The 274,192-nt window shown below is 52.4% G+C and overlaps 61 protein-coding genes, 3 non-coding genes and 1 pseudogene across 65 annotated transcripts; 35 read left to right on the plus strand and 30 right to left on the minus strand.

The window, feature by feature from the left end:
• Window positions 1-6,203: 6,203 nt before the first annotated feature.
• CTHT_0064900 (uncharacterized protein) lies at window positions 6,204-7,013 on the plus strand (the record flags this gene model as incomplete). Its single annotated transcript, XM_006696730.1, has 2 exons — window positions 6,204-6,656; window positions 6,705-7,013. 2 exons carry the CDS (start codon window positions 6,204-6,206, stop codon window positions 7,011-7,013), a joined length of 762 nt encoding a protein of 253 aa, XP_006696793.1.
• A 12,565-nt stretch (window positions 7,014-19,578) lies between these two features.
• CTHT_0064910 (uncharacterized protein) lies at window positions 19,579-23,313 on the plus strand (the record flags this gene model as incomplete). The annotated part of the gene is made up of 6 exons (XM_006696731.1): window positions 19,579-19,738; window positions 19,832-20,131; window positions 21,004-21,629; window positions 21,701-21,717; window positions 22,356-22,461; window positions 22,519-23,313. 6 exons carry the CDS (start codon window positions 19,579-19,581, stop codon window positions 23,311-23,313), a joined length of 2,004 nt encoding a protein of 667 aa, XP_006696794.1.
• A 1,924-nt stretch (window positions 23,314-25,237) lies between these two features.
• CTHT_0064920 (uncharacterized protein) lies at window positions 25,238-27,861 on the plus strand (the record flags this gene model as incomplete). Its single annotated transcript, XM_006696732.1, has 6 exons — window positions 25,238-25,478; window positions 25,576-26,026; window positions 26,092-26,260; window positions 26,983-27,016; window positions 27,069-27,124; window positions 27,193-27,861. The coding sequence occupies 6 exons, from the start codon at window positions 25,238-25,240 to the stop codon at window positions 27,859-27,861; spliced, it is 1,620 nt and encodes a 539-aa protein (XP_006696795.1).
• Window positions 27,862-37,176: 9,315 nt separating this feature from the next.
• Window positions 37,177-38,657, minus strand: CTHT_0064930 (uncharacterized protein; the record flags this gene model as incomplete). Its single annotated transcript, XM_006696733.1, has 2 exons — window positions 37,177-38,187; window positions 38,274-38,657. 2 exons carry the CDS (start codon window positions 38,655-38,657, stop codon window positions 37,177-37,179), a joined length of 1,395 nt encoding a protein of 464 aa, XP_006696796.1.
• Window positions 38,658-42,158: 3,501 nt separating this feature from the next.
• Window positions 42,159-44,414, plus strand: CTHT_0064940 (beta-glucosidase-like protein; the record flags this gene model as incomplete). The annotated part of the gene is made up of 2 exons (XM_006696734.1): window positions 42,159-43,956; window positions 44,008-44,414. 2 exons carry the CDS (start codon window positions 42,159-42,161, stop codon window positions 44,412-44,414), a joined length of 2,205 nt encoding a protein of 734 aa, XP_006696797.1.
• Window positions 44,415-50,428: 6,014 nt separating this feature from the next.
• On the minus strand, window positions 50,429-51,405 carry CTHT_0064950 (putative nucleoside protein; the record flags this gene model as incomplete). Its single annotated transcript, XM_006696735.1, has 7 exons — window positions 50,429-50,622; window positions 50,757-50,822; window positions 50,876-50,920; window positions 50,983-51,041; window positions 51,122-51,165; window positions 51,223-51,253; window positions 51,386-51,405. 7 exons carry the CDS (start codon window positions 51,403-51,405, stop codon window positions 50,429-50,431), a joined length of 459 nt encoding a protein of 152 aa, XP_006696798.1.
• Window positions 51,406-52,587: 1,182 nt separating this feature from the next.
• Window positions 52,588-55,582, plus strand: CTHT_0064960 (alpha glucosidase-like protein; the record flags this gene model as incomplete). Its single annotated transcript, XM_006696736.1, has 2 exons — window positions 52,588-52,672; window positions 52,734-55,582. 2 exons carry the CDS (start codon window positions 52,588-52,590, stop codon window positions 55,580-55,582), a joined length of 2,934 nt encoding a protein of 977 aa, XP_006696799.1.
• An 844-nt stretch (window positions 55,583-56,426) lies between these two features.
• CTHT_0064970 (uncharacterized protein) lies at window positions 56,427-57,419 on the plus strand (the record flags this gene model as incomplete). The annotated part of the gene is made up of 1 exon (XM_006696737.1): window positions 56,427-57,419. One exon carries the CDS (start codon window positions 56,427-56,429, stop codon window positions 57,417-57,419), a length of 993 nt encoding a protein of 330 aa, XP_006696800.1.
• Window positions 57,420-61,180: 3,761 nt separating this feature from the next.
• Window positions 61,181-62,788, plus strand: CTHT_0064980 (uncharacterized protein; the record flags this gene model as incomplete). Its single annotated transcript, XM_006696738.1, has 1 exon — window positions 61,181-62,788. The coding sequence occupies one exon, from the start codon at window positions 61,181-61,183 to the stop codon at window positions 62,786-62,788; it is 1,608 nt and encodes a 535-aa protein (XP_006696801.1).
• Window positions 62,789-62,930: 142 nt separating this feature from the next.
• CTHT_0064990 (uncharacterized protein) lies at window positions 62,931-64,340 on the minus strand (the record flags this gene model as incomplete). Its single annotated transcript, XM_006696739.1, has 6 exons — window positions 62,931-63,638; window positions 63,686-63,836; window positions 63,886-63,902; window positions 63,950-63,994; window positions 64,049-64,117; window positions 64,176-64,340. The coding sequence occupies 6 exons, from the start codon at window positions 64,338-64,340 to the stop codon at window positions 62,931-62,933; spliced, it is 1,155 nt and encodes a 384-aa protein (XP_006696802.1).
• Window positions 64,341-65,491: 1,151 nt separating this feature from the next.
• CTHT_0065000 (uncharacterized protein) lies at window positions 65,492-67,690 on the plus strand (the record flags this gene model as incomplete). Its single annotated transcript, XM_006696740.1, has 1 exon — window positions 65,492-67,690. One exon carries the CDS (start codon window positions 65,492-65,494, stop codon window positions 67,688-67,690), a length of 2,199 nt encoding a protein of 732 aa, XP_006696803.1.
• Window positions 67,691-68,106: 416 nt separating this feature from the next.
• Window positions 68,107-71,037, minus strand: CTHT_0065010 (uncharacterized protein; the record flags this gene model as incomplete). Its single annotated transcript, XM_006696741.1, has 4 exons — window positions 68,107-69,304; window positions 69,354-69,510; window positions 69,559-70,476; window positions 70,692-71,037. The coding sequence occupies 4 exons, from the start codon at window positions 71,035-71,037 to the stop codon at window positions 68,107-68,109; spliced, it is 2,619 nt and encodes an 872-aa protein (XP_006696804.1).
• Window positions 71,038-71,823: 786 nt separating this feature from the next.
• CTHT_0065020 (uncharacterized protein) lies at window positions 71,824-74,895 on the plus strand (the record flags this gene model as incomplete). The annotated part of the gene is made up of 6 exons (XM_006696742.1): window positions 71,824-71,851; window positions 71,952-72,091; window positions 72,164-72,292; window positions 72,482-72,521; window positions 72,829-73,077; window positions 73,127-74,895. The coding sequence occupies 6 exons, from the start codon at window positions 71,824-71,826 to the stop codon at window positions 74,893-74,895; spliced, it is 2,355 nt and encodes a 784-aa protein (XP_006696805.1).
• Window positions 74,896-75,091: 196 nt separating this feature from the next.
• On the minus strand, window positions 75,092-76,250 carry CTHT_0065030 (uncharacterized protein; the record flags this gene model as incomplete). Its single annotated transcript, XM_006696743.1, has 3 exons — window positions 75,092-75,955; window positions 76,013-76,105; window positions 76,194-76,250. The coding sequence occupies 3 exons, from the start codon at window positions 76,248-76,250 to the stop codon at window positions 75,092-75,094; spliced, it is 1,014 nt and encodes a 337-aa protein (XP_006696806.1).
• A 1,195-nt stretch (window positions 76,251-77,445) lies between these two features.
• Window positions 77,446-80,835, plus strand: CTHT_0065040 (cysteine-type peptidase-like protein; the record flags this gene model as incomplete). The annotated part of the gene is made up of 3 exons (XM_006696744.1): window positions 77,446-77,469; window positions 77,526-78,622; window positions 78,675-80,835. The coding sequence occupies 3 exons, from the start codon at window positions 77,446-77,448 to the stop codon at window positions 80,833-80,835; spliced, it is 3,282 nt and encodes a 1,093-aa protein (XP_006696807.1).
• Window positions 80,836-81,764: 929 nt separating this feature from the next.
• On the minus strand, window positions 81,765-83,657 carry CTHT_0065050 (uncharacterized protein; the record flags this gene model as incomplete). Its single annotated transcript, XM_006696745.1, has 1 exon — window positions 81,765-83,657. One exon carries the CDS (start codon window positions 83,655-83,657, stop codon window positions 81,765-81,767), a length of 1,893 nt encoding a protein of 630 aa, XP_006696808.1.
• Window positions 83,658-84,341: 684 nt separating this feature from the next.
• CTHT_0065060 (uncharacterized protein) lies at window positions 84,342-85,561 on the plus strand (the record flags this gene model as incomplete). The annotated part of the gene is made up of 5 exons (XM_006696746.1): window positions 84,342-84,438; window positions 84,491-84,740; window positions 84,801-84,998; window positions 85,074-85,100; window positions 85,363-85,561. The coding sequence occupies 5 exons, from the start codon at window positions 84,342-84,344 to the stop codon at window positions 85,559-85,561; spliced, it is 771 nt and encodes a 256-aa protein (XP_006696809.1).
• A 1,716-nt stretch (window positions 85,562-87,277) lies between these two features.
• On the plus strand, window positions 87,278-89,324 carry CTHT_0065070 (uncharacterized protein; the record flags this gene model as incomplete). The annotated part of the gene is made up of 2 exons (XM_006696747.1): window positions 87,278-87,510; window positions 87,581-89,324. 2 exons carry the CDS (start codon window positions 87,278-87,280, stop codon window positions 89,322-89,324), a joined length of 1,977 nt encoding a protein of 658 aa, XP_006696810.1.
• A 5,771-nt stretch (window positions 89,325-95,095) lies between these two features.
• CTHT_0065080 (origin recognition complex subunit 2-like protein) lies at window positions 95,096-96,845 on the minus strand (the record flags this gene model as incomplete). Its single annotated transcript, XM_006696748.1, has 2 exons — window positions 95,096-95,210; window positions 95,269-96,845. The coding sequence occupies 2 exons, from the start codon at window positions 96,843-96,845 to the stop codon at window positions 95,096-95,098; spliced, it is 1,692 nt and encodes a 563-aa protein (XP_006696811.1).
• A 339-nt stretch (window positions 96,846-97,184) lies between these two features.
• On the plus strand, window positions 97,185-97,937 carry CTHT_0065090 (uncharacterized protein; the record flags this gene model as incomplete). The annotated part of the gene is made up of 3 exons (XM_006696749.1): window positions 97,185-97,349; window positions 97,461-97,799; window positions 97,854-97,937. 3 exons carry the CDS (start codon window positions 97,185-97,187, stop codon window positions 97,935-97,937), a joined length of 588 nt encoding a protein of 195 aa, XP_006696812.1.
• A 3,765-nt stretch (window positions 97,938-101,702) lies between these two features.
• Window positions 101,703-104,325, minus strand: CTHT_0065100 (uncharacterized protein; the record flags this gene model as incomplete). Its single annotated transcript, XM_006696750.1, has 2 exons — window positions 101,703-102,680; window positions 102,778-104,325. The coding sequence occupies 2 exons, from the start codon at window positions 104,323-104,325 to the stop codon at window positions 101,703-101,705; spliced, it is 2,526 nt and encodes an 841-aa protein (XP_006696813.1).
• Window positions 104,326-106,268: 1,943 nt separating this feature from the next.
• On the plus strand, window positions 106,269-112,111 carry CTHT_0065110 (uncharacterized protein; the record flags this gene model as incomplete). Its single annotated transcript, XM_006696751.1, has 2 exons — window positions 106,269-106,689; window positions 106,770-112,111. 2 exons carry the CDS (start codon window positions 106,269-106,271, stop codon window positions 112,109-112,111), a joined length of 5,763 nt encoding a protein of 1,920 aa, XP_006696814.1.
• A 786-nt stretch (window positions 112,112-112,897) lies between these two features.
• CTHT_0065120 (uncharacterized protein) lies at window positions 112,898-113,536 on the minus strand (the record flags this gene model as incomplete). The annotated part of the gene is made up of 1 exon (XM_006696752.1): window positions 112,898-113,536. One exon carries the CDS (start codon window positions 113,534-113,536, stop codon window positions 112,898-112,900), a length of 639 nt encoding a protein of 212 aa, XP_006696815.1.
• A 3,945-nt stretch (window positions 113,537-117,481) lies between these two features.
• Window positions 117,482-117,568, plus strand: CTHT_0065130. The gene is given in 2 exon segments: window positions 117,482-117,518; window positions 117,533-117,568. It is a non-coding gene; the product is annotated as a tRNA-Lys (tRNA).
• A 3,638-nt stretch (window positions 117,569-121,206) lies between these two features.
• On the minus strand, window positions 121,207-122,419 carry CTHT_0065140 (uncharacterized protein; the record flags this gene model as incomplete). The annotated part of the gene is made up of 2 exons (XM_006696753.1): window positions 121,207-122,284; window positions 122,388-122,419. The coding sequence occupies 2 exons, from the start codon at window positions 122,417-122,419 to the stop codon at window positions 121,207-121,209; spliced, it is 1,110 nt and encodes a 369-aa protein (XP_006696816.1).
• A 2,975-nt stretch (window positions 122,420-125,394) lies between these two features.
• On the plus strand, window positions 125,395-127,219 carry CTHT_0065150 (uncharacterized protein; the record flags this gene model as incomplete). Its single annotated transcript, XM_006696754.1, has 4 exons — window positions 125,395-125,801; window positions 125,857-126,021; window positions 126,074-126,475; window positions 126,526-127,219. The coding sequence occupies 4 exons, from the start codon at window positions 125,395-125,397 to the stop codon at window positions 127,217-127,219; spliced, it is 1,668 nt and encodes a 555-aa protein (XP_006696817.1).
• An 802-nt stretch (window positions 127,220-128,021) lies between these two features.
• On the minus strand, window positions 128,022-128,432 carry CTHT_0065160 (uncharacterized protein; the record flags this gene model as incomplete). The annotated part of the gene is made up of 1 exon (XM_006696755.1): window positions 128,022-128,432. One exon carries the CDS (start codon window positions 128,430-128,432, stop codon window positions 128,022-128,024), a length of 411 nt encoding a protein of 136 aa, XP_006696818.1.
• A 708-nt stretch (window positions 128,433-129,140) lies between these two features.
• On the plus strand, window positions 129,141-130,129 carry CTHT_0065170 (uncharacterized protein; the record flags this gene model as incomplete). Its single annotated transcript, XM_006696756.1, has 3 exons — window positions 129,141-129,380; window positions 129,446-129,853; window positions 129,914-130,129. The coding sequence occupies 3 exons, from the start codon at window positions 129,141-129,143 to the stop codon at window positions 130,127-130,129; spliced, it is 864 nt and encodes a 287-aa protein (XP_006696819.1).
• An 826-nt stretch (window positions 130,130-130,955) lies between these two features.
• CTHT_0065180 (uncharacterized protein) lies at window positions 130,956-132,882 on the minus strand (the record flags this gene model as incomplete). Its single annotated transcript, XM_006696757.1, has 3 exons — window positions 130,956-131,326; window positions 131,378-132,700; window positions 132,768-132,882. 3 exons carry the CDS (start codon window positions 132,880-132,882, stop codon window positions 130,956-130,958), a joined length of 1,809 nt encoding a protein of 602 aa, XP_006696820.1.
• An 850-nt stretch (window positions 132,883-133,732) lies between these two features.
• On the plus strand, window positions 133,733-134,671 carry CTHT_0065190 (uncharacterized protein; the record flags this gene model as incomplete). Its single annotated transcript, XM_006696758.1, has 1 exon — window positions 133,733-134,671. The coding sequence occupies one exon, from the start codon at window positions 133,733-133,735 to the stop codon at window positions 134,669-134,671; it is 939 nt and encodes a 312-aa protein (XP_006696821.1).
• A 2,451-nt stretch (window positions 134,672-137,122) lies between these two features.
• Window positions 137,123-138,196, minus strand: CTHT_0065200 (uncharacterized protein; the record flags this gene model as incomplete). The annotated part of the gene is made up of 1 exon (XM_006696759.1): window positions 137,123-138,196. The coding sequence occupies one exon, from the start codon at window positions 138,194-138,196 to the stop codon at window positions 137,123-137,125; it is 1,074 nt and encodes a 357-aa protein (XP_006696822.1).
• Window positions 138,197-138,437: 241 nt separating this feature from the next.
• CTHT_0065210 lies at window positions 138,438-138,536 on the minus strand. The gene is made up of 2 exons: window positions 138,498-138,536; window positions 138,438-138,475 (listed from the first exon to the last, which is right to left on the minus strand). It is a non-coding gene; the product is annotated as a tRNA-Val (tRNA).
• Window positions 138,537-139,388: 852 nt separating this feature from the next.
• Window positions 139,389-143,337, minus strand: CTHT_0065220 (uncharacterized protein; the record flags this gene model as incomplete). Its single annotated transcript, XM_006696760.1, has 8 exons — window positions 139,389-139,741; window positions 139,888-140,074; window positions 140,246-140,328; window positions 141,274-141,292; window positions 141,691-142,328; window positions 142,379-142,899; window positions 142,966-143,122; window positions 143,178-143,337. 8 exons carry the CDS (start codon window positions 143,335-143,337, stop codon window positions 139,389-139,391), a joined length of 2,118 nt encoding a protein of 705 aa, XP_006696823.1.
• A 3,264-nt stretch (window positions 143,338-146,601) lies between these two features.
• Window positions 146,602-149,557, plus strand: CTHT_0065230 (uncharacterized protein; the record flags this gene model as incomplete). Its single annotated transcript, XM_006696761.1, has 2 exons — window positions 146,602-149,394; window positions 149,456-149,557. The coding sequence occupies 2 exons, from the start codon at window positions 146,602-146,604 to the stop codon at window positions 149,555-149,557; spliced, it is 2,895 nt and encodes a 964-aa protein (XP_006696824.1).
• Window positions 149,558-149,792: 235 nt separating this feature from the next.
• Window positions 149,793-150,350, minus strand: CTHT_0065240 (putative ubiquitin carrier protein; the record flags this gene model as incomplete). The annotated part of the gene is made up of 2 exons (XM_006696762.1): window positions 149,793-150,028; window positions 150,104-150,350. 2 exons carry the CDS (start codon window positions 150,348-150,350, stop codon window positions 149,793-149,795), a joined length of 483 nt encoding a protein of 160 aa, XP_006696825.1.
• Window positions 150,351-150,962: 612 nt separating this feature from the next.
• CTHT_0065250 (uncharacterized protein) lies at window positions 150,963-152,984 on the plus strand (the record flags this gene model as incomplete). Its single annotated transcript, XM_006696763.1, has 1 exon — window positions 150,963-152,984. One exon carries the CDS (start codon window positions 150,963-150,965, stop codon window positions 152,982-152,984), a length of 2,022 nt encoding a protein of 673 aa, XP_006696826.1.
• Window positions 152,985-153,422: 438 nt separating this feature from the next.
• Window positions 153,423-154,000, minus strand: CTHT_0065260 (small nuclear ribonucleoprotein smD3-like protein; the record flags this gene model as incomplete). Its single annotated transcript, XM_006696764.1, has 4 exons — window positions 153,423-153,528; window positions 153,602-153,731; window positions 153,813-153,873; window positions 153,953-154,000. 4 exons carry the CDS (start codon window positions 153,998-154,000, stop codon window positions 153,423-153,425), a joined length of 345 nt encoding a protein of 114 aa, XP_006696827.1.
• A 1,525-nt stretch (window positions 154,001-155,525) lies between these two features.
• On the plus strand, window positions 155,526-156,590 carry CTHT_0065270 (uncharacterized protein; the record flags this gene model as incomplete). Its single annotated transcript, XM_006696765.1, has 2 exons — window positions 155,526-156,318; window positions 156,379-156,590. The coding sequence occupies 2 exons, from the start codon at window positions 155,526-155,528 to the stop codon at window positions 156,588-156,590; spliced, it is 1,005 nt and encodes a 334-aa protein (XP_006696828.1).
• A 98-nt stretch (window positions 156,591-156,688) lies between these two features.
• Window positions 156,689-157,333, plus strand: CTHT_0065280 (uncharacterized protein; the record flags this gene model as incomplete). Its single annotated transcript, XM_006696766.1, has 1 exon — window positions 156,689-157,333. The coding sequence occupies one exon, from the start codon at window positions 156,689-156,691 to the stop codon at window positions 157,331-157,333; it is 645 nt and encodes a 214-aa protein (XP_006696829.1).
• A 320-nt stretch (window positions 157,334-157,653) lies between these two features.
• Window positions 157,654-159,180, minus strand: CTHT_0065290 (platelet-activating factor acetylhydrolase-like protein; the record flags this gene model as incomplete). Its single annotated transcript, XM_006696767.1, has 1 exon — window positions 157,654-159,180. The coding sequence occupies one exon, from the start codon at window positions 159,178-159,180 to the stop codon at window positions 157,654-157,656; it is 1,527 nt and encodes a 508-aa protein (XP_006696830.1).
• A 687-nt stretch (window positions 159,181-159,867) lies between these two features.
• On the plus strand, window positions 159,868-161,427 carry CTHT_0065300 (aminopeptidase-like protein; the record flags this gene model as incomplete). The annotated part of the gene is made up of 1 exon (XM_006696768.1): window positions 159,868-161,427. One exon carries the CDS (start codon window positions 159,868-159,870, stop codon window positions 161,425-161,427), a length of 1,560 nt encoding a protein of 519 aa, XP_006696831.1.
• Window positions 161,428-163,484: 2,057 nt separating this feature from the next.
• CTHT_0065310 (uncharacterized protein) lies at window positions 163,485-165,401 on the plus strand (the record flags this gene model as incomplete). The annotated part of the gene is made up of 1 exon (XM_006696769.1): window positions 163,485-165,401. One exon carries the CDS (start codon window positions 163,485-163,487, stop codon window positions 165,399-165,401), a length of 1,917 nt encoding a protein of 638 aa, XP_006696832.1.
• A 2,822-nt stretch (window positions 165,402-168,223) lies between these two features.
• Window positions 168,224-172,388, plus strand: CTHT_0065320 (uncharacterized protein; the record flags this gene model as incomplete). Its single annotated transcript, XM_006696770.1, has 4 exons — window positions 168,224-168,440; window positions 169,101-170,869; window positions 170,926-171,015; window positions 171,072-172,388. 4 exons carry the CDS (start codon window positions 168,224-168,226, stop codon window positions 172,386-172,388), a joined length of 3,393 nt encoding a protein of 1,130 aa, XP_006696833.1.
• A 1,655-nt stretch (window positions 172,389-174,043) lies between these two features.
• On the plus strand, window positions 174,044-175,429 carry CTHT_0065330 (uncharacterized protein; the record flags this gene model as incomplete). Its single annotated transcript, XM_006696771.1, has 1 exon — window positions 174,044-175,429. The coding sequence occupies one exon, from the start codon at window positions 174,044-174,046 to the stop codon at window positions 175,427-175,429; it is 1,386 nt and encodes a 461-aa protein (XP_006696834.1).
• Window positions 175,430-178,797: 3,368 nt separating this feature from the next.
• Window positions 178,798-178,879, minus strand: CTHT_0065340. Its single transcript is given in 2 exon segments — window positions 178,798-178,834; window positions 178,841-178,879. It is a non-coding gene; the product is annotated as a tRNA-Glu (tRNA).
• Window positions 178,880-180,681: 1,802 nt separating this feature from the next.
• CTHT_0065350 (uncharacterized protein) lies at window positions 180,682-181,678 on the plus strand (the record flags this gene model as incomplete). Its single annotated transcript, XM_006696772.1, has 2 exons — window positions 180,682-181,154; window positions 181,210-181,678. The coding sequence occupies 2 exons, from the start codon at window positions 180,682-180,684 to the stop codon at window positions 181,676-181,678; spliced, it is 942 nt and encodes a 313-aa protein (XP_006696835.1).
• Window positions 181,679-181,913: 235 nt separating this feature from the next.
• On the minus strand, window positions 181,914-183,325 carry CTHT_0065360 (dolichyldiphosphatase-like protein; the record flags this gene model as incomplete). Its single annotated transcript, XM_006696773.1, has 2 exons — window positions 181,914-182,774; window positions 183,257-183,325. The coding sequence occupies 2 exons, from the start codon at window positions 183,323-183,325 to the stop codon at window positions 181,914-181,916; spliced, it is 930 nt and encodes a 309-aa protein (XP_006696836.1).
• Window positions 183,326-183,881: 556 nt separating this feature from the next.
• On the plus strand, window positions 183,882-185,859 carry CTHT_0065370 (uncharacterized protein; the record flags this gene model as incomplete). Its single annotated transcript, XM_006696774.1, has 2 exons — window positions 183,882-185,510; window positions 185,578-185,859. 2 exons carry the CDS (start codon window positions 183,882-183,884, stop codon window positions 185,857-185,859), a joined length of 1,911 nt encoding a protein of 636 aa, XP_006696837.1.
• A 16,137-nt stretch (window positions 185,860-201,996) lies between these two features.
• On the plus strand, window positions 201,997-204,460 carry CTHT_0065380 (uncharacterized protein; the record flags this gene model as incomplete). Its single annotated transcript, XM_006696775.1, has 3 exons — window positions 201,997-202,859; window positions 202,953-203,330; window positions 203,422-204,460. The coding sequence occupies 3 exons, from the start codon at window positions 201,997-201,999 to the stop codon at window positions 204,458-204,460; spliced, it is 2,280 nt and encodes a 759-aa protein (XP_006696838.1).
• A 1,351-nt stretch (window positions 204,461-205,811) lies between these two features.
• On the plus strand, window positions 205,812-206,965 carry CTHT_0065390 (uncharacterized protein; the record flags this gene model as incomplete). Its single annotated transcript, XM_006696776.1, has 2 exons — window positions 205,812-205,855; window positions 205,924-206,965. 2 exons carry the CDS (start codon window positions 205,812-205,814, stop codon window positions 206,963-206,965), a joined length of 1,086 nt encoding a protein of 361 aa, XP_006696839.1.
• Window positions 206,966-207,916: 951 nt separating this feature from the next.
• CTHT_0065400 (uncharacterized protein) lies at window positions 207,917-210,589 on the minus strand (the record flags this gene model as incomplete). The annotated part of the gene is made up of 1 exon (XM_006696777.1): window positions 207,917-210,589. One exon carries the CDS (start codon window positions 210,587-210,589, stop codon window positions 207,917-207,919), a length of 2,673 nt encoding a protein of 890 aa, XP_006696840.1.
• A 2,996-nt stretch (window positions 210,590-213,585) lies between these two features.
• CTHT_0065410 (putative transcription factor) lies at window positions 213,586-217,282 on the minus strand (the record flags this gene model as incomplete). The annotated part of the gene is made up of 5 exons (XM_006696778.1): window positions 213,586-213,787; window positions 213,858-215,596; window positions 215,680-216,209; window positions 216,562-216,743; window positions 216,897-217,282. The coding sequence occupies 5 exons, from the start codon at window positions 217,280-217,282 to the stop codon at window positions 213,586-213,588; spliced, it is 3,039 nt and encodes a 1,012-aa protein (XP_006696841.1).
• A 7,585-nt stretch (window positions 217,283-224,867) lies between these two features.
• Window positions 224,868-228,155, minus strand: CTHT_0065420 (uncharacterized protein; the record flags this gene model as incomplete). The annotated part of the gene is made up of 3 exons (XM_006696779.1): window positions 224,868-225,571; window positions 225,716-227,874; window positions 227,935-228,155. The coding sequence occupies 3 exons, from the start codon at window positions 228,153-228,155 to the stop codon at window positions 224,868-224,870; spliced, it is 3,084 nt and encodes a 1,027-aa protein (XP_006696842.1).
• A 5,295-nt stretch (window positions 228,156-233,450) lies between these two features.
• CTHT_0065430 lies at window positions 233,451-235,043 on the minus strand (annotated as a pseudogene; the record flags this gene model as incomplete). Its single annotated transcript has 4 exons — window positions 233,451-233,860; window positions 234,036-234,520; window positions 234,772-234,829; window positions 234,896-235,043. Coding segments are annotated over 4 exons (1,101 nt in total).
• A 3,913-nt stretch (window positions 235,044-238,956) lies between these two features.
• On the minus strand, window positions 238,957-240,135 carry CTHT_0065440 (triacylglycerol lipase-like protein; the record flags this gene model as incomplete). Its single annotated transcript, XM_006696780.1, has 4 exons — window positions 238,957-239,617; window positions 239,673-239,777; window positions 239,835-240,004; window positions 240,070-240,135. The coding sequence occupies 4 exons, from the start codon at window positions 240,133-240,135 to the stop codon at window positions 238,957-238,959; spliced, it is 1,002 nt and encodes a 333-aa protein (XP_006696843.1).
• Window positions 240,136-243,077: 2,942 nt separating this feature from the next.
• CTHT_0065450 (beta glucosidase-like protein) lies at window positions 243,078-245,921 on the plus strand (the record flags this gene model as incomplete). The annotated part of the gene is made up of 3 exons (XM_006696781.1): window positions 243,078-243,327; window positions 243,569-243,895; window positions 243,955-245,921. 3 exons carry the CDS (start codon window positions 243,078-243,080, stop codon window positions 245,919-245,921), a joined length of 2,544 nt encoding a protein of 847 aa, XP_006696844.1.
• An 815-nt stretch (window positions 245,922-246,736) lies between these two features.
• Window positions 246,737-249,348, minus strand: CTHT_0065460 (ribosomal protein L34-like protein; the record flags this gene model as incomplete). The annotated part of the gene is made up of 5 exons (XM_006696782.1): window positions 246,737-247,088; window positions 247,162-247,470; window positions 247,850-248,289; window positions 248,341-249,270; window positions 249,331-249,348. 5 exons carry the CDS (start codon window positions 249,346-249,348, stop codon window positions 246,737-246,739), a joined length of 2,049 nt encoding a protein of 682 aa, XP_006696845.1.
• Window positions 249,349-250,880: 1,532 nt separating this feature from the next.
• CTHT_0065470 (60S ribosomal protein eL38) lies at window positions 250,881-251,356 on the plus strand (the record flags this gene model as incomplete). The annotated part of the gene is made up of 4 exons (XM_006696783.1): window positions 250,881-250,910; window positions 250,968-251,001; window positions 251,051-251,218; window positions 251,304-251,356. The coding sequence occupies 4 exons, from the start codon at window positions 250,881-250,883 to the stop codon at window positions 251,354-251,356; spliced, it is 285 nt and encodes a 94-aa protein (XP_006696846.1).
• A 2,426-nt stretch (window positions 251,357-253,782) lies between these two features.
• CTHT_0065480 (mevalonate kinase-like protein) lies at window positions 253,783-255,872 on the plus strand (the record flags this gene model as incomplete). Its single annotated transcript, XM_006696784.1, has 2 exons — window positions 253,783-254,316; window positions 254,388-255,872. The coding sequence occupies 2 exons, from the start codon at window positions 253,783-253,785 to the stop codon at window positions 255,870-255,872; spliced, it is 2,019 nt and encodes a 672-aa protein (XP_006696847.1).
• Window positions 255,873-256,998: 1,126 nt separating this feature from the next.
• CTHT_0065490 (geranylgeranyltransferase type I alpha subunit-like protein) lies at window positions 256,999-258,096 on the plus strand (the record flags this gene model as incomplete). Its single annotated transcript, XM_006696785.1, has 3 exons — window positions 256,999-257,146; window positions 257,202-257,552; window positions 257,603-258,096. The coding sequence occupies 3 exons, from the start codon at window positions 256,999-257,001 to the stop codon at window positions 258,094-258,096; spliced, it is 993 nt and encodes a 330-aa protein (XP_006696848.1).
• A 483-nt stretch (window positions 258,097-258,579) lies between these two features.
• On the minus strand, window positions 258,580-259,643 carry CTHT_0065500 (uncharacterized protein; the record flags this gene model as incomplete). Its single annotated transcript, XM_006696786.1, has 2 exons — window positions 258,580-259,112; window positions 259,613-259,643. The coding sequence occupies 2 exons, from the start codon at window positions 259,641-259,643 to the stop codon at window positions 258,580-258,582; spliced, it is 564 nt and encodes a 187-aa protein (XP_006696849.1).
• A 4,643-nt stretch (window positions 259,644-264,286) lies between these two features.
• Window positions 264,287-264,811, minus strand: CTHT_0065510 (uncharacterized protein; the record flags this gene model as incomplete). The annotated part of the gene is made up of 2 exons (XM_006696787.1): window positions 264,287-264,618; window positions 264,691-264,811. The coding sequence occupies 2 exons, from the start codon at window positions 264,809-264,811 to the stop codon at window positions 264,287-264,289; spliced, it is 453 nt and encodes a 150-aa protein (XP_006696850.1).
• A 1,355-nt stretch (window positions 264,812-266,166) lies between these two features.
• Window positions 266,167-267,967, minus strand: CTHT_0065520 (uncharacterized protein; the record flags this gene model as incomplete). The annotated part of the gene is made up of 4 exons (XM_006696788.1): window positions 266,167-267,277; window positions 267,343-267,500; window positions 267,552-267,872; window positions 267,932-267,967. 4 exons carry the CDS (start codon window positions 267,965-267,967, stop codon window positions 266,167-266,169), a joined length of 1,626 nt encoding a protein of 541 aa, XP_006696851.1.
• A 399-nt stretch (window positions 267,968-268,366) lies between these two features.
• CTHT_0065530 (uncharacterized protein) lies at window positions 268,367-271,163 on the plus strand (the record flags this gene model as incomplete). The annotated part of the gene is made up of 2 exons (XM_006696789.1): window positions 268,367-268,571; window positions 268,630-271,163. 2 exons carry the CDS (start codon window positions 268,367-268,369, stop codon window positions 271,161-271,163), a joined length of 2,739 nt encoding a protein of 912 aa, XP_006696852.1.
• Window positions 271,164-271,736: 573 nt separating this feature from the next.
• CTHT_0065540 (class V chitinase-like protein) lies at window positions 271,737-273,929 on the minus strand (the record flags this gene model as incomplete). Its single annotated transcript, XM_006696790.1, has 1 exon — window positions 271,737-273,929. The coding sequence occupies one exon, from the start codon at window positions 273,927-273,929 to the stop codon at window positions 271,737-271,739; it is 2,193 nt and encodes a 730-aa protein (XP_006696853.1).
• Between the last annotated feature and the right edge of the window lie 263 nt (window positions 273,930-274,192).

Genomic DNA, 274,192 nt, shown 5'->3' on the forward strand with positions numbered 1-274,192 from the left:
GCCAGTAAACAGGGAGATCTGAGACGTAGAAATTACTCCGGAAGCACCCAGGGTTAAAACCGGTATGAGCTCTTAGCCGACGAGAGCAAAAGGCATCACACATACTGACGGGTGACTTCTGGGTGGTGGTTGGAGGAGATTTGGGGCGTAAGGAATTGCAGGTGAGAAAAGTTGTATGGAAGATTGCGATAAAACGAGTGAAAACCTTCGGATTGGAAAGTCAGATGAAAGTTGTGAAAGGGTGAAGTTGGTTAAGACTACCTTGAGTAACTCAATCAATAAGAAAGGTAGTAAGTATAATTGTATTGATGGGAGGGAGCTAAAGATTTGAAAGATAAAGGCATAGCAGAAACATCGCTAGCCAACAGAGAAGCTTGCCGGACTGTTGGTCGAACTCATTGCTTCCGTATTGAACTAGCTGGTGTTCAAAAAGTCATTAGGCTACAATTTTAACGGTGTTGCTGCCTAAGCGCAAAGTCATGACCTGGAGGAAGTAAAGCCTCAGCATCCAGAAGGATATTTCCCAAAATTACAGCTCTTGGAAGATATTAACCACGGAGAATGTTAAATTGATTGTAGTGGATAAACTGCATGTATCTTTGCTTTGTCAAACTGAGTAAGGTTCTCAAGAGATGAAGAAGTTACAATAGTATTCTGCGTGACGTGTCCGGTGTTGTGAGTATCTTGGGACACTGATATCCTTGTTACTACTGCTCGCTTTTAAAGATCACAAAACCCTCTCACTGCTCATTAACGGAGAGTTTGGGTTCAGCTGGACCTGACATGCATTCTTGTGCCCCTCAATGTTTTCCAATCATTTCATCTCTGATGCGCAGTCTGGACACTCAAGAATCACTCCTGACCCCCCTCGTCACTCCCCAAACAGTGGATAATTGTGACTTCTTTACATGCAGGTCGCGCCGCACAGATCGGCCACGCCAAACTATAAATATATCTAAACCCCCATTCAAACATCTTCCTCTTTTCTTCCTCATAAACCAACAAAGGCAGGTATCGCAATTGGTGGTGTCCAGTCCTCTCTCCCCATGGCAGATGGCTTGCTTGCCAAAACTGCGGGATTGATGTCTTTCGCTTGACCACCTTAGCATTCTCCCCCTCAGTGGGTAGCTGAGCCCCAGGGGCGTGAGGTACAGACTACCATTTTTGGGACTATTCTACAGCCTTTAGCTGATATTATTCTCGTCAACTGTTAAATGGCGTGGCACTGCCCTTATATCTTGGCAGAGACCTAACTATCGCTTGATGCCGGCTCCTGATGGTGCGGGTTTGCTTTGCAGTGTATCAGAAACTGCACTGTCGATTGTGCTAAGTTTGGGACTCTGGGGGTTAGTTGACCTGATGGTGTGGATCTGTTTTTTCTATCGCAGAGGTTTCACTGTCGACAACACTGCTTTGGGAGAAAGAAGGCAAGTACTTTGCTAAGACCGACATCCTCCACCAGACCGACATGATTTTTCCTCTTCAGTGGGGAGTTGAGGAATGGCTGGAGGCAGATTAAACCCTCTGGCTAACCGGCTTGGCCCTCCCTCTCAATGGGTGGCTGAGTTTGTGGCAGAGATACATTTGTGGGTTGTTGGTTGGAGCTAGATTTCTCTCAATAGATCTTGGCTTTCTGTGGGACTTAAGTTTCTTCAACGGACCGACTTGTCTACTCTTCTGACATAGGTCGCTGAGGGTCTAACGGGGGACTTGGTCTGGTGTAGGCAGGGATCAACGATAGGTCAGTTGGTTTAGATAATAGCCACTGACGATGTGGGGTGCACAACAAAGTCAACTGCTACGTGTAATAATCTTTCTTGATCCTCAGTGTCCTTGTGTTGGGAAGAGGGAAACCAAGAGAAATCCTTCATTATGTCCAAGTAGCTCCCTTTATAAAATCCCTTTGCCCTTGTTGAGTACCTCGCGGTCTCCTGGGATCTTCAGGGGTTTTCCTCATCGTTGCAAGGTTATCTAACTCATTTTTTCCACCCCTTTACATTTCCCGGGCTTTACCAATTAAATATGCCCTTCTCAGCTCTTGTGTTACCGGTGTTCCAAATGTTGGCTGTCAGGGATATCTCTTCTCCTTGGGCTGCCGTGTCCATGTGACACAAGCAGCAAAGCAACCTTCAATTATCATCTCAAGGGACGCCAAAAAATTCTGAGTTTGTTATGTTCAGCTATCAACAATGCTTAAACACTGATTTTGAAGCAAAAGCTGCCGTGCAAAAGGCTTTACCAGTAGCATAGATTACTATGGAGTGACCTCATCACTATTGGTGCCAAAATGCGTACACCGCAGCATTGAGGGTATAACATGAAGCAAGTTTCCTTGATACTTCAGTAATCATTCTAGCTGCCAGTAGCGCAGTAAAAGAACTACTTCTACCCCTACGTGACCCAAATTAAAAGAATTATGCACCTGTCATACGGACACGGCAGCACAAGGAAAGGGATGTCCTCGACTGCCAACACAAGAGACACCAGAGATAGAATGATTGTGAGCGACACAAATACGTGGTTGATACCGGAAGATATATGGAGCCACACGACCAAAAAAGATTAATACACGTATCAATTGACCTCGTTGTGCACCCCACATCGTCAGTGGCTATCATCTAACCCATTTGACCCATTCTCAATCCTGCCTGTACCAGACCAAGTCTCCCGTTATACCAACACTCGGTTGGGAATCTGCTGAGGCCTTTCATGATAGCAACAGCACAGCATACACCTTGAGGATGGTGATATCTTAAGAGGCATCAAGCACTCACCTTGGTACCGTCCTGTAGATGCATCTTCCCGTTTCTGGTTACCCCAGGCTCCGCAGATGGAACCCCGCCAACACGTTTGGGAATCGCCCTCACCAGCTGAGGTGCCTGTCACAAAAAATGACCAATGAGACTTTATCCCGGAACAGCAAACTGGTTTCCATGCCCTAAAGCCTTCCCCGCCTTTCACGCCGCAACAGCACCGGGTGTGGTTACGGCGTGATCGAGCTCGAATGCTTTGGAGCTAGCGCTTTGGGATGGGCTGGCACGAGATGAGTCGTCGAGACGTGCTGAGCTGAAGGAGATTCCGTCTGGGCAGCTACAGAGAAATGAGGTTTCCTTTCCGCCGTTTTCCCTCGCAACATCTTCAAGAAAGCCAAGTTTTCACACAGCAACTTGCTATATGTCGGTACGAAGCGATGTTGCAACAGCCGAAGCAACCAATGCTGCATTTTACCTCTTGATGAAGAGCTAAAGATCCTCGAACTCGGTCCCAAAAGTTCAGAGCCATGACTTCAACCACGAACCTGCATCCCGCATCCCACAACTTTACCTGGCTTTTTTGTCCGTAGCGATGCCGACGACATAAACAGCAATTACGGCCTGTACCTAGAAGGCTCATCTGGGCCCTGACAGTTCTGTCCGCCATATCCCCTGATGCTCTCCGGGTACTTTGCAACTGTGGAGGTGACGCAAGCTCTGGTGGGATGGATCCGCCGTGATCACGGCCTGCGTGTGTATTCTGTCGAAAAAAATTTTTTCGCTTATCAGTCAGCCTCAGGGAACTAAGCTTTCTTATGCCCCCCTTAACTCTCCCTGATACACCGCTGACATCCTGAAACCCACAATTCGCCCTCCTCCAAACCATCGCCGTTCATTACGGCCTTGGCCGGTGCTATGGAATCCAACGCTCTATGAATACAATCATTTACGTAGTCAAGTACTCCTGTATCACGGGCTTCCACTCCATCCTGGTAACCTGTTGGAGCATGACCTTATTGCCCGATCCCTGCTACACATCGCCATCTCCCACAAAGCCGCATGCGCTATATGGTATGGTCGATCCTGATTATTGTTAGTTTGATGTTCGCCGTTAAAGGGATAATACAATGGGTGCAGCACTGACTGATTTCGAGGCTGTGGATTTGTGAGCATCCCCGAGGGAAGTGCCCCCTGTCAAAGATGGTTGAGAGGTGGTTGAGTGCTTCAATACGGCGGTTAGTGCGTTTAGTGTGTTGATGGATATTGTGTTGGCGTTGATTCCATGGAGAATGATGTGAACGGAGACGATTAATGAGAGGAAGATACTGGGAGCGGTGGTTGCTATGAGCGCTGGTGTCATGTAAGTGACGTATAAGTGACCGGCTCCATGTGAGTAGTAATGGGATTTGTTGCTTACTTCCAACAGACCAGGGTTGATGTTCTTTCTTAATGTCAAGACACTATATGTCATCGGTAACGAAAACAGTAATCTCTCCTTTCTCAGCCTCTCCACCCGATATGACGACTAAGCAGTCTAGCTACAACAGTGGAACTCTTCGTCTTCGGTACCATTGAGCTCGCAACAGCCATCATGGCCTGCTCTATTCCAATGTTTTGTGTGCTGGTTACGCGATAGAGATGACGAAGGCGGTCGACTCTATCAATCGGACGGGAGTACGCAGAAGAACTTGTCATTGCCAAATATCGAGACGCATAAGGAGATGGATCAGATATGTGTCGATTACCATGGCATTTCATGTGACATGATATCCTGTATTTGTAGCATTTTTTAGTCGCGTTGTTTTCGGTAATAGTACTAATATGTTCATGTTTACTTGATGTTGGATGTATAGAAAATGGTGATGTGGATGGGAGTATGTACTTGGGTGTTACCCTGCAGAACACGCAGCTCTGAGGGAATCTGTCAAGCACAATGGGTGCCGCAGGATAACAACGCTTTACCTTCTAAACTACACACACGTGAGGGTGGATGAGTATGGCTCTTATATAAAGTCAAGTGTGCAGCTGACCTCAGTGGAGCCCGGGCTGACCGAGGTAGGTCAGTGGTGACCACATTGCGGTCACTTGCAACTAACACTTGGGGTTGAGAGAGACATATTTGGATTGTCCTACCCTCAACAAATCAAATTCAGTCAAGATATTACCTGAAGTTCCCTCAAGAACTCCGGGATAGGGACATCAAGACTTCTTAGATTGCTCATTGGTGTCTTGTTCATGCTTGGAGCGTACCTTAAGTCAGGGATGTGACAAACTACTCTTGCTGTGTTAGCATCATGTCTTGAGAGCCATCCGCTTCTGGGCAGCCCTTCTCTTGGAATTGAACCTGATGGAATATTTTGTGATTCTTTGAGTCTCCTGACCTAGAAAAAATTGACTAGCTGGTCAGTAGAAGCTATCTCGTGGAATTGCTTCCATCGAAGTCGAAGAGCATTGCAACAATGTCATAGATCGCTTATTGGACCTCTCTTGCGATCCTTTAATTTTGTCAATCAACGATGTGGATAATTGAACCAAAAAGCCTATATTTATTTCAGGAAGAAAAATGCTCGGACAAACATATGTTGCTGCTGAGCCTTTCCGACTGCCAAAAGTGGTGATTTTGTCCTCCAGAACCACGCTCCCGCGGATTAGGTAGTACTATGGACCTCAGCTGAGAACTCCTGGAACTGTGGAACTCGGCCGACTCGGCCCCGACTTATTCCAGCAAGCTCGTATCATTCATGCGCCAAAAAATAGATCGGTCGACGAGAATATCTGGTAGAATATTTTTACATTCTCTTCAATGGCATGCATGTCTGCTAAGAGTTTGGTGAAGTCTGTCCGTCTTACAAAAAGCGTCAGGCGGGGCTGTGCTATTTACAGCACTTACAGGGGTTGATCTGGGGTAAAGCATCCGCTATTGGTGGATCTCGCGTGGTACCTTGCAGCACCTTTACCAGTAAGAGCTGCGGCTGTGCCGCCGATACTGTTACCACCACTGTGGGACCGGGCTAACGTTGTCTGGCTGATGCCAATTATCTCATTTTGCAATTCTCCTTACCAAGGGCTGAGATCCAGGAATGGCATTCGAACAAAGTAAGCAGGATGTTAATTGGGTCAACTGAGATTGCATCAATTGTATCCTCAACGGATAGCTTAGGATGAGCTCTGTCATGATGGAGCCAAGCAGTCAGTCCGACAGTAGTCATGGAAAAAAGACTAACTTAGAAACTAGAGAACCGTGTTCAGTTCTTGAATATTGGAAAAAGTATAAAGACGGCTCAGGATCTCAACATTCCTGCCTCGACATCATCATCAGCATCAGTGGCTCAAAACAGCCTCAGATAATCAATACTTCTCAAGCCTCAAGCTCTCCAACAAAACTCCATTCTCTTCCCCAAACGTCCAGTTCATTCTCTCTACTCGGAAGCTCTCAACACAACCATCACAATGAAACTCACTAACATCTTCCTCACCTTGGCGGCCGCCGTCTCCATGGTCACAGCCTACCCCATCACTGGCGAAGGTGTCAACTGCCGTTCTGGCCCCGGCACCAGTTACAAAGTGATCAAGTCCTACAAGAAGGGTACCGACGTCAAAATCTCGTGCCAGATCAAGGGCGAGAGCATCAATGGCAACAACCTTTGGGACAAGACGCAGGACGGTTGCTATGTCTCGGACTACTATGTCAAGACGGGCTCCAACAGCATGGTCACCAAGCAGTGCTCTTCTTCAGGCAGCGGCGGTAGCGGTTCCAGCGGGAAGTCTTCGTACCAGGGGAAGATTACTCGCGATGAAATCATCGAGCGCGGCATGTACTGGATCAATAAGAAGGTGCCTTACTCGCAGAGCGCCTACTATCCGGATCCTCAGGGAAGGAAGTATCGCACAGATTGCTCTGGCGTAAGTCTCTCACACGCCTAACCAACAATCTAATACTAACGTGAACAGTTTGTCTCCATGGCCCTGCACGCCTGGGCCCCTGGCTATAGCACCGTAACCATGACCAAGATCGCAAAGGAAATTAAATGGAGCGAGCTCAAGAAGGGTGACTTCGTCGGCACGCTCGGCAGCGGCACCGGTGGCGACGGCGGCCACGTTGTGCTCTTCCTCTCCTGGGCCGACAGCGCTAAGAAGACCTTCAACACTCTCGAGTGCCGCAATAAGGCCAGCGGCTGCGTCAAGTACAAGCGCCCGATCAACTACAAGATTGGGAGCCGAACTGCTAAGCCTTATCGTTACATTAACGTTAAGGACTAGATGGTTGGGGCGGTTTTGGATGGTTTGGGAACATATGAATGGGAAGCTGGATGGACCGAATGGGACATTCAGGGGAAAAATTTTCGCGTTTGAAATGTGCCATTGTATCTTCTTGGTCTCTATCTTGTCTTCTCTTTTAACTTTGCTTCATTGTGAGGTAGGATGTACTTTGTGGTGGTTGTGATCAATTTAGACATCACCATTGACTCTGTCATTTTTCTCAGCAATAGTTTTATGACATGTGGTTGAGCCTTTGTCAATTGGTCGAGCTTCCAAGAAGTACCCTAATTGTAACACTGGCATCTATACATCCACTTTGTACTAGCTCGGCCTGTACCATCCTCCTCTAGCTGCTCTCGGAATTCCAGTAATAGTCTCTCCAGCCAATCATCTGGGAGCTCAAGATCTGTGCAGAAAGTAATCAATTAGGCATTCGATGGCGAACTGTAAGACACAAATAAGAGAAGGACAGGGTAGGAAGCCTACGTTTATTGCAACACATAGAGTAGAGGACGCAGTAGGTAACAGCCTGCTTGGTGACGACTGTGGGATGTGTATGTAGGCCCCAGAACATGCGGCATGCCTTCAAAGATGAGCCCTAAATGAATGAGAAATTATCCTTAATGAAGGGCAATAAATGCTCTTGCAGTCAGTTCCAGTTATTGTCCTGTAATTGGCGCGATAAGACAGTGTTTACAGCGCGGTTATGCTATGCCCGGATGACAGGATCATGGACGGAGCGCAATTCATCCGTGATGATTGTCAGAAGTGCTGTCATCGGGGGGGTGAGCATTGGTTGCCATCATTTTGCTTCGTAAAAGAGAAAACTGATTGTTACAGGAGAGAAACCTGAAGTGCGGGCTGCTCCACCCGCAGTGACCACCCATGGAGATTTGAGTGTCTGTCTCTACCCATAAGCGGGCCTGGTGTGAGTGCCCCTTGGGTGGGTCTCCAGCCAAATGCAAGTGTCAAATGCAAAGGCCCTACATAATTCCACTCAGCCATACTTTCCAGCTGGCTGCAAGTTGCCTCAAGCCTGGCCTGGAGTGGACGCTGGCTGTGAGTGCCGGATGTCCCATCAAACAATTGACGAGTGGAGCTCCAAATGTGCCCTGAACAATTGCCAAGGTATCTCATTCCAGATTCTTTTGTCTTCATTACTCCTTTGAGGTTGACATTGACCCAAAGAACATTTTCCGAACTGAGTCAAAGTTCCTTTGTTCACATCTATCTCTGTGGCCTAACTTTAATAATATACCACCTTTTGCGAGGACATAGTCACGCACTTCCTAGGGATACTGCCAGATCCATGAACACCAGACCGTGTGCTGATATAAAATATGGTATTTTGTCAGTAACCACATGCACTAAGAACGGGGAGGTATAAATTACTTTACTGCCATTGTGTGTCTTCTTGCTTAAATACATCTCTTTACTCCCATTCCCAGTGAACTAATGTAGCTTCCTCTGATAATATCATTCTGTTCCCACTTGAGCTTGTGATTGCAGAACTCTTTGACCGAAGTCATTGTCGACTCTAACAAAGGACATTCAACAAAGCACAGCCAACATTTATGGAGATATATCTAGCCATAACCAACTGATATCTCTTAGGACACATCCCCAACCACAGATGAAGAGCAGCCAACTTTGTCAGGAAGAATTGTCTGTCCCTTCTAGCCTCTCTCAACTCTCCGTGAAGAAGGCGGCGATGTCACTCCGGGAAAGATTGGATCTTGATGGGAACTTGAAACACGGAGATCCCCAACTGCCAACACAAGGGATGCCAGAGATAGAATGATTGTGAACGACACAAATACGTGGTTGATCCCGGAGGATATATGGAGCCATGCGACCGAATGACCAAGATGGTCAAGGCAGGAGGACGAGACCCCTGAAAGCCTGGTAGGCCGAGGCACTCACAACAGCAAGAGGATTTCATAAGAAAAGTGCCCGGACACGATGAATCTTGGATGTACAAGAAAATCATGATATGGATGGGAGTATTTACCTGCACGTTGCCCTGCAGAACACACGGCCCTGAGGGAATCTGTCAAGCACAATGGGTGCCGCAGAATAACAACGCTCTGCCTTCTAAACAACACATGCGTGAGGGCGGATGAGCATGGCTCTTATATAAAGTCAAGTGTGCAGCTGACCTCAGTGGAGCCCGAGCTAACCGAGGTAGGTCAGTGGTGACCACATCGCGGTCACTTGCAGCTAACAATGAAGGACTTCGTTTGCTTTTCCTCTCCCAGCACAAGAACACTGAGGACCAAGAAAATTATTACATATATCAATTGACTTCGTTGTGCACCCCACATCGTCAGTGGCTATTATCTAACCCATTTGACCTATTGTTGATCCCTGCCTGCACCAGACCAAGTCCACCATTACAGCACCCAACATCGATCCTTTACAAGTGACCCTTGTAACTTCATTTTTTCAGCCTTCAAATTGTTCAATCGTTCCATGTTCTATAGAGACTTGTAAATGTACTTCTGACAAGTGATCAGGTCCTCTCTGTACTTGTCAGTTCCAATCCCCGGTCTTGTATGCAAAACTTTGGAAATCAAATGCATCACAGCTGCAGGGGCTTGCTTATTTGTTGTGAAGTCATCAATTTCTCTGCACATGTGTACTTGGCTGACTCCTCAGCCAATGGGGCAGCTGCCAGGCTTGAGTGTTAAAGTTAGTATATGATCTGTAAGGTATAGCCTTCAGATTTAGCCTTCCAACAGAGGTAGAAACAACAAAAGAAAAGTACAAATGGAAGAAAAAACTGGAATTTCGTTGGTTATTGGAATCCTTTTGTCAGGTCTTTCCATGCTATCAGCAGGCATCGAAGTCTAGGTCGAAGTTATGATCTTGGGTGTAGAAGCTAGTGACATCTGGTTTCCCACCAAATAGGATGTCCGACAAATGAAAGGGAAAAAAGTTATACTGAAAAGTGAAAATGATACTTTTATCGGGTCTGAGTATTAGAAGGGGATGAGCGGAAGAACGAGTGTTCTGCCTGGAAGAAGGAAAGAGGAAGAGGACAAAATATGGGCGATAGGCATAACTATGCCCCATGTCTCAGTCATCTGGCAAATAGTGAGAATAGAACTCATTGGAGCTTTTAATGATGCCACTCTCATGACCATTTGCTTCGCCATGAGCCCTGAATATCACAACCTCCGGAGCCTTCGACTACCTACAACTGTTGGAAGCCCCTAAACAATGTCAAAATTATTCAATAGTAATGATTTCACTTCATAGACACCCCCCTGTCACCTTTGAAGTCATCACCGCAAGCAACGGGGCTGTGTTGCGGAGGTACTCCGGACATGATGTCGGCACAAAGCGGGGCACCCGGACCATACTCAGCTCCGGCACCGGTGAGTGGGGCCAGAGTTCCGGCCGGCACACCCACATCCACAGTGCAGCTACCGTGTGGCCACGGAGTAGTTGAAGGGCGGATCGTCATGGTCTCTGTGATGAAAGCCGTCACCCTATAACATTCATGATGCATATTTGGTTATAACTCCGTCTCCTTATCTCTCTTAGCCTGTTTCTCAGGCCATAGTGAGAGATGCCGGAGGGCAGGATGTCAAAACCTTTGCTCTGATGCAGTCTAGTTCAGGAAGTAGCACAGTTTGGTTCATGTTGACCTGTGGCCATCTTTGGCAGACATGATAACATATTTTGTGGGTGAAGAATGAGCACAGGTTACACTGCCTGATAGCGTGTTTTTTATACGAAAATTGATCAAAGAAACAATCAAGCTTCTGGTTTAAGTCAACCACTATGTTCTTCTCTTGCTTTGCTGATCTTGTGCTATTCCAGTCTGTCGCTATCTCGCTTTCTCACTCCCAGTTCCCGGCTCTTGTAGCTTGAGATTTCCAGTTCAGCCAAAGATTGACACCAACAGAAACTTCACAACAGCATGTTACAAGTTACAGCCTACCTAGGTGCGCAAGCTGTCTTTCAGTGAGTAGTGAACCCTGTTCTTGTTTTGTATCATGCCTTTAAAGGCAAGCAAGATTTTTGTGTAATGTTTCGCAATATCCATCTTGACAGCATTGTTCCCGATGAGCCACTTGAAGGAATGCCAACCTCATCTTTGCAACTCTCAGAGCCTCATTCATCATTCAATATTCCTCTTTTAACCCAGTTTCTCTCTACATTGCGGACCATTTGTTGTCCCAGTCTTTATCCCTAACCCAAAGGATGGAACATGTACCCACCACTCGGTCTCGAGATCTCTCCTCTGAAGCCAAGACCCCAGGATTCACGAAATTTGCCAATTTTCCCACTTCCCACAGGTCACCCCTCATTCCCATTTGACCTAAGAAACGCCTTAAAAATTCTTATTCATGTGATGCCCCTGTTCTCTTTGACCGACTTTCGGTGAGAATCAGTAGAAAGAATGGGGGTCATCAGGATGCTACCCAACACATGGTGATGTCACTGAAAGAGCAGGGAGCACCATGTTTGCCATGACGTGAACTGAGCGCGCTGCAGTGAAGTGGGGGGGTATTTTCCGCGTCGGGTCCACAAGAAAATGTTAGCCGTTAAAGAACTCGCACTCATTTCTTCGGAGCTTTTCTCCCAGCTCGAACTGAGGCCGATTAGATAGAGGACATAGTGACGTAACAAGGTTGATGAAAGATCAGGAACTTGACATGGCATGCCAACTTGGCAGGGCTCAGGGTGACAGCTCAACTAGCCGCTTCCCAGGCACAGAAGACTAGAGAGAGGGGGGCAGTACCAAGGGCAACTTGAGCTGGAACTGTGGGGGAGGTGTAGCGAACTTCCTGTGGAGAGCCAGCCCACAGAGAACACCACTCCCACGGCTAGCCTTCGCTCGGGCAGAGCAAGCGGGTCGTTGGCTGCACTCTGCAGCGGCTGCTGCGGTAAAAGAGGGTAATAAGGACAGCCCAGATAAGGGCCTGATCCCTGAAATCGGCTGATATCGACCAATGACGGGCGTCGCTGAACGAGGGGCTACTGCGTAGCGTGCGTCACTCTGCTTGTTCTCTCGGAGGGGCATCAAAAAAGATTTTCGACCCCGTGTCCTGACAGAAGAGGCGAAGGGAGTTCTCATCTCCTCCCCAACAAGTCTCCAGACTGACCCAGTGCTGAGGGTTCGGATCTCTACAAGAGCCTTAGCTGCTACACTGCCTAACTGTTTCTGCCTCAGCTGGCTGGCATGTGTGAATTAGAGCGGAAGACCGACCGAGCAGTCGGAAACCGGATGGGAGACGGACATGCTAAGAGTTTTAATCCAGGGTCGCTTATTCCCGTTCTGGCATGCCGCAAGAAGGGAATGTTCTCGTCATCCCCTCTACTTGGGACCTTGGGATTGTACTACTCACGACAACCAGCTGGAGGGGCCCATCTGGGCTCGCGCTGGAGAAGCATTATCTTGCTGGCAGTAATGATGACATGAACTTACAGTGACCACCATCACAGACGCCGTGGCCGCTCAGCTTTGCAACTTCCCCAGTGTCCAGCTGGCAACTTCCCCTTCAGACAGGCCTACCACTGCCATCTCATCACTACCATCTGCCCAGTTTTGATGTTGATGCGAGGACTGGATGAGTTGGGCAATCTGTGATAGTCGTGATCTATCCAATTGTCTTCCAGAGGTGCGGGAGCACAAAGCGGCCTTTGGGGGGAGGGAAGAGTTGAGTTGTTGGACTTAATGACAATCAGCAGGTCAATGTTGTTGGTGCCCAATGACGGAAGCGGGTCGATATGAGAGCTGAGGGGAAAGGAACAATACAGCTGCTCCAACAGGATCAAAGCTGATGCCTAGATCCAGGAGACAAGTGATCTAAGTCTATCCAGATTCGCCAGAGATATCCAACTAAGCATGAGAGCTACCCGATCGCCTGGAGAAGCTTCCAGATATGTGACGAATTGTTCTTTACACTGGTCTTTCGTCATCTTTCTGGCAAGCGAAATGCTGCTGGTTGACACCAAGGCAGATGCCCATTGGCTAGACGTGCTCGAAGATGTCCATCCGAGGAACTGGTGGGGGTTTGACACTGAGGGGGTGTGTTTGCTCCCTTGATACCTACCGTGCCAGTCATCATGCATGTTGGCCGTGACGGCCAAGGAGTAAGTCCTTGTGTTACATCAGTTTTTTTTCTTGGACAAGACGGAAACTTAACCGTAACGGTAACACTGGCCAATGCCTGGTGGGTAATCTTCCAGACACTGTCACTGTGATAACTGTGATGAAGTCAACGCCGAGAGTCGATGCACGGACGTGATGAGATTGTCCCAAATGAGGAAAGAATGGTCAAAGAAGCCGTCATAGGGGTTGTCGGCGTCAGTGTTGCAAAGCAGGAAGTTCAAGTCGAACCTTTGGGGCCCAACACATCTCGCTGAACTCGACCTGGAGCCTGACGTCGAGCGAGCATATCGTGTGCCGAGCTCCGGGAACCAGGAGACTTATGTGGCACCGATCACTATCGTGGTTGGCCCGTCGCTTGCTTTTGAGCCATTTACTTTCGGATATACCTACTGGACAAAACAGTTTGGCATGCCCTTTAGAGGCAGCTTTTGAGCCCCATCATAAGTACTGGGCGACGGAATCCCCGTCCCTCGGTATCGTTTGTAACGTTTGTAACTGAAGGTCATCTTTACTAGTGACTCCCGAGATGGAGGATCAAGGATCCTCAGTCAGGATACCCTTGTTCCCTTCCGTGACCACACGTTATCGGTGCTTCGGAAATTAGTCCGAACCTTGAGCACACCCAATCGACGTCTCATAATTGGGGACGACTTTCTGGTCTGGGGCTATGACGACAGCACAACAGACAGGTTCGGTTGTTCCGTCGCCAGCAGGTAGTGATGCCCTGCACGCCATGCGTTCCAAGACTTCCTGCCCTGGGCCCGAAGACACCCTCGAGGACCCAGCACGGCCACACTTTGGCCTCTTTTCACAAGCTAGCTTCAGGTAGACGTCTGGATGACAGAGATTTGAGGCGGTCACGCCACCAGCACCCAAACTGGTGGTTCCATCGGCGTCGGAAACCTGCAGCGGGAATGTGGAGGTGTGTGTGCGTGTGGAGTAGGACGTGCTACAGGTACTCTACTGCTCTTCTTCCCAGAGTGCCAGAAGAGCCAGCATCTGTCCCAGTGCCAGCACAGAGGTACCATACTACTCTGCCCTACCCACATCGCATGCACTGGACGAACCTGCGCCGCATTTAGCTAACCGATCGACGTCACTGGCCCCATCACTCAGCCCAAGAGGGATATCCGGGCCCTACTTCCCTTCTCTCGGTCGGGGTTCTTCAACCGCACCGGTGAAACACCGAACCTCTTCCTCCTTTCCAGTGAGATTCTGGCTCGGCGGTTCCACAAAGCTGGAAAGTTAGGCTCCAGCACGCCAGCACGCCAGCTTTTCTGAGCGCAGGATGAAGCGCAGTCCCAGATCGAAACTTGATTGTCAGGCCCACCTGAGAGGTTAAATAGCTCTGGCCTCCCCTGCTGGCGGAAGAGGGTTGGTCTCTCGAGACACCAAAGATCAAACCTCTGAAGCGGGAATATCACAACGCTAAGTGCTGTCGCGCCGGGTCGGCCTGGTAGCTTGGTGAGCATAACAGATCGTCATCATTGGTGTGATGGGATGCTAACTGCTCTCAGAACTGCAAAGCTACTGCACCGAGACTGCATCATATTGCCGCCACCTGCTCCGTCTCGAACTTTGTTCCGCATATCGGAGCTCAAGATGGCTGTAGGTTGACGTCTCTTCGCCTCTGCTCCCAGGCTGGATACCCCATGTTGTTATGGCAACCGAGTGGTTGTCATAAACTCAGGAGCCCCTGAGCTACTGCAGGAGTACCGGAACTCTGTTCTGACGGGCGCTGAACGGATCAGCAGTTCGCAGAAGGCGACATAGTTCGCATCAAGGGCGAGACCCCTATCTACAAAGTGATTGCGGTGAACAACGGCCAGGTCACTATCATCATCTCCAACCCCCAGCCCGACGGCACCTACCTTCCTTTCACCTCTTCCGCCCTGCAGACGGTCGATGAGTCCAGCATCGAGAAGGCCGATGATTTATAGGATTGAGAGAATCGTACAGTGGCTCGGAGGCTAAGAAACCTCCTCTCACCAAGTTATCATCGATCATCATCTTTGGCTCACGTTTGCTTGCTCGCTTGGCTTCACGTTGGGTTGGATCTGAGCACGGCGCTGGTGGTACTAGGTATCATGGTTTTGGGCAATCCTCCTTGGTTGTTGGAACTTGGGAATATCCTTTTACCTTGTGGCATGCATTTCGTGATACCTCAGGTCTGCTGTTGGAGCTCGATTCTCATCGTTAGTTGGGGATATGCACTAATCTTCCGTGCAATTACACCAATCGTTCTCTCCCCCCTAGAACGTATGATCCCTTCTTCCAGGCTGCTTTTGCTGCTACATCACTAGCTGCTTTTCCTGCATTCGTCCCAGGCACACGGGTCCTTGCGTGAATGGAGTTCGGCTGCCTATGCAAGTGTTGAATGCAGGGCATCGGCCAACTGCAGGTTGACGCAAGATGAGCGAAGAGGGGCCTTTTCTCCCTTTTACAGTTATCTTACCGTCCTAGCACAGTATGACGAGCAGACAGCAAGCCATCCTAGTGGATCGGGATCAACTTTTGTCACTGCCTGTAGATGTCATGACCACTCTCCCTCGAGAAAGCCTTAACGATGCATTGGAAGAAAGAGGTCAGGGACAGCCAACAAACCCTCTTTCGAGCGCTTTCCAATTTTACCCCCGGCACCAAGCTTTCTCATACCAGTCAAGCATGCTAGCTGTCCAGCTAGGTTTATCCGATCAGGGTAAAGGCAAAAAATGGTCCCCACCAGATGAACCACGTTGTTACCCGATGGATGAAGCACAAAGTCCCCGATCCACGGCAATGTTTCTAGTTCTCCTTTCCTGCCAAATACTATATCATAATCAGCCACTCTATTCCTAACGTTCATCTGGGTTGAGCCTGCCACTCTCTCTTCCAAAGGTCAACTTCCACGTTCCCGGCTATTATTGGTTAATACTGTAACTGACCACAACTTATTCACAGCTAACATTTAATCTCATTCCAGCTGTTTTGAACCCGATGCCCCAAATTTAGTGATCCACGGTACTGCATATAAGGGATCACCGAGCGATTCAAGTGTTCCGGATGGCCGTGATGGAAGAACAGGAGCTCCCGAGCTCTGCCCTCAATTCATATTATGAGAACTCGACACTCGCTGCACCATCAAAGTCCAAAACAGGATGAAACAATTCCCACCAAATATCTTTATCCTATCTGTCCTCATTGAGGCAGTCAAAGGAGCAGTCCAATATCCTGACTGCCTTAACGGCCTCCTCGAGTCCAACCTCGTTTGCGATACAACCGCCCCCCCCCTTCCTCTAGAGCCGCCGCGCTAGTCTTATCTCTCACAAACGCCGAAAACTCGCAAACCTCACTAACAACTCTCCGGGCATCCCCCGCTTCGGCTTATCCCCTACCAATGGTGGAATGAAGCCCTTCACGTCGTCACCCACAACCGGGGCATCACTTGGGCACAGAACAGACCCTTCAGCGCAGAGACCCAGTTCCCCCAAGCAATTACCAGGTTGGCAGCATTCGACGATGAACTCATCGAGAAGATAGGAGAGACTATTGGGACCGAGGCGAGAGCATTTGCTAATGTGTGAAGGACCCATCTCGATCTTTGAACACCTGATGTTAATCCGCTGAAAAATCTGCGCTAGGGTAGGGGACGTGGGACACCTGGGAAGGATGCATTTAGGAATAGAAGTGGGTGGAGACGTTTGTGAGAGGAAAGCAAGGCCCTGGACCGACATTCAGGGTCGTGGCGACGTGCAAACACTACGCTGCGTATAACTTGGAGAACTCGGGAAGCACGACGAGGTTCAACTTTGATGCCAAGGTGTCGATGCAGAATCTGGTTGAGTACTATCTGCCGCCATCTAAGGGGTGTGCAAGGGATGCGAAGGTTGGGTCGATGATGTGCAGTTATAATGCTGTTAATGGGGTTCTGGCGTGTGCGGACTCATATCTGGTGGATGCGACACTGAGGAAACATTGGAACTGGACTGACCAGAACCAGTATGTTGTCAGTGACTGCGACTCGGTGCATTACGCTGGGAATGCGAACAGAGGCCATCGGTATAAGTCGAGCTTCGACGCTGCCACCGGGCAGCCGTAGAGGCTGGGACTGATAACATGTGCTGGGCGAGAGGAGGGACTTAGCCGGATGCCTCATCTGCGTTTAACTAGCGCCAGTTCAGCCATACTACGCTCGACAGGGCCATGCTACGCCAATTACAGGGCTTATTTCGGGTAAGGTACTTTGACAGATCCAATGGCATGTATCGTAACCTCGGGGCCAACGACGTCAATACCGCTGCTGCCAGGGAACTCGCCCTACAAGTAGCCCAAGAGGGCATTCCCTCCTCAAGAATGATCGCTTCTTCCCCGTCTCTCTCAATGGCTCCAACATCAGAGTCGCAACGATCGGCTTCTGGGCCAACGCCGTTGACAAGATGCTCGGCGGTTACAGCGGGATTCCCCCTTTCCGTCATGACCCCGTCACAGCCGCCCGATCAATGAGAATCACAGTCAACTATGCCAACGGGCCGCTCACTCAATCCAATTTTGACATGAACTTCGTTATCTCAGCCGCCTGGCGCTCCAATATCATCCTCTTCTTCGGTGGCATCGATAACACAGTCGAGAAAGAAAGCCACGACCGCACCTTCATTGCCTGGCCATCCAGTCAACTTTCCTTAATCCATCGCTTATCAACCCTCAACGAACCCATCATTTTCATTCGCATGGAAACACACGTCGACGACACACCTCTGCTCAGCATCAACAATGCCATATGTGAACTAGACTCCATACACGAATATGGCGCTTCACCCGTGGATAGCCATTCCGGACGAACGTAACGCTGGTATAAAGGGGCAGTATTCCCTTTTCGATATGGCTTCACTACACTAATTTCTCTATCTCCGTTACGGAATCCTTCACCTGTAACTTTTCAATTGCTAAGATCATGGATAAGTGCAAGGGGACGGTAAACTACCTAGATCAATGCCCCTTCCCTCTTCTTTCTCTCATTATCATGGATACAGGCAATAGAACATCAGATTATGTATCTTTGGCCTTCTTAACAGGCACATATGGCCCCCCTCCATGCACAATTAAGACGTTTGCGACATACAAGAGGGCCGAGGGGATTAAGCCCGGAAAAACGAGGGAGATGATGCTGGAGTGGAAGCTCGAGAGTCTGGCGATGATGAAAGAGGGGACACAGTGCTATATCCGGGGGACTACAGCTTATTAGTGGATGAGCCAACTGTTGCAGAGGTTAAAATTTTATTAGTTGGGGGGAAGTGGTCTTGGAGAAGTGGCCGCAACTGAGATTGTGAGGGGGTTAAGGTTTGTTAATAGGACTGTATGGCTGTGATATTGCATCCATTTCCAGGAAAGGGACGCAATGAACTCCAATCGCCGGTAGATTTCCAAGTAATTGTGAATTAATTACTGAACTTGAACTTAATAGGACCTAAATTGCATGCATAGTCACCTAGCTGTCATTGTCAGACAGATAACCCTCTGGCCTTGTTCCATGCCCATGTATTCCAACAGCCCTGGCTGGAGAGGCTGGGTGGGTGCTGTTGGTATCGTGATGGAGGACGAAGTTTTTAGACGCCATTACCATAAAGGCCTACGTGACTCAGAACAATAACTGAAGCAAGATTGGGCATCTTGAGGCATTCTTTTTGGGTCATCCTGTCGCAATTGTGGCTATGAAGATCTGGGTCGCTCTTAAGTTGATTGACTTCATTCATGGCGATTATGTGATAGGGGCCAACATTGTATTCTGGAACACGCATTCACAAATTCAATCACCATTGAAAATCTCACGCTTGGCCCCATTGATATCAGGCCATTGTCATGAGTTGGGACGGCAGATTATTAAGGTGGACTTCAACCCCGGGCCATACCACGAAAACTAAACCTTCAGGACTCCAGAAGTACCCTAAGCGATAAATAATACGTTGTTGTTGTTTCTGAGAGCCTTCAAAGAATCGGACAAATTCGATCTCATTTCTCCCTGGGCTACCATGTCGCAAAGAGCACGCATTCGCGTCATCTGTTATGGCATGGTCTATTCACTCCATGTCATTGCTATTGTTGCTCACCTATACAGCCTTTCACTTTTAGCACACAGTGCTGTGGTCCGAAAGTTGTTTGAGCGCGTTACTGCCCCTCGTTGCTGACATAACCAACTTTCAGATGAAAAGGCACCATGATGGCTGGTCTGCAATCACTCGCTGCAAGATAAATTTGCCTTCTTTCCCCCTGCAATCTCGACCTTTCTCCTCCTCCCATGCACCACACTCTAAGCCTGTAGGCTGTTTTCCCTCTTAGAAATTTTCTTTTCTTACTCCTCTTCTGATCACAGCGTGCAAATTTGCAACCCACAAGCTGACTAGTCCTTCCATCGAAGCTGGCTTCTCCCTCTTGAATAAACACTCCTCCCCCAGATATCTTGCAATGGGCGGCCGGATCTGGTCCAAGCAGGAGGAGGTCATCTTCTGGAAGAAGCTGATCCCCCACTCACCCAAGCGCTTGGGCAAGGACCTCGAGAATGAAGAGAAGTCGTGGGAATGGGTCGCCCAGGAGATGACAGAGAGGATGGGCAAGAACGCCCGCCGTGAGTATACGGCTCTTGGAGTTTGCAAGTCGACCAACTTTCTCCATGATAATTCGCAGTCATGAAACAATCTTGAACTAACCCTCAGTCAAGTTGAGCATTACTTCCAAAACACCTACCTCGCTCGCTTCTCGCCCAATGTCGGCCGCATGGCCGTCAAGTACTGGCGCCACGAACAAAAGCTCAAGAAGCAGAAGCTGGAGGCTGAAAAGGTGATGGAAAATAATCTGAACGAGATGTATTCTAAATCTCACAAGGCCGAACCTTCTGCTTCTGCTTCCACTGCAACTGAGTCCTTCAAGTCTCCTCATGAGCCTGAGCCCCCTGTTGCTGAAGTCTCTACCAGCCATGCTGCTGCTACTGCGGCTCCAGATGCCAAGGTTAACGCTCATTGTTAGTACTGCTCTCATTCCCACGTAAGAAACACCGGATCAATAACCACTAACACTGTGAGAAACACAGGAACTGCATAGTAACAAAAATCTTCTTTCGTAGCTAGAGTTTTACTAAAGGAGGGTAGATCTCAATTCTTTCACGGTCTTTTAGCAGCGATATGGGGTCACTGTGATGCAGCATGGGATATGGATAGCACACAAGAGGTATAGGGATCGAGAACTGGAAGTGTGAGCAAGGAAGGTCAAAGATTTGGGAAACAGCCTGAGGGGTGAAGCCCTTAGGCAAGAAAACTTTCTATAAGCTTAGAAGAGGCAACAGAATTGCTGGAAATTGAACTTGCGGTGTATTTGTCAACAACTACACATGGTCCTCAAGTGAGTAATGGCTCGGTGTGATATGTAATGAGGTCAGTCTTGATCTTTTATTTAGCGACCTCGTGCTGTGATCCCAACTATCACTTCCCAAAAAAACCTCCTCAGTCCTGCTTTTGAGAACAATAGGGGTCAGGAGCCATGAGGACAATTTTGGATCCGGGCGATCGCTGAAGCGGGGATCTACAAACCCCGCATCCTACCACAAAATCGGAACCCATATTTGTGAATCTGCTTATGCAACATCGTACATCTTACATCTCAGAGTTCATCACTCACCAGTTTCCTCTACAGATGAGACTTGCTTGTCCCTAGCTTGACTCAGTAGAGTTTCTTGAAGATGACACGACTCGAAGTACCGATTTTTGGTCATGCCTATGGAGCGATAGCTATTCGGGGAGGGGCAAGGAGGTTGGAGCAGAACCGAGAGGGTTCTTATGGTAGGACATAGCTCTTCTCAATCCTTGAGGACTCACTCAACGACTGACACAAGCACAGACGCAGGCGGCATGACTCCAACAGTCGATGAGCTGCGCTCTCTTCTTGAAAACCTTTCCAGTTCAGAAGAAAGCTTGGCTGGATGTAACAATATGGGGAACCGGCCGCCCGTTCTCATCATGGTCCGGCCGCGCGGCCCTCCTTCACCCACAACGTCAGTACAAACTGCGAAAGAACTTAATCACCATCAAGACTTCATCTACACCGATGACGAAATTGACGAGATGAAGGGCTCAATCAGCAATTTTGTCAAAAGCGGACTCCTCGACCCCTCCAAAGGGGATGGCTTCGTGTTCGGCTTACTTCAACACGAAACTGCCATTGGCAGTGAAGCAAAACTGTCACTAAATGTGCAAAGGACAACTGAACTTACCCGTCTTGTTTCACAATTTCGCTGTGTATTGCATCGAGCGGTGGACGACCTCTTCTCCCAGGCTGCGAGCGCTGCTTCCGCTGAGACTTTTCCTGATACAGTCGCAGATCTCATGATTCAAATCAGGGACTGCGGGTTTTCCGGAATTCTGACATCTGGTGGAAGAGGATCGGCTATTGACAATGCAGGAAAGCTGAAGACAATCATCAGAGCAGGAAAGAACGTCGGGATTGAGGTGACTCTGGGAGGAGGAGTGAGAAGTGCAGGGATGGATAGGTTTCTGGAAGCCTTGGGAGAGGATGCTGATGAGACATGGTTTCATAGCTCATGTTTGAGCAAATGTGAGCATGGGATCATCGAGTTTGACGAGGAGGAGTTGTTGAGGATGGCCAGGGGTTCAGGCCATTTGGGGAGGAGGATCAGATAGAGGTAACGGTCCATGATTAATACAAGCATAGACAAAGGAGTAACTTGATGTATGGTAGAAGGCTCGGTGGGACATTCCAGGCTATTCACATCGGATAACTGTTGGAAATCCACGATTACTCCTCTCCAAGACTTAAGGGAGTAGCACTTAGAGATGGGGATTAGCTAGGTTATTACTTCAGGAATCATTAGGCCGTTCTTTTGTGTGTCGGGACTTACGCCGTCAACCATTACTTGGGTACCTTCATCCCTCAGAGGAACACTTCTTTCAAATGTTGGGGACTACGATATTTTTCTTGATGCGGCTCAAATTCATTGCGAAGGAGAGTTTCACATGAAATCAAAATTCCGATTATCTGGACCCACAAAATCCATATCCCCATCCTTACCCCACTTTCTAGTACCCGGATCGTATTAAACACACGCGGGGGTGCATGCATCAGCCCCAAATGATGCCAGATTGCCCGCAGACTGCAGGGACGCCGTGGGCCACCTGTCGCCGTCGCATCACAAACTTCCAAGCCAAATCTTCAACATTGCACATCGCCTACAGTTTCGGGTCAGAGGCCATCGGACTACTCTATCTCCGATCGGAAGATTTGCCGACTTCCCAGTACATCTTAAAACCACCCCAAGCCGAGGCAGTCACATCCAAGATGGTAAGCCGACCCGCCACCGTCCCATCGCGATTCACGCTAACTCCCTCTTCCCTACAGAACACAGCCTTCAACTCCGCGCTGAAACAACGCACAGCAATTCGCAAAGACCTCGCCTCCCTGACCTCCCCCTCCCCCGATTCTCCCTCTTCCCAACAACTTCCCTCCCCGGCAGCGCTAGGCTCCCTCTCCGCCGCCCTAACCGCCTTCGCCCGCACCATCGACGAGTACCAGTCCCTCGCCAAGCAAGAGATCAATCCCGCAAAACAAGAAAAGGCCTTCGAACGCATCCGCGATTTTCGCGCTGACTTGTCTGAGTTCCGATCACAGCTTGCTGCGCTCAAGGCACAGAGGGAGGAGGCTGCGTACGCGGCTAATAGGGCAGAGTTACTTGGGAGGAGGCCGTTTGCGGCTGCGACGCCAGAGAATCCCTACGCGGGGAGTTCTACGGCGATAGCGACGGCGTCGGGGTATGGAGGCGGTGGTGGCGGGGGAGGTGGACATGCCAGGTCAACGAGTATTGCCGAGTCTGGGAGAGCAGGAGGGTATTTTGGGAGTGGCGACCCTGCGCGAGAAGCGCATGCGCTAAGGGAGCAGCAATTCTTTGCAAGCGCGCACTCGGCGCTGGATGAATACATTGCACGGGGGCAGGCTGTACTGGGGGATTTGGGGGCGCAGAGGGAGATGCTGAAGAGTACGCAGAGGAAGTTGTATTCGGTGGGGAATACGCTGGGGATCTCGGGAGATACGATTCGGATGATCGAACGGAGAGCGATGCAGGATAAGTGGATTTTTTGGGGAGGGGTCATGGTGTTTTTCGCGTTTTGCTGGTTGGTGCTGCATTTCTTGCGGTAATGAGGCAGGAGAGATGGTGGTTAGCAGGGGAGGGAATGTGCTGTCATTTACAGCGGGGAGTTTGGCGTCTGAATGCAGTGTTTGGAAAGTAATATACGTATACCATGGTTGGCATGCTAAGTATGATTCACTAATCGCATGCTAGACGTAGGTCTCCGAGGGCATCCAGAGCTTCAGTCCATGTGTCTAATCATCCAAGTCAAGTGTCCCTCAGCTCAGCTGTAAACAACACATCCCCGGTCGTTTCGATTACGATGACCTTCGTCTCTGGCAGAATATGGTTGTTCGTGCTGATCCGTGTCTGGAAGCTCGTCTCCCAGTCCGTCACATCCCATCTCAGTCCCTTGGTTGTGATCTGACAGCTGGCGCAAAGTGGCACTATTCCGCAGTGCTTCCCAAACACGCTCTCACCCTTTTCATCCCTGACCACGATATGATGTCTCCCCGACTTTAGCAGGAAGCTCAAGCTCTCCCCGCTGAACAAGTACATCCTCCCCGCGGCATACTTCGGATCAGTCTGGAAGGTACACAGATGGTGCAGCTGGGCTAGGCCCTGATCAACCCGTCCACCAAGACCCCCAGCAGCAACGATGTCTAGAGGTTCGCTTGGGCTAGATCGACAGTTTCGGCGCGTATAGTTTACAGCCTTCCCAAAGTCTGTCGAGACCTGGTCTGGGTCTTGAATTACCAGCGTGGGAGTACGCCCCGACAAGGGATCCGGCTTCTCGTAGTAGGCCCGCGCATCGGGAGTTAGACTGTCCAGGTCGCCAATGATAGCGCGCAGGTCGTCAAGTGAAGTGTCCCCTCGTTTACCGGCTGCTTCATACAAGCAATTCGTGCCACCGTCGGCAGCTACCCGGACGAATGCTAGAAGCCGTCAGTCTTGAGAAAATTCTAACCAGGGGGCTAAGGCCGTCACACCATTGTTCCAAAGTTGGCGAAATAAGCTTAAATGACTGTCAAGTGGCTGGTTCAGCACTACCAAGGCGAATCGGCCATTCTCGTCCGCCCGATCGCGGGGCATGAATAGGTCGGCGGGGCGCCACTCTATAACATCGGCGTCTGGGACAACATTGTCCGCAGAACCCTGAACATTTGTGCTCATGATTCCAGCAGCTATCTTTTAGACTATCTGAGCATTTCGTGGGATTCTGGACGTCAATGGAGAGAAGATTTGCAATTTGTCCTCCCTTCTCTGGACCAGGTGCATCCCGCGCTTATAAAAAGGCTTTCTCTCACCCTGTAAAGTGGGGCTTGTGCGAAATTCAAGCGGCTCTTACGCTTTGAGATGAAGGCCTAATGCTACCAAAACCCTCCATCTTGGTTAGACTGGATAATGAAGCTACGTATTATAGAATGGACTCAAAAGGCAAATTTAATGGGTTTTATATCTCAACTCGGTTGTGTGATGTTTGAGTTTCCGAAGCCAGAGGAATCAGCGCGGGGTATACTTTGCTGGCCCACTTATCAACATTTCGGATAAACAAAACTATCATGCATGAGAGATCTTCTTGGTAACTGACACGAATTATTAACCCTTAAAAAAAGAGCTGAACAGTTTACAAATGTCCTATCTAGTCAACGAAGAGTCGAGGACGCAGGGCACCATCTTTATGTGATGCTCTGACCGCAGGACCCTGATAACGATAAGATCCCTGGACCCACCATTATGCAACAGATTCCATAAATCCAATTGACCAATCAGCATTGTTACCGGGAAATTCCCGGCTCGGATCGCGGGTGAGCGACAGGCCCAGTAGCGGGAGACTGAGCGACATCGCCAAATTTTTGGACGCATATCGACATTGCTAACAAACCGATCTTCAGTGTGCGGCCACCCACACTCGCTTGGAGCGCCCCGTCGCCGTCGAGGCCATCATACGCCCATTTCAAGTTCCTTCTACGACAGCTCCAGTCTTTCACCATGTACCGCGCCGCGCTCAGGTCATCAGCAGCGCCCGCCAGCGCGCTGCACGCCGCCATCCGTCCGACTACCCTCGCTGCTGCTGCTTCTCGCCGGTTTGCCTCGACTTCTTCGGATGCTGTTGCCGCGAAGGTGGCCAAAAAAAAGGGGACTTGGAAGGGGACGGCCCTGCGCTGGGGTCTGGCAATTGCCGCCGTCTACTTCTACAATACCAGTCCGCTCTTTGCCGATGAGATTCCCGGTGGGTGACCACCTGCTGCAATGCCCCACATCTGGGGTCCCTGAGGTGATGGTGATAGAGTAAGGGGACTAATACGTGTTCTATCGTCGAACAACAGCGACAGCAGGCCCCGCGCCCTCCCAGTTCTCTGAATCCGACCTTCCCACTATCGATGCCTTGATCGAGCAGAAGCGCAAGCAAGCCGCCGCCGCTCCCAAGAAACAACCCGCCGAGAAGCCGCAACCCCCTGTACCGGCACCGTCAGAAGCTGTCCCAGCCGAGGCCGTAAAGGCCATTGAGCAACCTTTTTCCGAGACTGAGACCAAGACTGGGTCTAAATCGGAGTCAACCGAGCAGAAGGAGCTCGAGCCCGGGTCGCCTGAGGCCCTGGAACATGAGGCTAAGGAGCAAGGCGCTTTCGACCCTGAGACCGGCGAAATCAACTGGGACTGCCCGTGCCTGGGCGGCATGGCGCACGGACCGTGCGGCGAGGAATTCAAAGCGGCATTTAGCTGCTTTGTGTACTCGAAGGAGGAACCGAAGGGGATGGATTGTATTGAGAAATTCCAGTATGTGACCACTGCTTCAAAAAGGATTGGATGATGGTGGAATAGATGACTGACACTCTGTGCAGGGCCATGCAGGACTGCTTCCGGAAGTACCCAGATGTGTATGCCGCTGAGCTAGCGGACGATCAGGAGGAGGATGATGCGGCTGTCCCGACTGAGGATGCTGCCGCTGAACCGCGGGCTAATGCTGCTGATGGTGAGAAGATGCCGAGTGTGACCGAGGCTGTGAAGGAGGTGAGCGAAGTTAAGGAGAAGAAGGAGGAGCAGCAATAAGGGGAGCATAAGAGAGGATGGTGTTGGGGTAATGGGTTATCAAGGGCCAGCCTGGGTTTGTACGACTCTTATGTATATCGTGTAAATAGCTTAGAGGTGGAATAGATCTTTTTTGCGCTCCTGTCATCTTGGAGGTGTTTGAGGTTGAAGGACTTGAGGCTCAGGGGCTTGAAGATATTGGAGAAGTCACAATATGTCGATGGCTCTTGGCAACTGAGAACCAGTTACTTGAGACAATTTAGAGTCTAACAGATGGAGCATTACATATCCTTAGATCATCTTCCATTTCGACATTTATTTTTCGAGATGAGTCTCCCCGAGTTAAACGTTGACTGTAGATTGCCTCGCCCAAGTCCCTCGGCTCCTGGCTTGGCACTGGCCCTGCCAGGTGGAGCCAGTGACGTCACCCACCATTCTCTTGCGCCGCCTTCCAACCACAGCTTTCCTGGGTCTCCTGAGCCTCTGAGGTCACCACTGACCCTCCATCAACCGTGCTTGTGCCGTCCTGCTGATAGCAAGGTACTGGTCATGCCGTCCATAGTGTGTGTTGACCGTTTTTGTCATCTCATGCCCCGAGCGCATCGTTCGTCATCTGCTCATTTGTCCTAGATGACTTAAGTTTTATCTTTCCGCCTCGTCCACTTTGACAACGACGATATCAGAATAGCATTTGAACTATCCAGACATTTGTATCCGATAAGAACGTACCAGTTAACAGTAAGGAGAATGATACAGAGAGTCACTACGGGCCTTTGCTGATATCTTGCAGTGGCCGAGTCTTATGCCGAGGTCGCCTCAAAAGGCCCCAAGCAAGCTCCCGAGGAGGTATTTCGCACAGAAGTCCGTTTTTATCTCGATAATAAACTTAGGTCTGACTTAACCTATCTCTTAAGGCTGCGGCTCCCCAACAACCCGAAGTCGAACCCAACATCACAGCCCCTAACCCTGGCGCTGAGGCCGCTGCCTTTTTGGCGAGCAGCACCACCACTACTGGAGCAGCTACAGGAACCGAATCCTTAACCCTAATCGACGTCGATGGACCCTCGGTGCGCGCCGTGCCAGCGGACTTCCCCTCGCAGCCTGTCAAGACCGAGACACAGGCTATGCGCATCGACGTCGAGGCTGAGCAACAAGAGTTAGCTGCTGAAGCAGCAGCCGACAGAGCCAAGAAGGAACGCAAAGAGAAAAATAAGGAGAAAGAGAAAGGAAAGAAGAAACGCCAAGAGGAGGTTTCCCAGAAGGAAGAAGAGAAGAAAGTCCAGAAGGAGGAACAGACTGAGGAAGAGGAGCAAATAGTAGAGGCTGTCCCCCCCTCAGTGGAGGGCGAAAACGGCTGGATGAAGAGCTGCCGGTACTGGCGGGAAACAGTTGGCCTTGGACGTCCGGGTGCCGTCAGAGCCATGGCGGTCGTCAACCTTGCTGCGGTGGTCGGACTCAGCGGATGGCTGGGCTATCGTGCTTGGGGCTTATATGATCGCGGTCGGCTCAGTTCCAAGGAGGTTGGACTCGGTCTTGGTGTTATTGGGATTACAGGTGTTGTGGAGAGTCTTTGGGTGAGGTAAGTGAGTTGTTTTTTAACGTTTCTCGGATAACTCTTATATGATGTCTGTTTACGAGAGGGGATGGGTCGTTTCGGAGACATTTTCCATCACTCTGTTTTCTTTGATTGCATGCATGAGCCAGGAACGCCGGTGAGGTTCTCGCTGACGCATGGTACAGCTATCTCCAAAAGTCCCGAAAGATCGATCCATAGATGCAGGACAAGGACAGAAAGATTGGGCTGAGGTTGCACAGTATGTATGATAGCGGCTGGCGTCTAGTCGACGATTTGTGTTGTTGTGCTGCAACCGGGTAACGGCACGGCTGAGCCACCTCTGAGATGTCCCCTTGTTTTGGTTCATGTATCTAAACGTTCAAATGGTTTAACAGGCTGGCAATCTGCACTTTTCACTGATCACGATGCATACAGCATTGCCCAGATTAAAACACAGAGAGCCCATGACATAATGCTTGACAAAGGCCTATTCATTTCTGGCTCAGTTTGCCCTTTTCCGGTAGACCGCAACCTTAGCTCGTCTGAGAACAGCTATCAACCCCACCTTACGGATATCAATGTTACATCAGCCTTATGGAAGTCATACAGTACGGGGTATTGGGGTATCATGGCACGGAAGCCGTTGCGCATGGGCCAAGCCGCCCGTCGCAAGACTGAACTAACCCTGTTTTTGCTTTCTTTCCCGTGACTCCAGTTACCGGCTGAGAAACGAAGCCCCGGACCTTCAGAGCCACCTGCCCTAAAGGGATACATAAGGGTGAATGCCAAGCTTGAGAGCGGTGGCTTGGTTCTGGAACATGCAGATACTTGCAGAGCTGCAGCCTGCTCGGCAGCGGAAGAAAGCATAGGTAAGCAAATTAGCAGGCAAATTCCGGTTCTTAGTGGACATTGAAGACTGGTTTTTCGACCGCGCGGTTACTTAATCGCAAATATGCTCACCTCAGGATTGCAGACTCGGCGTGCCTCTCGCGAGCTGAAGAACCGTGCTCAGTTACGTTACATGCAACTGACAGAACAAGATGGCTTAAGGATAGGTCATCGGCTTGTGAGGGGTTCCAGCTACCATGGATCGGAAGAGCTCAAAATTTGGTGATAGGCTCTGGATTGACGCATGTACGTGACCAGGCTCGCGACCTAGAACGTTTTGTATACAGGCTGGACTCTGAGAAAGAATGCCATTGATGGCGTTGTGGTCTGATGCGCCCGGCACTGCTGCTGGCGCCATTTGTGGGAGACGTTCTGGTGTGTGATCCTTTTTACATCCGGGACTACCGACTTAGGATGGCATATTTGACACGGCCAATGATTCCCTCGCGAAATGCGGCTAGAGACATTGGATGGTGGCACCCTGCCTGCTGCAGCCCTACAGGGCTTGCAGTTGAGTGGTTCTTCTGACTCTTGACAGCATCGCTGTGTCAAATGGCGTCGTCATTGGCTGAATGGCAGGCTAACGCCGAAGCGTTGCTTACGATCCCATTCCAGTTTCCTTCCCCGGGTCTTCATCTCCTCTGATGTGGCAGTGTATAGGGATGGAGACAGCAAGGTAACTGGTCTACAGACCAGAAGCTCCTGAAAGCTTGGGGGCTTTTGTAGGCGGCAGCTCATTGACCAACGCCGGAATTCTTTGAGCTCATTTGTTGGCAAATCGCCAAGAGACATATGCACACAATGGCGTTCATGACCACTTCCGGCACCCAGCAGCATCCAGACATCATTCTTATTGGGATGTCCGCGAAACAAACTTGGTATCCAGAGCCCGTCGCGTCCGGCGGCGTTAGTGTCCTAAGCAAGCTAGCAAAAAGTCCTGCAAATGGTGTGACCCCGCGCCTTCACGCGAACCGACTGGTCTACGGCTACCTACGCGTAGCCGAGTCATCAACGGATCTTGGACAGCATGCCGCAGATAAACTATGCCACAACCACGGCCACTACATGCAAACGTTGAGGGGGTGTGCTGGCTCCCCTATTCTTCTGCCCTAAGAGTTTCAGGAGGCGTCCCCGGACGAATCATCGCCCTGCTCGGCACTGCCCCCAGAGTCGGGACCGGTATGTTTCCGTTGGTATAGGGGATGTTGCCAAATTGGCGGGCCCGTTTTGTCCTGGCATTTTCAGCCCTACGCGGAGGTTGCTTGAACTCTGGCCTGGAGCCGTGCAGGGTGTGCTGATGCTGACTGGAGAGTAATGCGGCCTACGGTATACACTTTGGGCAAGATCGATAGGACGGGCGAGTCAGAAGATGCAGATGAATGGTAGGCAAACCGAGCAAATGAGTGGTGTCTTTCGCTGGCATTGTCTGCTTAGACAATGTCTCTGCGGTGGTTGGGTGGCAGCGTAAAAGTGATTAATACCATCCATGTCCTTATCCTGGCTCCTGGCCGACTAGACTTTGCTCACCAGGGCTATCCTACGTTTGGCGTGTCAGCAGTTGTTCATTCAACGTTCTCCCGTCAAAAGCATCCCTAGTTACTACGATGAGCTCCCCCAAAGAACGATCTGGCAGGTCCAGGACCATTATGTCGCGACTGGCCAGCCTGCAACCCCCGCTAAGGCCGCTGGTCGAGAGGAGAAAACGCTCGTGTGGCGAATGTCGAAGAAGAAAACAGAAAGTGAGACAAACAAGCACGCGTCCTACTGAATGACCGTTGAGTTGACCACAAACTCTTTCCCTCAGTGCGACCAGCGGCAACCATGTCGAAACTGCGTGCGTCGTATGCCGCAACCTCTTTGTATATACGAGGGATCTCCATCACCAAGGTAAAGCCATCTTTTTCACTGTCTTGCTGTGTTTTGTTGGTAGGTCTTGGTCTCTAACGATTCGACCAGCACATCAAGCACCCAGCCGCTTCCGATTCTCTCTGCAAACCCGTGTCCGCCCCTACGCACAACGCTACCCCAAGTCTATAATGCTCCCAATCCAAACCAGTGGACCCATTGCCCTGCTGCAAGTGTTGACAGCAACTATCTCAGCAATTCGTATCTCCCTGTTGATTCGTATCAATGTGAGTTGCCCACCTGCACCACTGACAGTCTTCCCCATGCTACTGACACACCAATCTCCAGTTGGAAGCCCAGTTTTCTATCAAGGAAGCCCTGGGATTGCCAAGCCAGAGCCCGAGAACCTCTACACGGACAACGTCTTGCTTCCATTTCACCAAACAAACGGAGTTCTCGTACCAAATATCCAAATTCCATCATCTTGTATGATACCAGATCCTTCACTGTTGTACGTGGTAAACTTGGACCGTTCTGACATGCCAATAACGCAGTCGTGGAGATATTTTGTCAGGGAATGCGAATATTAGCGTACAGGGACACCGCATCGGTTACTCAAAGTCGACTAAGAGCAATCCAAGAAGCTCAACAAATGCTTCAAGTTGCCTCGACAACTGGCGCAAGCGACGAGGCAATAGCTTCTGTGCTCAAACTTACCACCAGTGCACTCTGCTATGGTGAGCTGCGGGATCTTCAGTTGCACATGCATGCAGTTCATAAGATAGTCAAAGAGAAGGGTGGGCTCTCGATGCTTGGAATGGATGGGATATTAGGCAAGATAGTTGCTATGTGAGTCTTTCTTCGCAACAAGATGAAAAGTTGAGACTAACAACCTCTCATAACGGACTTAATCATTGCCATAACCCTTGAAACGCCCCCAACCCACTCACAACAGGACATCAAAATGCTTTCGCAGTCTCTAACGCTCTCCAACCCCTCGAACCTTCTCTCCCAACAAAGCCCCATAATCTCCCAACTTCCCCTGGACTCCTCCATACACGCTATGCTCACAGACATCACCTTCCTTCTCGACAGAGTCCTCACCTTGTCTGCCTCCCCTTCCTCGCGAGAACTCCAAAAACTCCAGGAAGTCTCCAGATGGGTTCACGGCCGTCTTTCTTGTGCAACCCCGCCTGCACCGATTACCCAAACACAGTTTCTCTTGCCTACGTGTTCTATTCCGACGGTGCCAACCTCAACCCTTGTTCACCACGTCATTCGACTCTCCTCGTTACTGTACTGTCGCGCAATCTCCACACGTAAACCTTTCTCTTCAGTAATCGCCACCGACGATGTCCTCCAACTCGCCGACGCAGTGTATAAAGTCCCGCCAGAGGTATGGAGCCAAAGTCCGTCGATGCTGCGGACTCTGGTGTTCGCGTTGGCCGTGGTGTTACCGACTGCGCAGGCGATGCCACAGTGGGTGTGTTGTGTAGCGAGGTTGATGGTTTTGGCGGGGATAATGAACTTGGCGTTGTGGGATTGGGAGGGGGCGGTTATGGGGTTGGAAAGGGTTGTTAGTGTTCAGGTATGGTTGAGGGAGGGGAGAGGTCTGGTTCAGGGGGAGGGGCAGTTGGGGGAGAATGTTGAGATGGATGTGTGGAGGGGGACGGGAGGGGAGATGGTGAAGTAGGTATTCAATGGTGATTAGGTTATCGTGATGTTCTGATCAATATCCCATCTATCCAGTTTTCAGTCCTTAAGAGTTTAGTGGTTTCTCTCTTCTTTCCATCTTCCCGCCTTCTCATGTGGATGGCGATATTGTATAGAAATGTTTAAATGGAGAACATCTCCATCAGAGGCGGGCATAATCTAGTTGCATACTATCTGCTCTACTTTTTTGGACAGGATGTTCTAACAGTATGCCGTAAGTCGCTTCGAAGCTCTGCTGTCTAGTCAATTCAAACACCAAATTGTACTCTTGTGTCAATCTTTCCTTCTATCTCTCTCCCCTCCATCCTCCCTTCCTCCATCGCCTTTTTCATCCCTCTTCTTTCCGTTGTTTCTTTCTTTCCTTCCTCTTTTCTCCTTTCACACTTTACTACTTTCTTACCTGAAAGAGCTCGTTAATCAAAGTGACTGCAGGGTTATTGTATGCTATACGCGTCAACCTTCTGAAACCTCTCTCTATATAGCTTTAATTGAAATGCGCGCTTTTAAATTAATCCTAAGATCAAGGTGACTTACGGAATGTTTCTCGGCAAATATATGGTGAAACTCTTTGGTTTATAAACCGCTTCCTAGTCAACCCAAAGAGGCCCCAGCGAATCTTTATCTTCCTTTCCCAAAAACAAATCACCAAAAATACCTAGGGATCAGGGCGTAGCTCGGCCTCCCCTCTGTACCCCCAAGAAACGACATGTGCCTTCCCCGAATATGCGTAGCTGGTGGCGCGCTAACAAACCCCCCTCGGCCTGTTGGGCTGGGCACAGTGCTAAACCATTCCTTGAGAAGTTCTCCCGTCAATGCCTCTTGCGCTGGTTGGCTAAAGCCTTGGGCCACGGCGACTTCTTAGAGTACTGTATGCACTTCAACCACCAGCCGGAGGCTGTCAAAAAATGTCCCTGCGGACTCCTGTTCCTCATCAGTTGGCTGCACGGAACCCACTCTTCCAGGTGGAGACCTTGTTGGTCGTGACAGAAATCCTCTCCATCTAATCAGATAGCCGGGAATACTATGTGATCCGAGCTTTCCAAGTACTTATATTGAGTCTATCACTGGTTAGCTGGTTGCTAGATAGTGTTTTAATATCATCTGTCTGTATCTTCCAATGATATCAAGCGCACAGCTAGGATGCTTCTGAGTTACTCGTAACTGGTTCTTAGCATCATAAGTCATCCTCTGCTCTGGTCATCGGTGCTCAATCGCACTGATAGTGTTGACTTCTTCAAAGCAGGAGAGCCACGTCTGATATGAGACTCGTGCATCGATTCTGAGTATAGGTTGCCGATAATTTGGTCAGTAACGTCTATATCAGCAACCATAAGTCACGAATACTTACCGAGAATCTATACTCAACGGTACCCACTGTTTAAAGGTACGCTGTTATTCGATGCTCAGCTTTAACGTACATAACAAAGTTCCTGAATGGAAGCTCCTTTCTAAGGTCAAGATCTGGGTCGAGAACCGGCTAGCTTGGGAATCAAATCTAAGCAAAGAGGCAAAACGCAAGCGCGTTTCGTGCTTGAGTGATATATGTCTCATCATTTAAGCACGTTGGAGCTTCGAAAGTGTCTCGACTTGTCACATCATCCATAATATCATGACATTCACTCTCCTGCCGAATCCTCCAGTTGATGAAGGGTCTGGAATCTGTGAGTTTGTACTAAAATACAAAGATATAGCCGATTCGGTTCACGATTGGGAAAAGGAAAGAAGGAGAGAAGGTGAGAAGGGAAGAAAAGAAGGAAGAAAGTAAAATAAAGGAAACGGAGGAAAGAAATAAGAGAGCGAGGAGAATAGAAGGGATAGAAGAAAGAATGAAAAATGAGTGGTATAAGAACAGTAGATAGAGTGCAGGGAAGAGGGTCGGAACAGGCTGACTAGACCCTAGTGATGGTGTTAAACTCTGACCATTTAAGGGAAGCGGCAAATGCGATTGATGACTCTAAAATTCGATGCATTTCCCTTAATAGTCATGTGCTATTACAGGAATTGGCACGTAGTAAACTTCAAGATGCTTACCTAACCCAATCTTGGGTTCCAAGCAGCATGATTGTCGAAACCCGGCCCATTTGCCATCAGCTAAGAATAGCCAGACCTTCGATCATTGTTAGAGCAGAATCTGATCCTCCAGACTATCCCCGCATCACCAAGTCGATTCTATAACCACTTGAGCTGAGCCCCTGGAAAAGAGATCGCTCTTACTGGCCAACTCGACCGCCACATCTCCTGATCCTCCTCCTGCTCGAAGTAACACAAGACGCATCTCCACATCTTCGGTATTGACTTATCCCGGATTTTCGAGTCATTAGTCTCTCACAGCATCAAGAAGTTCCTAAGGTATTCATGTCTGATACCACGGCCCGGTTCAAAATCTGGGTATAAGATACCATCGCGGTTCCCAAGGGCTAGGCACGCTCTTCCACGCCGCAGTGTTACGTAAGTGTAGGCATCCCAAGCCGCTGGGATCAGGGCAGACAGGTGAACTATTGATGCTAATGCAACTGTGACGACGTGACTTTGTTTTGTTGGGAGCAGAGGGATGAAAATCGATCTGCCGGCCCGAGGGGTTGTCGACTGCTGTGTTCTAGGTAGCTTGGGCAGTGTCAAATCGCTCTAGAACACAGCCCCTGCTGCCATGTAACGAGCTTAACCATATCCCGGGTGATACAAGCGATCGCGATACACTTTAAGTCTGATGGAGTGTCATCTGATGGTAAAAAAGCCATGATGTCTGCCATCCATCTTCATGGTGTTAAAAGGGAGAACTGAGGGGTAGCACCTCAGGAATCCCATCACTCGATCTCTGCCTTCGCCTGCATCTCGGTTATGCCGGCTTTTGACTCGTCTGGAGCCAGTTGTCCAGGCACGGGCGTCGCTCAGTGGGAAAAAGCTGGCTCTTGACCACTCAAACAGGAAAGCTAACACGCGGATAGTATTGGAGCGGACATACTAAATGCAACGCCAGGACGCGATACACACCTGGCATTGTCAAATCAGCTTGCCCCCCCACTCCATGAGTCCACTTTAACCTACATGCCGCAGCAGCGCTGACCTGAGTGGAAGCATGTATGTGTTAGTTTGTAGGACCATGATTTGCGTCATGTCGCACAACTTCAGGACCAAATCCAAGTTCATCCGCTGTAGTGGCTGTTTGGGATGTCTGGCTTTTTGTATGGCTGTCTTCTGGTTAGCTGGGAAAACTAAACTGCATGCCGTGGAGTGCCGTCTCTAAAAAGTCTTGGCCGTGCTAGAAGAACCTGCGCATAATGAGCTCACTCAAAAACAACTCCCAGAGGGCTCCATTTTCTTGGGGGAGTCATCCCACGTTCCCAGGCTTGTTGGAGGGCCTAAAAGTGCGGGGATCCACCACTAGCGTCCAAGTACTCTGTTGTGCGTGTCTCAGTTCTCCCCGCGCAGAGGGTGGACTGTCCATGAGTGGATGGAAGAGGAGATGGAGAAGCATGGACACAGGCGGAGATTCCGTGGCTGGTCGGGATGGCTAGCAGGCGGGCGAATCGAAAAGTTTGCCTGTCAGCAGGAGGAAGACAATGAGGAAAGGAAGGAGGGGAGGTCAGCTGGAACTTGTCCAAAGGAGGGCAGGCACATGATGGAGGTGGGAGAAAGGTGTGGTCTTGGCAGACGACAGATAAGATAAATACCCCCAGTAACGACCCCTCTTGTTGTTCTTGCTCCCTTCTTTTCTTTATGTCCCCAAGACACACACACACCAAACCAAATCTCAGCCAAAAACACTTCGAAAGGACAAAAGTTCATCCATCAAAATGTGCGGAAACGACTGCTCTTGCGCCAACTGCACCTGCCCCAACTGCCCCAAGCACGGCAAATAAATAGTTTGATATGGTCACCGCTATCCACATCACACCACTTCCTCCGTGACTCAACCAACATGTATGTGATCGACTCTAAGCGGCCATTCCCTTGACACACGCTGACTTGACCTTGGGGAGTAGTATGAGTCTGACAATTGACTCTCTCGTGGTGAAGATGGAATGATTGGGGAAAGCAATGGGTTATAAGATTCTTTAACAATGTCGTTTGAGCGTTGATGTGGGCGGCTGTTTCTGTCGAAGTCTTTTGCTCAAGAAGCTAGCATCAACCAATTCAAATTGTTGACGCCCGACTTGGTTTGGTCTAGTGTAGTTGTGATCACGTATGCCCTATGTATTGTGTGTGGAGGAGCCCTCGAGAATTAACTTGGCATAGCCGTCATCATCACCCAAATGCACTACATAAAAGTGAACAACGGGATCCAACATACCGTTCCATCCATCCATTCATTCCACTGCGAAAAGAATTGGAAAGGAGAAGAAATTGCAGCAAATGTGACTGTGTACTAAAACTGCCAAGCTGCATTCAATCATAAACAGACAGACAGACAACCCCTCCCAACCAACCACCAACCAACCAATGAAACCGTCCCGGCCCCAGAACCAGAAACACATTATGCATACAGTGGTATCTGTACGAAGCCAGGCTATGTAATTGATGCCCCATTCCGGAAACAAAAGCCAAATAGAAGTGGTGTCAGCAACACCAATGGCTGAGGGCAGAAGGAAACTCGAGGACAAGAGGAAACCCCAGCAGACACCCCAACGCCGTCATGCAAGACACAGACACAAACACATCCATCCATCCAGACACAAATATCCTTTCCATTCCAGCCAAATCAACCATCATCCATCCCAAAATATCAACCCCAAATTGGCCAGCAATCATTCCATTTCCATGTCATTTGTTCATCCTCTTCAGCTCCCCGACGATCCGTCCCCTCTCAACCGTCCATCCCCTCAACAGTTTCCCAACCATAGAGGCACCCATAAATATCCCCTTAACCCCCCTGTAGGACACTCCTTCCCGAAGATAGTCACGTACTCCGATTATGCAACTCCCTCAGTCTCTTGACCCAATGCCTTCTCAGTGCATCCGGCATCTTGCAAAACACCATCGCTTTAGTCTCATCCGCCAACACTTTCTCTGCAATCTTGAGCTGCAAGTCATTGTCTTCATTAGAGAACTCGGCGAAAAAGATATCCATGGCGCGTTCCTGCCATGAAGGATGACCGGAGAGGGTTGGGAGTCGGGACAGGCGGGAGTTTGGGGCAGGGGGAAGGGGATGTGTGCTTGTGGCGACGAGGCGGATAGCTTCGGTTAGGAGGTGGAGGGCTTCTGTTATGGCGGGGGATGTTGTCGTATTTGACGAGGGAGATGGGGCAGCATGGGAGGGCGATGCGTGATTGGCTTGGCTGGGGAGGGTAGGAGCCGTGGGCATGGCATTTGCTCCCGAGGAGGTAGCAACGGGGAGTTGTTGTTGCTGGGTGAGGTCGCCAAAGCCACCATTCTGCATGGGCTGGCCGGTTCGTCGCCGCTTATCTGCGTGTTGGTTGCTCGCGGCGTTATCTGGAGCCTGTGTTCTCTTGCGAGTTTGCATCGCAGATGTTGCAGCTGTAGTCTGAGCAGTAGCAGCCGCAGTGTCCTCGGGAGGTGTCAAAGCAGATGCTGTGGGGGCTGGGGGCAACGCAGGCCTGCCATTTGCAGGATGGGCATGCTGTTGAATTTGCGCGACGTGGGCCGTCATAGGAGATGTGAGCGTTTGGGGTATGGCAGCGGCTAGATGTGTCTGCGTCGGATCGATGTAGGCCTGGCTGGGAACAAGATCCATGATGGCAGCTGGCTGCTGTTGTTGCTCAGGCTCGACAGATGACTCCACGCCGTTTTGTTGCTGATCCTGTTGTTGCTGGTCTTGCTGCTGCTGTTTCTTCTTCTTCGTCACGCGCTTTGGCGCACCGCCTGACCCGATCACGTCTGGAAAGAGGATTTCGTAGTACTCTTCATGCTCGAACGGACGAGCTCGGAGTGATCGAGCGAGCGGCTCTTTCTGCAGTAAGGTTAAGAGAGGACTGGTTAGTGTTGGCTCACGCTAAACGAGGATAGGGAGTTCATTGCTGGACATGCTATGCTTACTTGAAGATGGCGCATCCACGCTTCCTCGGACGCACTCACGGTGCGAGTCTGGGGGTTGTAGTAGAACTCGGGGTCCTCGCGCAGACCACGCCATAAGCGGTACTTCTTACGGGCATTGTCGGTCTTGTTGATCAAATGGGCCTTGTTGGCGTAAGCATTGTGGTTCTCGATCAGGGCGCGGATGGCTCGATCCCACGCCTCAGGCTTGAATGTGCTTCCGTCTCGTAGACCGCAGGCGACGGATTCACACAGCGAGCGGAAGAAAGTCGCCTCGTAGGCAGAGTTCCAGGTGAAGCGAGGTCCACGATGCTTGCCCTTGGTCGTGGTCGTTGCACCGTTGCCGTTGGCTTGGGCGTTGTTGTTGGCGAAGCTTTCGTTGGACATGGTTGGTTACAGTCACAGAGGCCGCCGTATCGGGTATGTGGACGGTAGCTGGAACGGTGGAACCGTCAGGACGGCAGCAAGGTCGAAGATGGAGTCAGAACGGAGGAACAGGCGCCGACCGGCGGCTTGCACGGACACGGGCGGAGCACGCCAGCGGCCAGCCAGCCGGGGAAGTACGGTGATAATGAGATGGGGCCGGCAACACGGGGACGATGCGGCGTCGATGACGGGACAACAGAGTCAGGAGCAGCCGGCACCGAGCAGGCGAAACGGAGGGCGATCCGGGGGTGAACCGTGAGCGGCTGGACGGGTTGCGCTGCGGTTTTGCGGTTTTTGGGTCACACGAGTGGAGATCTCCAGGATGCGCGTCCAGGCGGTCCGGGGCCAGGAAGACGGACCTAGGAGCGTGGGGAGCCCGGGTCAACACATCCGAGCAGGCGTAAACAGAGCGGTTGAGACGAAATGCGGCGCGATTCTCGTCGAACAATCGTCAGAAATGACTCAGAATGAGCGTGCTGATATCGGGGGATTTCGCCGTCGATGGGCGTCGTGCACGCGACGCCGTCGTGAGACTGCAGGATGGCGCGGATGGCAGAGGCGCAGGGCAGAAGCCCAGAAGCCAGATACTCGTTGACAAGCGCTGTGGGCTGCTGCAAGGACTGGGCAGTCCAGTGATGACTAGTTGTGACGGTGGAGCGGGGACTGCAACTGTCGGCTGAGAAAACGGAATTTGAAAGCAGACTTGACACTGATCACGTGTCTGACAGCTGTCGCGAAGGGTGTACTTCTTGGCACAGGTGGCACCGACTGGCGGACCTCGATGCTGTGGGTGCACTTTCTCCCGATCAGCCAATGCTCCAGGCAGACTTGAAATTCTAGTTAGCTTTCCTAACAACCTCGAAGATATGAGAACCAAAAGCTTTGGTTGGACTAAGTTTGGACTCAACTTGTGGAATTTCTGTCATAGCTGTATTTTCCTCTGATGTGAACTGTCACTGTGAGCCGACCCAAAGAGTCGCGTTTCCTCCCTGAGTCCCTGACAAGAACGCCCTTTCTCTGACTGTTTGGGGGTTTGAGAAAGGCTGCCCTTCACCCCAGGCTCTCAAGGAGAGATTTGAGAACGTTGTTCCTATCAATGTGGCTCATTTCGTCGGAGAGTACCTTAGGATGCTTTCACTCTTCTGGATTAAACATGCCAGCTGCAAGAGGGATTCTGCTGGAGCCTCTTTGTCCTTGCAACACCAATGCTGTCGCGACAACAGGAATGCTTTCGGTTTCATCACGGCTTTCTCTCCGTCAAGACAATGCAATATGTTTGCTCGCTTGCTTCTTTCAGCTTCTGGGTTCTGTTCTCTCATCTGTTCTTTCTCTCCTGTCCCCAGCCCGTCAACTCAGCTTTGACTCCAACTTAATCACTCTTTTAGGGCCCGTTTCTTTGCCCACTTCAACCGTATCATTCGCTCTAACTGGTTTCTTTTGCTCATTTTGACCTTCAGTCTTTGCCAGCCTGCTACAGAAACGCATGCTCAGAGTTGATCGTGTCAGGAACTCGACGTTCAAGGATGCAATGGCCCAAGGGCACTTCTCAAGGCTTACAGGAAGTGCCGAATGCCATCTCCCAAGCTGCTTTAGATGAACTTAAGACAGCCGAAAACGCTAGTTTGTAGGCAGGCTTAGAACCAAACAACTCCAGCAGCAAGCCCTCACACAGGAACTGTCTTAAGAATTGGATCGGCTAGTGTTCAGGCAGCTTTAGCAAAAGGAGGGGTTGAGTACATAACCCCATTCGCATTGGTTGGCAGACTGTCTATGTCGCTCTCGACTCTGGATCTGCAGGCTTCTGGGCATTCAGCAGCCAACTTCCTCCCTACGCCAAGGTCGGCCATCGCGTTTATGATCCGTCCAAGTCATCATCTTTTACACAAATGCGAGGGGCAACCTTCGCCTTAGCTTATGAGGACGGCCCCAGCATAGTCAGACACCTTGGCACAGATATTGTCAACGTGCGGGGAGTTGCTGTTACCAACCAGGCTGTCCAGATGGCGAAAACCGTGACACCTAAAAGACATCCTAGGGCAAGCATTTTCAAAGGTTAACACTGTTGAGCCAATCCAACAGAATACGTTCTTCGAGAACATTATTCCATCTCTGAGCCTGTCTTTATGGCTAACCTACGCAATGATGCAGCTAGGATCTACGAGTTTGGCCACATCGACCGCTCCGAGTTCACCAGAAGCTTGATCTGGATGCCCGTCAGCACTACCCATGGCTTCTGGGAGGTGTCAGCCTCCTGCTTTGCTGTCAATGTAGGCACCAGGAGTTGGCAACCACTCCATCCTCTCCAGTTATTGTCGGCACTGGCGCCACTTTCATTCTTGTCCCTGAGACAATTGTTACTTGCCTACCACAAGCCATGTTCCTGGAGCACGGAGGGCCGGCTTAGGTGGCAGCGTGACATTTCCCTGCGACGCGACTCTTCCAGATTTCCTGATCAATGATGGTGGTGTCTACAGGACGAGGATCAAAGACTCTGATATCAGTTTTTGGGAAGCTCTGGGGTGACTCGTGTTCTCGTTCAATCCGTGGCATGCTGATTTGGCTGTAGCATATTTCGAAAGCCTTCGGCGTAGCACGTCACCAATTTAGATCTGTCATTTTCGTTCTCAGTTTGTCTTCCCTCATGGCGGAACTGCTCTCTCGGCATGGCTCGTCATGTCCGACATCACATCTTACGAAAAGAGCTCTTTGGAAAACATCTATTACTTTATCAATCTCTTGGCCTCGGCGCATGAAACGGGTCCGCTGACGGTGCATTCCCGCTGGCCAAGACGCGGCGGGACTAGCACATCCGAATAGCGTCTGTGGAGGCCCTTTACAAGATTTTGGTGTTGCGGTTTAGCCTTCGCGCGCCAGTCATCTTTTGCGGGGTTGCTGCGACTTAATTAATAACTGGCAAAACGGCCCGGAGCTCAAGTCTGGCCTCCGCCACGTCCACTCGGCACCATGCCAGCACGTTGCAACGGCATGAAGCGCTCCGGTTTTTCTTCCGCCTGCTCCCCACTGCCGATCGCCATCTGCACCCCAGCCCGTCTCATTTATCTCGCGCACAGCAATCTTTCCCACCAGTTAAATTGCCCATGCTGCTCTTAAAGACATGTGCTGGCCTGCTCGTTGGCACTTTGTGGCCATTGAGGTGTCCTTCGGCCCCACAAACACATTCATGATCAGATCTTGGACGACCATTGCGTGCCCTGCAAAGGCCAAAGGTCTCTCGGCGTTGCGGGACTCGGCGGCAGGTAGGGGGTCGAGATGCTTTACGGGGGAACCGGTCCTTTTCTCGGAGCCGTCATCCGAGTGCGTTCGGGAGTCCTTAGTAAAAAGTGTCGGACTGCCGTTATATATCGCGGGCTGTAGCCATGTGCCGTTTATTCTCGCAAGTGCAATCATCAACCCTCGCCGTGAGACATAGCGCGCTGGAACTGGCGCTCGATATCTTCCGTCATGGTTCTTCAAACCTTCTTGTTGCTGGCCTCAGCACTACTGGCCCGGGGTGCCCTAAGCCAACCTGACAACGTCCGTCGCGCTGCTCCGACCGGGCCGGCCGCCTGGGATGCCGCTTACTCACAGGCTGCTGCCGCCGTGTCGAGATTATCACAGCAAGACAAAATCAACATCGTCACCGGCGTTGGCTGGGGCAAGGGTCCTTGCGTCGGCAATACGAACCCTGTCTACAGCATCAACTACCCACAACTCTGCCTGCAGGATGGCCCCCTGGGTATCCGCTCCGCCACCAGCGTCACGGCCTTCACGCCAGGCATTCAAGCCGCGTCAACCTGGGATGTTGAGTTAATCCGGCAGCGTGGTGTCTACCTGGGACAGGAAGCCCGGGGAACTGGCGTCCACGTCCTGCTCGGCCCCGTGGCCGGTGCTCTTGGCAAGATCCCACACGGAGGCCGTAACTGGGAAGCCTTCGGCTCGGACCCCTACTTGACCGGTATCGCTATGTCCGAGACCATCGAGGGCATTCAGTCGGAAGGTGTGCAGGCTTGTGCTAAGCACTACATCGCCAATGAGCAGGAATTCAACCGCGAGACAATGAGCAGCAACGTCGACGACCGCACCATGCACGAGCTGTACCTCTGGCCGTTCGCCGACGCCGTGCACTCCAACGTGGCCAGCGTCATGTGCAGCTACAACAAGCTCAACGGCACCTGGCTCTGCGAGAACGACAGGGCACAGAACCAGCTGCTAAAGAAGGAACTCGGCTTCCGCGGCTACATTGTGAGCGACTGGAACGCGCAGCACACCACCGTGGGCTCGGCCAACAGTGGCATGGACATGACCATGCCTGGCAGCGACTTCAATGGCTGGAACGTCCTCTGGGGCCCGCAGCTCAACAACGCCGTCAACAGCGGCCAGGTCTCGCAATCCCGCCTCAATGACATGGTCCAGCGCATTCTTGCTGCCTGGTACCTCCTCGGCCAGAATTCCGGCTATCCACCCATCAACCTCCGCGCCAATGTCCAGGCTAACCACAAAGAGAATGTGCGTGCCGTCGCCCGCGATGGTATCGTGCTGCTCAAGAACGACGGCATTTTGCCTCTTCAGCGCCCCAACAAGATTGCTCTTGTCGGCTCCGCCGCAGTCGTCAACCCTCGAGGCATGAATGCCTGCGTTGACCGTGGCTGCAACGAGGGTGCCCTTGGTATGGGCTGGGGCTCCGGTACTGTCGAGTATCCCTACTTTGTTGCTCCCTACGATGCTCTACACGAACGCGCCCAGCGCGATGGCACTCAGATTAGCCTACATGCGTCGGACAATACGAATGGAGTTAACAACGTAGTGCAAGGCGCTGACGCGGCGTTTGTGTTCATCACAGCTGACTCCGGCGAAGGGTACATTACCGTTGAAGGTCATGCTGGCGACCGGAATCATCTGGATCCTTGGCATAACGGTAACCAGCTTGTGCAGGCTGTTGCGCAGGCGAATAAAAACGTCATTGTGGTTGTGCACAGCGTTGGGCCAATTATTCTCGAGACGATCCTCAACACTCCGGGTGTGAGGGCTATTGTTTGGGCTGGCTTGCCGAGCCAAGAAAGCGGTAACGCTCTGGTTGATGTGCTCTACGGCCTTGTTTCGCCGTCGGGTAAGCTTGTCTACACCATTGCGAAGAACCCGAACGACTACCCGACTAGCGTTGTCCGTGGCGATGATAACTTCCGCGAGGGTCTATTCATCGACTACAGGCACTTCGATAACGCCCGGATCGAACCTCGTTTCGAGTTTGGCTTTGGTCTCTGTAAGTCTCTTATCCCTCCCGTTTGGCCACACAGTTGCTAACATTCCATAGCATACACCAACTTCAGCTACTCCAACCTGGGCATCTCTTCGTCCGCGACCGCCGGCCCAGCCACGGGGCCCACTATCCCTGGTGGCCCAGCCGACCTCTGGGACTACGTCGCGACCGTCACAGCGACCATTACCAACACAGGTGGCGTCGAAGGCGCCGAGGTCGCCCAGCTGTACATCTCCCTGCCGTCATCGGCGCCCGCAACCCCGCCGAAGCAGCTCCGTGGGTTCGCTAAGCTTAAGTTGGCGCCTGGTCAGAGCCGAACGGCTACATTTAGGTTGAGGAAGAGGGATTTGGCTTATTGGGATGTGAGGAGGCAGAATTGGGTTGTGCCGTCAGGGAGGTTTGGCGTGCTTGTGGGGGCTAGTTCGAGGGATATTAGACTGCAGGGGGAGATTGTTGTTTAGGGTGTTATGTTCAAGTGTTTGGAAACTAGTGTCAAGTTTGGATAGGGGTTTTCGTGTACATACCATTGAGTCCCTATTGTGAGGCTGAGTTTGTAAACTTGTTTTCTCCATCCCTCACTCTCTTTATATTGTTCCCGTTTATTGGCTATCCTTGCTTTGGCTTCCTTTCTTGTTATCTACATAGTCATAAGACTGGCGGCTATTTGCATCATCACGCATATTTGGGAATTTATTGCTTGGTCAACCAGAATTTTGATCACTTTTCTATCGTTCTACAGAATGCTCTGTCCTGATACTTTGCGTTCCGTAATCGGGGAGGCAATGCTCAACCCTTGGGCCAACCCTTCTTGTTCCTGAGAGGGCCTAAGAGCTACATCGCAAACACAGTTAGTGGTTAGATTTGACGATCGATAAGTAAAACTGTGAACTTACACGACGATATATAGAGAACCTAGAAATTCTCCTTGATCAAAGTCTCACATCCAGCGCTTTGCGCCCTCCATTGCCTGCTCATCGTTACAGCCCTGCGCAACGCAGTACATCTCCATGGCTCCATGGAAAGGAGTGCCCTCAGTCTCCCGAACACCCAAACCACTGATCCAAGTGCATGCTGAGTTTACTCCATATTTGGTGGCAGAACCGTTCATTTCCGCCAGGCTTTCGTTCCCTGTATCTCTAAAGCAATATATATACTTTTGGCACTTGTGCACAAAGTGACAACAGTCCTTGTTTAATTTGGAGGCAGTCCTAAGTGACCTGACAACCCGCCGTTTGATGAGCGTGATAACCGATGCAATAAGACGGAATTATGCACGCGATCCTATGGCCAACGGTGTTCAAACTCTAGGATCAACGTTTTCGATTCGTCTTCATCCCTGTCAACAGTATCAATGTTGACAGACTTGCGCATGGCACTTCACGAAGCCAAAGGAGGTAGCTTAATGTCTGTAGCCCACTGATCGAAGCCTTGCTATATCTCCTGGATGAGCTAGGGCTTCTTTGAATCTGGAACACCTGGCGCAGGAAAGGTAGCTCCGCTTCAGCCATCTGCTCGTTGACAAGGATTCCGCGAATGTCAGTTGAGGCCTTAGCCTGTCTCAACTTGATCTTCTATCGGCCTTGAAAGGAATGGAGTTGAAGGCGCGTATGCAACCGGCCTCAATCAGTTCATCCATGCAAAATGACAGAGTCGGTGATCAGTAGTAGAATCACGAAGCATAGGAATGTAAGTAAGCCCAAAGGGCCACAAGGAGAGTGTTCTGAACTCCTGATTTGTGTCTGGCAGTGTAAAAATACGGATCTGCTGGGGCTCGTAGACCTTGACGAAGGTAAGTTATCCACCTCAGTCCATCTGGGAATTTTAAGAGCCCAGCCTACATCGTTGAAGGCGTAGTCATTGAACTGAGACTTAACTGCATCCATCAGAACTGTAGAACTATCACTGGCAGACATTCGGTAGCTGGTTGAGTGCTCTTGAATAATCGGTCTAAGATAGTTAGGATAAAATTGATTAATGGCTTACTCATAGGAGCCATAGTCTTCACGTACCAAAAGATCAAGAAGATTATATTGCTTCTATCATCAGTATTTTCCAAAAATTCAGGCTGGGTGTTAGGCTTCAGGTATTCCTAGATGATTGTTTGACGCATCTTTATCATTATTTAGAAGCAAACCTGTCAAACCAAGTCTGCTATGTGAGCAAGACTACCGATATCTAAACTCACTACTCAGCAATTCATGGACTATTCGGGATCAGAAGAGTCGATCCAGTTTATTTTGTCGACCTGATCCTGCTGAACTGTACCTATTAAGATAGTTGCTACAAGGCAGCAGTAAATTAGAAGATATTGGGGTTCGGGAAAATCAGGCGCCCCAATTTATGTCTGCAAGGACTTGGTCGCCGACCGACCCGATTTAATTAGTCAATAGGGATGGTAATGAGGTCAAAATCGTGAATGCTATATAAGCCGTAATGACACACTACATTCGCACCCCTGTGGTGGAGATATTGCCCGTTGTAGGCAACAAACTCTCCCGGTTCTAGACAAGATCAGATAAAATGCCAAACTTCCGGACCCCATAATCATTGTTGAGTCATTTCTAGTCATTTCGGCACGTTTGCTTCAGTTGCTTCCATTGTGAATGCAAACTCTGAATGTATCGCTCATAACAATCTCTCAATCAGATCACCCATTCTTTTGCTGCACATCGACCTATGATTATGTTGACCGATGGCGGCGGTTCTGCTACATATGAGCCCAAACCAATTCGGAAATTAGCAGCACTAACCTGGAGGATTTCATGGGAAGCCGGTCTGGCAAGAAGAAGGAACACGTTGCCTACTTCTGAATGCTTACACCCTGTCGCAAGACGCTTGGCATTTTGAGGAGTTGCTGAAGTTGGTCGACAACGAGCTTCTAAGGCTCGATCAGTGGGCTTATATACGACAACTTCTTGATCGTGATATTTTTGACTGGAGCAACATTGACTCAAATACTTTAATGATGAATTCAACAGACGTTCTCCATTAACCTCTCTCTGCTTCCTGTGGAGGTCACTGTTATCAATAGATTAACGACAACAGTACTCTTAACCCGCGCCAGTCGGCACAGTCTGAAGCCCACCACTAGACTTAATGCTACCGACGCTGAATCAGCAAATATTGCTGACAATATGATGTACATGTATTATATGTCTGAAATCATTTTCCTGTAGGACGTCTTCGAAATGATCCATCGTTGGATGGGGTCATCGAGAGACTTATAGCCTAGAATTAATCAAGCAGTGCAATAGCGATCTCAGAACTTTGATGAAGCATCGCAATGATATCGAAAGCCTTGGCCTGAGACGGTCAAGGACAAAGAAGCCTCCAGCACTGTGCATAGAACGAATTGTTCTGTAGAAAGGAAGAGCTCGGCATTGGACGTCATTAAGGCCTCATCTTCTATCAGCTCTTGCACATGAGGACTGTTGCCATCGAACTCCGGACCTGGATGACGCGAGCCTTGTCCACCTCGGTGCCTATCGACTTGTGCTTGAGCTGCGAAGAGTAGTTTGAAGGTCTCGGGCTTCAAACCGGGTAAACCAACGGAAAGGTAGATTAAATTGAATTGAATTGCATTTCCGACCCGTATTACCCATGAGAATGCCCGGTCGTGCCCATGACGCCGGCGGGCAAAAGGTACATATGCACTCGCTAGTCTGAGTTACGTACACGCGGGAAAAAAAACCGAGAGGGAAAAACCGGTGCGTATCCGTGGGGTAGATGAGTGGTGTGGAAAGGGGAGAGAAGTAGGAAAAAGAAAAAGAAAATGGGTTAGGAGGGCAAGTGTGAGGTATGTGGATGCCAAACTAGACCGTTCAGATTCTGATTCTTCGTTGTTAGGGGTGTGTATCGATCGAGATTGTAAAGTCATGCGTGAGGGAGAGTGGGGAGGGCGTGAAGTAGAGATGGCTTGTCCTGTTTGATGGTCACTGGTTGAGCTGTAGAGTTCGAGTTGTGATTTTCTATTCTCGAACAGTTGATACGAGTGCCAAAACGCTCTGGGGTCTAGGCGGCCAACAAGAGGGTTGTCAAGGGAGGAGAGGGGGCACTGGAGGAGGTGACTTCTGGATACCGTCTCGCCGCAAGAGCAAGTTTTGATCGCACTTGGCGGGTGGTTGAACCGGACGTGGTACTCGAGGAAGTCACCATGTCCTGATCCCTCGGCAAGTCACCTAGCGAGGCACCTCTTAACGAGCAGGCAGAGGAAAGTTTGTCCAAAGAGCCCTCCCAGAGGCTGGATTATGGTTTATTGGCCCTCCACCATGACGCCATATCCGGGGGAGGGACCTTACGCGGCCTAGCGAGGCTGGGGAGAACCTGAGCCAAGCTCTAGGCCCCGGACGGCGTGGCTCTCAGAGAGGGCCTGGTTGAATGCCTTGAGCTGCCTGATGCAGACGAGGCCAGCTTTTGTGCGCGGAGTCTGTAACCTTATCCAAGTGGGTGGTCCGGAGGTAGAGTTTGAACTCGATTCCGCCATCTGTATCTCTCCCGATCCAGTAGGTACCGCGGGTACAGTCCGGCAAGCCACCACAGCCGCGGCGTTGGGATTGTACGCCAAACCGGAAAGAGAACCCTGAGAGCCGCGTGGGCAGTTTTGGACAGGACTGCCTCAACAGGACCGAGGCCGACGGGTATCAGCCGACCCTAGCCCCGACCCGGGAAAGGCCTATGTTGAGTTGAGCTAAGCCATACATTAGTGATGGCTACTGTCATGTTGAAGATGGTAGGTCCAGATTTGGGAGGGAGACCTTTAACTTTAGTAATGGAAAGTTTCTTAATTAGGCCTACCATGGAGGCCGTAGCGGATGCTCTCGAGGATGCTTGGGCTAAGGGGCTCAGTTTGCCATCTAGAACTACCCCGAGCCACTTCACTGAGATCTTGGGGGGAACTGTCGGATCCCCAGATCGAAGAATAAGCCGATCTGAGTCCGTCTTGTGCCGTTTTGAGCCTGCTCCACGTGGGGGGATGTACAGGACCTCTATTTTGTTGGGATCTACCCAAGACCAAGGCCTCCTCCTTTTTGACGCAGCAATTGGACACGGAGGACAGCGTAGAGTGCTAGTTGAGTTGGGTCCCAGCTCCAAGAGAGTCGCTCATGGTCATCCATGTACATGAACGATGCACCTTGTGGTGACGTAGTAATGATGGGTAAAGAGTATAACACAAAGAGTATTAATGACCATGAGGATCTTTGGGGCAGCCCAGTGTCCGAGTGAGAGATAGATTGTGCCTACCTAAAGGAGAAGCGATGCCTCTCGCAGAAAGGGGTTACCACCTCGCAGATGTTTGGGGGCCATCCCTGGTCCATTAGGATCTCTTTGAGTAGTTGAAGTTGGGCTGAGGGGTAGGCTGAGTCCACGTCGAGTGTAACAAGTAGCCAACGGAAAGGTAGATCAAAACGCCAGCGTCGCTTTTTAGATCGGTCTCTTAGGTGGTCAAGGCCAGCTCCGACTGCCAAAGTTACTTGCCAGCAGCCACCATGGCGGCAACCTCTTCCTCCCAAGGGATTGTGGAAGGCTTTTAGGCCTTGATAAAGGTGAAATCATCGACTTTGAAGCCATGAGAGATTCAAATATCCCAGCCCGCAATGCTGAAGGCAGACACCTCATACTGCGACTGATCTGCAGCTAACGCAGCGGCCAGATTGCCAATAGTGGCCATTGTATCGGCTTGAATGCTAGGAAATCACTGGTCTAATTCAGGATGGTTAGCAGAGAATTATAACTAGGTTACTAATGAAACAGTAACACTTACGTGCAGAAGGATTTTGTTCATAATGGTAAACCTGGTTTGATGGTGAATCGGTTAGGTCATAGTTGGAGAAAAAAGAACCAGGTTGATAAATCCTTCCGATGGTTCCTGGAAAAAGATGTTTTCGGAGGGGTGTTTCCCTGATTTATAGGAGAACTGAAAATCTCCTTTTAAGCATTGATCAAGTTCAGATGAATCAAGTACTACAGGTCTCACGGAATCAGTCTCTCCTCACAATGACCTCCAGAACCTCAAATAGTATGCTGACCAAGACGTTGGCGACTTATTACTCCAAACCCAGTGTTTAAGAGTTAACTTCAAATTACCCAGAAACTGTCTGGAGGGAAGGCCAGGATTCACCGGAATGCTTTGGTCACCTGGAATCTTAGCATGAAGAGACCACCTCATTTTCGAAACAGGGAAGGCGCATGCAATCACAGGAGTTCTTTGCCTTTATCTAAACATAGGAAGCTTATGGTAAAAACTGTTATCTAAGCCAGGTGAGGACAATAACGAGACCTTTTGTAGTCCTAACCTTTTGTAGTCCTAAAAGTGGTGTAAAACTAAAATCCATCTCACTCACAAGTCTTGTTGTGCATCACAATCACAATCGTGTGGCAAGTCTTTCGGTGGTTGGTACAAAGGATCTCATTTTATCAGATTCTTACCCGATTACATCACGGGCTAGACTTCCATCATTTGAGTGAGCTGATTGGCTTACTCATAGATCCAGGCCTTCTGGGACTGCTCCCAGTCAACAAGCTCCTCCGGCTTGAACCACAACGCAATTTCTCTCTCAGCGTTCTCAACGCTGTCAGAACCATGTGCCACATTACGCCCCACAGCGATGGCATAGTCGCCCCTAATGGTTCCTGGAGCAGAAGCAAGAGGATTGGTGGCACCAAGCATGGCTGTAAGAGTTCGTGATGTTAGTATTCAATGTTCCAAGGCACAAGAAAAAGGAGCAGAAAAGTGGGGTGGGCCGAGAGAAGTGGGGCAATCTCAGAAGAGTGGGAGAAGAGTAGGGTGGGGAGATTAGGCTTACCGCGGCCAGTCTTGACAACGTCGAGACCCTCCCAAACCATGGCGACAATGGGACCGCTGTTCATGTCTGCAGATATTGTGAGCTTGGGGTTTTTCTGAAAGTGATTTTGATCGACATACACTCGATGAGGCCGGGGAAGAAGGGCTTGTCCTTGAGCTCAGCATCTGGAGGGAGGTTAGCTCTCTGTACAAACATTTGAGGGAAGCTCATGGATGTGAAGACATACAGTGCTGCTCAAGGTGCTCCTTGCCAGGGCGGACGAGCTTCAGGGCAACGAGGCGAAAGCTATGTTGTCATGTAAGCGGGATCGTCCTCAAGCAAATCGGGTTATGAACTGTCGGGATGTTGGGTGCCCAACCACATACCCACGAGCTTCGAAGCGGGCAATAATGTTGCCAACAAGGCCGCGCTGCCGGGAGTGTCAGCATGGAACTAACGATTGGAGCGTCGCACAAGTCATTCGTACCTGAACGCCATCAGGCTTGACGGCAATGAAGCTGCTTGAAGTCAGCGCATGGTCATCCAGGAGATAGCGGGGCAGACGAAGGATGGGACGAGCAGAATGGCGGGGTAATCGGAGGGTAGAAAAACAGCGCGTAACGATAGAACTGTTAGGGAGATGCACTCACGTCCTCTCGATGGCAGGCATGTTGGCTGATTCTGGAGCTAATACTGGTGGAATTGCAGCAAACTGGTTCTGAGAGGTTGGGAGCCGAGAAGAAACGGTAGGAGGAGAAGAGTGAGGAATTTGTGTGAGATCAGTCGAGGCTGACCCGGCCCCGCGGAATGAGGGGAGGGGTAGCGAAGTGGGGTTGCTGAAAAAATGCCATAACACAACCAGAGTCAAAAAGAAAATTACCATCAAGAAGGATAGCTTCATCTCGAACAGAGACTCATGCCACCGGAGCTCAGCCTCAAAAGCCTGATGCGGCACCTGAGACCGTTGATCTTCGGTGATTGAGGATCTTCTCTTCTTTTCATTTTTGTCCATCTCTCGTCTTGAACTCAAGCCGGATTGTTACAGGACTAAAGCTTTGAAAGCTGCTGAGCTGCTCAGCAAGGTGGTCGCGGCTAGCTCACGTCGACAACAATGACTACAACAACAAATGGACTGGGATCTTCGCACGAAAAGATAACGATGAAATGTGATATGATATCTTCTTTTAAGGACGTTCTTTATCACTTGGAAAGCTCAATTACTAGCTTAAGTGAATTGATGCCCTAAATGTCCAACCCCTCGATCTCTGCCAGTTTTTGTCAACTAAAAACTTTGGGCCTGCATCGTTATTTCGGGATCAAAACGGTTGCCCAGTTGACAGAAGTATTACCAGCTTACGACTCAAACAAAATGCAAATTAGGTTAACCTGTCTTATTCCGATGCTCCAGAAGTCCTCAACGACATCTCGCTGCGAGTGAAGAACACCGGCACTGTTCAGGAGCTGGCTGTTCCCGTTTTGATTTGGCAGTATCGAGGCTAAAGAGATATCCGATTTATTGGACAATCGATGCCCGTTTCTTGGCTGCAGAAGTGCGGGGCCAATGCCAAGGACCAATAGCCCCTGTTTCAGAAGCAAGGTGGCCAATCCCAGAAGACGACAGCTTGGTTTTGAAGTCCAAAGCAGAGGGCGGCATCGACGTCGATGTCCTTTGAAACATAATAAAACCTGGCCAGGTCTCAGAAAACCGCGTTGTTCTAGGGCCCTGGCTGTCCCTCGATGAATACGCTGGCGGGATAACGCAATCTTGCTTTCCCCTTGATCGTTCCGTTTGTTTTCCTGTTTCCCTTTCCAGCCCACACACAGACACAGCTGCAGGAACGGCGGATTCGAGATGCTCGGCTCGGGCTCGCTGTCCACCAAGTGGACAACATACCTTGGCCTCCTGTCAGTACTTTCAACTGCATTTTCCCCGGTCTGTAGGTGCAATCCCAAATCCAGAATATTACCCAAAAGCGCCAGCTGACTTGACCTTTTTAGTTGCCGTCAAGGAGCATGATTGGAAGAAATGCGACCAGTCCGGCTTCTGCAGGCGTAACCGCGCCTACGCGGACCACGCCCTGTCAGCGATCTCATGGGAATCCCCATACAAGATTGCCCCGGAGACTGGCTCGTTCAAAGATGGTCAATACCAGGCCATTATTTTGAAGACCATCAACGACCACGGCGAGACTGTTCGGCTGCCGCTTACTGTTTCGTTCCTCGAGTCTGGAACTGCCCGAGTCACCATCGACGAGGAGAAGCGTCAAAAGGGTGAGATTGAGCTGCGCCACGATAGTAAGGCGAGGAAAGAGCGGTACAATGAGGCCGAACAATGGGTCATTGTTGGCGGCATGACCCTGGACAAGGGGGCCAAGGTTGACTACGAGGATAAGACTCAGATGACTGTCAAGTATGGTCCGTCGTCGAAGTTCGAGGCTACCATTAAGTTTGCGCCCTTCAGCATCGACTTCAAGCGTGACGGCGCCAGCCATATCAAGTTCAATGACCAAGGCCTGTTGAACATCGAGCACTGGAGGCCCAAGATTGATCCTCCGCCGGAGCCGGAGAAAAAGGAAGGCGAACAACAGCCTGACAAGAAAGAGGAGGCCCCGCGCGAGGATGACAGCACTTGGTGGGAGGAGAGCTTCGGCGGCAACACTGACTCGAAGCCTCGTGGCCCCGAAAGCGTTGGTCTCGACATCTCCTTTGTCGGGTACGAGCACGTCTTTGGTATCCCGTCTCATGCTAGCCCTCTCTCTCTCAAGCAGACACGTGGTGGCGAAGGTAATTACAACGAGCCCTATCGCATGTACAATGCCGACGTGTTTGAGTACATCCTCGACAGCCCCATGACTCTCTACGGCTCGATTCCCTTCATGCAGGCTCATCGCAAAGATTCCAGTGTTGGCATCTTTTGGCTGAACGCTGCTGAGACTTGGGTTGACATCACCAAGGGCAAGGATTCCAAGAACCCTCTGGCGCTTGGGGTCAAGTCCAAGATCACAACTCGCACTCACTGGTTCTCCGAAAGCGGTCTTTTGGATGTCTTCGTCTTCCTTGGCCCGACTCCGAAGGACATCATTTCCAAGTATGCTGAGCTGACGGGTACCACGGCGATGCCTCAAGAGTTCTCCTTGGGCTACCATCAGTGCCGCTGGAACTACGTCTCCGACGAGGACGTCAAGGATGTCGACCGCAAGATGGACAAGTTCAACATGCCGTACGACGTCATTTGGCTGGATATTGAGTACACCGACGAGAAAAAATACTTCACCTGGGATAAGCACAGCTTCAAAGACCCGATTGGCATGGGCAAGCAACTCGAGGCCCACGGTCGCAAGTTGGTCACTATCATTGACCCGCACATCAAGAACACCAACAACTACCCTGTTGTTGACGAGCTCAAGTCTAAGGACCTTGCCGTCAAGACCAAGGATGGCAGCATCTTCGAGGGTTGGTGCTGGCCGGGTTCGTCGCACTGGATCGACGCCTTCAATCCCGCAGCTCGTGAGTGGTGGAAGGGTCTCTTCAAATACGACAAGTTCAAGGGCACGATGGAGAACACGTTCATCTGGAATGACATGAACGAGCCGTCTGTCTTTAACGGCCCGGAGGTTACTATGCCGAAGGACAACCTGCACCACGGCAATTGGGAGCACCGTGATGTTCACAACCTGAACGGCATGACCTTCCAGAACGCTACCTACCACGCCCTTTTGTCACGGAAACCGGGCGAGCATCGTCGCCCGTTCGTGCTGACTCGCGCCTTTTTCGCTGGTTCTCAGCGTCTTGGTGCTATGTGGACTGGTGATAACACGGCCGACTGGGGCTACCTGAAGGCCTCCATCCCCATGGTCCTCAGCCAAGGTATCGCCGGCTTCCCCTTCGCGGGCGCCGACGTTGGCGGCTTCTTCGGCAACCCCGACAAGGACCTCCTCACACGCTGGTACCAGACCGGCATCTTCTACCCCTTTTTCCGCGCCCACGCCCACATCGATGCCCGCCGTCGCGAGCCCTACCTCACGGGCGAGCCCTATAATACCATCATCGCGGCGGCCTTGCGCCTTCGCTACAGCCTGCTGCCCTCGTGGTACACTGCCTTCCGACATGCTCACCTCGACGGCACACCCATCATCAAGCCCATGTTCTACACCCACCCGTCTGAGGAGGCTGGTCTACCCATCGATGATCAGTTCTTTATTGGCAATACGGGTTTGCTTGCCAAGCCTGTCACGGACAAGGACCGAACCTCTGTCGATATCTGGATTCCCGACTCCGAGGTCTACTACGACTACTTCACCTACGATATCATCTCGGCCGCCAAGAGCAAGACGGCCACGCTCGACGCGCCGCTGGAGAAGATTCCTCTTCTGATGCGCGGTGGCCATGTCTTTGCGCGCAGGGATATCCCGCGCCGCAGCAGTGCGCTGATGAAGTGGGATCCGTACACCCTTGTCGTTGTGCTCGGCAACGACAGGAAGGCTGAGGGCGACCTGTATGTTGATGATGGCGACTCGTTTGACTACGAGAAGGGCCAGTACATCCATCGCAGGTTCATCTTTGACGCGAATACTCTCACCTCAGCTGACTATGAGGGCAGGGATGACGCTTCCATAAAGGAGGGCGAGTGGCTCAAGAAGATGCGCACCGTCAATGTGGAGAAGATCATTGTCGTTGGCGCTCCGGCTGCTTGGAAGGGGAAGAAAACTGTTACAGTTGAGTCGGAGGGCAAGACCTGGGCGGCTGCCATCGAGTATAACCCGGCCGAGAAGAGCCGGGCGGCGTTTGCTGTGGTCAAGAAGGTTGGTGTGAGAGTTGGCGCTGATTTTAAGATCGTCTTTGGTTGAGTTTTTTGTTGTTGGTTACCCCGTCCTGGAGCTTGTTGGGGCGGGCTCTGTCGTATGATGATGCCTTGCAGCGTATATAAGAATGTCAGTTTTGTTTTTGTCGCGGTTGCTTGCCCGCTCTAGATGGTGTTCTGCTGTTGTTATGCTTTGCTTGAAGCTGTCACTGGTAAGCAAAGGTTCTTGAGTGCATTAATCTCGTCCTTTTGCTAGTTCGTGCTCGACTGCAATGAGCTGCATTCGTGCCCGGCTACCCACACGAAGGTTGGCCTGTCTTCAGGGGCAGCTGCACGTTTGGGAGGTCAAATTCCCATACTCCTCGGAATATCTAGGCCCAAAACGCCCCTTGCATCATGTTCAACGGCATTCCATGTCGATCAAATTATAAGCCAGTCGTGTTACCAGTCACAAAGCAGTACAAAGTCGTATTGACCATGGATCATGAATTTTGTGCTCCTGTAAAGCATAGCACGGCATCGCCGGGTCATTTGCGAAGTCAGTATCTTGAGAGCATTTATCTTCCGCAGACACGGAATCGGGCACTCATAGCGATGAACTAGTGCCGGAGATATATTATGGTTCGGCCTGCCAAGGGACTCGGGTCACCGTGTCTCGCTTTCTTGCTGTTTGCTCTGCTTAGCGGGCGGCTCAGCTCGATTTTGCCGCTGGCTCAACTCGGCAAAGATAATCAATACATGATTAGCGGAGGAATGTTAACTTCCACAAGTCAGGTTTAGAAAACCATAAGTTACTCTCATAACGGTCGTCATACCACCACTTCCCTTCAGACCCTTTCATCCCGTTCTCTAAGGCAGTCACTTTCCACACAGGATACACCTCAATGACGATGAAGCGCACAACATTCCTAACGACTTGTTTTCTCAGTGTCGTGTACTCAGCGACAGCACTTCCTATTCGCCAAATCTGCCAACGTTCGTCCGACCAACCGCGTCTCTTACACACCTTTTCATCTTACCCGATTCTCAGCAGCACAGGCAACCCCCAACTCCACTCATCTTCCCAACAACCCCCCGAATCAACCACCGGCGGCGCGACCCTCACCCTGCCCCCTCTTTCCTCCAATAATACCAATTCCACATCATCAAGGTCGCTCTCTCTTCGAACGACCTTCCGCATCCCCCACGCGTTTCCCCCCACAACCGGCCCAACAGCCGGCAACACAGTAGGCCTTTACGCCGCCTCCTTCTGGATCGGCTTGGACAGCCTCACGCATCCTGACTGTCTTGCCGCCGTGAGAGCCGGGGTCGACATCTTCTGGGATGGGACATTAGGAGGGGAGTTGGCTCCTTTTGTGTGGTGTCAGTTTGGAAGGGGGCAGGCCGGCGGGATGCCAGGGTTCAAGGCTGCCGCGGGGGATGTGGTTAGGTTTTGGGTGGATGCCGGGGTAGGGGGGTTTGCGGTTGTGGGGGTGGAGAATTGGGGGCCGGAGGGGAGAGAGGATGAGGGTCAAGATGGGGATGAGGTTGGAAAGAGGGAGGTGAAGAGGCCTATTTCGGCTGTGAAGAAAGTGTTTAAGATGGAGGAGGGAGTTGGGAGAAGGCAAAGTGAGGAGAGTGGCCAGTCGGCATGTGGCCTGGAGGTTGCCTGGATCGTGGAGGATTTTCCTCTGGTTGGGGGCCCTGGGGTTCCTGTGGCGCTGGCCAACTTCACTAGCATATCATTTGAGCAGATCGGAGTGGCTAGAGGCAGTGAATCTTGGGATGCGACGGGGGCTGAGGTGCGAGACGTGTGGCTCAATGCTCAAGGAGGACGGTTGACTCGTTGTAAGGTGGTAGAAGGAAGCGAGGTCAAGTGTTTGCGGGTAGTCGGTGATCAATGAGCTTGGAGATTAAATCATCGTGGCTTGTCCAGTCAGTAGAGGGGCTATCAACGTCGCAGTTAGGCCTTGGGTAAGGCATACAAAGCTAATTGTTGCGTTAGCGTTGCTTACAGTTTTCGAGAAGGGCCCCACCATTTGTGAAGATATACATTGGGCATACTTGACATGGCTGAACTGTTATCTATCGAAGCACTTTCGTGTCATTTCTTTCCTTCACTGCCTTCCTTCTGGTCAAGCCACACCAAATTTTTCAACTTTTATGCGCAACCTCAGTCCAGGCAGCCGTTACAACAAATCTAAGGTTCCAAGATGTTTTGCCGATTGCAACTCTACCGTCTCAGCCCCGGAGAAACGGCACGATGACCCACTAGCACCAACTGCAAGATACATATGATCGACTTAGGCAACAATCTACTGAGAAAAGTATTAGCGTGGAAGCTTCGCCTTTCGTTAGGAGAACCGACGAGCTGCGAGGGACTTGTGCAAACTATGCGGCATTTTTGATTTGCTAAATCCGCAAGGATGTTCGGCCCTTACTACGACCGTAAGCTGACTATGCTAGCAAATATTCGTCGTAACCTAAGAAAATCTCGGCAGAGCTTCGCCTCGTGGGTTTCTACTTGGAACTAAGGACAATCAGGCTTAATTCGAGCTTACGAGTAGAGATGATGATTTAAGGTCAAGATACTCTAGAATCATTTGGGCTTTCTGAAGGTCTTGTATCCTGTTATTCTTTCACCTCTTCCTTATCTGTTCTCTTCATAGATTTCACCCTGTGATATCACAAGTTCAGCCAGTCGCCAGAGAAGTTCACCATGTCCGACCCATTGGCCAACTTCACATTTTACGAAGCTGCGACCGATGGCTGTGAGCGGACGACAATTCCCGATCCTAGCTGGCTTCCGATTCCCAATGATATCCCCTACGTCATCATCCCAACCACTAACATCACGAACTCGACCCCAAAGGTTGAAATATGCTGTTCAGATATCAATGGAACCTTCTACATGCTAAAACCCTGCTGGCTGTGGTGTCGACTCTCTTCTGAGCTCCCGAAAGAAGACCGGGATGTGGCTGCACAGACATTCCGCCGTTGTATTCGCCTTGAAGGGCTTGACTTCTCAGAATCTTCAGCGTCTCTGTATCATTCTATGGCGTCAAGAAGAAGCTCTGTGTCATGGCTGGGGTATGTTGTCTTTGCCTTGACCATGACAGCTGCCCTCGCGCATTGATGAGCGATACAGAGGTAAGAGCTTTGTTGCTCAAGCGCACGTCGAGAAGACATTGCTAATATGTTATACTCAGGGTGAAGCACGTGCCTTTGGCTTGTGCTAAGGAAGCTTTGTGCTTCCACTCAGCGGTTAGGGGCAATGTAGCCGGAGAATTAGCCAGCTCAACAAGGGCTAACCTGAACTATGGGACTGTGCAAACTCCTCAGCCACGTACGTGGCGCATTCGAACGTCATATGTTATACATCCATATTATCACATGCTATCTGAAATCTCAGGGTTTTGGCGAGAACTGGAGCGACTGTAATTACAATAGAGGAACAGAGATAAGAAGAGTTCGGGGCGTTCCAGGACTATGATGTAGACCACGTATGGTATTTCTCCAAGTGGCCCAACTAATGATTCTTATAATGCAGCCGTTATGGTTCGTACTGGAAGTTTTTATCCATTCCAAACTCACTGCAGATCCCTCCCATGGTGGAATTCGAGGGTTTACTCTCTTACATTCCACCAGCTCTCATGCTTTTGCAGCACTTTCTGCAACCGATTTTTAATCAGTTGCAAACGACAACAAAGTTTCACCCAATACTAACCTCCAGTTCCCCAAGGAGATCTGAGTACGTTGGTAAGCCTGTGACTGCTTGAAGTGCTATTACCATTTCCTTCAATGTCTTTTTGTTCCCTCCTGGTGAAATATTCACCAAGCCAACCACACTCTTGTTCCAACAAATAGTCACAGTGTGTAACGGGTGACTTGGTCTAGTGCAGACAGGGATCGACAATGGGTCAAATGGGTTAGATGATGGCCACTGACGATGTGGGGTGCACAGCGAAGTCAATTACTACGTGTAATAATCTTTCTTGGTCCTCAGTGTCCTTGTACTGGGGGGAGGAAAACCCAAGAGAAACCCTTCATCGTGTCCAAGTAGCTCCCCTTATGAAATCCCTTTGCCCTTGTGAGTACCTCACGGTCTCCTGCAATCTTCAGGGGCTCTTTTCAGCGTGGAAAGGTTGCCTAACTCATTCTTGGCACCCATTATATTTCCCGGGCTCTACCAAACATGTCCTTAGCTCTTGTGTTGGATGTATAAGAAAATGGTGAGTGTGGATGGGAGTATTTACTTGGGCGTTTCCCTGCAGGACACGCGGTCCTGTCAAGCACAATGAGTGCTGAGAATAACAATGCTCTACCTTCTAAACTACACACGTGTGAGGGTGGATGAGCATGGCTCTTATATTAGGTCAAGTGCGCACCTGACCTCAGTGGAGCCCGGGCTGACCGAGGTAGGTCAGCGGTGACCACACCGTGGTCACTTGCAGCTAACATCTTGTGTCACTGGTGTTTCATATGTTGGCTGTCAAGGATATTTCTTCTTGGACTGCCGTGTCAATGAGACATTCATGGTGAGCAGGATCTCGAGAATCGTCAACAAAATCAGCACAAGTTGTTGGAGGAGCACGTTGGGATCATGCTCGGACAACGAGTATGTGTGCTTGCTGAGTGAGAAGTGTCAATAAGCAACCAAAGAATTCAAATCGACGGGTGTTATCTCCGCCGAAAATATACCGCTCCAGGAAGAGATTCATGCAGTTAGATTCTACTCGCCATGGGGAGGTCTTGTGCCAGCATTGGGGGGTACCTTGAGCTCTCTCTCAAGGTCCTCTTGGCGCTTCTCCATCTCCTTAAACACTCCATCGGCCTTGAATCTCTGAGCATTGACATCGACCTCTATGTTGTTAATCGTTGCTTTGAGGTCTCTCTTGTCGATCTGATTTGCCGTCTGCCCGAGGGGGCCTTGAGGAAAGTGCTCAGCATCTGAGGGCCATTCTCCAACTTCCCAAGAGCAGTCTCAACGTGAGTGATTAAGCCAGTCATTTTCTGAGTAAAGATAGAGGACCAGGAAGTTGATGTCCTTGATGACTTGAAAGCTAAGATTGGGATATATTGCTGATAGATGACTGGTATCTTCAAAGCGTGGAGACATTCACCATGAGCACTTGCTCGCACTCAGATAGGATTTGTTTGCTATTTGCTCGGGTCTGCTTTGACCCATATGCCTGATAGCGATCCGTGCTCGTATGTTGAAAGTCAGGCAACCCATTTGGGAGGTTATAAGTCTAACGAGCAATCCCAAATCTTCTCGCGTCATGTAAGCCAGAGTTCAAATGAGATGACAGAGTTGGTTTACAAGTCATTGATACCATTGAAAGCGACGAATTGCAGTTATATGATGTGGATTCCCGTCTGAGAAACTTGTGGAAGTATCCTTTGGCCCCCCAAGGAGATTCCGAGGACAAACCGTAAGCCAGGAAACATTGTGGAGATTCTGTAGCTGAGGGGCAAGGCTGAGTGGCAATTAAGTATCGCAGAACGGTAACTTTGCAACACCATCCAAAAATTACGCTACTGCAAGTGGGTCCCAGAGATACCCCTCGACATATTTTTTGACTTTTCATCAACACCGCGCCCCCGCCGTCGTAAACACTTCCCAAGCTCCCCCTTCAACAATCCCACCCAAAGCACAACGGAAATGGCGCAAACAATCCAACATGAAATTTCCCCCTTCCTGGACCCCGGTCCGCGGACTAAGGCGAATTCCCTTGCCATCCTCCAACTCTCCCGCGACAACCTGCTCCCCGTGTACTTGCAGCCACCGACAGGCGAGGTCGACGGCTATGCCGAAGGCGCCGTCGTCAACACGCGCTATGGCTCGTTCCCGCACTCCACCATGATCGACGTCCCATGGGGCTCGCAGATCCGCGCGTCCAAGGTTGATACCGGCTCGCGCGGGCGTAAGAGAAAGCGCGAGGCGACCACGGATGTGGAGGGCGTTTCGCGGGAAGGGACTGCCGCCGGCGCGACAAATGAACAGGATAATGAGGCCAGCGTGACGGCGAATAACAGCGGGAGCGCGACGCCTGCGTCTGTGGCACCGACGGTCAAGCAAGCTATCGCCGACACTAGTGGCTTTATCCACATCCTGCCGCCAACCCCCGAAGTTTGGACCAGTAGTCTCCCCCATCGCACACAAGTCGTCTACACACCCGACTACAGCTACATCCTGCACAGGATCCGGGCGCGACCCGGTACAGTCCTGATTGAGGCAGGTGCCGGCAGCGGCAGCTTCACGCATGCCGCTGTGCGCGCCGTGTATAATGGGTATCCCCGTGAAGGGGAGAAGCGCAGGAGGGGCAAAGTCTACAGCTTTGAGTACCATGAGGAACGGTACCACAAGATGAAGCAGGAGATTAAAGATCATGGGTTGACGGGGCTGGTGCAGCTTACGCATCGAGATGTGTATAAGGGGGGGTTCTTGGTGGATGAGGGAAAGAGTCCTGAGGCAGATGCTGTCTTCTTGGATTTGCCGGCGCCGTGGGAGGCGCTGCCTCATTTGTCACGGCGTAAGCCACGGGGATTCGATGTTGGTGAGGAGGGCAAGAAGTGGGTGTCGCCTTTGAACCCGAAGAAGAGTGTTTATCTATGCACGTTCTCGCCTTGCATTGAGCAGGTGCAGAAGACAGTGTCGATGATGCGCCGGCTGGGGTGGGTTGATATTGATATGGTGGAGATTGCGAACCGCAAGTACCATGCGTCGCGCGATCGGGTTGGGCTGCATCTCAACTTTGACCGTGGCGTGAATAACTCGCCCAAGGATGTTGAAGAGGCGCTGAAGCGGTTGACTGAGATTGAGGAGCGCACAAGACAACATGCGGCTCGGGCTCGGGAGGGAGGTGATGGTGATGTGGAAATGGAGTCAGGCGACGAGGGCGACGTCGCTGTCAAGCTGGAAGACACCGCGGCCGAACAGCCGCAAGAGTCATCCTCGTCTAGTGTGGCCCCATGGCTAGAAGGCCGGCTCATCACGCGCGGCGAGCCTGAGATCAAGACGCACACGTCATACCTCGTCTTTGCAGTGCTGCCGCGGGAATGGACTGAAGAGGATGAGGCCGCTGCTGCGGCCATGTACCCGCTGGGCAAGGAGCAGAAGGTGATTGGCGCCGTGGACAAGCAGCTGCGCAAGCAGGAGCGGCGCGAACAGCTTCAGCAGAAATCAGGCGGGAACAGTCGTAAGGAGAGACGGAAGCAGAGGGACGAGAAGATTGGGCAGGAGTGTGCCCCGATGGCAGAGGAGAGTTAGGTTGCTGATTGTCGTTATTGGTTCACGGAACGATGATACCCCGGGGATGATGAAATGGGTATATATTACTGTAGATGGCTGTGCTACCTCACCGAATCAAGATAAACCAAGGTTAAGTCCCTATCCTACCTACTTGCCCAAGTTACGCCTTGGCTTCGTACAATTGCAAATAGCTCGCGCGCAGTCTGTCATCGTCAGTGGCTGCATCATCTTTCCCGAACAAGCGGACATACCTCATCCGCAGATGCTCATCCGCGGTCATGACCTTTCTCTCAGCATACGGATTCACCACAGCCAACCCCTTGGCCGTCTGATCCCTTTCCTTGCGTTCGACATACTCCTTGACTTTCTCGCTCGGCACAACACCCAGCTTGGTCCCGCCGTAGGGATGACAAAAGTACGCGATCGAATACCGCGGCCCAGCGTCCTGCTCCCCTTCGATGCCGTTGCCCCCCTTGGGGAAGACAACCCGGTGCACAGTGCTCCTGAGCAAGCCACCAGTCCAGTAAGAGAGCAAGTCACCAATGTTAATCAAGATCGGCGGCGCCGGATCGTTCTCCGTTCCTGGAGGGACAACAGGCACAGGAGCCCAGTTTTGCACTTCAATGGTAGTGCCATCGGGGTTGGTCATGGTCGTGGTGCCGGTGCAGATCTCAAGGCCGGGCTGGCCGCGCAGACGGAAGAGCAGAGTCAACGAACCGTAGTCGGAGTGAGCGCCCGCACGAATGTTTGCGTGGTTGTCCGTGGGCGTGTCGGGCGCAGGAGGGGGGTAGTACAGGAAGCGCAGAATGCTGCCGGAGGGACCGGCTGAGCGGAGATGGGCACGGGTGAAGAAGTCGAAGGGGTCAACCTGGCTGGTTAGTGCAAAGAATATAAAGGGATGACGGGAAGAGGTACCTCGAGGCCAATGCCCAACAGGGTGTTGAGCTTCAGGGTCAGGTTATAGCAGAGGTCACGAAAGTAAGAGATGCGGGCCTCGTCGGGGGCAATTGTTGGGGGAATAGGCTGCTGAGCCTTGCCGTCGACGAAGTCACCGAAGTTGAAAGCCCTGGAGAGTGAGCTTCGGAGTCAAGGTCAACATGGTCCGGTAGACTCACTCCTTGTAGTCACCAACCTGGAGAGGGTTAGTCAAAGAACACCAAGCTTAATAAGAACACCTACCCGCTGAGTCGCAGGATCCAGGGTCTCGTAGTGCATAGCAGACCACTAGTAACCATCAATATATCTCCTGAAAGTTGTCTGATGTTGACTCTGACTCACTCCTCTGTTGTTCTGCTGGATAGAGCAGGCCTGCTTCTCGCTCAAAGGAGCCTTGAACAAGCGCTTAGACTGAATCAACTGTCAGTTTTGAGATGACTGGAAAATAGCATTCTTTATCGTAGCATACGATTTCGAAAGCCTCATCGATTGCTTCCACCGGTATGTCTTTTCCAGTGTTCTTAATGTACACAAAGCCATGCTTGATAGCAGCGTCGACAAGTTCCCGGGCAACCTCTTGCTGGTTTCGCTCGTCTGAAATGTCGACGACGGGAATCTTGGCAGTGTTGGCCATACTCAATTGGAGTTGAGCGTATTAATTCAAACGTACGACGCAGGTTCAGGCTCTGGTTGAGAAAAGAGCCAATGTGTAGGATTTAAGTGCTTTAACACATTCTGGTAGTGCTGCCCCTCGGAGGCTAAGCACGCTCTTTATCAAGGCGGGGCTCGAAGGCAGGATCACACGATGATACAGCTGTCCGATGTCTAACTACAAGCATGACCTAAAACAACAACTCGATTGGCTCAAACAGTGTCACAACACATTCTATCACGATTATCTATCAGTCCTCGAATTTTTGCCCTTCAAGCAGTGTGGCGTGTTTCTCCCCTTAACCCGCGACACCCCGCAATGGGGGCCATGCCCCGTTTATGACTAAATGCATCAAACGAGGCATCAAGATGCAAAGACTGTCACTGCTTGCCGGCTGACAACGCACAGGTCACTAGCGCCACCAGGGTCCACCGCGTAAATTGGCAACGCCTGCGACGCGGTGGTATCGCTCCTGGCGCCTGGAGTCGAAGAGTTCTGGGCCAGCACCTACCTCCTGCGTGCTGCGCGAGATTGCAGCTGCGAGAGTGCGGCAGGCATCCGCCTCGATCCGAGCTTTCAGTTTTCACTGCCCATTTCTTTCCTTCTTCCAAGCAATCACGGCCGACTTGCCCCCCATCCCAGTACAGCCCGACGTGCGACTGCCGGCCATAACAAAGAATAATTGTTTGAAATAATTTTCGAGTCACGCGCCCGCAACCGGCATTTGGTAATTACTCCATCGCCATCGCCGTCGTCTCGAACCCTAATCGCTTGCAGCAGTCGCAGTCGGCATCAGCACGACAACGGATAACCGACCGGTCGAGCGCCACGACGGGGACCAACACGCCATCCATAGGTACATTTTACATCCATTACTTATTACCACAACCGCAAGCGGCATCCGTAACTCGTAACTGTTACTGTGTGCGGCCACACCTGGACAGGCCACCGGCCACAGCTGATCCATGCACATGCGCAACGTTCTTTGAAACAGCCAAACGGAAGCCGCTCAGTGCGTCGGGGCTCAGCGTCAGCTATAGCCATCTCCCTGCTGCCCTGCTTCCATCCCATCATCCAGCCAACCCGCCGCGTGACGATAAATACCCTTAAGGCCCTCCCGCACGCCGCCCGCCATGGCATCCCCCAGCAGCGCCGCCCTCATGTCCGACATGGACGCCCCCAGCTCACCCGTCCGCCACGAGAAATCCTTTATGACCGCATACACCGAGGACGATGACACCCGCATGATGGACACTCCCGAGCCCGTCGAGCATCGTTCGCGCGGCAAGAAACGCGGGCGAGACGACTCGTACAACCCCCCAACCATCGGCAACAAGATCAAACATCTCAAGAAGGAGGACGGCGAGCCGCTATGGCGCAAGGACATCCAGTACGACTTCCTGCGTGCCGTCTTCGACGACGAGACCAAAGTCTTCACCAACAGCTACGAACCCGATCGGCTGGGCAAGCAATGCTTTGCAGACCTGTACATCGACACGATGAGCCGCAGCTCCAAGACCAGCAAGGTCCTTCGCGACAAGCTGCTTAGTGATCGCGATGCCGCAAAGGGTATGGCCATGGTTTGTCTGCTGGTCAACATCGGTCGCATGAACACCACTCTTAACTTCTTCCCCGAGATGCGTGCCCAGCTGCGCACCTACCACGCTATCCCGTCGCTGCAAGCCCGTCAGGATCCCCATGCCTATAAGCAGCTGCAGGATGCTCCTCGTTTAAAGTCCATCTTGAAGGGCTGCTGCGAGGACCGTCCTGAGCCAGCAACCCTCGACGAGCTCAAATCCCTCGATATTCCCCGCACGAACCCTGTCAACCTCATCTTCCTCATCTGCCAGTCAGCCGTCAAGATTGCCGAACTGCACTTCCCTCCCGGTCTCGAGTTCAACGACCTCATTATGAAGACAAACCTGTCCAGCAAGAGCCGCGCCCGGGCCTTCTTGTGGCTGATGTGGTTTTACCTCGAGTCTGACTTTACCGAGGAGGGTTGTGAGGAGAATCCATTTGGTCCTGGTATCGACTATGGCGTCGGTGTTGCCAACCAGGGTGTCCCCGATCTCATTCCTATGACACCTGAGGAAGAGGCCCGCGAGAACGTCGACACTCCTGAAGAGATCGAGTTCGGTTATGCGAAGCAAAAGATGCGTGCCAAGATCATCGAGGCTGACCAGGCATTCCTGGCCGAGACGCAGTCGAAGCGCGGCGGTCGTGGCCATCGCCCATACGCTCTGGAGGATGTCTTGGCTGGAGGGAGTATCCTCCCACGCATCCGGCCTTCCAAGAACGACAGCGACCTCGATAGTATCAGGTCGACTCCCCCTCCCCGAGCCCTGGGCCGTGGCAGCCTATTTGGTAGCGCTGCCCGCCGTGGTCCTCACTCGCTTAAGTACCAGCTTGTTGAGAACTCATCACCGGCCGGCGACCGTGCTGTTGAGGGCGTCCCAGCGCGCAAGCCCCGTCCACTCACTGCTCACCAACTTGCCGTTGAACGCAACCGCACCGAGCGTGTCGAGTACATCCTCGACCGAGGCATCCGGCGTACACATCATCGTGCGCGTAAGCAGCGCCGCGTCGACGGTTCCATCTACCGTGCCCTTAAGCGTGTCGCGGAGATGCCCGACCCCTTCGACGACTCCGAGAGCGAGGACGTCATCGTCCACAACCGGCACTACCTCGCTAATGGCGGCAACCTTCCCGATGCCAAGCGCCTTCGCGAGCGCGGCTACGGTGGGCTGTGCCAGCTCAAGGACGAACCGGACGATTTCGGCGAGGAGTTCAGCTCATATGCTGCCGCGCTGCGCCGGGCTTCCAGGAGACTTAACCGCTGGGAGAATCACGAAGGCCCTCCGCTGGGCGTCATCGCGCCGATTAAGCGTCCCAAGAAGAAGCCTGTCGAGGAAGAAGAGAAGCAGGTTGACCCCGCTGAGACAGAGGATGAGAGCGAGATGTTGTTGCGACAGGCACAAATGAGGCTGTTTGCGCAGCAGCAGGCTTTGTTGAAGGCTGCCGGTAAGAAGCTGGCTAGTCAGGAGCCCGCTGCGCCGAGCAGTAATGGGGTGAGGGAGGAGGATGATGAGCAGGCCGGCGACGGAGAGAATGGTGATGGGGACGCTGATACGCAGATGGATGATGCGGATGAGTTGGATGAGGTTGATAAGGAATTGCTTGGATTGGGTGACGGGGATGATGATGAGGGAGGTGAAGAGAATGGGGAAGCGGAGGGGGATGGCGAGGGAGAGGGAGATGGTGAGGGAGAGGATGAGCTGGATGACGTGGATAAGACGTTGTTGGGCATGGAGGGAGAGTCGGATTCTGAGTAAGGGGAGGGACTGTACTGCTACGACTATATAATGTTGGTCCTTGTATTGGGTTAGAGGTTGGGATTCTGTACCGCATGGAGTCAGGGGTAATGCTTCAGAGACTGATCAATTCTAGCAGACATTGATAGACTAAGCGGTGGTTGACTGGTGATTTCTGGCAGAGGATCTTAATAACATTCCGGTGTTGACTAGGTAGATCGGTCTGCACCTCTGACTGAGAGTTTGATGAATGACACCTCGACGTTGGAGAGGCTTCTTGGGTACACGGCAGAGCTATTTCATCAGTCATAGAATGGAAACATGCAGTGCTGGTATTAAAATCACTTCTACAACGCGAAGTCTACTTGCTTCAGCAAAGGGTATACACTGCCATCCTTCCTAGGAACTTTCCTGCCTGTGAGCAAAATCAGAGCACCTCACCAATCCCTCTGCTCCCTCGGCGGAGGAGTCGCCCCTACCAACCACCCAACCCCCGACACCAACGTCCCCACCGCCGCCTCCCTCAACTGATCCCTCTTCCTCACCCTCTTCTGCTGCTGCCCTCCTCCGGACTCACTCCCCCCTGAAGTAGCGCTCGCATTAGACATCTGCTTCTGCATAGCAGCCCCAACATCCAGACTACCCCTGGGACTGTCAGTATCGCGTGCCGGGGCGGGGGAGTTCCGTCCGCTAGACGTGAGTGTACCTGCTAAGCTGGTGGCTGCGCGTTGGAGACCCGACAAGGCGGAGAGGTTGCGTTGGGCAGAGAGCATTGAGGCGCGAGAGAGGTCGAAGAGGGACATTGGGGCTGTGGAGTCGTCGTCGTCTGTGGAACGGTGTCGTGCGGTGTTGGAGAGTTGAGCTGAGCGGGTCGAGGAAGCTGAGGGAGGGGGTTTGTACTTAGTGGCTGAGCGGGAACGGAACGCATCCCCCTTGGCGTCCCACTCCTCTTCTTTCGCCTGCTCTTCCTTGACCAAGGCGTCAAGTTCTTCCTCAGCCAGGCGAAAAGCACTTAATATCTCTTGCAAGGTCGCCGCGGGCGCGATGCGCAACGCGGTAGCCAGGCAATCGATCCTCTGCTCGAGATGCCGCACCGCCACGTTCGCGCTAGAGGACATACCCAGATGCGTGGGCAGCGTGGTGCGGGATGTTCGCCGGTACTTCCCTGCTTCAAGGGCAGCCTTCCAGGAGTAATTATCTTCGATTTGGACGAGGGGTGGAGTAGAAAGACGGTTGATGACGTATGAGTAGGCGGTCTCAAAGTCATCTTCTGACAGGGCGGCGTCAATGCAGAGAGAAATGATTCTTCGCTCGGTGAGGGCGCGTTGGGAGGCTTCATCGGGGATGGGTTGCGATGGGGAGGGGGTTTTAGGGGCGGTAAGGCCTGCTTCGACCATGCGGTTGCCGAGATCGAGGAGGGTGTGGAGTTGGGTGTAGGACTTGGGGTTTTGCTCGAGGATTTTGGCGATGATGAAGATGGGGTCTGTGTGGACACGGAGGACGACGGGGGTGAAGGGCTCGCCTTGCTTGAGGACGAGGCGGTAGTCACTTAGGGAATGGGTTGCTTGTAGGAGAGCTTCAACCTTTTTTGCGGAGAGGGACGATGGGGGGAAGGTCTTTGGGAAGGATTTGATTCTGTGAGGGTTAGACCCTGATTCCAGAATTGATAGATTAACGAACTTACATTTCGTCACACTTCTTTAGACCACCGCGATGGCGGTTGGGATTCGAAGAGTTGTCGTAGGCGGCCATGGCAGTGGCATAGATGGTATCATGGAGTGTCTTCTCGTCCAGAGGACGGTCTGGAGATTCCTCATAGATGTTACAAGCGAGGTTGTACCCTGAGAAGTTAGCATTGATGTTGTAGGAGATAGACCAAACCCACTTACTCGTGCTGGCCAGCAGCGCCTTCAAAAACTCAACCTCCAAGAATTCCTTCTTAACCTGCCCAAATACACCCCTCGGGGCCGTCTCCGCTGCTCCCCAACCATCTTCAGCTCCCCAGTCACGAAGCCAGAGCATCTCGTTCCTAGCCTTGATCCAGTACCTGTCGTCTGACTTGGGGCCATTCATGCTGATTGCCCGGATTAAGCTCAATACCCCCTTCTTCTGCTCCCTCTCGTCCTGCAGTAGCGCTAGCTCTGCAGCTCTCCGCACTGTACAAGGGCAGCCTGCCTTGGAAAGCAGGTGTGCGCTGAGCACAAGAGCTTGTAGCAGCGCTACTGACCCGTCCGTAGGCGCAGTAAGGGGGTTTGATGTGCTAAGCAGGTCGTTGCGACTGTAGAGTAGGTTGCGCGCAGACATAAGTTCGTTGGGTATTTGCTCCGTCAGAGGAGGGAGCAGAGACACTGCCGACGATAGAGGCGGAACTGGCTCCAGGTTGTGCAGGGTTGCTGCGCGAGAGAGGAGGATGTAAGCCCCATCGAGAGCCTCAAGGGTCGCTTCAGGGATAAGGTAGGCTGATGCCAACGCAGCACGCGCATAACCCTCCTCAAGGTATGCGCGCTGGTCATCGGTCAGCTGAGGAGAGCCCCATCCCGCGAGGTCAGCATCCCGAGGCCCGTCCCAACGCTGAAATGCGCTCACGGCGACCTTCCAGTCCTTGGATGCCTGAATGGTCAACCAGTGCAGGACCTCGCCCCAGCCAGGGCAGAGTTCTGTGCTCTCCTGGTTTGAGCCAGCCTTCCTCCATCTCCTCTCATCAAACAACCAAGGGGATATGAGCCCCCTGAGATCCCGTCCAACGAGATGCAGGTCGCCCTCGCGGACGCCGGTCTGTGACAGCAGCAGGCTGGCGGCAACCTCATCTGGCAACCCACGGAAAACTTGCAAAGTGTATGGTATTGTGTCCTGAGGGTAGTATTCGCAGTTCCTCCTGATCAGTGGCAAAATGCTCGACACCAAAAGCGTCCGGATGCAAGGTGCATGGTCGACGAATGGCAGTAGGAGGGCCGGCAGCTCCGGCAGCATGCCAGTCTCTTCATCCACCTTGATTGCCCTCCGCAATAAAACAAAGTCATACAGTCCAACCCAGCCTCCTCCAGTCCCTCAGGCGCCGTCAATGGCAGCAACTTCAGTTTTCTGACCCTCTTCTTGGCCTCTTGCTCAGTAAACCCCTCCACAGGGGAAGGGTCGACGACATCGTCGGAAAGGTCGGGAAAAGATCGAGTCTCGATCTGACGAATTAGGTCGACATATTTGCTCGACGGCAGCGTCTCGGGCAGGTAGGTCAGCAAGATGCGCAGCAGCAGGTCGGAGCGCAGGACGTTGCCATGCCGGGTGGCGAGGACAGTTAGGCCGGGGATGTTGGCCTCGACGGCGTAGTGCGCGGCCAGCAGGACGAGCTTGGCGGGGGACAGGTTCACCATGGTCGCGGTCGCGGTCACTGCGTGTCTATTGGTGAACTCGGAAATCCGGCTTCATGGCATTGGGTGGATGTTGTCGTCTCGAGAAACCGAGAACCGTGATGGACAGGAAGTTCACTCAAAAGGTGACAGTTGACACCAAGTGAGCGGTGGAGCACCCGGTTGCAGGATTGGGCCCAAGTGCGTCTGCCAAGATTTGCCAAGACTTTGGCTAGAGGTTCAAGGTCTTGGGGTTCTTGATTCGCAGACGTTCGCGATGAGGAAAAAGACGATGGAAGCGGTATGAGATGAGAGTAGAATGCCTTTAAACTGAAGAATTGCTCTAACATACAGAGATTGGCCCAAGTTCACCAATTCTTATTGCTAGCCCGTTCACACAAGAAGCTACAGTTTGGCTCCTTAAGGGATTGTGAGGGCTAGACGCGAGATCGTTAAGATTCTGTGCCTTCCGTACCCTTAAAACCTGAACACAGGTCTACTCGTCAGCATTGGCTACTTAAATTCTAATAATATCTGAAGAATCGTTATCAAAAATAAACAAAAACGAAGATGAATTGTCTTGAGACTTGTACCAAGAATGAGACTTCAACAGTAGACGGATCGATGAAAGTTAGGTTGAACATTGTGGTTGAATCTGTGGCGCGACCTGCTGTGGCTGGTGTGGCTTGGAAGGACTCCAGAGCTTCAGAGCCAAGATCGCGCATCAACCGCATCATCGCCGACGACACCCGAGAGTCAAGACACCTTGAGCAGCTTGCATCCGCACACCAAGCCTCTGCATAGCCCACCATGGCGTCCGGTTACGGCTTGAACGGAGGTACGTCCAGGATACGGCGTCGGCGGCCCAATGGCTCGCAGCACACCAGCGCAAACCTCGCTGCCCCTCTATCTCTTTCATCATGATGCTGACGTCCCAGGCCCATCTCGTTGCTTTCCATTCTGGCAGGAGCTGCTAGCTTGCTATGTGACCAACAGCTCGGAAGACAACCCCGACGGCAAGAATAAGTGCATCCCCGTCATGGAAGATTACTACGAGTGCCTGCACCACCGGAAAGAGGTGCGTCAATACAGACATACCGCTCCGATAATCTATGACCCTCAACGACTACGGCCGCTGACTTAACTCCAGGCTGCCAGGGTGCGGGCGCTGCAGGCCGCCTACCGCGAGGCCGAGGCCAAGAAGCTGCAAGAGAACCCGCCGACTGCTGGTCAAATACGGAATCTGGGGCTTCTAAACAAGGAGGAGGACACAAAGAAGGTGCTTGGGCAGAGTTAGACGGGGGGAATAGTGACACATCAACAACCCAGAGACGTCTCTATTTGTGTATATCCGCATACTGGTCGTCTCTACCCTTGCAGAAGGTAGAGGCAAAGGTAGAGGCAGGCAAACAACAGCCAAACTCCATCGTGACGTGACATAACGGCTTGGACAAGTACTTTATGCCAGCATTGTGCCACGGCGACGCAACAATGGATGAAGATGTGTTGTATGCTGACTTCACAGTGATTAACTCGAAAAATGAATTGATTTTAAAAATTACGGGTCAATACAGCCTTGTCCCTCCGTGAGAAGGCATGATCAGGCGATGTTGAGTGTTGAGCGCTTTCCCTTTCCTGTTTTCAATTTCACCCCGCCTCAGCGTCGTCCCAACTTGAGTTTTGAGCACTTTGTTGCCCGCGACGACAAATTGTGAATTGCTTGGGCCATTACCCAATTCCATTCTTTACTAATTTTCCGTTCTTTTCGACTTCTACTCTCTTTTGACCCTTGATCAGTCTCACCCAGGTCCTTAGTCGCTCTTTCGGCCAAGATGCCGTGTTTGCGCGGCATTGAGGTCTTTCTGACCACGAGGCCAGATAACGAGAAAATTCCCGAGTATCCGCATCCCGAAGGCACTTCAGCTCGGGTCATCTGCGGGCAGCATCTCATCAGGAGTCCCTCTTTGGCCAGCAACCTGAGTAACTCTGCGATTACTCCGCCGTCTTCGTTCTCTCCTCGCAAGGCCAACCCGTTGGTATCGGTTTATCTTCCTTCAGTTCCAGGTAAGTGCCATGTCACTTATCCATTGGTCTAACATACTAACACTTGCAGGAACCCCATTTACCATCAATTACAAAATTAGTCAAGTCCCGCCTGAACCATGCAAGTACCTCTTCTTCCGACTCTACATCAATGCCCGGCCCATGGTCTCATGGGGCATTGATCCCCATTCTCGTCCCTACGGTAAAGTGATCAAGTCTCTATGGCTGCCGTCCGATGACCGATATCGTGGCCTGGTTGGCTTCGAAAAGCGCAGCTTTGTCTTCCTCCCCGGCGAGGAGTTCAAATCGGTGGCTGAGGACGGAGGTCTCATCGAAGTGCAAGTCTTCCGGGCAAAAGATCGTCGCGCTCGCACCCCAAAGCTCGAAACATTTCGGTTCCGAGACAACTACGGCATTGCGGCTCCAAGTATTGGCCTGTTGGATAAGCCGCAGAATGCCTTTTTCTATGACTGGCTGCTTATTGATCCGAAGGATGAGCCGTTCGCAAAGTTCAGAATGCATTACAGATCATGGAGGAACCTTAAGTCTCTCAACTTGATCCCGTCCAGCGAGTGGGAGCTGTTACTTGCTGTCTCGCCGAAGGCACTTCGGACAGCTGCTTCAACGGGCAAGATCGAGAAGCCTACATCTCCAGCTTTCAGCGACTCTGACTCCGACGATTCTCTCTGCTCCGCCACTGACTCAGACGAATGCGTCTTTGACGACCATTCCAAGAAGACCAAGTCCAACAGGTCCAAAGAATCCCCCTTTGCTTTCCTCAACAGCCCACCCGAGCGCTTCCGAGCCATGGCTCCATCTAGCGAGAAATTGCCTCAGCCAAGCAAACTGCTGCGCGACAGCCAGCGCGCCCCCTACCAGTCGCGCCCACTACCCGAGTTGCCTGTGGAAGCTGGAGTGAACTCGACGGGTCTGAATCCCCCATCTGTTAAGGTTGCCGCAGACCTACGCCGGAAGCCCTCAGCCACATCCATGGAGTCGAATGCTGTGTCGATTACCCCTTCGCTGCTGAGATGCATGGAGGAGGGGACACTGGATTTGGAGAAGGCTGAAGTGGGTATCGCGAAGCTGGTCAAAGTTGCTGCGTCGGGATCGGAGCCGAGTTCAAGTAGCAGCAGTGCTACACAGTTGACAGTGTCAGCTGTGAGGGAGGTAGAACTTCGTCCGCCACAGCCTGAGCGCAAGGGAGGTCTTCCGATGGATTACTCTTTTTCTGACTATGAAAAGTCTTCGCAGTCCAGTTTCGGCGACGATGAGAGAATGTCTAACATTTCTGATATGGAAGAGAAACCTTTTCCAGCACCGCCTACCTGTTACCTGCCTACCACCGGCAGCGGGTTGGAGAGAGAACTGGCTATGTTCGACTCTCCATCACCGTCACCTGTTCCATACTCGGCTATGGAGCCGCCGGTGACTCCATCACCATCTTCTACGCCATATAAGACTAAGCTAGGGAGGAAACCCTTACTATTCAGTAGACGGCTCGGTTTATTCAGCCCTAGGAAATCTCTCCCAAGCGACTTCCTCCTGGGGCAAGCGAAGAAGCTTGTCGTGGAGGAAGAAACTACCAACAGCAACGTCAGCCTGGCGTTTGGCGAGCTGACTGTCACAGATATGAGAGCCGAGAGTCCGTCCCCCGCTCCAAAGGGGAAGCCTCTGCGGCGGTTTTCGACTATCAGGGTCGAGGAGATTAGCATCAAAGAGAAGCGGCCGTTGTTTAATTCGCTTAGGAGGATTGCATCTGCGTCGCCTAGGAAGTTGGCGGGGAGGGTGTTGAGTATGGACTTGGGAAAGAAAGGAGGAGAAGAGAAGGAGGGTTGACGGGAATGAGCATGGAGGGTAATGATTGTATTTTTTTTGTATGGCCGATAACAGAGGGGATTCGTGCGGGTAGAGGGTTAATGAGTGTATGACCCTAATGTAAGCGATGAGCTGATTTTCTAGGTAAAGTAACTAGTATATTTTAATTGTACTTTGTGAACCACGACCCGTGCCCTTGACCGCTCTACACATCAAGTCACCACCATTTCTCAAACAAAACCCTTCGCTTGTCCATTCCAAAGCCTTCCGGCTCTGGCGCGGCTAACCGACCAACGAACTCGTCTGTCATGACTGGCACACCACAGACATAAACGACGGAGTTATCCTGACCCTTTTTTTCGCCAATGGCTGCTTGGACATCAGTGAGTGTCATACGCCGCCGAAGGTAGGCTATTTCCAAGTTTTCACAGGGGATGACATCCCCAGTTGGGTTGCTGGCAGAGTTGAGGCCGGTTAAGAAAAGAGTGACTTGTCCCTGCAGCTTGCCAGACGAAAAGAGCTTTGCTATACGAGGAAGAAAAGGGATTTTGCAGGGGTCGAGGAGGCTATTTGCTGGCCTAAGAGCCATTTCGGCGCCGACAGCCTCTTGGGACCACGCATCCCTCGACACCCTAGCCCCATACAAAACCCTCACCTCCAACCCTCTCCACCTTGAGTCTTTGCCCTGCTCTCCAAGCCAGCTCATCATACTTATTAACGGATTAATTCCCATCCCCGAGGCGACAAATACCACTATTTTGAAGGGAATGTCCCCAGCAGGGGGGAAGACAAAGCTCCCTCCTACGCGGACAGTCACTTCTGTGTTGAGGAGCTGTGAGACAGGACGGAAGAGGTACACTGCGACGGGGTTGTCTGGGGCGTGTTGAATTGCTAGTTCGATGTATTTATACGGTTTCATGGGTTCATTGTCATTGGCACCAGACTGGAGGATGTAGTCTTCTGGAGTGGAAGCAACAGCTGCGTGGGAAGGGGACGAGGTAATGGTGAAGCCACCGGGTTTGTTGAAGAGGATATGGTCGGAGGGAGGGACGTAGAGGTCGATCCATTGGCCGGGGAGAAACTATATATGTTGGGGTTATTAGGTGCATATGGAGTTCGAGAGGAGGGGAAGACGTACTGAGAGGGTATTGGATGGAGGGAGGGCGAGACGGAAGAGGCGGATGGACGGGGTGATGAGGGTGATGGAGGCTATGTTGAGGAAGTATAGAGACTGGATGGTGATATATCAGATGTTAGTCCAGAGTCAAGGAAAGTGGATGCTTCAAGCTCTTTATGGATAGATCATGGAGATACAGTACCGGATCCCGTGGCTCATGAGCTGTTCGCTCAGCATGAGTTTCTTTAGCTGTGCTCATGCTCTTCCGGCTTATAGTGTAGTCGGAAACTAGGGTGCAGTACAAGTATTATTGTATAAACTGCAGCAGGCGTAAGATAGAAGAGATATGACGTGTCTTCAGTTTTTGTCATCGATCCAATGCCCAACATCCTCATGATGGTTGTTGCCACTAGCATTCACTTGAGATCAATTTCATGTTGACCACAAAACAGGCTATAATCACTCCTTGCCAAATTCCCTCAAAGAGTCAAAATTACAATATCCTCAGATACTGGCCCATGAATCTACATCTGTTAAGTATGCAAATGACTCCTCAACTGTTTGTGGGGAAAATCTCCGTTGGCCTGTGGTTTACCAGTGGGTGAGCAGCAACCAACTGCCTGGGTCTTTGCGACGCAAGGGCGCTCACGCATGCCAAGATTTGCTGGGGCTGATCACGGCCGGTCTTGGCTCCCGCTCATTGAGAGCCAAGTGGGCCAGGCTCGTGCGTGACATTAAGCCGGTAGGAAGGCGAGGAAGGGAGGCTGACTTTCCCCCGACTCTCTCCTCAACACCGTCAAGACAGTAGCTGAATTCTCGCAGAGTAGTCTGAAAATTTTTAGAAAACATTGAAGCCCTGCGAAGGTCCAACAACTTTCTGTGCCTTACAGATGTCTGGGGCATTGTTATCGCACCCCAGGTCCAGCTAATCACACGTTGTCCGAACGCTGGGTGTGCCCCACAATTCTGAACAAAGGATGGCCCACCACGCGAGCCAAGACCCACACGCATGTTCAGGTTCACTCCAAACTCAACCGCGATCCAATTCCAAGTCGAAGTCACCAAAATCAGAGTCGCTGCCTGAGGGCGAGGCCAATTCTCACAGAGGTCCTGCAACCTCGCGTGCGTTAGGCTCCGACTCTGAGAATGTGAGTATCAAAAGCCTCAACTCACAAAGGTACTTCCTTGACCTTCTCGCCTTTTTTCCTCCTTTTGCCTCACCCAGCTCGCAGCAACCAACTGCTGCCCCTTCTCCAATTCCTCCTCCTCCAGCAACCTCCAGGCAACTCGCAGCCATGATGCAAAGTGCTGACAGTTGCAGAATTAAAAGTACCCTCGACTTCCACCGAACCGCACATTCGTTCCCAGATTATGGGTATGCATCCTCTGTCAGCCTCGGGGCAACCTTGCTCCTCTGACTTTTCTCCTGTAGATCTGTGAAGGGCGCAATCAGGATGCCACACCCTGGTCGGTTCTTGGTGAGTCGCGGAAGTCGCACTCGAAACCAGATGAACTGAGTCCTGATTGAGAGTAGAAGGACTTAGCTCCTCAGCGCCACGTCAATACCCTCAATTCCAGCCCCAGTCAGCCCCCCAAGTTCCGATCGAATAACCCCGAGCGAGCTCCTCCCCTCGACAACCCCCGCCCGCCGAAACGAGCCAAACTCAACAGTCCCAAGAAGCCCCTGGAAGAAATCGAGAGCGATAGCGATACGGCCTCGAGGGCGGGTCGCCATGAGAGCCAGCAGAGTCTTTCGCGATCTAACTCCCACTCGCACCCGGTGAATGCTTCCTTCCTGGAGTTCAAGTCCGTGGAGAGTACCGCATGTCTCGACTTCAAGCGGGAAAAGAAGCATCAACAGAAGCGCCCAAATGGAAGTGGATTCCGTGTACCTGTTACACCATTATCCCTAACTCGGCCGCTCTCATCTATGGAGTCCATCGAAGACGACGACCTTGACGAGCTCACACTTTCTACTCCACAACATTCCGGTGTGCAGCGTCCGGCGCGTGTTGTTACAAGGCCAGAGAACAGCTTCAACGATGCTGCCGACAGGTACATCCTTAGTTATCGCGCTTCACCCAGAAAGTGCCGCTCTCGAACCCAACCCAACCCACCCAAGAAGCGCGCAAGCAGTGAGGCGATCGAGGACGAGAAAAAGTCTGATTCGCCCAAGCGCCAAAAGATGGACCCAAAGACTCCAAACGAACAAAAAAAATCTCCAAGTATTTCTCACCGGGGCGAGATTACTCCGACCCAGTGGAACTCCAAATCGCCCAACCTTTCTCAAGGTCTTCGAGTCCGGTCTGCGCTTTGCAACCCGGATCACCGCTACATGTACAGAGATAGCGTTAAGGCGTGCACTCTGCGGTTGCGCGACAGCGAGTTACGTGGCCAGATTGGCCTTGACGATTCGACGGAGCTGGAGTGGCTTGGAATCACTAAGAGGACAAGGACTATTTCTTATCATCCGTCCAGCAGCATTGTCAAAATCGACCTATCGAATTACCAAACTCCCAGCGTCCGGGTCGTTTCTCCTCTAGTCATCCGTTTCTTTACTGTCCCCGAGGCTCAGAAGGCTGTTGAGTGGGCCAAAGAGAAGCTTGGTGTCACCGTCGAGGAGCTTGATGTGTAAGCACTAACCTACTCTGAAGCTCTTTGCAGAATTGCTAACATGTCGTAGGGAAAAGTTGGAATCTATCTACAAAAAGATCGATCTAAATACTGCGCAAGAATCTGCCCGCAAATCCGGGGAGCAATCCCAGCATTTTCAATCCCCTGTACCACAGGAAGCTCGGCGCCACTCAGTCGATGTCGTCGAGGTCTCCAAGTCTTCGGTTTCCCGAAACAAGATCCGGGAGCAAATGCAGATTTCCACACAATCACCTGCCCCACAACGTCGCTCTGAGTCTGTCATATACTCCACTCGCAGCCTGAGAAGCGCTACAAGAACACAGTCACTGGATGTATCTCCGAAACCAGCTCCCCGCCGTTGGAGTCCCAAGCAACGAGAGCTGTGGGAGAACTGGAAGATCCCCCTTATCTATGAACGGACCACTGTCGAAAAAGAGGACATCATGCGACTTGACGAAGGCCAGTTTCTCAATGACAACATTGTTAACTTTGCCCTCCGCTACATCTATGCCACATACTCCAAAATTGACAACCTGAATGCAAGGGTCTACCTGCACAACTCCTTCTTCTATGACAAGCTCAAAAAGGCCCCCAAAGGCAGCAACGGCATCAATTATGATGGGGTGAAGAGTTGGACTGCCAAGGTTGATCTGCTGTCCTATGATTACGTCATTGTTCCCGTTAATGAGGACTTCCACTGGTGGGTTGCCATCATCTGCAACCCCGGAAGACTGGATCTCGACGCTCGAAAGGCCGAGGACAAGAAGGCCGACGCTGGCTCGTCGGACTTGGAGGTTATCGGGGAATCCTCGAAGGCGGCAGCCACAGACCGGAACGGCTCTGCAGATCATGGAAAGTCTGATGACATTGAGCTCGCTGTCTCCGACCTCGTCGCCAAGCCCGTTAGGATTGATCTAACTGCCAGCCCCAAGGCCGAGCAAGGCAAGAAGTCGGGTTCTGCGGGGAAGCGGTTTGATTTCAAGGAGCCGAAGATTATCACCCTCGATTCCTTGGGCAAAACTCATTACCCGGCCGTTAACTTGCTTAAGAAGTATCTTCTCGCCGAGTTCGAGCACAAGCGTGGCAAGACCATCACCGAGGTGCCTGCGCAACTCGGCATGCGGGCTGTCAATATCCCGACGCAGTCCAACGTATACGATTGTGGCATCTACGTTATTGAGTACATCCTCCAGTTTGCACGGGACCCTGACTTGTTCATCTCCAGACTCCTTCGCAGGGATGGAAAGGAATGGGATTTTGATCCTTCCGAGATGCGGTATCTTCTCCGCGAAAATATCCTCCTTGAGCAGGAAAAATATCAGGCCAAGCAGCTGGGCGAAAAGGTGTCTCGCTCTAACTCTCTGAGCTCCTCTCAACCTCCAGCTTCAGCCCCTACCACGCCTACTGTCAACGGTAACGATGCCGATGCTAGCCGGAGGTATTCGTCAGAATCCTGTTCCTCGGCTGCGGAACCTTCACGCCCTGCCAGCACCAATGCTACTCCCGGACCAGGCGTCGAGGTCCACGAGATTAGCGACTCTGAATCCGAGGCCAAATTATCTCCCGCCGCTCCCCACAGCACACGCCAGTCCGTTGAACCTAGCAGTCCGCCCAAGCTTCCCCCTCGCCCAACTACTCCAACTCAGGTCCCAGTGGAGGATAAGCCCCTCCCATCGGTGGAGCCGTCTGATGAGATGGAGGTTGTGCGGTCCCCTGAGCCGAAGTTTATTTCCAAAATTCCAACGTCGTCACCTGCCCCAGTGTCAGCGTCAAAGCAGGGAAGTTCTGCCCGCCGAGCGTCCCTCACCTTGTCTCAGAGACCTAACCGGCCACTCGAAGTTATTCCGAGATCGTTCTATGGCAGCTTGAATCTCGACGCTTCGCCGTCCGAGTGGTGGCATGGGTGTGAGAGTCCGAATACAAGGAAGAAGAGGCAGCCTCAACCCACTCAAGCCACGAAATCCGCAACAAGTCCTAAGGAAGTTGGTCGCAGGCAGAGTGTGAATGGCACCACTACAACCCCGAATCAGAGCCAAAACCAGATTCAAAAGAGCTACGGGCATGTCACGAGTCAGTTTGTCTTGGATGAGACTGAGCCGGAGGTGGTTAGTGCGAAGTTGATTCGCCCTGCCGCATCGAGGAGGTCGGTTGGGCCGACGTCGGAGAATAGGGGGGGTTCTTATGTTGTTGATTTAACGGAGGATGATTGAGCTTTGACATCGTCGGGGCTCTTTGTTTCCATGTTCAAGGCCGGTCTTGAAGGCAGGTACTTGAGACAGGACAGCTCTTTCCTGATTTGTCTTTTATTACTAGTATCCTATTGTTCCCTCACCATCTCGGACCCCTCCTCTCCTTAGGAAGAGCGAAAAGGGCGGTCGGTCTAAAGAGTGTTTATCCCCTACACAGGGGTAGGTACTATTATCCAGGAAGGGTGATATGGATGGATGGCATGGAGTCGTTTGGTTGGTCGGTCGGTTAACTTTGCTTGCTTTGGGTCGGCTCAGGTTCGGACTCGTATCGGATACCTCAAATCATAACTGCTGCAATCATCGGTACCTATCACATTGCATGGCATGGCCTGGAGTCGTTCGGTCAGATCTGTCTGTATTGTACTTTATTGCTCATCATTGGGACGTGCGTTTTTTTACTCTTCCGCCATTCCAAAAGGGATGGATGGGCCGGAATGGATGTGTAGGTATCTATGTATGTGTGGGTGTTGCAAACTTGAGCGCAAGATAGCATATATATATATATTGATTTGGATTCAAGGAGGGTTGATGCAATGTTGCGTTGGCTAGTCGATGGTGTTGCAAAGGAGGCATCCCTCCCTTCTTCCCTGATGCACGAACTTCAGCCGTGCTATGAGGGTTCTAGAAGGTGGGAGAAAATTGATGACCTCCAGCAGTTCATCCCGAAACATTGCACATAGCTTCAGAAAGCGGATATCTGGAAACAGCAAGCTTTTCGCCCGGTGTATCTGTATTGCCTGACGTACAAATCCTCTCCCACCAACACCACCCCAATCCCAGCTTAGAACAGCTTTATATAAAAGTTTTTTGCCTTGCCTAAGTAGACGACAATGCCCGCCGGGGTATTGACTACGAAACATCACGAATGCTTTTATCTTAACCCTCAATTACTACTCCTTATAAACCCCATTAACCTCCTCTTTCTTGTCCTCATTCTTCCTCTTGTTCTTCTTTTCCACCTTAGGGACCTCAAAAATCACTGCTCCGCAACGCCCCTCCTTCATGTACTTCCACCTACCGAACCGCATCTCCTTGCCCGTGACGACCACCACACACAGACCATCGCGGCCACGCTCGCCCCGCTCAAAGAGGGCGATGTCGTTTACAATACCGCGGACTAGGTCCTTAGGTTGGCTAGGCGGTGGTGAGGATGAGGATGAGGATTGCGCAGCGAGGGTTGTGGAGGAGGATGTGGAGGAGGACTCGCCATTACTAGTTGCACCGTTAGAGATATTTGTGCTGTTTTCGCAGGTCTCGCTGCCCACGCCGAGGATGCCAACAGCCTCAAGCTTCCGCTTGTCCTCGCTCAACCGCCACACCCTGATGCAACCGTCCCAGCTACCGCTGAAGATCAAATCCGAATAAGGCAGCGTCCGCAGCGCGGTAATACCCCGCGGCTGCGGTGCAGGAATGATACTCGGATCAGGAATCTCATCAGCAGAGTAATCCTCCAACTTAATCGGCGGCTCGAGACCGTGTGCCCGAGCAATAACGTGTAGAGGCTTCTTGCGCTGGATGCTCCACAGCGCCAGGTCACCGTTATCGCTGCCGGTAACGAACATGTCGTCGTCAATCATGGCCACGCGGTCCATGCTGCCCTCGTGCGCGGCAGAGGCTGGATCCATCCCAGGAGGGAGCTTATGCTTCTTGGTGTTGCTGCTGCCGCCCTCGCCGCCGCCGCGGAAGACAAGCTGAGATTCTTCAGGGACCTTCCAATAGCGAGCGGTCCGGTCGCGCGCGCCGACACTGACGCAGCGCTCTTGGCCGAGGGCATCGATGTCAAGGATTTCGTCTTGGTGGCCGAAGAGGGTCTCTACGTAGGCAAGCTCGTCGAGAGACCAAACCTTGACGGTGCGGTCCTTGGAGCAGGAATAAAGTTGGTTCGTGCCACGGCGGAAGGCAAGGCCTGTTACGGCGTCGCGATGTTGTGTGAAAGCTTTGATGGGCTTGAGGTCAGCGGCGTTGTAGACTACCAGGCGCTTGTCGGCACCGCCGGTTACGACGAATTTGCCGTCTTGGGAGGCCTTGACGACGAGAGGGGCCTTGAGATGGCCTTGATAAGTTTTGTCGTTGGCTTTTCGGGCGTCAGCTTTGGCGAAGCATATCCTTTCGGGGCGCTTCTTCGGCGGCGCAGGGGGCTTTTTGGGCTTTTTCTTGGTTGTCTGGGGCCACTGGTTCTTGGGAAGATCCTGCAGCTTCCACTTTGTGAGGTAACCATCCTTTGTCGTTGTGTAGGCGTAAGGAGGGCACACGGCGACGGATGTGACGGTGCCCGAGTTCCAACGAAACTGAGTGTATGTGGCTTTGTCGAAGGCCAGCTCTGAGGCCAGTCTGCGGTATACTTTGCCCTTAGCTTCGGCAACATCCTCCTTGAGCCTCTCGGCGAGTAGGTCGCGATCGATCTCCTCGGCATCGAAGGCGTATTCGTCCAACTGCTCGACTTCCTTGCGCGTTTTCTCAAGGTAGCGCTGGGCCAGCCTCAAACGCTTCTCGGCCGCCGTCTCACCTTCCTTCTCAGACTCGTCGCCCGAGCCGGCATCAGAACTTCTCCGCTCGATGAACTCGTCATCGCCGCTCAGATCGCTGTCGAGATCGCTGCCAGATATCGATTCATCGCGCTCAATGGCCTTCTTCTTGGATGCGGGAGCCGCGGCCTTGGTGGGGGCCTTGGACCCAGATTTTGATGACGATTTGGTGGTTGCGAGCCGCTTTTTCGGCGCATCGGCAGTGGCTGCACGCTTCCTCTTCTTTTCTGAGGCTGGAGCAGTGAAAAATGACGACATGGTGGCTGTTTCGGGCTGGAATGGCGGCCGTTGCGCTGTCGTGGGCGCTTCTCGACGGCGCTGCTTTTGGTCTGTTTAAAATTTCAAAGCGGGCCCAAGAAAAAAGTTGGCCTGGCGGACCCCCCTGCGGGCCTTGCATCGGTGGAGAAACACGCCGATTTGCTCGATTGCTTGGCTGCCAAGCCTCAGTTTGCATTCGTTGCCACACTACAAAGATCAGTCCTTGTGCGCGCCGTTGCCGCTGGATCTGCTGGCGAGCCACGAATTTCAGCCTCACCACGGAGGGCTGGGGCCAGGCGGCCAGCGTTAGCCAGTTGGCCCGAGCGGCGGGGTGATGTGGGGCAGGCTGACAGTGCTGTGGGTCCCCCATCCAGGCGGAAGCTCCAGTGCGCGTCAAGTCGCCTGCCTGCGGGCCAGCTGCCAACCGCAGCTCGAAGCTGGTGAGGTCTGAAGGTCAGGGACTTGATACTTGCTCAGCCCAACAACAGCGCCGACGACAACGACAGCGAAGAGAATCCTCCACACTCCATACTTACCTCTCACTTAAAACATAGTCAGAAACTACAACAATGTAGGTCACTGCCGGCGCCAACATCATGGAACCCCCGCTAACCAAACTCCAGGGAGGTTCTTCTGGGTATTACGGGCAAGGATTTCACCTTGATCGCTGCATCCAAAGCGGCCATGCGGGGACCTACCATTCTCAAGGCCACCGATGATAAGACAAGACAGTTGAACAAGCATACGCTGCTGGCGTTCTCCGGAGAGGCAGGCGACACAGGTTCGTCGACTGGATGTACGATGCGACGGACCATCTAGCTGATTATGGACAGTACAATTCGCGGAATATATCCAGGCCAATTCCCAGCTCTACTCAATGCGCAATGAGACCGACCTTTCTCCAGCAGCCCTCGCACACTTTGTCCGCGGTGAGCTAGCATCCAGCTTGCGCTCGCGGCACCCTTACTCTGTCAACCTGCTCCTCGGCGGCGTCGACCCCATTTCTGGCAAACCCAGTCTCTACTGGATCGATTATCTGGCATCGCTGGCTCCGGTGCCCTATGCCGCCCACGGTTACGCACAGTACGTTGCTTGTAGATCGAGGGACACGCTCAGGAAAGAGTCAGGCTGACTTGTTTGCAGATATTACTGCCTATCTCTCCTCGACAAGCATCATCATCCCGATATTGACCTCGATCAGGGACGCAAGCTTCTCGATATGTGCGCCGACGAGCTGAAGAGGCGGTTACCTATAGACTTCAAGGGTCTAGTGGTCAAGGCAGTGACTAAGAACGGAATTGTGGACCTGCCGTTTGACGATGATAGGATTGTCAAGAGCGCGTGATCGATTGGGAATTGGGTTACAGCGGCTCACGGGGATTCCTACACGTGTAGTATGATGCCTGGCCACAATAGGAATTTCGTGCGCGCGATGGGCATTGGGTATGTTTAGAGGTCCTACCGTTGTCTTTGTCCCTGTCTTCGTTTCAGTTCTTGCCCACGCGTTGCACAGGCAGAACTCGGTCGATCAGACTGATTATCAGTCGAAACGCTGATGCCAATCCTTTTCGACGTCTCGAGGTCGCGTTGCGCTGCCCGTTCTTCGGTTTAACTGTGGCAGTCGATGGCACGAACATTGAGAGTAGCCACGCTAGCACGCTGACCAAGAGCAGGGCAAATAACATAGACCCTACAATCTTGTCAGGAAACACGAAACAGACACTCTTGTTGACTTCAATGCCGGAAGCTCGAGCCAGGATGTGAGATGTAGAAAGGACGTAAATTACATGCAAAGTAGGATGCTAACCAATGGGACGGCTGGCATCAACGGCAACGCTGATCTCGCCCAGCAGAAGAACCTGCCGCAGTACAAACGCACCACCCCGGATTTCAGGGTTGGATGAGGGAATGGCAGCAGGCTCGGCAAACAAAACAACGTCTGAATCGTGATGCCTGTGGTTAACCTGGCAGTTGGTTTCATGGCTGAAGGCTGAAAGTAACTGGAAGGTTTGCGGCATTGATTGGAAACACGCATGCCAAACTTCTTGGCCAAATTAAAAGCTCCCCTGCCCAATCCAGGCGGTGAACATGTCAGTAACGCCCAATTGCACTTGGATGCAGGATCCATCCACTCCCGGGGCCGTGGCAATTGGTGGCCGGAGTGTCCATGTTAGGTACTATCTCAACCAAACCGTAAACCTGACTCAAGGATCATATCGCCTTCTAGATTTGTTTCAGTGGAAATGATGCGGGGGAAGGACGATGGTTAGCGATCTGCAAGGCGGCGAAACATAGTGACCGGGGTGGTCTTCATCGATGTCAGTGTCCTTTTACAAACTTGCAACTGTCTGATGATACCGAAAACGATGGGATTTCGGCAAGCAACGGCAGCAATCGTTGCGGTAACGCGTATCTTGCTACCCAGATGCTGTTCAACTTGCTCAAGCGCCACGTGCATTTGTGATTTGCTTCCTGCAGCCTGCCTGATATGTGATCCTCATCCGATAAACCGGGCCGACCGCAACCTTGCTGCCCTCACCATTCACCCCAATATCACTGCTGGGCTGCCCAGATGAGCGCTGAACGGGTTAGGTTGTACATTCATGTGAAGGCCACAGATAGGACATCAAAATGATAAAAGACAATGCAGCAAGTGTCGTCTGCCCACAAACAGGTGTCATTCACCTGACGAAATTGCCACTAGTGTAATTTGTACAGTACCGTAGTGAAGGAGGGGTTTGGCGAGTGAAACCCGAGATCTCGCCTTCGCCGTTTGCCGTGCGCTTCCCAAGATTTTGTCTCTGTCCCCTGCCGCGATTCATCCCACGGCAGAGCTGGCAGCATAAGACCCCCAGCCAGCGCCCAGTGGCCCACCGCCCAGTGAAGCACGGGCCCAGCACCAAGCGCCAGGGAGAAAACGCGTGGGTGTGGGTGGCCACAGCCCCAGACAAGAAAAAATTCAAGACCGGGGACCAAGTGCCACCCGGCTTCTGGCAGCCTGTGAGCAGCCAGCGAGAGGCTTACTCTGTGGGTCCTTGCCCGATCCGGAAGCAAAGTGGGTCCCTGCCAAAACGCTTTTTCTTTCCCGCCCTCCCATCCGCTGCTCCCCCGATTTTTCTCTTCTTCTTCCCAAGGCCTACACCTCTCAAATCCTCCCGAGGATTTTCGAATCCATTCCCCCAAAATTCGCAAAACCTTTCCATTACATTTGTCCTTCCTTTTTCCTTTTGAGGATCTGCATTTGGGGTTTTCGAAAGGATCGCAGGAAAAAAAAATAAAACACGCTCCCTCATAATAATTTGTTTATTGAGGCGAGCGCGACTCATACCAGACACTAATCGTGGACCTTGAACGCGAGGAAAACTTGGGTTTTTCGCTTCTCGTTCTTCGCCTACGGTGTTTCTTTTCGCCTGTGGTTGAGTTCCCTCCGCGTTCTTTTCCCTCCACGACTTTTTCGGCCTTTTTTTCTTTCGGTTTTCCACCCCACTCTCATTTGAACGGCACCCCGCGTTCTTTTTGAGAGTTCCGGAAATTACCAATCCATTATCGATCTTCGTTTCAGCGCGACGTTCGACCCTTCGACCGACAAGCACTTTGTTGAGCCTGCTACGATCACAAACATGGCGGAGCAACTCAGCAACGGCATGAACAAGCTTTCCCTTGACTCGCAGGCCCCCGCTGCTCCTGCTCAGCAGCCGGCCGTGCGGTCGTACATCCCTCCCCACTTGCGGGCTAAGATGGCCCAACAGCAACAGCAACAACAGGCCGGTGCCAACGGCTCTGCTACGACCCCCAGTGTCGGCGGCGGCCCGTCTAGCACCATGAGCGGCTTGAACAACAGCGCCTGGGCTAAGTATGTTTTATCCCTCCTGCGGCTTATTCGTCGTATTTTTGTCTCGTAACACGTGCTGACCACGCGATAGCAACAACAATTACGATTCCGGTCGTAACTGGGGCAACTATGACTCGTGGAACAGCCGTGGTGGCGGCTTCAACCGCAACGCCTACCGTGGCCCGGGTGGCGGCGGCATGGGCGGTGGCTTCGGCCGCGGTGAGGGCCGCTGGGTTGACGGCAAGCACCTCATTGGTAACCCCGATCCTCGCCTGGAGCGGGAGCTTTTCGGCAGCGCCGACGATCCGAGCAAGCAGCATACTGGCATCAACTTTGAGAAGTATGATGACATTCCCGTCACTCCCTCCGGCCGCGATGTCCCGGAGCCCGTCCTTACCTTCAGCAATCCGCCTCTGGACCCGCATCTGCTGTCCAATATCGAGCTGGCTCGCTATAAGATCCCCACCCCGGTCCAGAAATACTCTATTCCCATTGTCATTAACGGCCGCGACCTGATGGCCTGCGCCCAGACCGGTTCCGGCAAGACTGGCGGTTTCCTCTTCCCCATCCTGCACTTGTCCTTCACCCAGGGCCCATCGCCTGTCCCTGCCCAGCCCGGTGGCTATGGTCGTCAGCGCAAGGCCTACCCCACGGCCCTGATCCTCGCCCCCACTCGTGAGCTGGTCTCTCAGATCTACGATGAGGCTCGCAAATTCGCCTACCGCTCGTGGGTCCGTCCCTGCGTCGTCTACGGTGGTGCAGATATCGGCTCGCAGCTCCGTCAGATCGAGCGCGGTTGCGATCTCCTGGTCGCCACGCCCGGCCGTCTGGTCGACCTGATTGAGCGTGGCCGCATCTCGCTCTGCAACATCAAGTATCTGGTTCTCGACGAGGCCGACCGCATGCTTGATATGGGTTTCGAGCCCCAGATTCGGCGCATCGTCCAGGGTGAGGACATGCCTCCCACCGGCAAGCGTCAGACCCTAATGTTCTCGGCCACCTTCCCCCGTGACATCCAGATGCTCGCTCAGGACTTCCTGCACGACTACATCTTCCTCTCGGTCGGTCGTGTCGGTTCCACTTCTGAGAACATCACCCAGAAGATTGAGTATGTCGAGGATATTGACAAGCGCTCTGTCCTGCTCGACATTTTGCACACCCACACTGGTGGCCTGACCCTCATCTTTGTCGAGACCAAGCGCATGGCCGACTCGCTCTGCGACTTCCTGATTAACCAGAACTTCCCGGCTACCTCAATTCACGGTGACCGTACCCAGCGCGAGCGTGAGCGTGCCCTCGAACTCTTCCGCAACGGCAAGTGCCCCATACTGGTGGCTACTGCTGTCGCTGCTCGTGGTCTCGATATTCCCAACGTCACCCACGTCATCAACTACGATCTGCCCACCGATATCGATGACTACGTCCATCGTATCGGTCGTACTGGCCGTGCCGGCAACACGGGTATTGCCACGGCCTTCTTCAACCGCGGCAACCGTGGCATCGTTCGTGAGTTGATTGACCTGCTCAAGGAGGCCAACCAGGAGATCCCGAGCTTCCTTGAGACTATTGCTCGCGAGTCTTCGTACGGCGGTGGCCGTGGTGGCCGTGGCGGCGGTGGTGGTCGTGGCCGTGGTCGTGGTGGCCAGACCGACTTCCGCAAGTACGGCGGTGGCGGTGGCGGCTTCGGTGGTCCTTCCCACAGCTCTGGTGGCTACGGTGGTGGCTATGGCGGCGGTTATGGCGGCCCCCCGAGTGGTGGTTATGGCGGTTATGGCGGCGGCTACGGCGGTGGCTACGGCAACCCCGGTGGTTCTGGCGGCCAGTCTTGGTGGTAAGCACTCGCCATCATCAGCCTTGCTCCGCCTCCATCCTCTGCCCTCACGATGTGCTCTTTTCGCTTTTTTTTATTTCGGTGTCGACATCATATTTCGCACACGCCACAAATTAGTCACGTGGTTTTCCTTCGGCATCTTCGGAATTTCTAATGGCGGCGAACATGACTAATCATTTCCGACGGGGCCCCAGTAGAACCTCAGATGAGGTTCGTAGCGGCTTTGACGACGATAGATCGGGTTTTTCCTGTCATACGATACAGACAGAGGGACCTCTTTCGACGATTATGATACCCTTAGACCACACCATTTGGGACGTCGGCAACAACATGATGCCGCCCGCTCATACCATGGAGATGGGTTTGGTTTCGCAGGCCTGGTTGATTTGATCTAGACGACGACTTTTTGACGACTGGATCGCGGATCAACCCTTTACGACCATCATGTGTTTTCGCCCTTGGCCTGCTTTTCGGAGGGGGCTCGATGCGTTTACATAGAAATGAGGGTCATGAAAGCCGCAGGTCTTTTCGCCTCATTTTCTCATTTTTCCAGTTTTTTCATGGTTTTTCTGTTAACTCTCTTGATGGCACATCACACACATAGACAAAAGTGGATTTCTCGGTTCTCTGGTCGGTTCGCCAAGTAAAGGGTTTCGGGCCGGGCGGTTCAGGGACAGGGAAGGATTTCAGGAGGCATTCCCAGAGAGCTCAGGGATTTGGCTGGTTATCTTTCGGCATGGTCGAGGGATTGTTTACTCGGCTTCGAAGGCGGCTCTTTTCTCTTTTCTTTCCAAACGGGGAAATAGAAAGGGAAGGGAGCGGGATGATTTGCTTTAGATACCCTTAGGACGACTTCCGATGAAAAGACGGATTGAATCGTCGGAACTTTTTTTTTCATGATTCGTCGGAACTCGTCGCATCTCTGGCACTGAACTGGATCACCACCGGCGTCTGCGGAGGGCATGCAAGGCGGCAGTACAGGGCGCACATAATGATGATGGAGTGCGCGTATGGGTTCTCAGGCATCTTTGAGGTCCTTGTTCACATTGTCGTGGCGTGAGACCACACTATTTACTGAGGAGTCCGAACAAAAAAAATCACTGGTTATATACAATCTTGGTTCTAATGTGACATGATGCCGTGATATGCAGATGTGATCTGTCATCTCTGGAAGGACTGATATCTGTTACATCCGATAGATGCGGTGCGAGTCCTGTTATAGTTCAACACGTGATCACCTTAACGATTTGGAAGTCGTTACCCAGATGACTTCATCCTGGGGCTTTTTGAGACCGAAAAAAAAAGTTATTCGAGCGTGTATTTCACAGATAAAATAGGTATGACCAACAATCCTTGATTCAATTCGACAGATTTCACAATGCAACTTCAGCCGACCATCTATTAAAGCAACCACTGTGTCAACTGCCCGTGTTCTGATGTCAAGCCAAGCGACACATTTTCTTCAGTCTAAGCTCCTGAAGCTGGGTTGCTGGAAGCTTGTAATAGTTCATACTCATCAGTCCCTTTTTTTCCTGTTCTTTAGCATGGCACCTTTGCGGTTCTCTCTTTTCTCCAGCTCGTCCATGTAAGTGACAAGTAAGTCTGAATCTGGTTCATGTAAAAGTCTTCTTATTTTTTCCAGACCTCTGAAAGGGTGTCTTCTAGCAAGTCAACTATATCATTGAGCTGTCCAGTGGAGGTAGTACGCCTTTGCCAGATCAGCGTGCAAAGACAAAAGGTAATGGTTTTTTTTTCACTATATATTTCTTTCTGTATTGGTATGACCTTCCCGAAGAGCTCAATTGCTTTTTTGATCCGCCTGTTGTTTTTCAGAGTCACTGCAAGCCCTGTTTGTGATTTCAGTAACCGAGGAGGGTTGTCATGAACAACTTTCTTGCAGTTGGCAGTAAGCTGCTCAAAGAACCCGACGGCTTTTTCAGAGTAGCTTGCCACATACGCTAATGCCAGACGTTCTTGGACTCTGAGGAGCCTGAGGTCAGGGTCATATGTCAAGGCCTTTTGCACACGGGTGACACCGTGCTCTGCAAGCTTGACCGCTTCTTCGTGTCTGCCACTTATAGTCGAAACTTCCCTTAGGTTTGCCTGGAGTGCAAAGATAAGCTCATGGCCATCTTGCCATTTTCGTTCAAGCTTGGGAGTCATAGATTCATTAAGTCTGACTGCATGCTCGCACTTCCCACTCTCATCATACGCAACGTCAACACTTCGCAGCCAGCAAGCGAGCATTGTCTTGCGAAAGTCTCCTTTCTCGAAGAGATACAACATGTTGAGCTAATGCAACTGCTTCATGAAGTTGGCTGCTCATCGCAGACCTCGGCAAAGTGGCATTGCAAAATCAAGATCAGGATAGTATCCAGGGAATCGAAGCTGGCGATAGCAAGCACAAGCGTCATTGAACCAATTTACCGCTTGTTGGTAATGCTGTTCCCCTCTTAAATGTAGGGTGACTTTTCAAAGCAGAACAGCTCGGGACGTAGTAGCCTCGTCATTTAGCTCCATCCCATTCAGCTTCAAGGCTTTGTAAGCATGTAGCAGAAATGTTGCCCATGTTTTAAGATTCTAATATGAAGGCCAAGGGAGAGTTTTTGACTAACCACGGAGCACTGTCAAGTTCACACTACAACCATAAGCCCCATCGGCGCTGTTGTAGTCTTGTGCCCATCTTTGCATCACTAGGTGGACAAGTGGATGAACACCGAGGAACTTATCTGTGCTGCCGCTATACCTAGTCAAAAAGTTGTAGCTGCATAGCCTTCCGATGGCACCTACTAGCTGGACACTAGAGCCAAGTTCCGGAACAGATGGTAATGCTCGTGGTATCATTTCTTCCTGATGTGAGATATCAAGAGTAGCAACTTAGCTGCAAGCTGGCTTTCAAGGCTAGTGGACTCGCTGGTTTGGTTGAGTGTCTCAAGCATGGTTCGGAGAAAAGAGTGCTCTTGACAACCAGCATATCGATCATAGATATCCTCTGCCAAAAGAGCGAGAGCGTTATCGACGGAGTCGAGGAACAGGTTGAGATTGGTACTGAGAGGGGTTGTCATTTGTGACGATAAAGGCGGCTGTTGGATGTATGGCAGATAATATTTCAGTTCCTTTAGAAGTAGATCAGCTACAGAATCATCCTTAACTGCATGAGGCAGGCATGACAGAAAAAGCCCCATGGCGTTAGATTGGCTCAGTTCTCCTAGACTGATGATGCCATGATGACCCGCAAGCTCCCAGGCGAGATGACTGGACCTTGATGTGAGCAATGCCCAGCTGTTGGGCTGCATGGCAAGTTGTTCAGATTACACTCCGCGATTTCCTTTTTGTCGTTGACACTATCCGCAATCAAAGCCACTTATGAGACTATTCAGAGCTCAAGTTTTGGTGTATCGATTGTTTAAGCTTTATTGTGCCTTTTTTGCTACCTTGATTGTGAAGCTTTTCGGTCATCACCCTGATATCGGCTTCAAATCGGACAGACGAAGCCATGTCATCGAGTGCTGTGTCAACTGTTCCAGTGCCCAATAGGAGAGCTGCAGGGTGAGTTGGGTCCTCCCAACGCCTGACAGTCTAAAAAAGGGTGACTCGTGGCAGATCGTCGTCTACGAACAGCTTTAAATGGAGTTCTTTTGATGTAACAGAGCTTGGATCCTTGGGAAGAGGAATGTGGCAACACCGACCTTCCGTCTTAAAGATGGTCAACATCACTTCATCACTATGCATTTTTGGGAAAAAAGGATCTACAGTGAGCTTATGAGCGGGCGGGGGGAGGAGCAAAGCGTCAAGATTGATGTTGCCATCATCTTCAGGAAGGTCCAAACTCTGAGCTAACTGATATCAGCCCAATCACCTGCCCTCTGCGAGGCAACCCATCCGGATCCCCTGTTTTGCACGACGCCGGAAGTCTGCTACTTTGTAACTTGGGCCCGGGCTCTGTTCTTTCCCAGAGCTGAGCTCGAAGTCAAAGTCAGAATCAGTCGTCGGAAAAGGTAAGAGCTTGATCATCGATCTCGGCTGGACTGGCTGCCTGGGTCCGTTCCTGGGCCATGAGGCAGAACCATGTCGACGATATATTGCGAATGTTTTCACACCGGTTTTAGTCCCTGTTAACGCATCTGACCATGTCCCTACCTAGGTCAGAATCCATATATTGGGCAGTCTCTTCTGGTAATCTAAATTTGGCTGAGTTGTTCACAATCTACATCCGTAGTATGCAATCAACAACTTGATACCCCAATGGCCTGGAGAGGTGAATCAAGAACACTCAGTTCACCCACTTTGTTGCTCATTTCAGGAATTGGTCATCCTTCACGAATGTGTGTAACATGTTATGGTTGCGTACAAACTTTGAAGAATTGACATGATGTAATCCGGAATTCAACTGTCCACTTGCAATGCACTGATAAGTTTATAGTTGAGCTTAATCACTGGGGAAACAGCAAACTTGAGATTAACTCCCTATTGCCCTCTCGCTTCCGCGATGTGGGGTGCGAAAGAAGATGCACCTAACCATGAGATTTGCTTTAAAGAGGACTTCTGATCGCTGCATTGCCTGTTAGGGATAGACCTTTTAGCAATATGTAACAATTGGTAGTCGACATATCCGTACTTCTTTGGCAATAATGCCTCCTAGGCTGCGTTTTACGAAGATAGTTGGAAGTCTGGAGTCATTCTTCTCCTTGTTAGCTGTTGAGTACAATGGAAGAGTTCATGGGGCTATGACAACACCCTATTAGGCTTGAGATGAACTTATCAATGAAAGTTTACTGAAAGCATGATCAAGCTCTTCTGTAAATCTATTGCAATGCTGGAATAGGGATGGCTGACTGCTTAAATTAAGAAAAAGTCCAGCCGGCGTTGCGTTGTAGCCATACGTCCACACCTTAACCATGGGAAGTCTAATAGCAGTAATTCCTGGCGCCAGAACACTTTCCTTGAGCCATCCCGCTTCTCCATATTTTTTTCTTGGGTACTCGCCTAAGCCGTGGACAAGATGATGCTAGCGTTGCCAGTGTTAGCTTTTCACAGATACTCAAATATCAAGCAGAACATCGTGGTTAGTCATCTACATGGTTCGATTACATGGCTCGAAGCCGATTGCTCATCAATCTTTGGGCTTTGATGGACCTCCTTAAACCTTTCGGATACACATTTTTGCAAAAGCAGCATTGTACCTTGATGCTGGTTGACTCTTCTTCAGTTTAGCAGTGATAGCATGTTGCACCATGTGTTCCTAATTTGCTGAACTGCCAAATCTTGGAAAATAGGGAAGATGATATATCTTAGGTCAAGCTTTGATCATGGAGATGAGGTAACGGGGACCTAAAACAGGACAAAGGGCTGTGTCCGAATTCTAAGTCACTTCCTCAAGCCAACCTGGAAAATGTAGCTATGCCATAAGTCCAAGCGATGGAGGTCACAGCCTTTCAGAGAAACATGGTACGATATAGTACCTGATTAACGCTTGAATACCTCATCGAGTGGCTTGCGGTTGGCTATGATCATGTGACTAACGAATCCCTTGTCATGCCACTTGGAAGCCTGCCCAAGCAGGCTTCGGGTTGTTTTGCCATGCTGGTTTAGGAGGTCCGTTGTATAGAGAAATAAAACATGAGTACAACTGCTGAGCCTCAACACATACTGAGTCACTAATACGTTATCACATACCAAGCCAGGTATAAGCGGAGAAGCCGAAGAACCATGCACATCCATCTCTTGTCTGGTCGATAGTATTCTGGTTCATGACATGCTTAACTAAACAAATGATCATGCAGTAAGCTCCTCAAGAATCGACTCAAGCTCCTCCTTCCTAAAGGGGAGGCTTAGCAACTCGGTGCCAATAGCATCTTTGTGACTAGCAATGATCTGGTGATCATGAAATCTGCCCTATGTCAGCCAAACGTATCGAAAACAAGGCTGCAACAAAGTGAGTGACATACTCTTTCAACAAAGTCCTAAATGCCATCTCCGAACTGCAAATGAACTCTTCTACAGCCTTCTGATACACCATCCGATACTCCACAGCAGCCTCTTCCCCATTCTTACTCTCATCCTCCATAGCGACCAACACCTCGCCGACCAGCAACCGAAACAAACTCCTCGCGTTCTCGGGCAAACTTCGCAGCACGAAGATGACACCCTCTTTCCCCCCCACGCGTCTCGCCTTCCGACCAAGGAGCTCGTGCACCTCGTCGACAACGTCGATCTCACAGGGTGCACGGGGAGCAAAGGTCGTGGCGTCGTGGAAGGCAAGGTTGAGTTGGGCCCGGGCCGAGGCGTCCCAGAGGAAGAAAAAATCGGGTGTGTCGGCTGCGAGGGCGAGACGAATTTTGTGTGAGTGGTGACAAGCTAGTGTGCAGAAGAGGAATTGGAGGGCAGATTTTCGGAGGGAGGGGGAGTCGACGGAGTTTATGAGTAAGGTTAGGGTTAGGGGGGTTGAGGAGAGTTGGCTTAGGAGAGCTGAGATTGTTGGGGTGAGGTCGGAGGTTGAGTCTGGGTTTGGGGAGAGTGCTGATAAGAGGGTAGTGAGGATATCGCGGGCTGTGAGGGTGCGTACGTAGCCGTTTATTATGACAATACGATGATTCGGGCTGGGATAATTAGAGTTAAGGTAACAGGCAAAGTTGTGGAGGAGCCGACGCTTAGAGCCGTAACCATAGAGGCATAGTGTAAACCCCTGGGACATCTCGAAGGCCCACTGGGGGAAAGATTCAGCATGGAGGGAGTGTAGGAAGTCAACATCTGCTGCATGCGAGTCTTTGAGCTTGGGTAGGAGAGAGAAGTATTCTTCGTGGGTGAGGAGCTTGAGCGAGGAGAGGGTGTTAGACGATGTCTTGGTCAACCCAGGCTTGTTTTGGTAGAAGTATTGCTCGTGGGGAGGGAGGTCGCGCGGAGGTGTTGGGGAGCGTTTTCGAGCTCGGGCCCTGGGCTTTCGCCCAGGTCTCCCTCGATTTGAGGGCGTTGCTGGCTCCTGCTCCTCCTCCTGTTCCTGCTCCTCGTCATCCTCTTCTTCCTGCTCCTCTTCGCTGGATTCGTATATCTCCCGCGCAATATCCCTGTCCTCAAGCTCGTCGTCGCTGACTGCGTCCCCCATAACCCGCTCAATGAGCGCCCGAGCACTCTTCTTGCGAGCCGACCTGTCGGCAATGCTCCGCCTACTAGGTGTATCGACGCCGTTGGATTTTATCGGGGTCACTGCTTGCACTGTTCGTTGTCGTTGCGCTGAATGAGTCGTGGCTTGACCGTTTGTCACTGTTGGAGCAGCTTTGGGTGGTCGACCCCTTCGCTTCCTAGGGGTCGGTTCTAACTCTGGCTGAGGTACATTTTCGTCATTTTCCACCTCATCGTCGTTAATTATGGGGCTCTGGGCATTCAAATCGACGTTAGCGGTCCGTCGCCGCTTCTTTATGGCTGCGTTGTCGTCGGGCACATCGTAGGGATCGACTGCTCGTTCGCACTTATGGTCGGTCCGTGGTGCTAGCGCATCAACAGCGCCTGTAATTTTCCTTCGCACCATTGCTTATTACCTATGCTTGGTAAAAAATTTGGGACCAGATGGTTTCATGATGAAGTTGCAACGGAGAAGTGTCCTGGTCCCTAAAGTTCGGCGCTGGTTAATAGAAACGCGCTTGGCGACGACGGACGCGTCGGGCCTGGTAGGTAGTTGAACTTGTGTCTGTGCATAACCCTAGTTTCAGGGTTGACATAGCCACTCAGATTTCACCATTCGTGTTCCTGCCAAAGACTCAAATTCGATTCTTTGTTCTATACGGATCTGTCCGACAGTTTACAATCGCTTCTAACTTTACTTTTTGTTCGTTACTGGAATTGCTCGAAGCAGATCTGGTTTTGCAAAATGAGCTTGAATCTGAACTTGTCGGCTTCCCTCAACATTTTCCGGCTATTGGCGAAGCCATCACTTTGTCTCCCTCATGCGACAGTAGCAACTTTTGATGACCTGCCTATTCCCCTAAACAAGGCGTTTTCAGCAAGGGAAAAGTCCGTCGATATCAGAGCAATTGTATTAGATAAGGACGACTGTTTTTCTTATCCTGAAGAGAACTCTGTCTATGGGCCGTACCAGGTATCTCACACAAGATCTCCGTTCACTGTCAAATGCTGACCCGAGAAGCACCGTTTTGAAGTCTTGCGCGCTGCTTATCCTGGTCGCTGTCTTCTCATAGTGTCCAACACAGCTGGCGCTACCAGCTACGACCGGGATGGCTCTCTTGCTGCTGCCGTCGAAAAAGCTACTGGCATCCATGTCCTCCCTCATTCGGTGAAGAAGCCTGGCTGTGGTGATGAAATCCTGGCCTACTTCCAGCAGCACCCTGAGACTGGCGTTACTGGGCCTCATCAGATTGCTGTTGTCGGCGACCGCCTATTTACCGACATGATGCTGGCCAACATGATGGGCAGTTGGGGCATTTGGGTTAAGGATGGCGTTGTTCCGTTACAACAAAAAAGCATCGTAAGCATCACATTCAGCAGTTACTCGGGGTCTATTCACTAACTTTGCATACAGTTTGCGAGGGTAGAGAGAAAGCTTGCTCCCTGGCTGCTCTCCCGTGGTTATGCCTCCACAGACCCCTCAAGCCCATTTGATTGAAAGCTTCAGAATGACAAAACTTGCTTTATGGCGTCCGCTACACTATCCTCCGCATATGGGTATCCTGACTGTCTCTTGTATCTCCTAGCCAGTGTCTATCCCAATGGCGTGAATCCATCTTTAATCTCAGATGGTTGTGGCTGTCTAGGTACTTGCTTTGCTCTCCCGTGCCTCAAGATATTGCGATTATAGTCCTTCCTGCTGACCATATTTTGATCAGACAAAACCTAAACAAATTCGGTCAGCACAAGATCAAATTATGCATGGAAATAATAATACAAATAAAAATAGAAAGTAAAAATAAAATAAAGAATGAAATAAGAGATCCAAAATACAAAAATGGGGAGACATACCAGTTACCAATCTACCCATGTTGAACACAGTCACGGTCATGAAAAACAAGGGTGGCAGATGACCAAAAGTAGCCGCCTCGTCTTCAAGATTTGGCCCCTGCGGGCTTGTTTCCATCCTACGTCTGTTATGATGGCAAAAACAGTACAGCTAGGAGACCTACCATCTAGAGTCTTGAATCTCTTTGCGGAGCTCAAACATGTCCAAGATCATGATGGGCATCCATATCAAAAAGAACAGCACAATTCCGCCAATAATCCACTCAATAAGCAATATGTCTTCACTCTCGGAAATAAGATAAGTTGAAAGGCCACAGCTGGAACTTCTGACAAATGCACTGACGAGGAAAATGCCTAATGGTATCACCAAAAGCAACTGTAGCCCAAAAGGACCTGCAAGAATCCATGTCGCATCGATATCATAAGCTTCACTTGTGTTCGCAGCGTCGAAGTCAAGTCTGTAGTCGAACCCTTCGACAAAAATTCCGGATAAGCTGCAAGTAGCGGGCAGCAGCCGGACGGTATACGAGGGGAGAGCCAATAAGTCTGTTGCGTTATCTTTTGCCAGCTGCTGCCCAGGATGCAAAGTGAACTCAGACATACCGAGATTGCTGTGTGGCAGATAGTTCATCGACCCGATCACAACGAAGAGGAATAGGGACATCGTGAGCCTCAAAAGTCCCAGAGAGCCGTCTTCAGTACATTCGCCGACAGACGAAAACTGCCATCATATGACTGAACAGACTCATTTCCAACAGACCGGAGACAATGTGATAATGATAGCTCGAGATCTCACAACCCTTAGAGAACCGGAGAGCGACTGCGTAGGCCGCACCTGTGACGATCAATTGGTCGCTACAATTCAGTATTAGGGACTCGATCATATCGATCACTGCGAGGACATGCTCCTGCTCTTTGGTCGAGCTGATACTGATCAGGTAGGTTCAATTTGTTGTCAATGCAAGTGACTCAACACATACTCAGACCGCGGGGATTTTTGCGCGTGTTTGAGTCTTCTATAGACAAGATGAGCAACTGTCAGAAAGACTGCAAGGGCAGTAACAACAGTGAGTGACAAGACAACCTAGTCATATGTCGTTAGCCAAACTCGAGACTGATGTTAGTCTATCTAGAAGACGAGCTATCAACCACTTACACCAATGCCAGCCACGTCGGCATCCGCAGGGAATTCTCCCTTAACACGTCGCTGATGGAAAGGATACTGGGGTTGTTCCAATCGCCGGACACGCGAATTGTGCAGTTCGGCTCTATCCCGTACTTCTTGCGACATGAGTCGAGAGAAATACAATTCTGCATGCCGGGTGTGGAGCCGTAGGTTTTAAAACGGAGATCGCTGCCACGACGAACAGTCCAAAGAACCATTGACGGCAGTGATTTGAAGCTTTGGTCTCCTAGGGGATCCTAGACGAGAAGTCATAGTGCTTATATACTTCATGTTAGTGTTCTGGATTGGAGTCTTGGACGCAGTATCGTTGGTTGCCCGCTAAAAGCAGGCAAGACCGCAAGACTTACGGTGAGTTCTGGACTGTGTTGGACGCCGTCTTTATTTTTTGGTTGTTGTTGTTGTTGGAGGAGGATATGGTGCTCCCGCGTCCTCAATCCCACGCCTCAGCCATCACCCACGCCCTCCATGCGTGCCATTTAGTGGTCCTGGCTCGCTCCACTTACTTTGGTGTCAATAAATGCCAGAAACCAGCGAGCCAGAACCTGAAGGTTGATTGTGAAGAGCCATTGGACGGTTGAAGAGGTTTTCGAGGGCTGTCTGGCAGTGCACTTAACTGTGAAACGCTGCGGGGTTCGCGGGACTTACCCTGGATGCAAGGCAGAAATTCTTGCGCGTGCGGCCCTCAAGGGTAGTTCCAATCAACATCTCGAAGAAGCCTCGCCAAAAAGTACGAGGAGGTTGTCGCTTGGCTCCGACGACTTGCTGGGTTGCTGGACGCTGCTGCGGGGCAACGCAAGTTCTTCGTCCCTGACCTTTCAGATTCTTGTATGATGACACAGCCCTTTTGTTTTTTCTGCTTCCAATTCTAACCCTGTGTCATTCGATCACTACTTGGTCATGATTGGCCAGCAACGGTTGAGGATTATAGGACATCCGTGTGTGATGGGTGTGGATTCTTTCCCGAAGTTCTCACAGTGAATTAATACGGTTCAGCTTATTGCCCATATACCTTCTTCGCTTGTTCAGACCATCGAAACTAGATATCTTAGAGCCATTCAGTGGAAAATATATGTTCCTCTCAATGAGATACACCGTTAGCTGTTGGAGGTTGAACTTACACAAACTCACCCTATCAATAAGATCCTACCTACATCTTGAGCAAGTAGTCCTACCTCTCAAATCGGATCAGTGAAGCCCATCTTTAATGTAACATTTCGTAAGTCCGAGATAAGAGATACCAGAGACATATCCCAGCAGAAGCAGGAGATCACTGACATTCAAGCACACAGATTTCCTGCTCGAATCCTAGACCCTCGGGTACCCTTTCCTCCCTCCGGTTTATTGTCATCCTGTTCGGACAAGCTCATCCAACGGTTTCAATGCGACCCCAAGAGCACAGCCTCAAGCTAAACCGCCCCAAAACTTACGGTGTGCCTGTCAGCGCATGTGACCGGGAAGCAGATAATGCCGTAACGGATTGGGTTCAATGGGCCCCTCCCTGCTTTTCATGTTCAGGACTTTGCAAAATCTGGAACTCGGATCCAACGACCTAACTCCAGGTCCTGGATAGCCATTTTCCAACCTCACGAAGCTTGCACTGCCACATAGTTCAGAGGTTATCGGTCTCGCTTCCCCAAAGGAAACAATCTGTGTTATATCTTTCGAATGCCGTCGCAAAAATAAATTTACTTCGGAGAAGATTCTCCGGGATAACTTCGGGTACATACTTCCATGGTTGATATACACAGTGTACGGTTTCCAAGTTGTCACGTCTCCTAGTTTCTCACCACTGGCTTGAGCTTCAACATAGATCCTTCATGCCAAAGCGTATAATACTTCAGGTCATCCCACCAACTCTGACCTTCCGGCATCAGCTCAAGGCCAAACTTCCAGAACAACCGGGCAAGGATAAGACGATTTTGGGCATATGCCATCCTACATCAATAGTAGTCAGCCACTATAACCAGCCACCTTGGAAACTGAGGGGTAAAGAACAGCACCTACGGCTTCCCAACGCAGTTGCGCGGGCCATAAGAGAAAGCCTGCGCTGCGCTGCGAACATCATTCGCGTACCCGGGGTCACCCAGCCACCGTTCGGGGATGAACTTGTCTGGATTGTGGAAATGCTTAAGGCCCAATCCTGTTGTCTTAGCCTATCTCTCGAGACATGTATCCAAAAAGAATTTGTTGATATCCAAAAAAAGTATCAAGCGCTGCCATCCTACCCCTTTACACAGCATTGCTAATCGACCCCTGATTCCCTCCCCGACTGGCACTCCTCCTCGGCCACATCATTCTTCTCCTCTGCGTTTGCGTCGTCCCCGACGACAAGCTATCAATACTATACCTCTTCTCCATATGCTTCTGCGGCTCCTCATATCCAGCCGCAAGATATCTCCTTGGTCCCTCATGCCTCTCCCCATCCTCCTCCTCTTCCTCATCCCTCAGCGCCTGCCGTATCGACGGTAACCTCGTCATCCCACACTCCTTCTTCCGGCTGTGATACACATCCTGATAGTCAATCCCCGCTTCCACCACCGCGGCACGGCTGCCTCGTCTGCGGGACGGGCCGCACCCTGCAGTGCCGAGGAACGTGCCAAACATCTCCGACGGCGACTGGGAAGAGCAATCATGCATAGCTGGTGCCGGCGGCGGTACCTGCGCCCAGTAAAGCGGCATGTCGCGCATACCGCCCGGTTGGACAACTTTTGGTGTTTCGAGACCCATATCTTTCATGTTGCGCATGAGTTCGCACGCAAACCGGTTATGTCTAGTTAAGCGAAGCAGCTCATTCTGGTAGTTGCTTTTATGAAAATAAACGAAGTTGACTGTGATGCTGCTGACCTCGTCGATGGTCTGCACCTCTGTAATAATCTTTGGCGCATAATCACGCTTATTCTGTAGACAGAACTCGACCATGCGGGCCTTGAGCTCCTCAATCTGGGCCTCGGTCGTGCCGAAGCGGAGCTTGAGGGGGATTGGGTCGGCCAGGCCTTGGCTGCGGCGCTGGTTGAGAATAAAAAGGTTGTTGAGGATGGAGTTGGGGGCTTGCACGACGTGGCCTTGCATCTTCTTGAACTCGGTGTACAGCAGGGAGACCTCGACAACGTAGTAGTCGTCGCCGCGCATCATAGAGCCGGTGTTGCCGTAGATGGTGACGCGGTCGCCTACATCGAAGGGGTGTTTGACAAAGACGAAGATTATAGACTGGGCGGTTAGTAGAGGTTATGACGAATGGTAGAGAAAGGCTTACCTGGAGAAATTCTTGGGCTGTGGCTTGTAGCAACCAGGACAACCCGAGTACGAAAGTCCCAGTTGAGGTGAGAGCTGCAGCAGCCGAGTTGGAGATGATGCTGATGAAGACAATAATAACAATGACGACGATGAGAAACATAAAGACTTCATCAAGCTTCTTGATAACCGAGTCCAGATCCTTCAGTGATGCGGCAATGGCCTTCTTCTCGAGATGTATCTCGTTGCACACCATCTCGAGCTCCTCCATCGATATGTCGCCATTCAAGTCCTTGTCAAAGACACCAAAGCAAGTCTCGGAATCCTCCTGGGTGGCAAAAGCCGGGTACAGATCCTCGACTGTGATAGTCGTCCTGCCCGGCTGGACAAATGTCCGGTAAAACACCCTAGCAAGCGTGTAGCTGGACTCCGTGTTCCGAAGCAACTCTAACACAACCTTTCGTGGGTGGTTGCCTTTAAGATGACGACGGCCTGTAAAGTCACCCGCAACTCGAGAAGCAGCGTTTCCAACCTTGTGCATGACGTGTCGGGCATTTTCTTGGATTGTCTTCATTGTGGAGGGAGGCTTGATGGAGACGTGACCCGCGTTGGTGTTATCCCAGACCGAATCTTTTTCAGTAAGCTTGGCTTTGGCGTAGGTGTAAAGCGTGACCAAAAACTCGACTTGCATCTGGTTCTCGCGGATGCGATGTGAGTATGTCCGGAGATGAAAAGAGCTTGCGATCCATTTGATCAGGATCTTCTCGACAAGATTGAGCGTCACAAGGACGAAAAAGGCGATGATGATCTTCCAGACAATAGTAAGCCATAAAATAGTCCGCTTTTCGGTATCCTTCTCCCCATCCTTCCATACCCGGTGGTCATCAAGGATGGGGTGATATGAGACCAACACTGTGAGCAACCAAATGAAGAGAGAAGTGGGCAACTCTAGCTGCTTTCCAATATCCCTCCACTTCTTATGATTTGCTGAGCCAACTGTGTCGGCGACAAAGGCCATGATGTAAGGAAGCAGCGCAGTGATCAACCGTGAGGCCCATAGTGTGAGCCAAACGACTTCAAGCCAGATGCCAAACCAGAGCAGTCGGACTCCTCCAGGGCCGCCAACCGGTCTAGCCTGACGATTATAGGCAAAAAGATCCAGAAATATGGGGACCAGAATAACCACGCCGGGAGGGATAGCGTAGACAACATAGCGCAGCACCCTAGGAAACTTTTTAACCGACTTCCAGAGTCGCGTGAGCCAAGTGGACTTTGGAGGAGTGCTCGGCACGGACGAGCTGGATGTGGCCGCCCTGTTGAATGTATCTTCAATCTGCTCGGTCCGGCTCCGGTTCTTGGAACGGTCTCGGGCTTCAGTTCGGTGCTGATGGGAGACAACACGCTCGGCCCGGAGCACTTCGAGGTCGTCGTAGAGCCGGTTCGCTTCCTCCCTCGATTCCTGTGAACTCTCGCTCAATAGGGACACCGATTCCGGAGCCAGATGCTCCTGGTCAACCTTCTTTTCGGAAGGCTCGGCATCGGGTGAGTCAGAGACGGAAGGCTGTTGGATATGTAAGGTTTGTTTGGCATTTGCAGGGGCCGTGTCTCCTGTCGAAGCCATTCTTTGTTGGGAAGAACGTACTCATCGAATAGCGAGGGATGATATGCATGCACGATTTGCCTTAAGAGTCAGAGAAAACCGTTGTTAGTCCTCAAGTCTGGGACAAAACGGCGCTCCACCGACTTGAAACCCGGGCGCTTTCCGTGTCCCTGGTTTTGGATTTTCATCCAAATTCCTCGCAGAGCGATCGGCATTATGATCCACAGACAGGGAAGCGCTGCTTAATAGTGATGGATCATGGCCTGTGTCTGACCTAGCAGTGGCTGCATTGATAGATCCATCTAAGTTGAGAGCGATAATAACTTGTTACTCATCTAATTTCAACGACGCTCGAATCCTCGTGTGCCTCAAGAGAAGCCATCATGTGGTCGCTTCAACAATATTTGTGCTCTTCGCACCCTCAGGTGGTTGTAGTAGGGTCCCGTGGTTGCTTGGGCGCTCGGGGCATCAAGCTTTCAATTGAAGACGGTTCCATTGTGTTGATCCGTGTGGCAAAATTCATCATCGGAATACCAGTCGTCCATTTTAAAGACGGGCGACTAGTCGTCAGGCTTCCCAAGCCAAGGTTGCACTACACGACGCGCGTAGCCGTAGTTGATTGCGTTGGTCCCCACAGCCGCTGACCGTTTTCACATGGTGTCGAACAAATATGAGAGCTGTGATTTCGGAACTTTACTTACGATTTGGAATCCCCTCAAGGTGTGTCAGGTAGTCGGTGCGAGGGTGATGACAAATGTGATAGATTAGATCAAAAGTCAGCAGCTGAGAGCGGAGCTTTGGGAAGTTTCGTGACCAAAATTTCACTGACGTCATTGGTCTTGGCGCCAAGCCTTCTGTCCACGGAGGAAGTTTTCCACCCTTTGCTTTCCGGGAGCCAAGCCAGTCAGGGTCCTGGTGCGGGATCATGCTCAAACTCACGCTTTTCTTCCCAGCATTAGCTTGAGTCTTCACCTGAGTTGAGCTTGAACATTATGCCTCTATTCCGCAAATGATTCTAAAAGTGGAATAACTGGTGATATTCTCTGCTTGTTCCAGAATAAAGTTGCTCACCTTGGAAGTAGAAGCTTTAACTCTACTGCGGAATTAAGAGCGCCATTAAAGTCATACCCGCTGGTCACCCCGACCCATCTCCATCAGCTTTCAAGTCCTTTCATCCCGGTAGCTTTACCATCAAATAGCATGCGGCTCTCTTCCAGCGATCAGAATCTTAGGGGTGCCATATAGGGTAACCTTTGCAATGTCCTCCAGCCCCCTGTGTTGAATGATACCCTGAAGGATGGAGTCCTATTGTTGGGCGTCCCGATTCTCGTCCCACAGCCCAAGGGCAACGCATGCAGCTGCACCATCACAACGAGCGCGTCGATTGGGCAGCCGCCTGCGACCAGACCTTAAAAGTTATCTCAGACCTCAGCCGCACTGTCTGGGGAAAGGAACGCGCAGCACCACATCGTCTTATCGAGGCGCTGATGGCTCACCCCGTCTTGGCTTTGCGAGGAGCTGGGAAAGAGTTCTCCAGCTGGCACACGGTCTTTCATTGACCCGTTCCTTACGCCTCGACCTTCTCAGCCTCTTCCCACTCTCACTCTTCCCGACAAATAATATCTGGCACCAATCCAAGATAGCTTTTTTGTTCTGAATGCCGTCGCATGCGATGGCTGGTCCTGGATCAATCGCCATTCGCCAGAACCCGACGCTTTCCTTTGCTGTCGCGCTTCTAGTGTATAGGGTTGCGTGCCCCGCTTCAATCTCAGACACTGATCGCGACCACGGACAAGGCTCCTAATCGACTTACATCACTCCAGAGTCGCCTATCGCGCAACCTCTCATACCACCTCAGTTTGTCTTTGTCTTATAAGGTACGAGTCATAATCAGCGACCCTAAGGTGCCTTGCGCGACCTCGTGACCCTCGACATCCCACATTCTCCTCCTGTGAACCACCAATATGTCGGGCCTACCTGAGGGTTGGGAATGGGGCTACGACGATAAACTGCAGCGTTGGTACTATACCTATCTGCCCACAGGCCATGTACAATACACCTTCCCGAAGCCCGGGGACGAGTTCCCCGAGTACGTTCCGAACGATGATCCTGTGATCCCGCCCGAGGACATGCTCGAGAGCAAGAAGCAAGTCCGTAAGACTACATCGAGTGGCAGCCAACGTCTCTCCGCGGTTTACATGCCCTCGACGGATGATGACTCATGGTTTCGGCCTGACGAGCTCATGTACATGGGCCCTGGCGTGTATGCTGACCCGACCAATTTGGAGGAAAACGAGAAACCTCCACAGAATGCTGCGACTCAGGATAGTGAAGACCAAAAGCCTACTCAAGATAAAATTACGTCCCAGCCGGCTGGGAGCGAAGGTGTGTTACCTGGTATCTTAGGAAGAAACAAAGAAACATCAATGGAACCAAAAGAACATTCATCTCACGGTTTTTTACAGTTAGTCAGCCTTCCTCGGGTGTAGCGGCACCCGAATCTTCCGCAGCACCAACGACATCTTCGTCGCAACCGGTTGCGACTGGGTTTGCAATCGACCTCTCTGTAGAGGTTGCAGCCTCAGTAGAGGTCACGACAGTAACTACGAGCCAGTCTTCTGCCCATCCCGCTTCTTCGTGTCCCACGACTTCCTCTGCTCCTCCGGCAACTCAGCCTACCTCGGCGCTCACAGACTTTACTATTGACAACATCGACTGGGGTCCTGTGACCAGCACGACAGCACCCACAACCTCAACTACATCTGCTCCTGCTGCACCCGCAGCACCGCAACCCCCGGCCACAGCAACAGACTTCATGATCTCCTCGTCTGAAATTATTGATGTGGCTTCGAATACAGGATCGGGTGCTCCAGCGCCCACACAGTCTGCTACATCATGCCCGACCTCTGCGCCCACGCCAGCTACCTCGCAGCCCTCAGCAGCGCCAACAGGGTTTACCATTACCAACTTTGACTGGGGTGCTGAAGTCAGTGTAAGCACAGCGCTTGCAACCTCAACGACTACTTCAAATACCTCAGCACCTGCTGCTCCACAACCTGCTGCGGCAGCCACAGAAGTTACAATCACAGCAACGGGGTCAGGCCAAGCTTCCACTGCAGCCGCAGCTGTTACTAATGCTGAGCCTTTTCCTCCTAAGCCACCATCGGCGCCGACAGCGTTTACAATTAACGCAGCAGACTGGGGCCCCGCTAGTAGTTCTGTTGCACCAACTCAAGCTTCGTCGACTCCTGCGGCGCCAGCTGCTCAACCCCCAGTTACTTCTGCGCCGGCGGCTTCTACAGGGGTTGTTATCACTAGCGAAGAATGGACGTCTGTTGCTCTTCCAGCTACAGCTCCCTCAACGACATCTAGCACCGAACCCCACATCGGCCAGCCTGCACAAACATCTACTCCCCCAGTAGCCACTGGGTCTGCGGTCACTAGCTTCGATTGGCCCTCCGTGTCTAATGCTACCACAGTCGCAGCAGGCCCCGGCACTTCACAGCCATCAGCTAAGCCCCAGGGACCTTCGTCTCCAGGCTTGTCTGCGGCCCCTATCTCCGAAGTTTCAACCTCTCCCGCATTTCCATCCCTCAGTCCGTCCCCTTCGCAATCCATAAGTTTCTCAATCGCTTCCTTTCACTCGGTGGCTCCTCATGTCCATAGGCCCGACACGAGTCCTCACGGAGCCAACACTCAGCTAGCTGCCATTCCTGAACTCGATAGTAACCCAGTCCTTGGTGTTTCAACCCAAAATGCGACTCAAGGCGTCGCGCCGCCACAAACGGTGGCTGAGTCGCTTCACGGAACGCACCATGAAGTCCCCATGCCTGTAGAAGTGCCCGGAACCGTCATTCACGAACTTCCGACCGAAGAAACGGCTCAGTGCAATGCTGAGCTTGTTGCACTGCCAGCTGAGCTGCCCGGTGATGGACCACAACGGCCTGGATATGTGCATGTCATAAATTTCGAGCCTGTTGAGCTTCCGGCTGATGCAGCACCTGTTCGTACAAAGGTTGGAACGGGGAGCAAGGCTTCAATACCTGATCACTCCGCGCAAGCCCAGACAGCACGCCGGCAAACACTTCAAGGTGTTCAGCAACTTGTTGGACACACACTTCAGCCTGCCAAGCAAAGTAATCCTCCCCAGCCGGTCTTCGATACTCACTCGCAATCGCAATCATCAAGGTGGGAAGACAAGTATATGCCTTATTACCCTGGGCAGCAGACATCTGGGGCGCCTGTTCCTGCTATCAATAGGTTCTCAATGATTGCCCCCCCCCGCCATCAAGCTCCCGTCCCTGGCAATAACCGGCATTCACTAGGAGGTCTACAGCCTTGGAGATCTCAGTCTCCTGGTCAGTTCAAGCCGTTTCAGCCCAATTCAGGTGCCTCGCCAGCCTGGGCAGCACGAGTTCCAGCTCCATTGAGACCATTCAGTACCCCTCCGGCTCAAACTTCAGGAGCTGCTAATAGCGGCCAAAACGCCCCAAATCCCCCAACTGTCGAGCCACAGGCACCTTCAGCGGACTTTACTCATGTTCCGTCTATCTTGAAGCCAGCCCGTGGTCTCCATGTTCAAGCCCAGTCTGTTCCGGAACGCAAAGAGAACACTACCGAGAAACCCTCCGTAGACCTAGCCCACGCTCCGTCAATCCTCAAACCGGCCCATGGGTGGCAAATCAACGTCCCAACCGCGCCTGAGAACAGAGATTCTAGTCCACAAACGCCGGCCAATGAAGAGTCATCACGCAATCTTGCCCATGCTCCTTCAATTCTCAAACCTGCGCGTGGCCGACTTCCAGGCGCCCAGACTCCTCCGAGTACCAAGTCCGAGAGCCCGGCGAGAGGTTACCAAGCCTTCAAACCGTATCAGGATCTGCAAAAAGATATCGAGGAAACAGTTCGGATGCTGTCAAGCACTGCTTACACCATGGAATCCCGAACATCCTTGCCCGTCGAACCAGATGCTGGCAATGCCAGCATTCCCCGGACAAGCTCACTGCCGGTTTCTCCCTCAAGCCCCGATGTACCAGCTCCTCTCAAGATCAATCGCAACCCTCCCTCCTCCACACGTACGAACAGCTTGCCAACCGTGGCTTCTCCTTCTAGGCCCGCAGTTACGTCCGAACCGAGTGTAACTTCGTACAGTATCACGGGCCCTGCGTACCAGACAGCGTTTATCGCGTCCCCGACCACGGCATCTGCTCCTACAGACCCTTTCCAAGTCAAGAATGATGTTCAAGTGGCACCGACTTCCCAAGTTCAACAGGAGACGGTTCATCAACCTCCGCTCTCAAACCAACCAGCTGCTGTTGTTACCGAAGCCCAATCTTCTTCCTATTTGGCTTCTGGGAATAGTGCACCGTTAGAGCCCCCGGGTACTCCATACTTTGCGCGGTCAATGTCCCCGCCATCCACACCATCTTTGGCTCGTGCCCAGATAGACCAAACGCCGCAACCACCTGTTCGCCAGGGTTCATTAGCTCCTACACAGCCTAGCAGCAATGCTCCCTCGGCGTCCCATAGCTTCCAGATGAACTCTGAGACAGATAGCGGTTTTGCGCCGGTCCACGGGCCCAATCATCGCTCCTTCAAGCCTTATGTGCCTGCGACATCTGCCGCACCTGCAAACGGGGCCGCCCAAAATTTTGCTCCTTCCACCAAGCCAGAGAGCATACCTGATTCGCGGTATGTTGTGTCACCACCGCCACCAGCACAAGCCCCCTCCAATGAACCAAAGCCTCGCAGCCCAAGTCCCCTCTCGCGGACTTCTTCAATCTCCTTTACCATCAAACAACAAGGCAACCCGCAGAGCCCTGAGATCGTACGGGCACAAAGGCTTCCAGGAAGTGACATGGTGCAAGATCAGGAGCCTGGAGTCCGTTTGGCCGTCTCTCCAATGCCGTCTTCGCTGACGAATCCTCCTGCAGTGCCCGGTTCGACGGTGCAACCTTATGTCATTCGGCCTGGTCACCATCCGCTTGCCTCGCACCCTGTTAATCCCTCTGAAATTCCCGGGTATGGGCACTCTACGACTGGGAACGGAGGGCAGACCTTTGGTCAGGAGCTGCCAGGCATTGCCCCTCCTGCAGATCAAGGTGGTCAGGATCCGACCTTCCAATCTCAGCAGCAGCTTGGACAGCCAGTTGTTCCGTTGGCAGGCCAAGGGCAAGTTGGATCAGATCGGCAACAGCTTTTGATTACAGACGCATTCAAGCAGCTAAGTTTAGCGGCTCAGCTGCCTACTAACTCAAGCTTTCAGCCTCGTCTGGAGACAACCACAGCACCGCTTCCTACTTCTCAATCCTTCACTATATTCTCGTCAATTCCTGCCCAGCAACCCTTAGGCCTTCTCTCTGGACCTTCACAAGCATCGCCACCGCAGGTTGACTACATCTTTGGATCAGCACCGCAACAGGGCAGGAGCCAGGTGTTTGTTAACCGGGCTGCTTCCCAGCCTCCACAACCTTCTCAACCTTCACAGCCTGCCCAGCCCGCTCCTCTCTCTCAGAAGAACCCTCTGCAAGAGCAAAGCCAGAGTCATCCATCCAGCCCAGCCATGAAGGGAGAAAAGTCATGGTTTGGTAAACTGTGGAGGAGTGAAAGCATCAAGAAGACAAAGAAGCTGCTTCACAAGGATCACAAAGATAAGCATGCTTCCATCAGCGGACAGGTGCAGCAATCACAGGCTCAGAGTCAGCCAGTGCAACAAAGCCAGACAATGCAGCAACCTGCGCAAGGTCAACAGCTCGGACAGTTCACGCAGCTGCCCTCGCAAACTCAACTTCAGCTCCAACAGCCTCCAATGCTTCACCTCCCCAACCCTCATCAGCCGATTCCTGAGCAGCAGCCTCTTCAGCAACAGGGTCAGCAGCCAATCCAGTTCCAGCCGGGTCTTTCTGCAGGGCAACACTATCGGGTCCTGTCACATGTCCAGCCTATACAGACACAACAACCTCTCATAGGACCGCCTACGAACCAAATGTTTTGGAGGGATGCCCAAGGCCAGCCGCTGCAGACCGTGCCCCAGATTAGCTCGCCCTCAGGGCAGACTGTCCAGGGTGTTTATGTGAATGCGCAAGGACAGACTGTGTTGCAGCCGCAAATTGCAGATATGATCAGGGGCAGTGAGCAACGACTCAGAGATGAAGGAGCCCAGCCTGTGCAGCCCGTTGTCACTCCAGATGCCCAAGGCCACATGTCATTGCCGTCCCAAATAGTGACACTACAACGCCAGATGCAGCCCCAACTCCAGGACGTACAGCCCGGAGTGACTAACAATGGGCCCTCACTCCCTGCAGCCCCAGCTGGCACTGCATCAGGCCCGGCCTCGGCCCCAGCTGCTGCTACCCCTGTGAACAACCTCACATCGGCCCCCATCCCTGAGCCCTCGCCGACTTCGACTGCCAGCCCAACGCCGGCCCTCGAGGAGGCTAGGCTGGCTGTTGCTCCGACTCCAGCTGCGGTCCCTCCGGCCCCAGACCCAATGGATGCGTCGGCTGAGGCCCCCGCCGCGCTCGGTCCCTCTCCGCCTGCATCGGCATCGGCTTCGGCTTCTGTTCCCTCCCCCTCGCCTGCCCCAACTGCAGCAGCCCAGGCGCCCACTTCAGAGCCAGCGCAACCGTCGACCTCGAATTCGGCGCCCAAGGAGGGAGCCCCCGCTGCCCCTACCCCTGCTGCTGCTGCTGCTGCTGCGGTCCCAGCAAAGCCGCACGACCCATCGGCAGACAAATGGCGTGCTGCGATTAGCTCTGGGGGTTATGATGGCTCTGGGTGGGGAGATGACGATGATGATTACTGCTAGGCGTGGTTTTGCCGGCGGTGGAGGAAGGTTCAGAGGCGGTTGGCGGAGTGTTTCAGGGGGTGTTGATTGTGTTTCTGGTTTGGTTTGGTGTGGCTAGATGGGTTTGGGGTAAGTTTTAGGATTGGTTTGGTTTGGCTATTGGGATGATACCATGTATGTGGGGGATTTCATGTGTTATGTAGGGAATAATGGATAATATTGTGATTGCATATCCATAGCCCTAACGTGTTCACGGCGCATAAATAGGTGTATGTTAAACTCGTGATCTACTAGCCAACGTGATTTCCTATTCCATTCACAGCAGATCCAACAAAGCTATATCTTGTCACCCTTCGGAATATACCGTCCAACTCGCAAAACCTGTCCTCGATCCCCTTTCCCTTGCTCCTAACTCAGTTATCGGACTTGACCCCAAAAGCCTCCATTTCCCAACCCTAGACCGGCTGCTTGTCAGTGCTGTCCTGCTGTTGCTTCATCGCAATCGAGGCACTAATCTGTTCCGTTTCTTTCTTCTTCCCAGTATTTTCAAATGTTTCGCTCTAGCGCTTAGAGTGGTGATGCTTCGGGGACGCCGCCCGCCCACCAATGGGAGGACCGCAGCGACGACACCGCCATTCTCAGAGTCTTCCGCGGCGTCAACATCCGATGAGGGACCCAACCAACGCTTGTTGGTTTCATCTGTTCCATCGGCTGCCACAGGGGACGCCCCATTCTCTAACAGCTGCCTGCTTGATGCCGAAGCCGGGATCGCTGGAGAACTGTGGCTGTAGCTGGAATGTGGGGTTGCTAGGCCTGGCTCCTTCCATTGGGCCCGGTACTGGGCTCCCCAATAGTCCGGCTCCCGTCGGCTTCACGCCGACGGAGACTGCTCTTAGAGACCGCTCGCTTGAGCCACCCCCAGATGGTGCGGATGCTTCGGTCGGATTTCGACTCGGCTTCCATCCGATCGGCCACTTGGCCTTGGAGGAGGGGGGCAGTGTCCGAGTCCACTATGGACGCAGGAGGTGCGGCCGAGGTACGGGTCATGGCTGGCTGGAACAGCCGGGAGAAGCGATGAAATCGACTTTGGCGCTTTGATCCGCCTTCCTGAAGGAGACGAGAGGGGTCGGACACTTGTCTGATAGGTTGGCTTCCGGGCGAGGTGCACTGAGTGTTGAGTCGACGAGAAGTCGGTCGCGGGGGGTCCTCTAAGCTGAGTAAACCGAGAACTGACTGGGATCGGCGCTGCTTATGTCCTTTGGTACTTTTCTTGGAGGCAGCGTTCTCAGCATCAGGGGCCTTCCTTCGGTTGTGCTCCTCCTTTGTTTCCCAGTCAAGAGCCCAATAAAATTGAGTCCATGGGTTGTAGAATGGCTCCTCTCCAGTGGATGATGACGTGGAGTGAGAGTTGTTCTTGGGAAGACCGTTGCGCTGTTGGTTTGGCATCTTGCCTTTCGTTGGGCGAGATCACAAAGAATTGTGAATGAGACTGGTCGTTTGTGATCGAAGGATAACAGGTGTTTGCACTCGGGTTAGCAAGAAAGCGAGGGAAAGTTGACCCGGGCAGAAGAGAGCTCGAGAATAAAAATCCTGCTGTGGGCCGAGATCGAACAACCGACTTCTTCGCTCTTGTCTGCGGGGGCTCTGAAAGAAGAATAGGAAGAGGGAAGGAACGACCTCTCAGTCGGTTGTCGAAACACTCTCCTCAACACCAGACCAAACGCGTTCAATGCGAAACGCGTCCGGACTAAGGCAATAGCTCGGTCAGAGCCAACGACCCACCTTCAAGTTGTTGGGCCCATAACTCCTTATCTCTTTTAGCTCCCCTTCTGTGTAGCGGAGCCCCAGTCGGATACGAGGTCTATAGGTCGGGGGATGGGTATGCTGGCATGACAATAAGCCAATTTGAGAGCCACATAATGGTTTTCCATTTCCGGTTTAGAATACAACGACATAAGTTTTAGATAAGACCAAAAGGCAGCCATTGAGCCATGACCCCAGTATTCCCGTAAAGGCGTAGTCCAACAAAGTGCAGACAACAGTAGACTTCAATCCGAAGTGTGTAAGAAGCCAAGAGCCATAGTGCCCTGAAACCAATGGCGACAAGATTCGACAGCCGTTTGGGATAGTGGAAAACTTTGTAAGCGGCATCGCGGTCAACGCCTTTCTCGTTGAATCTCTGGTTTCCATTTCTTTGTCGAGGGCAAACCCACTGGAAATACTGGGAGAAACGGCTGAAGATACGCAGAGCTTCTGGGTTTGGCATTTGAATTTCCTTTCCTTAGCAGGAGTTGAAGTTCACGCCCTGAGACTGTCGTCTCCAAACGTCTCCAAACTTCGCAGAGTATGGGCGGAAGCTCTAGGCCTCCGATCATAATGAATGTGAACCGTATCTACTTTGACTATGAGGATCGACTAATGACTCTGAGTAATGCTTGAGTATGCCTGAACTGTACTTCCCCCTCAACTCAAACAGGAAAATGGTTGAGCAAATTCCTCTGCTGCCGACTTCTTCAGGAGCCAAATATTTTCACTGCTCTGAGGCTCATTCATACTGCGTACCGTTTCTATCTTGCAAAAGTCAAGAAATCTCCTGAGCGTGCAATACATCACTACACCATCCTGTTGAAGTCAGCACTGGGCGCCAGGTAAACGCTGTATGACGTGGGAGAAGGCATACTCCTCACTCCAAATCCCTCAAGACAAGCAGGATCTGGACAGCCACCAGCGGATCGAAGAGTGAAGTCGCTCAGCCCTGTGATGCAGCACTTATTGTCGTCACGAGTCTGAGTGTTGTGGATTAGCATACTTGATCCTTGCCAGCAGGATGTCTCAGGAACACTTAAACAGGAAGACCGACTTTTTTCACACCGAAGCCAAATAATTTACTGGATAGCCGGACGTTCCCAAGAGTAATCAACATTTCCAAGATATGGCTCAAACAAGAATTCGGATACGCTTTCTTTGGTCCATGATTCAACGATGTGATAGCGCAGAAGCTGGCCATCTGGGTGAGGGAGGTTGGCTTTGTCGTATGAGATCATAAGCTTTCCGGATGGTGACCTCGGCAGCCTCGCATAATCTGGAAAATGACAGGTCAGTGGGTGATGCTGACAAGTTGTTCCATGGAGGTGGAAAGACTAACGGCTTTGGAGGAGCTCCAAATATCCTGATAAGCTTATACATACTGTGTAGTCCTGGGTAAATAATGTGTGAATCGTCTGCAAGTCACTGAGGCTTTCTCAAGCATAAACATTGACATGGTTTTGTGTTTCTTGTCACTGTGAAATGTCGTTTCTCGAGCTGCTATACAGGCAATACAGGATAGAGTGAAAGATAGGTTGAAAGATACCCATAACAAAGTATGGAACCCTCAGAGCATTAGTGAGGAGCGAAGTGTTGTTTGGAAAATAATTCTATTCTCGAATCAAACGTCACCACACCATCCTCATGTATACTAAGCATGAGGCAAAGAGAGATGAAATAATTGACTGCACGTGCTCTGTCACGTTTGCGCAGATCAGAGGCATCAAAGTGCCTTTTTGTAGGAAATCCGCGGTGTTGTTTCTGACATCAACAATGACCCTCGAAAGGGAACACGACGGCTGGGCTTATAGAAAAGGAGGTACTGCCAAAAAGAGGTTAAAATGTCAAGTCCAATGCACAAAGAAGACACGAACAAGCAACTGTCTGTCTATATCTTGTTAAAAGCTTGTCCTGCTGAACATTGGATTATAGGTTCTTATCCCTTTTCGTAAGCTGCCATCTGAGACTGCCAGAGAACAAGAAAGGATTGAGTGTACTAAAACTTTGCGCTCTCTGGATAACCTCCCAATAACTAGGGACTTCTGATCATGGACGTCAAATGTCAGGGTACCTACCACCGTGCGACCAATATCCGTGGCGCCTGGAGATATGAGGAAGCGATTGGGTTAACTGTGCCCTTCTTTTCAGGCATGGCTTTTGTCCTTATAGGCAACGTAAACAGTGACGTGACCAAAAGAGGCAAAAATATAGTGAGAGCCGTTTCGAAAGGTGGGAAAATGTCCCCAAGGACTGGAGCAAATTCCACCTGTAAAATTTCATTGCTTGAAGCGCTCGTGGCGTTGGACGAAGCAGGTGTTTTTGTCTAACAATCTGTCAGTACTGATCCGTCTTGTTCAAGTCAAAGTCGACGCCAGCTGTTCCCAATTCTCTGGTCGCTTTTACCAACACTTTGCTAGACGAGGTCGAGTTTATTGTGAAAAGGCTGGGATATGAGGTGATGATCTGGTACAGAGTGCGGATTGGATGCGGCAGTAGTCAACAATACTTTTCATTGGATCTCCAGAAGAGGAGACAAAGTACATATACTTGGGCCTCTCCGTTTGGCTTGAATGTGGTGTTTTCTATCAATGACTGCCTCACTGGAGATAGTGGTGCCAACCGGCTTCTGCTTTTAAAGTGCCGGGTGTTTCTTGAAGCATTCGGTGGCGAGGGCTGGAGTGATCACCCAACAAGCACGAACTTCCCAATATCCTCATTGTTAGGAGTAAGATGATTGCCTTGGTCGCTTAAGTGACTCGCGAAGGGTGTTCAAATTGCCAGCCTAATTGGCGAGCGCTTTTTTGAGAGATGTTGAGGATAGAAAATCAGCATTGATGATAACGGCATCGCCGATGTCCACGTCAGGTGGGCTACGAAGTGCCCGCCCCTTGATGTTAAATGCATGGTCTCACAACTGTTGTTGCGAGTCTTCAGCCGTCACAGTTGCTGAACTAGGATCTGTATTTGGATTGAGGACGGCAGGCAACAACCGACCGTCCCTATCGTCGATGCTCCTGGTAACAGACCGAGGCAAGTCCCGAATATCGCACCCCCGAGCCCTCCCGCGAGCCCTGTGACTTCCGCACTCCCCGATCCAAGCCCCAAGACCGGCTTGCCCACCTGTCCGTCGCCTGCAAGTCGCCCATGGGGGCCTTCGTCAACGTCCACGCGAAGGTGGTCCGCCACAGGACGGCGACACTGAGTTCGAACGCCGCTTGATCCCCTGCTGGCCCTGTCTGCTGGCAATGGACTTGAACCTCGAGAACCAAAGTAGCTTTTTTCCACTGACAAGTGATGTCGACGAGGAAATGCCTGTCCATACAGCCAAGTGCTATCCTGAAGGAACCAATGCAAATCCACGTTGACTAACAGCTCCCTGAGTTTCCTTAGCAAGTTCGATAGGTTCTTGAGAGCTTTATCCGTAATCTAAAGAATCCCTTGATGTGATACGAGCCAGTCGCCATCAGAACGAGATTTCTCTGCTCTGACAGTCAGCCTTTTCGTCGTCGATATCATCCTGCGCTCCGAAAGCATGTGAAGAAAATGCACTGATCCGCACCTTGGCAACAACAGCCAATAACCGGTGCCCGGTTAGCTCAATCGGTAGAGCGTGAGACTCTTAAGGATTCTCCGAATATCTCAAGGTTGCGGGTTCGACCCCCGCATCGGGCTCAATTCCCGATAGGCAATCAGTTTTTTGCAGATTTCCAGTTTTCAATTGAAACCCAAATTTTTGATGCGAGCAGCAGAAAACTATCATTCCTGCTGTTCCCGGCCGAAAGAGGGAAACGGGTGTGAAGAAAGGCCAAGACACTAGCTAAAACAGATAATGGTTTAAGAAAAAGGGAGATTTGTGCCAGCATGGATGAAAACTTTAGAGTGAGTGTGTAAGTTGTTACTTGCGTGCAAACATTCGACACTTGCTCCAAGAGTACACCACTATACAATGACATCCCTTCAGTTCTGGTTTTAGAAAGCAGAAACTCAGGGGTAATTCAAGGGCTTGAGTTGCTACGGGCAACAAGGTCGAGCATCACGAGTGGTCCGTGCACATGAACTCTCTCCACCACGTAGATTCTCCCTCCTCGGTTCAGTTCACGCCGAGCACGAAAAAGTCAGGCTCTTTGTTCGCATCCAACAACCAACATCTCGTTTTCTCCCCCGAATTCTACTCAATTGATCTCCTGAATTGAATTTAAACAACATAAATGACCCAATTCCTCCCACGAGCCCTTCGGCTCCCTTTCCGACCACCAGAAACAAACCCCACGTCCAACAAGTTATTCTTTCAACTCCGAACCCCAAGGAAAATCCATTTCCAACTCCGAAGATACACCACCAACTCAAACCCAGCAAACTCAGCTAAAGAACAGTTTCGCCTTGAACGTATCCTCTCCCGTCTCCCGCGCCCCCTCCAACGGTATACCTCCTGCTTACGCAACGCCCCAGTCACCCACGTCGCGGCATTCCTCATCCTCCACGAAATCACCGCAATTCTCCCCCTCTTCGGCCTCTTTGGCCTCTTCCACTTCTACCCCGACCACATCCCCCTCGGGTACCTCGTCTCCCATTGGGGAGGATACGTAGCTGAGGGCGTGGGGAGATTTGAAAGGTGGTTTAGGAGGAGGGGGTGGTTTGGGTTTGAAAAGACTGAACCTGGGAAAAATGGGGTGGTGCTTGAGACGGGGGAGGGGGAGGAACAGAGGTTGAGAGAATTGTGGGAACGAGATAGGAGGTATAGGGCTGTGGTGGAGATTGCGTTGGCGTATGCGGTTACAAAGGTGCTGTTGCCCGTGAGAATTGGGGTTAGTTTGTGGGCGACACCGTGGTTTGCGGGGGTGATGATGAGGATTAAGGGGTTGTTTGCTAGAAAGAGTTGAGAAGAAGGGAGGATAAAGTGATATCTGTATAGACTTCGTAATGTGTCTCGTATATAAATGGACTCCTCTTCATTTGAGATGCGAATATTGGAGGGCTCTTGATGCTCAGAAAAGAACTGCTGGTATATTCCGATAGAATTGAAAACTAGCGAAAATCCATCGCTCTCTTCCACCACTCTGCAATTCCCCGTTTCTCCATGGCTGTAGCAAACTCCTTGACAGTTTCGACCTCATAAAGGCCTGACTCAGTCTCTGATTGTGGAGCAGCTGACTCGATGGGTGCTGGCTTGCAGGCCAAATGGAAGTCTTTGTAGCGAAGCCTCTGCTTTGATGTCAGCCTTTAAGACGACTCATTCCGAGGGTTGTTGGTACTGTACCTGCACAGTAGCAACCCATTCCTTCACAGCATCTTCCTTGCCCTTGCAATACATAATGCCGGGACATCCCCCACTTCTCAGAAGAGCGTAGCAGTCAAGTTTGCCTGCCGCTTTCCGCAGGTGAGCAACCTTCTTCCGGGAGGTGATGTGGTGAGTCCTGATGAGGGCGTGGAACAGAGTCATTTCTTCAGCCACATATTGTCTCACCGATGACGCTAGTTAGCCTTAACAAACATTTTTATTGTCAAAAGAATGAGAGTGAGTTTGGCTTGAGAACGTTGGAGGTTTGAGGAAGTACAGTATGATGAACGACTGACACAGTGTGTCCCATAACTGCATAAGCCCAGGAGTAACTTGTCGAAGAGAGATCAATTTCCAGATATAATAGTCTCTTCTCAGCTGCAATGTTTTCCGGAAATTCTAAAATAATAGCTATACTTTCGAAATGATCTCAGGAGAGTTCAGCGTTTCTTGTGAAACTTCCACAGTATTGACATACGGTACTACGTGAAAAGTCATGTGTCCACACGTGGAGATCGCCAAGGCCTCTTTTCTGAACGCGTCAGATCGCTTTTTTCACGTCAAGCAAAGCAAAGCGGATGTCCCCATTGATCCTGAGGCGACACCAATCGTTATGTTTCTTGAACAGAGGAGACCAAAAGGGATAAGCCTCGGTGGCCGAAAACGAATCACTTTGTTCCCACTGTCAGCGATGCCATTTACAAACGAAGTCAAACGGAATAAATCAACGGAAGGTGCTTGACAGCAACAACTGTGTCATAAGGGGCACGGCAATGCCGTTGCGACCGAACCGTGTGTTGGACCTTTGCTGCGATAAGGCATATGCTAAGTCGTGTTGAACGCCTTTCTGAGCCGCTACATCGAAACTTTTGGTCAAGACTTCCCAGTACTCTGACCACAAGAAGTTGCAGCAGCCCGAACGCTTGGGGCTACTCGGTATATAGTCGAAGTATGGAAAAGCCTTGTAGTGGAGGCTGACAATACAATCTTCCGGGGCATGGGACGAAAGTGCCCTGAAGAATAGGAGAACTGGAGAATAAGATATGAAGGAGCCGGGCATATCAAGGGACCGGCGCGAGGCCATTATCATTAACGTAAGTCTAAATGGAATTATCCTTTTCTTAATATTTAGTCACTGACTGCAGCTTGGCAATATTTTATCCTGCAAGCAACCCGGGAAGTTCGAGCTTGGTCCAACCTTAACTATCGATAAGGCTGAAGAGATAACTAAAGACCTCCTATTGCTTCTGGACTCGCTCTGTGGAGTGGTGCGGAAGATATCCCTCGCAACTCAAAGGGTCGGATTGATCTCCACGCGACACTGATTCTAGCGGAATTTAGGTATGGACCGGGTTCTCTGATGGGTCCCCTTATGATCAGATTCACATCCGGCTCCTTTGGCACCTTGAGAACCCCAAACAGGTAAGCCTTGCTGCTACAATCACGGTAAAACAAGGAAAGCGGGGTAAAGCTGACCCTCGAGGACGGTCGTTGGGAGCGAGGAAGCCATGGGTATTACCGGGGTATCCAAGCTTTAGCAATAAGTAATCCACAAAATTTCTGTTTATCTAGGCCAAGAACGATAGTCTAGCGCTTCAACCATCAAACGGCTATCCGCCCTCTGTGAGAGCACCAACTACTCCAGGATCGCTACCACCTGCCTGTTTAGCTGCCCTGGTCTCAGCTACGCCTCGCTGCTCCAAGATACTGCTCACTCCCTTAGCTGCCATCACTTAATGGAGGACATCGCTTCCCTATCCTTTACGCAGGCATTGCACCCTCCAGTACATGGCACTCTTTACTTAGGCTGTGTGCCCGGTTGAAGCGGAGATCACGTCTATGTTACGTGTTCGGTGAAGGTACAAGATCAATCAACACTACCAGTCAAGTTCGAGGACCTGACATAGAATATATAAGGTCATAGCTCAAATATACACCAAGGGCCTCACGTTATACAGCCCGTCGCGAAATACACATCTCAAAACGTCCTATTCAGAACACCGCTCCCCCTTTCAGTCATCTTCCCACAGTGCTACGAGAAACTGCCATCTGCGCGCATCAGTTGGAGATCGCGACCCTCGCGTGTCGCAGCCAGATGCAAGGGACCATCAGGGCCATTGCGAGTGTCCCTGTACCAGACTACACCCGACTTTTCGATGCTGTACCACGTGTCTCCAAAGTTCTCGTTGATGAGCGGCGTCCCAACGCCGGCCGCGGCATCGAGGTAGAGTTTGTTCCAGAGGGTTTGGTTTCTATTCTGGCCCAGACCGTAGTTGACCTCGAGGATCTGGATCCAGGTAATACCCTGGGGACGAGGATAGTTGGGGACCACAAGGCTCCCGGACGGGGCCGCTGAGTTAGGAGTGGGAGTGATGGTGTATGTGCCCGAATTCCACCTGCCGACCCAGGAACGGACCTCGGTGCCCCAGCGGTATAGTACCGTAATGGATCTAGGCTGGCCCGTCATCAAATCACCGGGGGCATTCAAGCCAATATCGGTATAGGCTTTGTTGGTATTGATCACGATGTTACTACCAACCTTCCAGTTGGTGAGAGCATAAGAGGTGATGTCGGCAGTGCCAAAGGTAGCGCCCAGAATCTCGAGCTGAGGAATAACGATAGCTGTGGTTGTCGCGGTGGCCGTGACAGTGCTTGTCGTGAAAGTATAGCTAGTAACGGTCGTGATATCGACGGTCTCGACGGCACTCTCGGTGACGGTGACGGTGGTGGTGCCCGTGGCCGTCCACTCCGGTACGAGTGTCTCTGTCACGGTAACAGTGGCGGTTGATTCAGCCACGCTTACCGTAGTAGGGAAAACACCCAAACGCGAGCAAGCAGACTGATAGGCAGCGAAGGATTTGCACTTCGAAGCATAGCCTGGGACTTCTGGCTCGTCGCGCTTGGCTTTCCGCACGACGGTGCTTATAGGTGTGGTGACTGTATGAGTGGTAGTGACCGTCTGAGTAACGGTTACCATGCCGGTAACGCTATAGGTCAATTCAACAACCCGCGACTGGGTGGACGACACGATTTCGGTTTCCGTTACCACATGAATCTCGGTAGACACTGCTGGACCGTCGGTAGTAACAGTCTCGGTGGCCGTTTCCGTACTGGGGAACACTCAGTCAGCAATCACAAGTTGTGATCGGGCAGCTTCCGTTATAGAATCCTCTTGCCCTTGTGAGTGCCACGGCCTTCCGGGCTTTTCAGGACTCTCGTCCTCTTGCCTCGGCCATCTGGCTCATTCGGTCGTGTGGTTGTGTACATCTTCCGGAATCAACCACGTATCTGTGTCGTTCACAATCATTCTATCTCTGGCGTCCCATGTGTTGGCAGTCAGGTACCCCGTTCCTCGGACTGCCGTGCCCGTGTGACACCAACGCCTCAATGACAACCAGCTAGCGAGGTCTGGACTGAGGCCCAACTCAGTCCTCATTTAGGAATGGTTCCGGCAGCACCAGGTCCATTTGCACCGTGAAGACATGAGTATAGAGGCCTTGCTCTCAGCGTTTCTTCCTGAAAGAGAACTGATCGAAACGAGACATTACAGACTATCATCCATCATGCACTTGGGTTGGGTTGGTCAAGGATTGCGCAGCTGGTGAGATGGATGACTCCAGAGGCACAACTCGATCTGGCTGAGTGTGTCGAGCTCATTTTTGAAGGAGACAGTAGGTTGAATCACCAATATATCCAAGTTTTATTGAAGCTGACAAGTCTTAGCCAAATCCTCTCTCCGTAGCCAATCAGGCTGTAGCAGTAGAAGAGATAAATTAAGGTCCTCCGCAGGATCGCGGTGGCATGCCGTTTCAGGGCCCCAGTCCGGAGCTCGGCTAAGGAGTATCATGTAACAGATAAGGAGCTTGCACTTGGCGAACTCTAACGCCTACTTATTGCAAGTGATGTAAAAAGCTTACTTAACCAAAAGCTAATCATTCTCGCTTACTCCGACTGTCACCCCTTGCTACTAGTGATCCTAAAAGTCCAAGTTGATCTTGCTGTGGCTGGGCGTATCTTGGATACCACGAAGCGTAAGGGCACAGTTATCGGCAAGGATGGCCTCGCAGCATGTCTCAAGCCGACAATAGGGGTCAGGGTCGGTTGCCAACCGTGGTTCAAGGAACGGGGCATTAAGCACTGCTTGGGAATGAGCCATGGCAGAATGAGTGTGGAAGAAGAAAACCCAAATCGGGAATATTGCCAGATCCATGTTGATCTGAGCAAAGGATATAAGTACATTCATATCATCTCGAAAGCGTCAAAGCTAGTACGAAGGACTGGATAACGCTCCATGATTCCATTCGGAAGCCTTTGCAGCTGGGGCAACCGACATGCACGCAGAAAAATAATTGTATCTTTGAAGGAGAGCTAACTGTATGGAGTGATAAAGAGCAGAAAGTTATGCTGTTTCACAAATCCGAAAACATGTCTCAAGGTCAGGGTGGTTTTTTAAGATTAACAAGGACTTGTGTCCCTTCAAGCACCTGATGATCGTCTATTCAATCTGCTCATGGTAGATAACAAATATCTTCTGGCAGTCAAGCACTTGGAGAGGTTCCGGGTCGTTCCTTGTCGGTCAGCTATTGTTGATCGCAAGGTGATCGACTGTAAACAAGCCGTCTACTGCATCTTGCTTGCAGAGAGCATCTGCCCAGTGCATCACCGCACGGCGGGAAGGCCCCATCCTCAAGGAGGAGGATGACAGATACTTCGACTTCAACACTTCCCAGCAGCACTACGCTTGGTGCCCGATCAAATTGAAACAGGAGTACATCGGCAACTTCGACAACATCGGCGATGTCGCTGTGGTTGGGGCACGATTTGACGTAGCGGGGAGAGAGGGTATGCTCACGTTTATGACTGGCGGGTGTTGGAGAGCTTGAGTAAGGTGAGAAGAGATTGTGCTGTGACAGGGAAGAAACGGGGGGGAGGGGTTAGAGATGAGTAGTGGGAGGAGTGTTGAGAAGAAGGTAAAAAAATTATTACCTAATCAACCCTTTAAAACTAAACGAGAAGCTTTAGTAAACTGCATATACATAATACTGTCGTTTGGAGGAGGTGGTAGGTTTGTTTGGCTTAGCTGGAGAGTTGGGACTCAGTCTGGGAAGGCTGGTTTGTTACGTGCACTTGGGAAGATTAGGAGTCATACTTAAAGTCAGGTAGTGGCATAGGGGTTTGGCTCGTTGTTGTCTTTTGGTGGTGAAAGGTGATTGTCATACGGATACCAGAGGAGGAATTGGTGTTTGCTAGCTGTTGGTTTCACTCGGTTGTAAGACTGTATTTTTCGCTGCATATGAATGATACTGCCTAACCGTTTTCATATCACGCCCTATCAATAACAACTTGTATATTGGTTTATATTTGAGTCTCAGGCAAGAAACCTCGGGTTTCACTAAGGTTCACCACTCGCCACGCGCGGCCCGCGCGAACAGAGGAACATTGGCAAATCCCGCTCAAATGCTGGCAACCAGCGGCTTGGACGCGTGGGGTGTGGAGCAAAGCCGTTCTTATCAGCGATAATTTTGGATGACGATAACGGCAGTAGCGGGGCTCTTATTTCCTGCGGATAACTTGCAGACGCCGCGAAGGTCATGTCATTTCAAAGTCCCTAAGACAATGCTGCATGCACGCTTCATGAAGGAATAGCCTCGCGAATTGCCCCGGGCGGTCGGTTTGAAGGAGGTGCTCACTTGCGATTATGTAGGAGATAGCCCATGTTTGGTAGGGTTGGTGAGAGAGGTGGTGAGGTTGTCAACTTGTCAATGTCACACAACATCGCGCCCTTTCATCTTGACACCAACAGGTAGGCTATCGCAGGAATGAATAGGGCTGTCTCGGTCTATCTCAATACCAGTTTCCGGTTTACAAAAGGTCACACAAACCATTCGACCGTTTCAAAACAATGCAGTCGACCGCGACAGTTCGCGAGACAAGATGAGCAGCTTGCAAGGACCCTTGACTAAAGCACTGTTTGCCCCCCGTCACAACTCCGCGGGGGTGGGGCCCCTTCCCAGCTCTCCTCCCAAGCAGATGTTACTCATACCTGGGTGTGTTTCTCGGCAGGAAACGTGAGCAAATTCTTCTATTTTCATCTTCTGTTCTTCTGCTTGACCCTCCAAGGACGCGTGTCGTGTTGTCGACGTTTGTTGAAGATTTTCTTGGATATTGTTGCTTTACCTGTCACGTCCGGGCTACGCACAGACAGAATTTTCGTATAACCATGTCGGCCTATCTCTCTCTCTTTACTCCTCAGGAGAAAGGAAAATCTCAAGAAATAAAAAAGATATCTGAGCCGCCACCAACAGCAACTCCGTCTGTCGACGTCATCAGCGACAAGAAACCAGCTGCTGGGGAAGAGACTAAGGCCAGCTACAACCTCAGCCCCAGCAAGACGCCAACCCCGGAGCGAGACCTGGGGCTAAAGAAGGAAGAAGCAGAAACCGAGGAAGCCGTTGGCGATGTCACTAATGAGCGGTGGGCTTGGTTCCGTAATATCTTTGAGAAGATCGTGGTGTTTGGCCGTGTTGAGCTTCGCGGTGTGACCCCCATTCCGGTCAAGGAGCGGACTCAAACCCAAACGATCAATATATTCACGTTGTGGTGGTCTATGAATACGAATATCTTGCCGTAAGTAGCCTGTTATCTCACCTTCGAGACAGGGTTTGAGGTTGACGGAGCTCAGTATCTCCTTTGGCATGTTGGCTCCCCTCTACGGGCTCAACCTGCGTAATGCGTCGCTAGTCATCCTCTTCTTCATCCTTCTGACTACGACGCTACCCGCCTACCTGTGCACGCTGGGTCCCAAGATCGGCATGCGGCAGATGCTTCAGGCCAGGTACAGCTTTGGGTAAGCTACCGCATCTTCAACCTGATGTGCTCAGTGGCACTAACACGCTTAGCCGCTATCTCGTTGGCATCCCTGTCCTACTGAACCTCGCCACCATGACCGGCTTCTGCGTCATCATCTGCGTCGTAGGCGGGCAATGTCTCTCAGCCGTTGCCGACGGAGACCTCAGTGTCGCCGTTGGGATTGTTATTATGGCCATCCTCACGCTGGTCATATCCTTCTGCGGCTACCGTGTGCTGCATTTGTACGAGAAGTTCGCATGGATCCCTGCCGTCATCGCGCTTGCTGTGGCAGCCGGCACCGGTGGCAAGGACCTTAAAAACCAAATTGACTACGATGAGAAGCCGAATGCGAAGGCCGTCCTGACATACGGCATGTTGCTTGCCGGGTACATGATCCCCTGGGCGTGTCTTGCGTCGGACTTCTCGACGTACCTTAAGCCTGATACCTCTTCGTACGTATCTCTCGCTCACTGCATTATCCCGTAAGCTGACTTGATCGCAGTCTGAAAATCTTCTCCTACTCCTACTTCGGCCTGGCCATCCCTCCAATTCTCCTAATGATCCTCGGCGCAGCCATCGGCAACGCTACCCCTCTCAACCCAGTCTGGCAGGCCGCCTACGAACAGACCCAGGTCGGCGGCGTCCTCGATGCCATGCTTCACCCAGCCAAGGGCTTCGGAAAGTTCCTCGTCGTCGTGCTCTCTTTCTCGTTGCTGGGAAATCTGGCAGCTACCTCATACAGCGTGACGCTCAACTTGCAGCTGCTGTTTCCCATACTCGCGTGGGTGCCACGGTACCTGTTCAGTATCGTATTTGTCGCCATTGTGATCCCTGTGGCTATCCGCGCAGCAGGTGATTTCTTCTACAACCTTGAAAACTTCCTGGGTTTGATCGGCTACTGGAGCTCGGCGTTCCTGGGCGTGGTGTTGGTCGAGCATTTCTGGTTCCGGAAGGGCAACTGCGCCGAGTATGACCCTGAGGTATGGGACGATGCGAAGTCATTGCCCTGGGGCGTGGCGGCGTTAGCGTCAGCGGTGTTGAGTTTTGGGTTGGTGATCCCTTGTATGGATCAGGTTTGGTGGACGGGACCGATTGCTGAGAGGACTGGTGATATTGGGTTCGAGGTTGCGTTTGTTGTCACGGGGTTGTTGTATGTGCCGCTGAGGACACTGGAAAGGAGGCTGGCTGGCAGGTAGATGATTGGTCATCAGTCGAAGGAAAGGTTTTGTGGGTTATTCAACATATCTTGTATGGCGTTGGAGGGATATACAAAGTTGGTGCATCACGAGGCAGGTAGATACCAATGTAAGCTTAACGAATACAAAACTTGTGTGGATGATACGGAAAGGATAAAGCACAGGCAGTATATAGGTTGAGGTTCCAAATGTGTGGTCTCCCAAGCGGCTCGGTGGCGAAGTGACGCCAGGCGATACTGCGAGTAAATATCGGTGTACATACGGTAACTCCTATCCAGCAAAGTCGACCTTTCTCGTCCGGGTTGATTCTTTCTTTTTTCTTTTTTTCAATCCCTTCCGGCGTTTGCTGTTTTCCTGGACTGGGCTACCTGGGTGTCCAAGATTCGGGCAGATGCCAACTGCTGAGCTAGTGGATGCTAACTTTTCCGAGCCCAGTAAAACGAAACCTCCTTTCGAGTAACAACGACTTCCCACACAAGCATCCAGAATGCGCATCAGGCAAAGACTGGTCGTGTTCATCCTGACCGTAAAAGAAGGACCCCTTGGGGGGGAAGGGGGTTGAAGAGCCACCATAACGAGCCAGCTCTTGGAGATCAGCCGTTGCCGGCTAAAGATTAACGACATACCCAACAGTCGTCAGGCTGGTGAGATGCCAGTCGGTGTTCTTCCCTGCCCTGAAATCAGGTAACGACTGTCAAGGCCCCGACAGTCTCCAAACACGGCTCTGCTGGGTAACCAAGGGACTTTGAACTCATACAGTGCGCCACCCACTCCGAGTCCAGAGACTACTCCTCAGGAAATCTCACCTTCCACCCAAAAACGGATTCATCATATTCGCCAGCACAACCCTATACCCATCCGGATCCTCGAACGACGTCCCGTTCCGGTTCCAATACGGATTCGGACTCTCTACCGGCTCGAACCCACACTTCTTCATCCTCTCCACTGCGGCTTTGTACTCCTCCTCATGGGGCAGATAGAACACTAACAAGTTATCCTGAGTCGGAGCCCGTCCCGCATCGTGTCCGTGCTGCGTGGTGAACTCAATTTCGTAGGCTGTGTTGGAGTTGCCCAGGATTAGCCCGTCGAAGCCGGAGTGGTTGGTGAAGGAGCCTAGGATGGTGAAACCGAGGCCGTCGACGTAGAATGGGATTAGGGAGAGGATATTGTTTGTGGGTCGGGCAATGCGGAGGCGGGCGTTGGAGAGGGGCATCGTGGGTTGTGGGTTGTGGGTTTGAAGGTCCGGTGATGACGCAACTGCCTGCTGGGTAGTCCTGAATTTTTTTAAAAAAGCAGTTAGGGATGATCCCCGCTGAAGACAAAAATTCTAACTTGAGGGATGAGACGGACAGCGTCCACACAATGTCTTTGCACCCAGCCAGGGGGAAATGCCGAGGCCAGGCCCAGGGACAAGTGGGGCAGTGAGGGAGGGGCTAGGAACTGGAATCCGATACTCCCACAGGGATTGAGAGAGGCCAAATATAGCCCCACCCTGAGACGGGACACTGCCCAACCGCACGCTCGTTGGTGCTGTCACTGCCACGCTGGAGAGCGCCACAGGCCAGGATCCAACCAAAGCCTGGTGTTACGAGGCTTCAGCCTTGGTTCCGGAGCCAACTATGATGCGGGACGCGTAAGATGATTAGATGGTTGGTGGAACGTACACAAAAGCGTGCCGCTGCCGGTGTTGTAGATTCTTCTTACCATGATTTCTTTTGAGAATTCAGAGAAAACAACTTTGTGTTCGTTGTAGCCTTGTAAGAGTTTTGCTTGGAAGTTAGTTTCCCAGGAACCACATCTCCCGCGTGCTTGCCGTTTCACAAGCTTCCCGTTTTAGAACATCATTTCAGAACTGAATCTCACTTTAACTTCACCAAGCCTCCATCATCACTCCAACCTCAGTGATTAAAACACATCCATCATGGCCCCAACGATAATCACAACGACCCTCGCAGGAGGGAAACCCCCAAGCCTGCTGACCGTTGCCCGCGCCGCGGCCACAGCAGCTGGCTCAACAGCCACTGCCGTCGCACTCTCCCGTCGCGATCTCAACCCCACGCATACCCAGAAAGTTACTCTCGGCATCATCGCCGCTTATGTCGTAGGCATCGCATTGCTGTGGAATCTGCCCTATGTGCGTTGGGTTCTATGGCCTTTCAAGGTACGCCCCCTCTTACCTTCAACCGCAACCTCCCTAGCGGACACATAGTTGACTGTGTAATCCAGATGCTAGTCATCGCCTTCCACGAATTCGGCCACGCCATAACCTGCGTCCTCACCGGCGGCCGCGTCCTTTCCATCTCCCTCGACCCGCGCGAAGGCGGCGTAACTCGTATGGAAGGCGGCCGCCAAGCATTCACCCTCCCGGCAGGCTATCTGGGATCCTCCCTCATCGGTGCACTACTCACCTTCGCGGGATTCAACATCGTAGCGAGCAAGATTGCAAGCATCGTGATTGGTGTATGTTTCCTTCTGACGATTTGGTGGGGGAGGAGGGATTGGTTGACTATTGGGACGGTGCTGGCCGCGGTGGGTCTGTTGGTTGGATGCTGGTTTATTGCGCATGCCGAGGCGCTGAGGTATGTGGTGCTGTTTATTGGAGTCATGTCGTCGTTGTATAGTGTTTGGGATATCGTGAGTTTCCCCTGGCTCCCTTCGTCGGGGATGTTATTGGCGTACTGACGGACGTCTCAGTGTGACGACCTTATCCTTCGCAAAGTCAATTCCTCCGATGCGAGCGTCTTTGCCAAGCGCTATGGTGGCTCGTCCCAGTGCTGGGGCGTTATCTGGTCCATCATCTCGCTAGGGTTCATGGTTGGCGGTATCCTCGCCGGTCTCGCGGCCTTCAAGCAGTCGGCTTCGGAGCAAAGGGAGGATTCGAAGAACTTCATCCCGACTAAGCTCTTCTAGGGGCTTTTGTTTGCATGAGTGTTTGAGCGTTACTTGTTTAGATTTTGGGTTGGATTGAGCCATCTTTAGCGTAAGCTGGGCTGGAAGGCGTTGGGAAAAGCTAGGAATGTCAATGACTTGATTGCTATTACTTGATACCCATGATGATCTGGGGGCGAACTCTACGTTTGATGTTCTATTATTGGGTTAGGGAATGATCATGGCTTGTCTTTCATTTTCGGTAGATCACGAGGACGATGCCATTAACAACATGGCTCACTAGACCAATAGTATCCTATATTTGAGGCACAAAACTTAAGACAGCATGAAGTACAAAGGCAGCCGCCATCAAAACTAGGACATCTAGATGCCCACGAAGTCTTGTTCCGCACAGCCATCTAGCTAGCAATTATAGACAGATAACGCCCACAAACCCATAATCCCACGGACCGACAAGTATAAGGAGGAGTAGTGTGAACTTAAAAGGTCCTGTCTACAGCGGCCCTCTCAACTGCAATTAGCACAAGGTGCCATCAAGAACCAGATCCTAAATGCTCCGGGTAGCGCCATGCCAACGCCACACACCCCGACCTCCCTCATGTACCATGATAGAAACTGCAACACGCAAGTTTGACAAAAGATTTGCGCGTGGTTAATGATGTGTACCCATATCCGAGACACATGCAAGCTCTATCCTCGTATAGTTAGGACAAGAAAGGGAAAATGAATGGAAACGAGTACAATGTGGTCATAAGATTCGATGCTTCCCATAGTAGAGACAGAAATGGACCCTAGGAAGGCATCACGTTCATATCTCGGTATGATGGGAAGGAGCTGGACAAACCGCCTACTCGCCCTTGACTTTGAAGCCCTTACCAGACTTCTCGAATAGAAGATCGAACGACGCCTTAATCTGGGCACGCGAGCACGACGGATTCTGTGAAGCAAACACCTCGACAATACCCAGCTTGCTAAGAGCCGGGTTGCTCCGGACCAGGTCCTTGAGTTTCTCCTCCATCTCGGCAGACAGAGGCTGGGCCTTCTTTCTACCAGGACCAGAGGACTGCGCGGCACTGGCGGAGGAAGAAGCGCCCGCGGCACTGTTAGAAGTACTTGCGGCGGAAGTGGACGCCTCGGAGGCAGTTTCCTTCGTCTTGGACTTGGGCGAGTCCCAGTATGCGGTCGACCAGGGGTCAATGCTGTGGCCCTCGGGAATGTCTGAGTCTGTTAGCATATTGATAAGTTGAAGGAGAGAGCAAGGCGGCTTACTGATGAGGACTTCGAGAGCATACTGATGCAGCTCTGGATTAGGGTTGCGGCCACTGACATCCTCGAAACAAGGGCCGATGGCCTGGGGCTCCATGTCGGCATCCAGCACCTTGCGCTGAGGACCAACATCCTCTGAATCGTCAAGGAAGTCGGCCATGTCGTCGTCCATATCGATATCCTCCTCTTCATCATCCAGATCCTCAATATCCTCGCCTTCTTCATCCTGCCACTCAGCCTCCGAGTCGTAATCGTAGTTGAGAGTCAGGACGTTGCGCGAGTTGGGCCGACGGGCAAGCTTGCGCAGGCTCTGGCCGCCGGGCGGCAGACCACTGATAGTACCGATATACGGCGGTCGAACGTCTTCCTTAAATTTGATAGACTTCACCGGCACGGTCTTCAGAATCTCGAGAGTCTTCCTAAGTTTCTCGTTCTGACGCTCAGCCGAGAGGTTGGGGATACTGCCAGAGGTCAATTGGTTGAACTCGGTCATAATCTTTCGGACGCTCGGATACACGCGGCCGCGGGGACGCTTGGTGGTAATGCCGAGGGTCTTGCAAAGATCGAGTTTCTCAAGGGGCTCCTGGCGACCATTGAGTAGGTACTCATCAAGGGCCTTAGCCTTGGCCTCTCTGGTCTCCTCATCAATTTCGTGGTAATTCGGTGCCATTCGCACGTTCTCCTTTATGAAGAACGGCTTGAACATCTGCTCATAGAAGGTTTTCTCCTTTTTCGGTGCGTCCGCACCCTCCTTGGCCATCTTGTTGTCGGCGGATTGAGGCTTCGGAACAGTTGTCTTGGTGAACATGCTCGTGAGTTTGAGCTGACTTCGAGCCTTTTTGGCCTCCTCTTCTTCCTTTTCACGCTTTTTCCTCTCGCGCTCCTCCTGTTTCTGCTTCTTCTCTTGTTCGCGCTCCGCTTTCTCTGCAGCACGAGCGGCCTTTTCCGCAGCCTTCTTCTTCTCCGCCTCTTCCTTTTCTTGGCGCTTGCGCTCGCGCTCCTCCTGGCGCTTGCGCTTCTCCTCTTCAATGGCCTGCGCTTTTGCGGCCTTCTCTGCCGCGGTTAGCCGCTTCTTCTTCTTGGGGGGCTCCCCTGAACCATCGTTTGGGCCGCTCGTGGGCTTTAATGAACTTGACGTTGGCCTTAGAGGGCTGGGTGTCGCTGGTGGGGGAGAAAGGGGACTGGAAGCCCGTGACGAAGGGCAGTCAGGCATCGGTTCATCCTTCCACTCTGGTGAGGACAAATCTTCGAGAGGATTAGTGAGGCCAGAGTCGAAATTCTCAGGCTTCCGACGAGGGGTAGCAGATTCAGGGTTTTGGTTCTCTTCTGTTGACAGATCACATGGCTAGTTAGAATCAGGTCAACAACGTGATCGGGCAGGCCTATGCCGTACTGTTGCTCAGAGAAGCATCGGCTTTGACTGGCGATGACTTAGAAGTATCCTCATTTAGAAAGTCACCATGGGACCTCTTCCGACTGGAGTCCCGGCTCTGGGAGTCAGTCGGCATCGTGAAGCAACCCCACTCGATGTAATAGAGTCACAGTATATGGGTGAACTTCGACAGGGCTTTCTGGAAAGGAAAGGTGAAAGAGAGGAATGGGTGTTGTGAGCGTGGAAAAAGAAGGTTGATGGCCGTTGTCAAGGAAACAAGCTGAATTGGTAGGTTAAGACGTGGAATTGACTTTGTGGTCCCTGGAGAGTGGAGGCAGTCTGGTTGGCGTACAGGCAGAACCGATTGAGATCCGAAGCGCGTCAAGGTCGCGCCTCTCGCGCCTGGTCCGTGCGCGTAACGCGTTCCCCAGGGCGTTTATTTTAATGGGTTGTGGCGTAGGTGTGGCGTAGCACGTGGTGTTGTGGTGCTAAGATGATATGTGGCGGTGCTGCTTTGGACATCAGGATGTGATGCATAGTAGTTTCAGGGGCTCGGTGCTGACATCTGCTGTTCCATCAACAACTTTCAAACTCTCATGGACCAAAACTCGCGGTCGGATCAAAGGTCAACACTCTAAATGTCAAACCTTCTGATACTGTATGTCAGCATGTTTCCTTTTTAACATGACTTCATTGAGTTTCCAGGAATGTTTCCATATTTCATATCCCAGGTTCGATTCGTGAACAGCTGAACCAAAGACGGAGCAACTTCGTAGACGTCTTACTCCTGTCCTGCCCCTGGCTTACTGTGGGATGGAACCACAACCTATAAACTGTCCTCTCAATGGAATGTAGCACTTTCTAGGTAATCTAGTATCAACTTCCCAGATCTAATAAATATAGCCTCAAACCTACCTCATGGTCCATGTTCACTCATCTCCAAGTCTCCCACCCAATCCTCCTCATCCCTTTACTCGCAATCAAACATGCAGCTCCTACACTTTTTTATAGTTCTCTTGGCCATTCCGGCCGCCTTAGTGTCAGCTGCAGTCCCCAGCTCAAAGCGCTTTGATCTAACAAAACCTTCATTCGATCTCTTCCGCAATAAAAAGTTGAAAGATGCCACTGTCCAGCAAAGCTTCACCTTTGACAACACCAACCGCCGGCTCTTCGTCGCCCAACGCCGCAACGGCGCCTCTACCACCTCAGGAGATTTAACCATCACCCAGCTCGACTTCAACGGCAACATTAAAGGCCACATGTACCTAAAAGGCTTCGGCCACGGCGTCTCCATCGCCGCCCAGCCCGTCGGCAGCACCACATACCTCTGGACCGAAGTCGACGCCAACTCCAACGGCTACGGGACCAAGTTGGCGCGGTTCAAATTCTCCTCAGGCACCACCCTCTCCAAGACCTCCTCCTCCCTTACCAAGTTCGCCCCTATTTCCGGCGCAACGGAGTACACCGCTGCCATCGACCCCATCAACTCACGGCTGCTCGTGCGTTACCACAAGTCCGGCGCAAAGCACTTCGCGCTGTACGACCTCGGGGCCGCGACAAAAGGGAATTTCTCTAAGCCATTGGCCTCGTTTGCTCACCCTAAGGGGCTTAAGACGAAGTCGTCTACTTTCCAGGGGTATGCGCCCTACGGACGGTACTTGTATTTGCTGTATGGGGACTCGTATGAGGCCGCACCGAAGGGGGAGCTTAACTCGGAGCTTGTAACGGTCGATATGAATACTGGCAAGGTGGTTCAGGGGCCGACACTGACGAAGGCTGGGTCGACGCTTAAGTTTCGTGAGCCGGAGGGGCTGGCAGTGTATAGGACGGCGGCGGGCCAGACGAGGTTATTCATGGGATTCGCTAGTGGTAATTCAGGGGATAGGAGAAGTAACTTGTTTTATAAGAATGCAACCATCAGCTGAAGTCTCTTCATTGGTAGAAATAAGTATTCTGGGGGGTGGGCTTCCTCTGTGGACTAACTCAATTAGCCGATGCGTCCCTCGCTTTGCGGGTTATCAGGAGTCTTCTACCTAGACACTGTTGTGACAAATCCCCTACGCATATCATCATGCTGCTACCTACGTATGATAGAAGTCTTCAAATTTTGCGCTATCTCAACTAGCTAGTTACTTTCCATAGTTTTTATAATATTGTAATAGATATCCGCTCTTGTTTCGAGAACTAATCAGCCTTGAATCGATCGCTGATCCCAATTTGTTCATACACACCGGGCCGCCCATCTACCTCGATCAGCACCAATACTATAAATCGGTCTCTCGTCCAGACTGGATCTGTTTCACCGAGTGACGACAGGCCCTATTTCACCAAGCAAAAGCACTTCACCAGCTCGAGTGTCTTGACTAAATCCTCGGGCAAGCCCCAACCCTTAGCCCTCCTGTCCACGACATCGGTCCAAACTCCTGTAAGGACGTTTGTTCATGAACTCTAAGCTTTCCGGGATAGGCTTCTATTCGCTTTGGAAGAAAGTAGCTATTGTACTGCAAAGTTCCGCTCAACATTCTCCCTTCCAGAACGAGCTGGCACCCGTTCACCTTCAACAGATTTGCTTCAACGAAGGTGGATGAATCTCTTTTGACTTCACAATTCAGTCCACCGGATCCTCGATAGAGACCCATGACCAAGCCGGAACTTGTATTCGTAATCGGAAGAATCGTATCCCTTGTGCAATGTCCTCTTGTACTTCGCGATCCTTCTTTGAGTGCCACATGAGCAATACTGGAATGAGGTTTTCGAAAATTCCTTGGTAATATTTTCGCAATATGCGCGTGTTGTTGGGAAATGACCCAAGTGCCTCCACGATTCCGGCAATTGCCGCTATCTTATCGGAGCCAAATCAGCTTGCGACGTGAGTACCTTCTGACTATATCTGTTCAGAAACTGTAGAGGAAACTACGGAGCTCCGCTTCAGACTATTTGTCGTTCGTTTGATGCACGAGCCTCGGCAATGAATCAGCATCTCTTGATGCTTTGAACAGGGACTCACAGGTCAATCCATGAGCACATGAGTGGAAGATTTCGTCTCAAGTAAACTGGATCACACGGTAGGAAAGGATTGCTTTTTGAGATGTCCAATCACGAGTTTCCAGGACGTAAGTACTGCGTCTTGGATACTTTTGAGCATAAAGATAACCGGAACAAAACCGTTCTGGGTCCACAATTTCAACTTTGTCTTCCTCATCAGAATGTACTTGGCCACACGCGGATGTAGTGACGAGTTGTCGGCGTCCGCGTGAGAAAACCCTGTTGATAATCCGTAGTATTCATTGCAGCAAACATGATGTATGCGTTCCCATAAACTGCAGCCATCCCTTCACTCTCAGCCTGCCAGTTATCTGGGTAATCTTGGATGATAGTAAGAACATCTACCCAGGTGTATCTTATCCCAAACAGGTGGGTAACTGTCATGGCGTCTTGAACCGTTTTTCGAATCTCGTCCCAAGGAATGCCTTTTCAAAACTGATCTAACGTGGCCGTCGTAAGTACGAGCGGCATAAAAACCAACCCATATATAACTCAAGGTAAGTATCGTCCTGATGTGCCATGAGTTTTATAAAGGAACGGGTGAAGCCCACTAGGTGTGGGGTTCAAGTCAATGACCCTGGTCGGAAGAGGAGCCTGCTCCTGCTCGTGTTTACACTCACCATGTGTCGTCTTACATACGTCAATCCAGCGCATGATTTGCTCGATGCATTCAGGAGAATCGGGGGATTTTGCCACAATGCTGGCTAACTTAATCCTGTTCAAGGGCGCTGGGAGAATTCCAAGATTGCCCGCGAACTGTATTCGCGCATATATGCACTATATAGCTTCGTTGCAATTAACCGCAGCATCTGTGGTCCTTCCAAGTCCAGATCTTTGTCTTCTAACCTAACATACATTTTGTCAACGCCTGGGAAGGACTCCGGGTCATGCGCAGCGCTGTAGTCCATAACAAGGAACAAAGGTCGCATCCGTGTTTTCGTAACTGGTCCTGCTGATGAGGACTTAGGTCGTCATCTGGAGGAAGAAAAGCTCGTGTCTTTCGTAGTATCCCATGAACATTCGGCCCCTCGAGGTTATCGATCACAGAATGGACAAGCATTATGAGCAACAGGTCACAGGAGGCGACAGTGACTTTTTGCGAATTATAAGTAAAGAGTCCTGGTTCAGTAGAGTTTGGAAGCAGTTCAGATTCGTTTCCGTTCGGGTATTCCGTTGTTGGCATAAATATTTGAGGCTCTGTTCGTCGAACCTCTGAAAGTGAGCAACTGTCTACCCTGTGGAGGAGTCGACGAATAGGTCACGTCATTGCAGCGTAGTGTGACCAGTAAAATCAGGCAAGTTTGGATACGTATCGACATACACCAAGCGACCTAGGCTCCTTCTGCCCAATCAGAATAGTACTCAAACTCCCCAGGCACAGGTGCAGCCACGCTGTTATGCCCGTCTTCCTCTGCATAAGCATCGGTGTGAAAAATGGCGGCTTCTCCGTCATTTAACGCGGCCTTCTGCTGCGCCGCCTGCTGCTGCCCCTCGGGGAGGGGCTCAATTGTCCATCCCCGCAACAACGCTGTCATCATCTGCGCCCATCTCCATGGCTCAGACTCCCCGCCAGGCATACTGTTAAAGTACTCCCAGCCCATAACCCCTCCAAAGCTCTCATGACTTGCCGCCAACCCAACCAGCAAAGAGCCCAACTCCTGCCATTCAACAAACCCATTCCCATTCCCTGGATTTGTCACCAGCCCAACGACCAGCTTCCTAGCTGGCCACTTGTCTATATCAGCCAGTGACTCAAACTCCCTCTCTCTTCTCCTCGCCATCCGACTATACATACTCGGATGCCCCCACCCACAATAAAACTGCACATTATACCACGCAATATCTTTCCCCCTCTCCCTCTCCAACTCCCAGTAGTCAAACCCGCTCAAATTGTACTTCTTCAAATCTGTGGTCATGGCCGTTGCGACCGGTGCAAGCGTGATGATAAACTCCGGTCCAAAGTCTTTCCGCAGCCTGTCAATCAGCCGGATAATCCCCCGCAGGCTCATCTCCTCCTCCACGTCCAGGTCCAGCCCATCCAGCCCCCGCTCGCGCACTAGCTGTGCTAGCGGCGCGTAGTACCGCTCGAATGTTTCGGCATCGCCATCCAGCCGCATGTAGCTGCCCTTGGCAGCACCTCCCAGCATGCCGAGGACTTTGATGCCGCAGGCTTGGAGGACACGCAGTTCGGCCCAGAGGGTGGTGAAGCGGGGGTGGTCGGGGGGATGGTCGTTGAGAGTGAGGGCATTGGGGTCTTCATTAATGTGAATGGCGGCTACGATGAGGTGAGTTAGGCTGATTTCTTTCTGGGTGAGTGGGAGGACGGAGATGTGTTGGCCTGAGGGCGTGTGGTGGGTTTGGTAGTAAACGATAAGGCGGGGGAGGGGATTGGGCACCGGAGGCATGGCGCTCGGTTTCTCTTTAAACCGACAACAAAATGACAAAAAAATCGATGGTACCAAGTATGGTAAGTTATTTGAGAAAACTGCAAATTGGACGCTGGGAGGTCAAAGGTGAGTTGGAAGAGGGATGAACTCAAGGGTCTTGAAAGTGAGAAGTTGGGATGAACAGGCTTAAGTTTCAGGGGCATCTCCGCTGGTGCCTGGAGTCTGCAAGCAGGTTGTGGAACCTGACAACAGTAAAAAATGACCGACCCAGGGATCGAACCTGGCACCTTCTCGGAGGCAGAAGCCTTCATATCCACTTACTGTGAACGAGACGTGATAACCACTACACCAGTCGGTCGCAATCAGCTGGTTGTATGCATCGCTAATGTCAATCAAGTGCATAACTTAGTAAATTACATAAAATACGCCATGGTTTGTGTGACTTGGATCACTTCAGGGCTAACCTTTTCAAGTCTGGTCAGGTCTTATATCACCTTAACATCAACTTCAACGCCAAAGTCCCGAGGACGGAAACCTCGAAGATAAAGGGGCGAAAGTGGAACCTGTAAAGCCGACAATAAAAGAAAAATAGGAGAAACCCACCGAAAAGAATGACAACACCGGCTCAACTCCTCAGCGCAGGGCTCCCCTCTCCCAGGCGGCAGCGTGATAAAACTTTGGTTAGTATATAGCCCCGAACTGTCTACACTTCTCATACTCGCCAACAATGGAGTATCCGGCAGCTTGACGATGGCGCGTCCTTAGATGCCGGTCAGCTGGTCACGGTAAGGTCAAGAACAGGACGTTCAAGCTGCCGCTGGCTGCCCCTCCCTGAGGTCAAGGCCCCTCTGTTCTTGTTGGCATTGTCCTCCCTCCCATCGTCGTCAGTTAAATTCTTAGTGACTCTAGGCTTGGATAAAGCAAGGGAATGGTCATTCTCCTTCGCATAATCACCTCCATCCTCAACTGCTCCCGCATCAGTCCTCGAATTCCATAACAAAACTTTGCTTCTTCTGATCACCATGACCGTGCTGTGGCTGCGTGCTCCGCACACTAACAGCCATACTCTTAACAGGACTCATTGCAATACTATAAGCACCATCCTCGACCATAGCTGCACTAGCTGCACTCCCTCCAACAACGCGGATACTCCCCCTCTTATAACTCGACAGCAATCTCTCACTTGCGGCAAATAGTTCTTTGCGCCGACCTAGCTGTGCTGTCGTTTGTCCTCCTCTGCGGTATCCTTCCCAATGGTATCGGCAACCCCACTGAGAGTGGGCGTGGCATTCCTGCCTGGAATAAATAGTAAAGAGGAGTTCCTGCTAACAGCGCTGTTCATGTACCGGAGAGAGGAAATAGCTGAGTTGACGGCGAGGAGGTTTTCGTCGCCTGTTTCGGTGTCTTCACCGTCCACGTACTGAACTGTGACGGCTGGTGTGGGCTTGCTGCTGTGGTCAAAGGCTGGAGTCTGCTTCTGACCTTCGTGTAGCTCAATATCTGGGGCTGCTGCGCTAGCAGTTCCATCACGAGGAGAGACTGGTGCTGGCAGGAGCGCAGCTCCTGATGGTAAGACAAGGGAGCTTGAGCGGCGTCAGGGAGAGGGACAGCGATAGGTCAGAAGCAGTGGGCGTTGACGAGGAGACGAGGCTGCGTGTGGTAAACAAGGATGCGTTGGTAGTGAAGCTAGCGCGGTTGAGCTCGATCACCTTCTGGACGACCGGAATTGCTAGCATGCTTGGTCAAAGTAGAAGTGATTTGCTCCGTATCCTGCTTTTGGTCCCTAGCCACCTGCTGTTCCTGCTCAACAACCCTGACTTGCGATACACCCTTTTTCTCGGCAGACGTCAGCCCAATCTGCGCCGAGACCTTCCCCTGGTGCTTTCCGCTCTTCTCCTATCCATTACCAACCAGCAATATTATCTTCCGAGGTACCCTCCTCAGCCTTCTCATCTTCCTCGCTATCCCCATTAAAACTAAATACTATCTGACTCTGACTGCAATACTCCACGACTCCCCCATGCCCAATCTCGTTATCGTACTGTCCATGGCAAATCAAAGCCTTACTCCCATCTTCCTCTCCCCCCAGAGCGGCAGCAGCAAGCCGCGCCAGTCTTGGAGTCTTTTCACGATGCCGCCGACGTGAACGGCTATGTAAGAGGACAAGGCATGTAATAGCAAGGCCAGGGGCGAAGGCAATGCCTATGATGAGAGAGACGACTGTTTGGGGTAGGAGAAGGGAAAGTATGGTTGGGGTTGAGGCCGAAAGGCAGACATTTTTGTCAAGACATCCTCTAGTCTTTTGGTAAGTGGACTTGTTGATCAAAAGTTGTGGTAAGCTGGATTATGTTGACGTGGTTACCGTATATGGTTCCAGTCAGCTCGGTGATGTCTTGGATGATACGCGAAGTTGCTCTTATTACTTGAAGTGAGTCATCCACTGTTAAACTCGGATTCTGTGATCTGTAATAAACAACAGAGGGTAGAGAGACAACAAAAGACAAAAACAGGCAAATCATGTACACCATTTATGAAACCTGAGTGTGGTGTTGACAGCAGCTCCGACCTTAACGTCACAAGAAAAGGAAGAAAATCTAGTCAAACACGAGAAGTAGACAAGATATCATACCGAAAACTAAACCAAAAAACACAACAAAGATTAGCTAAGTAAGTTTCTTGTCTGGGCCTTAGCGACATGCTTTGGGTGTATCTTACGGGTAGCTGGGCAATGTGTTCGCTGACGCTGAAATGAGTCGCAGCGGGCAACACTATGCCAACTCTCCGGAGTCAGCTAAACAATTATTTACGTAAAGGCAACATACCTATAAATGTATGGGAAATGGGATTGGTGGGTTTCAGATACTGTAATCGGAGCACAATGTTGCTGCCAAACAGAGTCTGGAATGCGGTCTGGACGATATGGACAGATGAAAATTTGGGCTGGCATGTCACTACTGGGGTATCTGAGTCCATCTACAACTTGGAGACAACACAAAATCACTCCTTCTCATTGGGCACAAGTATGCAACACGTCACACTGTAAATCCAAATTTAGGATCAGGCGTAGAGAATTGGTATCTTCCGTAGCAACTGACCCGCAGAACACCGTAACACCTGGGCGCAAAGCAACGCAAGCATCACCGATGCAGTTTTGAGCAATGATCATAAAAGAAATGAGGTCGTCCCGGTTCACGCGGTGTACCAGAGCCAACCCGCTGGGCCGGCATATTCATTTGTTCAAACCCGACGTGCCATAAACATCATCCCAAAGACTCCGCCCCTCCACCCTTCATTCAATCAGGACTTCAGTTATCCACACCCATATCGTACGCCCCAGAGCGATGTCGTCAAACCCAAACCGAAAAGAGAAATAGAGGGAAAATGTGACCAGGAGCATATGCCATATGTGCAAGAAGACAAAACCCCGTACGAGGGATGCTGCTGACACCAGTCACAACCGCCTAATGGCGGGCGTGATGATGACGATGCATGTGAATATGCTCGCGACGAACCTTCTCGCTTCCAGGAGTAGCAGTGGCGGTGACGGTGACTGTCTCGGTGGCCAGCATGACGTACTCGACCGTCTCGATAACGACAATCTTGCTGACAGTGTTGCCGTTGGTGATGTAGTCGGTGCGGACGAGCGAGTATCCCTCGGGAATCGGGGGATCCGACGGGATGGGTGCAGGAGTAGGCTCGGGAGATGGCTCAGCAAGGGCACCAATGTTGGCGCTGGTGGTGGTGGGCTCAACGCTGAAAGTGGCCTCGACAGTGCTGGTAGGTCTCTCCTTGAACACGCCGCCCGGCAGAATGTCAGACTCTGCAGAGGCAGTAACTCCAGCGGAGTAGCTGGCAGTCGGGACTGGCACGTAGTTCGGCTCGGTATTGGTGGGACGAGCGGCTGTGGCGGGCTCAGGGCCGTACTGGATGACGATATTGCCGGGAAGAGACTCGCCAATTAGACCAGTAACCTTCTCGTTCTTGACAATCTCGGGGATCTTCATCTTGCAAGCGCGCTGCTCGTCCTCGCTCTGCAGGGTGAAGATTGGGCAGTCGGACAGCTTGCCGCTCAGATTGGTGCACTGGTTGACGGCCGCCTGGAGGAAGTTCTCATCCCAGCCGCTGATGAAGTCGCCATGATAACCGAAGCCTGAACAATTAGCAAGATTTAAGCCAAAAAATGTTGGGAATCGAACATACCCTGGACGTCACCGTGAGAAATAACAAACTCGCCGGGAACACCAACAAACTCATTGGTAGCCCAGATAGTCTCGTACATCAGGCCAGGAAGCTTGACATCGAAACCATCGGGGCAGGTTCCGGTCATGACCAGGTCGGGGTAGGCAACGTGATCCTTGAAGTTGGCAGAGGTAATGTCCTTGCCATTCCAGCATGAGGGGAACATGAGCTCAAATCGAACGCCATCAGCGCAGTGCTCATCCAGATAAGCCTTAGGAGGAAGATAGTGACGGTATAGAGTGCCCTCGGGAGCCTTCGCGTAGTTGAGACAGTTGAAACCAATGGCACGTTGAGCGAGATCATGCTGGTTGGTCTGACCAAGAGCCTTCCAGAGCGACTTCTCGGGGTCAGCCTCATAGGGCCCCATGCCGCCAACTGAGTAGTTACGTCGAGTAGCATCACCGGCGATCATGCGGAAATTGTTTGGAAAAGCAGTGACGCCAGCCTCGGGATTCTTTGCATCAGGGAAGAGGAAGTAGTAGCTATGCAACAATCAGCTGGCGGCACCAATGGACTGGGGCTGCTCCCATGGAGCATGAGCGACTTACGCAAGCATGCCGCCGACTTGAGTGACCTCCTGGTAGGTGCCATTGGCATGACGGAAGTAGAGGTTGGGAGCCCAGTAAGCCGACTTGTCCTGGACGACGGCACACGAGGTGCACTCGCCGTTAACGAGGTCCTCGTAGGTGGCCTTCTCATTGAAGCCTGTGCGTATCAATAAGCATGCGAGTGTTTTAACTCGTAAAAATGATCGGCTTACCAGAAGAACCATGGATCGCGTGCGAGTGGAGAGACGCAGCGCCGGGGCTGATCAATGGATCGATGCGACCAACGCCAACACGACCGCGGCATTCCATGCGCCAGAACGCGGAGACGCTACCCGCCGAGGTGAGAAGCGCCAGAGGCTTGAGGAACTTCATGGTAATCAGGAAAGAAGGACGAATCACAGATTGATGAGTGTGGTGAGTATTGTTGACGATGCTGGTATTTTGCGATCTGAACGACCGAGAGTAAAAGAGTGCTTGAAAGTTTAAGAAAAAGCGGGGAAAGAAATGTGGGAACCAAGATCGCGAGGAAGAGATCTTTCGCAGGGTTAGTTTCGGTTTTGCAAACGAGGAGAGTAAACAATAGTAAGTAGGTAGACACAGAAAGGAAGGAGGGCAAAGTGGGGCGGCGACGACGACCAGGTTTGGGATGAAATCACAGCGGCTGCATAGAAACAGGCAGAACGAGTCTGCCTGAAGCATGCCGTGAACCGTGAAATCTTCTCTCTCTCTTGCAGACTGTCCTCATTCCTTCTTCTACCTTCCACAACCTTGAACTTGCACTTGCACACCAATGCCTGCATGCTCACACATTTCACTCATACACTTACGTACCCGGAGATTGGTATCGGCTCGGTGAAGCCAGCCAATGCAGACGTCAGGAATGGCAGAAGAACAAGCACAGGCCCCAGTAGCTGACCAAGGATAACACTTCACAGTCGTCCAGCGGTCCACAAGGCTGTCTGGACTGGAGTCGGCAGGTAGGTAGTGATCACTTTCCTGCAAGCTGCACGTATCGGATCGGATCTCAAGACTTTTGCTGTTGCTGTGTGCGATGTAGCCCGCTTTTCAACGCTGTGGGATGGTGAAGTATTGAGTGAAAAAGAGTGTGATGAAAACCAGCGGAGAGGCGTCGTCAAAGGCGCGTGCTCCGAAGGAATGAAGAAGCAAAAAACGCGCAATGAAAAGAGGTGAAAGAGTGTCTGAAGACCGTCGAGTTGGCGATAATCGCCGCAAGGAAAAGGAGCGTGCCACCCAGAAAATGGGCAGAAATCACTTGTCAATTCAATGAAAGAGAGCGGCGAGGGTGAAGGACTGGAAAGACTGTAACAAGGCTGAAAGGGAGCTCGACGGGCAGACTGGAGAAACAAAGGGCAAAGAGAAGGGAACGACTGTAGATAGAATTAGTGAGAGAAAAGGGGACGTGAAGGGAAGGAAAATGAGTGAAATGAAACGAGTGCAACTTTACGATGGCGACTGCGACTTCGCCCGGGAGCCAAAGATAACCCAAACCCAAATTTGGGGACGCAACAGCACTAGAAGCAGCAGCGCGCCCTGCCGCGGGAGCGTTACCGTTACATAGGTTTACCGACAGCCCAGGGGGGGGGGGAGGGCAGATGGAGGCAGATGAGGAGGGGCAGCGATGACCATCTCACCATCACGGCTCACCAGACTTACCAGACTCACAGGACCCTCACCTAACCCCACCACAGCGCTCCAAGGGGAAGGGGCTCTCGGCACGGTGACACAGGGCCACTTTCCTGAAGCAGCACACTGGCATCCAACGGCAGTCTCTGATTGGCTGGCTTAGACTAGCTACGGCGGACAAGACGTGGAACCTGGGATTAAGGGGACACTACCAGGGATGGCGCCAGGGATCTACCAATCTGCCACATGCCGCGCGGCGCGTTCCTGGGACTAAAATCGGCCAAAAAGCGGCGCCCCAGCGCAACAGTCAGAATCTGGAAGCGGCGGGTTGCTGCCCTGGGGAAGCCGCGATCCGAGAAATGAGCCCTGAGGTCATCCGTCCTTTTTTGGTCACGACTGCCCATTATGATTCTCAGGATCTTGTCATCCTTGCTCACCAACTACCAGAAAATTGTGACCTCCAGATTTAAGGACGAGACCATCCACGATTTCACATGGACCAGGGCGTACGTTTGCTGTCGTGATAAGTGCGTAACGTGCCCACTGCCCAAAAGCCGTCATCCGACCGCATTGCAAACCGTCGTTCGGCCCAAGAGGGCATTCGTCGTCGCCAGCTCGAGTGATACAGTTGGGGCAGACAACTTCATTTCGTCGCGCAGACGTCTCACTCTGCTTGTGGCAGCGTCGTTTTTAGCTGTTCGACGGCTTCTCTGGCCACGGCAGATCGTGGTGGGCAAACTCAGTTCACTGTCTCCCCCCGCGCTCTGTCTGGGAATGGGGCCACGGCAGCATGGAAGGTGGACGGAGATTTTCTGTCTGGCTTAGAAGAAGTGGATGAAATTGTGGGGAGAAACAGAGGCAACGCCAGTGAAATCAGTGGCATAGATGGCTGTTACACGAGCATCAGTGAAGGATGGGCCACGGCGGCGGGTATGCACATGAGATGAAGAGCTGCAAGGGGCTGCTGCAAGACTGCAGAGCAGAGAAGAAAGCAGACGGCCAGGGCCGACTGCAAACCGGCAATGATGCGGTGTGGCCTGCGATCGAACACGCCCAAAGCCTGAAACATTAACACCCTGGATGTTTTCTCGCGTTGACTTGGCGTTTTTTTTTTTCTTATTACAGCAGAGATTGCGGGAGGGAATCCGGGAGGAATGGCGGCCCAATGGAATGATGACGACAGCCGGTGCCCATCTGCGTTTCGTCAGACGCCGCGTTGCCGCTGCGCCCAGCCTCTTGGCTCTCGACCTCTCGAATAGCGGATGACTCGAGCAGGAAAGTCTAAACAAGTCTAAATAGAGAGTCATTTATGCTTACCCGTCAAGAAACATCTTTAATTCCGTCCACTTGGATAAACGGAAACATATACTGATAATGAGGCTGTGGATTCTCCATAAAGCAAGGCAACCACCAACCCATCAACTGCCATTCCACCGCTGCTTGCTTAGCTCATCGCTGTCTGCGTAGGACAGATATTTGAGACTGTCATCCAAATGCCTCGCCGCTCCGGTCAGCGGCACATCTCGGTTCTGCTTGCTCGGCGCTCACCGAGCTCGGCACCGAGTTGGCGGCGGAGGCTATGTGTGGGCACCAATCTTTGACGCATGATCCTGTAACTTCATGCAGGCTTGGCATCTGCTGAAGCCACTGCGGGGCCAAACCCCTGAATCTGAAACGGTCCCTGGTTCAATTTCAGCCACAGTTCAGCCACAGAATAGCACTGTAATATGACTTTGTTGATAACTGTGTGGCTGTGCAATTCAGGGGTCATCATCCGCCAGCCTGGAGACACAGTGCGCGTACCGTTGTCGCGACCTGTCCCCTCTCGAACTTGATTCGACACGACGAGCACCTGTTCACCTCCAGGTTTCCAACCAGCATTGGACAACCATTCAAGGTTCTGGCAATCTCGATGAGTATCCTGCCAGCTTTCGAGCCCGACAAAAAATTCCTAATCACAACGCGACATCCGCAAATTGACCGCTTCACACGATGGACGACCTTGCCGGCCTCAGCTGGTCGACAACGCCCAGTAACCCGCCGAAACCTTCCCAATCTTCAACTTCAACATCCCCGTTCGCAAATCTAAACCCTCCCGTTTCAAACCCCCTCTCCTCTCTCCGCCCTAGCCCCTCACCCTTCGCCTCCGGCCGCAACACGCCTCTCTCAACCCAAGGATCCGGCAATGTCATCAACAAACCAGTCCCGACCTCTGCGAAGCCCGCCCAAGACAGCTTCAGCAACTTGTTGAACTTTGGCACCGGCGGCAAGAATAATGCCAATCTAAGCCTGCGACAGCGGCAGGAGCTTTTGGAGGCAGAAAAGCGCAGGAAAGAGGAGGAGAAGCGCCAGCTCGCGCAGCAGACTTTTGGAGAGGGTCATTTCTTTGACTCGCTTGCTTCAAGGAGTCAGTCTGCATCGTCTTTGCAGGCGCCGCCGGCGGCTGGTGTGCCCACGCCTCTGACGTCGTCGACGGGGTCGACTCGTGGGGCTGGAGTTGCAGTTGGGGCACAAAAGAAGACAGCGAGTGAGTCGGATGAGGACTTGTTTGCTGCGTTCAGGGCTGAGACGAAGGTGGATAATTCGAGCTACTTTCCTCCGCCAACTACGTCAGAGAAGCCGACGCCTGCTAAGGCGCCGGCGCTTGATCTTACAGATCCGAATGCGTGGGGGAAGCCGCCTGCGTCTGGGCCGGGGTCTGGGAATGGGAGTGGCGGGTTGCTGGATGATGATGATCCGTTTGGGTTGAGTCAGCTCCAGGCGAAGCCAAGCGCCCCGGCGGCGGCGGCTACTGCTGTTGATGAGGAGGATGATTTGTTAGGCGACCTGGCCAAGCCTGTAGAAGAGATCCGGAAGAAGAGGGAAGCAGAAAGGCCTGCCTTTTCTCGGCAGCCTCAGCCGGGCAAGCCGATCGAGGATTCGTCATCAGACTCTGAGCCGGAGAGGCCTGGTGCGCCTACTGGATCTGATGACCCGTTTGATCGGGCCGTCGCCCAGATCATGGAGTATGGATTCTCCGCCGAGGATGCTAGGAGGAGCTTAACCGAGAGCGGCGCTGGCATCAACGTCCAGGTTGCCGTCAACTGGCTGCTCGATGACGCGCATAGGAAGGCCAAGGATAAGGCCAAGGCACGAAGCAGGGCAGGCGATCAGCCTTCATTCCCCGAGGAGCTACCCCCCAGACCTCCTCGCAATGGCACTTCATCATGGATAAGGGAGGAGTCATCACGAGATAGCTCACGCAGCCGAGACAACCGGTCGCCTGCTTCCTTCATCGAAGGCGATCTGGCCAAGACGGCTGCAGCCATGGGTACTCAATTTCTCAAGACAGCCAACAATTTGTGGAAGCAAGGACAGAAGAAGGTCCAGAAGGCCGTGGCCGAGTTCCAGAACGAGGGCGACCCCAGCCAGCCCAAGTGGATGCGGTCAGCAGCGACGGACCGGCTCCCGGGTGATATGCGGGATGAGCCGGCCCAGGTTACCGACGAAGCTCTCATGCTGGAGGCCGGAGGCCCTCCTCCGAAGCCGAAGCGTCCCAGTCCTGAGAGCCGCGCTCCGAGCGAAGTCCCGTCGCGCGAGCGGTCGCCGGCTCTCCCCCCTCGTCCGGGACAGGCGCCGAGATGGCAGCACCTTTCTCAGCCGCCCCTGGATTCCCGCTCGCGCCTGAACAGGCTGGCTGCTGAGGAAGAGAGCTTCCAAGCCTACGTCAGCCCAGCACGTAGGAAGAAGACGATGCCTCAACCCCAGCCCGAGCCCAAACCTAAACCTTCTCCCTCCGCTGAGCCCGAACCCGACCTCCTCTTTGGTGTCTCTTCTCCAGCTCCAGCTCCGACTACTCGTCCAACCCCTCAATCTCATCCCTCCCCCGCCCCGACCCCTGCTGCTCAGAAACCCAAACCAGCCCCTTCTCCGGCCCGCCCAGCTCGCCAAATCCCCCAAGTCTCCCCCGCCGCCCTCCAAACCTCAACCAAACACCGTCTCGAAGGCACATCCCACTTCAAACGTGGCGACTTTGCCGCCGCCCATACCTCCTACACCTTGGCCCTCTCCTCCCTCCCCTCTGACCATCCCCTCACCATTGTGTTACTCACCAACCGCGCCCTTACTTCCCTAAAGACTGGTGAACCGAGGCAAGCCATATCTGACGCGGATGCCGCATTGCAAATTATCGGACCTAATGAGGGTAAGGGTGAAACAGTGGAGGTTATTAATGAGAAGGGGGAGACTGAGCGAAGGGATATGCGTGAGTTGTTTGGGAAAGCACTCGTTCGCAAGGCGGAGGCATTGGAGCAAATTGAGCGATGGGAGGATGCAGGGAGGGTTTGGCAAAGGGCTGTGGAGGGGGGTGTGGGAGGGCAGGTTGCTATCACGGGGAAGCAAAGGTGTGCTAAGGCTTTGGCACCGAAGCAGAGTGTCACGGCGAGGTCCTCGCCTGCGCCAAGTAGTGCAAAACTCAGGCCAAGTGTCCCGGCAAGGTCGTCGCCCGCCCTGAGGACACCTACGATCCCGCCGAAGGATTCCGAAGCGCTGAAGCTAGCTAGAGCAGTGCACGAGGCCGCGGAACGAGAGAACGACGAGAAGTTTCAGCTGACAGATAAAGTGGATGCAAGGATCTCGGCGTGGCGGGATGGGAAGAGGGATAACCTTAGGGCATTACTCACCAGCTTGGATACGGTACTGTGGGAGGGGAGTGGATGGAAGAAGGTTAGCTTGCATGAGCTGGTCATGCCGAATAAGGTGAAGGTGATGTACATGAAGGCTGTGGCCAAGACGCATCCTGATAAGGTATGTTCCCCTGCGGTTTTTTGGGAAAGTTTTGGGATGGGAGAGAGGCTAACGTGTGCAGCTGCCGCAAAATGCCACGACGGAGATGAAGATGATTGCAGGGTTGGTGTTCAGCACGCTGAATGAGGCGTGGGATAAGTTTAAGGCGGAGAATAATATGTGAGTTTGAGGAGGTCATGAAGGTAGAGATATGAGGGATACCAGCAGACGGTAGAGTTCATGCTTGAAGTGGTAATCGAAGGATAGTACGATATGGATGTCTGCGATCATCAGTGTCCATACATAAGGGGATTCTCGAAGAAACACATCCACGTCATGCCTACCTCCATGCCATGCCAACCACTGCCCATACCCAAACCAAATACAGTACCAAATATTAAGTATCTCTTAAAGCGCGTTCATAAGCCCAAGCTCCTCCTCACGCTCTCCTTCACCCTCCTCTCATACTCAGCCCTGTTCTCCCGCCACATCTTGGCCGCCTCCACATTCGCAGGACTCTCGTCGTTCGGCTCAGCCAGCATGCTCATAACAGAGATCAAAATCTTCTCGACAGACTGGATGGGCGACCACCGCTCGGATGCATGCTCATAGTGATTCGGGTCGTCGCCGGGAGGGTGCAAGATCGAGATGCAGACTAGTCCCGAGGGGTACACTACCTAGCGTCAGTCTCCTTCCTTACCAACAAGATTTATACAGAGAAAGAGGGTACCATTAGGATGAAAAACCTCGCTCAGAAACTTCATGGTCGGCGGGGCAAGAGGATAATCTTTCGGGAAGCGCAGTTCGGCGGGGAAGACGCCGCCCTCAAAGGGCGTGCCCTCGGGCCCCTGGATCCAGGCTTCCCAGACTAGCAGATCGTCTTCGTTCACTGGGCCGGCGGTGATACCCTCTGGGGGGTTGTTGAGGAGGGCGCGGTATTCTTGGAGGAGACGGCGGTGCGCGGGGGATTGGGCCATGGTGGCTTTCTGAGAAAGACGGGATGGAGTGTGTGGATTGGGATGGGGGTTGGGGCTGTTCGGGACTCGAGGTTGGTGTTTTAGAGGCTAGGGGACGTGATCGCGTGTGTGGTATTAACGATAATGGATCGGCAACGGATGGGTTATGGATTGGCAACGGGGACAGGATCTTGATATCTTGGCTAGGAGGGCTGATGGTCTTTGTTGAACCTTAGAGCGTCAAGATGGAACAGACCAGCGCGTGTGAGCGCGACCATCGTCACTTTCCCAGGCCGACGGTGGGGTTACCACCAACCTCCCCCATACCCACACAGTGCTAACGGCGACTGGGGGCTCTGTCTCCAAAAAGTTCCTTGCAAAAGTGGGACTGCGCCCGCAGATTGAAGACCCAGGCTTGGCGTTGGAGAGCTTGGCTCGGCGTCGGCAAAAAGCTCTCCCGCGGACTGCGACCCAAGCAGGTGAGCTCAAGTTCAACTGAGGACATTGCGACAGCGTCCTCAGAGGACGTCTTGTCACATTGCTGCCCCCCTCCCCTCCTCTAGTTTTTATTCCTGCGGCACGGGACGCAGCTGGACGTTGAGCCAGCCAAGTCTGCGGGCATAGTCGCCTAACATGCCGCCTGCCGTGCGCCTCGGGAGCGCATTCCCCTCGTTTTCCTGCGTCAAGCTCACATCTTCGACTTCTAGGCTACGATTAGCACAGTCCAGCTCCAGACAGTCAATATGTCTCTTCTGCTCGCTTTCCACGCTGTACAATAACCGCCAGCCGGGCTCACGAAGGCCATGTGTCTCCCAATCGATTCACCCAGGACCCCGCTCTCTCCCTCTCAGCAGCAGTAGATACCCTTCCTCGACAAGGTCAACCACCAGCGGCACAAACTTCGACCCCCGCGCCGACCTCAAAACCGCTCTAATCCCCCTCGACCGCTATGCCCGCCACCCCCGTCGAGAACTTCTTGATCTCGCCCACAAGAACCTCTCCGAGCCCCTCGGCCAAGAACACATCCGCGTAGCCATTATCGCCCTGACCGACCAATCCACAGGCCACAACCCCTCCGAAACAGCCAAGCGCCTTGTCAAGGCGCTTTTCGCTGATCCATTGTCGCCAGAAGCAGAATGGGAACGGGAGTTGGATGGGTGGGGTGTTCAAGAGGGTAGGCCAGTGCTGTTGAATGTGGAGGGGCAACCTAGACAGGAAGAAGAGAAACCAAGGGATATAGAAGTCACTATGGGGAGGTGGCTGACGCAGGTCCCGAAAATTAAAGTGGAATCGCCGGTTTGGAAGGAGGTTGTTGGGCAGGGAGGATTAGAGGTGCTTATTATGGCGGGAAGTAAGGAGAGTTTCGGGGGGGATGGGGCGTACTTTGAGATATCGGCAAATGAGGTCGAGAAGTTGTTGATTCCGAATGTAGATATGTCGGCGATTGACGCTTATTGGGGCTCGCACAGGATTGCGGTGCACTTGGCGGTGATTGTTGGGGAGGGGAAGACCGGGAGGGATTTTGCGTGGCGGCTGCTGCCCAGATTTGACGGGGAGAAGTATGAGAGGGAGCATGGCGTCGTGGCGGCGGTTAACTTCCAAAAACCTGCTGCAAAGGACCCAGACCGTCCCGACTCGATTCTACACATCAACGTCGACGCCGCAACCGAAGGCCTATCCCTCTTCCGCTCTGACATCGCCAACGCAAAACGGTACCACACCCTCTGGTCCCAAAGCGGCGTCAGCCGCCTATCAGACTGGCTCAAATCCCTCATCACATCCCCGAAGTCTGCTGCGGGCAAGACCGTTAGACCTGCCGTCTACAACCTCATCTCCTCTCTCCTCCACAACGCCCGCATCAACCTGAACCACGACAAAGACTGGATTAACGAATCCGTCTGGATCGGTGAACAGATGCTCGACGCCTTGCGCGCTCCCTTCCAGTCCTGGGCGCGTGAAGCGCATCAGGAACTGCAAGACCAGCTCGACAATGCCTTTTCCAGCAAACAGTGGCGCCAACTGCGCTGGTGGAATCTCTTCTGGCATGCCGACGACGTGGGCATGGTCACGTCCGATCTGGTATCCAAGCACTTCCTGCCCCGCGCAGAAAAAGAACTGATCTACCTCGCAGGCCGATTCCAAGAAATCAAAAACGGCCACACCAACAAGCTCGTGCAGTATGATTTACCGGCAGGCATGACCGACCCCTCTGGAACCAAATCGAAATGGCCCCTTCAAATACCCTATACCCGGTCTTACATCCTGACCCAAAGTGTCCCTGCCCTCCAAGCCCTCGCGCAATCTCTCGTCATCCAATCCGCCTCCCTTATCGGCGCTACCTCCGCTTTGGCAGGCCTATCCTACCTCTGGGCCGGCGGATCCCTAGGACTGTACGAATGTGGAGCTATTGCGGCGCTGGGCGCGATCGTGGCTCTGAGAAGGCTGCAGCAGAAGTGGGATGCGGCACGGAAGTATTGGGAAGAGGAGGTCAGGGAAGAGGGGAGGAAAGCGTTAAGGGCTGTGGAGAAGACGTTGGTGGATGCGTTCAAGAAGGCAAAGGACGAGGACACGGAGGAGAAGAGGCAGGTGAGGGAGTTGGAGGGGATCGAGAAGATTATTGAACGGGCGGAGAGGGAGTTGAAGAGGTTGAGGTGATTCCTTTGGGATGGAATGGTTTGGTTTGTAAAGCGTGTATTATTTACGTTTGATGGAATATTTGGGAGGATTGACATCAAGTAGGTATATAGACGCGGCCGAAGGACTTGAACCGAGTCAGCCCTGCTCTTGATCGCATAAATGAGCCGTACTATACGTACCAGCCGCTCAAATCTTTTCATCTCTGCGAGATCCTGCAGCGGACTGACCATCTCCAACTGTCTCAATGCCCCCTGAACCAACCATTTGTGCAAGCCTTTCGTTTACTTGAAAACGGATTCCCCAAAACCAAACCCGTATGGTTGAACAAACAGAAGAGCCGTGGTGAAAGACTCCGATGTGTTTTCTTTGGTATTTTTCCAAAGCATTCCAGCTCATCAACTACCAACAGAGAGAATCCATCAGAACCAGATCGCATCCATACATAGTATAGGTTCGTTACCGGCCACGGCCGCTAGCACGAGCACGGCTAACTGTGGCCCTACCGCGGGCAAGGCCGACACCACGGCCACGAACGTTGCGGCTGCGAAACATAGGCGCATTCCTAGCCTCCTGTCAGCTCCTGTCCTAGGATCATACTGCGTCGGGTAGAGACGGAGAGGCGGGTAGGTAGCTACCTAAGCATGTCAGGGACGATGAAAAAACGGACATGCGAGCCGCGGATGTAAATTTGTTCCAGGTGGCTGACGCGGCCGTCACGGGCCGTCACAGTGATATCCTTGAGCTGGACATTCATGTTGTCTTCGGCTGTTGAACCCTTCTGTCAGTAATCTTGTTAAGTTCTCGGGTGTGAAAGGGGGTCAAAAAAGGGAATGGGTCAGGACATACCCTCGATCAGCTTACCGCGATAGGTCTGACCAGTAGTCAGCTCCAGGGTGACGATATGGCCCTGTTTTTTTTTCAAAGTCGGTCAGTACGAGTTGGCGTCGCCGTCGTCGTCGTCGAAAGAGCGGCAGGTTAAATCATACCTGGGCCTCGTTAAGCAGCTTGATCGGAATGCCGATGGACGAAGTCATTTTGACAGTTGATTGATTATGGTTTGTTGTACGTGACGGCGATCGACCGAATTTGCTGCGGTGTGGGAGATGGATCGATTTGTTTGCGAGGGTGAGGCAAGGGCGATGATGAAAGTGTTAATGATTCGCGATGTCGCCGGCTCTGCAGAGGCACGCAGTCGCTTTTGCGAACGCGATGGCGGCAGATCTTCGGCTGTTGCCAAGACCTGGAGGTTACCAAGACTTGGACGGCTTGGCGTGGGTGCTGTCTAAGTAGGACCCACTTTTTTCCTGTCGTTCTCACTTACACTTTGGAAGTACTCCTCCCTTAAGAGGGCATCACCGCCTTTCTGCGCTCTTACTTGAGCTCAACCAGTCATTATGTTTTCTATAAATTGTTAAACCTGCTGTCTTTAGTATGGTATTGACTAAAATGCACCACGATGGTCATCATGATCAGAACATAGCGGACCCCCCCCACCGCCGGCCCGTAATCATGGCCTGTACCCCGCATACCTCACATACCTAACCCTATCCCACTTACACAAGGTTGGCTTAACGCAGTAGCACTCCATCCGTAGGGCAGCCTATAGCCCATCCATCCCATAGAATGTAGGGCGTCGGATACCGCGCTACTTATCTCCCCCAATTCCCTCGCCGACCCCAAAATCGGCACCAACACCCGCCATAGGAGACACAAACTCTGCCGGAAGCATCGGACCGCAGCGCAGCACAACATGGAAGAGATGATAGGAACCGATCGCGCGTCCGCTCTTCCATCTCCTTGCCGAGGACCCAATGTGAGACCCCATTCTGTGCGCCGTTAGCCAGTCAGATGCGCTGTTGAGGGGCTAAAGAAAAGCGATAGGCTCCGGACGCTGGCGCGCATGCAGTGGGTGGGTTTGCTGGCACCATCGGGCAGCTATGCCCGCTTTGCATGCGCGGTTCCTGGAGGATTGGAGGCCGATGAGGAATGTCGGGACGTTTTATGAAGACGAGATGTGGTTTGTCGGTTGATATCCTTGAGCGGCTGTGAGAAAACAGGCAGACAAGATACAGTGCGGCTTATCCCGTCGTCAGCGTCGGCGTCGGCTTTGATCGAGATTTGCCGTTGCCACAGAATGGCGGGTGAGGACGAGATTGGTTCGTGCTGCTGCTGGTGCTGCTGCTTTGTGTGTCGGAAGTCTTATGACCACTGCCTACATCATCACGCTGCAGGCCGTGATGCGTCTGTACTTCGCATATAAGTGCAAGTTCTGCATGTCTCCCTTTCCGGTAGTTCGCTTGAACTCTCTGTCATATCGCTTCCTAGCTGTCCAGTGAACTGATCTGACCCTGTCTCTGTCCAGTCTGTCGGAACCCAAGTCCCATCGTATGCTACATGCCCAAGGAGTAGTATCTTTCTCTTCTCCACTGCGCCAGCCGAAGCAAGCAAATAACCAAAACGTCTTGACTTTTGATCCTAATCTTGCCTGAATACTCCCCACCCACTGGTCCTTTCCTAGGTACATATCGATACTAAGCACTGAGTCTGATCCCGTGCGCAATGTCCCCCAAACCCCATCCCCCAAGTCACGCCCAGAGCTATTATGTCGCGACAACCGCCAGCCGCGACTTTGCCTGGCTATCATGGTTAGCTGCCGCCCCACGCCCACCGAAGTCGAAACTACTCCAAGTCGCAAATGCGAACGGTTTGGCAGCTGGTTCCAAGGGGCAGAGGCCTGCCAGACCAAAGACACCGCCGCTGGGAACGGCGACTGAAAAGGTCGAGGAGGCCTATGACATGAAGAGTGAGGGGAGGGTTTCTAGGGAGCGATTTGTTGTTGAGGAGAATGCGACCGTGAGCGTTGAGGGTGTTGATGGTGTTGACAGGGGAGTGGGTGTCGAGCAGAGCGCTGAAGGGATTGATACTTCGACGATGGCATGGAATGCTGCTGCTACTGTTGACAATAAGCACGACTATGCTGAGTCCGGCCCGGAAGCCGTTCCCATCCTCAAAGCTGATGTTCCTGAGGCTAAGGCTTTTGATGCCAATCCTGTGGTCGGCGACGCTGATACTCTCATGAAGCCGGACACCAAGCCTGAGCTCACAACGCACGCCGAATTTTCTGACAAGTCAGCCCCGTCCAAACCCAAGTCCAAGCCTGAGAAGACAAAGTCAAAGGACGAGGTCAAGCCGAAGTCCAAGACCAAACTTGTCGTCATGTCCGTGCGGTCGTCCTCCAAGGCATCCTCATACAAGAAATCAAAATCCTCCAAACAACAACACGGTCCCTGGTCAGAGTGGTACGTCAGCGAAGACAGGAAGTACCTCTGGCGGGCGAGGCAGACACCAAACAGTACGTCTCTTTCCCCATCTTTTCTCCTTAAACAAAAAATGAAGGCTGACTTGGGTGTAGAAAAATGGGATTATGAACGCAAGCTCAGCCCCAACCCGCACTCACCCCCCATCCAAGCTCAGAACCCGCCACAGATACAGATCACCATTTCCCCTGCGACTAGTGGCTCCCTTTCTCTTATCGATCACGATCCCGACCCTGTCATTCCCGCACCCCCTCCCCAGAAGCATTCTCGTCTGGCGGACTCAAGCCAAGCCCAACACCCAGCCTAGCTCCCGGTGCAGGGCCTAACTCACCAAAGTCTTCTTGGCCTACCATCGTGACAACGTCTACGGGGTACCCTACAGTCGGGCTCTCCCCTTCAACAAGCATGGGGACATTACCGACCTTGCCTAAGGAAGTAGATGGAGAGAGTGGTTTTCTCACAGCCAGCGACGTTGAGCCCGAGGAGGCTGGCACCACACCTGGGACTGGAAACGGTATTGTTAAGGGAGGGGTGGTCGTGACCGCGGACGGGAGCAGCACCAGCCCATCTGGCCAAGGCCAAATCGTCCACGTTAACGGCCTGCCTGTTGTGGTTTCTAAGAAGATGTTGAAAGCTCGTCGGCTAGCTACTAGTCTTAATATCGCACACTCCCAGCCCAGAATTCGACCTCCCTCCATATACAACGCCGTCAACCCAACAATCATCAACCCTGCGGTCCGAAGCCGCGCGAGCCTCCTCCTTTACCCCGGCCGACCCCTCACTCACACAACCCACACGCGCCTGAGCGTCAAGCAACTCGCAGCCGCGAAACAGAGACAAAAGCGAAAAAAGAAAGAGGAAGAGGCGGCTGAGAAAGCGAGGTTAGCCTACGCAAAAAGGTTTGATAAGAAGATTAGGGGGGATAAGGTTGTGCAGGTGGATTTTCGGAAGAGGGTTCGATTGTGGATGAAGGGGGTTCAGGCTGCTATAGGGGAGGAGGGGTTCGGGGAGGTAGAGTTCGATGGGGAGGGGTTGCCTATTTATCGGTAGGGATGATCATTTTGGTTTTTTAAGAAGAGGGAGAGAGTGAAGGGAAGGAAATATGAAGTCATTCTTTTGGCTGCTTTCCTTTGTATGTTGATGGGAGCTGCGGGAGGTGCGAAAGTCGAGAGAGGGTTGACATTGGTGTTGGGTTAGGGAGTTGTGATGTTAGAGGATGATACCCAGTCTGTTTTTGTGTTTAAAGAATGTAGTTTCTTATGTAGCTTGTTTTGTATGTTCAGTCTGAAGAACGGAGTTCTAATGTCTATATATCCTCTTGAAATAAGTAGTCAAGTCTATGAAGCTCTTTCCTTATTAGCTCATGAAGCTTATATCCTCGCCTCCTCCCTAATCAATCCCCTCTCCCCCCCAAGCCCAACAACCTCGATTGCCTTCCAGCCCTCGACCTTCCCATCACCTCTTTCCAGAATCACGGCGTCATCATCAATCCAGTCCCCTTCACTAGCCACATTCCCCAACCCCTCCACACATTCCCCCCTCGCCGTCCCTGTAACTCTATACCCCCTCCCCCTCAGAAACTGTACCATCGCCCTAACATTCAGCCTCAACACCCTTCCCACATCTGCCTCACACTTAAATCCATGCCTTATGAGTGTTGGAAAAAGCGGGGCAAAGTCTGACTGCGCTATGTGTGCGCTGCCGACGGGGTAGAACCAGTACGGCTGGGGGAAGTCGCCAAAGGACTCCAAGGTGATGGGGGTTTTGTGAGAGAGTGAGGGCGAGGGAGAGAACAACTGGGCTTTGGTGTGGAGATGCGGGCGCCAGACGACAAATGCATCGGATTCGATTGCGAGGATAGTGCTGCCGCCGGGGCCGGAGGGGGTGTATGCGGGAAGGGGGAGATGGTAAAGACAGCGGGTTGTCGGGGAGACGAGGGGCAGGCACCACATGTCGAGGAGGATTGTAGGTGTGTGAGGGGTGATTTGCTGGCGAATGGAGGCTGTTGAGGAGGGGATGAAGAGCCGTTCGGTGATGACCTTGTCTTTGAGGATGCTATGATCGGCGTAGAAGACGCTCTTGAGAAGTTGCACGACTGTCGACCCGCCGAATGAGTGTCCTGCGAAGATCACCCTCCCGGGGTCGAGGACATTCAGTTTGCCCAGAAATTGCGCAAACACATCCCTCGGCGTGCTGGAGTTCAAATTTCCCTCCACCACATCCCCCTCCCCCCGCCCAAGCTTAACCAACACCTCATACAACAATGCAACCTCCCATAGTCTTACCCTCAACTGCGCATCCCTGACCCCCCAAACCTCCTTATTCAGCTCATGCGGTAGCCGCTTATACTCCACGACCTTACTTCCCGTCTTCTCATCTGGATCCCTAATGGTTGTAAGGGCGGCACTTTGCTCCCTATGTTCGATACAGAAAACTACCACACCATGCGAAGCAAGTGACCCCGCAATATGGCTATATGTATTCCTCGTCCCTCCCAGCCCATGAGAGAATATGGCCGTAGGCCACTTCCCGTCCGGCGGTGGCTGAACCATTGTAGCATTCTTATGCGCCGGCAACACCGTCCAATGCAAATGCCTCGGTACCCAACTCAACACCTCACTTAGCGCCTTGTTTAGTCCTAAGAACCCTCCATAAGCAGCAATGTGCTGACGCTGCGGGTGGGAGAGCCAGGTAGCACGTTGGGGATGGGGATCCGGGATGGCGGGGTAGAAGATGCGGAAGAGGAGAGTTTTGATGTGGGAGGTGTCAGGAGGAGTGTGGGGGGTGACAGGAGGGAGGAGGGAGAGGGGGAACTCGACGTCGATTGTACCAACGGTGTAGGGGCCGGGGTATTTGGGGAGGGAGGGGATTGGGTTGAGGGAGGGAAGGAAGGACATTTTGTGAAGTCTAGGGTGGTTGAGACGAAAGGTTTGATGGTAGAGTCGAAGGCTGAGATGGTAAGGAGGGATGATGAGAAAGCAGGGTGTATGTCTGGACAAAGATCTTGAGATCAAGGAGAGGGAGTGAGGGCCTGGATGAAAAGTCAGCAGAAAAGAACTCGGAACTCTTGGTTAGCTGAGTGGCATACCATAAGACATAAATTAAAGGTTAGAGTAGAAGTCACTCAGATCTTTCCAATGAAACAGTCGAAAAAGAATATTCCCTGCTTTTTCATAGATGTTTCTTCAAAATCCCAAACAAACCCAAGACCCTGAAATTGAGATTCGGATCTCGATCCCGAACCCGCTCCGATCTCAGATCCTCGGCAACCCCACCTACCACAAGTACCCCTTGCGTCGGCGGTTGTCGGCGCCGACATCACCCTAGCAACGCCCAGTCCAACTTCTCTCTCCGATAGGCCAATGGATAAGATAAGCGATAACCAGCCGCAAGGGTGTCGGGAGCTAAGCTTATCAGCTATCAGCGACGGTGACGTGTGATCGTGCCTGTCGTCGGCTGTGCCGCTCGGACTCGACACCGCCAACCTTTTCTTCTCTTCCCCGTCTCTCCTCTTTACTCTTTCAACTGATCCCCTCCGCACGTCCTCACATCCAAGCTATCGCATTGACCCGAAATTCGCAGCAATGACCCGTCTCACGCCCGACGTCCTGCGCATGCGCAGCTCCCAGCTGTCTCTGCGCTCGCTCGCCATGGAACAACCCCAGCAGCGCACCGCTGCTCCTCCCACGATCGACGAAGCCCCCACCGTTCCCCTCGAGGCCAAGGACCTCCGCCCCGAGCACTTCACACAGCCTTACCTCGACTTCATGACCCACAACCCCACCGTCTTCCACGTCGTCGACTACTGCAAGCAGAAGCTCCTCAAAGCCGGCTACGTTGAGCTGCCCGCGCGCGACTCCTGGACCGGCAAGCTTGTTCCGGGTGGGAAATATTTCACCACGCGCAACGGCAGCTCAATTATTGCCTTCACCGTCGGGCAGGCTTACAAGCCGGGGAATGGGATTGCCATGATCGCAGGGCATATTGATGCGTTGACAGCGAGGCTCAAGCCGACGAGTGTGAAGCCCACTAAGGAGGGGTATGTCCAGCTAGGTGTGGCGCAATACGCGGGGGCACTGAATGAGACGTGGTGGGATCGGGATTTGAGTGTGGGCGGGAGGGTGATTGTGAAGGATCCCAAGACGGGGAAGACGACCGTCAAATTGGTGAAGGTGGATTGGCCTGTGGCAAGGATCCCGACGCTGGCGCCCCATTTTGGGATTGGCATGACGGGGCATGGGAATAGGGAGACGGAGATGGTGCCGGTGATTGGGATCGATAATAGCGATTTGTTGGGGGAGAAAGCAGAGTCTGAAAAGCCGGTTGGCAAGCCGGGTTCTTTTGCGTCGACGCAGCCGCCGAAGCTGGTGAAACTCATCCTCTCCCAGCTCGGGCTCTCCGACCCTGACTCAATCCTCAATTGGGAACTGGAACTCTTCGACGCGCAGCCCGCCACCGTAGGCGGCCTCGACAAGGAGTTCATCTTCGCTGGCCGCATTGACGACAAGCTCTGCTCTTGGGCCGCTTTCATGGCTCTGCTGCACGCCAAACGCGCCCCGACCGACGGCGTCATCAAGCTCGTCGCGCTCTTCGACGACGAAGAAATCGGCTCCCTTTTGCGCCAAGGTGCAAGGGGTAACTTCCTCCCCATCACGATTGAGCGCATTCTCGAGTCTTTCTGCTCTTCCAACTCTGTCCCCTTCGGCCCGGGTATTTTGGGGCAAACCTATGCTCGCTCGTTCTTGGTGTCGTCAGATGTGACGCATGCAGCACACCCTAACTTCACCCAGACCAACCTCCCTGGTCATTCACCTAGGTTGAACGTCGGCGTAGCCCTCTGCGTCGACGCCTCCGCGCACATGACTACCGACAGCGTGAGCATGGCCATCTTGGACCGGATAGCGGAACTCTCTGGCTGCGTCAACCAAAGGCATATGATTAGGAATGATTCGCGGAGTGGCGGCACCGTGGGGCCGATGCTGAGTGCCGCGATGGGCGTCAAGGCGGCAGATGTGGGGATTCCGCAGTTGAGTATGCATAGTATTAGGGCGATGACGGGGAGCTTGGATCCGGGGCTGGGAGTCAAATTTTATAAGGGGTTTTTGGACTTTTGGGAGGAGGTTGATCTGGAGTGGTCTCATTAGTCTTGAGGGAGTCACATACTTTGTTATGCGATGGTTTGTAGTTCGACAGGGTAATGCTTGGGGTAAGGGTTCTGGATGGTTGAGAGCAGTGGGCTTCTAGAGGGTAGACGTAGATGCATGGTAAGATGCATGGTTTTAGGCAGGTCATGAATGGATGTAATCTTCGCTCCAGATATGACCTCACTGTTGCATTTGGCTTAAGATACGTTTCTCTGGCAAGTTTGTTCCCAACTTGAGTAATCTTGAGCCAGTCATTGTCTACACTCAGCATTCGTATTACTTCCTATCATTTTTATAGGTGCCAACTGTTAAGAGTTTTAAAAAAAAGGCTCTGGGACAACGGTCAGCGTACGGTTTTGTTTTCTCGAACCCGGACCAGCTCAACGACATGCAGTTTGTCTGATATCACCATTACTATCTGAAGTGCAATACTCGGGGGCTCAAGTCGTGTAACCTGTCATGTTGTGATGAGACATTATGTATTCTTATCAACTGAACCCAAGTCTGAGACCTCCATGTCAGATCTCAATGTGTGACACTCGAAAGTCAAAGTCTGGGTGGTGTTTCAACGACAACTCAGGGAGACTGTCATCGCAACAAATGAGAAGCCCGCCCCTCCCAAGCTGCGAGCTTTTGGAGCTCTGCAACCGGCGTCTCGTGGCAACTCGTGACAGACGAACAGATTCCCGGTGGAGGGCGGCCATTGAAACACAATGAAACAATCCAAACAGATTTACAGATAGGATAAATTTGGCCCAATGAACATTTATTTTGGTTGTGTTACCTCAGATGAAGTTCGATATTGTCTTAATTTTCGAGCCCTATCCCACCAGAGAAGAGCTGTTTTGAATTTGCTTGTCTTTTAACAGCAGACGCATTTCGAATTTCACATGGAAGATGCCCAACGTTTGCGTGGTCGCACTGACAGCCGCAGGGAGCTTCGGCGGACCTGTGCTGCAGGGGACCCACTTGACGACTGGCTTCGACCCCTGCTCAGTGGGGGTCAAGGAAACGGGCAGCACGAGAAACAGTCGATGCGAAAGGAGCCCTCATTCATGCCGTCGAGTCTTGACGCGGCGATTGGTCAGCCAGAAAAAAATAGAGTACTCATGGGCCCACTGATTCAGAAACAATGAACGGAAACAACGGCAGATTCGAGAGGTCACCTTGAGAGGGTCAAGGTTTTTAATGAAGGGTCAATCAGCGCCAGCAAGAGTGCCAGCTCATCGCCGCAGGAGGTCGGTGAGGGTTAAGAACCAAGACTCGTAGGAACACTTGGCACTGGCGGCGCGCCAATCGGCGAAGACATTGCAGGTACAGCCACTGTGCGAGGGAGAGGTTTGCGGAGCTTAGCGACGCAAAGACGCCAGCCATCCACATGGCATCATTGATGGATGGATGGGTATTATTGCTTGTACCAGTGATTGTGTTGATTGTACTGTTCATTTGAGGTTCAATGCCCAAGGCTCGCCGTTGGCCGTGTCCTATTGCGATAAAGCCGGGCGTATCAGTGGAGGCCACAATGGACCTTCCGCTGAACCCACACCCACACTCCACCGATCCACACCCTCACTTTCACCTTCCACTCACTTTCACTTTCACCCGCCGCTCCACAAATTCTCCCAAGAGCTCACACTTTCTCGTTAACAACTTCCCGACTTCCGACTTCCGTCACTGTTTCACTTTCCCCTTCCTCCTTCCTGCTGGCTGCAGTGCGCGGCAGTGGCACCAGCACGCGGCTTCTTCACTCAATCGCAGCGGCCATCACACCTGCCAACTCGTCCGCGACTCGGCACGCGCTGCCATCATGCAATTGCCCTTGCCTTTGCCCGCCGCCCCGTCTCCTGCCTGCCGAGCTGCCGTCTACTCCGAGAGCTAGCCTAGCCGCGCCTGCCACAGGACAGCGCCGACAATTTACCCTCCATTCATAGCAAGAACGAAGCCATCATCATAGCCAGCAGCGACTCGACCGACTTCTACCACAGAAGCAACGACCTATGCTCCCGACGGGCTACCCTCCCCCCTCCCACCGCTCTCGCACATCACTCCCTCTCCACATGCTCCGCCTGCTCCTCCACCACCTCGGCAAAGCCCGATTCCGTCTGCTCCTCCTCGCCTTCCCTCTCGTCCTGACCCTCATCTACTTCTCTTCCCGCGCCGAGTTCTACGAGCTATACTACGAACGCCCGCGTCTACGGATCCCGGGTCGTCAACCCGCCCACTCACCCGACTGGTGGGTTGAGTTTTTCACGCGGCTGCAGGCTACTAGAGTTAAAGCACGGCCGGTCAAGTTCAAGGGCGAGGCGCCATTGTTGAACTGGGCTCCGGATTTAAAGGATGAAGAGAGGCCTCAGTTGTTGAGGTTGAGTGAAAAGGATGAGGCGCTTTTCAGGGAGAGCCATGAGAACTTTGTGAGGCAACTTCCCCTGTTTGCGAAGCATCTGCCTTACAAGGAGAACACGACGGGAATCGTCACGACGGCCGGGGCACCCAATTTTGGGCAAGCGATTTCGTTGGTGTTGATGACGCGCCAATCGGGGTCGCAGCTGCCGATTGAGATTGTGCTGGACTCGTCGACGGCCTGGATTGACTGGGTGTGTGAGAATACCATGCCCAGGTTTGGCGCGACGTGTCTGTACCTGGAGGATGAGTGGGTCGGCATTGGGCAGCTGGTGCCCAAGCTGGAGAGGTATCAGTGGAAGTTTATTGCGATAATTGCGTCGACGTTTCAAAATATTATGTTCTTGGACGCGGACTGCTTGCCGGTGAGGAGTCCGGATCCGATTTTTGACGACGGCGCCGAGCCGTTTACTTCGACCGGATTTATTGCGTGGCCGGATTTCTGGGCTCCGTCAGCGAGTCCGTTGTTTTATAAGATTGCCGGTGGGTTGGACGTGCCGACGGTTGCGTCACGGACGACGAGTGAAAGCGGAGTGATGGTGTTTGATAAGGCGAGGCATGCGGACACGATACTGCTGGCGGCGTATTATAATTATAATGGGCCGAATCACTACTATCCGATGCTGACGCAGCACGGGCCGGGCGAGGGGGACAAGGAGAGCTTCTTCCAGGCGGCGCTAGTGCTGGAAGGGCTGAGGAAGCTGGGTGTATATAAGCAGCCGACGGAGTGGATGAAGCCGGGTGTGGGCGTCAAGAAGGGGTACTGGGATGTGAAGATGTTACCGCGGTCGCATGGCCGGTCGATTGGCGACCAGTGGAGGGGCATGTTTATGCAGCAGATGGATCCGATAGAGGATTATAGAGCGGTGATGGCTGCTCTGGAGAAAAGGAAGCAGGAAGATGCTCAGAAGGCGGGTGATACCGAGGAGAAGAGTAATAGCGAAGCAAAGGCGGCTTCGCATAATAATAATTCGGCCGAGGAGGCTGACACAGACGCACAGAGCTCAGAGAAGAGGAAGCGCAGCTGGGAAATCTGGGCCTTCACCAGCTCCGACCCCGACTCTAACTCCGACGACACCGCAACCCTCAACACGCCCGCTTACCCCCCGGGTCCGCAACATAATCCACACAGCAACGATAATAATTCTAATATTTCTAATACCGATAAAAACGGCACCTTCGCCGACGAAGAATCCTACCTCACCGACTCGACCTTCCTCTCCTCCCTCCCCCCAGACTTTTCTACTCTCTTACACCACGACGAATCCAAATTCATGTTCTTCCACCACAACGGAGTAAAACCGGATTTCACGCTAGTCCTCGACTCCCGCGCGGGGATTCTGGCAAAAAACAAGGAAAAGAAATATGTCCGTATGTGGGGAGACCCCGGGTGGATTGTACAGCGACTGGGGAGGGATGTGGAGAAGTTATTGTGGGAAGCGAGTATGGAGATTTATTGTCAGGGGGGGTTGACGGGGCGGTGGAGGTTGTTGGAGCGGGTGTGTAGGAAGATGAGGAAGGTTTGGGAGGAGGTTTATGCGGATAAAACGGAGATTCAGGAGGAGGATACTTAGAAGTGATGAAGGGGGTGTTTTAAGAGAGGGGAGATAACGAGCATGCTCAGAGACAGACGAGAAGATGTCGGTGGAAGAGATGTGATACCATTTGGGAGTGATTGGGAGCGATTGGCCTTGAATTTAGGTGAGTTGTGGTGGACTGTTGATACGTGCTTTTTGAGTCATGTATTGGCATGTTTCTTTGTTGTTTCGCTGTATATATGGATCAATCTGATAAGATACCCTCTTGCTGGTTTGGAGGGATATACATATGGAGGGAGCAGGTAACCAGGGGCTCGGTTTGGACGGCTGGGGGGGGTGGTTCATCATACTAGGTAGCGGGGTTAGGTAATAAATGGGTTTTGATTTTGTTTCCATCCACTTATTTTCGTGGACATCTTAGGTAATGTTCTGCAAGTTTGGGAAGAGGGGCTGTTGAGACGAAGCCCAGCTTCGGGTACGGTACCTTAGGGCTCGATCAATGAGGCCATGGGTTTTTTTGGCGTTCTTCTTGTGGCATCTTGAGAGCATTTGCTTTTTCCAGGCTAGCGTTCACGTGCAGTGGTGAAATGGAACGCCGAGCTGAGCTTGGATGTGGGATGTGACGAGGAGGTACCCAGCTCTCGTCAGCTGGGGACGGGGTGAAGGAGTTGATGACTAAGCAGATCCAATATGAAGACCCTAGATTGAACGTCTCACGAACACTCTTCGCCTGAGAAGTCTTACGAATGTGGCTAGATTGATGGAACTGAGAATCTATACAGTCTGAAGAGCATGATTAAAGAGTTTGTGATACCTAGATTGCTGATGTCACTAGCAATCTGAGAAAGAAGATCATTACCCATAGATAGGTAAACGTGGAGTTGAGGTGATATCTTCAAAGGCTTGCATCATGAAAGCTTCATTATGTGAGACTATCCATGAGACTGAGACTGTAACGTCCGAAGCATGACACAAGCCAGGTGCGAATAATTCTCATCCTCACAACCAAGCACTTCCAGATTATTATCGACCGATGCATGATACACCACAACAGCCAACCTCTCACCTTAAATAAGGTACTGAAATGTCTCCTTCCTCGAACTGGACGTTCCACAACTGATGTGATGACATGTGAGGCTCTGTCCGGCCGAAACATGTAGTTCTATTTACTGTCATGTCTAAGCCTGTACAACTCGACAGCGTGCTACAAGCACTGCCGTGACACTGTTGTGTGATGTCGCCAGCCAATCGGTATTATTGATGTGCCGGGCCAAGCTCATCTTCGGGATTTGGAAACGTGGGCAAGTGAACTTTACTGAAACTAAGGATAGACAGGCTTCAAATTTTGGAAGGGGTTCGTGGAGGTGGGTTTGTGTGACTGTGACGGTGTCCAGGTACCTGGATTGGGTGAAAGCTGGTTGTACAGAATTTGCTTTGCCTCTATTGGGATCCGGATTTGGGGAAAAGCACGAGAATGTGTTGAGATGGAAGGGTTGCTGACTTTGTCTTTTGAGGGTTTGGTGATGCAGGTTGGGCAAACTGCAAATAGCATGCAAGGAGCTCGAGGTAAAGGTCTTGACAGATAGAAATAGCAAGAATGCCTGGGGAAGTTGGCTTTCGTCGGATGTCCTACCCGATGTCCACGAACTCATCCGACGGTAGAGCAGCTCGAAAGAATCGAACGCAAACAGAAATGGAATAAAAAAAGGGGCATGCCAATCGCATCTCGCCCCAGGGTCGCATTGAAAACTAGCGCGTTTTTTGTCCGATTTTTTTTTCTCGTCCGATCGGCGAAGCATTAGATCCTAGCCCATGGCTCGTAAAAGCAACAACCCTAAAGATGAGCTTTTCCGTCTGTAATCGCATCGCATAGCCTCCTTCCTGTTGGGCAGTAATCGCTTCCTATCTGCCCGGAATAGCGGCTACTCAGTGTTTAGGTTTTCAGAAGGCAGACAGCAAACTTTGTTCGGTCATATCCGGCATGCACGGCCTAAGATAGCCCGAGATAGCCACGGTGACATTGGCGCTGCAGACGGCGGATGCAGGTGAAGCTCCCTTTTGGTAAGCATGGGATTTCGATTCCGATCCGAGCCTAAAAATCCCATCCGGCGGGACGACACCCTATCTTTGAACGGATGCAACTGGCACAGCATTGCATGTTTTTGACAGGTCGCACAACGCAGGCGATAGGAGCGGCAGACCGCAGCGGCAGCGGCGCATCCGGCAGCGCAGCCGTGAAGAGGTCAGAAATTTACTTTTTAAACGATAGGGGAAGCAAGCTACGCACCGCAAAGCCATCGCTTACCGTCTCCTTTGACTGGTCCGAAAATATTATGGCGCTCGGACACTGATGGCGGCGGTGAGCAGGACCCGAAGCTCTGGGACGAGTCTCGGAGGGCCAAAATAGCACACGACTTGATTGACGAGGGAGAGGAACCTGAAACGGCCATGTGAGCATGCAAGAGAAGCAGCCTGGAAGCAAAAAAAAAAAAAAAGTGAAACATGGGGTTCGGACTGAGTAAAATCGGATCCAGAACAGTCGTCGGGTCCAGCAGAAACAGAGACATCCAAGCATGAGTTCTTCACTTTGTCCGCTACCTACCCCGCAAGAATGTCGCGAAAATGGCGCCGTACGATTCCGAGTCTGCATCCTGCAGCAGTCATCACGCCCGGCACGGCAGCTGGACGGATGCTTACTGATAGGGCAGAGTCTGCAGATAACCTCCTGCTCCTCTAAGCCTCCTCTGCCTCGGTGAGCCTCGATGAGGTGAGAGCGCGAACAGCGGCGTCGATGACGTGACCACACCTCCGAAGGACAGGACACAAGATGGAACGACGGATGGTCCACTGTGAGGCCAATGCCCACTGTCACCCACTGGTTCAAGAACGTGGAGCGTCTGAGCCCGGCTAGTCCGCCCGCTGTGGAGCCCAACGTGCTGACTTTGAAATGGATCCACCGACCAGGGACAGGACAAGGGGTGGCGTCAGGGCAGGGCCAGGCCGCTCAGGCGAAGGGCTCCAGCGAGCGGTCGGCAAGGTCCAGGCCCCCTGTCCAGTTGGCACCCCTGGCTTGCCGTTGGCGGGACGCTGCAAGGCAGCACATGCCGAGACCAGCCCTTCAAAAGGGCGAGAATAGGACGGGAATGCAAGGAAGAGGCAAAAAAAGGACCCTAATATCCATTCATCAGCTGAGAAAAGAAAAGACGGGTCGGTTTCGAGGTCGAGTGAAGGAAAAATTTAGAATCCGGGGTTCTCCTTCCTGCGCATACAAAAGCATTGGATCGGACGAAATCTCCAAGAACCAGGTTCTTGGGTTCGCACACGTCGATTCCCATAGGCCAGCAACCGACGACTGCGAGAACCGTGTCGCCTCTCATTCGTCCCAATCAGGGGGAATGCCTTTTTCGACACCGAGATCTGCATTTGAGATTGTTTTCCCCCGCCGAATGTCGCGCCTGTTGACGTCATGAAGTAAGCTTTCTCAATCAATGCCATTCGGCCTTTTTCAGTCGCTGACTAGCCGTCAAAGGTTCGCGAAAGAGCTCGAAGCAGACGCTGTGCCAGGTATGCCGCCCTGTTTTACGGGTTATCCAATGATGCCTTCCGCCGAGGCGGCTGTCTTCGAGATCTTCACCCGCATTTGCGTCTTGGGCACTGTCGATCGTCGACTCACCGCCGATTAGAACGCACCTAAGACAGGCAAGATAAAAGCTCAAAGCTAACGTCAACCAACAGAATGGCGCGTCAAGTATCTCAACTACAAAGCTGGCAAAAAGCACATCAAGGCCATTGTGCGCGCCTTGAATCGTGCCGCGAACACACCTTCCCAACAACGTCGTCTCGACAACCTGTTTAACGCCCCCGCCACGCTCTTTGCCCCCCGTTCTCCCACTGATGGCGCCCTCGATTATGAAGAACCCGACCCTCTCCAGACCGAAGTGAGCACGCCCCGTCCGGGCCCGGCAGCCATCAGCGATGAGCGCTCCGGCCTGGCCCAGACGCCGGCAAGCCGCACCCGCTACGGCAGCTTTGCTGCCAGCGACAAGCACGATTTTGCCTTGCCTGCGCCCGCCCTGGGCGTCCCCTCGTCCGGCCGCAAGGGTATCGCCAAGACCCTGGACCGGCTGGGTCTGAGCCTGCACCGGATCACCTCCGCGCAGGCCAGCGGCGTAGCTGGGCCGGAGCAGACGCCCCGCGGTCGCGTTCACCGTCTGTTCTCCACCGGCGGCTCGACGCTCACCCGCCAGGCTTCCAGCCGGAACGACGCGACGGGTATGGAAGCTGTGCGCGCCGCCGAGCGCGAATTCTACGACTTCCTCGATGATGAGCTCGACAAGATTGAGACTTTCTACAAGGAGAAGGAGGACCAGGCGACCGAGCGCTTGGCCGTGCTACGCGCCCAGCTGCACGAGATGCGCAACCGGCGTACTGCTGAGATCGCTGAGGCCAAGCGCCGGCGCAAGCAAGGCCGTAGCAACGCCCAGGCTCGTACCGCCGCCGATGGCACTCCCGTTGATGCTACTGATGCTGCCGAGCAGGAGAAAAAGGGAGGAGGGCTCGACTGGATCGGCCCGATTAAGGACCGGCTGCTGATCAAGCCCGGCCCGAACTCTAAGGCTCTGCAGAAGATGGCTCGTACCCCAGTGATGGCGGGCCAGGAGCCCCAGGTCCCGATCCGGGGCCTTGCTGATTACGTCCGCCGCGCGCCCGGCGACGACGTGCCCTACCGCACGGCCAAGCGCAAGCTGAAGCTGGCCATGCAGGAGTTCTACCGCAGCCTGGAGCTGCTCAAGTCGTATGCCCTGCTCAACCGTACCGCCTTCCGCAAGCTGAACAAGAAGTACGACAAGGCGGTCAATGCGCGCCCTGCGTACCGCTACATGAACGAGAAGGTAAACAAAAGTTATTTCGTCACGAGCGATGTCCTCGATGGACACCTGCGTGCCGTAGAGGACTTGTATGCGCGGTACTTCGAGAAGGGGAACCACAAGATTGCTGCGGGTAAGCTGCGCAATCTGGGCGTCAAGCGCACGGGTGATCAGAGCGATAGCGCGTTCCGTAGCGGCGTAATGATCGGCTTGGGCGCGGTCTTTGCCGTCCAGGGGCTGATTAATGGCGTGCAGCTGCTGTTTGACGAGGACAGGGAGCTAGTTGAGAAGACGGGCTACCTGCTTCAGTTGTACGGCGGCTACTTCTTGATATTGCTGCTGTTCATCCTCTTTACGCTCGCGTGCAGGACGTGGACGAAGAATCGGGTCAACTATCCGTTTATCTTCGAGTTCGACTCGCGCAACTTTCTGGACTGGAAGCAGCTGGCCGAGTTCCCGTGCTTCTTCTTTGCGCTGTTCGGCATCGTTATGTGGCTTAACTTTTCGCGGTTCGGCGACTGGGAGGATATGTATCTTTATTATCCGGTCGTGCTGATCTGCATCAGCTTAGCTATCCTGTTCTTGCCGGCGCCGATTTTGCACCACAAGGCCAGGCGCTGGTTCTTGTACTCCCATGTATGCGCGTCCCAACCACCCTCATATGCGGCATGTTCGTTGGCTGACGATTACAGTGGCGGTTACTCTGGTCGGGATACTATCCAGTCGAATTTCGCGATTTCTTCCTCGGCGATATTTGGTGTTCGCTGACGTATGCTACGAGTGTAAGTCTCTCGCTCTCTAGCCTCAGCTGAGCTATGCTTGGTTCTAACTTTCGCAGAACGTCGAGCTGTTCTTTTGTCTGTACGCCAATTCTTTTGAAAATCCAGCGCAGTGCAATTCGTCACACTCGCGACTACTCGGCTTCTTCAGCGCTTTACCGCCCATCTGGCGTGTTCTGCAGTGTTTGCGCCGTTACTACGACACACGCAATGTCTTCCCGCACCTGGCCAACTGCGGCAAGTATGTCATGACCATCTTCACTGCCGTCTTCCTCAGCATCTACCGTATCGAGAACAACAGCTCGACCCTCAGCCATTACATCGCCTTTGCCGCTGTCAACGCCATCTACTGCTCCATTTGGGACCTCTTCATGGATTTCTCGCTGCTGCAGGCCAACGCTCGCCGTCGGCTGCTCCGCGATATTACGGCGCTGCGTCCGGTCTGGATCTATTACGCCATCATGTTCCTCGACCCGCTGCTGCGTTTCTCTTGGATCCTGTACGCCATCTTCACGCACAACACGCAGCACAGCACACTCGTGTCGTTCTGCGTCGCACTGGCCGAGGTCATCCGCCGTGGCCTGTGGACACTGCTGCGTGTCGAGAACGAACACTGCGGCAATGTGTCACAGTACAAGGCTGCCCGCGAAACCCCGCTGCCGTACAAGCTGGAACTGGCGTCCAAGTTTGGGTCAGCCCAGGAGGAGGGCGCTGCTGCCCAGCCCGCTGTTACTACACCGTTGGTTACGCCCTCGCCGCCTACCCCGCCGCCGGGCACTGCGCACAGCCAGGCGGCTTTCCCCGGTCAGGCTCAGCCGCTGCAGGGACTGCTGTCGGCCGACGCTGCTGTCCCGCCAACGACAGCAGCGCATCTTGCTGCCCCGACACTCGAAGAAGGCGGTGCCACGTCCACTGGTGTCGCACAGCAAGCTGGTCTGGGTGTCGCGTTTCGTCGGCATCGGCGCACGTCAACGGCGGGCAGGCGGTCCATATTGCAGGCCATGGCCGAAGCACACAGGCAGGATTTCGAGAAGCGCCGGCCTTCCATTGCAGCTGGCTCGTCGCACTCGCATGAAGAGCCGCCGGCGAAGCGCGTTGGTGCCGTCGTTGCTGCTGGGGCTTGTACCGGGACGGCGACTGTTGGGGTTGGTGACTACTTGTCGGCTGCGGAGGAGGAGGACGAGGATGAGGTCGCTGTGGAAGATGATGAGGAGGAGAGGGGTCATGAGGCGGGGTCTATTACTGAGGGGATCAAGAGCGATGATGATGAGGATGAGGACGAGGAGGATGATGGTGAGGAGAGCGAGGAGATGAGAGAGCATCGGACTAGGATGCGGATGAGGATGGTTGATGGGGGTGGAGGGAACATGGATTGAGGGGGATGACTTTAGGGAATGAGTGAAACGCATTGTACTATCTGGTACTCATATACCTGTTAACTCGTATTGGGTTTATAGAGGGGATGGAGTTCGGAGTTAGAGGCGCCTGAGGGCTTTAAATAGCAATTGTGATACCCCTTTGGCAATTTGCATGGATGGTCCCTTAGAGTTGTGATAACATTGTTGGACAAAGATATCGCTTCCTTGGCAACGCACTGGGACGTGTACCTGGATTTGGTCATTGTGATGTCTCATGGCCAAGGTAGCAGATGTCCCGCTGGTCCCGGAGCCTGCCTGTAAAAATTCTTTGGCCTTCTCTGTACGCAACTCCCGCGCTCGGTTGGAGAGAAGGCTGCAGAAGCCAGCCGATCGAAACTCCATGACAGCGCCGAGCCGATGCAACCAAACGGGAGCACCTCGACCTTGCGAGGGAAAACGCCAAACACGCCGCTTAGGCCCCCTCGCACACCCCACTTGGTGTTGTGCCTGCGGTGCCTTGGCAGCTGGCTCTTCAGATGAAGAGGGGGCACCACGAACGATCATGGCAGGGGACTTGATTGGACGTAGAGCGAAGGAGTTGGATAATTCATTGTGGGAGAACAAAGCGAGCCTGACTCACGATTCGCCTGCTTCACTTCGGATATGGTCCAGTGAATTTGCAATTTGCAACTGAAATTTGCTGATGTTGTGGTTCCAGGCTGTGTGGCCGCTGTGGTGTGTTGTTTGCAGTTCCAGTTGGGCTGAGTCTGTTGTGAAGGGTCCGACTGTGGTGTGGTCCACGGGTTCTTGGTTCAATTTGTTCAGCGCCTGCCATGAGCTGCCACATGTATCGGTGATTTTCGCAATTTTTGGCATTAGATGTTTAAGGCCTCGTGGCTCATGTCTCAGCAACAACGACACCAAAATTTTAATTTCTGTCTGCAAGAAGGGAAAAAAAAAAAATTTTTTTTCTCGAATTAATTCAGCAACAACTTGCAGAAGCACTCCTTCCCAACTCACCGGGCTCGCAGTTCATAAAAGAGAGGCGGCTGCAGCGCCAAGGCGGACGCTCGGGCCATGTGGAGAGCATGAAATCATCTGTGGAGCCGGGCTTCAGCCAGCAGCAACCCAACAAGCAGGGCACGAGCCATGACCCGCCGCTCTGGAGGCTACTGGGTTGATTGGCAAGGGGGCGTGGATGGATCTCTTTCGGGGGAGAAGGCAGCACAGCGCGCGCGAACACCCGCAACCCGAACCCGCCGATGGGGTGCGTCTCTTCTAAAAGTACTGCAGCATCCACAAACCAAACCACATCCACATCCACATCCACATCCACATCCACATCCGACTTTCTCTGCAGCCTTCCCTCCACCACGCTTACATCTGTTGCCGACCGCCCACCTCTGTCTCTCCAGATCTTTCCTGTCACAGCACTTTCGATGGAAAACGGGTGTCCTTGAGTCCCGGCATCCTTCAAGCGCGACCATCTTCATCCCTATCGCCAATTGGGTGCACCAACGATCGTCAAAAACCCGCTTGACCAATCGTCCTGACTTGCCCGATCTCGGTCTCGATCTCGTCTTGTACTTCCCTAGAGTTCGCTCGCCATTCTTACGGAATTGCCATCACGGAGCCCAGTTGCCGTCCTCTGCTGCTGCACTCGCGACATCACCATGTCGTACGAGTGGCAGGCCGCGTCCCCAACAGCCGACCCCCACTACGCTCGCGGGCGAGCAGACCCCATGATAGACCATCAATACTCGGGCCAGAATAATGATGTCTACTATGGCCATAGCCGCACTCGAACTACCTCGTCCAATATCTTCCCGATCATGCCCCCGCCGATGCCGTCGTATCCCCCGCCCAGCAACAGCAATAGCAATGGGTATAATAACGGTTACAACAGCTACAACAATAACTATGACAATAATTACAACAACAACAACAACAGCAGCAGCAGCATCAGAAGCAGCAACTACAACAACTACATGCCTCCGCCGCAAACCTCACCGCTTCCTCCTCTTCAGCCTCAATCACACCAGCAAATGCATCATCAACAACATCATTACCTAAACCAGCCCCAAGGCGCCCCAGCCATCCATCAACGCCGCTCGCCCAGCGTCAACACCTTCAGCACCGTCTCCAGCAACGGCGCCAGCGGTGGCGGCATGGCTCCTCCAGCCGCCTACCGCACGTCTCCCGTGTTCGATCTGCGTCGCTCCAACGGCAACGGTAACAGCGGATCCGGCTCACCCCATCCTTCACAAGGCCTCAGCTACGTCGCCCTGCTGCGCAAACAGAAGGCCACAGTGTGGTGCGAGCGCGCGCAGTTTGAAGATCCGCGACTTCTGGCCCAGCAACGCGCGGCCAAAATGCGCGCGCATCGCGAGGTCGAGGCGCTGGTCGCGGGAACTGCGTCGGGCAGGACGCTGACGGGGCTGAGCATCGGAGCCGGAGGGGGAAAGATGAAGATCCGGCATCATGGGAAAACTACTGTTATGGGGTACTTTCCTGGGGGTAATATCAACGGCGTTAGTGGCGTGCCGGTGCGGTTGAGTGCCACTGAGGTTGAGGGAGAGGATAGCGAAGAAGAGGATCGGTATCATAGGAGAAATAGCGCCGCTAGCGGCGGGCGAAGGAACATGACTATGACGGGGACGTACCGGTCTGGCGGTGCGCGCTGGAGTCCTGCTGATGGGCCCTCTCGGAGAGGCTCAGTAGTTGAACAGGGCACGGATAGCAATAATAATAACAACAACAACAGCGCTGGGAACACCACGCCCGGCGCTGATGCAGGAGGAAATAATGACACCGGCGGCAGCGGCAGCAAGGCTAACAGTTTTGCGAGCGGCAGCAGCGCGCTGGCTGCCGAACGTCTCGACAGCGTGCCGGAGCTGGCATCGAACACGTCTGGTCTGGCTGGAAACAGCGCCAAGCACGCGGTACTGACGCGTGAGAAGAGCGTTAAGAGCATTGATGAGCTGCGGAGGAGGGGTAGTGTGGACGAACGGACCATGACACTTACCCATGGGAGGTTGTATATTGCTAATCCGGATTGAGGGGAATAACTGGGGATGGGGCTGGTTCCCTGTGGGCTTGGTATTGAAGTATCTTTTTTTTTTTTTTCCGGTGACGTTGGAGTCCTATGAAGCAAATCGCATAGTTTATCTTTTTTTTTTTGGGCTTATTCCTATGCTGCATGTCTCCTTTGCAACCTTATTGCCAAAAGTCATTTCCTTCCCTAATATTCACGTTGGTCGTCCTAAGGATAATACCCCGAACTGAAGCAAGTGTTCTCCTTGGAAGGATTCAACATTGTAGTAAACGGGATCTTTTTGCGGATGAAGGTATCATGTAGAGGAGATACCAATCGTATATCTGTTGGTTGCTAATTTGAATATTTGACACTGCAGTGGTCAGTTTGCTTTGTGGCAATTTTTGGCAAGCCAAGACCTCAGCGTTTGGTATTCGGGTTCTCTGCTTGCTCTTCAGACAATGAGGCAGTTGGTCTGCTTTATGTCCGCTGCCGTATTTTCCCACGCCCATTTGTCGGGTCTCCCAAAGTGGCCATCGAGGAACGAACTTCAACAGGTTCTTGAGCCATACTGCCTAGAGGGCTTCAGCAAACCCTGGAATACGGTTTCAGCTTTTCTGCTCACTCGTTTTAGCGTCATTAAGAGAATTGCTCCACAAAATGTCACGATAAGGCTGGAAACTGATAGAGATCGACCGAGTAGCTGATCTCACCTATGCTCACCGTGGGTTAGCCTATGACAAGGACGTTACATCGGCTTGTCATGCCTAAGAGCGTGTAGTATAATCGTACCTACATCTTCTGCTACTGTATTTTGTCTATTCGGATTGTGATCAATGGTACGAGGAATATGTTATGACAGTTATCAGGAAGATACCTAGTTACACGATGTATTAACCTTGGACAGCTGCTCGGCCCATCTATAAGGGCAACTGAGGGGGGTGTGCGGCTGTGCCATAATATTAAGGTTTGGGTATCCACTTGCTTGCGTCTGGAGGTTCAGGCATCGACCCATCGGTTGTCTTTTTCACTCCAGGGCTTTTCTCTCATTCTTTTCTAAACTATGTAAAGTCGACGACACCCAGCCGTGAGAACTTCCTTCGAAATGCCATGTCAAACCTGCCACAGCAAGGATCTTACCAACACGCACTTTGTTGCATCGTACTGGGAGTTATATAAATCAGGCAAGAATGGATGCCGGGTCTGCTTTATTCTCTGGCTCTCTGTCTTTCGCACAAGCCGTTGGAAGCGTATCAAGTTCGATGGGCGCGACATTGACGATCTTCACCAACAAAACGATGATATAGGCTTCCTCATCCACTTTGATTCCCGTCCGTCGTCCAGGGTGTATCTGACCGACCGTCCCCTGTCTGGCATCAAGTTCCTTATTGACCCAATCGGTGTGCATATGAGCCCGAGAATCAGCATTCTCAGAGTCCCTGGCGCCCACCCTGAGATGGTTCCAGAAATTCCGCTATCTGGCGTTGTGGCCAGATCAGCCAACTCTCCGCAATGCTTCCAGACTATTAAAAGATGGATCGCTGAATGCGATAGATACCATGATCCTTGCAAACCTTCGAATATCGTACCAACCCTACCAACTCGGATCGTCGACGTCAATCCTACTCCTCATGGACTGCGACCTTATCTCGTTGAAACTGGCGGTTCCCAAGCTGGTCGTTACGCCGCGCTGAGTTATTGCTGGGGTACGGCTCGTCAACTGAAACTCACACAAGAAAGGCTCGAGGATTTCAAGTCAGGCATTCGTTGGGAAGATGTTCCCAAAACACTACAGCATGCTATGATCATAACCCATAATCTTGGTCTTCGCTATTTATGGATCGATGCCCTAACGATCATCCAGGACGACCAAAGAGATTGGGAACGAGAATCGAAAAAAAATGGCAGAAGTATACGGTAATGCCTACTTCACGATTGCTGCATTAGATTCTTCTAGCTGTGATGAAGGTATCTTTTTCGAGCGAACTGTGTCGATCCAGCATCTTCGTATCTGGCCTCTCAAACAGGGAGAAGGAGAAGATTACCTTGAGATTGTTGATTCAGATTCGCTCATTCCTGGCGGAATATACACCAGAGTGTGCTACAATCAGGACTTCTATGCGGACCGTGCTTTGGCGTACCGTGCCTGGACTCTGCAAGAACACATCCTATCACCCCGTGTGGTTGGCTTTACTATGGACGAGGTTATCTGGCAATGCCGCTGTGCTAATTCGTCCGAGTCCAACCCTAGCTTTGAAGGGATGGAATCGAAAACTCTGGCCGGGAAAATCCCAGCGTTACGGAAAATCAACTTTTTCCCCCATATTCAGACTATGGACATTCAGAACGATCCGCTTGCCGTGTGGGCTGCAATTCTGGAAGAATATACCAGCCGCAAGCTGACGATATCATCAGACAAACTCCCCGCAATCTCAGGCATCGCGGCAGCGATCACTTCTGATGCGGAAAGCGCGAGTATCTTTGGCGAGTACTTCGCAGGCCTGTTTCGAAATCACGTTTTCTGGATGCTTGCGTGGCAACCGTATCTGCCCGCGCGCCGTGGATTTAAAATTAGTCATGACTCGATCCAAAACGGCACAGAATGGCCGACTCGGCCTGAACGATACCGAGCCCCAACCTGGTCCTGGGCTTCAGTCAATGGAAAAGTGTCCTTGAAGCCGCACTACAGAAAAGAATCATGGCAGTGTTCTCTGTTGCACATAGACGATCGGCAGGTGGTTTTAAAAGGCCGAGTCTTACCTGGGGTCTTGAAGAAGAGCACGGCAATCGAGCCGGACTTAGATGCAAATATGACCTTCCATGCTAAGCCAGAAGCAGGAGATTCTTACTACCGGGTCCGATACGGCCAAGTGGAAGCAGGTGGAATAACTTTTGGTCGCGTTATCACTGATACGATTGATACCACTGTAGTTCGTACCGATGGAGATATAAAAAGCAAATTCAGGGGGCTGGTTGAAACACCCCAAAATGTTACCTGTTTACTCCTGGGGATCAACCATATATTGGTCCTTGCGGAGGTGGAAGGAATGCCGAATGTGTTCGAGCGAGTTTCTCTCATCATACTTTATGGTGAATCGGAATGCCAAACTCTTGTGAAGAGCTCTGTATTCACAGAAAGGGTGGTCACGATCATTTGAAGTATTAAATGCAGCGGCCCTTTATAGATGTTTGCTTGATTTACATGTTTCGAGCTCGTAATACTCCCATTTCTGTTGACATAAGTATAGCAGATGGAAAACCAGGAGAATGGCCAGAAATGTAGATGCCTAGTTCCTACTACTATCTGATATCCCTTGCTCATGTCTGTTCAAAGCAACGAAGTGGTAATAAAAGCTTCGGAACAAGTTAGGAATATGAAAATAGACCAAAAAATACCTCTCCGGGGAGTCGAACCCCGCGCACCGGAATGCTCAACATTGAGAATCCGGCATGTTAACCGATACACCAAAGAGGTGCTTGCTTCATTGCTTGTCAGAAGGGAGAGGTCATTGACTCGTTGATAAAAGGACTTGGAAAAGGAAAAGAGGCGCGAGTGATGCCTGGAGAGGTTTGGGCGACGCCTTCCGTGGGCTTTATGAGAGATGGGCGAGAGAAGGCATAGGACGGAAGGGGCAACTCAGCGAACACCTCCCGGCAATTACCCGAAACAGTCCGGAAGAGGTTTAGGTGGCTATGGGCAGAGGACCAATCTCTTTTCGAACCGCATTCACCCTCAGAGATAAAGCCACTCATGACCCTCCTCTCATAGCAGTTTCCTGTCGGTGGAGGTATTACTTTAAGCTGAGCTGCCAGGTTCCCAACACAACTTCGAGGTAGCATGCCAATCCTTATCGCCTGTCTGCTGGCAGAGGAACTCGTACGTAACAAAACCAGTCTTTTTAAAGACATGCTGCATATCAGTCGATGACCAAAGATCTGTGCCTCCTCATCGTCTGGGTTGGTCCAGAGATACGAAACAATATCGGTCAACCCGGGCCTGGTTCAAAGGTAACATTCGCAAGCCCTCGGCGAACGTCACGTTTCCTTCAGCAAAAGTTCAGTTTCATTGGACTCATGCAAGACCTCTACGTCAGCAAGCTTACCGATTCACCTGTCGTCTGCATAAGTGGGGTTGAAGCGTCCCTCCTTGAATAAACAATCGGAACGTTTCCACAACAACGGAATCCACCCTCGACCAGGGTGTCTTCAGCTTCTAACTGAGTAAAGCTTTTCTTTATGAGAATGCACTTTTCAATGTCTGAATACCATAACTCGCGAATTTTTTCCGAGACACCAAAATTCATTCTTGTCGCCGATTCTGGCCCCAAGGAGACGGCGTCGTCATCCCAGATGCCCGCCACAGTGGCTGTGCTTCTGGAGGAGGGGGCGGGAGCCAGATTCAAGAGCCTTGGCATGACGTCACCCGACCCCAATGGCAAGGCGGTCTCGGTTAAAATCAACACAACAGATTCGTCATGTTGCGGGCGCAGCAACACATGAAGATGCAGGCAACACAGCAGCTGATCGTGTTTACCCTTGTTTCAGCGACATGACCGGCGATCTGCTTGCGTCCGGGAAGTTCGGTTTTAGAGTGCGTAATACGAGTGAGGGAGGGATAAGCGTGGGATGATGAAGGGATGGTTAAATTTGAGTTGATTGGTCGGCAGATGTCTGGGCCAGCTGAAACGACCTGTCAAAAGAGCCATACATGAGCCTTTGGACACAGAAATGCAACAGGACGTTGGCCGCGAAGGCCGTAGGGCCTGATGTCAAGGCCAGGGAAGAGCCCGGAACAGCAGAGGACAGGTTCCAGGGCTCCTGTCGAAGTCGTGCACCCGTGCCCCACATACGGTTGTGGCGCTGTGGCCGTGTCCGGGATCTTTTGCGACGAGAAACACGACAGGATTGGACATCGACGCGGTCTGTTGCAAGCTTTCAGCTTCCTCCTTTCAGCTCTTAAAATCCTGGGTGTAGGCCTCCAAACAACATAATACCCTTTGTTTTCCAGCTTTTTTTCTTTCCCTTCCATTGAATTTTCTGACTCGGGCCTCTCGACCTGACCTGCCCCGCTTGTGGCGCCCGCGGTTCCATCCATTCCTCCAACGTCGATCTCTTTGACGAGCTGCTGAGTTTTTTGTGGCACTCCATTTTTTTTGACCGACTTCCATCGCTCACCGCACATTTCGTCCACAGCTCCTCAATCTATACCTGCTGCCAGAAACGAATACCCTATAAATCGATAATTTTAAATTCTTTACCAGCGAAACCGAGCCAACCATGGGCAAAGGGTCTTCCGTCGCCCTCCGGGGCCTACACTTCTTCATCCGCATCGTTCACTTGCTCTGCGCCATCATCGTCCTCGCCCTCTTTTCATACTTCCTGGCGACCCTTTCAAACCACTCGCTGCCCATCCACAATTGGGTTCGCGCCGTCGAGGGCATTTCCGGCGCTGCCGTCTTGTACGGAATCGTATCCACCCTGCTGCTGTGGTGCTTCCCTGGAAGGCAGTTCCCCTCATTCTTGACCATGATGTTCGATGTTGCATTCGCCGTGGCATTTATCTACGTTTCTGTGGCGAACCGTGGCGGAGCGGGCAATTGCACAGGGGAGGTCAAGACAGTGTTTGGAACAGGTCAGGCCGATCAGAAGGTGGTGGGCAAGGAGGGGGACAATCTCACTCCGCTACCGAAGAGCTTGGGACAGGCCTGTAAGATCCAAACTGCTTGTCTGGCAGTGTCGATTATTTCGATGTAAGTTGTCTGTGTTTCAGGATGGCCCTTTGGGCCTAGACTAACAGCTCCTCAGCTTCTTCTACCTCTTCTCGCTGCCCATCACCCTCGCAATTGTTCGCAATCGCAAGCGCAGCGAGCTGAAGCCAGCTCCTATCCTGCCTGACAATATCGACAACAGCAGCACGACCCAGCGCAAGGGCGGCCTGAAAGGCTGGTTGTACTCAAGCCTTGGCCGCAACAAGCGCACTGCTGCAGGCGACGCGGCGGCGCTCAACCCCAATGCCCTGCCGAATCACCCGACCCCGGATGATGTTAGGAACAGCTATACCACTGAGCAGACCCGTGTCGACAGCAACAATAACAACACCGCTACTGGTTATGCAAGCCTTGACCAAATGGACAATTACAAGTACGGCGATCAGTACGAGAACCGGTACGATCAGCCAGGGAACATTTATGGGGGTGAGACCTACGAGATGAACCAGGCTGGGAGGAACCCGTATGGGAGCCAGCACTATGAAAATAGTGGGGTGTATCGCTGAGGAGGGTGGTTTGATAAGGAGACACAGGTAGGCACGGCTGTACATAATGTTGGTGGTTCTGGTTGAAAGCTTGGAATATGCGGAAAGGTTCTAATGGTATGTTGTAGCAATGTCTAATTAGGCAGCGCATGAAAGAAGTTTTCTCTGTCTTACAGAAGATGAAGAATTAATCTGACAAAATTACAAGAGTACTTGCTTCTTATATACCGAAATTTTACAATTTTCTTTTCCCTTTTCACTCCCCCTTCTTCTTATTCCTTTCCCTCTCCCGTTCCTTCTGCATAGTAACTCTCCTCCTACTCTCCCAAACCTCCCATCCTGGCTGACACACATCCTCCTCCACAACCAGATCCCTGATCCTCAGCCACCTTGCAACTGGCAACTCCAGCGCCCACGCCAACATGCCTGTCTCGCGTAGCACGTACGTCACAGCGAACCAGGCGATGGCACACCCCGTCCCCGCGACAGCCCCAGCGACTACCTGTCGCGGCGTGTGATAGCTCAGGTACACACGGCTCCAGGAAACCAAGATTGCTATGGTGAACGCAGCAACGCTCACGATTACGCGCTGGGTCAGGGTCCAGGGACCGTGGGAGTAAGCTTCGATGGACGCACTAGCGGCAGCGAGCCCGCCGGCACGGTAGGCTTGCTGGATGGTTCGGAGGGAAGGGGGTTCTGATGAGGTAGATCTTTGCTCGTTATTGTCACACTCGCCGTCCTTATCCTCGGAAGCGGCCGCTGCGATGCCCTCAACGCGATGCAATCTGCTCGGGTTGTGGCGCACCATGAGGAAGAGGGTGACAGAGAAGGCCCAGTAGAACACGAATTGGGCGTGCGAGCTGGGCATGCCATAGCCGCTGCCTACGGCGCGATCTTCGGATAAATTTTCGGATAATACCCATTTGCGGAGGGGACGCTCCTCCTTGATGAGGTGCTTTAAGATGTAGTTGACCAGCTCGCAGCCCAGCTGGCCGGCGAAGGTCAGGAAGACTTCGGCCTCGCGGGTTGCCCAGAGCAGGGTCACGTAGACCACGAGGAGGGCTTGTGGCACGAGGGAAATATAGGCACAAGCATGTGATATGGGATCGTTTGGGTCCTGACAGGCTGGGTTAGCTTTCTGGATGACGGCAATGGTCTTCCCTCAGCGAAGGGGGGGAGAGCCCACATAGTAGACATGAGTAAGGGACAGTGAAGCCAAGGGAGTGATGTCATTGTCAGCCATTTTAGTTGGATGTAATGGGTAAAAGTGGTAATAATCAATGAAACAGCCGAATCGATCACCAATGACTTGACCACGGCAACCTCATCGTCTCACGGGAGCTGTTGGTGCAAGATGATTGGCAAAGAACACGTGTAGTTCTTTGTTTAGCGGCGTGTTAGTATCTCAACAGCGGTATGTAAAGAATACAACTGATGCAAGCTTCTTTAAATTCAATAATGTTTGGCGTTCTGAGCTCCTAAAGACCACAAATGCAGGATAGGATGGGCTGACTCGATAAAAGCAATGGTTGAGAAACGAGCCTGAATTGGTGTCGTCAAACAGAGCACAGTGAGAGAACAGTGAAAATAAGCTCGCACGTCTGCTAGCTTTCCAGAGCTCTGGGTGGGCCGCTGAGACGCGACGCTATGGCCAATCGGCAGCTTCATTTGCAGAGGCTGGCGGACCCATTTTAGGACAGGGGCATGGGCTTAAGGTTCAGAACCCAATCTCCGCCCCCCCCCCCCACATGAACGTTTGATGCGGAGGAGTGGTGTCGCCGACGCCGACGAGTCATCATGGATTTTTGGTGATGCCAATTGAGATTGCCATTGATTCAACTTCACATTCCACAAAATAGCGGAATCGCAGAGCTGACTTGTTTTCACGAACACTGCCATATTATGAGCTAACCTCTGCAATCGCCCTATATTTCATCCTACTGTTCATAACTCTGAAAGTCGCAAGCACACAGCCTGCTCCCGCACAGACTCTCACAACACCAACGCAAGGAACAAGTAAATCTCTGGCTGCTTTTCTCAGCTGTATAAAGCAGACTTCAACCCTGACTTACCTATTCTGGGCATCTAATATCAACCAGCTGCTCCATATTGCCTTTAGCTTTCTTTCTGTCAATATCCCTCCACGACCTGGACGTCGTCCCTCTTTCAGTAATCCTTCCTAAGTACTTGGACAAACTATCCTAGCCTCACCTCGAACACTGTCATGGCCACCGACCCTGAGAGCCAACGCGACATAGAACTTAGCTCCCTTGAAGCGATCTATCCAGAGATTCAACATCCAGTTCCAGACAATCCATATACCTTCGTCCTCGCCCTCCCCATAACCCCACCCAAGCCCGTAACCGTCTTCTCCCGACGGCCTGATAGCGATCTTGCTTCTCAAGCCCACACAGATGCTGGTCACTCACAAGAAGTAGTGCACTTACCAGCTCTTCGCCTTGAGGTTTCCCTGGGTCCGAACTATCCTGAAACGGAACCTCCCAAAGTCACCATCTCTGCCCAGCCGGCATGGGTCCCTCAAGACAAGCTCAGCCAGCTGGAGGCTGAAGTGTCAAACCTGTGGGAATCACTTGGGAGGGACATGGTTGTTTTCAGCTTCATCGACCATGTCCAGCAAGCTGCGGATGAAGTCTTCGGATTGATTAATGAAAAGGGAGTGCTGGAGGTCGATTCAGGGCTTATGATTGCCCTTTTGGATTACGACTTTGAAGCGCGGCGAGCCGCGTTCGCGAAGGAAACTTTCGACTGTGGCATATGCTTGGAGCCCAAGAAAGGCTCCGTCTGTCACCGAATGCTCGACTGCGGCCATGTCTTTTGCGTCCAATGTCTTCAGGACTTCTACAATGCTGCCATCAAAGAGGGCGACATCGCGGCTGTACGGTGCCTCGAGCCCGGTTGCGCGAAAGAGCGAGCCAACGCCGTCTCCGACAAGCGGCGCAAGAAGCAGGCTGAGTCCGTCAGTCCCAGCGAACTGCTCCAGATTCCCCTTGATAAGGATGTCGTAAAGCGTTACGTTGACCTGAAATACAAGATCGCCCTCGAGACCGACAAGAACACGGTCTACTGCCCTCGCTCTTGGTGTAATGGCGCCGCCCGGTCCAAGAGGCACAAGAAGCCCCAAGGCCTGGAGCTACCCGAGGCCTCGGACGACGAGGACAACGAAGAGTCCGAGGAGGACGATGAACGGCTGGCAATCTGCGTGGACTGCAACTTCGCCTTCTGCAAGCGATGTAAGAAATCGTGGCACGGCCCGTTCGTCTACTGCAAGCGCACAGTCGAGGAGAAAAATCAGGGACAGACCATCGAGGATTTGGCCACGCTGGAGTACATCCGTCGCTACACCAGCCCGTGTCCAAGCTGCGACGCTCCTGTCCAAAAGACCGCGGGCTGCAACCACATGCGCTGCTCTCGCTGCGATACTCATTTCTGCTACCTTTGCTCTGCCTGGCTCGAACCAAGCAACCCTTACCGGCACTTCAATGGTGGCTCGCCCTACTGCACAGGGCGCCTCTGGGAGCTGGAGGCCGGACAAGAAGCTTGGGACGTTGACATCGAGCGCGACTTGCAAGGTGGCCCTGCTACTGATCCCAACCGCGACCCTTTTGCCACCCATGTTTTTAACTATGACCAGCCCGAGCAACGTGCGGCCGCCCTGGACGATGCGCGCTTCGATATGCGAGCCGCGATCATGGATTTTGTTGGCTTTGATGATGACGAGGTTCTAGGGATGCAAGCTGCACTTGTTCCCCCTGCTGAACAACCAGCTGCTGCCGGTGCGCAGCAGCAGGACGAGGCGGAACAAGCCCACGGTCTTCCAGAAGACCCTGGCCAAGTTGCGGTCGCTCGTGAGGCTCCACTTGTGCTGAGGCTCGCGGCTGACCAGCCTGCTGCGGCTCCAGCTCCGGCTCCGGCCAACGCAGAGCGGCGTCCTCCTGCTCCGGCTGCTGCTCCTGCGCGGCGAGGAGAACGAGGATGGGGACAGATTGATAGACCTGCTGGCAGAGGTGGCGCAGCCGCTGGTCAGCGACGAGCAGCAGCAGCAGGACAGGGAAGAGGAGGGAATAATAATAGGCCCGCTGGTCGAGGAGGAGCAGATGCTCAGAGGGGTAGACGTGCAGGAGCTGGAGTTGCCCGTGGTCGCGGAGCTGGGCCTGTTCCTAATCATCAAGGACATAACATGAATTGGTTCCAGAATGCTTTGCGCGGTTTCCATCTAGATGAACTGTAGTGAGGGAGTTCGGGACAGCGTTAGCGGTCTGGAATCCAATTTACTGTACAGGATGACGAGGGAACAGTGGATGGGCAAGGTGTTGTGTATGATAACGGCTTTGATGTTTACTTCCATAGACGGCCAGGGATCTAGAGGCCTGGCTGGCTTCTGAAGATAGTGATACCCTTTTTTTTTTTTGCCTGCTTCTGCTAACTGTTGCGGTCGCACGTCTTTGCTTTACTCTATATTGATTATCACAGTGCCTTTTCATCTTTTGACATCCGTTAATATAATACTCAACAATGAGAGATCAACCAGTCCGCATCTATATCATGCCTGCCAGGAAGGCTCCCTAGTCTTATATTCTTCTCTGCATCGCTATCCCGTTGGTTGGTGTGCATATTTAATGTTCTTACTTTCATGTTTCGCTGGGCTATATCCAGGTATACGTGTTGTCAAGCTGTCCCTTTCTCTTTCAGTTTTAGCCATGATGCTGCTGCCATGATGACGACATTTTCTCTTGCGTCCTGATACCACACATTTTAGCCGGCCTTGTCGCTCTGAATTCAGTTGCCTTGCTCTTGGTCAGTAGACACTTGTCAGATACCCCATCGTACCAAGAATGTGATCTCTTCGGTCGACGCACCCCAGTCGACTCACATGCCCCTCCCATGGTAATCCTATCCAGGTACATGCGCACGCATATATTGTAAGTGGAGAAGATATCTGGCTATCTTTCCTATCCAACTCTGGATATCTTCGGCTAAGTAAAAGCATGCTTGTTTTTGTTCCTCCACAGAAGGGTTTCTTGGGATCTTCTTGCATCGCCGACGGCTCGGAAGGCAACCATTCCCGCCTGCCTGCCATGTGGCTGGCGTTCAGCTCGGTCGATACGCCTTGTGGTTTCTGGGAATTATGTCCATATCTTGGCCTTGTCCACGTATGCATACATACACACACACACACATACATACACACACACAGGCGTTATGGATGGATGAGCGGGTTCGTGGATTTCCGGTCCCGAGGAGGGAGAGAAGCTGCAGCTAAGCAACATTGCCTAAGCACCTATCATCACATCGTCTGCCCTGCCACGGCCTGCCGGTAACCTTCAGTGCTGTAGTGAAGGAGTTACCTCGGAGAAGGGAATAAGAGAGTAATTTGAAGTGCAGATGGGGATGCAGCAACGGCGCCAGTGACAAGGGAGCGGAAAGATGGAAGCGAACGAGGCGGCCGGTGAGGCGAATTGATGCAGCCGGACCGTTGAGAGAGGCCATGTCATGAGCACATCACCTCATGGACTGGTTTCTTCATATCTGAAGCACTCCTCATGTTTACTATTATGCCGAATTTGTTTACCGTGCTAGTAGCCTTTATGCAAAGGTTACAGCGTGTGAGGTCAGTATGTTGGCTCATCTTGTCGATTTTTTTTTTCCCTACTTTCAAACACTACAACTGTATCTCAGGTGGTTTCCTGAAGGCTTGCTGACGCATCTACGCACACCATCATCAATACTGCTCAATCATCACGCTACCTCATTCTCATATGTTTTCTGCTACCTACTCATGGTGACATCGGACCCTCGAAAAGGACAACTCGGAGAATATGCTACCTAGTGCCATGTTCCCCCGTTCTCCACTGCCCCGGATGGAACGCGCTTGGTAAGGAAATGAATGGTTAGGTAGCATTCCAACTCCAGCCAGGAGTTTTAACCTCTTTGCTTTCTTCATCCTATCTAAAGAGTTGGCTTTTTTTTTTATGACTGACAGACAGACACCGTGGTCCCCAGCACCACACAAGCTTCGTTCCGTTCGAGAACAACCCCAATGCTACCAAACTACGGTGCAGTTCCGCCGGGTCGTCGTCTTCCTGTCGCGGCAGCAGCCCTCCTCATCCTCCACCTGGCTCCGACGTTTGGCATGCCTTGTTCCCATTGTTGCTTTGGTCCCTGGCACATGCATCCCTCAACATCCTTGGCACCTCCGGGTATGTAGGTGATGTGCCAACGTGCTTACTACTTTTCTTCTTTGAATCATGGGTGAACAACTCCTGCTTCTTGCTTGGGACTATTGATCACAACCTGTTTGGTCCTGCAGACTGGGCGCGTACGTAAGGTGTTATGTGCTGTGTGGATCAACTCTGGGATCCTACCGTCCTGCATCACACGTCCCTCGGGTTGGCTGGCTGACTGAGCGCCGGGAGCGTGGATACGAAAGGGGCCCCAAAAGGCTGTGTAGGATCAGGGCGTGCTACGTTGCTGGGAGAGCTTGAAGGGGACATGTAGATCTTTGGATCAGGAAATCTCTATGACCATAGAGGTAGAGTTGAGTCTTAGTGTTCTGGCTTTGTGGAAGTCGAATGAGGGGCTAATTCCTCATCTTGCTGACTACCCCCCTTCCTCTATTGACAACCCACTGATAGCCCTGAGTTTGGAAGTCTGTGACCGTCGAAGCGCGCTATGGGAGAAGGACGAAACCTCAACTGCCAGTAGAATACCGTATCCATCCAATACCTTCAAAGACCTTCCTTGCTCCTCCAATCCATAATCTACCAGTCACGCACCAGCTATGCATCAGTTCTTTCTTGCGCATCTTGCCGCCCACACTACCCGCGCAGCCCTATTCAATATAATTAGGTAGACAAGAGGACACGAAGATAGGACTACTGCCGGCCCCCATCTCTTCTCCCTATTACAGGCTGCAATGTTCGAGGGAGCATATAGAACCTCATATCCAGGATAAAACACTGCAGGAGAAAAAAAACAAAAATAAGACGGACATCTTCCCCTTTTTGGTCTATCCAGCGACGGACTGGCTCCAGACTGACTCACTCGAACCGGTCTGCAAATGCAAGAAAGACTCCTTCTCATCTGGATCCTTGTGTTCCCCTACATAGAGTCCTACCATATCTCTCTTCGTGGCCTTTGTTCGTCATGTCCTACCTCCTGACTGGCTTTCCACTGTTTTGTACGGTATGTTGTGGTAGGGGAAAAGATGAACTATCTGACGCCACCTGTGGATGCGAAAGACCAGTAAACACCGCAACCTTGAGAACCAACGGCGCAGTGGCAAGAGGTAAGCAACGATTGATCAGGAAGAGCTGGTAACGTGACGCGACGACAGAGAGCAGCTGTTGGGTCCTGAGATGGGGCCAGAGAGGGGAAAGACACGGGAAAACGATGGCAAGGCAGCAGAAGACGGGGCGTATGTTCCCGTTGTGCTTTCTCCCCCCTCTTGCCCGCCTGCGCGAGATCACAGGTGGGTTTGATACACTCTCTGTCCAATCCAAACTCTTCCTTCTTGATGATGGGGTAAGGCAGTTCTGATTTCTTTCTTCTTTGTTTCGTTGCTCCACCCAATCCTCTACCGTGTGGCTTTGGAACAGTCTCAGCCTCAGTCTCAACCTCTACACCCACTTTCTGTGGATGTAACGACATGTGAAAACGGGAGAGTCACGAATGTGTCATTGTTCTCCGTTATTTATACATCCGTCGTTTATCTTGGTCAACTGGCGTGCACCTGGTTGTTAGGACCATCGTAATCGTATTGATCGCATTCTCCCGTCGTACGCATTAACATCCTGACACATATAGCGAAGGTCTGAATTTCGAAGAGAAGGTAGCCTGCTGCGTAGATGGCAGGCGGTGACAGGCCTAAACATCGAGGCAAAACCAGGCCTTCAATACCCAGCAAAAAATTGGTTCGGGTGCCTTGGAATGGGCAAATAGGGAGGTATCAGTCACATCGATAGATCAGTTGCGCTCGGTAACTTGCTCACCTAACTACCTGTGCCTCCTCGGCGTCCGCAAGGTATTGGTCTGTAAGGTAAACCCCACGCGCGCTGTATGTCTACATGTGCCATAGGCTTCCTGGATTTCGCGTGCGTCTTCTCCCCGCCCCGCCTACCTCCCCCCTTCTCACTGAGTGTAACCCTTTTCGTCGTCCCCAAGCGTCCGGTCAGAACTGGCCACCATTGACTGGCCGAAGATGACACGGCCATGTAGGAGGTGATAAGAAGGAAATCCTTGTGGCTACTTACATTCCCGAATACTTGCTTGGACAAACCAGCAAATGATACCTAGGTACCAGTCGAGTTCCTGTCATCCATCCATCCGGCTTCTGGGAACAAACTGATCCATTTGCTCGCTAGATCGGAAGGTCGGAAGGAAACGGTGTGATTACCAGAACTGAGAACGAAACGGCGGGAGACCGGCAGTCGGAAGGCGGAAAATATTGGGCAGAGAGAGAGAGAGAGAGAGAGAGAGAGAGAGTAGTGTGTGTGTGTGTGTGTGTGTGTGTGTGTGTGGCGTTGACGATGTAGGGTGTTGAGTGCTAGAGCCACAACACAACCCAATTCAGGGAGAAAGCTACGGCCAAACATCCCAAACGGGACAGGCCAGAACTGTATCTTTCCCTCGTTTTGTTTCCAGTCGGAGATTTGTTTAATGCTCCACTAGTCGGGCCGTCATTCACAAGCTAGGACGGGAAGATGTGAATAGAAGGCAAGCCACAATCAGTGTGATGTTGCTTCTGAAGATGTAACTGTACCGGTACTTCTCTCTTCCAAAAAGGAAAAAGAGTGAAGCCTAAGAGGGAAATAAGAGGGAAATGGGCAGCAGGCCGTACCGCTACGATGCTTTTTCTCGCTCATCATCATCTTCTTCTGGAGAGCGCCCAGACAGAAGTGACCAAATTCAGAAGCAAAAGAAAGTTGCAGCGAGTACAGGGACAGAACCACTGCATGCGTTGAACGGTTGAGCGAGCCTGCCCTAATGCACGATCTCTGGAAGAGAGCACATGGCATGGGATGGCGCGGCGGTTGACAGCTCGTTTGGTAGACGAACATCCTCTCTGGCTAGCACCCCATCCACGTATCCACACAGATACTTCGATCCTCCCGTTTCTGTTCATGTTGATACCTATTTGGCCGAAGCCAAGTCTGGGGAGCCTCGCTGAAGGTTGCGTTCTTCCCTCTTTCGTTGGCATGTTTAACATCCCCTGGTCCGTGATGCTTCCTGATACGTATGGCCCTGGCCATACATACTGCCAGACTGGAAGGTAGCGAGTGGTCTGAGAAGACCATTGAGAGACATGGGGTTCCAGGACGGTTTGTCTTCTTCGGTATTTGGTTCCGCGAGCGCGTCAGGGATACCCAGACGTGTGAGCAGATAGGTGGTAATGGAAACTGCCTATGTTGTTATTTTCGTGTCTCCGTCCAGCGTACCTTGGTTCGACTTTGGCTGGTTCTTCCGGCCGAGGAACGAAATCGTAGGGACTTTTCTTCTCACTTAACCTTTTTCAGTGCTCATCTTGTTGCTCAATGCCAGCGGCAGTTGCTCGGAATTCGGCTGGATTTCCAGGAGGATTGATATCATAACAACAGCGACATAGAGGGAGATGGCACCCATGATGAAGGGAACAGCCATCATGCAGGTATCTGTCTGCGGCGCGCTGCCGGTTCCCCATCAACTCATTGACAAGGTCATGTCAACGTCCACCAACAGCCGGCTTCTCAGACGCACGGTATCGACCCTTGCGGCTTGCGGCATCCATCATCCTAACCCCATGCCCTGACTGGGCTGGACTGGGCTGCAGGAAGATGGCCGACACTAGTGGAGCGTTGCGCCCGGACAGTTTTTGGCAGTCGCTTTGCGATGTGACGCTGCTAACGTCAACGAAGGGCACCCCGTTGTGCTTGGCGTGGGTTTTAGACCTGTGGTATCCATGCTAGCTTGATGGCTCTCGGCGAATCGAAGGGGAAAGCAAAGGACCGGGGGGGGGGGGGGAAGAGAGGAAGGGGAAGGAGGGAGCTTGCTGCTCGTTCGAGAAGACAGGCTGGCCGGCGCCATCCTCACCATCGTCGCCAGAGTTTCGAGCGTTTCGAGTGTTTCCCTCTTGGGTCATGATGTTTCAAACTAGTGCAAAAAAATATAAAAAAAAAGACACAAGATGACTCGGCTGAGCGTTCTTCTCCCATACTGCCGTGGCCTGGCCGTTTTTGTCAAGAGATTTCTCTCAAACTAGGCCGGCTTTTACTGCTTACACTAGCTTTTGTCTAGTGTACAAAGTAGTGTATCCTTTCGTTGTTGTTTGGCAGGGTTGCAGCAACGCGAGACGGGCTTCGAGAAAGACTTCGGATCAGTGCCGAAATTGGCCTGATTTTAGGGTCGTGGATGGCTGACCTTCCATCTGGGGCTGACCTGGAGACTAAACCGGCGTAGCCTATCCGCAAGTGCTTGACAATGCGGAGATAACCGAGAAAGATAGATGTACCTACATAACTGCTGCTCTGAACCTTGTAAGCCATATGTGATGCGGCATTGTAGTGTAAGCATTGTCTCAGCAAATTGGTATTCAATATTTGGATGATGGGCTGGACATGCTTGTCTTCTTTGGGGTGTTGTGGCATTGTGTGCTGCTTATTTCCCCTTCGAGCTCTCTGGGATCTTGTGTGCACATTGTGATCTCTGTAGTACGTATCATGTTCGTCAATTAAACACACGGTGCTTGCATACCGACTACAGGAGCGGCATCGCAACCGGACTCGGCAAGCCTGGAGTTTTTCTTCTGATGACAAGCTCCAAGGGAAGCTTGTTTGGGCTCCTTGCTGCACCAACGTTATCGTCGAGCATTTTGGCGAGAACACAAAGCTTGGCATCCTGGGGTGGAGGTTTTCCGGTTCCCAAAGGGGTTTGGCCTGGGGAGCTTGTAACCAGGAACGTAGACAAGCACCACCAGAGACCCTGGACAGCAGCGGCGAGAGACAAGGCCCAGGGGGTGTGCCGAAGTGGGGCTGGTGGATGGGCTTTCGTCGGAAGCACGGCAAACAAGGGCCAGGCGGAGCGCTGGCCTGGTCAGCATTTGTGGCTGGAGAAGTTTCATGCGCCACAGTTGCCGGAACGGAAAGAAAACGGCCGGCAGTTACCAAGCAACGGACCTTGGAAGTTGGGGACAGGCTCGTATTCCCTCCAAGATGCAGGTCAGCAATGATCGACTGCGGACTCAGACAAGACTCGTGAGCATGTTGCCAGCTCACGTGGAAAGGCCTGTAGATCCAGGGAACGAAAGCGGTGGTGGAAAGCCTGAAGGGAGCTGAGCCGTTGGAACTCGGACGGAATGGTCATGACCACTGGGATCACAGGCGACGCTCGCGGGCGGTGGAGAAAAGGCCATCAACAACTTTCCTATCGTTGTCCCACCACAAGGAGCGCAAATGATCTTGACGCAGCCGCACCTTGTTTTTCCCACTTTGGGCAATTGAGAACCGCGATTGGCTGGGAGAAATTGGCATCCCCCAGCCGAATCGGGCCTTCCAGGCTAAAATCGTTAGCTCTGCAATAACGGCGCCCCTCCTATACAGCCCACGGCAGACACCCCGGATTCCATTGGCAAGGTGTCATCCCGTGAGGGAGTTTTGCATGGTGCTTATGTCTTTCCGCGCCACTGGCACTTCGCGAGCAACGTTATCGCCATCGGCTGCGCGTTGTCGGTGTGCCAGGTCTCTGGACGCTAGGCTCTTTGTCGACGTGCTTGGAGATGATGTTGCAGTACCGTGTGTAAAGAGGGCAAGAAGAGCGTGCTGTATTTCGTGACAAATATCCACACAAATAACGAGCATGCAAGACAACCACCCCCCCCCTCCCACTCCACAAGGGGGCGAAACATCGTGCTAAGACGAGAGAAGTTTGCATATCGGCTTGTGAGCTTCTCAGTATTAACGGAGGACACATGCTGGCCCTGATTCAGCTTGTGGCCACCAGCACGGCGCCGTGTCCCAGCCGATTCTATGGAACCGAGAGATGATCACCATGCTTTTTTTGGGTCTCGCAGGCGTCCCTTTTGCAAGGACTGAGAGATCGAAGATCTTGGGGAAGGAAAACTAAACAGTAAGACCAATCGCTTTCCTTCCAGATCTGCAAAAGGCTACAGATTGATGAATGTTTCTAGAAACGTTTCAGCGAAGACGGCATGAAGTGTAGTTATGGGAGGACGACCTTGGGAGTTCAACCCCAGATCGACAGCATAAAATCGTAGCGGGTAGGTTGGATCAGATATCCTGCGTTAACCAGTCAAGGCCGGTGGTTGGGATCTTGGTTAAGGTAAGGCTGCGAGCCGCCCGCCCCCTCCTTCGCGAGCGGCAAGAAGCATAGCAGGGACGGATAATGAGATGTTTCCTTACTTAGAATATGCCAATGATATGCGACCCAACAACTAGGTCCCCATGATGTATGTTAATATGTCATTCCCAGGTTCAAGGAAAGAGCATGGTTTACTGTGGAGGGGTGGTAGCCATATCTTCACTCCCTCTTGAGGACGAGATGACGATGCCTACTCGGCACTTCGAATGCCCTGTCGGGGAGAACCTGATTAACGGGAACAGGTCGAATCAAGAGCGGACGAAAGGCGACCTTCGATCCAGCTATAGCTAGGGCATTAGCAGAACGAGCATACCTAAGGAAAAGCCAGTGTAAGCAGACCATGCTAGGGGCTAGCATTAGGGCATCATCTCCAATGACTGGCTTCGCCCAGCGGAAGTTTTCAAGCATTCTGTGTCTGAGCCTAAGACCACCACATTACACTTCGGGTTTCGAACAGCTCTGCCAGGCAGGCATCTTTTGGGCATCATCATGATAACACTATTGATGCCTTGTCCAGACAAACCTGAATTCGTTTGCCCTGATCTGCCACAGTTCGATCGCAAAACGGATTGATCGTACGAACAGCAAAGGCGCCCAGTGATGCTTATCCGAACAGAAACGGAGCCAAAGCGGTAGGCTTGTTGTTGACGTTGCCCCTCTTCTGGCCCACTGGAGGTTGTTGCAAGAATGGGCCCAGATGTGGAGATTCGGAACTTTCACTGCTGATGCTCGGCAGGCCGGAGAGAGCTTCTCAAAAGAGCCTAGACTGCTTCCCACCAGTCAGAAGCGAGAGAATTGGAGGCAAGCGATAGGCTAAGTCCAAGTTTCGCGGTATGCTGTTTCACATTCACAGATTGGCAAAACCTTCGGCATGGTGAATCTAGATTGCGGTATTGGGAATTCCAGGTTGCTATGCTGAGTTTTAGTGTGCCCATGACTCTATGCGAACAAAACTGCACAAGTACATGTCTGGAGGATGTGTCTGAGACAAGGTGAGATGTAGCAGACTTCTCAAGGCGGTATGTTGATCGAGTAGAAGTCGATCTTGCAACCTCATCAACGGCAATCACCGTGGGAGAGGAAGTGCGGGGTGGCTGCTACGTGGTGAGTAGCAGGCCGAGAGTGACAGCCGGGGATGCTGCAACATCGGCCCATCGACGACAGGGGAAGATCGGAACCGGGTGCTGCCTTGACCGTTTGACCATTGCAAAGGCCTACAAGAGAGCCTGGTCTTGAAGTGATGCCCTCGTCTTCTGGCAAAGAGTCAGCAAGCAGTGAGCGGGAAACTCGAATCTAGCCGAGTCACGACGGCATCGAAGGAACGAATGCCGAACTCAGGAGAGCTTCCTGATTCATTGTTAGTCAATCGCTAGTAATTCATCCGAGATACCAATCCAGGAAAACAGTCCGCATGGAGCCAGGGTGGTGGTGTGTGGTCGACATATATTAATATCACATATAGCCTTTAATCCGGCAGCGTTAAGAGGGCAATTTCGGTGTGCCAAGCCGCAGTCGAACGCGCATTCGTGGGCGGAACGCTCCAGCAGCTGCAGCTGCGAGTGTCATCTCGCGCCCAAAAAGCAGCCCGAGTACTCAGATAGGCATTTCAGCCGCTGCTGTTCTCGCAGCATCAGTCGCAGAAATGATATGTATAGATAGATAGGTAAGTAGGCATTGCAAAATGGTATGGAGCACATTCCTTGGATACAGACCAAGGCCGCGGGCGAGATGAACGGGACTTCGGGAGCTTTGTTGGATGGATCGTGGCTCTGCGGCCCGGGCGTTTCGTTTGTCATAGCTCGGGGCTTCCTCAGTCTACTAGCTACACTCCACAACGGTCCAATTGTGTTTTAGCGCGTGGGAGAAGCGTCCAGGGATTCAGCCAATTCCGCACTATCAAGGGCGCGGACAGGGGCTTGTCGTTTTGCTTCCGAAACCCCGGCCAGTGGATCGATGAGGGGCATCAGGCATCTTGGGATTCGTGCAAACCAAAAAAATAACCCACCCGATCGATAGCAGCTGGCCACCAACCGCCAGAGCCTGGGCTTGCAGTGCTGTCGCAGGTCACGGCGCTTCGCACCGATAGGGGTTGTATCAGGTAGACTACCAACACATGGCTTGCTGAGAGCAGTGAGACATGATCGCGATCGCGATCAAAGGCTGTGGCATCGTTTCTTTCCCCAGTGTTGATGTTCTGCGTCGGATTTAGCCAGACCGTCGGGGCAGCGATGGCAAGCCATGGGCCATGTGGGAGCGTTGAGATGCACAAGAGAGTCGCAGCCGTGACTGGCAGATCTGGTTGTCAAGCGCGTCGATACGGTGACCTTGCGCTAGCCAGAGACCACCGATTAACCAGTGCCTGGCCTAGCAGCCCGATACATCGTGATTGCAACGTCCTTGGCGGCTGGAATACTGTTGCAGTTGCAACCGACAACCACCGGGTAGCAGCAGTAGCAGCTGGACGAGAGGGACGGGCATGTGTGGGTCGGCCGTTACTTGACATGCTGTCGGTCGACTAAGAGGAGGACGAGTTTAAAATCTCGGTGTCACCTCGGAAACTACTAGCGCAGCCACAAACGTGGTAGGTCAAGAGGCTAAACAAGGCAAAGGAAGGATTGGTTACGAAAAAACATTGACTCGCTATCACTGCGAAGTGTGCTTTTTTGTTCTGCAGTTTCGATCCTCTGAGAAGAGATTCCACCAGTATTGAGTCCAAGTTAGCAGTATCACCAGTGTCGCCATTGTCGCCAGCGTCGGGCCTTTTTCGGATGTTCTATCGTCAGCGTCTGAGCATTGGGCAGCTCGCTGGTTTGATGGGAGGTGCAGACGGAGCAGGTCTCTAGTGTGCAAATAGCCGCGTAAGCAATGATTACAGCGAGCTTCCTTTCAGGTCTTGACTTCGGAGCCGAGCTGGGCTATCGAGCAGAATGCAGCGAGAAATGGCGGTGGAAAATTCCACAAATCCAGATCCATGATCATGATGCCACTTGCAAGGTATTCTGTATGCTGCAAGCGAAGACTCCTGCGAGCTCTCCTGTCGCTAAGCAGCCGGAACAGCTGTTACCCTGCGCGGTCCTCGGGTTGTGCACAAAAAAAAAGTAAAACCCAGCTGAGAAGAGGTGGATTTGGATGGAAAGCACGGTTCACGACCTGTCTGCTTTTTTCAGGACTTTTGAGTGGGAGGAAAAGGCATGGTCGGCAAGTTCCCATCAGTCAGATTTGCTCCAGCGAGCACTTTCCACTTGCACCGATGGATCTCGGTGCTCATATGCTCTGTTCTGTCATGCCTGGGAGAACGGCAGTCAAACGTTGTCACCCGTCACCCGCTGCCGAAAACCCAAATTAGAAACGGGGCTACACACGAAAGTGGCTGCCTTGTTTACGACTCTTGGGCGCTCTGCCGACCGTGACGTACCTTTCAAGCCCGTCTTTATCTCCTGTCTGGCCGACCGGGCTGTCCACCTATCGATAGGCAAGACACCCATCGATACCACGTTCACCTTAAACTCCGAGGGTTTGTTGAGCCCAGGAGCCTGGAGGTTATGAGGGGGGTTGTCTTTATCGTCATTGCCCACTCCATCTCCTCTACTATCTTCATGATCATGTCCTTCGCCTGTGATTTAAAATACATGGGTTGAGCCCACACGCCTCGCATCGTCACTGTCCCACGTGGGGCCATGAGACATCGAGCCGCAAGCAGACGAGATCAGATCCTGCTTGTTTTGACGTCGGTGACCCAAGCAGTTCTCCAGCCGGAGCCGGCCAGTGACACTGCAGACGCCTCGACTCAATTTTATGGATGGACTGCTGGTTTTATTTTGTTCCTCATCTCCAGGATTCTGGGAGCTTATGCGCCATGCAGCCATGCAATGCGTCAATCAATCAATCAACGACTGGATGAAATCAATGATTCAGTGAGTAGTGTAAGATGGGCCAGTCAATCAATACCTGGCCCCGCGGAAGCCCACAACCCACGCTGCCGACTCGGACGAATCCAACACGCAGTCAATAACCTGAATCAATATCTCCACTACACACACCGCATCCTAACGTTCAGGCCTTACGTACAGATTGCCTATCCTGCGCGCTGCTGCATGCACGATTACCGCGTAGAAGTCAGTGCACATCCATTATGCTTTGGGGACATGGTAAGCAGGAGAGAGAGGGGGCTGAGTTATAGCTTGGCTGTATGCACTGTATCCATGCTCGCTTGCGGCCCTGGGCCCAATCACAGCAGACACGATTGCTGGACGTGCAGCACCGGCAAGCAGGAAGCAAGGAATATTGCACCAAGGGTCGCCACTGACCACATCCGCCGTGGCGCCATCAAGCTTAACAAGCGAGCCAACGAGCACCATTCGGGATGGAGAAAAACCATGGAGCCCATGCCAGTCATGGCGGCTATTGCGGGCTGATGATGCTTGATTTGAGTTGTAGCTCTTTTTCTCTCGCTCTCAAGATGCGGTCTCGACATCGCGGTCCTAGGTCCAGCGGCACAACAACCGCGCTGCGTGCTGGATCCACGAAATCAACGGCTTACATATCGCTACGACCGCACGAAGTATTGGGTTTTTTTTTTTTTTTTTTTACCGTCGTGGGTGTGCATGTACCGAGTCTTGCTCTGCCGTGCCACCACGCTCACCAGTGAAAGGTCGTTAAGGTCGTCAAGGTCGTCATCCATGGCTGACAGCGGTGTTAAATTAAGCTCGATTCGCGGATTTGGCATCGCTGAGCTGGGTGTGGGCAAGGAAAGGAAAGGGCAGCAAAAGCTGGCTTGCCAGCCGGCAGACGGCCAAGGGCCTTCGGAGTCGTGGAACGAGAGCGGGCCCAGCGTCCCAAACCCCTTGTTCCTTTTCGGGAATGTCGTTACTCGGCGCCGTTTTCCCACCTCCGCATTCCTGCCCTTTGCCCTGTGGCTACTGGCCAGTCAGCCCGGATGGGATGCTGGAAGCTTGTGAGGCGCGTCTGGGCTTGAGCTGCGCTACGACCGGATCGGGCATGGCAGCCCCGGCGCCCCAGCTCCCGCGGGCTCCGGTACGATGCCCTTTCTCATCGTCAATCGAGCGTTGGGCTGGGTCCTGATCGAAGCCCTACGGATTACGGTTTATCGATCCGTCGCTATCTACCCTGCCGCAGTACAAGGTCTTGCTCCGGCGACAGCAACAGCCGGAGTCTGGAGAGATTCCTGCGTCTTGCTGCATCGACGTTGATCAGGATCATGCCACCACGATTTCAGCCTGGGCGTTGTTGCCCCTCATCAGCCTCAGGCTGCTCTCGTCTGTGAAGTACGGGACATTACCTCGCCACCTGGAAACGCCTCAGTCACTTCTCGCGTTTCGGCCGCTCGTATCTTCTCCCCGGGTTATCGCAGAGACCGTATCGCAGAGATGATGTGGATTCCCATTCTCGGTCGGCCTCTTTCAGCCTGCCCTTGTGTGTCCTTCCTCCTTCAGAGCAAGCAGGCGTCGAGTCTTGAGACTTGCCTCGGTTCACAGCGGCCCTGACTGCCTCTTCTGCACCTGTGTTTGAACACATGGCTCGGACCATATTCTCGATTTCATTACACTTGTGTTTTGCGGAGCGGTGATTTCGTTTAGACGCCTGTACCAATCGTGAGACACAGAGCTCATCTATAACGGCCGTGATATTGCTGCAGTTTTTCCCCTCTGTGGACGAACCGGTGCCGGCAGCGGTGGCCCGTGGGCCCCTCCCATCACGATGTGTGATGCGTGATCCGGCCCAGGCCAGCCCAGGGTGGGGGGACAAGACAAGGGCTGGGGGGCAGCGGCCAGAAACCAGCAGAGAGCAGACAGCGGATTGTGGACTGCACACCAGCCGAAAAAAAGTCGACTGTCACAAGGGCCAAGGCCGCTTACTTGGCAAAGAACAAGGATCCACCTCCCACCGCCCATTGTTTTTTTTTTTTCCCTTGGCTTGGACCCTCCCCCTCCCCCCCTCCCCCCGGTCGAGGACAATATCGTGAACCAACTTTGCTCAGCCCTCTCGTGCAGGGGATGCAGGCGCCAGCCATTCCTTTTGGAGGTCAGCGGCGGCGCCCCTTCGCTGCCTTTACCAACGGTTTTCTAGAAAAGTGCGGGTCATCTCCTGTTCGCCAGCCCGTGCCTGCACAAGACATGTTTGGAGGATTCTCGCGCAAATCAGATGGCTCTGTTTTCCTCGGCCAAGCATGGAAGTATGGCGGTCATCCAATGTCCATTCCCATGATGCCTGCATGCGATACAGGATTGGACGGACGAGGGGCCGAGGAGTCGAGGGGTCGAGGGTCGTCGATGGCGGCGTTATTGCCGTTCTCTCCGCCCCCTGTCAAACGCTGGCTGGGCTTGGCCAGATGGCTCCCCCCTCAACCTGTTTGCTCCTCCGCTGTCCATTCACTTCGCTCACTTTCCCATCAATCCCCCATCCCCACAATGTTTTTTTTTTCCCACACTTCTCACGTCTGGCCTAGCCTGCCCTCGATTTTCGCTCGATTTGTTGAACATGAGGAGAATACTACTTTTGAGGCCGTTGAGAATGTTCCTTCCCGCTCGTCAGAAAGCTAGATGATTTCTCTACGGATTAACCAGCTTGTAGTTTCAAAGTCTCATCGCCAGACCTTCCGTGTACCCGCACCTACACAACGGTTTTACATTACTCCCCTACCTAATCCGTACCTACCTACACTACAACACCACACCAAACACACACCCCTCTTTTTCCGTTCCCCCACAAACCCCTTATCTTATCGTGTTTCCTCGGTATCCATACGCTGCGCTACAAAGTACGCTGCTACCTGCTCTACGTCCTGTAGGTAGCCTGCTTTACCTGTGTACCTACACTGCCTACACTGCCCGGATGGGGTACCGTCAGTATGGCGTGGAGACAAAGCGCATATTCCTCAATAGCTTCTCTATCTGGGAAATGAGCACAGAGGCCGCTGCCGGGCATAAGCATTCATGGAAATCCCTTCTCGAGCAGAGATTAAAGGAGAGGCCGTCGTATGCTGAAAGTTAGAGAGAGAGGCCTTGTTTTGCCATTCACAAACCCGCCCCCCCCCCCGGCCATAGCCCAGGCCCATGTCCCATAACGAAACTAAACGTTAGCAACCAGTACTAGCGTAAAACGGCACAGTGGGTGCAAATGACCCACATCCTTGCGGAACCGCAAACCCCTGGGCGTCCACGGTATCTTGTCGGCCCATCTCAACTAGCACGGGGCTTCGGGGACTGCCAGATCGCCCCTACGGCGGGCCCCCAGGCCCTCCGTTACTCAATCCTCCTTCCCGACAGGGTTGGAACGTTGCTGCATCGGCCCTCGTCTGCAAGCGCAAAAGCGCAAAGCGGTGCAGGCGGTCTTCTGAGTAGCCCGCAATCGACCCCATCAACCCACCCTTGTTGGCCTTGGGCCTTGCCTTCATGGCCTTGCGGCAAGCAGCCTCTCCCTCCGGAGAGACTGCCGAACGCTCGAGCTTCCCATAATAAAAACGGCCTTGCCGGCCAACTGTCATGGTCTTGGCCCACGCTTACATACAAAAAGACATTCGCGCCCTCATGCCTTTTGTGTGTCTGTGTGCTTTTCCCGTCTTTCATATTCGTTTTCTCTTCCCCGTCCCTCTCTCCCTCGTCATCGAGGACCGATTTGATATCGCGACATCCCTTGCCCCTCCTTATCCTACCACACCCGGAACCGGAGCACTTGCTCGAGTGATAAGCAGCAACCCGATCGGGCCAGTCAAGTTTGTGAAGAGAGCGAAAGAGAAGGAAGAGGGGAAGAGAGAGGCCAAACGATAGGAAGAAAGGTGGCTAGAAAACCGAGAGTGGACACGGTCATCGTAATCGTGAACTGGTTCGGTCGACAACCTGGGTGAAGGATCCCGTAGCGAACCACGATCACAAAAGCCAACGACAGAGAGAGAACTCCCCTCCCCCGGGGAAGAGGAAAGTTTTCCCATGACCGCCACGGCGACATATACGATGGCAGACCTCAGGGCTGAGTCGCAACACGGCAGCCTATGGCCCAGCTATGGCAACCCCGTGCACATGACCAGCCGCTTCAACCCCTCAGATCCCTCGGCATCAGTCCCGCCGCCGCCGACATCGTCGCATCTCGTGAGGGACAGGAGTCGCCATGATATGGACTACCCGCCCTACCCGGCCGGCCGGCCCAGCCAGACCGAGAGTGAATATGATCACCGATACCCGCCGCACCCGCCAGTGATGAACATGCCGCCGCCGCCGCCGCCGCCGCCGCCGCCCATCAACAACTTGAAGCGGCCCTATTCGCAGGTGGAGGGGTATGAGATGGTCCACGATCTCCGGGAGGACTACAAGCCGCCAAATCACGACCAGAAGCTACTGTCCTTCCGCAAGCTTGGCGACAAGCACACGATCGTCGATGCCAAGGGCAGAATCCACGAGATTGAGGTCGAGGCGCAGTTGCACGGCATGTTCTTTCTGTCCGAGTTCCCAACGACGACACCTGACGGCCAGATGGTGAACGCGGAGCTGACGTGCTACCGGCGCAACCTGTTCCAGATCAGCGGCAGCCTGTGCTTCCCGCAGATCCCGCTCTCGGTCTTGCTGGAGTCGGGCGAAACCAGCCGGATCAAGAATATGGAGGTCAGCATTTCAGCTATCGAGTCTGTTGATGGACACCCGGTCCGTCTGATTGTCATCCCCTGGAAGACGCCCCCGCCGAACGCTCCCGAGATCAACAATGCGCCCGATCAGGAGCCGCCCGTCTTGCCGCTGGTCCCCTGGGCAGACGTTGAGGAGGAGCCCGAAGGCGACCAATACTGCATCTACCCCATCGGTTGGAGGAGGTTGCAGTTTAGGATGTGAGTGTTTTTTTTTCTTTTTTTTTTCCCTCCTCCATCCGAGCTAGGTAATTTCATCTTGTATTTTCGTTCGTTTTTACTAACATCAAGCAGAGCGACTGCGAATAACGGAAGGAGGAAGGAGCTTCAGCAACACTTCGTCCTGCATCTGAAGCTCCACGGAACCTTGGAGAACGGACAGAAGCTGGTCCTGTCAGAGCTCGTGACAGCCCCGATCGTGGTGCGTGGTAGGAGCCCGCGAAACTTCCAAGCGAGAAAGGAGATCCCGCTTCTCGGGTCGAGCGCTGGCTCAAGGGGTCAAACTTTGGTCGAGACTGGCCATGGCATCGTGGCCCAGGCTGTTGTTCTCAACAAGCCCCCATACGACTCGAGACCTCGTATTTCGAGCCTGGCGACCGGCGTGCCGCGGGGCGAGTTTACCTTCACTGCTCCGAAGCAGTTACCACAGGGTCCTATGCAAATGCGGTCAAAGTAAGTCCTCTCGATCAGCCAGGGAGAGAATAGCCAACAGCAGCGGAATGAAGGGAATTTTTTTTTTTCTGTTCTAACGAGAAACAATCAGCTACCCAACGACTTGGAATCCGAGCAATCCGGTCTCGATGCCGCACACGCCGGCATCAGCCACATACCCATCCTCGACAATGCCGCCAGAGTCCTATCCGAAGATGCCCCTGTCGGGAGCTCCCGGTTTCACAACTGAGGCGCAGGAGATGCCCATGCAGCCGACATCAATGCCCTCGGTCCAGATGCCCATTGTTGCGCAGGATCAGCAGCAACCGCCTATACGGACCCCCTATGCGCCCTACGTTCAAAACACCTCTGCTTCTTCGCACCTCTCTCTGCCGACCACGGCTGCTGAGAGCTCGCTTGCCATTCCGCGTTATGTAGACACAAACCCTCGCCCGACCAAGAGCCCACGTCACGCCAGCCATCAGTCCATTGGTAGCTCCATCTCCAACGACACCACTTCAGGCGAGTATCGTTATGGGCCTCCGCCTACGCAAGGGACAGGCTCCGTCTATGCTCCGAGCGGCCCCGCTCCGACTGGTACTGGCCCGGATGTGCTCAGCCCTCATTCTCAACAACATCCTCATCTCCCTCCTCCGACTGGGACAGCCCACTCGCACCCTCAAGCTGGGGGAGCCCCGGGCACGACCAGTAGCTACCCTCCGCCGCCGCAAGATAGTGGTGCGTCGACAGGAACGACAGGGACCAGCGCGCCATCGACACAGACGACAGCGCCGCAGCCGCCGCCGCCGCCGAGAGATTACTTCCCTCCCTCACAGTCGTGGACCACCACGGCTGGCGAGGCCCCTCCCTCGACTTATGCGAACGGCCCTGCCGCGCCGGCCGGCAGCACGACCGCTACGGGTAGCAGCACTGCTCCCTCGGTCGGCAGTGCTAGCGGTGCGGGCAACGGAAGTGCCAACGCCAGCACGGGCGGTGCTACGGGTGCGCCGGGTGCGGACAGGCCTTATGCGTTCCCAGCCTCAGCTGGTGGCCCGGCCACGGCGGCTGGCCCGCACGTCAAGGATCCTGCCGCGACCGCTGCAGTGTCAGGATATGCTGGGGTTACGGGGTACACCTGGAGTGCGGCTTAATTCCTTGATTGTGTGAGAAGTCAAAATTCGGTCTATGCCTTCAACATGGGGACTTTTTTTTGATCAGCCGTGTGCGTGGAGAGGAAAGATACGCCAGTTTATTTTGCTGTTGACACAGGGGTCTGTCAACAAAACATCCCAAAAAGGGGCCTGGCTATCTGCATAAAAGATGGAAGCGGTTGTACATTTTTTTTTTTGCCAAGGAGAAAGGAGTATACAAACATAAGGATGAAAAAGGGTGGCAGTGTGTGTCTACCTATATATATCTGGGGTTGATTTCCAATTGGTATCTATTGAATACTTTTCTGTGTTTATTTTTTCCCCCTTCCCTATGTCTACACTTTCTGATTTCTTCGGATTGGTTTTGGTTTGGTCTCCTTTCTTTCCTCTTTGCCCTGTCTAACATAACTTGTGTTCGATTTTTGTCCATTGTGGAGTTGCATCAGTTTTTGCATATACCACTACGGTCGTTATACCTGATACCATTCATGTCTCCCATTAACCTGGTTATATATACTAAGGGATTCTATACTGTGGTTCTGGGGGGAGGGTTTGGTTATGGTGGTGACCGGAAGGGAGGTGGGGGGATAAGGTGTTGGCCGGGTGTCTGGTAATATAGTTGGTTGGCTGGACAATGTGATATTCAAGATTTGGCTTATTATTCATGGTGCATGTTCCATGGGACTTTGTTCGGACTATTCTAGCTACTGATGGTAAGGTTGGTGATGGCTGGTTCTACTTTTGTCTCTCACTTCACAATGCACACAGTAATGTTGGTGAATGCTGGAACAGATGGCATGTCAGAAATCTTCAGAGCGATGAAGCGGATGTACTGGGAAAATATGAAGGTAATCAATGCTGATCAGGTTGTCTGAGGCTAGCAGAGCGTAAATTGATGATTGGTTCTTATCCACAAGGGCGTGCTTGATAAAGCTTTAAGATTCGGGATCTGTTTGTATAGTAAGTGTCGACGTACTTGTCTGTGACATTGCCAATACTCACTGCTGCCATTTATCATCGAGAGAGATGCGCATGGGGAAAAAAAAGAAGATTAAAATTTACTAAAGTATTGCACAAGATTTCGTGCTGTGTTGATATGTGTGCTCGGCAGCGATGGGGGAGAAAGGGGGCAATGGTCACATCTAAAACCCTAACCCTGTTGAAAAACAGTAACTGCGGGGCACCGAAAAATCATCCATCGTCCATCAAATAAAATCTAGGCTCTATGAGTGCTTCACAAGCAGCCGAACCATCAACAACCCGCTAACCTGCCACGCACTTTGTCATTAATTGGCGCAGGAGCCTTAACTGAAATCCATTTCAAAACATATAGAGGGCAGATTCCTCAAAAATGGAGGACTTGGACATGCTTTTTGAGCTCCCCAATGCTAAACGGTCTGTCTACTCACCATTCACTTTCATCGCTCATATCTCGGCCATCAAGTGACTGACCAACCAGGCAGTGTGCGGAGGGAAGAGCTCTACGACTCAGACAGACCTTCCAGCCCTGAAGTAGATGGGTTGGAAGCAGAGCTGCTGCGTGCCCAGCTCAATGCTCGCCTATCAGGCGTCTTATCATTCCGCGTCCCAACACCATCACCACCACCACCTCCTCCGCCACCTGCTCCTACTGCCAACGAAACCCAGCATTCAAAGCGTCAACAACAACAACAACAACAACAACAACAAGAAGAAGAAGAAGAAGAAGAAGAAGAAGGAGAAGAAGGAGAAGATAATGATGATGATGATGCATCATCATCATCATCATTCCCCTCATCTCCCTTAGACTCAAATCCCCAGCCCCCTCCTCAACCCCCCCAACGCCGAGACTCCTCTCTCGAAATTTTCTCCTTCCGCCTCTTCTCGTCCGCGCCCCCACAAAAAGTCGTCCTCCCGGCCGACGACGACCCAGCAGCGGGCTACACCGGCCCGCCCATCAAACCCCGCCCCCTGTCATACTACATACGCGGCGAGCTGACCCCGGAGCAAAAGGCTCAAATCCAGCACGCCGCCGTGTCCGGACGGGATGTCTTAACTGCCGCGCGCCAGCGCGCTTGGGGATTAGAATTGCCCTGGAGGGTGACGACAATCAGGGTGGCAGTTGGTGGGACGCCGGGTAAGGCGGGGACTACTTCTACGTCGCGTGGAGCGGCACAGACAATAGCCGCTGTTGAAGAAGGCGAGGGTGACGGGCAGGAGAAGAAAAAGAAGAAAAAATGTCGCCCGGGGAAGAAGACGCGGATTGCGCTGCGCAAGCGCGACCAGAAGCGTCGAGTGGAGGAGGCTAAGAAGTTGAGTAAGGAGGAGTATCTGCGAGAGAAGAAGAAGCGGTTGAATCGGGAGAAGAAGTTGAAGAGGAGGGCGAAGGAGAAGGAGAAGAAGAGGTTACAGCGGGAGAAGGCGCAACAGCAAGGGGAGGGGACGATAAATGGGGGAAGTGTCAACGGGGGTAGTGTAAAGGATGGGGGAGGGAGCGATATGGGAAGTAGCAGCGGGGAGGAATGAGCCGAGTTGAAGGGGGTCATGACAGCCCAAGAAGTTTCCCTGGAGACTTTCCCCATGGAATCTCCACAGGAATTTCCCGGCAATATTCCTAATTCATAGCATTTTAATAGTGAAGGGATGTGGCATGTTCCAAGAAAGGAGTGACATGGTGTACCTAATGGAGCAGTTTGCACAGTTCATGCGACGACAGATAGGTAGTAGGGGGGGGGGAGGAGGAGCAAGTGATGCTTTTTGTTAGAATGAGAGATCTATCTGACATAGGAAACCCTAAACCAGGAGTCTACTTCTACCTGTAGAGTTCACCGAGGACTCAACTGAACGCCGGCTAACGATGCTGAGAGGCAGATAGGAAATGACTATGAAATGATAGCACAGCAAGAGCAGGATGCAAGAGTCTGACCGAAGCAAGTCGCTCTTCAATCTTCGTGTCCAAGGTGGTAGTAAGTAAAGCAAATTGGGGGGGGGGGTATCAAACAGATGCGTATGTACGCGGATCCCGTAGGTATCAGTCACCTTCTCCCGTCCTGTGCTCCTTTGCAACGCCCAACATCTATCCCTCCAACTACGCCAGATCCAGATTCAGATTCAGTCCAGTCCAGTCCAGTCCAGTCCAGTCCAGTCCAGTTCCGTCCCGTCCCGTCCATACCGGTTCCCTTTTTTTTTTCCGTGACCTGACTTGTCCTGACCTGACCTGACCTGTCCTGTACTCCACTCTCCCTTTCCCTCCAAAATAAAACACAAACCACAGACCTGATGATGGTTATGACGATGATAATGATGCTGTTCGTAATGATGCTGAAACCGAACGCTGTTAAACCCAACCAAAAAAAAAAAAACCGAAACCCATACGCCGTCCGTTTGTGTGATCGATCTCCACAAACCCAAAACAGTAGGAAGAGGAACGTGCGTAAGATAAGATTGAAAAAAAAAAAGAAAAGAAGACAAACAGAATCAACCCTGCTTCTTAAAAAGCCTCTTTGTTCCACCAACTTTGCCCATCTCTCGTAGAGTAAAACCTTCCATCAAGCCGCCCTCTCCACCAAGGGGCTGTTGCTTCTTGTCCGCAGCACTCGGTAAGCCACCAGAGCTTGCGACACGAACCTTCTCCTTCACCGTCTCAACCCAAGCCCGTCCCTCTTCGCTCAACATATCAAGCTGCTTTGCCTTCGGGCCCGCCATGCCAAGCGGCACAGGCTCTCCCTCCTCGGCTAGATCATCGGAGAGCCAGGGCATGCGCATAGTGGCATTTCCAGCGCTGACAGCGCGGGCTCCAGCGCGAGATCCAGGCCGGGAACGAGGGCCACGCGGCGCTGAAGAGCATGACGATGAGAACGACTGGCTAACGGAGCAGGTATCGGAGGGTGGAGGGGTCGTAATCGCGGCATCAACACCGGCAACCGGAGTCTTGGGCCGACAGGCCGACTCGTCAGTTCGTTGACGGGTCTTGCGTAGGCGCAGCGGGCTGGTAGGTGAGGTACCGAGGGAAGAAGACGGTCGGCTCGGCGGGGTGGAGTCAGGGCCCGGACGAGACGACGTACTGGCACGACGGCTGTTGGAAGCATTGACGGGACCATTCTTCGGGACGTCCTTGACCTCGATCTTGCTTGGCTCGCTAGCAGCTCCGGAGCGGCGCAGATGATGCGCAGCATACTCCTTCAGATACTCGCCCAAGTCGGCCCAGCCGCCACCCACACGAACCATGACGCGCTCGCCGTGCTCGCCGACGCAGCGGATGAACAGCTTGATCGGGGCTTCGCCGTTAGACCGCGAGAGGTGATACAGCTTAATCTCGGGGTTGTAGTTCCGATTGCGCGAGCGCGACGGGCGCGACGTGAAAGCTGGTGCCAAGGTAAACGAGGGAGTAGCTGAACGCGAGGAGTAAGCGGACCGCAGCGACATGTTGGAGTGACTGCGTGACATGGGGTCCGGCTTGGAGCTCTTCCGCGCGGTCGGCATCTTGAAGTCGGGCGGGTTGAGATTGATGTTGGGTGGTGCCTGAGTCAGGCGAATCTTTGCCGGGACGGACTGCAGAATCTCGCTTATCTTCTTCTGCAGCTTCTCGTCGGCAGGGGGCAGAATGCACTCTGTCGGGGTGTTGGGCTCAGTCGCCATGTCGTCGTCAGACATATTATCGTCGGACTTGGCCGGGGTGCCCGGCGGGCTCGGGAAGCTGTCGAACTCGGTGACGGTAGGCTTGTCATTGAAGCTGACCGACATCGACCGCCGACCCGACCGCGCCGGAGGCGGAGGGAAGGACGAACTGAGCTCGCAGGGAGGGCAGGCCGGTTCAGGGTACTCGGCCTCGGGCTCCTCGCTCGAAAAGGAGTCCATGTCGGTCTGAGGATCGTGGATCACGGTCGACTCGGTCATGCCGCTGCTCCGTCTCGAATCAGCAGACGGCCGGGCGCGGGATCGTGAGCTGCGGCCCTCAGCATCCGAGAGCTCGCAATCTGTGTCGGGGATAGAATCGCTGTCCAGTGCGTCCTGGGACCCATCTAGGCCTTTGCCCTCTTCGGTCGGGTGGATCTTGATGATGACGGGGTGGTTGTCGGTGTTCTTCTTGGGGCTCTCGGACGGAGCGTCAGAGCCACTGTTCTCAACACTCTTCCGCTCCACCACCTTCAGGGCCGCCAACTCGAGCTCCTTCAGCTTCTTCTCGCATGCAACCGTCCAAGTCCCGTATTCCCGTTCGAGGTTGTCCATACGGTCGATCCAGTCCTCCGGGAGCGTGTCGGGCTGACCCTCGAGCATATCAAGCATGGCATCCAGGTCGCGGCCGGCCTTGGCAACTTTGCGTTCTAGGACGCCCTTCATGACGTCGTACTCGGCTCGTGTCAGGGGAGAAGACGAGCCGTCGGGCAGGTGGCGGGCGCCAGCACGCTCGACTGCGTGCCAAGCGGACTGCAGGGCAGTCTCGGCATCGGCGAGCGAGTCCAGGAAAATGGGCACGCGACGGAGGACCATCAGGCGCAAGCTCCAGCATTCCATCAAGCGCGTGAGCTTGTAAAGGTTCGGCAACGCCTGGACGGTCGTGGCCGTAATAACGGCGGTGAGGTCGTCCATGCGGGCAATGGCGGAGAGCGAGGACATCTGGGTGCGAGCAGCACCCAGGTTCGGAGTGCCGGGTCTCGACAACGGCATGATATGGTTGTTGAGGACCTGGCGCTTGATCTCTTCCATGTCGATCTCGTCCAGGGCCTGAGAGATCTCGTCAATGCGCTTTTCGTATTTTGCGATGTCAACAGTCGGCAGGGACCCGGTATATTCTTCAGCATCGGAGGTGCCGGTGCCGGACGGCGAAAGCTTCCGTCGTTTGGCGGCAGGCACCTCAAAGCCGGCGGAGCCGCCGGATGAGGGCCATGGCCAAGAGGAGAGCTCTTCGAGCCACTGAGCAATGTTGCTGGAAGCAATTGCAACCCTCAGGGCGAAGGCCTGCTCGGCGGGGGATGCCCTCTCGATGCAGGCCTTAAGAGAGCCGGTCGGGGTTCGGAAGGCGTCGACGACGGTGCGCGGGGTCAGATTCGCCAGAAGATCGTCGTTAATGCGGGGACGCAGGGGCGGCGATGGGTCCGAGGGGGGAGCAAGATGGCCCACGGTCTCCCGCGGCGGCGGTATTTCGTTCATTGCGAGTGTCGTCGGTGTTTCGGTCGTATATTAAACGAGCGTGGAAAGTGTTGAGAATCCAAGGGGGGGGGGGGGAAAATGAGTGTGGTGACGACGTCGTCGACGACGACGACGATCGGCGGTAATATCGATGATGTTAAATGACAGTTGTAGCGTGTGTAGAATATCGTCGGCGGCGTCGGGGGCACCAAGGGCCACACGACATAATGAGGAGATTGACTACGAGCCGGGTGAGATGAAAGCCAGAATCTTCTCGGCAGTGCCCATAGTCGGTGGAAGAAAAAGAGTTGCAGAGACGGGGAGGAGGGCGACTCGCAGCGAACCAGCGGCGTCTTGTCACGAGCGTTGGGTTCGCGGAATCGCAGCCGGAGTATCCCCCGTTTGGTGTCTCTCTGGACCAAGGCCCACAGCTGGCAGGCCAAGCTGATTCGCTGGCGTGAAGATGGGAGGTTGGTAGAGCGCGCTGGGCGGACGGACGCTGACAAAAAGAAAAGTTCAGGGCGGTTGTCTGTCGTCTGGCTGCGTAGTCTGTTGGCTGGATTGAGGCAGTTAGACAAGAGTAGACACAACAGGACAGCAGAGCCAGCAAAGCCAGCAAAGCCAGCAAAAAAGCCAGCGAGAACACCCAGAATACCACAGAAAGAAACAAGGCAGGGCAGGGCAGGGGCAGGGCGGATGTGCGGCTCGGCCGTCGGCTAGATGCAGGTGCCGCAGGTTGCCACAGATGCCTGAGTAGTAGGTACCTGAGGTTGGGGTTGGGCTGAGGCGATGCCAGCACGATGCGATGCGATGCGATGAGCTGCGCTGCGCTGCGATGGGCTGCTGCGATGAATGCGGCAAACTACGCTGGGTTGCGACGGGGTCGCGAATGGCCGAATCGGCTGAATTGGATGCGTTTAGTGCGATGCCGCTGACAGGCGTGTCGATGTCCAACGAGAGATCGCAGGCGCAGGGCCAGTAACCACCGAGACCACGTGTAGGCCGCGGAGTGTATGGAGGTAAGCTGTTGCTGCAGAGCGCTGCAGTGGATTGTGGATAACCTGGAATAACCGGGGCGGTAAGACCAGGGTTAGGGGGAGCGAGCGATTGGGGGAAGATTGGGAGTGCTGAGGAGTCTGGGCCAACGCGCGCGCGGTTGGCGGCAAATCAGTGCCGACGCAGGCGACGTAGGTAGATGCAGATGACACGAAGGGTTAGGTAGGCGGGCAGGTAGGTGAGGTAGGTAATTCGTGGGTAAGCAAGAAAGGCAGCGTATGCGTACGCGTACGGAGTGTATAAGGTAGCAAGGTAATAAGTAGTTGGGTAATGGAAGTATGCTGATTGATGATGGTTGGCCGATGAGCGCGCGATGGCAACGGCCGATTGGGCGATGGGAGAGTTGACGCTTGTGAAGCTTGTGACAATGGACACACAACGGATGGGTCGCTTTCTCAAACGAGCGTCTGCCGCAGAACCACGGCAAAGAAAATGAAACGAGCGTCTGGAAAGCCGAAATGTCCCGGAGGGGGAAAAAAAAAAAGAAGAGATCAAAAGAGATCAATGGGGTAGTATAGAGTACAGCTGGTGACAGTATAGAAATTGGAGAGCACAAAACGAAGGAAAGAAAGAAGAGAGAAAGGAAGGCACACGTGTGTTTCCCTCCCAAATGAGGACCCGGCCGTGTTAAATTGCGAGATGGAGCGTGATGGGCATCTCTAGCCCGTGAGCGAGCATCCAGAGAGCATCTGCCCACCACAACGTCCACGGATCGTCGGGCAATGGTCCATCCATGGTGATCCATTGGCCGTGTGGGCGCGAGATTGGGATCTCGAAAAGACGCCAACACTAACCCGATCTGGCGTCTTGGCATCAGGGTTGTGCCCCCCCCCCCAAACAGGGGGACGCGTGCTAACGCGATGCCTAAGAGGTTATGTGGCTGGTTGTTAAGAAGCTCTGGATTTTTGAAGGGAGGAGGGTGTGAAAGAATTACAAGGGCCCACACCAATCGCGCAAATGACGTGCAGGGCAGGAAGGAGCTTTTTTGGAGCTGGGGCACTCCGTGTCTGGAAGCTGGGGAAACTCGAATCACCACAAGAAAAAAAAATTCCACTTTTGTTTTGCACAAACCGGACCGGGGGATCACCAAGATCCACGTCCCCCAAGGGGTATCATCCCCCGATGATGCCTGCTGCCCGGGCAACTGCCCTTGTCGACGATGATGGTTTGAAGATCCCTTCCCCGTTGCTGGGGAGAAACAGCTGAAGCAGACCAGGCCAGCAAACAAAGAGCTGGACCGTGAAAGGACGAGAGAATAGAAGATGAAAAGAGAATGTGCAGAAGCTCGTTATCTTGGCATTACCACGTGTCTTGCAAAGGACCTTTGGTTACTTTAAACTGGCTCACAAGTCAACAATATACAATACGATTGGCTCTCAAATGAGAGAAACGGACGACTTGTCCGCCTTATTAGTAGATACATGGCCTTGCATTCATCCAACAAATTGGTATCGAAAAAACTTGGTATTTGCGTTTGGTATTTGCATGGGCATTCTGGGTAAGGTTAAGTACTCAAGTCTACATAGTGCAGTCCAATCCTTTTCCATCCATCACCATTTTCATCTTTTTTTTGTTGCCTCATGTTTCATCCCGTCCTGAATGATCAAACACCATTAACTAGGTAAGGATTCATCATTGGTCATCCCAAGCCGCCCAGCTCACCCAAACAGACCAAAAAGTCATCATGACAAATGAAACAATAAAAATCTTTCAAACATTTTCCACTAGAGTGACCATGAATGAGAGAAAAAGGAAAAATAAAAAAAAAAAGAGAACCAGCCCCAACTCCAACCGGTTGACCGCCCATCCTTCCCACGAGTAATCCAACAAAACTCCCAGAACCAACGCCTCTCTCAAAGTCAACCGCCCCTACCAGTAGGCCTCTTACAAAATTACATACTCAATAACCAACCCCATCGCTTGTCCATTCAAAACACTTGGACTCAATCCCCATCATCCAGTCACCTTCCATGCCCACTCCTGCCGTCCCCGCGCCCCCCAAACATACCTCCCGATAGGAACATGTCTCCATCGTTGCCAGTCTGTCCGCCCAGACCACCGCCGCCCTCAGCAGGGAACTGCAGCCACTGATCGAAATCGAATCCGTTGCTCCCAGACGGATTGGCGTTCGCGGCAGTAGTCGCATCGAGGAAGGAAATGGAGCTGAAGTCGAGGGGGTCATGCTCGTGGCTATGGCCGTGAGCATGGTCGTGATGGTCTCCCCGAAGAGCACGCGTGGTGCTGGTGGCTGCTAGAGACCTGCTTGTGCTGCTCGGCGTCGTGAGCATCTGCCATAAACACATCGCCGTCGCCGCCGTCGTTGCTGCTTGGGGGTGTGGCGCCTGCTGTGGGGGCGATGCTACCGACGCCGAAACCGACTCCGAAAACGCCGTTCTCGCTGTTGCTGTTGTCGCTGCTGACGCCGTTGTCGTTGCCCGCAGCATCCTCGCCGTCCGTCATGGGCGGCGTCGCGCCCCTCGAGACAGCCAGGTTGCCTAGACCCTGCGAGCCGGCGCTCGCAGCCGCCATGGCAATCGCAATCGTGCCCTCGGCCGTTGTCGACGTGGACGGTTGCGTAAAGGCCGCCTGCGCGGGCTGGTTGGAGTGGAAGAGCGACACTTCCTGAGGGTTGAGGTACGGCGCGTTCTCTGGCGGCGGGGTTGAAGGACGGTGGTTCATATTCGTGAAGGTCGGCGCGCCGACAGTGCGCAGCTTGGGAGAAAGTTGAGTCAAAGGAAGAGCCGGGGCGAGCGGTCGAGCTATCGACTTCTGAGCAGGGTTCGTGGCAGTACGGAGGATGGGAGGGGCATGCTGCTGTTGCTGCTGTTGCTGTTGCTGTTGCTGTTGCTGCTGTTGCTGCTGTTGGGCCTGGGCTTGAGCAGCCGGGTTTGTGGTACCCAGGAAGCTGCGCAGAGCTGCATCCAGGAAGCCGGTGGCGAAATCGGCCGACGCGTAGATGCTGCGTAGGTTGCTCATGACCGTCAGACACTCCTTCAGGCCCTGGGCAGCCTTTTGGCGCGCCTGCGGATCAGTGTTCTTCATGTCGAGCATATGAATGATGGTTGCCGGCAAGATGACGGTCACACCGACGGTCGGCAGGTACCTCTCGAGGCTATAGCGGCGCATCTCAGCTACCATGCGAGTGATATGCTCAGCGGCCTCGCGGACGCGCTGCCGGGCAGTCTCCTGCACCTCGGTCGGCGGGCTGGGCTCTTGGGACGGGTTCGCAGGCAGGAACAACGGCCTGTGTAGCGCCGAGATGGTGGTATGGTACACCATGTGCAGCAAATTGCGTTGAACGGCGATGGCCTTGTTGGCATCTGTGATGGTGCAGCTGTCGAGGGAACGGTACCGACAACACTCGGGCTGCTCAGCGAGCCAATCGCGCAGGCGGCGGTCGACCTCTTCAACCTCCTGCATGTTGTCCGGGTTCTTGTTGGGCAAGAGCATGTGCGTGCTCTTGGTCGTGTGTTCGGGACGAACGCCGGCGCGGCCCAGCACGCTGTACTGGACCTGGAGCACGTCGCCGATCAGCCGGCACAGCTTGGCCTTCTCGATGCACATCAGGGCCAGCTCGCGCTGCATCGTCACGTTGTGGATCAGCTCGCACTCGGGGCCCAACACCGTGTTGTCATCGGGCAGGGCCTCGATCTCGAAGTCGCCCTCGACGAGCTCGGGCACGTCGAAGTCGCCCGTCTTGATGCGTGTTGGCCGACGCATGCCCAGGGCCACCAGGCGATCGCGCATGAAGCATGACCACCACACCCGCTTCCACAGCTTCTGCTTGCGTGGGTTCATCGGCGTCTTGGCTGGGTTGCGGTGCAGACCGATCGTGTGGCCCAGAGAGATGGCGATGCCCATCCAGTGCCAGGTGTCCTTGCTGTCATCTGGTGTCTCGTACCAGTAGGTCATGAGCAGCAGGCCCTGCACGAGGATGAGCCGGTCGGTCTCGTAGTCGAAGTCATAGAGAAGCTGCGGCATTGCGAGTCAGCACGTCCCGCTCTGCTACGTAACAAGACAAAAAAAAATCGATATCAACGGCCCAGCAAACTCACCCTTGTCCTGGAGAAGAACACTCTCCTGGCTTCTCTGCGGCTCGCATACCCCGCCTCTTTCAACAGCGTCTCGTCCACGAACGCCGTGGCGCTGAACATCACCGCATGGTACAAGAACAGGCTGACCTTGCCGGATGCTCCGGTCCGGTCGTTGATTGCTTTGAGGAACTCATGCAGCTCCAGCAAGGGCATGTACGGATACACATACTCGACAAACGCCCTCAGGAGAGCGTTCTGCAGCCGCACATGAGGCATCACAAAGACGCCCTTCTGCAGCAGATACACCCTGTCCTCGGCCGAAATGCGGTCAGGGATCGGCTTGATGAAGGCCGGCCACTCACGCTCAAGCTTGAGCAGTGGGTTGAGCAGCGGAGTGCATCCAGCCAGCGCAGCCGCAGTAACGGCGGCCGCCGCGGCGGTCGTCGGATTGCCCGGGGCCAGGGGGTTGAAGCCGGACAGGCCGGCACCGGAAAGACCGGAAAGGTCCCCGGCGCCCGTAAGAGGTGCAAAGTCGCTGACAGTGGAGGCAACTGTGCGTGCGGGAACTCTGTTAGCGAACTCGGAGCAAAAAAAAAAAAATTCTAGAAACGACGGTGTGTCGGGTGTTGTTTTTCACATGAAAAATGCCCAGACGCAGTGATTAACCTGGAAGGGGGGAAAATTTTTTTTTTGGTGTCTGTCGAGGCCCTTGTTCGTGCATGTGATCATGCCCAAAACAAGAAACTCTCCGATTGGGAGAACAGTGTTATCAAGGTTCTCGACTGGTGGGTTTGGGGGAAGGGGGGAGGGCCGCCGAGACTAGCTGGAGCATTTCTGCGTATCCAAAGGGCGTATCGGGGGGGGGGCTCGTTTGCGGAGGGTTACAGCAACAACAAAACTTACAGGATAAGCGGTGGGCGGCGGCGGCCTGTTCCCCGGTCAGGGGCATGGAAAAGGGACCGGCATGAGGAACAAAGCCCGGCTTCGCAAGATTGGCCGTCAGAAGGGGCGGTGCGGCGCCGATGCTCTTTGAACGCAGAACCTCGGCACCTCCAGACCGGGACCCCACTGATGGCGGTCCGCAGCTGTAGGGAAGATGTTTTCTGGATTGGCGAGAGATGCGCACGTCAGCCACTGCATGTCCCTGTTTGGATACGCTGGTGAAAATGACGCAGCCTGGGTGGTGGAGAGGAGAGACTGGAAAGAAAGGTCCAAGGGGAGCAAACACTGAGACTTACTTCCGCCTCCGGCTCTCCTGGACGATGCACTCGACGCTGTCCCAGCGGCAATTGTTACACGGGACACCCTCAACGACATCGCAGCGCACCTTGCGGGCTCGACATGACGCGCAGGCCCTGGCTGCTCTCCTCTTGGTGACCTTGCCTTCCGGGCCTACCGAGTTGCGCTTTTTAGGGGGGGACGTCGTTGATGTAGGTGCTGTTCCTGTTGTCGCTGATGTCGACGCTGTCGCTGCTGTGGATGCCGAGGCTGTTGCTGTCACTGTTGTCGCTGCGGCCGGAGCTGCGGTTGCTGAATTCTGTTCAGGAGCTGAAGGGACTTGAGGCGAAATTGATTGGGCTGGTGCCACAGACGTGGGCGAGGGCGCGTCTCCGTTGTCTGACATGGCGATCTTTCTGATTTCTGGGCCGGATTATAACCGTTTTCTCATGAAATGGCGAAAAGAGGTACCGTAAGCTCCCAGCCGAGGACGACGTCCAGCGTCAAAAAAAAAAGCCTTGACGAGACTCCAGTATGTTGTTTGCGTAATGTTGGCCGTTCGTAAGTAACCCGTCCTGGTGGTTCATACACGGTCCAAGATCCAATGTCAGCCAAGTAGGGTTTTCGTGGGCGTCTTTTAACACTTGTCCAATGGCGTTAGGAGCTATGTGATGTGATGTCGACAAGATCTCTTGTTGGCTGTCGACGATGCTGATGAGTCTATACTGTACAAAAACCAACAACACACAAAGATGACTGAGCGGAGAGGGCTTTGAGGGGCGTGGTTCAGGGCCGGGATACCACGAGGCACGGTTGGAGCTGGAGATTACGCGCCGACACAGTAGCTACAACAAGAATGAAGACTTCGGGATCCGGGACATGGTGGGGGAGGGGGGAGGGGGAAGGAGCCGTTATATCTCGCCGTTGAAAAACCTCAGGACAATCGCGGACGCGAGACTGCCCCTCAGCCCCCGGCTGGAGCGGACTAGGCCTGGGACGAACCCTGGGGATACCCCCGGGCAGTCCTGGAAGCCTGGGGGAGTGGACACTGGGGGGGGGGGAAAGAGACACTAGGAACACTGGGGTCGATGGACCCGACGACTAGGTAGGGAGGGATGCTATGTACAGTACCTAACCTACACCACTGCCTACTACTTCCCCCTCCAAGCAGGCAGTTGAAGACGACTGCGCTAGCATTGTATGTTCGTTCACCCGCTTGTTACTTTTACTGTGTTGTCTAGCCTACCACGTACTGTACGCTGCATGTATGTGATTCCTCTTTGGGAATGTGGGGGGAAAGGTACATGTACATGATAGACTTTCCACCAGCAGGATGATGGCATCGAGAATTGTTGGCTGTCAGTGGCCAGCCAGTTCGACTTTTTGCTGACTCCCGTTCGCGCTGGTGGCGAGAAAATCTAAGCCTATCCAACCTTTTTTTTTTAATTTTGCGTTCTTACATGCTTGCTGCTGGTTTTTGCTTCTCACACAGGAAAAAAGTTTCAACGGCAAACCGATAACCGTTCCTAGGTGTTCCATCGCCAAGAGGACGAGAGAAAACAAGCGAGATGCCTGTACCCATCCCACATCCCACATCACACATCACGAGGACGAGCATGAAATCAGTCCAGCGCTGGCAACCTGGAGCGCGCTGATTGTTCCGTTACAGGAACATGGAAGCAGCAGCGTTCAGGCCGTCGAAGACGACATGCTGTCACCTGGCCCAGCCAAGCTCCGGCAGCCCTGGTGGTGAAGTCTCAGCCAACCCTGAGTCGCCAAACCCTGCAGCTGTCCCGAATTGAGCCCTTCATCCGACCCCGGGTCCCAGGACGGGACCCACTGCGACCTTGCAGACCACACCAGGGCCCCGCATGGCTTCTCCATTCTCTCTCCACATATTCCATGGAATCAATCAGGAAAGAAAACGCCTCTTGTGGAGCAACCAACCACAGCCTGCGCGGTGGGACCACCGGAGAACCACCCACAAGTGGCAGCGAGCCGCAGCAGCAGAAAAGGACCACACAGCATGCAACAACACGACCTGGCGTCCTGCTGATAGCGTGTGTAAAGAAAAAAATGTTTTTTGGTGTGAATTCTCCAGCGCTTTTATTTACTGGATCTCTGCCACGCCGCGGGGCCACTTGGAGCATTGAGAGATCCATCAAGCAACGGGGTAACGAGGGGGCGGTACTGGGGGGCGGCTCCAGCAGCGGCCGACAGATCGTGTGCGTGCGTGCGTGCGTGTGTGTGTGTGTGTGGATGTCTTGAGTCAGGAACTCGGGGCAAATGGGGTCGGTTGTCGGTCAGGGCCGAGGAGTTCACCTTGGGAGGCCTGGTCCTAAATTCTCTCTCTCTTGCACGAAGCCATCAGAGGACTCAAAAAGGGAGGGACTGCTCGTGCTCGCGAACGACAATGTGATGCGACTGACGAACTAAAGGACCTGATGAGCCAACGTTCAATTTGTCCGATATTTGCAAGCTCGCATGGCGGCCAGGGGCTCGGCGCGGGTGGTGGAAAAGCAGTGACGTAAAGGTGTGCGCCCTCGCCCACCGGTTCATTCCATCACCAATTTCCAAAAAGCAAGGCATTTGGCGAGAGAAGGATGCAGATCAAAAGACAGAGCATAGAGACTATCTCGTGTAGGACACAGCGCTATCTATCTGCTATGTATTATGTCTGCAGCGGCCAACAGAGCCGGCAGACGGCTGATGTTGTCGGTGCTGTCACCGGCGCACTGAGTCTCCTCGGTGACGGCGGGAAAGGTCGAGCTTCCTCTCGTCCTTGGAGTCGAGGCGAAAGACGCGATCCAGCGAATCAGATCGCACGCCGTTTGTCCGAACCAAGAACGCTGTTAGCCGGCGTGGCGCTCTGGATGTTGCCGAGTGAGCAGGCTTGGCAGCTCTGGCATTGCAGCCATGCTCTCTCTCTGACACCACCAACAACCGCCTCTTTTGCCCATTTTGATCGTCCCCAATATTTCGCTGCGTTTCTATCCTGCGCCAGTGCCATGCTGATGAATAATGAGCTCAGATTCTGCAGTCCGGTCTGAGAAGCAACGGCAGTAAAAAGAGCGAGCCGCAACTCGACAAAACGTGGTTCCCTAATAAGGAAGGGCCTCGGCAAGATTCGGAGCTGCATGTCGGGCCCGACGCTGCAGGCGCAGCGTCACCAGAGACACCTCGAGCGACGGGAAGGCTGCGTCGCGTGCAGGATTTTTCTTTCTAGATCCAATGGTTCTTATCGATAAGCCGCTGTAAGGGCACCACACACAGTGGGACACCTAGTGTGAGCCCCACCAGCACAGTGTCAATTTGCGGAGATACGGCGAGCTTCCGATCCATTCGATCGACCTGACATCGATCTCGAGAACCGCTGATATCGTCACCATCCATTCAAGCTGCCATTGCGACTCCGCCATATCGCTTACCATCCTCGAAATGTGTCAATTACCGCTGCGCAATCACATTTTCTTATCTCGCAACCTTTTATTTTTTCTTCGAGTCAGTTGAGGACAGTGTCGTCGAGAATTTTGTGGCTTGGTCCTTCGAAACACCTTGTCTCTAACATCCCCAAGACCCACTCAAAATGCTGATCCATGGATCCATAGCACCATAGTCAACAAATCCACCTCCACAGTCCACAACAACATCCACATCTCATCCGCGTTCATTCCAGCAATTCCCACAGCCCACAGGACGTGCTCCTCCGCCATCTCCGGATCAGGCTCCATCCTCCGACTGCAGCTGCTGGCCTAGGTCTGGATCTGCTCACCGTCACCGCCGGTCGATGTTCCCTTTGTAAGCAAGCGATGAAAGGTGAAACGAAAACTTTGTATCCTCAGGCTCTCTTACCCGTCTTTTTGCGCTGATAAAACACAATGCGACCCTTCCTGCCCGCAGAGGCAGCTCGAAGCGCCTGCAGTTGCGCTTCCATGCATGTCGTGTCTCTGCTAGGCGCAGCACGGCATATGTCCCCTTCTTGACGTCAAGCTTAGGTGTTTTAAGAGGCCCGTCTGACCATCAGGGTCCTCGCTTGCATTGACAATGTACGTACAGGTAGGTACATGCACGTCTCATCTCTCACCTTGAGTCATCCACCAACACCGGGTTCGCCATTGCTCGTTCCTTTCATCCTCCGTTTACTCCGTAAATCTGTCAACCTGGGAATGTCCTTCAAGCAAGGTTTCCATCCATCCAGTCCCCTATTCAATGAGACTTGGGGATTTGGACATGTTCTCGCCAGTAATGTCAGCAAAAAAGTAAAGTGTCTATGGCCCCAAAGACCAACCTGAAGAGGTTCTCTGTTACATCTTAGTTTCCCCGCCCTGTCCCAGTTGTCAAACCCCACAGTAACAATGTGCAACCCCTCTTTTTGTCTTTTTTTTTTTTTCCACAGCAGCCCACCTCCGCACTCTGCCCACCAATTGTCGTCGTCCATCCATCGTGTCGCTGTCTTGTGTGACTTCGTTTCCACCGCCTTCCCCAGAAATGTCAAAACCTGGAGAAGCTTCGCAGCCAGGGCATCGCCTGTCTCCGTACTTTCCCGGCCATCACGATCCGAATTAGGATCGGATCCTACGTACTTCTGCCTGGTCGTTGAGGTGCCTGTGTGATGGTTCGCTTTGCGATTGGTGAGAGCCTCACAACGGCGTATGCCAGCTGATCGGGGCTGACAGATGATAGAGACACGCCATGGTGACCTAGACGTCGCACGAAAGTTTAAAGCAAGTTGGCAAGTTAAAGGAGCTTTGATTGAACAGGCCACGGCAAAAAGCACATGTGTGGCGATCAGTCGCCAGCAGTTTAGATTCAGCTAGGGTAGGCCCTAGATGGATCATCATAGCCATGAACCTTTCTCCGTAGTGGCAAAGAATGTTTTAGATGAGGAGAGTCACAGGGCTCACCTTAAGGTTCTGGCTCCCTTGTCCAACACACGTCTGTACATACAGGGAAATCCTTACAGGCAGATAACGATCCTTCAAGGGAGGGGGGCGTATGTGTTTCTCGACTTTAGAGGTACTCCCTTGATGACCAACGAACGGGGAGATCCGCTTACCACCTTCTCCCAGCTGATCAGATGCTGATCAGTCATGGAGACAATAGCGGCAGTAGAATCTAGATTTTCTATAGGCATGGTCTCTTCGAGATCAGAATGTTAAACAGTGTGCTAGCGCCTATGCTCGCACAGCCATTCGGCACATGCCCTCTCATTGCTTACCAGCACCACAACAGAGGAGGTACCTCCCCGACAAAGATTCTTCCAGAATTCATTGTAAAAGTTTGAAAAGAGAGAAAAGAAAAAGCGAGGTGTGTTCGATACGATACCTGCCAAAAACCATCACTTGCAGCTGCCATTATGGAGTCCGCTGGCCGCGCCGTCCGTAGCCTATCCGGGATCCTTTTGATTCACGCTCTCTGCCGCTCTCAAGAAACGCTCAATTGGGTCAAATCCCCGATCGAGGCATCTTCTTGGCACGAATAAAATGCTAGTCTGTTGGGATTTTTTTTTCTTCTTTACGCCTCAATGACTTCAATTTGTGCATTTTTCTTCCAAGTTTTTTTTTTCGAATTTTTAGGTGTTAAGTGTGTGTGATGAATGCGAGTGTGATGCACAAATGTCGAAGGATCGGTGAGCTCGGCACTCGCGATTTAGCTTCTTGCTGACTGACAAAGTACTTGCAGTGTTGGAAAAGACTTCGCCTACTTTTAAGAGACTTGGCTCCGAGAGAAAATGCTTCGAGAAATTGTCCCCCCCCCCCCAAAAAAAAAACAAAAGAGTGCTTTGGTCTTGAATGACATGTTTCACGTGGATTGAGAGTTGAACTTCTCCACATTGATAATTTCCTTGGTTTTGTGACTTAGCCTACAGAGCTTGTGTCCTGTGAGAGCTTTCTCCAAACTCAGCTCCTTGAGAACTTTCGCCCATGCCCAATTGTCCCCCAATGTTTTGTTGGTTTTGGCCAAAACAACACAGCCGATGGGGTCTCTAACCCCATCTCCACCCACGGAGCAAGGATACTGCTCCCTTTTCCGAGCGGCTTCCCCTCACCCAATCCTCTCTGGGTTTGGGCCCTGTGTGTCTCCAATCAGCCGCTGATGTGCTACCTAAGTATGTATCTTCTTCCGCCAGGCGCTCTAGACTAACTGAACCAACCCCATCATGGGCTGGTCGTGTTGATATTTGACAGGTCACCCGCACTTTCGGCCGTACACTACCGCGCGCTAGTCGCAGCTCTTGGGCTCCAGCTCCCCGCTCTTGGGCTCGGGGCTCTTCTGTGAGCACACGGCGTTTTACCTAGGTATGTGGCATAAGCTCTGTCCAGTCTCGGTGATTCGGTCAAAATAGTCGGTCGAGTCGGGCATTGGGCGTCTTGGCTTTGGGGAGTGGTAGTGTGGCCAGATGGTCGAGGAGGGAAAAGAAAAAGTTTTTGTTGTTCAGGAAGAGGGTGACTTGCCTATCGTAGTCCGCCACATCAACTAGCCGCCAGCACTTCGCCATGATGAGAAGTCGGTGTTGCTGTCCACGCTAAAATAACCTCCTATTGCGCAAGTTAAATTTTTGTCCAGCTACATAAGCTACCACTCAGTCCCGGACCCGGACCCTGCTCGGTCGGACCCGGGCTTGCATCGATCGGGGTTGGGTCGGATCGGGACAACATCGGAAGCCCCGGGGGGGGGGTTGTCCAGGGATCAACGAGCCTCTTTTGAGGTTGGGGGCGTTGCTCCATCCTTCGGTCGAGGCTAGTCGTTCTAGACTGGACTTTTTTTGGTGCCCAAGCCCCAACAAACTCCGCCGGAAACAACCCATCGCGAGATCTTGATTGAGTGTGAAATGGAATGCTGCGTCTCTTATCTATGAAGCCACACAGGGCATTCCACGAGGCACAAGGCACGAGACACGGTAGAGAGAGTACGGGGTCTGGGGTCTGGGGTATGGGGTATGGGGTCTGGGGATAAGCATTGAAAGATTGGATCGTGTTCAAATCAAAAAAAAAAACAAAAAACAAAAAAAAAACAAAATGGAATGCCAAACGGTGTTTCTCGCGAGATGATGGTCTGCAAGATGGAGCAACGCGGAGATGGATCCATGACACGCGCTGTCGTAGATGGCGTCGATATTGATCGTCGTTGATCTCGACGACGGTGACATGAATTAGGCAGGTAAGACATCGATCTGATGTAGGTAGTGTAAAAGTAAAGTGATCTCAAAAACCTGGGGGCCCGCCGGGCCGAGGGGTGGGGGGAAGGGGGGAGAGAGGGTGTTCGGCAATGGAAAGGGTGAGCGGATCAGGTCGATCACTGCAGAGTTGGTAGGCTGTTTGTTGACAGGCTTCCCAATAAAGGAATTTTGTTTCCGTTGAGAATCGGCCCGGAATGGTGCAGCAGAGTCCTGCACAGCATCATACGTGATGACGGCATGGCTAGGGGTCAGCCAAGCTGCTAAAAGGCTTGAGCATGGAAGAGAATGTGCGTTTTTGTATTCAATCGCGCGTGGGAAGAATTGTTTGCCCACGATCGTAATATGTGTGTGTCATGATAGCTCGGGCGTTTCAAACATGGTGATCACATCATTCGGCTGGCTAGCGCCGATAGTTCCTGCACCCTTCCAAAAAAGCATCACTAGAGAGACACAATAAATAAAACACCCAAGGGGGAGGAGAGGGGGGGAGGGTCACAACATCGTCAACCAAAATAACAACAGATCTTGACGGTTCAAAGGGCATGTATCCCTCTTTTGATATTGTCATGGGACCACTTAATAGTGGAAATGCGATAGCGTTAGAAAGTTAGCTAGGATGAATCTGTCTTAATCCCAAGCATTGCCACACACATTTGCAATATATCCCTTACGATTCCGACGGAAATTATCGTTACGTATCCTGTATACATACGAGAAAGATATCCAATAGAAAAAAAAAAAGTGGGGGTCAGAAGCAAAGCCCAGTCCACATCATCTCGTCAATAGATCCAACATATACTCCAACCAAAACTCAAGCTTGCACCTCATAGACGCTCAGTCTGTTACCAGCGCCGCAGAGTTGCGAAGTGTCTCCCGCGCACGGCATGCTGCAGTCACCATCGCTTACTTCAACCGACCCGGTATTGAGGACGTTTCCGCAGTAACACTCACGAGAGTATTCCGTGCCGAAGAACTGGTAACCATTGCAGAACTCGGCGCACATCTCAAGCGTGAGGTTGTCTGAGGCAAGGGTCTGCTCGCTCAGAGCGCGCATGCCGGTCGCTTCAGTGTAGCAGCCCTTGCTAGACCAGGTGGCCTGGGCGGTGGGTGCGATGACGGTAGAGGGCTGGGTTGGGGTTGACGGCGTCGAGGTTGAGGAGGGGGTGGTTGGGGCGATGACATCCTCGTTCTCGTAGAGATCCAGACGGCTCGGGCCACCGCAGTACTGGGACGGGTTGCCGGAGCAGAGCATGTTGCAGTCATTGAGGGAGGGCGCTTCCGAGGAAGTTGGGTTGATCGTGTTGCCGCAGTAGCACTCGGACGAGTACTCGACGCCGAAGTACTTGTAGCCGTCACAAAAAGCGGCGCACGACTCAACAGTCATGTCACCCGAGGCAAAGGTCTTGTCTGACAGGGTGCGTCCAGTCGTGCCCTCGGTCCAGCAGCCGACGAAGGCGAAAGGAGAAGCCGTCGGCTGGTGAGAAGGAGCGGCAGTCGTGGTAGGGTTGGCGGTCACTGTTCCTAAATGTGTCAGTCAAAACTTCAATTCAAATCTTCAATGCTCGAAAAGAAATAAAAAAAATAAAATCTCACCAGAAGTTGTGGCATGGTCGCTTGCTGGTGAGGATGTCGAAGCTGCCGATGAAGTTGGAGACTGACCTGTCGGAGCATTGGCCAAGACGTAGAGATCAAGACGGTTGCCGGCACCGCAGTACTCAAACTGATCGCCAGCGCAGACCATGTTGCACTCAGACAGCGGAGCCTCGGTGCTTCCGGCGTTGAGGGAGTTGCCGCAGTAGCACTCACGGCCGTACTCGGTACCGAAGTAGATGAAGCCGCTGCAGAGCGAAGCGCACAGCTCCAGAGTCATCGAATCGTCGGCATGGGCGGCACCCGAGAGAGCACGGCCGCCAGAAGCCTCTGTCTGGCAACCGACGAAGACGTAGTCGCCAACAGCAGGCTTGTGGGCAAGAGCGCCGGTAGGAGTCGGGGTAGCGGTCGTTGTCCGAGTGGCAGTCGTCGAGTAGAGCTCGAGGCGATTGCCAGCACCGCAGTACTCGGTCGCGTCACCGCTGCAAGGCATGTTGCAATCCTCAAGCGGCGCCTCTGAGCTAGTGGAATGCAAGCTGTTGCCGCAATAGCACTCGCGGCCATACTCGGTACCCCAGTAGTCAAAGCCGGTGCAGTTTGCCATGCAGGACTCCAGAGTCATGCCATCGTAGGCGAATGCAGCGCCACCGAGAGCGCGAGCACCAATGCCCTCGGTCCAGCAGCCGACAAGCTGGTAGCCTTCGATGGTCGACTTGTGAGCAGGAGTCGGGCTAGCTGTCGCGGTGTCGCTAGTGCTGCTGCTCGCGCTTGTAACAGGAACACTGGTGGACGAAGCAATCGAGGAGGTGCTGGTCGCCGGCTCAGGCTCGGTGACGTTGCCGCAAGCAAGGCCCCCGGAGAAAGTTGCGCAGCTGCCGCCCAAATCGCTACCCTTAATGAACGTATCGGCATGCTCGCCGGCAGACACGCTGACGCGGGCGTTGTAGCTCATACCGCCCGGAATAGCGAAGGTGGCCTCATAAAACGTATACAGGCCTGCGCAATCACCCTCAGTCATGGGAATGGTTTCCTTGCTGAGGATTGGAACCGGGTTCGTGCCCGTAGTACGCGGAGTCAGGTACTCGACGTCGAGATTGACGGGGACGTCAGCGATGTCGTTGCGAACGAGGGCACGGACAGTGAGAGAGCCAGAAGTCTGGAGCAAGCAGCTCTGGGGAATCTGCAGGATGATGGCATCATCGACGGGGTACGAGTGACCGTTGTTATCGTAGCTCTGGCTCGTGCCGTCATTGAAGTTGACAACCAAGGTGAAGGACGAGATGCCGTACGCCGCTGGAATAGCCACGTCGATAGGGAAGAAGCCGAAGTTGTCATCAAGACCGCTAGCAACGCCACGCAGGGTGAGAGTAGTTGAGCAGCCGCTTGAGCCGCAGTTGCTGCCACCCCAGCGGTCCTTCCAGGTGAGGACGACATTGCTGACGTCACTCATGGCGAAGCCGTTAGCCCTGAGGCGGATATAGCCGGTCAGCTGGAGGGTGCTGGCACCGTTGTTCAGCTTCAACTTGATATCGACGGGCTTGACGTTGTAGGGCTCGACAGGATCGGTGAGAGTCACGCCGGGAGGGACGACCTCGATCATCTTCTGAAGGACAGTGCGGCAGATCTCGCGATAGGCATTCGGGTCGGCCATGGCGCTGATGGTCGCATTACCATCCGAGTTGAAAACCTTGAAGTCCGAATGACGGTTGAGGCCAACAGCCGGGCCAACCACCAGAGGATTGGTCGTAGTGCCGTCTAGGTACTCCGTGACGACCTTATTGTCATAGACATGGTTGCTCGAGTCGAGGCCGATCTGCCCGACAGAGGCATTGACAATGTTGGGGAACTCGGCGCTGTGGACAGAGCCAAGAGTATGTCCGCAGGCGACCAGCTGAATCATTTCACTGCTGGTGAAGCCCATACGATCGAACTGCTGGCGGAAGGTGACCACCGAGTTCTGCGGCTGAGGCACACCGAGCGGGCCTGCTGCGGTAGCGTCTTTGCGGCCAACACGGAGCGGGACGACAGGGCCGCCACACGACCGGACAGACGCATAGACACCAGCGGCAATCAAGTCGGCCATGCTGGAGCGGCTGGTTAGGTAGTTGGCATAGAACTCGAGCGAGGTCCGGTGGCCAGGCCCCGTATTCTCGCCGTTGTTGAGCTCGAACTGAATCGACGCGTCCAGACCACCGACACCAGTATATTTGTTGTGTGTGGACATATCACTACGGGTGTGTTAGGAAATCCAGCGTATGAACAAGCACAAGGACGGAGAGCACACATACTGGAAGGCCACGCGCAGCCACTCGCTGGCGGTGATACGGCCAGGACCGGCCGCTTCGTTGTCGCATGGCCTGATAGCATCGTTGAACAAACTGCCCTTGAAGCCCTGGAGCTGGTACACGATGAATTCCATGTGGTCAACTTCGGAAGGCCATGTCGGGTCAGCTTTGGCAGCCACCGCTGCCAGCGAGAGCAGGCCTGCGTAAAGTGTTTCGGTTCTCATGTTGCAAAGAGACCGAGATTCAAAACATTAGATTACGATTAGAAATGTAGGAAAATCTGAGAGCGGTAAAAACAGATCGGAAGGCGCTCCGAGGTGAGCGAGGAGTCACGCCGCGAAGAGGGAAAGAAAAAAAGAAAAAAAAAAAAGCTGGAGCGACTCAACGAGCGGAGCCAGGAAGAAGCGAGAGTCGGTGACCGCAACGGCCGTCGGGTAAAGATCCTGGAGTCTTGATGTCCTGATGTTCTTCCTGTCACCTGCACGCTGGGACGAGAGGACTGGCGATGCGACAAACAGAGGTAGATAAATGATGGACAATCGCAAAACGTCCCCCGGTCACTGGAAGCAGGAACAGAAGTCGAGAAATGTCAAGACGAACGACTCAGCCATGGGGTGCTCCGGTGATTTTCTCTTCTCCTGTTGTGCCCGAAAGCCGGGCACCGCCCACTTCCCAGCTCAGACTCCCTGGGAAAAGACTAAGTCGACAGGGAGGAGCCCGTGGACCTGGATGGAGACGGCGATGCCACCCTTCTCGTGCAGGAAAAATTGAAGCGCCAAGCGCTGGTATCCGATCTTGTCCGGTCTTATTGGTCAGTCCCGCCCATCATCGAGCTGCGTCACCCCGGTTCTCAGCCGCACTAAAACCGAACCGGTCATGCAGTTCTTCCGCTGTGCGCCATGGAATATCGGTCTTCAGGTTCAAACTCGCCAGCGCTACCTACATACATCCCAACGCTCTGGACGTGCAGGGGAACTTCCTTTCCGAGCGCAGTACAAGCAGCAGCCACACCGCTGATCGATAAGTTTCACCTCTTGTCGAATTTGACATTTCACTTTTTGTCAATTGGCTGAGTGTCTGCTTGCTGGTAGAACGTGCTCAAGGATCGGCAATCAGCAACACTCTTTTGCGATCCACACAACACGTGTGATCGCGCCGTTCCGTCTGTTCACTGGAGGTTGCGTGCTTCCAGGTACAGCTACTATTGCCGTGGGGTCCAGTAATCCCGGAATAGCGAAGAGTGGAGCTCCAAGGTGAGAGAGAGGCGGATTTGTGGCGTACAGATAGGGCTGCGTCCCCACTAAGACTATCAGACCATTGGCTGCTATTGGCTGTACCTAGCTACCTAGCTATGTAGCTTTCAGTGGTTGACGGCCCTTGCGCATGGTCCGATCTTTGGAGTGGACCCTGGACGTCACATCCGTCGTGGATTGGCAGCTGGGGAACGGAAGAAAGCGACCCAAACAAACGGATCGTTACCGAAGATCGAGCATGCCATCATCATCCATCATTGATCCCACCTCTTGCCCATTCGCCAAAAGCCTACAAATCCAACGTTGGAGACACGAAGCGGCTTCCATGTTCTGTTCATGACTTGCTATATCCTCTCTTCATCGGTAATGGCCGATAACTAATCACACCAAGTACATCCGGGTATCCCCAAGGACAAGGAATTAAAAAAAAAAAACAAGAAATTGCGCGTTGCCCACTCTGTCTGCAGTCTTAGAAGTCTGCAAGCGGGTAATATGTAGTTACTATATCGGTACAACAAAGATGAGGATGGAGTAGACTACATATGAAGCAAGCTAAGCAAGTGATGAAACCACAAAAGACGAGCTCAACATGCCTTTATCCCAGCTGCACAACTTTGACGGGCAAGAAACGGTCCGCCTCACAGCCCTAGAAAATCTAGCATGCTCCGGCTCGCCGCGGAACTACTGACACGATAGTGTCGATAGGAGACTCTCGATGAGGGACCCGTTGCACCCATCACTGAGGGTCCGTATTCACATCAGTTGGAAAACTCCAATATGTATCCTGAGATTTTTGGTCCCAAAAAAAACTGGAAATGTATTATGAAGGATTCAGCATGGATGGTACCTACCAGGCTGAGCTTGAAAAAAAAAATTGCACCGAATTTTGTCTGGCCAACATCACTACTTTCACACAAAGGAAATCAACACGAGATGGCTCAAAACGCATCGACACAGTGCTGGAGCTGCAGACCTCATAACCTTATTTTATTGGCTTGGTTTGTTGCACAATACAAACCACCAGGCTGCTCACCAGGCCCTCCGAAAAAAACCGTATAGCCCCTTATGTCAGAGAGATGGCCGCTGGTCAAGGCTCAGCATGTGCAATTCTCACAGCAGGTCATGGACCCCACAAGGTATATCAGGAGAATAAGGTAGGATCAGGCACAGAGGGCCGAGAAAGACGCGGCTAACGCAGGTCCAAAACGACCAATAAGGACCAAGAGGCACCAACGAAAGGTCGGAAAAGCCAAAAATCACTGGCGAAGAAGAGCCTTTGGTAGTAGAAACAAGAACGGATCATCTGTATGGAAGGTATATAGACTCCTCACGAGAGAAGGGGAAGAAGGACTTCCCAGTCAGCACTACAAACAGTTGTTCAGAACAACTGGTGACCGCAGGGATCCTGAACCCTGTGTGAGGGCTCTTGTCTCGGATCCTTAAGCCTTGAACCGCCGAACCCATCTCCAGAAGGCTAGTTGCATCGTCACACAGCATTTATAAAGGGTTTGAGCGGTCATACCACTTCGCCTGTATCAAAAAGCGACTATACAGAACGCGACGATCCAGCTAGACTTCCTTCAAATGGGTTCTAGGTTGGTCCAAGGCTTATTTATGGATCTGAGAGACAGGAGTTTCCACACACATTCAGAAGCGCTGCGGTCACCAGTTGTTTTGGGCAACTATTTGGATCGCTGACTGAGGAACTCTTCGTCCCCTTCTACCTACGAGGTATCCATCTACCTTATATACTCAAGCCTTTCTTCATTCCTTAAGCGTCTTTTGGTCTTTTGTCAGTGATTCTTGGACTGACTACCTTTCGGGGCCGCGTGAGTCGTGTTTATTGGTCCTTTGTGCCTGGCCCCACTTTTCCCCGTGTGACAACCTTGTTGATAAAACATCATGTGATCCATGAGCAGCAAACACTGGGCAAGTCTAACAAGTGGCTCTTTTTTTCACGCTACTTCTTTATCAAAGAGAGGAGAAACTGCAGTGTACATTTTCCCGATTTTCCCTTCTAGAGCTTTTATTAACTTATTTTAGACTAATTTTAAACAATTGAAAAATATAGTAATCGAGTTAATATGAGCAGACTTGGCCTAAGATAGTGCCGCCAAAGTTCTATGAAACTTGCTCTAATGTCATGACCAACAAAGGCTCTATCTGGAAGAGTGGGCCCCGCGCAGCCGACTGATCAGAGTAAAAGGGAGTTATGACCCATCAAACCCAGATATCTGTTCTCAACGACCCCATGCATTGTGTGGACGATTCCACAACTTCCTAAGATGGGTTCGAAGGTATTGGCCAGATTGTAGAACCCGAGGAACTGGGGTCCTCACACAGTAGGGTATGAAATTCACTGCGGTTACCAGTTGTTGGTTGACAACTACTTCTATTGCCGACTGGAGAGTCCTCGTCATGGCTCTGGGAATGGGTGATTCTATATACATATTTATATTCGAAGCCGTCAGTCTGCCCGTCCTTCTGTCATTACCTGTTTTGGTAATGTTGAGGAGTTTCTCGCAGTTATCGCAGCGTATCGCAGCGCGAGGACTGTAATGTTTGCGCTTCTCCATCTGATTGGTCCGCCTCTTGACCCCATTAGAAACCCTCCTATTGGTCGCCTCCTAAGCCATCTGTGGGACAGCGGCCGAGCCCATTACCAGCCGTAACACATTGGGCAGGCGTTCCTCAACGCCCAAGGATGTTGACCCTCAACGGGCCTGTGCCATTGAGGGGAAAGGAGCAGAGGAAGCCACAGGGGTGTATAAGACGCAGATAGACTCCAGGCATGGTCATCAGGCCGAAGAAGCTCCCCAGTCAACAACACAAACAATCATCCATCTGTTCAACTGGTGATCACAGCGATCTGATTCTATTCGATTCCAGTTTTCGACCGGCTCACCTCTGAGGGTGCTAAGTCGTGCCCACGGCGTTGGCGGGAAATAACTATCTAGATAGAACTATACACAGGTAACGTCGGGATAAAAACCGCCCAAGGGAAAACCGACGTGGACTCAAGGGGATGGGAAGTAGCGTGCCATGGGCCGGGGGGGGGAGTCTTACGGTCGAACGATCCTAGGGATGAGGATCTTCAGACTTGACACCGAGTTCTCTGAGTCGGAGCCTGGCTAATCGGCTCCCTAAGCTTGGAAGCAGGCAGGTAAGGGGGAAGGGGGACCGCAAGGTCGAGACAGGTTGCCCCGTAGCGACGTCCCAAGCTTGCCCCTAGAGCTCGATCTGGGAGGCCCTGACCTTGAACAGTTGGAAGGAGGACCACAAGGCCCTCGGGGTCAACCTACCGGTGAGCTGGTTGTTGAAAGTGGTGAGGGGGCAGGAAACGAAGTGGCCTCTGGTCACCACCCTCCCACAGGGGCACACTCATTAATGTCCTCCAGGGGGTGATTGAATTGCACGTGGTACTCCAGGAAGTCGCCGTGGCCCGAGGCCTCCCCCAGCCAGCGGGAAAGGCATTGTCGGGAGAAGTTTTCGAGGAACAGTTTGGTCGAGTGCCCGTCCCAAAGGGCCCAGGGGGGTTTGTTAGTTTCCCACCACCCACGTATGTCCGGGGGGGGGGTAGCTCGGCGTCTCTTAGGGGGACCGGGGAGGAGGCCAAGCCACAACCTGACGCCCGGACGTTTTTGCTCCCATTGAGGCCTCGCCCCGAGGCCAGAGGCCGTCTGGTGCAAGCGGGACGAGCCGCGGTAAGGGGGTCAGGTAAGCCTAGCTCACAGGGGGTGGTTGGCCGGCAACATCTCGGCACGGTTCCTCCACCATGCCCGCTCACTGTCCAGCAGATGCTCGAGGTGCAGGCTAGCTAGCCACCAGAGCCACGGGGTCGGTATTGTCCTCTACACCGGAAATATCACTCTCGGTGCCGCATTCGCGACTTTTGTGACAGACAACCAGACCGACGTTAGCCCAAATGGGGACTAGGTAGCCATTAACCCAGCTCTGTTTTGGACTCGTGTCGAGTTGAACCATACCGTACAGGAGAGAGTGGATGACGACCGCATTGAAATGTTGGGGCCAGCCGAGCGGGGAAAATCCCGAACCATCGTGTTGGACAGGCATTTAATTTGACCAGGCCTACCACCGAGGCCGTTGCCGACGCCCCAGCAGCCGCCTGAGTCGCGAGGTTGAGCTTAAGGCCCAGCAGGACGTCTGATCATTTGACAGGTTTGCTGGTGTATCTTTTGTTGGGGGGGGGGGGAAGGGGAGGGCGTCCCCTCGATTTGGGTCGAGATCCTTACAGGGTCTATCCTATTACGCCTCTCCCAACCCCTTGCCGAATGTCGACAGGAGGGTAATGGGCTGCCAGCCTTTGTATAACCGGGGGTCCCTACCCGGCTTTGATAGGGTGACCACAGTCACTTGTTTGAAAGCCCTAGGGAAGACCCCGAGCGCGATGCAGCCTTCGGCAATAGCCCGGGCAGCCGGGCGTATGAACCCCCAGGCGTGCCTCACGAATGCTAGTGGCACCCCATCTGGGCCTGGAGTGTTGGAGGCGGCTCCAAGAAAGGCGTCCTTGAGCTCCACGTCGTCGGGCGGCGCAGCGAGCCTCGCCGCCCACCCAGGAGGAAGGTGGGGACCGAGCCAGGCCGGGCGGGAGCCTTCTTGCGCCCTAGCAAGACGGAAGACTTGGATGGCCAAGTACGCGGTCACCTGCTCCGTATCTGAAACCACCCTCCCGTCGAAGACCGTTACCGTTGGGCGATCATCCGTTAGTACCCTGCCACACTCCGCCGGGGATGAGGGCGAGGCGGCCCTCTATCTGTAGAAGTTCACCCTGACCTCCTTGCAAAGCTTGCGGCAGAAGACGGGCTTCATCTCTCTGACAGTGGTTAATACCTCTGACCGCCAGGGAGCGCTGTTTGTGTGCTTGTCGGGGCGGGTTAGAGGAGCGGCCCATGACCCCGGAGAGGACGTCGAAGACGGACCAGACAAAAGTGTTCGAGCTCTTCCCGGTCGGCAAGTTGGCCGGGGCTGGGGGGGAGCAAGGATTGGAGTAGCCGGGTAACCTTCCTCGAAGCGGGACCTGGGGAGGCACCTTGGCGGGAGCAGGCGGCTGGGGGGCGGCCGGGCACTGAGACCACCTTCGCGCGGTGGTCTCAGGCCCAATGGGCGAACTCCACGAAAACCCTGGCTGGGCCAGGGGCGAGATCAATAGTCCCACCGCCGCGGTGTGTCGGGCCCTCAAAGCTAAGGATGTGAAGGGCCTCGCCGCTATCCAGGCCCTGATCATGTCCACCTTGGGGCTAGGGCGGGCGCGGGGGCCCCAGTCGGGATGGTGGGTATTGAAGTCTCCTACAACAATGTAGGACCCGGGGGTCGATCTGGAGTAATCGGAGGATGCGCCAAGTATCAATGGCAACGTCAAAGTTGGGATGTAGGTACACGTTGACAATAGCGAGTCCTTGAAGCGAGATGGAGACTATGCCATGTTTGGGGGCGGTTGGGGTAGAGGCCGTGAGCCGCGGTCCACGTAGATGGTGGCTCTGGTTACCCCGTCATCGATGGCGTAAAGGGTAAAGCTAGGGTGCCGTCTCACTCTGCAGAATATGACTAGAAGCACTTGGGCGCATACCACTTGGTGTCAGTGTCTCGCGGCCCGCTGAAGAATACCGTCGATGTTGGCCAGGGACCTCGGAACGTTGTCTGAGATAATGTTACAGGTCCGAGTCATCGTCGGATTCTAAGCCGGTCCTAACGACGATGCGGTTCTCCGTGTAATCTCTCGGCCGACGTCGCCCTAGGCGGCGGGGGCACGAATATCGGGGAGATGAAAGGAGGGTTGTTGGCGCCGGTGGTCCTAACCGGCCCTCTAATCCTGACTTTGGTTCTCTTGGCTAGCTCCATTTTCTTCTCCTTCTGGAGTGCTAATCACCACTTCTCTACCAGGAAGCGCGCTGTTTCGCTTCCTCAGAAAGCCTCTGGGGGTAGCTGGGTTGAAGCAGTGCGGTTTCCCAGAGGCGAGAGCCAGAGCTTAGGAATTTAATAAGTTGGGTAAAGTCACAGCATTTCTTGTTCGAGATCTCCAATGTCTCCTCAAACAGGAGCTCGGCGGGCTATCTTGACATCGCTAGGATGAAGGCCTTGCGGAGGATTTCGCGGACTTATCCCTAGGGATGTTGGTGTCCCGGCCGCTCGCTGCGCCGAGGGCCGGGTGGAGAATCGGGCGGGGAAGTGGGGTTTGTCTGGTCCTCGGGCCGGATGGGGCCGGCCGTGGAGTTTTGTACTTGTGGTGGCTCCGAAGCTCTCTCTGCTGGGGGGTTGGGGGTCGTCATGGAGGACCTCTCGTCGCCTGCCGCGGGGTATGTGGAATCAAACATTTGAGGTTGTAGCTTTAATTTTGCTGTGTTTCCCATCCTATGCCAGATGCCTTACGATTTTAGGATTTTGCTAGCAGAAAAACACGCAATTTTTTTTGAAGAATAAAGATTTCTAGAATACATAGACTGAAAAATAAATCTCTTCAACTCATTGTTTATCTTGCTTCTAATTTAACAGGGTGCAGCCGAAACTGCCTCGCACATGAGAGCTCGCATACTCCGTTAATAATCACCAAACCAAGAATGATAATCGACTACACAGGCGTGAGAGTCACCTAGGAAACAATGATAATAACCATGGGAGAATGATCAAGATCGTGTTTGTAAGGATGTAGCTCGCTATCCGCTCGATGATATCCATGAGAACTCCATAGTAAGCAATATAAACAGCTACTTACCCTAATAGATGACCGCAGTGTTGAGCATTCTGTGCGAGAACTTCTGTCTCTCAGATTCCGTAGCCTGGTCACTATCCTTGAGTCTATCTCAGGAGGCTGTGAATCGTTGCAACTAGCATTCTATTTTATCGAGATCTCAGCCCAGCTCACTGGAAAAATGCTTTCAGTTCATACTTCGCTCAGAGCCAGCCAGCTTTCGTTTAGAAAAATCACGAAATATCCTTAGACTACTAACACTGAAGTAATATATAGCAAACGATATAGTTCATAAACTTGTATATGAGAATTCATGCAAGGTTTTCGATATGACTTTCCCTTATACACAACCAAACATCCCACTGACCTAACTCGGCTATCGGATAGCAGAGTTATAACAACCTCCGTATGGCCATTCCTTGCAGCCCAACTCAGCAGCGTTCTGTCTCTCTTATCTTGTTGCTCTGGATCCATTCGGCTACCAGATGACAGACCTTATAACAACCTCTGTATGGCCCATCGATGCAGACAAGCTCAGTGGCGTTCGGCCAGAGTCGGCTTGCAAGTTTGGATAAACTCGGTTATCAGGTAACAGAGTTTTAACCACCTCCGTATGGCCTCTCACTGCAGCTCAACTCAGCGGCGTTCGGCCATAGATGTCTTGTCGGTTTGGATCAACATCCTGGGCACGCTCAAGGAGTGCCTTAACTGAACTCTTGAGCCTATAGATACCAACAATGTGAAATGCATTCTGAGATGGCCGCAAATCATCTAAAGAAAGCCAAGACCGCTTTCTGACCGCCCCCCAAAGGTGTCACAAAGTTATACCACCATCTTGACCCATTCCTGAATTGTCAGTAGTTCAAATCAGTTGAGGAGGGAAGGGGGAACATGCAGATGTATGATGTCCCCAGTAGTCAACAGCAATAGGTGAAGAGAGGCTCATCAAGTCGTTCACGCGCCTCCTCATACGTCTTGACAGGGCCTGAAAAATCTTTGAACGAAAGATACGGCATGCAGGTATTTGCGATATCGAAGTTGGCGTTCAGAAACCACCGAGTCAAAACATCCCTGGAAGTATTCCTGAATTGTGAAGTAAAAAAAAGTCGAATGATATCACTCTCTTTGAAATTGACAACGAGCCCGCAACATGCCGAAAGCATATCTTCAGCATCAAGAATCGCAGTCTCATCAAACTTGTCTCCTAATGGACAGGGGAGAAAGCCCGGTGGAAGAGTCGCGTAGAGATGTTGCCAGCCGACTATCCCCTTCAAACCAAGCTTCACCGACCCCCCTACCAAGCCTGGTCCCGCTCACACCAGGCGGCTGCGGGTCTCGGAGCTCAGCCCCGATGGGAGCCTCGTCTCCAGGGGCCAAGGACGTGGCTTGGTCTCCCTCCAAACCCCCGAAAAACGGCGCCGGGTGCCTCCCCAAAACATGAGAGGCTGGTGCGCGCCAATAAGCCCTCGTCGGCCCGCTGGGACGGGCACACAGTCAAGCCCTTCCTGGAGAAGTTCTCCCGGTAGTGCCCCACGCGATGGCTTGCGGAGGTATCAGGCCACGGCGATTTTTCTAGAGTACACGTACGGTTCAAACCCCACCCCCCCGGCAGGCGATCAAAGAGCGCCCCTGCGGCCGAGTGGTGTCTAGAGGCCATTTCTTCTCCTATCCTCCTCACTACCTTCAACAACCTGCTGGCAGGGAGGGTACGATTACAACGGGCCCCTAGTCTGACAGCCAACTGCTGAAGCTCAACGTTTTCCCACCAAAAAGCCCTTGTGGCGTCAAAGCAACAATCAGGTTCGGGCTATTCGAACGATTCATGCTTCTCGACACGCTCAAAGAGGACGTTATTCTCCTCTGACAGTCACAACATAAGCATAATTCCGACAGCGAAGAAGAATCTTGAGTATAGAGATGAGTTTTCATTGGGGTACCCTGCCGACCTAGAGTATGTACTCAGCTCCACAGAAAAAGAAAACTCAGCCAGAATATATCTGTCACCAACAATCGGCAGGTACTCGCACCTGGAGGGGGCAATCGATAGCAATACCGTTGGCCAGGTTGATGACCCATACGGTGTTCTGGCTGACAGAGTCAAAAGACAGAAGACGACTTTCAATACCACAGAGACTGTAATGAGCAGCAGCGCTCCGGTAAACCGCTCGCACATCGCAATCGGAACCCCAGAACCAACAGAAGCCGCAACAACAGCAAGCGAGGGAACAAAAGCACGTGAACACTTGTATTTACTTACAATAATCATGCAACATGGTAAATTGGATAGCCTGAAGTAGGTTACGATAAAGAGCATGTCGGCTGCTTGGCTTTGAGAAAGACGGCATGGTTGCAGAAGGCCAATTCTAATTTCCGTCACGCCTGCCAGCAGGCCAGATGATCGAGATTTGGAAGATTTCCGAGTAACCAGAGCGCAACCACTTTTATAAGGGGGGGGGGGTTGCTATGAAGTATGATGTAGGTACGTAGGGACGTTGGCAGTGGCTAGTTGTGCAGATGTTCACCATTGGGAGGTGTTGAGAACGGAGTCTATGGTATGAAGAGATAGCGACTACCTTTGTCAAGACGTTCAGGATCCAACAGAAGGCATCTCGGGACGAGTAGAAAGGTTGCTTGAGGGTAGTGTCTTTGTGCCGAGGCCACTTTGTGCATTTGTGAAGCTATGGACTATGGACAGATAGATAGTGCCCAGATCCTCTCACATACGAAACCTGATAATCTCCGCGTTCCAGGTCTCCATTTCTCACTTTTGAGACCCTTTTGATATTAAACAATGAGGGGTCATAAGGTAAGGGAGAGAATGAAGTGGACGTTCGGTTGGCTGACACAAAGTTTTGAGAAGTCGAGCTCTGGAACGAAGAAATGCCTTTCTGTGCAGCATAATCATGTCTTTGGATATTGAACAAGCATCCAACTATGTACCCAAATATATACAATGAAACTTGGTCATACATCCCATGCGTCGTCAGGCCATATTAATCATGTCATTTTGTATCCAAAAGCTCCTCCACACCATATCCTCAACAAGTCAAACAACTGTCCATCTGATCAAGGCTCCAAGCCCTCCAGGTTCAGGTTCTCCACATATGCTTTGTCCATCTCGGCAAACCTATTCACTAATGCCTCAAGCTCAGGATCGCTCAACTCGCGCTCCTTGACCGCACGCCAAGGTGTGTAGCCAAGGGAGCAGCCCTGGTGATTCTGAAAGTACCACCCGTGCAGGTCCATGTTGAAGCCCGATGTGGCAGCGTTGCAGTTGACATTGGCATAGCCCTCGCAGATCTGGAACTCATCGACTGTCACAACGCCATCCTCGCCCTCGTCAAACCAGTACTCGGGGCTTGTGTGGCGGTAGTTGAAGATGATGGGGGGCAGACGCGGGATGGGATCGGCGCTGTGGGTTAAGCGGTACTCGCCGCCAGCCTGATTGGTGACAAACTCGGCAAAGGCCTTGTTGCCGACGCGCGGCGAGCCGTAAGTATACAGCTCAATGGGAATACCGGCCTTGCGGAGGGTGGCGGCTGCAAGGGTGGCGACGGCGGCGCCGAGGGAGTGCCCGGTTGTGACGAGTTTGTAGTTGGGGTGAGCAGCCTTGGCAGCCTTGACAGCATCGATCACAGAGTTCTTGATCTCGAGCCAGGAAGCATAAAAACCAGCGTGGACGAGGCACCCGGGAGTGAGATCGCAGGGTGTCTGGACGAAGATGGCACTGGAGCAGTTGTGTTAACAATCAAGCTAATGTCTTAAGACAGGCACCGGCTTACTCGGCGATCCAGTTTCTCCAGGAGGTAGAGCCCCTGAAGGACAGAACGATGTTCTTGTCAACATCATCGATGCCCAGGAAGCCTCTCATGTCGAGGATAGAGCCACTGACGGCGCATGTTAGTCAAACTGTGTGTGTCCGGAAACAATAACTGCACACATACATGAAGGTGGCAGCCACCGTAGCATTGTGGCTTTGGAACATGGAGCATTGGTTGTCAGTGCAAGTGACAACCGACCCGATAGGAGCTTCGTTGGCACAGTGTGAGGCGCTTGACCACTGCATATACAGCTTGAAGTTATTGAGTTGTTGAGCAGTGACAGGAGCTGCACGCTGGCTGTTAGCATCCAGAAAAGTCATTTCGCAAGCTAATCATCCAGCACGGACATATCACTGACCTGTTTTTTGCTGCTGGGTGCGGCAACGGCCAAGGCCGCGAGGGAAGCTAGGAGAAAGCCTTTCATGTTGGTGATTGATGAGACCGCAGCAGTCTTTGGTTGGGAGAGATGCAGGAGGGCTCAAGACAACTCCTCAGGAGATACAGCACCCTCGTTGTCGACCTTGGAGAAGCTGTGTGAAGCATAGAGAGCGAGTATGGCCATGGTGATAGGGGTAGCCGTTTATATAAACTTGCTAGTCTTCACCTGGCGTCATCTCACATAGAGGAGTCCAGCGACGATGCCCCACAGGCATTGCAGACTGGTTCCGCCAACCCCTTGCGCAAAATGGTACCGAAACGGCGTCTTCCATCGCGTCCCCCGCGATCCAGGCCCAGCACCATGGCTTTCATTGTGGACGTGGCGTGGCCAGCACAAACCCACACCCATGGTTGGCCCTATGTTGACCCCCCGTAGACGCCTTGACCCGAAACGAGCCAAGGTAACAGTTCCTCGATACGTCGATAGGCGAAACAACACCACTGCGCCGGCAAGGAGCCGCAGTTCGGAAACTTCCTAAAGGGGAGCGCAACGCCGGGTTTGCAGCAGTCATGGTGGTGTGGAGCTTTGCTGGCTGGCGAAGAGCTCTCCTAAACTGCACAGAAGCGCCGACGAGCTCGAGCACTGGCCGGTCCGAAGAGAAACCGTGTAAGTGCCTAGTATATTGGAGTTCTACTTACGCAGGCTGGAGCGTCGCAGAAAACAATAATGTCTGTATCCGTAGTTTCTGACCTTAGTGAGAAGTTGAGGGCTTGTCATCGGCTCCCAGTGGGTTGACGAGATCCTCCGAGCAACAAGATTGGGGCCCAACAACGATGCCTTGCCCAGGTGTTTCCGAAAATACCGAGAACACCGTATACGTGCAAACCCACGCCTCAGGCTGTTAAGGACGCCTCTGCATGACGTAAACGGCAATCCGAACAGGCGATCCGCGATCTCGCCCATCTCGTCCGTCCACGGGGCGTCCCGCGCATGAATTCTTCGATGCAGGTTCCAGGGTCGCCCGAAGCGTGTGAGTGCCAAGCGACGCTCGCAGAGCCAAGAAACTGGGGAGCAGGCTGCGATCGGGAAACCTCCTCGTGCATTTTCCCATGTGGCTCGTGGATGCTTCCATTAATTGCTGGCCGGGCTTGGTGTAACTATCCGTAGCCAGGTTAGCTCCCGCCGCAGACGATTGCGAACAGACGTGGCCAGAGACCGTAGCATAGGTAACGACACTATCTGCAGATCGGCATTCAGTCCAATCCTGCATATAATGCCGACTGGCGTTACACCGAAGTCTAACTCCAATGCTGCCTACTCGTGGAGGTGCAAGCGGTCGGGGTCATGGGAGCGTCGACCTTACACAACATTTCTATCCACCTATCCACTTCGCCACGCAAACAGCGACCGTTGACGACAAAAACTGCGGGGGAATGGCAGGGTGATGTAGACGGAAGCCGGAAGACGGCTTCTACCCCGCAACATCAAGGCGCTGTTCTTGCGAACCTGCCTTTTCAAGCAGCTCTTCGCGTGCGTGATGGCTTCTGTGCGCAGTCAGGGGAGCGCATCTGCTGTGTCGTTGATCGTCGTCTTCCTTCTTCCTCTTCCCGCGCTATGATTGGTCTTTGATAGCTGGGGATAGGTTTGTGTTTGTGTAACGCTTCGCTTGCTGCTTCCGCTTGTTCCTGGAAATCGAAATTCAGGGACCGATCTTGGCTGCACGGACGCTGCGGGAGAATCTTCTATCGATGCTGAGGTTGGCCGGAGCGTGCTTGGCTCGCTGCGCCTCGCTTCCAAGCGGAAGCCCGTTGCTGTGATTGGTCCAAGTCCTCAGCTACGGGGCACGGAGTTTATCTGTCTCCGATCCAGGGGTAGATCGACGCGTCCCTCTCAACCTCAGTATATGATGAAGGAGAGGCGCATGCTTGATAAGAAAACTGGCATGTTCGAGAGCTTTCTTAAAATAGGAGTTTCGCTGACTTTGAGCGTAGTTGTCACCAACTTCTGGGACCAGTGCCCTGAGGTAGTCGACAAATCGATTTCCCGGGAAACCCTTTGCAAGGGTTAAGGCGCACTAAGGGTTCAGTCAACCACTCCAAGTCACGTAGCAGCATTGAAGTTGTCAAGATCCAATGAGCCCTTGTCGGCCGTCCCATTTCCACGGTTCGTGTCCTTGCAGGGTCCTGTCTATGGACACGCGAGATTCCCTTTGAATTTATCCCCTTTTCAACTAAATATTCCGAAGGCTTTTCCTATGGAAACTTATCGGCAACCGGATCGGTGTGACGCCGCATGAGAAGATCTTACTAGGGCTTTGATTATCAAATATTCGCGAGATCAGACAAGTATCGCACTTATTTAGGACATCCGGTTGGTCAGAAGCTCAGCGATTCTACGTACTTTAGCTTCTATCTTCTTCCTGGCTCTGTCAATATGTGAATTTGGAAGTCTGAGGAATATCTTCAGCCACTGGGTATGGGCGACAAACCCGTCGCTTGTTGCCATCCCCCGTCTTGGCGGATGAGACGACTTCCAGATTACACAACACGTGCTCCCGATTGGACCTTTACGTTACAACTCCCGCCGTCAAATACAACGTCCCGCCCAATCGTAATCGATATGCCCATGGTCATTTCACATCTCTTGCTCTGCCTGCCCTTTTTGATGCCTGCTCCAAAGTCCTTTGCTTCTCCAATCCTTCTCCCAATGCACCCTCGTGGACAACCCCGCCCCGTCCTCGGCGGGTACTTCGCTGCCTTTGTGTTTTACAAGCCTCGGGACTCCAGCTACCTGCCAGACAGTTAATGATCCAGACTGGATCAAGCCAGAATGGCACAAGTTCTCTCTGTTCGTGCCACTCCTCTAAACTTGCAGGCTGTATTTCTGGGGCTCTTGTTTTCTAGGAGCACTTGCTGCCATTGATTACCTCCTGGCCAGCTTTCCTTGACTCGAGCCTTCGCCTCGAAATCACACAGCGTAGTCTCGCTATGGTTCTCCACGGCGCGAAACTCTGGGGCTCAATAGCCCTGGGTTTGTTGTCGTCCGGCTCCGTCGCTCGCAGTATAGGACCTAGAGATCCGGTACCGGCTGGATACCGTGCTGCGCCCTACTACCCGACTCCCTATGGCGGCTGGCTCGCTTCCTGGAGTGAGGCTTACGCAAAGGCCCAAGCTCTCGTTTCGAGGATGACTCTAGCCGAAAAGACAAACATCACGTCCGGAGTTGGCATGTGGATGGGTAAGACCCTTCTCCTAAGTCATACCCCGTTTCTGATGTGGCGTTGTAACTGACATGTGAACAGGGTAAGTCTTGGAATTACTGCGCGCATCACTGCGCAAACCTCCCTCATTGGGGATTGCCGGTCGCTGACTGTCTAGACCATGTGTGGGAAATTCTGGAAGCGCCGACCGTCTTGGCTTTCCCCAACTCTGTCTCCAGGACTCGGCCCTGGGAGTTGCCTCTGCCGACAATGTCACAGCCTTTCCCGCGGGCATCACTACGGGAGCAACATGGGACAAGTCTCTGATGTATGCGCGAGGCGTGGCCCTGGGTGAGGAGTTCCGTGGTAAAGGAACCAACATCCATCTCGGCCCCGCGGTTGGACCCATGGGTCGCAAGCCCTTGGGAGGCCGCAACTGGGAAGGCTTCGGTGCAGATCCTGTTCTGCAAGCTAAGGCAGCTGCTCTCACCATCAAGGGCGTCCAGGAACAAGGTATCATCGCAACCGTCAAGCACCTTATTGGCAACGAGCAGGAAATGTACCGAATGTACCACTTGTTTCAACCCGGATACAGTGCCAACATCGGTAAGAGGTGTGACCGGACGACTGCTAGAAGCATAACATACCTGCTGATAGCCTTTCAGATGATCGTACCCTTCATGAGCTCTACCTCTGGCCGTTTGCTGAAGCAGTCCATGCCGGCGTTGGCGCCGTTATGACTGCATACAATGCGGTGAACGGTTCGGCTTGCTCTCAGAATAGTTACCTCATCAATGGCATTCTCAAAGACGAGCTGGGCTTCCAGGGTTTTGTCATGTCGGACTGGTTGAGCCACATCTCAGGGGTCGACTCGGCCCTGGCTGGTCTCGATATGAACATGCCGGGAGACACCAACATCCCTCTGTTTGGCTTTAGCTTATGGCAGTACGAGTTGACTCGCTCTGTGCTCAACGGCTCCGTGCCTGTTGATAGGCTCAACGACATGGTCACCAGGATCGTGGCAACATGGTATAAGATGGGACAGGACAAGAACCATCCTCGTCCCAAGTTCTCCTCCAACACTAGGAACAAGAATGGCCCCTTGTACCCGGCTGCACTCTTTTCGCCGAGTGGCCAAGTCAATTGGTTTGTCAACGTCCAGGCTGACCACTGGAAGGTGGCGCGCCAGGTGGCCCAGGATGCTATTACCTTGCTAAAAAACGACGGCCCGCTTCTTCCGATCTCCAGGTCGGCGAAGGTCAGCGTTTTCGGCACCGATGCTGCAGTAAATCCTGACGGCCCAAACGCATGCTTAGCTCGGGCCTGTAATAAAGGCACGCTCGGCATGGGCTGGGGTTCTGGTGTGGCCGACTACCCCTATCTTGACGATCCCATCTCCGCCATTCGAAGGAGAATCCCCGACGTCAAGTTCTACAATACCGACAAATTCCCCAAGATATCTACCCCTGCAGATGATGAAGTCGCTATTGTCTTCATCAGTTCCGACTCGGGTGAGAACACACTCACGGTCGAGGGAAATCATGGCGATCGTGATAACCACAAACTCGCCGCCTGGCATGACGGCGATAAGCTGGTTCAGGACGTCGCCAAAAGCTTCAAGAAAGTTATCGTGGTTGTCCATACCGTCGGACCCCTGATTCTTGAGTCATGGGTCGACCTTCCATCTGTTAAGGCCGTACTCTTTGCTCATCTCCCAGGTCAGGAAGCCGGTGAATCGCTCACGAATGTTCTTTTTGGCGACGTTTCACCCAGTGGCCATCTTCCTTATTCCATCACCAAGGCCGCCACCGACTATCCCGACAGCATTGCCAAACTCAAGGGCTTTACTTTTGGCCAGGTCCAGGACACTTACACTGAAGGCCTCTACATCGACTACCGCTATCTGAACAAGAACAACATCAAACCTCGCTTTGCCTTCGGTCACGGGTTGAGCTACACAACCTTCTCCTTCAGCAATGCAACCATCAAGCGTGTCACGCCTCTTACCTTCCTGCCACCTCCACGTCCGTCGAAGCTTCCCATCCCTTCCTATCCTACCACCATCCCACCAGCCTCCGAAGCCTACTGGCCAGAAAAATTCGATCGCATCTGGCGCTACCTATACCCTTGGCTCTCCAAGTCCGATGCTGACGAGGCCTACGCCATCGGAGTTGCCAACAAGACCCGCTATCCCTACCCAGATGGATATTCCACAACACCTCATCCTCCTTCTCCTGCTGGTGGCGGTGAAGGTGGTCACCCGGCGCTCTGGGATGTCGCGTATGAGATTCGCCTGACGGTACGTAATACAGGCTCCAAGTTCAAGGGCAAGGCCGTCGCTCAGGCCTACGTGCAGTACCCCTCAGGTATTGCGTACGACACGCCCGTTGTGCAGCTCAGGGACTTCGAGAAGACGCGGGAGCTTGCTCCTGGAGAGGAACAAGAGGTGGTGCTACAACTGACGAGGAAGGATTTGAGCGTGTGGGATGTGGTAAGGCAGAACTGGGTTGTTCCAGGGGCAGAAGAGGAGAAGAGGTTTACTGTGTGGATTGGTGAAGCGAGTGATAAGCTGGGACTGGCGTGCTACACGGACACGTTGAAGTGTGAAGTTGATGTGAAGCCGCCAGTCTAAATGCATCGCGGTCGACCCGTGTGACGACTGGCTTCTTGGAAGCATTGAGGGAATAATAGGACTGTGAATGTGCACAATTAGTTGCTTAATTACTTAGGTCCAGTTATTGGGAAAAGGCTCGTTTGTTTTTGTTATTACTTCTAGTATATGACTGCTTATACAACTTCGATTTTTTTTTTGTCAACTATGTGCATACATACTCCCTCTGAAGTTTTTCAACTGTCAAGTTCTAATCACATATGGGAGCTTTTGAAACATGAGCGATATTGAAACAGAAGTGAAAGGGGAAGGGCTCGTGATGGCACTGCAAATGCTCCTGTACATTCCCCCTCAGAGCACAAATCGGATCCGACATCGCCGCCTACACGGTCTCTAAGCCGACCTTACGATCGGCGATCTATAGTACAGAGTAATGTTATACATCATGTAAACGTATACCCTCCTGGCAACCCGGAGAATACTCAGCCGTCCCCTTCCACAACCCAAAAGCGTCCCTAACCTGAGAAGACGAAGGACCATATCCCATTCTGTACCATTTGTCCCCATCCCTCGGACTCATGCCTTCATTAGCGCTCACTGCTTTCGTTGAAACACGTGCGGATCTCTCCGCCGCTGTAGACGAAAACAGGACCCCTGAGCGTGCCTAGACAGCTTCTGATCCATGGGAACACAGGCAGCCAGCTTGCTAGGCAACTGGCCAGAATTGGTGCAGTACGTTCATCCTCGTCACTGCCTAGTCTTCAATCTGTGCACTCGGATGGATCAAAACCGCCCTTAACCCCAAAACGCACCTCGTACAATCCTCAACTACTCCTTCACAGAGCAGCCAACCTCTTCCTTCCCTTACATATCCGCCTCTTTAGGATCTTCTGCCCCGTCTTCGACCGCTTCCGCGCCAAAAACCCGTGGCGCCGCTTTTGGATTAGGCGTGTCGACCGGTTCATGGTGTTGCGCGGGCCAGCGCGGATCTGCGCAGCATCCATGGACGGGTGTGAGCCAAGGAGGGACGACTTGGGGACGACATCGGCAGCAGCTGCTAGTGACCCATTGAGGGCTGATGTGGGCTGGAACATGGAGGTTGTGGAGGTGGACGTGGACGTGGGGGAGCGGAATACGGGAGAGGAGGGAACGAGAGTTGGGCGAAGGGTCGGGAGGTGGGAGAAGCTCCTGTTGTGTTTGTTTGCGGAGTAAGCATATTGCTGTGTTCCTGGGTAGCCGTCGGGGAGGAGCATTCGCCTACCGCGCAGTGGGCTTGCTCACGATCGCCATCGCCGAAACGCGGGACGCCAGAAGACGGGCGGTTGGGCGGCGCAAGGCGGCCTGGAGGGCGGTCGTGGTGACGCGGGACATTGTTGCGGGAGTGACCTGAACTTTAGTAACGCTGACCATGGAGTCGTTGCGCACAATAGGGTTTGTCGCCGCCTTTGCAAGCGGGTTCGCGGTCGAGTTCCCTGAAACGCCGTCGTAGTCCCAGAGTTTTTGGTCGAGTTCGAATTGGCCGTTGCGATTGGGGTTCCTAAGCCGAGACTGCTGCACGGACCGGCGGCAGCTGCCGAACCAAATTTGCAGCTGTCAGCAGCAAGAAACAACAGTGACACATCCACCAAGGATTGTTATGGGCAACGACAAGCTTCAGGCAGCAGTATGGAGCTTACCAGAGAATTGTTGCTAGCAAACTTAATAGGATATAGAGTTAACGATGTCTCTTTGGTAATAAGAACCGAGTACATTGTGTTACCTCCAAATGCTCGAATGGCAGGGTTAGGGTTTTAGCCGAGTTCTCGCTTTCTAGTCGACGTCTTCGAAGACGACGCCGTATAAGCCGGAACTACCAGTTTCGCTAACAAGTCCTACAAAAGTATCTCTGTATCCCTTGTGTCAAACACAAACCAAGATGAAGTTGCTAAATTACAATTGAGAGTGTTTACAGCTCATCCCTGCCAGTCGCAACAGCAACATCCTCCTTCGTATCCTTCTCACTCTGTGGCTTCTCGACCGCCACCTTCGATGTTGGCACCCACTCAAGCGCCTTGAGACGTTCCGGGAGGATAGGGTGAGAGAAATGGTAACTGGCGTACATCCAATCGGCATCCATGGTGCTCAGGTTCTGGATTTGCAGCTTAATCAATGACCGTGCCAGCTCAGTCTTATAGCCAAGCTCTTTGGCAAAACCATCAGCCTGGAACTCAAACTTGCGACTGAGAATATTCATCATCAGCTTGATAACGTTATCCATTGGGCCGAGAATGTCGGAGAATAGCAAGAAGCCGATGATAATGGGGTGCTGGTCAGTGAAGCCAAAGTCCGCATAGAGAGAGTTATTGTTGATGAAGACGGAGAAAAGCGCGAAGATGTAGAAGAAATGGGCCTTCAACTGTCAGTCATCAATTAAAACTGGACAGCACGGTAGGTCACTTACTTGAGAGATGCCGAAAATCTTGGTCGTGTGGCCCAGCTTCCAGTGGCCGAGCTCATGAGCAAGGACGGCGACTACCTCGTCATTCTCGCTCTTCTCGATCAACGTATCATAGATGACGATGTGCTTCTTCCAAGGAAGACCGAAGAAGTAGGCATTGCTATGAGCGCTGCGCTTGCTGCCATCGATGACGTAGAGTTCATGCAGTGGGAACTTCAGCTTCTTTGCCAAGTCCTCCACATCGGTCTTGAGTTTGCCCTCCTCCAATGGAGACAGCTTGTTGAAGAGAGGGAGGATGACAATTGGGTAGATGGTTATCATGAACATCTGCAGCCCGGCACCGAACATCCAGAGATAATAGAAGAACTGGTTGCCTGTCTTCTTGATGATAGACAGGAACCCAAAGAGGATAGGAGGAACCAAGAAGAAGAAGAGCATGTTGGTCTTGATCAGGTCAGTCACGAACAGTTTTGGAGTCTGCTTATTGAAACCAAACTTCTCCTCGAGCACAAATGTTTGATAGATGCTAGAGGGAAGTGACAGGACCTGTTGGATGACGATGAAGGCCAGAATGAAGACGATGGAGTGTGATATTTCCCCACTGAAACGGGCCGGTGCCCAGCGAAGGAGCAGGTCGCCCGTCCAAGACCAAAGCTTCGGAAGCACATCGAAATGGTAGAACCCCAGATTCAGAAGCTGACTATACAATCCATTGATCGCAGAGAACTTGGCCTTGGCCCGCGAATAGGCCTGGCTCTTGTCGAAAACGTCCTGTGAAACCTCATGCTCGAGCACCTTGGGAGGCTGTGTCCGCTGCAGGACCTGATATTGACGCCAGCTGAGGAAACTTTCAAATAGATACTGACCGACTGAGAAACCGATAATGAGTTTCTTCCATGGGAAGAGTGGGCGGTCCAGGAAGCGCGCGAGGCGCTGAATGATTGTCGGTTGTCAGTAGTGGTCATTCAACACCGAATCTAGATAGTCACATACCTGAAGAAAGCCCAACATGGTGAACGAGGGGACGCGACTGCTCAGCGGCCGCGGGCTCGGTTCACAAGCTTTGATTGTTGGGGTTTTAGACTAAGGCGTGGTTTTGTTGGATGGAGGCTAAGGTTTGGTAGGTCCCCGGAAAGGGAGGGTCCCGCAAGCTGTCCTTGCGTCCCCACCAACCATCTGCAGCGTGCAACAAACACGCTGGCGTTTTCGTGTCAGACGGGTCTTTAGGACTACATCTTTGGCTGTTGATTGGATAAAAATTACCGAGTCTTTTGGGGAAAAGCACAGGCCAACTTTTATCCTATGAGGCACCTGTTATGTGGTCCTACCTAAGAATGCTCAGAATAATCTCCATTTCATTGAGAGTCTCGCAAGTGGAGCCTCTGTGATTGTTTTTGTGGTTACTATGCCTATCATCTGATAGATCTCTTTATTTTTACTATCCAATCATCATTACCTAAAGTATGATATACTTGGCGCCTTGTTCTTAGAACCGCTCAAGCTATCCTTAGTTTGGGAGCAGGATTTTTCATGACCTCATCAGATCTTTCAATCTGAAGCTTCCTTTCCCAAACTTTCAAGCTCCCCTACCTGAAGCAGACCCACCAGCCTGTTGCTTAACCTTAATCTCATGTGCTCTAAATTGTCCCAGATGCTACAGTAATAGGAGCAATATATATGAACTGGCACGCATGAGGAGTGACCTGCAGCCGTTTGTTTTATGACCCAGACATTCTCATGTTAGCTCGGACCCGCTCCAGAAGTTGTTCCCGAGTATCGGAGTCTTGCGGAAATAGGTTCCTCTGTTACTCAAAGTTAGTCGGTCTTGTCGCCCTAAAGATACGTAAAGACTACTGAGTCATACGGCGGCCAGCCATCTTCTAAGCTCTCCTCGAGTCCATGTTTCCGGATCGCCTGTGGGGTCTGGTTCCGGTGGGAACAGATCGCCTCCCCATATCGCCCACACTGCAACACTTGTAACTAGCCCAGCAAATGCTTTGGTATAGGTCAGCTTCAACTCAATCTGTAATATCGGGAAGCATAATATTGCTTACCAAGCAAGGTATTCTAGAACTCAATGATTGTTAATGACTCAACGAGCAAGAGAGTATATCTAGTTTGGATGTGTTCATAGCGGATCACTCACCTTTGACCTCATGGCTCTGTCCAATGGCGTTGCCATGCTGATGTTTGGCTTCTGACTCTAATCTGTGCTTTTGGATTCTAAAGGTGAAACAATGCTACAGATAATGCTGCCAACTCTGTAGAAATAAGAAGTCAAGTAGTTAGCATACCTGGCAACAACCCATTGATCATTCCCATAACAACAAGGTAGCTGACGCCACAGGACGTCACAGCCACAATGGGGAAGTTGTGGCAACCCCTACCCCTGTCAGCCGGCAAACCCAGAACATGCAGCTGTCGAGCCGGAGACCCCACCACCGAAAACCCACAGAAAATAATTTCGAGAAATCCAAACTCACGATCTTAAACCCCCAGTCCCCTTTCGACCCGTACAAGGAGCCTCAGCACAGCCAGTCAAAATGCCTCAGGAAGTCAGCGACATTAAGAAGGTGAGGAATATCGTTTTATATATGTATGTGAATAAAATCTAACTTTTGCCCTCGTAGTTCATCGAGATCTGCCGGCGGAAGGACGCTTCTTGTACGTTACATATGCTCCAAAAATCGACATAACCAACTCTTGAAGACAGCGAAGATTCTGACGATTGCGTTTCCTCCTCCTCTTACAGCTGCCCGGATCAAGAAGAACCCGAAGACCCAGCAGATCAAGTTCAAGGTCCGCTGCCAGCGGTTCCTGTATACCCTTGTGCTTAAAGACTCCGACAAGGCCGAGAAGCTCAAGCAGAGCCTGCCGCCCAGTAGGTTCCCCTGGAACACGGACTGATTCAACAATGCCGAACGTACGAATAAGACTGACGGCCGGATTCCTTTCTCCGTCAATAGACCTCCAGATCAAGGACGTTCCCAAGCGCAATAAGCGCAAGTCCTCGGCATGAGCTGTTAAAGGGTCTCTGAAAGGGGATAGACGGTGATGATTGAGCGCGGGGTTATTGGCGCGATGGAGGCACGTATGCATCATTTGCCGGTTCAAGGGTTTGGGTTTTCAACTCACAAAAACGGCGTCTTGGAACGGGTTACTTTGGAGCTGGGTGTGTTTACTACCACGATTAGGCCACAGGGCACGGTAGACGGCGAGGCTCCCCAGGAATGAATTGCATTCATCGGCCAGGCCCAGGCCCAATCTCATTCGGCCTATACTTCCTTTCCCCACATTGCTTGGCAGCAGTGACAATGGAGAGCTCTGCCTTTATTCTCGTCTGACACCCACATAATCCACATCCCGGAAGGATTACCCTCCGCAGAATGCTGGTTTCCGTTGGGCAGTAGGACATGACTCTTCCCGGAGAAAGGCAATATTCAGGAATTTCTGTAGCCCCACAGCAAGATGAATAAGGAATAACGTTCGAATCGAAACCGACTGTCTTTGGTTGCTAGTGTGATCAAAGAGGGGATTGAACGGATCAATATATGAGGGGATCTTCACTAAATTGGAACTTGCTTGAGAGGAAGTTTTCATGTCACTGAGACGATGGTGCCATGCTTCAAAAGGGTTCGATGCCCCAAAGGTCCGGTTCAACATCCGCTTCTACTTTGCGGGCGCTCCTTTGGAGTGCCAACGAGTATTATAATATACTCATAATCGTTGACGAGCGAGTTTGTTTAAGGTGCTGACTTTGCGCAAGATCCAATCAGACACCATCCATTTTGCATCACCACAGTCTTTTGTAGGGTGACACAAGGCCTCATGCGGCTCTGGTAAGACCATGATTTCAGCACCGTTGTTGGGTAGCACAGCAACTGTCGAGGATTCGTCGATCGTGTCCAACAATACATCAGCGTTGAGCATCAACACCCGAATGTGTGTTGGGCAGCATCAGTGGCCCGCTGATGCGCAGCTGTTGTCCGAGAGCTGCCGCCTGAGAGGCATCGGGCTGCCCACAGAAGGTCTGCTCTTGGTTGTTGGGGTTATCGAGCAACAACCCTTTTGTCCCCAAGAACACATCAAGGAGTTGCTATTGGGGCTGCCTCTACCTGTTACTTCTACCGATGCCATTGCTCAAGCTGTGTGCTATCGGTGGCAACTTAGTAGTTCAAGATCGTGTTCGATAATTACCTACCCTTTGGCGCTCCCTCCGAAATGGATACGCACAACAGGCAGTGTATCTGCAGCCAAGCTAAGGTCAGGTGGCTTAGTCCAAAGAGCCGACTCATCGCTGAAGGCTTGTGGCTGCCCACGTCACGGGCCAGTGGGGTGTCGTTGGTAATGACAAAGGAGTTGGGCAGCGTTGACAGTTTACGAACATCACACCTTCCAGTCTACCACTTACACTCAACGTCAAAGAACGAGTGTGAGAGGCCGTCATCTGCTACTCTGTACGTACTTCGTAAGTACCCCGAAAGTTGATAATTGGACGGAGCGTCATTGGACAAGGTTGTCTCCCACACACCCTGCTGCAAGGGGCGACTAGAGCGGAACTCAGAGCCATGACCATGATTAGCTAAGCTGCTGGGGAAAAGTGGGCCTGTCAGCCGGTTGCCCAGCCCAATTGACAGCACGGACCAATCATGGTAATCGAGAAGTTCGATTGCGACTCAACAGATACCCCTGTTCGAGCTCAACCAACGCCCCACCGCTGTTATTTTTTTCAATCTGGTTTCAATGCAAGTTTCCAGCGCGGCGCTGCAATCAGTCACTTCCACTCTCCAACGTTTTGCACAACTGCCGCTTCTATTGGGACTCGCTCTCGTTACTGCTGTGCGAGGTCGCCTGCGGCGCGTCTGATGATCTGATCAACAGTAAAAGATACGGGACGGTTTGGATAAAGCGACTGCTTAACCTCAACTGTCAACAAGCCCGCCGTCCCGCCCATCTTTGGCCTGGTTTGGTACTCCGTAAATTAAACGGCCTGTCCGTAGAGGGGTCTCCACCCGCTTCTTCCAATCCCACTCCTTCCTATCTCGGCTCATGGCGTTGGCCTTGGTCTCCTGAACCTGAATGCCCGTTCAGCTCCCTGTCCTTCCAACCAACTTCACCTGTGAAGCTCATCACCACCCACTTCTCCTTGTCCCACGACACCCTCAACGACACCACATCCATCTCCCCGTCAACCCCCTGTACCTCGTCTCTCACCGCCTACGCCAATCGCCAGCTCCCCAGCGCTGCAACTGCATCTCTTGACTCCGCGACTGCTTCTGGCCCCAGATTGCACACAACTTCCGTGCCTGCTTTCCTGGCGAACGGATTGAATACGCGCAGTCGCTTGCTATTGTCCTCGACGAGTTTGACGCGATATTATTGTGCGCTCCCGCTACCTAGGTCTTCGCACCGTCCTCGGTGAAAGCGCGCTGGCATTGGGAAGGGATGACAACGCAGAGCGTCACAAACGGCCAGCACGGCCTGTCAAACGGTTGCTATGGCTTTTTGAACGGATTCGATGGCTCAGCGAACGGCTATAATGGCCTGACAAACGGGCGTAATGGCTGCAACCATAACTCGGAAACGAACAATTCCACACTCAACGGAGGCCATAGCGCGGGCCTATCTAAGGGTTTTGCGAACGGAACGGGGCCCCATGTGCTTAGGATGGCAAATGGGCTCGGATTCAAGTCGATTGGGTCGAGGGAAAGAAGAGCTCTGTCGTCTCCTGTATCCCCTCCCGCAGACCTGCCCTTCATACAGCCAGTGTCGGCCAAACTGAAGCCAATCATTAAGACCGATTTGGCAAATGGACAGCCGTCACGGGCCGCAGAAGACTCGACAGAGCCCAAGACGTCGTCTCCAACAGACTCGACCTCTACATTGATAGCCGACTCGGTCCCCATGGAATCGGCCTTCATGGTGTCGGCGCCCGGTAAGGTGATTGTCTTTGGAGAGCATGCTGTCGTACATGGCAAGGTGAGCACAGTTAGAGGGATGAGTGATGAGACGGATGCAGAGTATATTAACCGTTACTTCTCTTTGCATAGGCCGCAATAGCCGCCTCGGTGTCACTGCGTTCGTATCTTCTGGTCTCGAAGCGCTCCAAGCCGGATGGGACGATTACGCTCAAGTTCCCAGATATCAACTTTGACCACTCATGGAACATCGACGATCTCCCATGGGACCTTTTCTCGCGCCCAGACAAGAAAAAACATTACCATGATGTAGTGACAGAGCTTGACCCAGAACTCGTGGCAGCGATAGAGCCACATACTGCTGATGTATCACCCCATATCAAGTCAGAAAAGGAACGCAAGATCCATCAAAGCTCTGCCGGCGCCTTTCTCTACATGTTTCTCATGCTTGGAGACCCAGATTGGACCTTCAGGGGCACGCATTTTACGCTTCGGTCTACCATCCCAATCGGTGCGGGGTTGGGCAGCAGCGCCACGATCGCTGTCTGCCTAGCGACCGCTCTGTTGCGACGGAGTGATGCACTTGCTGGACCACGTCCAAACATGCCGTCTAACGAGGCGCGCATACAGCTTGAGCGCATCAACAGCTGGGCATATGTCTATGAGATGTTCATTCACGGTAACCCGTCAGGCGTCGACAACACGGTGGCAACCCAGGGTAAGGCCCTGCACTTCAGGCGCCCTGATTACAAGAAGCGTCCCGAGGTTGAGCCCATCTGGAGCTTTCCCAAGCTTCCGCTTCTCCTGGTGAACACAAAGGTGGAGAAATCAACCAAAAACTTGGTCAGCAAAGTTAAAGAACGCAAAGAGGAGCTTCCCGAGGTGGTAGAGCCCATTTTGGATGCAATCGGAATGATCACCGACATTTCCCAAAAGTTTTTGGAGCCGACTTCCTGCAACAAGCAGCCAATGGGCAGCCAAGGGCTCCGGCGCGAACTGTTGGCCATCAACGACCATCTTATGGTATCGTTGAAAGCATCAGAGGCACAGCTTCAGCGTGCAGAGGAGTTAGAGATGGTCGAGCCTATTGCCGAGGCTAGCAAGAATATCCTTGATGCATATATCAATGTCTCCAAAACATCTGACTGCGACTTATTATCCGAGGAGAGCCGTTGTCGCCTTTTGGGTGAGCTTATGAGCACTAACCATTGCCTTCTGAAGGCACTAGGTGTGTCGCACGAGCGGCTGGAACGCGTGCGCGAACTTGTTGATAAGAGAGGCATCGGCTGGACCAAGCTAACAGGCGCTGGAGGTGGTGGCTGCTCCATTACGTTACTCAAGCCAGGGGTATCACGCGAGACACTGAATGACCTGGAGACAGAGCTGGAGAAAGAGGGTTATCAGCGGTTCGAGTCGACATTGGGTGGCGACGGTGTGGGCGTCCTAGATCCTGTGATTCTCGGCAAACCCGGGGAAAACGACCATGGTGCACACATTGACCTTAACCAGTTCCTGAGCGCCAAGGGTAACGAAGGAATTGAGCGGTTGGTAGGCGTGCGCGGGAAAGAGGGAGAGAGGATGGGGTGGAAGTTTTGGAGGATTGACAGCGGGATCTGAGTGCTTAGCTTCTAGGCAAGCAGATGCCATCTACAGCCACCTTCCTTCAGAAAGACCTACAGCCTAAACTATACGACACAACGAGGACGATAGGCTTTGCTGATTCAGGAGCTTGCTGGGTTGACGGATGGGTGAGTGTTTGGGATCAGGGTAACGTTCTTGTACCTATTACTAGATGTTTCGTGCCCCACGGACTTGGGACGCTCTAAGTTCTTTTGCGGTATGTTTTGCTTACTTACGGTACTTGATGTAATAATTATTAGTATCTCTATAGGCGCGCAGGGAAACAAAGTCCGAAAAGCTGCAAGCAGCAGCAGTTAGGAGAGCAAACAACAGAACAATATGTGTGATGGCTTAGTATTGTTCTCTTTTTCTTGGTGCTGAGGCGGCGCATCTCAGATTGCCGCCTCTGTTCCCCGCGTCCCGCTGTCTCCCCCTTGCTACCCCTCCAGAGCTCCCCCTCACCTGCCACGAAGAGAGCCTCATCCAACGGTGGAGCTCCTAAATGAAACTTTTCATTGGCTCCTCTCTCTACTTCCTCCACACATCAGACCGCCCTACCTCAACCTACCTGTCTGCGCCCTTCTTTGACCTGTTGGAGCCTGGTCACGACGAGCATCTATCTTTTGTTTTATGCTGATGACGCTCGCCGCTACTGGTATGCCACAGATTCTGTCACGAAAAAGATTTAGAGCAATAGGACGTATCGTGTGAGTTCAAGGATCAAAGGTACTTCTTTTGTTGTCCTGAAGTTGAAGGCATCAAATGTACATGGTGCTATCCCTTCATTAGACAGTTCCAAGTGCTTTCTCTCATTCGGTCATGTGCTTCGGACTGGGCTGACACTATTTGACTTCTTTTTCACACCTCAGCATCCAACTCAAACAACAGCATTGCCATTGCCATTACCTTTACAACTGCCACTACTTCTCCCCTATCTCACCACCATCCCTCCATAACCGCAGCTGGTCTGTACACGACAAGAACTGTCCACATTCGGTAGCTGTGTTTTTATTTATTCCAAAACACATCGATTGTCGGAGCTTCTACCCTCATACAACATCTTTAAGACCAGCTTGTCTGGTATCCCTGCGTTGTGGCTATATGAAGGTTGTCAACAAGTAAGATGGCACTGCTCAAGCCTGAGTTATATGGGGTCAGAGAGGGTAGTAGGTTGGCCGAGGATCCAGAATGGGAAGATGTCGTGCCGATTGCACACCAAGAGCCTGAAGGGGCGCTTGCAGCGATTGCATATCCGGAGGAATACGCAGAGGGTGAGTTCTGTGACAACAATGAAAAATTGATAGCTCAGTGCTGACCGAATTCAAGCAATGGCGTATTTGCGAGCAGTCATGAAGGCTAAGGAGCACTCCCCCCGCTGCCTGCGCCTGACTGAACACATTATCAACATGAACCCAGCACACTATACGGTTTGGTTGTATCGGGCGGCCAACGTCTTCGCTCTCAACCTCTCCATCCCAGACGAGATCGCGTGGCTCAACGGTGTTGCTCTCCGCAACCTCAAGAACTACCAGATCTGGCATCATCGCCACTTGCTCGTCGAGCATTACTATCCCCAGCTTTCTCTGCAAGGCCCCTCCGCCATTGCCGAATTTGCCGCATCCGAACAATCCTTCCTCCGCGACATTCTCGCCGAAGACACGAAAACTACCACGTCTGGTCCTACCGCTCCTACCTCGTATCAAAGCTTAACCTTTTCTCTGATCCAGCTGAGCTGGCGGCTATCGAAACTTTACTCGATGACGACGTGCGGAACAACTCGGCTTGGTCGCATCGTTTCTTCCTTGTCTTCTCCAACCCCGCACACTCAACCCCAGGGTTGGCTGCCAGTGAGCCAGATCCGAAGGTGCCGCAAGAGATCGTTGACCGAGAGGTCGCATATGCGATGGCCAAGATTCGCCTTGCGCCACAGAGCCAGAGCGGGTGGAACTACCTTCGCGGAGTGTTGGTTAAGGCTGGGAGGAAGTTGGCCACTGTTGAAGGGTTTACGAATGAGTTCGTGAAAGGACTCGGTGAGGATGGTGAAGGGGAGGATGTGAGGAGCACGCATGCGCTGGATTTGCTGGCGGAGATCTATGCTGAGAGAGGAGACAAGGATAAGGCAGATCTAGCTTTGCGCCGCCTGGGCGAGAAGTGGGATAGGATTCGGGTTGGGTATTGGGAATGGAGGAGAAAGGGGCTGGAAATTGGTGCGGAGGCGTAGAGGGATTCTTGTCATGGACTTCGGTTTTACTGTTTAGGCTATGTAGGCACTTTTCATACAATGTACTTGATGTATATCAGTTTGGTTTACCGACCTCTTGAGAAGAGTATGGAAATCAACGGACTGGTGGGTGTCCTGAGATAGGTTGTCGTGATTCCAGCTCGTTCATCAGGCGTTATTCCGTCAAAAAGATTAGCCCCAATATTTTCAAACGGGGAGATGTGATACGCTGCTGTATTATAGCAGGCTTTAAGAACCCTAAGAAAGTCATACCAGTATCTCGTTGAACCCACCACCCAAAAGTGACATCCCTATGATTTAACACACCCCCTCCCCAAATTTTTTCATTTGTAGCCTGTTCCAATGCAGCAAATCCCATGGAGAGATCTTAGTCACGCACATGAAAAGCTGCTCCAGGGATTAAAGCCCATGCCCAGATCCCTATAGAAACCGTGCTTTGCAGGTAGCTTTCCAGGTAGGACCTCAATACGCCCGGTACTTGTGCGAGGCAATCAGATACTTCCTTCCGCTCCTTGCCCCTGGTTTCTCTAGCACGTCCCAGTTAGGCACTAAAATGAATACATCGTTGAAGTGTTGCTTAATGACGTAGTCATCTGTGCTTCGCGGGCTTGCCCCGAAATACACCGATCCGCTGACAGTCAGTGCCATCATCATGCGCACGCCATCCGTCGGCGCATGCTGCTCGATCATCCTCTGAGGTGCAGCGAAGCGGTAGTCGGCGTTGATGACGTGGACATCGAAGCAGTCAACGTCGTAACGAACCGGCTTGCGGCCAATGGGGAGCGTTGATGACGAGGAGGTGTTATGCTGCGCACGCTGCTCCTTCAGCATCGTGTCCCACTCCTCTGGCGTTGCGACAACGCGGCCGTTGATGGTGATATCAGCCGGCGGGTGGCCTGCCTTGGTATAGGTCGCATTGTTGTTGACGTAGCCAGACGCGACGGGCTTGTTTTCGTTGATTTGCCGATAGTACCACTCGACGAACGACTTTGCTGCTATAGAGTTATGAAGACAAAAATGAGCTTTTGCTTTCTTCTGTTATTAGAAAATGGAGAGGTGATCCGAGGGTCGCATGATTGAACAAGGCGTTAAACAGAAGGGTAGGTTTTATGTAGATGGGGGTGTGTTCGTGTCATGGACTCGGATCGACCTTTGCGCGGTGCGGGGTGATGGTTCAAGTTACCTGACCATACCTTCGGCTGAGCATCTGACATTTGTTTCATTCGCGGCAGCCATCTTCGACGATAACTTATCTATCAAGCGTTTTAATTATAGAGATGAAGAGGATCAAGAGTTTTCGGCCTCTAGGTCGCAAACTGGCGATGCAGCAAGGGAGGTGTTTACCAGGAACGTGGCTCAATGTGCAAAGATACTTCAAACCCGCCGAAAGCTGCGCTTTTAGATAACAACTCGCAGAATGACTGTCGGCAAGGCAAGTTTACTATCGAGCACTGTCCATATATATTACAGTGGATGTCTAAATCGATGCACCTACAAACGACATGAGATGAACCAGATGAGATCATTGTTGAAAGATTTTTGTGGAGTTTGTAATCCGTAATGACGCGTAATCTGTAACCCCTACTGTGGATGCTACCTAAACTCTCAATTGTCATCTGCGATTGCGGAGACAGCATATCCTCTGTTCCACAATATTTATGTAATGTTACAGAGCTTTCGTAAATTACATATCCTCGCAACATTGTACAGTCGACAGTCGCAACTCTTTTTTGGTACTTGTCCCTGTCTTACAACTTGAACCATTATCGACTCCCCTCGGCTAAACCATCTTCCTTTGATGTAGACAGTATACCTATCCTGGTTGATCTGCCTCCAGCCAAGCTCCAGATTACATTCCACCGTGCTTTTGATACCGTGCTTTTGATACCGTGCTTTTGATAAAATTCATTCTCTTTCAACCAAGAAAAAGACAGCTGGAGAGGTGATGATATGGTAGGCCAGGAAACAGCCTCCTAAGTCTCTCCGCAGCAATGCGCGGATAACGAGTTTGTGGTTGGCTACATCAAACTATGTGTACAGCGTTTATTCCAATCCAGAAACCCAGTTGAGTTTGTTGTCAGGCATTATACTGGAGCTCGATGACCTTAGTTTTACATATCGGTGGCACCATCTTCCCCAAACAGTCTTGCTTCACTGAAGAGTTTTGACTCAAGTCTCGTTTTACTTCTAACTATTAACTGTCAACTAGCGAGTCTCAAAGTTTTGAATTTTTTTTTCCTGGGTACCGAAATTCAAGCTTGAAATGCGAGTCTCACAAGGTCCAACGCCCGAAGGCTTTGAGGGAGTTTATGCTGGCTGGGAAAATGCCAGTCTCTCCAACTCAGGACCAAGAGCAATGTCCATAATACGCCCTAAACCAACCACTTGTGTACCTCAAGTACAAGGTTTCATCATGGAAACTGACGATAAATAATACCATCTTCATCCATGGTTTAAAAGGCCATCCCTAAAGGACCGGGGAAGGCTCCGATGTCACCAAATCTCCAGCTATCTTTTGGCCGCGAGATATACTACCAACAGACTCTCCGGTGGCTAAAATGTGGACATATGGATATAATGCTAATCCAGTTGGTTTCCTGAGGTCTCCTAACAAGACTACGGTGATATATCACAGAGAGAACTTTGCTCTTCAACTCGACCAACAGCTTGAACTTCTTAAAGTTGTGTAAACAGGTTTCCTTACACGTTAACATATAAACGTACCGCATCTAAGACATTATAACATAGCTTTGATGTCTATAATGTTTGCGGCCCATAGCGTGGGTGGCCATTGTAGTCAGAAGTGGTATGCATCTCCCCCACTTACCTCGGATGACTTAGGCGAGTCCTGTTATCCCGAACAGGCGATTCGGCAATCAAAACTTATTTCTAAGACATACAAAAAGGTTACAATTGCATTTCTGGGGCTCCTTATAGAGGAAGCGAGACTGCCAAATTAGAACACGATCATCTCGAGGATCTTCCGCGCCGTAATAATCAAAATAAACAAAATGCTCAAGGCTTTGCTGAAAGAGAATGACAAAGTGTTACACATAATTCACCAAGGTTTCCCAGTGAGCGCTTGCAATCATAAGGTCTTGATCTCATATCATCGAGAGATGGTTAAGTGCTGCAGAAGGGACGACAAACTATATAAGCGCATCCGTGATGTCCTAATCGTCCTACGCGATATCGTTCTGGAGGAAATGACAGTTGATGTATCACAATCATTCAACAGTAAACACTGTGGCAGTCTATAACACGAATACCGTTTTGCACAAGACTTGTAACTTGACTGTTTAATTCCACTGACCATTGTCCACGTGATTGATAGTCCATCTGGGACACACTATCACGTTCCTCTCGGTAAGAATTCAGAATTTGTAGGCAGCGAGTCGATCATCCAACGACTTCAGGCCATGTTATCTGAGTAAAACAGTACCTTAAAGGCTGCAATTACTGGCCTTTGGGGTGTCGGAAAGACCCATATAACATTGCCCTTATCTTACTGGGTGAAGGAACACCCCGACTTTCTGAGTTCGGGCCTCCGGCGTAACATGGCCGTCTTAGCAGATAAACTTCATACCCAGTCAGCTCGAATAGCCAGGATCTTAAAGTATTGGCACGACAATGTCTCGGCTCTGACAAGTCCGGGAAGTGGTTTCTTGTCGTGGATATTGCGGATGGCAAACAACTTGCAATGGACTATTTGCAGAAGAGCAATGCTAGCTGTATACTGTTTACAACAAGATTCCGTCACGTTGACCAGGATACTGATGGCCACAATGCTATCGAAGTAGGAAAGATGGATCGGATGCTACCAAGCTCTTTATGCCACTGATACCCGACTCGCTTTGCGATAAGACGACATGAGAAGAGCTTCTACAGGAGCTTGCGTACCACCCTCTGGCGATTGTACAAGCGGCTGCTTAGATTAACAGGAACAAAACACCCTTTAACAAATACCTTGCTCTTCTTCGACAATCAAGACCTAGGATTCCATTCATCTTTTGAGCGAGGGGTTCTGCGACAATTATACAGATCGGAAAAACCATGCTGCGGTAGCAACCTGGTTCATATCGTCGGAGAAGATCCGGCTGTCTTCCAGTCCTGCTGCTGGTCCTGCAACAAACTTTCTTTCCCTCATGTCGTGCATCGAGCCCAAAGAGATCCCGCAGTCACTTTTGCCATGCCCCGAGAAGGCAGAAGCATCTAGTACAAGCTGAAGAATGCTATAGGAATTTTATGCGCCTATAGCTTTCTGAGCAGGAGCGGCCAGTACGAGAATTACAGGAGCGATGAAGAGGTTTTTGACATAGATCGTCTGGTGCAGTTGGCAACCTCGGACTACAGAGAGACAGTGAGACTGTGCGAACGACAAATGAAGAGGTCATTCTGCGTTTGCTGGAAGTCGTGTCGAATGGACCACGCTTTGAGAATTGTAACAAGTAGGAAGTGCACTTCCCCCATGCTTCCAGGGCATCAGGGCTAAGGCAAGGACAGGATTTGTCAGCCCGACCCTTGTTGCTTGAAAGAGTTGGATAACATTTGTTGGATGATGGGAGGTACCCAAAAGCAGTTCAGGTTTTCAGAGACGCCTACAATTACAACAGCCAACATTCTAATGCATACACTGACTGACCTGTCAAAATGTCAAAGAAGGCTGATCGAGGCACAGTACTGGAATGGCCAGTCCAAGAAATTACCCAACTCTTTGAGTAATTCGAAGACTGCAATCCTGATTTTCTCAATCTCGAAATTTCCTTATCCAAGCCTACCGTGACACCGGACAGGTTGAAAAAGCTCTTCAGATATTCGAGTACATTCTTGCTATCCAAAGAAGGAATGCTACCATCAAGCCACCTTGATATCCTCGAGCTACAGAACTATCTGGCCCGGGCTTATATCTGCAACAATGGAATGGACAAAGCAATCGCACTCCTCGAGGACGTCGTTATCATCCAGAAGGAAACCCTGTCTCCAGAACATCCCATGTTGCTAATGTCCATGAATAATCTAGCCGAAGGGTACACGCAAAACTATTGGCCTGATAAAGCTCTGACTCACCGACTTCAGGGGTGGCGCGTCGCTTCAAAAGTGTATACAGAGGAACACCCTTTACGCCTGGCATGGATACGCAAACTTGGGATAACATATATGCTCAATTTGGATAGTATGGCACCGCTGTCCTCTATCGAAGGGACAGTTCAGAAGATGGAGAGGGTACTTCACCAAGACCACCCGAATCTTCTGTCTGCATAAAGGATCTCGCGATGGGCTATGTAAAGAAAATTAGGTCAGAAAGTCGATTGAGCTTGTCAAACATGTTTTTGCTGGAAGCGTTGTGCTCTCCCCCGAAAAACAACAGCGAATGAGCCCGCACATTAAGAGTCCCTCATCGCATGGAAAGAATCGCTTGAATGTTATGAGTCGAAGTACAGTGTCTCGACGAGACTAGCGGTTGGCAGCGGAGAGGAAAAAAAAAAAAAAAAAAACTGGTTCCCTGCAGCATCACGGAGATAGTAAGCAATAGGTCAACAGCCAAAGGACAGACACTAAGCCACTTGAACACAGCTTTGGATCTTCCTTCAAGGGCCAAGAGCTCCAAGTATGACCGCATAAAGGTACTCTTCAGCAGTCTTCTGAGTCTCCATGGGAAAAGCTATCTTTATTTAAGGAAATGATGATGTCTGCTGAAAGGGTCAAGTTGTGCAAATGCTTGGATCTCTCGCTAACAGCAAAATCAACATCCCCGCTAGATTTGCATTATATCTTTATGATCGTATAACCATATTAGTTAGGAAAAGGTAGGTTAATGATTGCACTCACCAATGGGGAGTTGACACGACCAATTCTTCGCACGCCACATTACTTGCGATTGGTATCGTAACAATAATTGTGAGCATCAAGAAATGGGCTTCTAGGAATTTAGAGTAAGATTATGTATATTAATTTGTAACCGGATGAGAGTTTTCCAAAGGTTTTATGCTTGAGAAATAGTTGCTAGCTTGACTTGTCAGTTTGGAAATCACAGCCATTACAATCTAATTATCCCGGAATAGAATGGGAAGCTGATACCCTAAGACAGGGCCAAAACAATCTAGATGGTAGCCGAGCGAAGGAACATACCTGGGCTATATGTACTTGGCTCTTCTCAACAAACTGTCGATCACTCTTTGATCAAAAATTCCTCGATGTCCTTGTCTTCTTGCTCCTCCTTTGTTTCCTGTAACCGCTTTTCCAATTGCTTGATCAACTTCTTTTGCTGTTTCTTCTTCCTCTCGCCCCACCGCGGTCCGGTGAACTCCTCTATATCATCTTCGTCTTCACTTTCGCCATCTGAGTCGTATGGAGATTTTGTCAGGCCGCGCAAGTCGTTTGGTGTAATTTTAACTTTGGCCCTAGCCTTGGCCTCAGCTTCTGCCCGTGCAGCTTCTTCCTCGTATCGCTTCAGCTGCCTCTTGCCACCAAGTTTGATCAAGTACGGCCTCATGAGCATGTCTACATATCCGTCAGCTTCCTAAAATGGGAAAGGAGGGACATTCGGGATGATTCCATTGGAGAAATACGCACAAGTTCCCACGATGATGACAATGCGGATAAACTTCTCAGGTGTCATGTCCGCGAAGGACCCCTTCAAGTTGGTCACAAAGCGGTTGCCTATCATGGCAGTGAAGTTACCAAAGCCCTCCATGGTGTGTGCTCGATGGTGATGCAGACCGACAAGATGTGACGTTTTGCGACTGTCGAGGCACGCGTGCGGCCTGTTATAAAGAGGATAGGTGAATAACAAGGTAAACGTTTGGATGTTCGATACTGAGGGCAATTGATTAGAATCACAAGATGTAAATAGAATGTCAGATGTGTTAAGGACAAATCGGAGATGTTGAGATGTCAGGATGCAGAATGATAGATGCGCTTTGCGTGAATTCTGCTGTTGTGACGTTGTGCCGCTATGAACGCCAAGAAGACCCCACCGACCACCGCTCCGGAAAGCTCGGCTTTCCTTGGAACCCGGTGAGCTGACAGGCTCAGCTTGAGCCTCGGGGCAAGGCTGGGGTGGCTACGTTGTCAAGAGAGCACACAGAACACGAATAAGCAGTCTGTCAGTTGGCGTCTAGTAAATATCTCAGGTTTTGCCAGTTCATGCAGCCGTCCTATTCCAGAACAGCAAGGTCGTCAGCCAGCACGGATACATAAAGGGTGGGCTGCAGGGATTACGTCTGCTAAACCTAAAGTGGAATGGCCTCACTTTAAACCGCCATTTGTTGCACTTTATGACAACACAACAGACGCGTCCGGACGCGTTCTGTTTTGCCACCTCCACCTGTAACCCATCACCAATAAGACGCCAAGGCACGTGAGGACGGTCATGGCCAACAACCAAGATGATGAGGTGCGAGAGGTGAGCACCACAAGCCGCCTCAGATTCAACTTGTGCCACATGAACTAATGCATTACAGCGCCTCAAGGCAGCCCTTTGGTACTCTATCGGAAAGATTGTCGACCAAGAGTGCCTACAACGTAATCGCAATGCCTCTCCACAATTCATTGCGGCACTGACAGATCTGGTCTGGCACCAAATTGGTATGCAATCAGAGACTCCTCCAGGTTTAGTGTAGCTTTTGATTTGATGCCACAGATATGGCAGTCACTGATACCAATTCTTGTAAGAAAATGTCGCTCTCGATCTGGAGACTTTCAGCCGGCATGCTGGCCGGACAACAGTCACGACAGACGATGTGCTGTTGCTAGCTCGGCGCAACCAGGATTTGTACTCAGTCATCAAGGATGCCATTGACCGGAAAAAAGCTGCAAAGGCAAAGGGAAACGCTACCAGGCTAAGTGGTAAGCGCTAGATGAATGATGAGATGGCAATGAATTTAGGGATGGACGTTGCCATGCAATACGAGAAACAAGACATCGTTGGCATTGTCTGACTCCCACCACACAAGTTGACGAGCAAAGTGGCCAATAAGACATCGATTTCTACCTAGCTAATATCGAACTCCAAGCTCATATCACATGTTTCACTTTCCTACGGGACCTTCAGATGTCGGTGCTCTCCCTTGGCACTCCCATCCTCTCATACCACTCCTCCTCACTCATTCTCAACATCTCTGCTACCGTCATTACTGCAGCCCACGCCTCCCCATGAACAACTGCAAGCAGCAACTCCAGTCCGAGCAGATTGATCAGGCCCCTCGCTGTGAACAAGCCTGCAAAGAGGCTCCTCCTGCCCTCTGCCACAGCTTTACCCACGTCCAGCAGCCCATCAACTGACATGCCCATCCGTATCATGTAGGGACGGGCTAGTCTCAGCCAAATGACCGCCGCTAGTGGCGTCATAATCAAGCGTGCCGGTGTGATGGCCAAGACATCCGTCGCCAGCACTGCCGGCAGCCGGGTCAGCATGGTCTCTCGATAGAGGGGCTCTTGTCCGCCGTTGACGCCATTTCCTCCTGCGCCTGTTCGTGTCATACCATCGCTCGGCACGTTAGGGCGAAGTTCGGCGGACCACACTCCCGGGGTGTTAGCTGGGGGACCAGTGGTGCTGATTTCTTCGCTGGAGGATTGGTTTTGATGATGATCGGGCATGGGCTCGGTGGCCTCCACATCAAAGCTGATGAGCGTTGCACTAATGATCTCGGTGTCCTCGTCGTCGCTAGCGAACTCGTCCGAGGGATTGGTCCCACGCTGTGAGGCAGCGCTATGGCGGCGCGCTGATGCGCTGCTGGGACGGTGCGTGTCGTGGGTTTGAAAGACCTCATCCGTGCGTAATTCAATCGGGATGTCGCCCGCTGGCTGATGTGCCGATGCGGTGTCTCTCCGGGATCGTCGTTTACTGGAGTTGTATGGACGGGGAAGCCGGCGATAAATTTCGCAGCGAAGGGTTCGCGTGATAATGCTGTATAACTTCGTATAGAGGTAGAAGCCAGCGAAAGGAGCCGCGCCGATGGCGAAGAGGCCGAGCCATTGCAACAGGCTTTGAGGACGAAATGGTCTCGGGAAAGGAGGAAGAGGTATTGGGGATATATTGGTTCCTGGAATGAAGAAGCGCCAGTTTGGCAAGAGGTTTCGAACGGGGATAATACCGGTCCGTTGAAAGAATGTGTAGATGGCGAGGTGCAAGCGTATGTATGTAGTCACATATTGGATGCTGCGCCTGGTTAGCAGAAGCTCCATGGTTCTCAGCACAGTTACTACATAGGCGGTGAGACATACATAGGGTACTTCCTCGCTGCCGGGACCGCTAGCTGCTCAAGGACACTGCTAGCTATGAACGAAGGTAGACCACCAAAGAAGTAAGAGCTAATAGACTGCTGGCTGCGGACAAGCCTGAACATTCCATAAAAGGTAGCATTTGAATACTCTTGGTAAAGCTAAAGGGATGTCAGTCAAGATGTATGCCATCATGACAATCTAGAACCTACAAGAATGCGCTGCCGTAAACCGTTTACTCCCCAAATGGCAGCCGTCTCGAGCATGCCACCAGCTAGGAGCAACCGTCTGCCGACGCGTTCTTCGAACTCGTAGTGCTTGCGGGCAGCTTCAGCTTGAGCTTCAGCGATGCCATTATCTGGTTCGGCAACGCCGATGACCATCATGACCTCGTTGTGAGAACGAATGACATCGCGGTTGATTCGCTTGGTCTGGGGGTTGTAAGGTCGCCCGCGCTCATCGTACATTAGTTGAGGTGCGCGAGGGTCCGCAACACCCTCGCCTGGAACCACGTCGTCATATGGCGACCGACCCTGCTAGCTGTCAGAATATGCGGGAAGGAGGTGAAAGTGAGTCGGCAAATGAGACTCACAAGTGCCAACGATGTCAACGGTTCCAGCCGTCCCATGGTGTCCGGGAGTTGAGGTTATGAAATCTCCACTGGAACCGTAGGTTAAAAGATTGAGTCAAATGAAATAAACGGAGTGCGCCGCACCCCCATTTCGAGGATTGGGTACGCGGTGGGTTGGTCCTGGCTGAGATGATGAGGGTGTTCGGTAATGAAGTGGGAGACTTCAATGTCTGGTTGGCTATTGGCCTGATGTGGGTCCACCTCCAGGGGGGATACATGCCAAGACGCTAAGATAACCTTATTTTGCCCCACTTCTTTGCTTATCGTACGCCGCCTGCTGCGCGCTGGGGAAAAAAAGTTTGGGATCGCAAAACGGCAGATACATTGCACATCCACCATTATCAGGATTCCAGCCCATCTCCTACCGCAGCTGCAGGATCACCGCCATATCCGGCAATGGCGACGAAACAGCCTGCAAAGACGACCTTTGAGGTCGCAAATGTCATCCAGCCGATCTACACAGGTGGATCTGTCGCTCTTGAAAACGGCGCTCGCATCCTCGCGTCCACACTCGGCGAGAATGCCATCCTCACTGAGTTGAATACGGGCAAGCGCCTGGCCGAAATTCAGGGAGATGGCGAGCCAATTTCAACCCTGACCAGTATGTACTGTTTGCATCCGACCATTGTTGTGTGTTTTGTGCTGACGCATCTGTCCAGTCACCCCGTCTGGGTCTCATCTCATCGTCTGTTCTCGATCATTAACAATGCGCATCTACTCGCTTGCCATTTCTCCAGATTACGATTCCGTCGAGCCGACGCTTGTCAGGACAACAAAACCCCATGCTACCCCAGTCGTAGTTCTTGCTGTCGACCGGACCAGCACTCTGCTTGCCACTGGTGCAGCTGACGGAGCCATCAAGATTTGGGACATCATCGGGGGATATGTCACGCACACTGTCAGTGGGCCGAGCGTGCTTGTCTCAGCGCTGCATTTCTTCGAGATTGCCGTAACCGCTGAGAGTCAATCATCCAATAAGAAGCCAAAGAAGGGCTCGCGAAAGGGCCAGAACGATGACGCCGACGAGATTGCATCCCGTTTCCGGCTAGCCTGGGGCACACAGGACGGCCGGATTCGCATATTCGATCTTTACAAGCGCACGACGACCCCGGTGTATGCCGACCCGAAGAGGAAAAAGGAGGCGCACGAGTCCAACGTGCAATGCATCGCCTACTCTCCAGAGCAACACGCCCTATTGAGCGGCAGCAGAGACAAGACCATGACCTTGTGGCTGTGGCGGGATGGCATCTGGCAAGGCACACCAATGTTGCGCCACGAACTGTTGGAGTCGGTCGGCTTTCTCAACGAAGGCAAATGGATGTATTCAGCTGGTACCAGTGGTGTGCTGCGCATCTGGGACACAACAACGCACCACGAAATTACCAAGAAGCAAGATGCAAAGTCGGAGGGCGAGGCTATCCTTTCCGCTGTTTCCCTGCCCGAGAGGTCCCTGATACTTTGCGCACAGGCGGACTTTACTCTCGTCCTGTACCGTGTGCCATCGCCGGCAGACGTCGTCTCGTCATCAGAAGGGATACTCCTGGAGCCATTCCGCCGTATTTCCGGTACACACGATGAAATTCTTGATCTGACTTACATCTTGCCCGATCAGTCCATGATGGCAATCGCTACGAACTCTGAAGACATCAGGATTGTATCTGTCAAGGATGCCCAGGCTTACTCAGAAGACAACGCAGAGTGCCGTTCCGGCTCTTACTTTGGGCACGATGTAGCGTTACTAAAGGGGCATGAAGATATTGTTATGTCCTTGGACGTCGACTGGTCCGGGCACTGGATTGCTAGTGGCTCTAAGGACAACACGGCACGGTTATGGCGTGTCGACCCCGCGAATAACTCCTACACATGCTATGCTGTTTTCACTGGTCACCTTGAGTCCGTGGGAGCTGTTGCGCTTCCTAAGGTTGTCCCGCCAGCGAATTCAGAGGCATTCAAAAACCCCCTCGATCACCCACCTGCGTTCCTTATCTCTGGTTCGCAGGATCGTTTCGTCCAGAAAAGAGACATCCCGCGGCAATTACAGAAAGGCGGAAAGCTGACGTCGAGTCTTCGACGTCTGGCTCATGATAAAGACATCAATGCACTTGACATCAGCCCCAATGGGAAGCTCTTTGCTTCAGCATCTCAAGACAAGACGGTGAAGATTTGGGATGTGGAAAAACTAGAAGTGCAGGGTATCCTCAGGGGTCACAAGAGAGGTGTTTGGACTGTCAGGTTCGCGCCACTAAACACACCGGTGATTCAAGGCGAGCAAGGTTCAGTTTCGGGAAGGGGCGTCGTTCTAACTGGTAGCGGTGACAAGACGATAAAGCTCTGGAACCTGTCCGATTACACCTGCATCCGGACATTCGAAGGCCACTCGCATAATGTCCTCAAGGTTGTGTGGTTGCACATTTCCCGTGACGACTCAATTACCAAGACAAAGGTGCAATTTGCCAGCGCTGGCGCTGACACGCTCGTCAAGGTGTGGGATGCCAACACTGGTGAGACTGAGTGCACACTTGACAACCATGAGGATCGGCTATGGACGCTGGCGGTGCATTCCAAGACCAATATACTGGCCTCTGCCGGCAGCGATTCCAAGGTGACTTTCTGGAGAGACACCACCGCTGAGACACAAGCTGCGGCTGCCCAGGCAGCGCTTAAGTTAGTCGAACAGGAGCAGACATTGGAGAACTACATCCATGCGGGTGCCTACCGCGACGCCATCGTTCTTGCTCTGCAACTTAACCACCCCGGCCGGCTGCTCAACCTTTTCACCAACGTCGTCACAACCCGCAATCCTGACCCAGACAGTTTGACTGGCCTCAAGGCGGTCGATGACGTGCTTGCTAAGCTCTCAGACGAGCAGATCTTCCAGCTCCTGCTGCGCCTGCGTGACTGGAACACCAACGCGCGCACTGCACCCGTCGCACAGCGCGTTCTCTGGGCATTATTCAAAAGCCACCCGGCCAATAAGTTGTCCAGTCTGTCTGTCAAAGGTGCTCGGGGACACAAAAGCTTGAACGAGGTGCTAGACGCCATCAAGGTTTATACGGAGAGGCACTACAAGCGGATTGAAGAACTGGTGGACGAAAGTTATCTGGTGGAATATACGTTGCGTGAGATGGATGCTCTCACGCCGCAAACTGAGGCACTGGAGGCTGGTGAGGACGCTGTAATAGCAGAAGCGTGATAATCGAATCACAGGGTTCGTTTGCATGTTGCTGGAGCAATTGCAGGGGTGAGTAAACATTGACCATTCAGGGGCTGGCAAGGGTTAGGGTTATATGTTGATGGAGCATCAAACAAAGTTTTAGCACTCCACACCAAAGAGCAAAAGGGACACAGGGAGGAGTATCTATATAAAACTTCACGTGGATACTTTGCATAACAACCTAGTCATGGAATTTAATGCCCCTCTCTATCGAAGTACCACAACATTGAGCAGGTAGTGTGAGAACTATTGTCTCCAGGTGGGTTTGCCGATAGCCACTTGACCTGGATTGATTCACAAGGGTTGATGGGCCATAATATAAGAAGATTCAGTCCATTCCATTTCTTTAAACCTACCAAAATCTCAACGCGAAAGGAAAGCAAAGAAGAAGAGGAAAATTGAAAGGGTGAGGGGAAAGAGAAGAGAAGGAAGGAAGCAAAGCAGAAGGGAGGGATTCCGTAATCGAGATAAGTTAGGAACCTTTCTCACTTTCGTGACCTTTTCGCCTCAGTTGATCCCTCCAGATCTGTACTCAGCATTGAAACATCTTCCTCAAAATATGCCCCACTTCACCTCCTGGTCTTTGATATTTCCCTTACACTTCATGAAGCCTAGCGCACCCACCTTACCGGTCTTTCCAAACCTTTGGACGGCATCGTTGATGAGATCTATGACATCTTGCCCCCCAACATCGAAGAAGATATTGCCATTTTCATTAGTCGCTTCGACGCCAAAACTACAGCCCCCAAATTTGGCGATTGTGCGGTGCGGTTTGCCGAATACCACCGGGGATCGCCATGATGTCTTCCCATCACCCTCGATGTTGCGAATAATCTGCTCACAGTCCTTGACACTGGGTGATGCGCCACTTGTTTGGTCCACGAACGTTGAAATACCACAAAAGCTCAGACCGGGCGGGATATCGCAGGGGTAGTTGCGCGTGGACCCTTTCTTGCTGGTGTCCCACGATTGATAGGCACGCTCCGGACTGCAAACTGGGAGCCTGATAAGACCAGACTCTTTCACGTCTCCTCTCATCAGCTTCTTGATGTCCTCTTCATCGTTAGGGTCCGGAAGCCGAGCGTCATTCTTCCAACCATTCATCTCCCACGTCTTGAGGGCACCCTTGATAAAATCTTCCAAGCGGAGTCCTGCCCATTTCTCGCCATCGAGTTCGTCCAGCCCAGGTGGTCCTGCAAAGGGGAAAGAGCGACACTCCTCATGCAGACATAACCCACGCAACTCGTCGAGATTCGTGCACCAACAACGTCTTGTGGGCTTTTGCCGAGGATAAACGAGGTAATACTGTTTATTTTCTATACAAGCGCTCGTTTTCTTTATCACGTCATCTTCCAAGTACTGTGATAACGGAGCAGTGCTATCCGAGCACTTGAGCCCTGAGTCCATCACAAAAGCGTAGTTGCCGGAGTAACGCCAAAGCGCTGGTATCCCGAAGGCAAATACTGTTGCTTGAGTTAAGTCGCGTAAAGTCTTCACGCGGTCGCCATCCGATAGTGTGGATTGGCTCAGAACTTTGCCTTCAATGAGCTTGCCGTCGGACATAGCTTTCCAAAGTAAGTCGATGGATGAGTCACTGCCGTCAAAAATTTTGACAAGGGTCATGTTTACAATCTTGAGCCATCCATCTACAACATCCCCCAAGTAGTGTGTGAACTTGTCTTTTCCCTCTTGTGACCATTTCTTTTCCTTGTCAGGCAATACATCCTTGGCAATCGTTGTGCCCTGACCTATCAAGATCTGCGTGACGTCCTTGATGTTGTCGAAAACATCACTACCGCGACTTCTAAAATATGCAGTCTGCTTGAGAACCGTATTGAACCACCCTGCACCAATCGAAAGAGTCCCCAACGTCAGGAGATCGACGAGTAGGTTTACCAGAGACTTATCGTCAGGCTCAGGGACAGGAGCAAAGGTGTTCTCCATGTCGTCAAGTGCCGTGTTTATGATCGCCATCTCGTCCGTAAGAGCGCGATAGTAGTCATGGTACATTCTGTGGATCTCCACAAGAGAGTTCATAATAAATTCAGCAGCTGGACCAGACTCGGGGTTGTTTGCTTTATTCGGGCACTCATATCGCCTGTCACATCCGCAATCGAGGACACTATCGCATCTGGGTGTTGCAAAACCCATCGTCTCGGTAATTGAGGTGAGAAATGACGGTGCGAAGGTGTCTCCTTGATTGTCATCTCGGACATTCTTCCAAATTCTAATGATATCTTCCCAAGCAGCATCTGAGTTGAGCGCCTTCCATCTCACGCTGGGAGGATAACCAATTTTCGACCTGGTGATATCATTGCTGCAATCAAACTGAACCCAGCTTGGATCCCGAGTGTGATCAAGCTTGGGGTTCTCCCCAAGTTCGATCAATCGCTTGAAGGTCTCCCAGTCTTTTGCCGGTGCGGGAACCGGGTTGAATTTCTGCAAGTCGGTAGCCCAGTCTGTCGTGCCCCCCAAGCCCCATGATGCGTAGAGGGCTGCGCGTGCGTGTTTAGTGGTATTACTCATGTAGCCCACCCATTGATTTGTGTCATAAACTAGGATGTCACTGTCGCTATCCTTATCCACGAAGCTCCGCACAACACGTTTCGGGTCTTGCAAAATTTCAGCTACCTCCGCATCGGCGATATACCCGGATGTAGCAGTGCATTTTCCCTTCTTCGCGTTGGTGTTGATGCGGTTGCCGTTAAAGAAGCAGTCAGGACCCCAACATCCCGGCTGGAGCATATCGAATGAGCGTCCATAGCTTGACACACCAACTACAACCTTTCTGCCAGGGACACCGGCCTTCGTGATCATTGCCAAGGCTAGCTTAGTCTCGGTCAGATTAACATGACTGCGCAGGCAGTTGCCTGTGGGACAGCCTTCTTGAGACCATCTGTTACCAGTGTCCCATGATCCTGTCAATCTGTAAGCAATATCCTTAAAACACATATATCACGGAGAATCAAATGCAGGACAGGGATCCAGACGTAAGAACTGGAAAGACT

This window comes from Thermochaetoides thermophila (genome assembly GCF_000221225.1).
Source record: "Thermochaetoides thermophila DSM 1495 unplaced genomic scaffold scf7180000011822, whole genome shotgun sequence".
NCBI classification, from domain to species: domain Eukaryota; kingdom Fungi; phylum Ascomycota; class Sordariomycetes; order Sordariales; family Chaetomiaceae; genus Thermochaetoides; species Thermochaetoides thermophila.